Source organism: Oreochromis niloticus, linkage group LG5, assembly GCF_001858045.2.
Source record: "Oreochromis niloticus isolate F11D_XX linkage group LG5, O_niloticus_UMD_NMBU, whole genome shotgun sequence".
Lineage (NCBI taxonomy): Eukaryota > Metazoa > Chordata > Actinopteri > Cichliformes > Cichlidae > Oreochromis > Oreochromis niloticus.
This window is the reverse complement of record NC_031970.2, coordinates 26,272,560-26,560,917: the sequence shown is the minus strand read 5'-3', so window position 1 is coordinate 26,560,917 and position 288,358 is coordinate 26,272,560. Positions and strand designations below refer to the sequence as shown.

At 41.1% G+C, this 288,358-nt stretch overlaps 12 protein-coding genes and 1 long non-coding RNA gene across 26 annotated transcripts; 6 read left to right on the top strand and 7 right to left on the bottom strand.

Annotated features, from left to right (window-relative positions):
• The first annotated feature begins 18,121 nt into the window (after nucleotides 1-18,121).
• LOC100701712 (histone deacetylase 7) lies at nucleotides 18,122-59,509 on the top strand. Of its 4 annotated transcripts, none has more exons than XM_005469307.4 (25): nucleotides 18,122-18,466; nucleotides 36,940-37,124; nucleotides 38,701-38,788; nucleotides 39,233-39,347; nucleotides 39,476-39,546; nucleotides 40,432-40,545; nucleotides 40,756-40,853; nucleotides 41,299-41,397; nucleotides 41,858-42,011; nucleotides 43,006-43,232; nucleotides 43,445-43,651; nucleotides 44,186-44,384; nucleotides 44,532-44,665; nucleotides 44,756-44,876; nucleotides 44,980-45,029; nucleotides 46,130-46,237; nucleotides 46,444-46,499; nucleotides 47,646-47,733; nucleotides 48,644-48,763; nucleotides 51,133-51,230; nucleotides 54,122-54,240; nucleotides 55,361-55,494; nucleotides 55,588-55,672; nucleotides 57,118-57,265; nucleotides 57,363-59,509. In XM_005469307.4, exons 1-25 carry the CDS (start codon nucleotides 18,448-18,450, stop codon nucleotides 57,379-57,381), a joined length of 2,856 nt encoding a protein of 951 aa, XP_005469364.1. In that variant the 5' UTR covers nucleotides 18,122-18,447; the 3' UTR covers nucleotides 57,382-59,509. The 4 variants fall into 4 exon arrangements, with proteins under 4 accessions (XP_005469364.1, XP_005469363.1, XP_005469365.1 ...); XM_005469306.4 differs by having other exon boundaries at nucleotides 18,124-18,466; nucleotides 44,183-44,384; XM_005469308.4 differs by lacking the exon at nucleotides 18,122-18,466 and adding an exon at nucleotides 27,426-27,556 and having other exon boundaries at nucleotides 44,183-44,384; nucleotides 57,363-59,503.
• A 120-nt stretch (nucleotides 59,510-59,629) lies between these two features.
• Nucleotides 59,630-66,402, bottom strand: LOC100695546 (twist-related protein 2-like). Its single transcript, XM_005469310.4, has 2 exons — nucleotides 65,273-66,402; nucleotides 59,630-60,703 (listed from the first exon to the last, which is right to left on the bottom strand). The coding sequence occupies exon 1, from the start codon at nucleotides 66,135-66,137 to the stop codon at nucleotides 65,565-65,567; it is 573 nt and encodes a 190-aa protein (XP_005469367.1). The 5' UTR covers nucleotides 66,138-66,402; the 3' UTR covers nucleotides 59,630-60,703; nucleotides 65,273-65,564.
• Nucleotides 66,403-75,641: 9,239 nt separating this feature from the next.
• Nucleotides 75,642-83,346, bottom strand: LOC100695283 (heme transporter hrg1-B). Its single transcript, XM_003441538.5, has 3 exons — nucleotides 82,918-83,346; nucleotides 79,067-79,234; nucleotides 75,642-76,812 (listed from the first exon to the last, which is right to left on the bottom strand). The coding sequence occupies exons 1-3, from the start codon at nucleotides 83,045-83,047 to the stop codon at nucleotides 76,676-76,678; spliced, it is 435 nt and encodes a 144-aa protein (XP_003441586.1). The 5' UTR covers nucleotides 83,048-83,346; the 3' UTR covers nucleotides 75,642-76,675.
• Nucleotides 83,347-85,519: 2,173 nt separating this feature from the next.
• On the bottom strand, nucleotides 85,520-94,686 carry LOC102081601 (uncharacterized). The gene is made up of 4 exons (XM_005469311.4): nucleotides 94,386-94,686; nucleotides 90,465-90,934; nucleotides 87,270-87,316; nucleotides 85,520-87,174 (listed from the first exon to the last, which is right to left on the bottom strand). Exons 1-4 carry the CDS (start codon nucleotides 94,561-94,563, stop codon nucleotides 86,187-86,189), a joined length of 1,683 nt encoding a protein of 560 aa, XP_005469368.1. The 5' UTR covers nucleotides 94,564-94,686; the 3' UTR covers nucleotides 85,520-86,186.
• A 754-nt stretch (nucleotides 94,687-95,440) lies between these two features.
• phf13 (PHD finger protein 13) lies at nucleotides 95,441-101,417 on the top strand. The gene is given in 6 exon segments (XM_003441537.5): nucleotides 95,441-95,888; nucleotides 96,752-96,853; nucleotides 98,371-98,392; nucleotides 98,395-98,549; nucleotides 98,649-99,060; nucleotides 99,156-101,417. Coding segments are annotated over 6 exon segments (969 nt in total). The 5' UTR covers nucleotides 95,441-95,843; the 3' UTR covers nucleotides 99,389-101,417.
• A 404-nt stretch (nucleotides 101,418-101,821) lies between these two features.
• Nucleotides 101,822-110,775, bottom strand: LOC100694756 (dnaJ homolog subfamily C member 11). The gene is made up of 16 exons (XM_003441536.5): nucleotides 110,552-110,775; nucleotides 109,777-109,906; nucleotides 109,561-109,634; nucleotides 109,362-109,463; nucleotides 109,094-109,222; nucleotides 108,883-109,005; nucleotides 108,315-108,388; nucleotides 108,025-108,214; nucleotides 107,803-107,888; nucleotides 107,265-107,381; nucleotides 107,012-107,167; nucleotides 106,575-106,644; nucleotides 106,317-106,374; nucleotides 105,918-106,060; nucleotides 105,705-105,834; nucleotides 101,822-105,595 (listed from the first exon to the last, which is right to left on the bottom strand). Exons 1-16 carry the CDS (start codon nucleotides 110,624-110,626, stop codon nucleotides 105,570-105,572), a joined length of 1,683 nt encoding a protein of 560 aa, XP_003441584.1. The 5' UTR covers nucleotides 110,627-110,775; the 3' UTR covers nucleotides 101,822-105,569.
• Nucleotides 110,776-114,499: 3,724 nt separating this feature from the next.
• LOC100701441 (calmodulin-binding transcription activator 1) lies at nucleotides 114,500-170,435 on the top strand. 6 transcript variants are annotated; one of them, XM_019358768.2, is made up of 22 exons: nucleotides 114,500-114,655; nucleotides 117,048-117,143; nucleotides 122,296-122,399; nucleotides 145,509-145,576; nucleotides 148,238-148,373; nucleotides 150,470-150,541; nucleotides 152,440-152,593; nucleotides 154,003-155,864; nucleotides 157,101-157,227; nucleotides 157,739-157,873; nucleotides 160,905-161,053; nucleotides 161,546-161,730; nucleotides 161,817-161,895; nucleotides 161,982-162,249; nucleotides 162,891-163,411; nucleotides 163,692-163,840; nucleotides 163,950-164,196; nucleotides 164,396-164,464; nucleotides 164,990-165,135; nucleotides 165,217-165,285; nucleotides 165,432-165,462; nucleotides 165,977-170,435. In XM_019358768.2, exons 1-22 carry the CDS (start codon nucleotides 114,631-114,633, stop codon nucleotides 166,007-166,009), a joined length of 4,725 nt encoding a protein of 1,574 aa, XP_019214313.1. In that variant the 5' UTR covers nucleotides 114,500-114,630; the 3' UTR covers nucleotides 166,010-170,435. The 6 variants fall into 6 exon arrangements, with proteins under 6 accessions (XP_019214313.1, XP_005469370.1, XP_013124619.1 ...); XM_005469313.4 differs by having other exon boundaries at nucleotides 165,214-165,285; XM_013269165.3 differs by lacking the exon at nucleotides 165,432-165,462.
• Nucleotides 170,436-175,694: 5,259 nt separating this feature from the next.
• Nucleotides 175,695-190,443, top strand: hipk1b (homeodomain interacting protein kinase 1b). Its single transcript, XM_005469317.4, is given in 20 exon segments — nucleotides 175,695-176,036; nucleotides 179,197-179,675; nucleotides 179,678-179,926; nucleotides 180,233-180,424; nucleotides 180,510-180,691; nucleotides 180,821-180,944; nucleotides 181,329-181,448; nucleotides 181,604-181,690; nucleotides 181,805-181,989; nucleotides 182,070-182,220; nucleotides 182,296-182,482; nucleotides 182,760-182,878; nucleotides 184,024-184,158; nucleotides 185,250-185,407; nucleotides 185,797-185,862; nucleotides 186,249-186,416; nucleotides 186,649-186,863; nucleotides 186,960-187,072; nucleotides 188,454-188,615; nucleotides 188,618-190,443. Coding segments are annotated over 19 exon segments (3,402 nt in total). The 5' UTR covers nucleotides 175,695-176,036; nucleotides 179,197-179,198; the 3' UTR covers nucleotides 188,930-190,443.
• Nucleotides 190,444-194,169: 3,726 nt separating this feature from the next.
• Nucleotides 194,170-203,619, bottom strand: ube2j2 (ubiquitin-conjugating enzyme E2, J2 (UBC6 homolog, yeast)). Of its 2 annotated transcripts, none has more exons than XM_003441534.5 (7): nucleotides 203,485-203,619; nucleotides 200,835-200,965; nucleotides 197,197-197,237; nucleotides 196,877-196,979; nucleotides 196,630-196,768; nucleotides 196,450-196,530; nucleotides 194,170-196,358 (listed from the first exon to the last, which is right to left on the bottom strand). In XM_003441534.5, the coding sequence occupies exons 2-7, from the start codon at nucleotides 200,963-200,965 to the stop codon at nucleotides 196,068-196,070; spliced, it is 786 nt and encodes a 261-aa protein (XP_003441582.1). In that variant the 5' UTR covers nucleotides 203,485-203,619; the 3' UTR covers nucleotides 194,170-196,067. The 2 variants fall into 2 exon arrangements, with proteins under 2 accessions (XP_003441582.1, XP_005469377.1); XM_005469320.4 differs by lacking the exon at nucleotides 203,485-203,619 and adding an exon at nucleotides 203,182-203,440.
• A 116-nt stretch (nucleotides 203,620-203,735) lies between these two features.
• LOC112846946 (uncharacterized) lies at nucleotides 203,736-207,267 on the top strand. The gene is made up of 2 exons (XR_003220168.1): nucleotides 203,736-204,370; nucleotides 204,514-207,267. It is a non-coding gene; the product is annotated as an uncharacterized LOC112846946 (long non-coding RNA).
• Nucleotides 206,995-261,531, bottom strand: acap3b (ArfGAP with coiled-coil, ankyrin repeat and PH domains 3b). Of its 4 annotated transcripts, none has more exons than XM_013269168.3 (24): nucleotides 261,199-261,530; nucleotides 234,481-234,538; nucleotides 230,266-230,385; nucleotides 229,849-229,902; nucleotides 226,578-226,636; nucleotides 226,098-226,281; nucleotides 225,870-225,914; nucleotides 225,665-225,760; nucleotides 225,449-225,523; nucleotides 223,390-223,401; nucleotides 218,078-218,190; nucleotides 217,715-217,766; nucleotides 217,407-217,507; nucleotides 217,175-217,286; nucleotides 216,824-217,056; nucleotides 214,056-214,125; nucleotides 213,799-213,893; nucleotides 213,496-213,716; nucleotides 213,312-213,404; nucleotides 212,986-213,087; nucleotides 212,660-212,883; nucleotides 211,166-211,275; nucleotides 209,946-210,056; nucleotides 206,995-209,524 (listed from the first exon to the last, which is right to left on the bottom strand). In XM_013269168.3, exons 1-24 carry the CDS (start codon nucleotides 261,243-261,245, stop codon nucleotides 209,374-209,376), a joined length of 2,538 nt encoding a protein of 845 aa, XP_013124622.1. In that variant the 5' UTR covers nucleotides 261,246-261,530; the 3' UTR covers nucleotides 206,995-209,373. The 4 variants fall into 4 exon arrangements, with proteins under 4 accessions (XP_013124622.1, XP_025763162.1, XP_025763163.1 ...); XM_025907377.1 differs by having other exon boundaries at nucleotides 207,003-209,524; nucleotides 213,312-213,401; nucleotides 261,199-261,531; XM_025907378.1 differs by having other exon boundaries at nucleotides 207,003-209,524; nucleotides 212,986-213,078; nucleotides 213,312-213,401; nucleotides 261,199-261,531.
• Nucleotides 261,532-262,705: 1,174 nt separating this feature from the next.
• pusl1 (pseudouridine synthase like 1) lies at nucleotides 262,706-276,907 on the top strand. Of its 2 annotated transcripts, XM_003441387.5 has the most exons (8): nucleotides 262,707-263,219; nucleotides 263,300-263,360; nucleotides 264,963-265,150; nucleotides 270,088-270,237; nucleotides 271,647-271,817; nucleotides 275,926-275,980; nucleotides 276,173-276,335; nucleotides 276,761-276,907. In XM_003441387.5, exons 1-8 carry the CDS (start codon nucleotides 263,164-263,166, stop codon nucleotides 276,823-276,825), a joined length of 909 nt encoding a protein of 302 aa, XP_003441435.1. In that variant the 5' UTR covers nucleotides 262,707-263,163; the 3' UTR covers nucleotides 276,826-276,907. The 2 variants fall into 2 exon arrangements, with proteins under 2 accessions (XP_013124623.1, XP_003441435.1); XM_013269169.3 differs by lacking the exon at nucleotides 271,647-271,817 and having other exon boundaries at nucleotides 262,706-263,219.
• Nucleotides 276,908-277,275: 368 nt separating this feature from the next.
• On the bottom strand, nucleotides 277,276-284,113 carry LOC100693948 (ATP-dependent RNA helicase DDX19A). The gene is made up of 12 exons (XM_003441533.5): nucleotides 283,893-284,113; nucleotides 283,467-283,506; nucleotides 283,299-283,373; nucleotides 283,044-283,179; nucleotides 281,986-282,078; nucleotides 281,763-281,865; nucleotides 281,486-281,600; nucleotides 281,198-281,375; nucleotides 280,838-281,075; nucleotides 280,382-280,544; nucleotides 279,324-279,515; nucleotides 277,276-279,209 (listed from the first exon to the last, which is right to left on the bottom strand). The coding sequence occupies exons 1-12, from the start codon at nucleotides 283,947-283,949 to the stop codon at nucleotides 279,148-279,150; spliced, it is 1,452 nt and encodes a 483-aa protein (XP_003441581.1). The 5' UTR covers nucleotides 283,950-284,113; the 3' UTR covers nucleotides 277,276-279,147.
• Nucleotides 284,114-288,358: the final 4,245 nt, after the last annotated feature.

Sequence of the window (288,358 nt, the reverse complement as noted above, 5' to 3'; positions counted from 1 at the left end):
TGAAATCTGAGGCAGTGTTTGAATAGGAATATCTCAAAAATGATTAAAGAGAAAAGCCACAAATTTCCTTTCTTACCATCAAAATTAAGCAGAATCTGCAATTTAGAACAGATACATGGTAAAATGTGAAAAATAAAGTCCAGCACTCCTGCGAAGTCTCCATTTTGAACTGACACTAATAAAAAAAACTTGTAAAACACAACTAGTGAAGAATGGTAGATAGTCGAATTACACAAACAACAGTTTTTAACATCAAACTTCTGAAATAAAGAAAATCCTATTTTCATTCAACTTTCATGCAGGATTGAGCAAAAATGACAACTTGTACTGAAATAAGACAAAAGAGTGGAGTTTCCAGATAACTCGCCAAATAATTTTGTTAAATATGTGTGGGTTGTTTTTGTTTTTCAAGACCTGGATTACTCCATCTCAAATCGTTCATTTTTGTAAAATATTTTCTGGTAAACCATCTCCAATTTGCCTAAAATTTCAAGCTTTTGTCTTTAATCGTTTTTAAAATATTCATGTTCAAACACTGCCTCAGACTCGCCCTGAAAGTGGGCGGATGGACCATTTTCAAAATATATGTATATATATCTTGAAATGTTTTTTGCTATATCAAGCTAAAATTTCAAATGCATTTCTATGCAAATCAGAGACGATCGAACAGAAGTCTTGGTTGATTTTAGATGGACGGACCTTAATCAATGTGACAAAGATACACTGAAAACTAATAATAACAAAGTTCAAAATTCTCCACTTTTGGCCGTCTCAGTGGCCGCGGTCACACTAGGACAGTTTCTTGGAACGGCGGTCGGTGACTTCGTTAGGTTCTTTGGGTGAGGCAGATGCTACTCATGGGTACCAGATAACACACGTACAGAGCCGAGTGGCATCAGTGTACACATACTTTAAGGTAGTCCTCAAAGACTATTTATTTTGGTCTGTTGGGGTATATTAATACTTGATGGGTGGTGCCCTGATCAGCGCCTGATACTACAACTCGAAGCAGCACATGTGCACACTGATAGTGTATTTTTGTGCGCCCAGCTTGGGGTATGACTGTTCAGTTGCCACATAGCCGACTGCAGGGGGATGTCAGTTGTGACTTTCCAGTAATAACAAGGGCGTGTTGTTTTCTGTGTGTGTGTGTGTGTGTGTGTGTGTGTGTGTGTGTGTGTATCTGTGTGTGTGTGTGAGTGAAGGAGAGAGAGAGAGAGCGACAGAGAGTTTTGTTGCTAACTAAACAGACAGTCGTGATAAGAGGGCAAAGCAAAGAAAAAAAATCATGCAGTCGAATCAGTAATGTGAAGCTCATGCTATGCATTGACTCTGCCTCTGTGTGACCCTGCGGGTCAAAAGAGAAGGCCTTTTATTCCTCTCTTCTACAAATTCTGTGCCCACTTATCCCAGACTGGATGTTATTGCCCTTTATGCAAGTCATCCAAATATCATTAGGGCTAAACCCACCATGTGGTTTGGTTCAGAATGTGAGGAACGCATGGATGTCCCTCTGCTCCCAGGCCCAGCATGGGGCGGCATAACTGTCTGTGTTCTCACAGAACCGAAGGTGGAGATGCAGAGAAAATACAGTACATGCAGAACATCAATAAACCTTTGGGATGTAGCACTCACCAGACTTAAGTGGGTCTTTCCCTCTACACTTCAGCATGCAGTCATTTAGTCTAAATGCTGTTGGTTATCATTGCTAAGGTTGGCGATCGCAATTTCATAATGTGTAAAGATTGAGGCAAGGAAAAAACATGTTACTGATACCGAGTCTTTTTTAAAAGAAATCTGTGGCACGAAGAATATGTTCTTCTTCCCGACACATTTATTTTTCATCCTCTACCTCCTCTGAGCTTGGAATTGTTCCAAAGAGGAAAGAAAAACATCTTGGCTTTCTTTTTCTTTTTCTTTTCTTTTTTTTGCAGTTTTTGTGCCCTCCTCACTTTCCAAGTAAAAAGGAAGAGGGCAGAGCTGAAAGATGCTGTATGTATGTGTGTGTGTGTGCATGTGTGTGTAAGGAAGTGTTCTCCTTGGAAAATAATGGCTGCAAAATCACATTAATGGCCAAACATTTCCTCCATTTTTTCCCTGTGCCCTATATTTATACTCTCTCTGTCTCACACACACATGTACACACACAGTTTGCATACCACTGTGTTTATTCATTTTTTAGCCACTTCAGTCATGTGGTCTCCATAACAGCCTTGATTTTATTATGTATGGAGTCTTGGTGGAAAGTTGGAAGAAGTGCTGATTTATTACGTTCCTGTGCCGGAGACGGGCGTGTCCAGAGGAATTCTGTTTTCATGTTGTCCGTACATCTGTACATACATCCCTGAGCCTTTAGGTCATTCTTTTGAGTGCATTTCCTAATATTGCACAACCTTTTACTCGGGAGCTGTGATCAGCTTATTAGATTTTGCTGGTTGTGTTTCAGGGTGAACTACAGTGTGAGCTTGATTTTGGCCCAACCTTTACACTAGGTATGATATAAACTGTCTAATAGGGTATAATATACACTCACCAACCAGTTTACTGGGTATACCTGTTTGCCTCCTCTTTAATGCAAATATCTAATCAGCTAATCACATAGCAGCAACTCTGTGGATTTAGGCATGTAGACACAGTCAAGATGACCTGCTGAAGTTCAAATCGAGCATCAGAATTTAAAGAAAAGTGATTTAAGTGACTCTGAACATGCCATCATTGTTGGTGCCAGACAGGCTGGTCTGATTATTTAGGAAACAGTTGATCTAATGGGATCATTTTCAATGAATTCACTTCTAGGGAAAAGAGGAAAAAATATAGTGAGTCAGATGATGTCAGAGGTCCAAGTAGAATAGCCAGACTGCTTCAGACTGATAACTGTGGTTATTTGAGTTTAACACGAACTCAAATAACTACTTAACCGTCCTGTTGCGTTCATCCCCCACCCCTCACTTTAGTGCTCCCGGTCAAAATTGACTGGTCTGTTTGAACAGCTCTTAAATTAGCATAACAAACATTTTTCACCACCAAATTCAGTTCAGTGGGTCGGTCAGTGGGTCGGTCAGTGGGTCGGTCAGTGGGTCATTCAGTGGGTCGGTCAGTGGGTCTTTTATTTGGTCATTCAGTGGGTCGTACAGAAGAGGATTTCTGTAGTGCAGATGTGCTACAGCAGCAGAAGATCGCACCAGGCACTAAGAACACAAAGCTGTAGCTGCAGTTCACATGGGCTAACCAAAATTGAATAAAAGATTCAAAAAATGTTGCGTGGTCTGATGAGCCTCTACTTCTGTGACATTTGGATGGCAGGGTCAGAATTTGGCGTAAACAACATGGTTCCATCATGCCTTGTATTAACGCTTCAGCCTGCAGTGGTGGTTAACGGTGTGGCCGATATTTTCTCGGCACACTTTGGCCCCCGAGCCTTCTTTGAACTCCACAGCCTATCTGGGTCATGTTGCTGACCATGTCCATCCCTTTGTGACCACAGTGTGTCCATCATCTGATGGCTTTTTCCAGCAGAACAAAACACTGTGTCACAAAGCTCAAAAAATTTCAAACTGGTTTCTTGAACATGGCAGTGAGTTCACTGTAGGAACAATGCAACGCTCACGGGATGTGGTGGAACAGAAGACTGGCATCATGAATGTGGGGCTGAAAGATCTGTAGCTACTGGGTGATGCTGTCATGTCAGTATGGCTGACACGACAGCCTATAAGTGAAATATTGATGCAATTCTGTATGTAAAAGGGGGTCCAAACTATATGTACAAGCAAGGTGGGTGAACCTAAAAGTATTAGCCGGTGAGTGTGTATTTACACGTTTGGTGCAGACTGAACGGATCCCAACAAGCTATTTTTAAAGATGTGATCTAATGACTCTGATATGCTGCTCTTTTGAGGTGAAAAGTCATTTTTCGTTGCAATTCCAAGTCAAGTGTGGGTTTTTTTCTTTAGCTCATATCCTAAAACTGCATGCTGCTTTACGAATGAAAGGTCACCGGTTTCATTTTCCAGAAGAACTGGGGAAAATCGTCAGTGAAAGTGAGCATGCCACTCTTAGTGAGACTTTGAGAAAAAGAAAACATTTAAAACTTCAACTGCTGCGGAGTCAGACTGATGCATTCAAGATCTGTGCTAAAATACGAGCTTTTACTGTAAAGCAACAAAGCTCATGTGGAGAAATAACAGCTTGAAAACAGGTCTACCCAAATTAGTCCTGCGTGAGTGAAAAATAAACTCCTGAGCTTATGGTGACACTGAGAGGTTTCAACTGACTTTTCTCACAATTGCGAAAATATATGAATAAAACCACATGATTTTTGATTATTTTCTCAGCAGAGCCTTCTGCTGTTTGTTGTTTGCTGTCACTTCAGGTAAGCTCGTGGCTGAAAATAATCCCAGTAGTAGCAGGATGAGTGGTTGCCTGGTCTGAAAACAAGAACAGGTCTAGCACCAACCTGATGTTCAGAAAAAAAAGAGTGAAAGTTTTCAGTGCCGAATTGTGAAACTGAGAACAGACTTCATGTTTAAGTTCCCAAGAACTGCTTCAGATTGCAGCAAATTCTCACACAGCTTCTTGGTCAGATGCACATAAACATAGAGTAAGTATTGTGAGCTTTAAATTGGCTTACTGGAAAAGCCCTACATCTCAACTGTTCAGGCATCACCCCGAGTATGTTGACAAGAATTATTCACTTTGTTCACTTTTGTTTTTTATGTGCGATGCATGGCAAACCAATAGGTATGCCATACGTGTTGTAAAGCCCTTGACGTGGCTGAAATGGCATTGTTGGCGAGTGCCAGTACTGGCTCCATTTCTGTACAGACCTTAAATTGAACTTTGAGCTTTTTCTCTTTTGACACAAGCAGATCAATCAGCCCAACATGGAAATGCAAGAAACTGAAGTGGCCACTTGAGGCTGACTCCAAAAACACTTCAGTCCTTTTACAATATGATGCAACATGGTCCACTTTACAGCAGAAATAAGCGTGTTTAAACTGTGTTTTGATGTCTGTAGCTAATTTCCCAGCTCAGATCAGCTGTGTGTAGGGTAACCAGATCACAACAAGGACAAAGTAGAACATGTCAACAATGCTGACAGTCTGAAGATTTCATATCTAACTTAAAAATAAAAATATATTGTGCATTTTACCATATGCTGATTTGAGATTAAGAGGCCAAACATTATGTTTCCAACTCTATTGCCAAGTAAAAGAAAGCTAAAGTTTGTTTCTGTGGTCTTATGCGATAGGCTTTCAGGTTTCAGTTCAGTTTGATCCATGCCGTTTTTTGGGCCATATTTGATTTTTTATCCAGTTATGACACATATTCGGTGTCACTTCACATTGTATTTCCTTCCTGTGCGAAACCGACAAACTAATTAGCAAAAAAAGACAAAAACTATGATTTCTCACACTGTGCCCCAGCTTCACATCCTTTCGTTTCTCTGGTAGTTTCCATCATATTCAACAAAATCTGAAAGTTTGTGACTTTTTGGTGACTTGTAACTTTCCCTAATGAGTATTGCATTAGAAAATGTAACCCTCTTCTTTTGATTATAATAAAAAAGCCTCCCCTTTATAGACAATGGGTACAACGATGGAGTCGTGTGTGCCTACCCTGCAGTCCTAAGTCTGGGACATTGTCTCAAGATGTGGGACAAGGAATAAAAATGCTGTATGCACCCACATAAAGAGGGTCGGCCTAACTATGTATGGTTATGACTAACAGATGAATCTAGCGCTGCATTTTGGGTAGACCTAAGGGGGTCAGTACTCACTGACTTCAACAACAGGCTGACTGCCCGTGAGAAGTATTTTCTTAAGTTTTGTTTTCAATTATGAAAATAAATAAAATTAAAATAAATTTGACAACTGTGTTTTCCTTTCTAAAAAAAAGGAAAAGTCAACTTTTATCATCCTAGGCAAAGTCTTGCCTATCGCAACTGCCCATTTCACTACAGCTAATACCTGTTAAGCAGTATATCTGACGGAAAACCTCATTTGTTATAAGGCATATATCATCAGTAATAAATAGATGTGGGTTATCTCTCATTTTCCTTTATGCTTTCACAGTTTGTATTTTTAACACCGTATCATGTTCATGATGCGCAGACTGTGGTGTAACAGGTTAGAGTGAGGATGAAGTCACTTAACTGAGTAACTGCAGTTTATTTAGAAAATGAATTTCAATAAAGAAGACGACGGGAGTTGAAAATTTCTGCCCATTTTGGCTTTCTCCTTGAAAGCACGAGCGGCTTCCACTGAGAGGAAGGAAGGAATTTTTGCACCACAGTGAGCCGCTCCCCCCCCCTCTCTCTCTCTGTTAATTTAAGACAAGAAGCTCGCTCGGCAGTTTCTTTCTTTCTCTGATCTATATGACAAAAATCATTTCGATAAGACTGTATTTATTTATTTATTTAATCACACTCTCGATCTCATTGTTTAAGTGACTGGAGAGCCTATATTTGTCTTCATAACCTGCCTCTAAAATAACAATGACAGATCGGGTACAGTTTTTTAAAATTTATACAGGTGCATGCACCCACTTGTAATAAATAGAAGAGGTAGTAGTAAAAACATTAACTTCTGTGATTACAAGGTCCAGCCAAAATGATTCTGGCGTGTCCAAAATCAGCCTAGAATGAATGCCAAGCATTACCTCTGCTGACCACTGAACTTGACCTCCTGATTGGCTTGGTGCTAGAGTATGGATTTGCTATGGGTTTAATTATACTAATAAACCATCCAAAAAGTCTGTGCTGCAAATTTTGAGTACTTTATTAGTATTTCCTATTTCCTAATGAAAGCATCTGCTAACCAAGCTGTCTAGGGTTACCAAATTACTGAGGTGAAAAAAGCAAACAAGATGGCAACAGCCAAAATGTTAAAAGATCGAGGTTTCAGATTTGGTTTCCATAACCATGGAGAGTCAAGGGAGGAATCACGGTCACCTGATGCAGACCTACCTGTATGCTTTATCAAAACGGAACGTTTTAAGCCTCTTAAAAGTAGAGAGGGTGTCTGTCTCCTGAATCCAAATTGGGAGCTGGATTTTCAGAAGAGCCAGAGGGGAGCTGAAGGCTCCGCCTCTCCTACTTTTAAAAAATCCAACGAATTAAGCCAGTGGTCTGAGAGTGAAGTACACTATTGGGATGATACAGTACTGTGACGTCTGTCAGACTGATTGAAGACGTTTTATGTGAGAAGAAGGATTTAAAATTTGATTCTGGATTTAACGGGACCGACGTTGAGAAACCAGTACAGGAGAAATATCCTCTCTCTTTCTCGTCCCTTTCAGTACTCTTGCTGGAGCATTTTAGGGTTCCAGATGAGGAATTTCCCTCCGATGATCTGAGCTCTTTAGTGAGGAATATCTGGCCACTCTATCATCCTAGCTTGCTTGATGGGTGGAGGCAGACATGGTTCTTGTGTGAGCTCCAATCTCAATCAGAGGGACCATTTGGTTCTTGGCTACCTGTCTGACCAAAGCCACTTGCCAGTGAGTATTTCGGTTTGGAAAAGCTCAGAAAACATTTATGAACTTTTACATTTAGGACCAATACCAGCTACTTTGCTCCTAAGCAGATATTTTCTTGTATGCTCCACCACATCAGTACCTTCAGAAAACCCTGTTTCACAGCTTGGTTCTCACTTTCAAAACCATCACCTATGACACAGGTATGCGTTTCTTTCATATGTGTAATAAATGTTATGAGGGCACAGGCCCCAGTCAGGCTATAGTATCATCTCAAGAAGCCTTCGTAGGAATAGGACGTCTAAGAGCTTTACTGTCATGACAGAATTATCTTTTTGGGATATTTCATCATTTTAGTTTTTAAAATAATTTCCCTAAACAGTTTGAAAACCTATTTTTGTCATTTCTGATTAAACACATGAATTGATGATTTAGAAAAATGAGTCAAATACATTTTAAGATGCATAGGAAGCATAGGAAAACTTTAAAAGGTGTGAAAATGTTCTCCACATGCGCGGGCGCAACATATAAAAGTTTAAAGACATGTAGAGAAAGTTAGCCACCTGACTACTGCTCAATACACGAATGTGTGTATGTGTATACGAACGTGGTTTTAAATGTCATTGTGTGGTGCTCCAGTTCAATGTCTCTGTGGTTTCCTGAACATTTAACATCTCAGGCTTTGCTGAGATCACACACATAGGCAGCACATGAAACACTGCCAATTAGATGAGACATGTTAGATGAGCAGGTTTGTGGATAAACCAAAACGCAAGTTTCATATTAAACTTTGCGACTAATTGTGCAATAGTGTGCATGCACACGGGATTTTCTGCAGTCGTACAGCAAAAGCATGTCGCTTGTGTGCACATGTGTTTTATGCATTTATGAGTCGTCCGCGTCATGTGAGTGTAGGAATATCACGATGGTTATATTGTGTAATAGGTGCCGTGCTCATATTCAGTCAGACAACGTTTGTGTGTGTGTGCGTAAAGCGAGCAGCTCTTTAGCTCGGAGATGTGCCTTCACGCCTCTGCAGCGGGGCATTTTCTCAGTAAAAACCACAGACTTTCTGATCACAGCTGGAGGCAGGGGGACACCTGTCGTCCTCTCATCAGCCCTGTGGTCACCCTGCCCTACATACAGCAAGAAGCAGACAACAATCTAACACAGCAGACAAAACTCTATATTACAGATAAGATCTGATTAGAAAGGTTCACATCAGGGATATGAGCTGCGCTGCAGGTGCAGCAAATACTGACGCCACAGGCTTCATATATTCAAATGTTTGCGGCACGTAAAGATTTCACACTTTGTTTTTCTTTTTTTGGGCTTGAACACAAAAACAAAGTCAAAACGATTAGATTTAGAGCCTCTGCAGGCCTCTCCTCTTCACTATCATCTTAAGTGTCTCACGCACAAGCGCACAGTGATATTTTTATTTCAAGTTTTGATTGGGTGGACAGAGTATGAACATTAGCATGAACATCCATAAAAAGAGAACCCGAAAGGTTTACTCACCTATTTTGTTTTTTTTAGTCTCCATTTACTGCTGAGGTAAACATCACTTGTCTGAAATGACCAGACGCTAATGGCTAACTTAATTTGCAGTGTGTGTGGTGTTTCACGTGTGTCCCATATGGTGTAGCGGGCTGGGCTTGTTTCGACTTATAGGGGTGGGTTTTCGGGCAGCTGTGGCTCAGGTGGTTTGAGCCCCCTGGCTCCTGCTGTCCACATGTTGAAGTGCACATAACCCCAAATTCCCTCAGATGTGTCCGCTGGTGTGGACCTGTGTGTCAGTGGGTGAATGTGGCAGAGTGGGAAAGTGCTGTAATTAAGACCAGTTCGTCTTAAAGAACTCATGTCTGAAAAAGCTGTGGATGAGATTGGTAAGTGGAATGGAATAAGATAGAATAAAACCATGTACGAGTAATTCTGACTCCATCGGCTCCCATCTGAATATTCTCAAATCAATTAATCTGCATGTGAATACGCAGAATCTGTACAAAAAAGGACAGGATTTTTGGTATCTCTTTGTCTGATTGTAGTTTAAGTCCAATTCACAAGTCGTCTTTGACGTGGCTTTGGTTGCATGTAGGTAAACTGATTATTTAGCTTAGTGATTTACACAGTCACCTAACAAGGAAAAGATTCCCAGGTTGATCACAAGAAGATACGCTAATCCCTTTGGGGTCCTTCCAAGAAAGACACCGGCCATGAAAACTCTTTTATGGCCCTTTGTGAATAAGGGAAGATCCCAAATTAGTTTTTATCGGCCCTTTTAAATCTATTAACAGTCATAAACAATCACCAGGAGAGGGTAGAGCCCATTCTTGAAGCCTCTTATTGTTTAAGATACACAATAAAGTTCATGAAGATAAAAAAATAAAGCTAATTTAACGTTCCAAAGTCCCACAACCACTTATCGCAATTACGGTGATGAAGAACTGGGATTATGTCCGAGTCTTATCACCTAGAAAGTTCACACGATAAGCTAAATTAATGGAACAAAGACTTGAGATCTCGCAGAGGACTGGATATAAGCAAGTGTTGGAGTTCATACTCAGACGGTGAATGCATGCCTCAGATCGCCAGGCCATTATTAGTAATGCGAACAAATGTAACTTCTGCCAAGTGAAATTGTTCACTAATTGCACAGACGTTGAAAGAACACCATTTTAGGTGCAGAAACATATAAAAAAAACAGGTCAGAGCAGATTATTTTAACAGCTATTTCTACTTGAACACAACTAGAATTAAAAAAGAAGTTCAGTCTTTTAGGAAAAAGAAAAGGAATAACATAAAAAATATTGAAAAGCAAAAATATTTAATAAAACTGTATTTTTACTGTGACTTTAAACATTTGTGAATTGGTTATGAATCGCTGATATTAAAAAAGAGCATTTGTGTATTTCTTTTCACTTCAAAGTGAACACACAGTTGAATAAAAAGAGTTGACTGACTTTGCACATGACAGCCACTGTGCTGTGGTGGCAAGCGACACAGTTGCAGACAAGTATTAAGGTTACGAGACATGCAGAACAAGTACAGGTGGCCAGTGTGCATTTTGTGTTTGTTTGCGTGTATGTGTGTATATTGTGGTGACAGTGGGAGCTGCATTTCCGCCGGTGCGCAGGTGCATTGTGACATGTAGCCCCGGCACAACCTTGATCTCGCACACACACTTCAGATGGTGCGATAGGTGTCATCTCCAACCACTGCGATGGTGGTATTTTCAGTAGAGATACGGGGAGGAGGGGATTTCACAAGAAGAGAAGCCTCAGAGGTAAAAAAGCTCTCTAAACAAAGTGTGCACATGTGATCCAGGTGTGCGTCGTCAGTAGGTGTCAATTTTTCTGGAACGGCACAAAGAAGAGAAATGAAGACGGAGGCTGATTGATCTCCCAAACTGACTGAAATACTTGCACGTTCCTCTGCGTGCATGAATGCTTGTATCTGCGACACATGCGCTGCTGCGGTCTTCTGGCTATATCTCATTATGTTTGTGGTTTTTTTCTTGCTATTTTTTTTGTAATTTTTGCTATTTTCTCCCCCCCTCCCCTCACTGTGTGCACACTGAGTAAAATGTAGCTTGTCTTCTGAAAAATGGGAGTGCCACAGTAAACCACATGCAGATGCTTTCTAGCATTAAAAAAAACCCAAAACATAACGTACAGATGTATATCTTGGCCACATCTGCCTCCAAAATAAATGGCGAACGGTGCGTAAAAATACCAATTTATGTGAACGGGCTCATATCAAATGAACAGAGCAGTGCCAAAACCGGAGCCCAGAGACAAAATTAAATGGCCAGTACCCTCTTAGTCATGGTGACTTCATGTTTTTTTCCACTGCCTCCCACCTCCTCCCACACAAGGGAATCTGCAGTTTGTTGTCCTTGTTCATTCAGCCCCTTTCAGCCATTCAAGTTCCCAAGGCTGTTTCATTACAGAGAGCCCACTTAATAGGAGGCACATCCACACAACTGTGGATCAGTTCTGCAACAGCTGAGTAAAACATCTGCTGGGTTTCCAGCCAGGACGCTCTGGAGTTGATTTAGACCGACGTTTGACATAAACCGATAAATCTGTTGATTCCACTTCCAGAAAAAGTCCACCCTCTCCACATACTATTACTCTCAGAAAGCCCCCCCTCCCGCCCCCTTTTTTTTCATCATCTCTTCTGCGGCCGTACCTCCACCAGCCTTCTATGAATCAACCACCCCCCCACACCCTCGTGCTCTATACAGCTGTTCCTTTGCCTCATGTTGCACATTCTTTCATTCTTCAGGGCTCAGGCTGTCAGGGACCCATTACAGCCCTTCCTGCTGGGTGTTTGTGTGTGAAAGAGAAAGAGGCGATGTAACAATTTGAGAGGAATCTAGAGGCTGAAAGACAGAGTACAGCTGCAAGCAGTACAAAAACACGCACACACTCCTCCAGCTGTTTGTCTCTCACCAATTACTGTGGTCCCTGCTTGTCCTGTCCCCTCAAGTGCTTCCCCCGGTCCCATGAGCACCTTCCCACTCTTGCTATTTTTAGCTTTAGAGACGAAGAGAGACAGGAGCCCCTTCACGGCCTAATTACGGCATCCATCACACAACCGCCGTCTTCATATTTTCAGTGCTTTACCTCCCCCTCCTTTGCGTCCCATTCTCGGAACTTACCCTCGCTGTCCTCTTCATCTTTTGGGCACAGGTTCAGGTAATATACTTGGGAATGCTAAACAAAGGAAAAGCGCAACACAAAAACAGGCACCGAACCGACAAACAACAAAGCAATTAGCTGGTGTTTGGTCTGGCTGGAACAACCGTGACCTTTCAGGAAACTCCCCCTTCCTGTTAGAGACGGGTCGACTCGCCGCTCGGGCTGTTTGAAAGCTGAGAAGCACAACAGCCAGCATTCTTGGAAATACGTGAGCATGTTTGACACAGTTGGTTGATGCCTTTTTTTTTTTTTTTTTTCTCAAGCAGTCGGCACAACCTACATGCTAACCTTTGTGGTCTAGACAGGAATGGCATTGTTTAATTTACTTGTTGTTTTTGGTAATGAACCTCGATACTTTTCTCAAACCAACCAAGCATCAGAAAAAATCTGAAAGCTGTCAGATTTAATCTAATCTTGTATACTTAGAGGATGAGTCTGTATTCAGTAATTTTCCAGCCACTTAATCTGTCAGAAAGGTTATGCAAAAAGTGCTATGAAAGATTTCGTAAAATTTGGTGGAGAGTATCGCACAGGCAAAGACAGAACTCAGAAATGTTGATGCAGATCAGATCGCTGTCTGTAAATAAAAAGTTCGGTGATTTTTCCCATATAAAAAGACATATTTAGTCTGACAGCTTTTCCTTTGTAATGTGTTGCACCAGTTCCAGCTGCTGCTACGTTATGATTGCTCTCTCTAGTCCAATGTGCATATTTAAGATGCACACTGGCTCTCTTCCACCGTAGGAAGAGCCAACACTTATCGTGAGTATTGTCTCCAGTGCTTAAACTGAGTGTTCAAAAAATGTTATGAACATTCAGTGCCACAATTCAGTTGGGGCCTTCTGTAGTTCGAGAAAACATCTGACAAAGTTGGAGAAGCTACTTCTTTAAAAGTTCATCACAACCTTTACACGGACCTTTACAGTTTAGACAGCAACATCAGCGTCAAATCTTTAATATAATCCTCCCAACTCCCCATTTAGTCGGTACTTAAGTTGGTACTAAACAAATCGAATGCAGGAACAATGTCACCAAGTACTTGGTCGAATAGTTATGTTTCTGTAAAATCTGTCTTGACAAAATCATAGAAAAATCCCAGAGATTACTTTTGTTGTTGTACTACACACAGCAAATCAGATGGAACTTAGCTGAACTGAATTGAACTGAAACTTGTTAAACTACATGCTTACATTGTATCCTCTGAATGATGACTAACATATTCACTCACACGCATCTCTAAGTCCTCTCTAGCTTGTTTTCAGTTGGAAGAAACTAGCTAACGCTACCACATCATCTCTATCGTCCCTATTCTTTCCAAGCTCCTTAGATCCATATTCTTGCTGTGCTTCACTGGCTTCCAGTGAAATTCAGAATTAATTTTATTAATATATAAAGCCCTACATACCCAGCCTCCTGTGTATACAGCAGACTTGCTGAGACCTTATAACTGCTCGGGGCCAGATCATCTGATCAGGTCTCTTAACTTTTTCCACACTCTTATTGTGAAATCTGAGGTTATCATGCGTTTTAGTTTGCAAGTCCTAAACAGCCTTGCTCAGCCTATGCAGTCGACTGAAAGGCAAACAGAAAATGAACGCCCCTCCCTGAGCCTGGTTCTGCCGGATGCTCCTTCCTGTGAAAAGGGAGTTTATCCTTCCCACTGTCGCCAAGTGCTTGTTCACAGGGGGTCGTCTCGTTCTCTCTATTACAGTAGCGTCCTAACCATAAAATATGAAGTGCCCTGAGTTGACTGTTGTTGTGATTTGGTGAAAACTAAATAAAACTGAAGCGAATAGAATAAGTTATACAAACACTACATAAAATATCTTTGCTGCCATAACTACTCAGATTATCCAATGTGTCTTAATCCAAAGATGAATATAGTCCCCGATGTTTAGTCAGATCGTTAAATTATTAAATATTGTCAGCTTTTAGGCAAACGCTATTTAACATCAATGGGGGGAAATGGTTGTGTCAACAATGTTTATGTTTTCTTTGATAAAGGATAAACTTTCTGAGGCGAGTGAAGGCGTTTTGAAACCCTGCTGAAAATGCCATGTGGTGCAGTCATAATGTAGACAGAGTTAAAACGGATAACGTGGAAAAGCGCAGGCCAGTCACAGGGTGATAAGATGGATCCAGTATTTTCCTCTTATGTGATCTGCCTCAACTGCACTGGCAGATAAAGTCGCCCCCCTCCCTTTCCTTCTGCTCCTCCACACACTGATCTTCAGGGACTTTTAACAGCCCGCGTGGACCTCATGTTTCCAGATATTGAAGATCCCATTGTATTACTCAAGGACTCCCAACCTGCTTCTTATCAGCCTTGACGTCTATTTTTTCTCCTTTTCCTTTTCTGTAATCCAAAAGGAACTGGTCCGCTATTTGTATCAACTCAACCACAAGTGCCCAACTTCCATCTTAGAGGGTCGTGTTTCTGCACTGCACATATGAACACATAAGCAGTGCACCGCTCTAATGGAAATGAAAGTTCTGGTAAACTTAAAAGGTCTTAAAATGTTGGAATAGACAAAAGTATTCATCCACTGTAGTTTTTCTTACAAAAAAAGCATGCACAACCCCAAATTTGTTGCCTTTTTCTTTTCTGTTTGCTTTTTTGCATAGATTTAAAGTTTGCACATCGCATTCTCTTCATAACGTTTGTTTGAGGAGAAACTGAAACCAGAGGGAAAGCCAGCCTCAGAATGTCTCTCACTTGACACGAGGACAGAAGGTCATAACCCCCAAACATGAGTTTCCTTTGGTCAGTGTGTTTTCCCAAAGGATAAAGTTACATTTGAACCAGTAAGCTAATCCATAGCTGCTAGCGGCAAACCGGAGCGAGCCAGACCACACAACAGTTCAGGTCAGAAGACTTGTTGACCTTTTAACTGCATTTCTCCCCCTCAGACAGAAGAAATCACAGAGTGTGCACCGCCTAAAATCAACACAGGTTAATGTGAGTTGGCTTAGTTCCAGTGCACTGTCTGCTACTGTCTGTGGCATAGTTAAGGTTTGTGGAAGGCTAGATAGTGTGTGAAACTATACATTTGTAGCAGACTCACTTTCACATTTCAATAAAAATGTAATGGGATCATGAAACTGGCCACAGTTCAAAATTAAGAGAAAATTATTAGGCCTCCTATGTAATTGAAAGGTTTTGTGTACATTTTTTAACAGAGCAAGGGATTTTCAATGCAGCATTTTTAAATGTCCTTGTTTTCTTTAGAAAACATAAATTATTTCTATTTGCACACAATTGCAGAATTTCTTTCATTAAAACCCCCCCCAAATTTCCAGGGTCAATATAATTAGCCACCTAAAATGCAGACCTTTTTATTGAGCCACAGCACAAACCACCGCGGTGCAATGACATGCTTTAACTTTGTAATGCTCAAAGCTTGTGAAATCAAGTTAAACCTGAGGGTTATATTGCAATTTACACACTGTATAAAAACTTCAGCAAGAGTTTAGCAGTCACGCAGAAAGCATCGTGCCAAAAAATTCATTTAGACTTGATAAAAAAAAGGTTGTTGAGGTTCACAAAGCAAGAGATGGACATATAAAGTTATAACAGTGTTTCCAAGTGTCAACTCAAGTGAAAACTCATCAAGAAAGTAATAGAGCCACACAGTACAGAACAAGACTGGTAGAAGTAAGAAGCAAAACATTTAAAAGACTTTGGGAAAAAAAACTAGTGAGAGATGTGAGAGATGTATCTACAGACCCCAGAACAACTGCAGAGGACCCACCTTAAAACCAGACTCAAGTCTGCCAAGGACAACCCAGAGAAAGATTATGCATACTGGAAGTGCATCTTTTGGTCAGAGGAGTTGGAACTAGAGCTCTTTGGCCACGGAGACGCTTCTTCACTAAACATACCTCACTGCACTCTATCACTTTTTGTACGCCACAACGTATACTTGTACACATGTGCACTTGTAATACCTGTAATATCCCAGAAAGTGTTTGGTGTTTCTACTTATGTACTTATGTCTCTATTTCTATACATGATACGACTTTATACGACTGATTTATCCTTCTGGGATTCCTAAAGTTTCTCTGATTCTGACTCTGATTCTTATGTTTGGAGAAAGAAGGGAGCGGCGTACAACCCAAAGAACACTGTCCCCACAGTGAAACGCAGTGGTGGGAGTGTTATGCTTCAGTGCGTCTCGAACTGGGAATCTTGTCAAGATGGAAGGAATTATGAAGACAGAAGGTTATGTGAAGATTTTTAAAGGAAACCTCAAGCAGTCACCACCAAAACTGGGTCTGGGTCACCGTTTTGCCTTCTATCACGACAACAACCCAAAACGATCGTCGTTCCTGGTGAAGAACAATACTGACTGGCCTGCACAAAGCCCTGTCTTTAATCCCATTGAAAATCTATAGGGTGAACTGAAGACCAAGCTCCAGGCCTGAAGACCAACAAAGCTGGAGGAGCTGGAGAGATTCGCCAAAGATGGATGGACCTGGCTTAGTCAGGAGTCGTGTGCGGGAATAGTGAAAACTAGGATAAACGACTGTAGGCTGTTATCCAACAAAAAGGCTACGCAATTGACTATTAGCATTGGGGGGGCTAATAATTTTGACTCAGGTAGTTGTTGGTTTTTGTGAAATAATTTAATTTCTGTGTGCAATGTAAAATAATGTAAGCATCCAAAATAAAACTAGAATCTTTGGAAAAGCTTTACATTTCACAGGGGAGCAGTTTTATGTTTCACAAGGTTTTTGTGGTTATACGTGTTGGAGAATCCTGTGTATCCACATTATTTAAAACAAGACTACATGGGAATTATAGGCTCAAGCTATGAATATGCCAAATGCATGCACTCATCCATGGCCTTTGTTGCACGTGTGGCTATGAAACATACTGTAGGTTTGGCTTTTTTACGCTCTCTGACGTTGCAGTGCTATATGAATGAATCAAGTGTTCCTGACAGATCTCAGCGATGACAAATCAGACAAAACCACATTCACTAACGTGTCTTTTCCGCTTGTATTTCCGGGGAAATGCATATTTACTCAAATCACAGCGCCCATATAAATTTATATCATATGTACTTCCAGCCTGTATTACACGGATTCAGTTACTTAAATGAATGTGAACGCATTAAATGTTTTAAGCGAGCTCGTGAGTATATTTGTGTCATTAAGAACACACTGACAAGTTAAAAACACTCAAACTGTTCTCCACATACACAGACCTCGTGGTGCTTTTTTTCTCCCCTTGATAATTTTACTCTGACTGAAATGCAATTGCCGGTTTGAAATGTGTTGCCTTACGTAAGTAATCACACTGAATGCTCCACTTGTGTTTTAGCGCTGAAGTAGGAGCTTGACTGGGTCACTGCATTAGAAAAAAAGAAAAACCTCAAATACAAAAGTCATGTGCCTTTGATAAGCATCCCAAGTCAACTGATCCCTTTGAGGAACTGGTAAAAACGTGTTGTTTTCTAACAAGATCCACTCTGAGGCACCAAAGTTTTGTGGATGACCTGAAATCATTTACAATCTTAAAAAAAAAAAAACGTCAAAACTAGTGTAAATTGTGCTATGCCATCGAATACAAGAAACTCTGAGACGCTCCAAGTGATAATCGTGCTGTTGTTGCTTCGGTGTTTGCTTCACTTCGGGAGTTAAGCACCACTGTAACGTTTAAGAGAAAAAATCATTAAAGTTTCACGCTTGTTGCAGTTTTCTTATTTCATTCTTGTGTACTTTGTGCATCCAAAAGCAACACTTCCTGCTATTGTCTGTCAGACGCAAGTGACTACACAATCTGTCGCTCTCTCTTTCTTTTTGTCTGCACGCATGCACACACACACACACACACAATGTCCACAAACCCCATCCCCTCCCTCCTCTCTGGAGCTTCTGGTGCAAGGGGAGCCCTGCCAAATAAGTTACTGTGTGTGTGTGTGTGTGTGTGTGTGGTAGGGCAGAGCAACTGTGTCTTCTCTGAAACAGAGAATTAAGGGTAGCGACTTAGAGAGAGAGAGAGAAAGAGAAAAAAAAACTACAGCGAGATAGTTCAGCTCACATGAGAGGAAGTGCGAGACAGAAAAGTCAGAGGGAGCTGGTTGTGTCAAGCAGTTGACTGTGACTTGCTTTGTGAGCGCACGGTTGGGCTCTGGCGCTGCAGCACCACCACTCCCCTGTCAGAGCAGGAGCTATCTTCTCCCTGAGCTTTCCGCTCCGTCCCACCACTGCCTCCTGTGACTGACTGGACTTGCTGTGGGAGCACAGAAGGACCACTCGCTGAATGTCAGCGCAGAAAGCCGGTGAGATTTTGCACATTTTCTATTTTCTATCTATCTGTGAAGGAATAATTAACAGCTGTGTTAAAAAAAAAAGAGTCTTCTTCAGGGAGTGAATGTAAATGTATCACCAGGAAAGTATGTCAGCCTTTCATGAGTTTAGGAGTGGAGTTTTAGCTATACTTGCAGATGTGGACATGTTTTCTTGGTCCAGTTGTTGGACAGTGGTTTTAAGTGCTAAGAGTTTTGGTTTGGCTGTGAGTTTTGAGAAGATTGGGTTTGTTCTTAATTTATTACACACACTGTAATGTATGCAAACACTTTAGGATCATGCATATTTATCAAATGCCCTGGAAGGACACTGCGGTTGGGTAACAAAGATAAATGATTTCTTACTCCATTTGTTTTGTTTTTTTCTGGCTTTATTTGTTTGGTTTTGGACGTGCTGTTTCTCGGGATTGGGAAGGGGAGAAAATTGGAAACAGAACCAGGCACCCAGGAGACTTAGTGTGTCCACGAAAAGTATAAGAGCGCCTAAAACGAGTAGACAGAAAACAACAGTCCCTCGCTGCGATGAACTGCTGGAGGAGACAGAGCGATAGAGACGGAGGGGGAGAAGAGACAGCGAAAAGCTGGAAAGAGATTTGTTTGACAGTGAGAGTTGACTGGTGGCACAGCAACCAAGGATATCACGAGTAAAGGAACACTGAAAATATGTTGACATGACAAATCTTGCTTTAACATGGAACGCTTTTTTGGGGGGGGGATGTTTGCCTGTCTTGTTCTTGCCAAGCCTCATTTGTAGAACGCAGGTAAAGTTAGGGGGGCGCACTGTACAGCAGGTTTAGCTTTTCACCACCTCTTCCTTGTTTTCGTGCACTGTGACTCTACATACAGTAAATCTTCCTGCATAAGATGAAACGCTGGCTTCGGCCTTTGGCTCCTCTCTCGCTCAAAACACTAAACTTTGGCTCTATTTTTACTCCCGTGCGCTGCTACACACTTAGAGACTCGGCTACGTGGTTTGCAGGACTGTAAATCAGACTTTAATTGCTCTGCTGTCTTTAAAGTTATGGGGGATATGTTTGGCTGAATTAAAAGAGAAATTTAAAAATTGTATATTGAGGATTTATAGCAACATGTAGAAGTTCATGGACAAAACGATTAATTAATAATAATGGATATTTGTGGCCATTTTGGAAGTATATTGGAACGCGACAACCTATTTGATTTGATTGGAGAAGAACAAAGTGCAAAATGTGAAATCAAATTTGAGTAGGCAAACAAGTAGATGAACTTGGTAGTTTGTGTTTCTGGTGCTGTGATAAATCATCAGAGTTCTGGTTTGTTTGGTTTGTAAAGGTCGGGGGGGGGGGCAACAAGTTAAGAGGCCACGGTTTTCTAAAAGTGGCCTTCTGGGACGTCACTCTCCCTCTCAGTTTCAGACTTTGTGTCTGAGGCCATAGGAAGGACTGCTAAAAATGTTTCATTTTGACATCTGCAACATTAGTCTTGCGGTCTGCTGTGGCTTTCTCTAAAGGTTTCACCTGAGGTCATTATTTATTTTTGGAAATCTCCACCAATAATTATTGTTTTCTGATCAAACCTTAAACACATCATTTGTTTTCGAGCACCTAAATAATCTGCGGTTTTGCACCAGCCCATTACATTTTCCAAGCTGCTGATTGAGAGTACCGTAACTTGGCTTCGCGGCAGGCCAGAAGCGCAGCAAATCAGAGCGGCTTTCATCAGGCCGGCTCTGGTCTAAAGAGGGTTCTTCATGACAGGAGAGGAAACTGGAGTCAAGTGAGCACTAAAAAGCAATGAGGAAGGACGTGTAGAGAGCCTCTAGCGAGTGTCCTTTTGTAAGCTCAGTTCCATCTTCTCAGGCTGTTGTTTGTTTTGATTAATAAAAAAAAGTGACCCAGTCATTAATATGAATACTACCATCTTGTGGAAGTGTACTTTTACTGCAAGAGCCTGATCTGTGGCGGCGTTGAGCTGAACTGGAGGAAGTAGTTTCATTAGAGCTTCAAAAATTACATGACCAGATCCAAAAAGCTCTCATAGCAGGAAAGATTATATATCTTAAGGGTTTTGCTTTCCTCTCTGTTTAATTTTTTATGTAGGCAACAGCATGGGTTATAAGCAGGAGGATTTTCACAAATGCACTGTGCCCGCTGCAAGCACAGTTCCACATCTTAAGACCTTTATTTCAAGAAGAGCAAAGTTTACAGAAGCTTCGGTGAAATCACCACCTCGCGGGTTTATGCAGTCTGATATGCAAAACGCGTTAAAAGCCACATTGAACACATTGTCAGAGGTTTATACACTGCTCCAAACTTTGAAATGTTTTTCACACGCGCTCACAGAGGAGTGTGAAGGCGTCACAAAGCGACACTTTCCAGTGTCACAGACAGTTTCCCAAGAAACCAGGCGAGCGATGAGCGCCGTCGCTCCCCTCTGTGGCTTTCCTACGCTTTGCTGTCAGGAATGGAAAGGCTTTAGAGGCTGCACCCGCCGCTGCGAGCGGCCTCCAGCAGCCTCCCTTGGTTCAAAGTTACCACACAGCTGCTAGCTCAAGCTTAGCGAGGCCCACCTGAACACATGCTATGGTTTTATTACACAAGTTAGAAAACCACAATTTAACATCGAATACACAATTTTTGTCTTTTCCATTTTTATTGGCTTTCATTTAAATCGCTTTTGCATACCACATTAACAGCTTAAAGAACCATTAATTATGTTAAATTGTTCTTTTTTGCCACTTTGAGGAAACAAAGCAAGCTATAAACACAACACTAATATATCACTCATTTTACACTGTGGGCCACAAACAGTCCACTTTGATTTTAAGTGGGCCAGACCAGTGAAACTCCTGTCAGTGTAAAGAAGTTGAACTAAACATTTAGTCTATCAGATTTCTTAAGACAGGAAAAATAAGTACAATTTGGACAGTATGTCAAATTTTGGGGCTTAAACTATGAGACATAAATGTGTAAAATTAAAAAGTTCTGGTAGCTCATTTCGCAGACTGTACTTATTAAACAAAACTTTTTCTAAATTACAGAATTTTAACTTTGAAAAAGGATCAAATTTCTGTAGCAGATAGTGAAAAAATAGGTTTTCTGTCATTTAATTGTTTATCTATCTATTTTCCAGTGGGCCACCCTGGAGTCTTTGCCAGTCCGATTCTGGCCCCCGGCTTTATGTTTGACACCGCTGCTTCCTTGTAAAATGTCGAAGCATCTTCACTGGCTAACTTTTATCTGTCTGATGCTCCTGCATTTGTACTTAACAGTAGATCATGTTAGCTTTTATGATAAAATACAGCTGCACGTGAAAAAGAGGCTAATGAGAGTTAGCATTAACCTAAACAGGAAAGTGGTGCACAACCAAAACAATGAGCCTAAAGACTGCAGAGGTTAGAAGTGAGCACCTCATTTCAGGTGGCACACAGCAAATATTCAATCCTGTGCTGTTTGAGCGCGTCCTGTTTACCATCCCCTCATGCACGCTTTCTGTCAGTTTACTGCGTCTGCTAAAGTCTTTTTGTGGGAAAACGGGAATAACTGGCACAGTAGTGAGAAAAAAAGCAGCAAACTTTTCAAAATAAACATATCAGAATGAAAGCGAAAACTGGATAAGTAAAACAGACTGTACATAGCGCCATCTGCGTGCATGTTTCCCTTCATGTCGAAGCACGTTTCTGTCTGCACAGATGTGTCTCTAAGGTAGGATGACAAAAAAACAACAACTGATTGTTGTTTATGGATCCTCTGCTTCCACCCATTTTCAGGAAATCTGTCCGACTGATAACTCCACACATTCCAATCCCAATCCCAATAATGTACTGAGGTATTTCCGTGCCTGACCCCTCCAATATCATGCACATTATCCGCATCCAGTGGTCAGTATCAGACAAAGAAATTACACTTGCACAGTGAGCAACAACAAACTGCCACTGGGCGTCTGTTTTTGGTAAATGAGACCTGCCTCTTTTTTTTTTCACTCTTTAATCACTTTTCACTCTTCCTATCTTTTCCTTTTTCCGTTCTTTCTGGCAAAATGCCCTGCAACTGCTGCTCCCTCCATCACCGTATTGCCTGACTGCATTCCTCTCATTCCTACCGGCTTCCTGTGACTGAATGAGGAGCGAGCCCCACCGGCCACAAACCTCCACCTTGAAGTCCTTCCCATGTATCCCGTGTGCCATTTCACTCTATCGTTCCCTACCAGTGTTTTCCGTTTTAATATCCTTTTGGGAATTTGGGGGGAAATTGAGCCCCGATACCTCGCTGACATTATTACTTTATGCCAAGGTGAGGATATTTTTACTGGAGGGTCTAATCAGACCCCACTGTCCAGAATCCAAAAGGTTTGCATGGTGAAATCTAAATACTCAGTGCTACCAGCAGACAGAGTGCTCATTGACTGCAAAGGCAATAAAGTGATGCTGTGAGGGTGAAAAGTAAGAAGGGCTCTACTGACATCTGAAGACAATGTGTTAACATAAATATATTAAAAAAAAAACATTATTACCAACCTTATCAGGCTGCAAATTCCAGCTGACAGTGATCACTGCCAGCTGAAAGAAGCCTGTTTTTGCCCTCCTTAATATGAATAATGATGTTTTAATAACAGCTCATGGAATGATTTAATAAATCCAAAATAAGCTAATTTTTTGGCAAATGTAATTTTAGTAGCAACCGTTTCCAATTGACCTCTATATCTGTAAATAGGCGAAGCTCTGTCTGAAGCATGTGCTGTTCAAACTCGAATCAAATTCAATTTGCTTGAACGTATCTCAAATGATTCAGGCCACAGTCAGCCCCGTGACTCTGGGATGGACTGGTAAAACCTGCCAAGAGTACAAGGAAAAGCACAAAGTGCTGTTGATAGGAGTTTTTTTTAATTCTCAGGCCACAATTTTCCCTTTAGGTACATAATTTAACAACCACAAAATCTACTGACTCCATCATAGGACCAGTTTGAGTCACATGAAATGAAAAAAAAAATAGAACTGACCTAGTTCACTGACAGTTATCAGTTGTTCTCTCTGTGATTAGTTTATGTTAGGCTTTCCAGTTATGCTGACTTAATCTGGATGAGCATGGATGCAAAAGAACGTGTGAGTATTTTTAGCAATAAAAATAGCATATTGGTGTCCAGGAGAGGAGAGATAGAGACATAGCTGCAGATATTTCAAGAAAATTCTCGATAATATTTTTTATGATATAGAGAAAAAACTTCCTGAACAATGTTTTATTGATGCTTACAGCTCGGGGACAGCAGCATTTATGAGTGTATGTAAATAAATAAACTATCAAAGTGGGAATCTACTGAGAATTTCCCTGGAAATTTTAAGGAAAGCAAGAACATGACTTTTTAGTTTAATCACTAAAGATACTTAACTTTATAACGCTTAAGGAGCCTAATTTCCATCCACGATTTGCTCGTCAGGTCATGGAGTGCAACTATCGAGTGCAGTTAGCGATGCGTGGCTGAGTCATTTGCGTACTTTTGGGTCACATATCAGCAGCTGCTAGTATAGTACTAGGCAAAAGTCTTGAGTCATCCCTCATTTCTTTATATGCTGAAAGGAACATTGGAGATAAGTGCAGTGATTCATTGAAGCATGAGCAATCATACATGTAAATACAGCAAAAAGGCAAACACAGATTTTGTACAATTCTAATGAGCTTGAAAGTCGGTATTTCAATAGGCCACCGTTATTCTTCCACACTGTCTCCACTCTCTTACACAAGACTTCTTATAATTTCTTTAAGTACTCTTCAGGAATAGTTTTCCAGGCTCCTTCAAGGACATTCAAAGCTCTTATTTGGATGATTGCTGCCTTTCGTTCCGTTAGGCCTGTTGCCACTGATTTTCAGCCCTGTTCTCTTGTAATTTAGCATACCTCAGCCTTCACTCCCTGTTTCTTACCTATAAGAAACTTATTGAAAGCTTCTGGTAAGACTTCAATGAACAGCAAGTGCATCAAGTGAAGGTCCAGATGCATATCTCAGGTCTTTGCTGGATTTTTTTTTAACTCTTTTTGTTTTACCTTCACTTTAAGGACACACTGCACAACATGCTGAGATGGGTTTTCAGCTAATAGTTCTTTGGCAATCACTTTGTTGGTGCAAAATTATTATTTTATACCTGTTAAACTGTTCTCTTTGGCATTTTTCATCGATTCAGCTAAAAAAATGGGTACAGATTGTATATTTTTCCAACAGGCTGCTAGTAACAAAGTGCCTAAAGACACAATTTAAAACCGTTTTTTTGATAAGTTGTCTGCAATGCGTAGAAACAACACTGGTTCATCTCTTGTGAAAGGTACCTTTTTATGCTTGAATGGGTCAGTGATACGTGGCTTAAGAAAAAAAAACACAAAACAAACATTCACCTGAAAATGATCAGGACTGGATTGAAAATGAGTGGAAAAATCAGCCAATGTCCAAAGAAAAATTCTGAAAGACCTTGGAAAGCCTGGAGAACTATTGCTCAAGACTCACTTTAAAAAATTAAATAAAATTCTGGCTCCTTGGAAACAAAATAAAAACATCTGAGGGGTGACATATGGTACTGACTTTTGCACAGCTTCACAGCTTGGTGTGTGTGTTTGTTTAAGTGGTGAAACAAGTTTGCTGATTGCACCTTTAGCAGGAGTAATTTTCTGCTAATTTTCTGTGCATTGTTCAAGTAGCTCCTTTTTTAGGTACTAAATCGTCATCGGAGGCTTGGCTCTTGCTGTCAGAGATACCTGGGCTTGTCCCATTGTTGTGAGGACCGTGGAACACAAACGCACGGTGTTGCTGTAGCAACGATATCACAATCTATTACTTTTATATTATACCGATATTATCACGGACAATGTGATATATCTACTGTCCAGTGAGGTTCACATAGTGGTCAGATGACAAATTAAAAAGTAAAATTAGCAGAATAGTTAAACACAGACTTTCATGGCTTCAGGTCATTTCTATGGTCAGATTTACATGTGAGATAACATAAAACTGCTCCAGATGTGCACGATGCATTTGCTATAAAACTGACACATTCAAAATAAGTGTTTAACTATTTGCACAGTATGATCATTAATAAGGCAAAAACAACATTTCATCTGCATTGTCGTCCTGCAGCAAATCAGCAACTGCTGTGTCTACATAACTGCACATCAAACACAGAAAGTAATTTATATCTTTACAGATGTATTGTGAAAGTCGTTAGGGGTCGTGTTAATCAACGTTACGGTGGTTTCACTTTACTCATTGTTAAATTCTGCTGTTGCTGTGGGGATGTGTAGCGTGGCTTTTGTTATGTCACCAGTGGTGACTCATCCTATTGTATTTCAGTCAACTGTTACCTACTGCGATACCTGCATTCTTCTGTTTTTGGAAGTGGAACTTAGTAACGATGCCTGCGTGTTTTTTTTTCTTCCATTTTTAGCCTGATGACTGTAGCTACAAGTCTTTTTGACTGATGACATGTCACGGTAAGAAAAGCACGAGTGTCATTATTAAAATCAGTCACTGCAGTGTTCACGCTGTCAGACTCTCGTGTCTTGCAAGGGCACACGGAAATGTAAGTAATTCCTTTGCTTTTCCTGCCATGACATGTTATCACTGTTAGGTTTAACAACTAATATGCTTAACATAAAATGTTTATGTCACTCTGACATTTAGAAAATGTTTTCTTCATTTGATTGTCTGTTTATTGCTTTAGATTTATGGAGCAGATGATCTAATTCATTGAATGTGGTGAAGTCTCATTAGCCTACAACAGAATGGAGATCAACTCTTCCACACAGTCACAGAACACGATCATCTACTTTGGCTTAACTAGCCTTCACTCAGTATACAGTAGATACACTCATTGACTGCTTTATTAGGTACACATGTTTTAATGCTCATTACCACAAATATCTAATAGGCCATTTGAACGTGAAGTGTCTTGCTGGTGCCAGACAAGCTTTTCTGAGTATTTCAGAAACTGCTGATCTATTCCACACCATCTCTACGGTTTACAGGGAATAATCAACAAAAATAAAAAATAGAGAAAAACGATCCAGTTAGTCTTTGACTGAAAATGCCTTGATGATGTCAGAAGTCAAAGGAAAAGTACCACACTGTAACTGAAATAACCAGAAGCAGAAGACCACACAGGGTGCCACGCCTGACAGCTAAGAACAGGAAACTGTGTTTACACTTCAAATGGGCTCACTAAAATAGAACAAAAATAGAATACTAGAAAAATATAGTGACTTTCGATTTCTGTTGTGTTAATCTGATGGTAGGGTCAGAATTTGTTGTAAACAGCATGAACGCATCGATCCATCATGCCATGTATTAATGGCTGAGGCTGCTGTTGGTGGCATAATGATGTAGAGGATATTATCTTGGCAACTGGCAACAGCCTATCAGAGTATTGCTGCTGACCAGGTCAGTCCCTATATGACAGCAGTGTAGCCATCTTCTGATGGCTGCTTCCTGCCCCATGTCACAAACTTCAAATCATCTCAAACTGGTTTCTTGGATATGGCAATGAGTTCACTGTCCTCCACACTCAGCAGACCTTAATCCAACAGAGCACCTTTGGGATGTGGAGATTGCATCACGTTTGAGCAGCTCACAAATCTGCAGCAACTGTCACGTCAATACGGACCAAGGAAAGTTTCCAAAACCTTGCTGAATGTGTACCAAGGAGAATTAAGGCAGTCCTGAAGGTAAAACGGGGTCCAACTCAGTACTAGCAACGTGTACACAGTGAGTGTTTCTTACTTGTAGCACAACAGTTTGCAATATAGCATAAAATACAGGAACAAATACAGGATTAAAACTGATTATAAATCTATGTTGAAACGGTCTGTGGATATATTGCTACATTTTTTTCACGCTTATGCCAGATGTAGAGCAGAAGGTGCGCTGCACAGACACACACAGAGACACACACACATCCGCATCTCCCTTACCCCGCGGAGTTCAGCAGATGGAGCCCGCACACCAGCAGCACACACGCGGATGAAAGTGAGACTTCCAGCTGGTTTTATCAGCAGTTTCAACACCGACAGACGAACTCGGCGAGGAGGAGACAGATAAATAGAAAGCAGTGAGTGCACACTCGCTTTCTCTTACATAAGTTGATTACCGAGACATTTCGGAGCGCGGAGGTGATGTTTTACTGTACGTACGCACGTACGGCTCAGACAGCGTCGCGCGCTCACGACTGGAACCGTCGCTTTTGATATTTTTACCTCGCGCAGTCAGATAACTGTCACAATAACGGAGGAAAAACCCCGGCGAAGATGACGAGGATAGGCTGTTGGACTGTGCTTACGTTCGCCCGACTTGATGTAGCTGCCTCGTAACGGGATTTTTACTCCCACCGGTGGCTTTGAAAGTTTCAAATACGTCGCTTTTGAACTTCACCTCCAAAAGGTAGGCGGTGTTTACTTTCTTAAAGTGTTCTGCAAAAGTAGCCAGAAAACGTGGTAAATGTTCTAAAAGATAACTTGAAAATGTCTCCACTGTCACTTTATTACTTTCTTGTGCACGTCAGCCGATCTACTTACTGTGTCCACACTGTTTTATTGTAAAAATGTGAATTCAATTTCAGCTCCTCTGTTAGAAAAAAAAAAAAAAAAAACTACAACAAAAAGCACTGCCGTATCAGTGCCATCTTTTGACTTCAGTCCAAAATCTGCAGGTGTAAATCCTAACATGACCGTGATGGTTATACACTTTAAACAAAAAAACGCTGGTGTAGAAATGTTTAAAAACTGCTTAAATTACTGTTATTATTATTTTAAATAAAGTGAGTGTCTATGTGTTGAGGTCATGACCCTGCTATGGAAGTATTTAACAAAGAACTGAATGTGTAACAAAAGGTGGCCCGGTAATCTAATCTGACAGACAACATGACTATTTTAGGGCGTTAAATGGGGCAAATAAGTGTGCAATTATGGCGTTAAGGCCTCATTGTGAGTGGTAGTGTAGAATTTCCTGTTGGATCTATATCTGCCCATAGCTGACAAACTCCACTGCTCATTCACTACTAGGAAACAAATGTTTGGTTGTGTGATGGAGTGTGGGCTGATGTGCTTTAATATGAGAGAAGTCGTGGAATAAGAAAATAGTTCAATCCCACCCAAGCCCCTTCAGTCCAGGGAAAATGAAAGCACACCCACATATACACACCCACAGCAGCCATGCTGGTGTAATGGTCTCATGTGTCCAGGTTTGCTCCCTCTCTCACCACGGGATGAGGTCATAGCCTTTAGTGCTGTTGCAGGGATACAGTTACATTAGTTTAATGTGGGCCGTGCCAGAGGAATCGACACCACCTACACCCCGCGGCCCCTTTCTGTTGCCTTTTAGATTTCTCTGCTCGCATCTATGTCCCTTTGTGTTTACAAAAGTGTATCCCCGAATAAAGACTTTGATCATATTGTATTTACCAGGCCTTGCTGTTAGCTTATCACCTTACCTAAACTATTCCCATTAGCCCACAGGCTGTGGCAGCACATGGGTTAGTCACTATGACTAGGCCTTCTATGGCAGAGAGAACAAAAAGAAAAGATGATTCACACTTACAATGCTGATGTAGAAATTGTGTTACTGTCTGCCTATGGTAGACCGAGGCCTTTCGCAGTCAACTTAACTTTAGCTTTTTCTCACACAGCAAACATGAACTGACAGTGACACTTTGGTCTAAGTAGCTTCTCTGTGGTGGGGGCTGATATCAGTCAGTGTTGTGTTGTTTGGTTTTGCAGCATGAAGCCTAGTTTCACTGTGCATTGGGGGTCATAGAAATAAATGGTGGTTTAAAACATACTAAATCACTGTATTTATTTAGAGCATTTTCCTAGCGATTAACCAGTTGGTTTGGCTCATCTTGTAGGGGACGCTAATCATCATAGACTTGATTCCCACAAAACCAGTGGGACATACAATATAATAGGAGCCATTGGCGTTAATGAAAGCCTGATTTGAAGAGCCCAAGATCATGTGTTTGATTATCAAAGTAGATGTGGATACATTTTCTCTTGAATTCCTAATTAGTTCATTCATTTTGAGATGATGCGATAGAGATCTATCACACAGGACAAAGGAACTGTTGTTTTCTAGTTGTTTGGTTTCTTTTCGTGAATCATAGGCACTGTATAGATTATCACATTAGGCGCCAGTTTATTTTCATTGTCAACCAGCAAATAATTTATGGTCTAAATGGGAGCTGTAATATTGATTTTATCAAGCTGAGATCATAAACTGACCATGTAAATGTTTTGTTTTCGCTTTGCATACTGCATTGATGACTAAGCTGACCAGTTAGGGATCTTCCACCACCAGAATTAATCACGTCTTTCCAGTATATTTCGTCAGTGGTTTAAAAATGGTTGAGCAAACACTGATAGAGAACCTTTTTCTGACCCCTCTTGATTGCAAATAAACTTATACATTTATAGTAAGAGGCACAAGAAAGACATATTTAGTGATAGGGTCATCATCCAGTATCCATTTTGGGTGTCTCTTTGTCCTGTAGGGTAGTTATGGAGGAGAATATTAACCTTTTCCCAGGACAGATAACCTTTAAAAGTCCCGAGTGTTTTCCCTGTGTGAGCACTGACAATAGGGACAGTGTTCTGGGCTGGCCAGAGCCCCAGATCACATTTCCTGTTCCTGATTTAAGATCAGCTCAGCTGACTACTGATACACTCTGCTCCTCAAAAAAACAAACAGTAACAGGACCATCACTCTGTTGTTTATCATGTGAACTCGTGTTTTTGTTTGTGAGAAAGAACGGGCATAAAATGAAGCGTAATAGGGAAATCAAAGTTCAATCAAAGACCGTAAGCAGCAGCAAAAAGCTAGATTGTACCAGAGGACAGTAAGCTTATTCTTACTAACTGCAGGGTGTATTTGAAACAAAGAAGCCCTTCAGTGTACATAGTCTTCTTATTAGTGTGCAATAACAGTCAGCGATACATAGTGTACCACAGACACACGAGTGAATTAGAGTAGGAAGTCAATATGAGAACCTGTTTTCTCAGTCAAATCAGCCTTATGCCAGGTGTTGGCCTTTACAGGAAAAAAAAAGATGTTTGCCTATATTTCTGCATGTGTGGGCGTGTAAAGGCCACATTCCATCACATAACATCTGGTAATATCTGGATTACAGAGTAGGATGAATGTCTGTGGGTGGAGATGGGGTGTGCAGACTATTGATCTGAGTCAGACCATGCTCAGATGATCAGTCATTGAAGTACTTTCTTTTGAAGTACGTAAAGGAAGTCAGTCGGTGCTCCCATCAGGTCAAACGGTGGTTCATACCTTCATTTGCATGATTAAGGGCAGAGTTATGTAAACATGTGTGTGTGTAGTCTGTCCCGCTGTGGTATGTATAGCCAACACCTTTCACAGCTTTAAAGCCTCATTGTTAGTCCTAAGAGTGAGAGGTACATCGTGCATGCGCGCATTTGTGTGTGTCCTGTGTGTGTCCTCAGGCAAATTTCAGACTCATCCCAATCATATGAATGCACTCTTGGCCAAAAGTTTACTCTTTTTTTCCCCCTCTTCCAAAAAACAATGACCTCTTGGAAGCCTTGGAAGAAAAATAATGAAACCATTTCAACAATTGTCTGTCTGTTTGTCTGTGAGAAGTCGAGTTGGAGAATCACACGATGGGAGTTATATCCTCCCATGTGCAGCGAACTGCAGACCCCTCACCTTTTCCCACCCCACTTCAACAACACATCATCACTAAGAGAAGTCTTATGTTATGGTGGAGTGTTGAAGGAACAGTCGCCAAAGCAGCACTGATGGCCATGACAGAAAGACGCGCTCACATATTTGCATGTGCTATTGTCCTGTTGAAGTTAAATGCAGGTATGCATGACTTATGTTGTGGTTTTCTAAAGAGCTGTTCATACTGGGTTTGCTGGGGTTTAAAGAGCGAACCAAATTACAGTAAAAGGAGTTAAGCCTGTTCTGTTTCTCAATCAGTAGCTATGCCTTAGGGGTGCTTAAAAAGTGAGCACGGGCTGTTTAAAATATCTGTGTCGAGCCGCACAGCATGACAACGCCTGACAACCACACAACAATGGCATCAATCCCACCCATGATGCCGAATGGCTAATCGTCACTCCTGCTGTACTAACTGGACCCATCGTGATTCCAGATGTTTCCACCAACTCAGTTTTGTGGGCATGTTTAAATAATTACACACATCTCATAATGAAACATATGCCACAGACATACAGAAAATTCATTGCAGAGATTTCAACATGTTTTCCTTGGATTCAGTTATTAAATGCATAGTTGTATGGTTCCAGTTTCCTACATTTTTCATCATTTTCTATCATAGTAGGACTGAATACCCTCATCTTTGGGATTTAATTTAAATTCACTGCTGTAGCTTCTTGGAAATCTTAATGTTGACATGACAGCTAACCAAAAACCAAACAATTGGTCAACTCATCTAGAAATACACACAACAGCAAATTTATTTACTGCAAGTAAACTTTATTCACTAATAAATACCAATTATTGAACTTAAATCACAATAAGAGATACCTGAACATATTTCTGTCCTATAAGACATTTATTTATTTTATATTTAGATGTTTGTCTTGCAAAAGCTGCCAACTGTTCATACAATGAACCAATATTTTCAATCTGCTGATAATGTTTGGAAATTTACTCAGAAATCACATTAAATCTATCAATAGGACTGATATAATTCAAATTAGGTTGAAGCTGCTGACAGCAGGGATGCATTTTCTGGAGTTTATAAATTTGTGCCGTCCAAACTTTTCTCACCTACATGAACTTAAAGTTTTATCAGTTATCATAGAGTTCAAGTGGGAAAACTGCATGTGGTGGGTTTATAATTGATAACTGATGAAAAATAGCAGTAGCCAAAAAGAAGCATCAGCATTGTGCCACTTAGAAATCATCATCTCTAGTCCGAACGTTCACAATAAAATCAAAAATAAAACTAACCACAGAGATTTGTGGGTTCTGCCTTTAGCATTGAGTTCATGTGCCGTGCGACAACGTCCACAGCTACTACTGTGATCACAATTTCGCCTATCTCTAAGGGGAAAATTCTTGATATTGCCCAAGACATGTGACAAATCATTTTTCAGCCTAACTGAGATCCAGACGCACGAACGCCACAGATATACAGAAACATTTGTGGGCAGATGAGAATGCTATTAATACACATATAAGCACACACAGCCTCTCTCACACACACATGACACACACTCATTAAAGCAAGTGGTGCGATGCTATTAATATGTGGAGAAACCGGCACTGTCCTCAATCATATGCACTTGCTTGATTACACACAATAACACAAGTGTTAAATGACAGGTGACACTAAAAATAAACTGGCACGGTTACATATGCTGAAACTTGCTCAGAGAGCCACAGTGTTCCTTCAGCAGAAACAAATGGGCACTATTAATACACTTAATACACCAACACAAGCACTGTTAGCCGTGTATGCACCCTCAACTGTCACACAAGCAGACACTTCTTATGCAAACACAAAGACCTGCTGTGTACACTCAAAAGAAACAACTGCAAGCTATTAATATCTTAGGGTGTATAGGATGGACAAACACACACACACACAATGAACACATAAGGAGATTGATACTCCAGCTGCTCGGAAGTGGAGGGACAGAATGTGTGCAGCAGCTGTGGATTCCTATGAACGTAAGGAAGGGGAAGGGAGGCAGTGGAGGGTGGAGGGATAGGTGGCAGGAGTGGGGGCTGCTAAAGGTGTCCCGCTTGGTGGAGAAGATGTCATTTTCTTTCTATTGTGAGTGCACAGGCTGGCATATTTGAGGCTTCGGTGTATTCATATATCATTTTTTTGTGTTTATTTTATTCCTTTCGATGTATTTTTCCTCTGAACTTCTGCTCTTTCTGCTTTGTTGCTCTTTTAACCAAGCATAAACCTCACGCCTGCTGCTAGTGTTTATGTATATAGTAACAGTAACTAGCACTTAACATGATGTGTGACATCCAGGCTTAACTCCATCCAATACCACTGTGGAGTTCAGGCTAACCCAGCAATAAACAAAGCACAATTTAGCCACAGCGTGAATATAAATACTACTGAACGATATCTGTAGCTCTCTTGAGCTGCAAAGAAGCCATTCAACCAAAATAGCAGCTTCTGCTTGCCTAAATGAACCAAGAGGATGTTATGGTGAAGACTAACTTTAGAAACAGGAAGTCACTGTTTCTTTGTGAGTGTGTGCCTGTGTGTGTGTGTGTGTGTGTGTGTGTGTGTGCGAGCGTGTGCTCCAGTAAAGTGTATGCGTGTGTGCAGGTGCGCGTGTGTGTGTCAGTGCATCAGCATGTTGCTGCAGTAGGGCCCACAGAAAGAGGATGGTGGTTGTGAAACGAATATGCTATTACAGAAACCAGAAGTTTGTCCCCTGTCTATTTTTAGCAGCACAACGCTGAAAAGAGAGACAGCGAAGCACGCACACAGATCTTATCGGCATGCACTTCTCTTTATTATAAAGTGCTCCAGATTTTTGTCTTGTAATTATGCAGCTCTTGCATTGTTTTAGGGTGAGAAATAAAACATTGCGACAAACGACGATGGCTAAAAACACCTTTACCGTTGAAATATTCTTGCTTTTGTCATGCCAAAACAAGTGTGTGCTGTTTATTTCTCCTCTTTTAGGCTCTGTTGGTAATATGATAGAAAGCAACCACGAGCTGCTGGAACCCTTCAGGGTCAGCATAGAAGAAACCTTAACTGTTTAGGTAACTCTTTAAATGTACATTGCGGGGTTACTGGGCTGTTTTCTTTCGTCAAGTCAGATAATGAGTCACGCTGTAATGCTGCCTAAAGGAACAGCTTCAGTGTCAGTAAAAAAAAAACAAATTTGTTTGGAAATTTGGCTTTTTTAAGTTGTAAATGTTGTAAATATAATATAAATAACATTGGGGTGATGTTGAAAGTGAGTCGAAGCCAGAGATGTATGGTTGTTGCGAAATGAAAAATGTGCCACAGGTGTTTGTTTTCTGTTTAGAAGAGAGATTGGCTTCCTGATCATTTCCTCTTTCTCAGGGGAGCTCACTCGTTTGATGATCGTGTGTGTGGTGTGTGTGTGTGTGTGCGCGTGCGTGAGCGTGGGTGTGTGTACGTGTGTGCAAGTTTGTCTGAGTCCCCACCACCACCACCACCGGCCCGCTCCTCCAGTGATTGTCTGATTTCCTTTGAAAACACACAGGCATTCTTCTTGTAATACATACTGTGCTGCAGCTACTGGTACTTCCTGTTGCACCTTTTGCTTTATTATTACAGTAGAAGCTTAAGAAAATAAGCCCCTTGAATTTTAACAGTGTTGCATAATGTTCTATTGCAAAGGTGACAGTGGAGGCAGACCCAGATATTTCTGACTGTCAGAGATTAAGTTTTGTCTGATGTGTCACAGATTCCTTGAGTTACCTTGCAAGGTAGGATTCCAGTAAGGCACGGGCGACAAGCCTGTAAAAATGCAGGCTTCATTTTTTTTTCCTAGAGACCTTTTTGTCCCATCTTTATCCGTACTGCTGTCGTGGGTTTTAGCCGTGACACAAAAGCTCATCTGTGTTTGTGGTGTTCTCTACAATACAACAAATATGAAAACCCAAGGCTGTCCCTGTGAACAGAAAGTGTTATAGTGAGCTCAGTGTTCTGCTATCAAGCAGGGTAACAGAACTGAAACCATTTGGTTTAAACTGTAAAGTACTATATTGAACTTACTGAATATTAATTCCCACCCTGTATTTGTTTTTTGTTTGTTTTTCCTTTATGTGTTAATGAGCCACATAGCCTGCAGTCATAAGAGTGTGGGAGTGTTTCTTTCTTCAGAGGAATTCTGTCAACTCAAAATACTTTTCACACACATGATTATTTTATTCTGAGTCAGGATTGCTGTGAGGAATGACGGCCAAACCACATTGTCTGGGCTGTCTGCAGATGTAGGGCTGTGGCTGAGAATGGAGGCCAGTTGAGAAGAACTGTGTAGCCTGTAGTTTTGTTTTGGGGTGGTTTTGTTGCACAAGTTAGATCTAATAACTGCAGCTGCTGTTGATTCTAATAGCCTAATTTTAACACACGCTGGAGGTTAAGACAGAGAAATCAGTGTTTCTGAATCTTTTAGGGTGCGTTATCAGTGTAGTAGATTTCATTGTGTGATCCTATTTGTTAAATTGACAACTTCTGTAACAACTGAATAGCTGCAGTGAAAGAAGATCTTCTCAGATTTTGTGACATGAGAGAAATTTGCTACTCCCTCTACTGTGCTTTCCACAAAAGTTACTCTAATTTAACACAATATACTAGTAAAGAAAGAAGGAAAAAAAATGCCCATTTACAGGACTATTTGAGTAATGTTGTGTAATATTTTAGGTTACAGTCATTCAGACATACAGGTTCAGTAAATTTCCTCCTCATACATCCCTCCTATTGCCCTTTACCCTGGAGGGAGCAAGGTGTCTCCTTCCATACTGTATCTCTCTATGCTTTTGTTTCAGTACCGAAACATTCCTCGTCATGTTCATTGGTTTCCCGTGTCACTTGTATTGAAACGTAAGAACAGTATCAAGTTACCTGTGGCCATGCATTGTGAACGCTTTGGTTTGTAATCGCAAAATGTGAGACAAACTTCAGCTTGGTGCTTTCTCACTTGTAGCTATAATTAGCCTCCATGTGTGTTTTATCTTTTCTAGGTCATACCATCAGGCCCACTTTGGGCCATGCATGCTATGGTTAAATGATTTGTGGTGAAAGTAAAATAAGACATGATATTTATGTTTTCGGTGGCCTTAAGAGTGCACAAATGGATCAAAACCTCTTTGTGCCGCCCCCCACCGCATACACACACCTTTAAAAAGACATCTGTCTTTCATTAGGACACCGAGACCCGATTCAGATGTCTCGCTCGTGCTAAATTTAGGCTTTTATTTCTTTCGCTTTTAGCAAAACCTGAAAGGGTGACGACAGATTCATGTGCCTGATCCAAACGCCTTAACCGCACAACGTTAAAATACAACTTCCCACCCTGTTTCTTTCACTTCTTTTATGCATCTCCAACCCCAGCATATACAAGAATCTTTCCTTTTTGTGCTTTCTGAATGGCCCGAGTGCGTTCGACTAACATGTGAAATGACCTCGGTATAAACCGGGAGGAGACACAAATGCAGAGCCATCCGCTATTGCAACCCCTTGTGCTGAAGGGAGCAGCCAGAAGAAGCTTTGGTGTTGGATAATGAGCAGTTTACTTGAAGCGGGAAAACTTGAATGTGGTGATGATCTCTCTATGACAGGCAAACTTCAGAAGAAGTGATGTAGATGAAGCAAAAAATATTAAAGAGAAGCCTTCTGATTTTTCATCTGCTACCTACATCACAGTATCTATTTGCAAAGTCAGCAACCTAATATGATTTTCTCTCTCTCTTCTCTTTCTCCATCTTTAGTGGATGTGATCATCAGTAAGCAGGTTTCTTTGCCCGTTAATGGGAATCTACCCATGGACCTAAGTGTGACCCGCAGGTTGTTACATCCAGGCCCAGATTCGGCCATGCTGGCCCCCCGCCCTCCTTTCTTCATGGGATCCCTCACCCCTCAACATTGTGCCCAATTCTCCCAGCAGCACTTGCAGGTGAGGTCAAACTCAGATGTCAGTTCCAGAGATGGGCAGTAACGCGTTACTTGTAACGCGTTACTGTAATCCGATTACTTTTTTCAAGTAACGAGTAATGTAAGGGATTACTATTGCAAAAACGGTAATTAGATTACCGTTACTTTCCCGTAGGAACGCTGCGTTACTGCGTTACTAAAACCGTGATTTTTTTCGAAAATGTCTCATGACAGTGACGTAAACGAGTGCGACGTTCGTGACAACAGCTGTCTGCAGATCAACAATGGATAATATATGGAGTGCGGGAATATGAGCGTGCAGCGTTTAAAGCGTGGAAGTACTGACCTTATTTTGAGTTTGATTCCATAAAAAGTGACAAAAACATTAGTGTCCGTTGTGCGTGGGAAGAAACCTAAACTTCCAAGCAAGCGCCGAGTGCGCTACGACATATGTGAAACTCACAGAGAAACTCGCGGATTCTTCCACTGACCGCCGCGGCACACCTGCACCAGCGTAAACCTCCGCCTACCCCAGTCCTGCTTTACAGGTGAAAATAGAGCAACAGGACCGCTAGTCTTTGATTTTATTTATTTTCTGCTGTGTTTTACTTTCATCTATTTGAAAGAGTGAGTGTAAATACAAAAAAATATTTTATTTTATGTGCTGGAATGTGCAGAAAATAGGTTTAAATGTTAAACAAATTTCTTCCAGTCAGAGAATGTTGCATATAATTAAATTTTTGCTTGATGCATAAAGTTAAAAGATTTAAAGTTTTAAAAAGAGACTTTTCCATTTGATTACATTTTGTATGATGGATTATGCAGAAAAAGTAGAATTGGGCTGAAAGATCTATCGCTTTATTACCTATTCAGGTTGTAAATTGTGTTTTTAAAAAGTAACTAAGTAACTAAGTAATTAATTACTTTTGAAAATAAGTAATCAGTAAAGTAACGGGATTACTTTTGGGGGGAAGTAATCAGTAATTAGTAACTGATTACTTTTTTCAAGTAACTTGACCAACACTGGTCAGTTCTCACGTAGTTGAGCTGGACGGTGACATAATGAAGCTTCAGCATGAATTGGACGTAGCATGGATTGATCAGTGCATTGGCTTAAATCAGCCAGTTTAAATCTTTACATTGAAAGTTTCTGTTTCCTCAAAATTCAGTGCATGAAAACAGAGACCAAATACCCTCATGAAATTTTGCCCCTTTTCAAGAATTGCCACATCTGGCATTTATTTATGTGACTATAAGGTAGAAAGACGGCCTGCTACATCAGCCACAGAAAAAAGCTAACTGCTTTCACCGCAGACCTTTAACCAGGTACTGTGCAGGACTCCTCAGAAATGAGTAAGAAGCAGATTTAGCTTACTATAAACAGACCATTTTCTCGGCATTTAATTTGTTATTGACACTTGTCACAGATTAACTGACTGATGCAGCACTTCAGTATCCTGGTTTTTTTTTTCTATTTTTGTAAGCTATCTTATTCAAGATGTGTGTATTTATGTGCTTGTCAGAGACTGACAGTTGCAGCTTTTGTCCTTTGCTTGTGTAGGTTTTAAAAATGCATTTCTCTGTGTTTTTTCCGTCAGTATAACATCGAACAAAGGCAAAGAGAGATGAGTGAGGAGAAAAGAGAAGAGCTACATCAGCTGATTCAAAAGAGTAAAAACGAGCAGAGTGAGTCCTGTGTTTTCTGTTTTCTCCACACTGTCATGTGTTTTCATCAGTTCTTTAAGCAACCATAAGGTGGTTTACGTGCTCTTCATCTGAGTCATAGCACACTGTATGTTTTACTGAAAAAGATGGGGATTTCCAGCAGTACTGTGAGGTATTCTCAGATTCCAGGGAAATTTGCACTCATATCAAACCAAAGTCAAACAAACAAGCTTGTTTTAGGAAAGCGTTTTTATTTTTACAATGTAGAGGAAATGAAGAGTGCAAAGAGGATCTTGGCTCTTACTTCTGAATTTTCTTGACTGCTTTATGGGAAGTTGTAATAGAAAACGGTTGTAATTAGACTATTTAAATACTAAATCACTATTATTTCTTATTGTCATCCACGCTCTCAGACATATATCTACCTGCCCTTTGACTGTGTATGATGTTTTTTTTTCCTGACAGGTGCTATAGCCAGTCCCCTGGTAAAGCAGAAACTTCGGGAACACATAATTATGAAGAGCCAGCCAACCCATGATAGAGTGACTCCCAACCACACCAGTCCTGCCCCAGGATTCGGGTGAGAGACATCAGTGATTTTTCATTGATACAAACACAAAACAAATGCAAACACAGCACAAGCTCAGCAAAAACTTTATTGTGGTTACTTAAAATTGACGCAGTCTGTTGTTTTGTTTTGGTCACAAGGCTCCGGGTTCCTGATATGTCCCCAAAGCCTCAGCCTACACCCTGTGACCAGCGCGCTTTGAGAAGAACAGGTGAGACTCCTGCGGCTGTAGCCGTGTCCGAGATTGTGGTTCCCACCCTGAGGTTAAATTTGTAGAGGTCATGTGATTTTAAATTTTAAGTCTGCTAGACTGAAATCACCTGCAATGCTAACACTTAATGTCTAAACAACCTGTCTTCATTGTCACTGACCTGTCCAAATAATGGAAAGAGTGAGGGAGAGAAGGCGTTGCCTTTGCATTGAGATGAAGGAAACTCATTTTTACATCAGCCCTGCAGGGCCAGAGAGAGGTTGAACAGCCATAAATAAAACAAACAAAAAAAAAACAATAGATACAGTAAGACACAAAGACCTGAGTGGTTATATAACTTGGTAAGGTATGTGTAAAATGAACCGCGTGAGAGTCCAGAGCAGTTCTCCATCACTGTGTGAATGAGAGCGAGAGCGGTCACGCCTTCCTCTACATTTCTCTGAGTAAACGTACCATTATTTATTTGCGTTACCCTAGAACCATCAGCGCGCACACACACACACACCCTCCAGTGCTTTTGTTGGCTCTGTGACAACACAAATTTTTCTTTTATCCACTTTGAGTCAGCCACTGGTTGATTACTTTATTCAGGTTTATTGGAGACTGACCAATGTATACAATGGACGTTTTGATTCTCTTGTCCAAGGCTGAGGTATTTGTTTTGTGGGGTTATGGTACAGAAATTGAGCACGCCATTATAGTGTGAGCGTTGTTGAGTAGGTGCTTTCCTGCCGGTGTAGCCAATGCATAAAGCAATGATATACTAATGTGAGTTTGAGAACTACAAGTACCTTTCTTTACTCTTGATGAGAGCTTATGGAATTTTTTTGTGTGTTTGCGTGTACCCATTTCTTCACATGTGTGTGTGTGTGTGTGTGTGTGCAGTGTCTGAGCCCACGCTGAAGTGGAAGTTAAAGAAACTCATTACCACAAGGCCAAACCCGCTGCAGCGTAAGATCAGTGCCCCTCCTGCAGTCAAGCACAGGCCCGAAACTCTGGGTACACTATTTACATTCACTTGGATCTCTGTCAAAGTTTCATTCTTCTGCTCTGTTAGCTGTTTCTTGTTAAAGTTTCTTTGATCTCGCCTTTTTAACCTTCCAGAAGCGCACGCCATCAAATTTCAGCACAGCTTGATAAATTTTCCATTATGGCGTAAGCAACTGATACTGGTGGGCCTCATAGGTTTCTTTCCATTCTGTCGTGCAGACTCTTCCCAGAGTGGCAGCAGCAATCCAGCATCAGGGTGCAGCTCTCCAAATGACAGCCTCCATTCAGATAATGGGTCGCTACCACTGGCTCATGAGGTAAGCCATTTTATATATATATATATGTACATTTAGCAGGTTTTCTTATCCTCCTTAACATATAATGAATCCACAGTGAATCCTCAGTGAACTATTTAACCATACACAAGGTTCTCTTAAACTTTTCATTATGGATTAATTTAAACAGTACATCCAACTTCTCTCTGTTCTGAGAAGTAGAAAAATATACACTTGAAGGACTGAAATGCTTTATTCTGATCTTTAAGGTGCCCCATCTATAGCCGAATAGCCGATGTCAAAATAAATTTGTGCAGTTTTCTTTTCACTATGCTGAACATATTTATCCTTGACTTGTTAGTTTTGATAGTACTGTATTTATAGTACTGTATATAACACTTTTACTACAATCAGGTTCAGATAAATAGATATATTTAGAGATCAATAGTATGTTAAAAATGTAACCAAAAAAACCTTCCTCATTCAGTCACAGAGGTTGTTGCTGAAGGATGGTAATTTAGCTCGATTCACCGTGCCTTCCAATCCCCCTGCGATCCCCAACATCACTGCTGGACTTCCTGCACAGGTGAGCAATGCTAGGACTTCCTCCAGAATCAATGCATAAAATATTGAGGTTGTGCTGCTCCTGTTCCTGAAACTAGCACCACTTTAAAGGACACAGCTTGCATAGATAAACATTCATACTGTTGATCTATTTGTATTCAAGTGCGATATCATTTCTGAAATAGTGCCTGCACACATGAACACTTATAGAAACTTGTGGTTTCACTTCCTTCTTGAACTGTGTGCGGCTTCTATATTTTGTGAGTCTCTCTTGGTAATTTACCACCTTTTTGACTACGATAACACAGTTGTTGAGCAGTCCATCTATGCACTGTGACAGGCTGTCAAACCCCTAAACTATCCATTAATACTCAGTTTTTCTCATTTTTAGACTACCATAAGAGGGATCATTAAATTACTAATGATTGCTTTAGAATTTCCTGTCATCTCCTCTCGTCTTTTGTTCTCTTCTCTTTCCCCAGGCTGACTTGCGAGAGGCAAGGCCATTGGCAGTATCTGGTCTCCATCAGGTTTACTTGCCTCTGGAAGAAAGCAGTCCAGCTCTTTCTCAGCGGCTACAGCCTGTGTTCATACTGGATCCACAAACCAGGCTTCTGCGCCCCCAGCTTGTCTCTCGTGAGTTGTATTCCTGTTATACCTCAATGTGCATATTGAACACACTTCCTTTGCATTGCTTACTCAATGGCAAGTCAATGGGATGGTTGTTCACAGACTTTATGTTTGTGTTATCTATATAATGTAAGTAAATGTATGTACATATGAATTCTAGATACAATAAAACAGCAGTGCATTTTACTTTTTCTAAAAATAGCAGTCAGTAAAAAATGAAATAATGATGACGTAACACATAAAGCACAGAGATTTAATTACCTATTTCCATAGTTTTTCTTTTATCCATCATTTCTGAATTGAGCGCAACAAATGAGCATTTCCTTTTCTTCTATTCCTGTAGTGAATGTCTCAGTTTCACCCTGTGAGAAATTGTACTTCTTCTTTACTGTTATCTTAACCCAAGGTTTGTTTGTTTTTTTGGTTTAAAAAAAAATGCTATTTCATATGCTAATGCTGAAATAAGGCACCGACTCCATTCATTCATGACTGATAATGGAAGAGGAAGTCTGGCCCATAGAATGAGATATATAAAGTAGGGTAGTGTAGACGCACAGTTCTAAAAATCTGCGTAAAAGAATATAAATAAATAGCTTTAGTTATGAATGGACGCTGACTTGCATCAGATCCATCCTGACTCGTTCTACTGATGCTAAAATAAGTTCAAATGACTGCATTTAAAAAGGTGTGTTTGTGAGAGGTCTCTGAGACTCTGCCGAGAGAAGATCGATACCTTGTCTGCATTGTGCTGTTTCTCTTGCATCATTTTTCAAAATGGCACGAGGGCGCTCTCTACTGTAAGTGCTGCTCTACATGCAAGCAATGCATGGCTCTCAATATTTTTCTTTTTAAGTGTTTTTAATATGAAATACAGCTGTGAAATATTTCATCCTTCTACAGTTGAGTCCAATAACAAGAATCGATTTAGATTGGACTTTTTTTTCCTGCCTTCTTGTTTTTCACCTCTTCTAAAATATTGCATTTCTTCTCTTCTCCGCAGTTCCTGGTTTGAGCGCCATCCCTCTGCAGCAGCACCCTCACCTGTCTTCTCTGTCCAGAAGAGAAGGTCACAAACCTTTGGAGCGAACACGTTCAGAACCGCCACCCTACAGCCACTCACAGTTATCTCTGCAAACCAGCCATCACCCACACATCCAGCACTCGCTGAACCAGCAGTACCACAGGAGCGGGGTGGAGAGATTCAAGCAGAATTCACACCTGAGCAAGGTGAAAGGAGGCTCATTTCTTAAGAAGTATAATCTAGTACTAACAGACTGACTAATGACCACTGTGTGCACCTGCTTGGATTTCCTTTTCCATGATCAGTCTTACTGAAATATGTCTTAAAGAGAGTCCTTATTTTGAGAATTGAAAACTGTAAAAGTTCTAGCTTATGTGAGCTGGGAAAAAAGATAGATAACAGGCTTCCTCTGACACAGATTCCATCGGAGGACATGGACCTAGAGGAGACTGGATCGGGATCAGGTTCGGGGACAGGTTCTGTGTGCGGCTCAGAGCCCGGCTCAATTTGTGAGGATGACTATCGGCGGAGACAGAGCAATGCCAGCACAGACTCTGTGTACGACACAGAGTCTACTACCTCCTCCCGGGAGAGCTTGATTGAGCCCTCCTACTCTTTCAATCAGGTAAAAAAATTTAAAAAGTCACTCTTACATGTGCACACAAAGAAATTATTCTTATTTTTTTATTCACTACTGAAGCATGAATCATTGAATCTCTTCTAATGACCTTAATCAGTAACATATTTTATCATGAGGACCCCTTTCTGGTCGACTAATGCCTGAGTATTAGTTAGCAGATTAGCAGACAGTATTATGATTGCCATTATCTTGCATCTGTAACATAAATGAATTCTTTTGAATGGAGCGTCTTTTTGCCATCAGGAGGCACTGTTGCCTTACTAATACAAGCAGAAGACTTTGATTTACAGTATCACTTCAGTATTCTTGGAAGAGCTCTCTTTTCTTTATCAACAGTCTGTTTTAGAGAAGCAGAAATAAACACACTAAATACACAATATGCTAAACTCTTATTTGAGTTTAGCACATTGTGTATGTGACAGGTTTCCTGCAGGGAGTCTTTACTATGTGCGGCTGCTGATAAATCCTTAAATTTCCTTGTCTATTATCTGTTCTTCTTTTCACCCACTGTTCTAGCAGAGGCAGGTGATCCTTAGACCAAGTCTGCAGATAGATCCGATGGGTGTGCCATCCTTAATTTGGCCTCACCAGCCTGTCAGTCGGTCCCGGTCCTCCCCAGCCTCCACCTCCCTGCCTCCTGCTTCACATCAACCCACCACCATACCTTCCATGTCATTATCCAACCCTGCTACAGACACCCAGCTGCGCTTCACCACAGGTGAGTGACAGTTGATCAGCAACATTAAAAGAAGCATTCCAACTACCTGAGGATGTAATTTGATTACAAGATATGATGATGGTATTACAACATTACTGAAGAGGGACGATATGTTCAAATGATGTGCTTGCATGTGTGTGCATCTAGGTTTAGCATATGATGGTCAGATGCAGAAGCACCAGTGTATTTGTGGGGACAACAGCCGTCACGCTGAGCATGCAGGAAGGATCCAGAGCATCTGGTCTAGACTGCATGAAAGGGGCCTAAGGAGTCAGTGTGAGGTATGGTGCACGCACATTATCCTACAGATGCATACCCCATGGCCACAGCATGCAGTCTAAATGTATATATCTGTATACTTCTATTTCTAGCGCATCCGCAGTAGAAAAGCAACCCTAGAAGAGCTGCAGTCAGTCCATTCAGAAAAACACGTACTTTTATTTGGCACCAACCCGCTCAACCGCCTCAAGCTGGACAGCCGCAAACTCGCTGGTAAGATCAATAACAAAAGTGAAGAACACAATCACTATAACGCAATTGTAATAATAATAATGATAACAATATGTTCATGAGTGTTATACATTATCCCCTGCAGGAATCCTGTCTCAACATGTTTTTTTGATGTTACCATGTGGAGGGGTTGGGGTAGGTGTTACACACACACACACACACGTAAGAACACAAATTAAACAAGTCATTTTGGAGTCTTTTCTCTTATCTAATTGCATTGCTGAACAACAAAAACTGCATGGGTGATTATGCCTCATTACACAGTTAAGCTAAGAAGACTACAAATTGGAATTGCTATTGTTTTTGGCTACTTTAAAATCTAAATTATACAAATGTAGGACATTGCATACGTCGTTATTGCTCATGGCATATGCATCTACAATAGAGATGTGAGAAAAAGGAAAAGGAGAGGGGAAAAAAGATAATATAAAGACTGCATAAAAAAGATTTTAAAGTGGCTGGATGTGGGGGAAACAGAGTATCCGGATAGAGAAAAGTCAAATTTAAGAGAAAAACAATGGTAGGAGACCAGAGCAGATTAAATGTAACAATGTACTATGGGAAAAGGAACAAAGCGGAGAATGACATGGGAACATTGATTATAATGCTATAAGAAAAGTTGTGAGGAGAGGAGAGGAGACGAGGAAAAGCTGAAGGGGGCTGGGTGTCAGTTGATAAGAGAACTGATCTGCCTGGATTTCCAGCCTTTGGCTGCTCTGGTGAAGAGGGGTGATTGGAACAAGATGGCAAAGTCTGTGATAAAAGAAATTCCTCTGATTTCATTGTTCCCCAGCAGTATAGCATCACGCCACCAATAAATGACTTCTGACAAACAAGTACCATAGAAACTTTTTTTTAAAACTTAGAGTAGAAACAACAAAGAAGGAGTCGATGTACAAAGAAAAGGCTCTAAACAATGGATGGCATAATGCACACAGAAGTTTGAGGTTATTTTTAGCAGATGAGCAAAATCTAATGTATTTAAACTACCAAGTGATGGTCTCTGTTTAGGCTGGCAGGGAAAATACTGAAAACTGGCCAGACAGGAGTTTGGTTTAATAAGCCAATGCTCAAATGACTCGAAAACGTATTATATTTTTTTTAAGGATGTGTTTAAATTACATGCAGGAACTTTCTAACCAGTCAAACAGAAATCATTTTAATTAAATAACGGATTAAAATCTGTAGCTGACTTTTAAACTGACTGCAAGCATCTCCCGTTGTTTTTCTGACAGGTGGATATTGATACAGTCTGGAACGAACATCACACATCAGCAGCCTCCCGCATTGCTGCAGGATGTGTCACAGACCTGGCACTGAAGGTGGCACAAAGAGAGCTGAAGGTGTGTCTTTATAACCACATACCTCAATGTCATGGGCTTTGTCAAGAATTTCAAAACTGCAGTCTATCACCATAATGTGCTGCAAACCTTGGCAAAACACCCACTATTGGTTATAACGACATAAAGACGTGAACCTTTTTCATGTGTGGAGATCTGGCGTTATAAAAGCAGCAAAGTGTTGAAGGTTTTTCTGCCCTGTTTTACAGAATGGCTTTGCAGTTGTGAGGCCCCCTGGACACCATGCAACCCATTCCTCCCCTCTGTAAGTACAGCAGTGTACACGCACACACCACACACACACACACACACACACACACACACGGACACATACCAGGAGCCAGGAGGCCTGCAAAGTGTTTCAAAGGATTTATTGCAAACCAGCTATACTTCTGAGCAAGAGAGAGAGAGACAGAGTGCCCGGCTCTCTCTACCTTAATGTATGTGTGTGTCTGAGTCTGTGCTGTGTGTTACCTGCTCGACGCCCGAGGCAAACTTCCTCCTCCACTCAGTTTCTTTTAAGCTTTCAAGACACAAAGCAAAGCACCTCAGAAGAGCAGTGTGCATGTGCGTGCACAGTAAATGTGGGTCTTTGTGTGGATGTGCATACTTGCGTGCATGAATTTGTGTCAGTCTTTGATTAGAGGCATTAGCCAAGTAACCACATTCAGCTGGGACTCTGTGTATGTGTGTGAATCTGTATCTGTGTGTGTGTGTGTGCTCAGCAGTGCTTGTCACTGGTTATTTATGGGATGATAATGACTTTTCTTGATGAGCAAAGTTTAGACAGCTTATAATATATACCGTTCACGGAGACAGTCACACTTTACGACCCATGCTGACACTGACACTTCCAACATTCCTCCATTGTTTTTCCTACATCAACACTTTTTTTTTTTTGCATACCTTTATAGCGGATAGTGAGTGTTTAGGGAACGGCTGCACCGAGTTGTGAGTTCATTTCTCTAAAATGATCTCACACGTCCTGCCCGCTGCTCTCGCTGCACTATCATTTGGAATGAGGAGTGGGTTGTTGTTTTTTTTTATTTTTGATAACCTTGGTTGTCTATTTGTCACAGAATTTGTGGGTTCTGCATTTCTCAAGAGTGCGAGATTTTCTACTCAGCATAACATTTTTGTTTGTCAGCAGACGAAACAACTCGAACTGAAACGTCCTCATTTCTCAAATATTTGCTGTAAACATTAACGTGGCAGGATTATCCCTCTGTGACTTTCACGGTGGAGTCAGCGCTGTGACTGTCGCAGCCTGGACTAAATAGCCATCATATGATAACTGGAGCTTTTCCTTAGAGGTTCCTAAGGTCCATATGGTGGTTCTGTGATATTAATTTAGTGAAGATGTCGTGATAAAGACATGTGGCTGCCACTCTTCCTGTCTGTTTGTCCACAGGGGCTTCTGTTTCTTCAACTCTGTGGCCATCGCTGCCAAGCAGCTCCAGCAGAAACTCAGCGTCAGCAAGATCCTCATTGTGGACTGGGTGAGGACCCACCGCATGACCAGCATCACTGGTCTCCACATGGACAGGAATAAACACACAAAAACACAGATGCAAAGGCACACAAATGTGTTGTAGGTACAAACAAGGTCCCAGATGCAGTAGCACTGCTATTTATCATTTAATTGAATTAGACACCATTATCTCTGGTAGCCATGTGTGAGCTGAACGCTCTCACACCAGGGTTGAGGTCATCACTCAAAAAATGTAAAATATTAGACTTTGTCTTAAAGACCAATCTTTTGCATAACATGACAGTTATATATCTTGTCATATAACCGCCAGTTATTTGACAATATATCTATACCATAACATTGTATGTGCACAAATCTCTTTATTAATAAGAGATATAGGACGACGTGGACCTGATCTTCGCACGTCTCCATCTCCAAGTTATACACTGCTTCTGTCCTGTACTCCATAAAAACACATGAAAGTCTACATTTGATTATTTTTTTTATTCCACCCATTATACAAATAATTGAAGAACTTTTGTAACCCCCACACTGACCTATTCACATCTGCAGATATTGATCCACTACCACATGGTCACCTCTGTTCACCATGTGTGTATATGATCCTGCATATACTGAACGCTCTCTGCCATTGTTAGTTACTGCATCAGCACTGACTAACTCGTACTTGATTTATTAAATACGATTAAAATGCATCTCCTATTGACAGGGAAAAGCATGAATGCTTTACAGATTTTTCTTCCTGCGTTAGGGGTCATATGTCTAACACATGCTTTTGACTTAAAAAAAAATACACTGCTCAATATAAAACATACAAGGATTTAAATTGTTTTGAATTTGCCAAGGTTAAAATTCTGTGTGAAATAACAGCGCGAGTCCTTGGCAGCTTCATAACTAATCATCTAATCACTCTCCAGGATGTACACCATGGCAACGGCACCCAGGAAGCCTTCTACAGCGACCCAAGTGTGCTGTACATCTCTCTACATCGCTATGACGATGGCAACTTTTTTCCTGGTAGTGGACACCCCAGCGAGGTATGTAAAAAACACTCCTCCACGGCCATGCTGTGCTTTTCTGCTTTTGGTTATAATCCCGGTATCAGCTTTCTGATTGATGACAGTGAACACATTAGCCTAACAAGACCACAGGTTCTTCTTTTTGATTGTGGACATTCATGTGGCTATTTTCTCATTACTAACTTGGCTGCCTGAGATAGTTTATAACAATATAATCAAAGTCATCATGAAGACAGATATGCTGGCACAGAAATGTTTGGTAATTCTGTGATTCCTTTAGGATATTAGGGATCTCAAACGCTTATGTTTAACATTTACTTGCTAAAACAGGAAGAATTATTGGCCATTCAGTCAAGGAATTATCTGGATAATATAAACTTCCAACTGCAACATCAGTTTGGTCGTGACTGAATTTTCACGATTGCAGTCTGAACTATATATGACCAGTCAGAGTCGATTACATCATTACATCACAATTACATTACATTACATTACTAATACAACTGGATTCATGACGCTATAATTTGAGCAACGAAGGTTATGGTTTACTTTTGTTAACTGTCAGTCCGGCATCATCATGACAACCTATTATGGATACCCCAGATGTCTTTTGAATTCACCATGTGCTCATCTCATTGTGTTTGTGAGTGGTTTACTTCCAATTTCGAATGTATTTAAGCAACTTCAGGTCTTTGGATGTTGAAGCTTCCCAGCAGGATGTGCACAGTTTTGCATGCCTATGTTTGCATACAGGATATTGAGATGCCTATGAATTCTGCCTGTGGTCTTACCAGAAACCAAGTGTGATGACAGCCCTCAGGCAGATGTACTGACCCGAACCCACGCTGGCATTCACCGCCCGTTCAGTCACTCGCATTCTCTCATATATTCTCCCATCTCCCCCAACAACAATGCGGATAAAATAGTCAGTGTTTTCTCATAAAATCCCACGAGGAGGGGACGCTGCATAAAATGCTTTTTTGGCTTGGATGTGGCTTTGCCTTAAGTGGCCTCTCAACCTCTGGTGAACAGTGCGGTAAACCTCTGGAGTCTCGCTGTCCCCCGTGTAGGTATATAACGCACCATGGGGTAGGGGGTGTGATGTCATAGGCATAACAGAGAGTGCCGAGTACCTCACAGAAACCAGCACAGGCCTAATCCAGTCCAGCAATTCTTGAAACATGAAAGAAAGAAAGAGGACAGAGGGGAGTGCAAGAAACTTGGAGCTATAGAAGCAGTTGCGTGTGTGTCCACGAGCACTTGCGCGTGCATGCGGGTACATTACCAGTTGGCAGAGGACAGGAGGCCTCATGTGTTTTTCGTTTGCCCTGTGAACATCCCGTCCACTGAGAGAAGAATGGAGACAGACGCTCTGCGATGCTCATCAGCATTCTTTTCTCTTTCAAGCATCCTCTCACACCCATGCACACACACACACGTACGCACACACAAAGAAAATTACCACACGTCTTTGCCAAGAGCGTGTCAATCAACCGCCTCAATCTCTCTTCAAACTGACACATTGACTGATGGTGAAAGGCCTAGAGAGCAGCTAAATGGCTGCTAGCAGGACTACAAAGAGAGAGGCAGGAATCCTTAAACCTTCTTTCCAAAGACCCGGGACTCAGTTCACTTTCTGCCCCAAAATATTTGAGGTCAAACTGACAGGAGCTCCACTCGACTTTGTGTACTCTGCTTGGCAATTTCAAGTACACGCCAAGTCCAATACAGCTTTAAAAAAATCACTAAAATATTTACAACATGCAAAATGCGCAGTATAGTGCAGTATGTCATGTCTTTTCATTTGACATGTCATACACATGAAACTCTCTAAACATCCATATAAAAACAGCACATTATACAGTCATTTCAATTACATAGCTTTTCAGTACATAAAACAGTATGCAACATACAGTATGTGACTCTTATTCATAGTTGTTTTTTGGGGGGTTTTTTTTATATAACATGCAGCAGTTGCCAAATGAAAAGTACTTCCCAGTATAGCTGTAAGCCTAAATCTTGGGAACCGTAAACGGGTGTAACTCTGTTGTGGCTCTGGGTGATTTATAAGGCCATTTGACAAATTGTATCAAAATCAAAATGGAGGGACAGGGGTGTTGAATTAACAGCCATCCGTCTTTCATTTAGGAATCATAATCACTCCCTGGTGCTGCCTTAAAGAGATGCAGCCACTTTGCCTCGGTTGCTGCAATGCAAAAGTTTTGCAACAGCGGTGCTGATTTTGTGAACATTTGACACAAATCTGTCAACGTCACACAGTTTCTCAACTTTCACTGGGACTCATTATGTTTCTCGACATTCACGGAAACTCTTTCTCTCTGACGCACGCCGCCCCCTCTCTCACCTCTGTGTTTGTCTTCATCCAGGTGGGTGCAGGTCCAGGTGAGGGCTTCAATGTGAATGTAGGATGGACCGGAGGACTGAACCCTCCAATGGGCGATGCTGAATACCTGGCTGCGTTCAGGTAAAGAAGTTCTTATAATACTGTAGTAATGAAGCATTTAAAGGTCTCTACTGGTGTTTGATATACTTGCCAAAATTAAAATGAATGTAGCATAGACCTCAAAACTTGAGATAGGTGTTCGCCCCCCTAGAACATTATATTTACGTTTGACTTCTCTTACGGTTAGTGTCACACATTGTGTTGCCAGTAGTGTTTCTCGCTTGTTGCACTCTCATTCTGGCTTGAAGCTCAGCAAGCAGCACGTAATTGCTTGCCGAATATTCAGTTTTGAATCCAAAGTACACTTATCTCCTCCTTCGTCATGTCAGTGCGCCTATCAACCTTCAGCAGTCAACACAGCAGCTGTGCATGCAGCTCAACGCGCTTATGAAAGCACTTTAGTCATTTAGCATCCTCCACACACATCTCTAATACGCAAGCTGATCACTCCCAGGTAAAGCACAGTCTGTTCAAATCATAGTACCACGGATACACATGTTGACTATGAGCCAGCCTGCTACCCAGAGTCAGTACACTTTGTATGGGAAGGGCTAAACAATAATGATTTTTTTATATAACATGTGTAATTATACATTATCAATATCATTTTTGAACTAATTCCAGAGGTCTACGTAGGCGTGTTACCCAGACACACCTTTGGTCTTGCAGCACTTTTCGTTTCATTCAAGCTATTTTTCCTGAATGAGTATGCTTTGATTCTGCACCACACTCTCAAACACACGTAATGAACTCAGAATGTTTCTGTCAGCAACACTGGCTCGCCACCAGATGATTAAGCTCTCTACATGGTGCTGCATGCACCAGACACAGTGGGTGGGCCCCTCGTCAACGGAAAGATGCTAATGAGCTAACCCATTCTGGTAAAATCCATAGAGCCAATAGGCATCCTCAGAAACACTAAGTCCAGTGTTTACTGGAGCCCTGGATACTAATTAAGAAACAACTGGTCCTTTCCTGAGCAGCCGTCTGGTTTTGGTATTTTTTATCCAGTTTGGGAAAATGGCAAGCTTTTTCATGTGTAAAACTTCCTCAGTAAACCGCAGTATAGTACTGTACTGTATTGTGTGTTACACATAAAAGCTAATATCAAATCATAGCTCTGTAGCGCAGGAGTGTCGTGGTGGTCCGTGGCGGTTGGAGGCACATACCGTGTAGCCGTGTCCGGGGCAACCTTTATCATATGTCACCACGGAGAGACCAGAATTCCTCAGTTATAATTGGTTGGGTTTGGGGTTAGAAACAAAGAACAACTTATATTAAGTTTGAATAATTTTTCTGTGAACTTTGCCACCATTCTGTGAATTAACCAGTGCGAATAAATGCGTGGCATGCTTTACAGACAAAATTTAATGCATCATGAATTTGTGTTTATGCAATTAAGTCTACCTAACCTCGTGCCAGCTCTGTAATTCAATTTGATTTAGATGACAGGGTGTTCCAGACTCTCTGTGTTTCTCCTCGGGATGGAACAGAAAACTAGCCAGAGTGCGGTTACTGATGATGTGTGTCTCTGTTTTTGGGTGTGTATCGAAGGAATATTGTGGTCGGGAGTGGTGGTGGGACTCTAGTACAATCAAGAGAGAGCTCAGCTGCTTTGAGATTAAGCGTCATGATGCATTTCGTATTTGTGTGGAGGATTACTAAGACGGTCAGAATTTAAGCTCGGCCGAATCACCAGTAGCACACCACGAATCAAACTTCCAGTTTCAAAGGAAGAGCACGCATATGCAGGTATTGCAATGTGTACATAGTGTGTATGTGCATGTAAATACATTTCCTGTGTATTTCCAAGTGGCTACTGACCAATGATGAACTGTGGAGGAGAGGAGAATAGAGCAGAAGAGAGGAGAAGAAGTGGGGGGTACATTGTTAGGGAATCCAAAGGCGGCGTAATTAGGCCCAATGGATCCCAGATGGCTGGCTGTCAGTGACGTGAGAAGAGGGACGAGCTCCTAATAGGAACCAGACGCACACAAATGTCTTTGAACTGCCGCTGAGAGGGGGTGGGGCGGGGGGGAGTGAGAAAGAATCAAACGCGGCATGGGCCGTGTGCTCTTGCTAAAAAACTGGCAGCGAGAGACAAGAGGAAGTAAGAATGAGAGCAAAGAAGCAAGAAACTGGGCTCCCATGAGTGAAGTTTACAGTCTGTGGACACCTCAGCCTATATATGTCAAGGGTCTCCCTTTACCTGTTAGTAACATGCAGAGAAAAACTTTTAATTGTGTTCCACTTGTAGACCCACTTTTTTTTAGTTTTTCTAAATACACATATATATCTTTTTGTCTATCTATCTATCTATCTATCTATCTATCTAGATAGATAGATAGATAGATAGATAGCCAAGTAAGGTATGCAGAGCACTCGTGCTTCATTTTTAACGGCTTCACATTTAAACAGTTGCACACATTCACACCTGGGAGGTGCCCCACCTTCCACGGTTGGCTGCCTACCAGGAGTGGATCAAGAACAGAGATGAAGCACTTGGAGCACTGCCTTTGATAATTTCTCTTTTCATGATTTTCAAATAGGGGAGCTATTTGCAATCACTTACAATTAAGTAAGTGTTTGCAGTTAACAGTCCAGATAAAAGTCGTGCAGTATATGAATGCTCTTTGTGAAATCAGTCGCTTCAACTCTTTTTTTTTTTCAAACTCTCTTCATTACAATAATTAATCTGTTACAGCCTGCTCTGATGTTAATTTGATCACACATTATGTTCTACTCACCCCACCCCTGAGTTCTTATTTTCTCTCAAATCATGAACACCTGTTGAAAAAAAAATTACTTCTTAAATGTGCTGTCTAATTTCTGTCTGGCCACACTGCTTGATGAATAGAACATAACATGCAGTGTTTGCTTTACGCCATTGCGTTTCCTCTTGTGGTCCTCAGAGCTGTGGTGATGCCCATCGCTCACGAGTTTTCCCCTGATGTCGTCCTCGTGTCAGCTGGCTTTGATGCTGTCGAAGGACATCCATCATCGCTCGGAGGATACAAGGTTACAGCCAAGTGTAAGGTTCACCCAGCCTCTCATTCAGCACACTTCCTGATTAACGTGCTCTTATGAGTCATATTTTTCTATGAGTTATAATAAATATTTGCATGTCCTGCATTTGTTAGATTTCTTATTATTACAGTTACAAAGGTTGGCTATCCTTCACAGACTGTTGTCAAACAGATAAACACTCTTATGCTGTGCAGACTTAGTGCTGATGTCAGATATTATCACTGCAGCTTTGTAGAGAAGTTAAAGTTTGTTTGTAGAACCTGTTTCTTTATATGAGCCAATCTTTATGTTTAAATGAACTTATCACGATCATAGACTGCATATAAAAATGCACATAGGCACTGTGACGTCATTCATTGGTTTGTAAAGCCCCATTTTGAAGATTTCGATATTGTGACCAGGTCTTTTTTGAGTAGTTTCTCGAGCCAGATCATCTGCTCTGTTAGCGAGCTAAACCCGTAAATGGCTGCTAATCAGTGCTAATATGTGAATCGATTACTAGAAACTAACTATAAGCTGAACCCAGACTTCTTGGGATCTTCTTCCGTTGTTAGCGCAGTTGTTAAAAAAGTTAAAATGCTCCACATGTAACCACTGTCTACATCTGCAGTCCAGTTAGTAGAGGTGAAGCAGGCAGCTGTTACAGTAGCTGCATCAGTGTACCTGCCACATCTCCAATTATATTAATTTTACACTTCAAAAAATGTAGCTTAACCAGTCCTAAAACAATCTGTAAAACTTTCATAAAGATGGAAATGAGCTGTACAGACCAAACCCTTTTTGTAGCAGGCTGTATACTCATATACATTTATTTCTGCTGCAATTATTTTAATATGAGAGTCAATGGGGATTGACTCATTTTGCAGGCAGCCTCAAGTGGACATTAGTGGAACTGCAGGTTTTAGTGCTTCAGCATAGGCTTCATTTTTTAGGTTTCAGACCCCTGCTTCATAATAAATGATGTCACCAGTCAACATGATGTTGTGAAATTATTCTCAGTAATTTGTCAGAGTCTGGTGTGCAAAGTGTGGCTAACTTTCTACAGCACTGATATAATCCCATACAATCAATTTCTGGCTTAACCTTTGTGTATTTGATTTTGTGCATGATTTGTTCTCCACCAGGTTTTGGCTTCCTGACCCGTCAACTGATGTCACTGGCTGGCGGTAAGGTGGTCATGGCTCTGGAGGGTGGGCATGACCTCAAAGCTATCTGCGATGCTTCCGAAGCCTGTGTGAGCGCCTTGCTGGGCATGGAGGTTGGATGTGTTTTTGCGCATACAGAACATGTGTCTTTTCACAGATACCTACAGCATGTTTCCCTCTCTAACCTCTGACCACATGTGCCACAGGTGGAGCCTCTGTCCCAGTCGGTGTTGGACCAGAAGCCTTGTGAAAATGCGGTGCTTTCTCTGCAGAAAGTCATCCAGATTCATGGTGAGAACACAACATGCAGCATCAAAAACCATCACTAACATGACACAGTCTTGTGAAACATGTGGAAAATATTGGTCTAAAAAACAGATCTTCCGTTTCATTAGTTTGAAAGATTTTGTTGTTGTTTTCTTTAACTCTTTAACTTTATTCTCCACTGTTTGCCTCAGTTGTCTTTAGTATCTTACTCTCTAAGGTTGGCCATAAGCTATTTGAGTCATAAACACCTTTAAACTGTCAAAATAAATACTAAATAAAAAACAAATGTCCATCATTATCTTGTTTGAAGTGGAAAAGATGGCTAACACTCACTGGATGTGCTCGCTTCCAGCATTATTTCTCAAGAAAGTTGCTGTAATGGGAAAGTTAGTAATGGTCCTTGGGCTGAAATATGTGCTTTTATTTGAAAATGAGATCAAAGAAAGGACTTGCTTGCAAAATTAATAATTATACCACTATGTTCACTTCCTTATACATGAAAGGATTTCAAGTCAAGTCAGATTGTTTTAATATTGGCCCAAAAATCACACCGTGCGGCTACAGCATCCCCTCTCCGCAGATCTTCCATTCATAATAAAAAGAAACACTTCAAGATGAACAACAGAGGAGGAAAAGTGAAATTGCATCAACGTTACTAATTCCAATGACTGTAGAGCAATTTTGCATTTTTATTTGAAAGGAATTTCATGAAAATATGTTTTGGCTCGATTAAAAACATTTTCGTCAAGCTAAAATAAAACATGTCTATTTTTTTCCTTCACTAAGTCTTCTCGCATCGCCCCTACTGTCCGACCACCTCTCCTCCTTTACATCCCTGTCTCCCCATCTCTCCCTCCAGCCGTCCCACACACAGACAGACAGACACACACACACACGCACACACACAGACACACACAGCCGCCCTGGCTCCAATTATCTTCAAACACTTCTCTGGCACACGACCTTCGCAACATCCCCTTCTGATTGCACACAAATGTTATCCCAACCAAATTAGATTAATTAAAAATATTTGAATAGCCACAAGAATGTTAAGCCCATAATTTAGGCCCGGGGTGAAATATATGTGAGTTGCATTCGCAGCCAGAACACACACGCTCAGAGATGAGCACATTTGCAAACTCAGATTTTTTTTCCTTTCGCTGTGTGACACGGGACTCGAGGCCCTGAGAGAACAGATTGAATTTGAGTTTACATTCGTGAAATTATCAACATGGATATTTAGACCAGGGGCTGTTTATGTCACAGTCATTGCTTATATTCAGATCAAACGGCTACAACTAGCGGATCAAACACCGTGCAGTGCTCTTTAATAATGGAGACGCCTTCCCTCAAGGAACAATTCAGGATGAAAACAGCTCTGAAATACCAATGAATGAAGCCATTAATCTTTTCTCTCTCCTGTTTTCCTCCCTCCTCTCCATCTTTTTTCCATTCTTCGCTTCCCGCAGGTGAATACTGGCAGAGTTTGAAGGATTCGGCCTCCACAGTGGATATGTCCTACTTGCAGGCGCAGAGACGAAGACTGAGACGAGACTCGGACAGCGAGGCTGTCAGCGCCATCGCCTCTCTGTCGATGGGGTCTCTCGCATCTGACAGGTAGGGGCAGCTCTGTGTTTCATATCTTCTGCTTTACCACCGCCATAACGTTGTACTTTATGTACATTAAACCCTTATCTTTCTCTTTGTCATCAAGGAAACCATCTGAGAAATGATGGAGAAAGGCGAGATTCTCCTTGAAGAAAGACTCGAGCCTCTACACACTCCACACACACACACACAAACACGCAAAGCAGCGCTTTGGATCGTCACTGGAAGCAGATGTCACCTCACAAAAACTCCACCTGCATTACTACTGGCTGAATTCTGACCCGTCTGATTCAAACACACACACACCGACGACCAGCGATCATCTTTGCCACGCTCTCGCTCTCATCCCTCGCTGAAATGAGAGCTAAAGCTAAAAGAGACACCCAGGTGCAGATTAATGAAGGGCTTTGCAACAACGTGATGTAGCATATACATCTTGAGAGAAAAACACATCTCAGCACATTTACAGACTGAATTGAAATGACTCCGGCGCGACTCTGAGCGAGAGCCCCAAGACTGTTAGAGGGAAGGGTCAAAGGTCACCTCGGCTTATCGAAGCCACTCAGTTTGAGAGGAAGGAGTCGTCCCCAAAAGGACGTGCGAGTGATGGAGCGCAGACGTATCCCTCAGCCACGATGTCATTCGTCCGCGTGCGACCGCGATCGAGCGGGTTTTTCTGATCATCCTGCACTGCATGTTTGTTCTCATCATCAGTTCATCTGACCGGAGGACCACTTTTTTTGGGGGGATGACATTGTTTTTTAAAAATCATGAGTGAAGCTACAATGAAGTCTGACATACATGCGTCTCATATTGTTTTATTCGCATGTCCACATATATATATTTTTTCAGCGTTTCCATCTTTTCTTTCTTGGCGTAACCAGGGCGAGCGCATGTAGCAAGACCTCGGATTGCTGCAGTTATTTGTATCGCTCCTCTGAAGTGCATCTTAAATATGTAGACATGCTGTAGTTAGTGTTGGTGGCATTAGTCACAATGAAGAGCTAATACCTCCAGTCGCTGTGGTATTGATATTCGGGGAGGGGCGGGGGGGGGGGGATAATAAGCCTGTCAGATAAGACAGAATCACCCATGATGCCTCAGTGCAGTGTGACCACTCAGTAATGATTGTACAAGTGACAATGCACATCAGTTTTTAACATTTTGGATGAGACTCGCATCCAAACACTCACTCACACAAAGTGCACTTACCTCGCCCTCGGAAACGAGGGTCAGAGCGACTCGGGTCTCAAAATCTGAGCTGATGTTTCTACCTGTGGATGAACATTCCTGCTGTATTTGTTACATGTTTTTTTCTATTATTATTATTTTTATTTTTAAAATCTGATCTGTCTTCTGTTCATCCCCCTATGTAGCGCCAGCCTGTTTACTGTCATCGTCGGAGATGTTACGCTCCCCCGGACCAAACAATGGCGTGTTAGTGGTTTAGTTAGGATGAAGCAATACTGAGATAGTTAAATATCTACACAGTGCAATTGGACACAGGTTAAGTACAACCAAAGTTTATGAGAACAATATGTTGTCCCTGGACTGGCATGGCCTGAAGAACTTCAAAGACTTTGAAGACTTTGCGAATGTTTCTTTTCTCAATCCAAACAGTCGAAAAGCACCAAAAAAAAAAAAAAACGCAGGACATTTATATACACAAATCAATTCGACATGACTCCTATTTATATATTCAGATTCTGTCTTTGAAGTGCTCTTTGCATGTCTAACATGATTTTGATGGTGCTAATACAGTATGTCTGTTTGTTTGTTTTTTATTTTTAGTTTGTTTGTATTTTACGTTGCACTCTGTATGTAACTCAAAGCCTGTCCGACATTTGTTGATGTGACGAAAATGTGAAAAGCGAAAGACAGCGGGAAAGCTGAGTGTAGCTTTCAGTCGTCGTTTGTTTTTTTAAGAACGTTCACGACAGCGACCTGACGTATCACATGTCTTAATCAGTGTAAATGATCTATTTTTGTATTTGAGCCCAAATAATGAACCCTGTGCATACTCGGAGACCAAATTATCAGTCGAAGGATCATTCTGACCAACCTGTGTGAAGGTAGCCTTAACAAACTGGAATTTTTACTGTAGGTCAAGTCCAGTTTTCTTTATAACTGACTGTCTTGATTGTTTTTCTGTACAGTGTACATAGTAACATTGGTTTTGTTGTCTTACTTTTGCCTTTTTCTACTATTTTCACCCCAAAAAAACCTAATAAAGGTAAATTATGTACATTTTGAGAAAGATCAGTTGTTTCTTTTTCCTACGCCTTTGACTGTTTTGACTTTTTTTTTCTCTTTTTTGTGGTCATTTTCTTTTCACACCATTTTCCATTCTCCTTGAATAATAAAATATTGTACTTAAGTATAGCCATGAGGAAAAAAATTTATTGCCACAGGATATCACACAAGAGACATGATCATAAGCAAATTCAAAGCAGTACAAAAGCAACATGTTTAAACAGCGTGGTTACAAATGAATCTGCTGTGGCTCAAATCACTTTGTCGCCACTTTGACACATTTTATACGAAACTTTCTCCTGTTTTATTTTTGCATTTTTTTCAATGAGAATAAGCTTGCAAAGATATTTTAAAGCTGCGGGAATTAAAACAAACAAACAAAAAAAAACTACTTAAATGAGATTTTCTTGCAATACAAAATGCAGCTTTCTACTAGAAAAGGTAAAGTGAAAAATAGAAGTGGCTGAAGTGGGATCAGTGGTGGTATCAAGACTTTTTCTTTTTTTTCCATTGAAGGCCAGAGCAAAGGATAAGCAGAGTTTAAAGTAATACAGTGTGCGTATACCGATTCACATACACTCTAAAAACCCACAAAATACACAGAAAGCGATCCAGTTATTACAAAGTCGAAGATCGGCGCCAAATTCCTCGTGCTCTTCCTCTTCCCGCAAGACGGGCCTTCAGAGCCAGAGCGATTAGCTTATTAGCATTTTAGCTGTAAACATTCATTGGCTGTGACCGCCCTCTAACCATCACTGTGCCATTATCATTAGTCATCTTAATGTCTGTCTGGCAGTGAGTCATCCACTGCGAAGAGTCGGGTGGATCTCGCCGTGGTGGTTATCGCCGTGTAACCGAAGGCACTCGAACCAGCAGCCATTTTGTTTCATTGTCACCGCAGGCCAGCTGTTCGTTGATCTTTGTTTATTTTTTATTTTTTTAAAAAGTTCATTTCAGTTTCATCGTTCAAAGTGTTCAGCTCTTCGTCGGACCGTCGAGGGCTCTTCACCAGAGTTTCGGGAACACGCGGTGAATGAAGACCGGGCGACCGCACAGAGTCGAGACTTGTCCAGAGAAAGAGAAAGTTTTCTTTTCCTTTTTTTGTTGTTTTGTTTTTTTGTTTTTTAAAGTGGAGATTTGTCAAGGCAGGAACCAATTTCTTCAAGTGTAGTGAAGTTTCCATTTGTCAGTTTTCTGCAGGGAGAAGAAACATAAAAGGCAAGTTAGCATTATGGGCATTTTATAGCATTTAACACAACTTAAAGACCGGGTGAATGTGTTGAGGACACAACATGTGAGCACAGACAAGCAAAAACTTATGTTTAGTGCAAAACGGAAAAATCCCCACAGCTCTTTAGCTTCTCCTTTTAACAGGCAAACATTTCATCTGGATCATTTTCAGCTTTCCCTAATTATAGCGTGCCCTTCCGCGATACCACGAGAAGTCTTGCGAGCGGAAGCCGGATGTATGTGTGTGTTAGGGTTAGGGTCATATGACTTTGATTGTACCCCAAAAGCATGCCGCGTGCATATTCCCATCCAAAAGGTGCTTTTGTTTTTCAAGTCACAGAGCGTGGGGCCACCTCTTTTATGCTGGAAAGCCATTAAACACCCTGCCTCCAATTTTCATGCCCGATCAGTATTTAAATGCACACTTTTTTTGTATTTGATGTATTTATGTTCGCTAATTACATCTCTGGAAAATAGTTTTTATTGGTACACCTGCACTGGATTCAAGCTAAGTTTATTTGTTAAAGAAAGCACATGTAAAGGTTTTCGTGTGGGGGTCATTCCTTATTAACGTTTTTAAATGATTGAACGATTTCTGTTTCTTTATATTGTGTAAGCGTGCAGATTCTGATACACTCTGGGCTTGTGTTATGTGGTTCTTTGCTGCCTACGTGTCAAACCAGAAGTCCTTCCTCTATCCCTGCAGCTGTCTGACCAGCACACGTTCGAATGCACGCTGAAGCGCATATGCATGGAGCAGTCAAATGTACACACACGCACGCACACACACAATCCTCCCACCTGCACTCAGCTCTTAGTTTGGATCTCTAAAAATAAAGATGACTCTCAGAAGCCACGACTTCTGGATGAGGCTTTTAAAAACGCAGATGAGCCGCAGAGGACTTTACATCTGGTCCCAGATCAGCCAGCAGTGAAAGCCAGATATTTAATATGTGCAGAAGAGCGTCCAACAGCTGGTCAGTCCAAATTGTAAAACACCACACACACATACGCACACACACATATGTGCACAGACGCAGCAGAGCCAGGGGTTCCGGCACAGGAAAGAGCAGTGACAGGCATTGTGATTATAGTATAAACAGAAGGGAGAGTCTTGTTTGTTCCAACTCAGACTGAACAATCGTTTCATTCTGAACATCTCACGCTGAGCCAGACACCCACACATCTTCAAAATCGTGCTCATGAAAATGCACAAAAGTGTGCACCGATTCGTGTTCGTGTGTGCATGCTGTGAGCTTCCAAAGAAAATATAAAGAGTTCTTTTACACCATAAGCACTGCATTTTAGAAACTTTTTTGGCTTTTTATTTCTTTGCTTTTTTTTTTGCTTTTGTTGCAATATACTCATCAATTGAACAAATAAATAAATAAACAACTATTTGATTTCTTTGAAAAAATCTGAGGTGGGAAAAAAAGCAGGAACACTATGCAGTCCTCTAGAATATTTTAAATCCTTAAATGTACGTGTGTGGAATTTTGAATTTCTGAATAATGTATAAATTACATATGTACTATCTGTTTATGTATTAACTGTCCGTCTACTCTCCAACTCTATAAACCATTTTTGTATATTGATCAGTCTTAAAGAAGAGGCACTGATGTTGTTCAACATCTTTAAATAAAGGATGTAACAATAATTCACTGCTATCTGATACCACACCATAAACAGCCTTAAACGAGGGAACATTACAAGCACGTCATGTGATGTCAGTTGTTTGGGTTATTTTGTCCACCCCCCTCCCATGTACCATCTGCCACAGAGGACATGCAGAAAAGCTGTAGAAAACTCAAAAATTCGGATGAATCCCATATTATTTTTGCAGAATTAAGCACGCTGTTCAAAACAAGTACACATGACCTCATCAACACACACACACAGACTGTTTTAAGACCCGTGCACGCATCCATGCACACTCCGCCTTTGAAGTGTCCTGACCCTTTCTAACCTCAGCTCTTTCCTAAAATTGCATGTTTTGGTCGTGCAGGCGCAGGCCTTGAGTTTGTAGCACTTTCTGTGGCGGCCCCTGCAGAGCTGATGATAACAGGCAGAGCAGTCAAAGTGGTAGGTAATAACTACAACGATGCGTTCAAGGACAGTCGTGTCCACGAGCAGGGGCCTTGGCTTTCCGCTGATTGGAGCCCTCCCCAACCCCCCACCCCACTCCACGATGTCTGGTGAGTTAACTCAGAGTGGAACACCTGCGGTGTGCACATAGCAGCAGCTGCATGTGTGTGTCTGGACAGTGTAATATATATGTATATATACACGGGTTGTATAAAGCCCATGTGCAGCAGTACCTGTCGTATCATTTGTGATTGGGGATGAATGCTGCATATGTTTGTAATCATTTAAAGGTCTGATCAGAGAACTGCGTCTGTGCCTGTTTGCAGTGCGTGTGTTCACCTTGACCTGCGATGTAGCTGTTAGAAAAGCGTGTTGCACTGAAACTCAGATTAATCTCCGTTCCTCACAATGTCCTCACCCGCCTATCTTTTTTTTTTAAATAAATCCTTTTATGTTGTCAAAGACCTTCATGACCTTTTTTTTTTTTTTTTTGAATAAATATAACTAAGTCTGACCAAACTGAAACCAGAAGATGGGAGAGATAAAAATCACTGAAACAACATCTGCAAATGTATTCCTGTTTACTTATATGCACATGTTTGCACACAAACACACACACACACACACGCACACACACTGCTGCACAGCTAATTAAAGCTCACTACAACCACACAGACACAGCAAGCACACACAAACATGTGCTGACATACACAGCCCCGTGCGGCTGACCCTAACCCCGGTAGACACACCTTCCTAATACCTCACAACTGTTTCCAATCTAAAGGTTCCTGCTTGTCTGGGCCCCGGCGAGGCCTGATTGCACGATATAAGATCCTGAGGAGAGAGGGCAAGGCTGCAAGGGAGAGAAAGAGAGAGAGAGAAAAAGAGAGAGAGTGATGTGCCTCCACTTCCCCCCCTCCTCACTCTCCCTTTCTCCCCCCCACCCCTTCGCTGTACCTGTGCAGGAATCTGGTGTCTGTTTAAAATGGGGTTTTTTTAAAAGCTCTGGAGACTGCAGAGGAAAACATTTGTCTTACATTCATCAGAGGTATGTCAAACACTGGAGTGTTGATGATGATGATAATGTGCTTTTAGCTGATTTTTGGTTTATAAAGTGAAGCAACCAGGATGCTCAAAAGACCTCTTTCTTTTTTCTTTTTTGAAATTAACGCCGTACCCTTGATTGTGTTTTATTTAAGTCTGTGCACTAATCGTCCTCACCTTATCTGCTGCACCCATGGAAATGTCTGAGGAAAGTGTTTTTATGGTAATTTTGAGAATGCATGGAGGGTGGTTAATGACAACTACACTGAAAAGAGATAGAAAAAAAATTATAAAGAGGTGGGCAGACATTTTTGTTTGTGACTGAATGTGTTAAACGAAGAAAATAGAAAATAAAATTTTAACCAATTAAACTATTTTTAGTTTTAGAATTTTGTTTCCTTTTATCTACTTTCCTTTTTGTATTACTTTACCTTTACATACGTTTGTGTTTTATATTATTTTAAATTTTCATTATGTTTATTATTAAATTAATTTATTTTTTTAAGAGTCCCACTCCAAAGTTGCTGATCCATTTACGCAAAACCAACGTGGGGTTGAGTTGTATTTGAATTTCTTCTGTGTGTGACAAATATTTATACACAAAAAAACAGATCATAACTGACAGTGTACTACTCTTTTTAAAATATGAATTAAAAATGAAACAAACAAAGAAAAAATATTAACTGGTAAGTTGGTATGATGATTAGCTAATGAAAATTAAGTTAAGATTTGAGGTTTAAAGAAAACACATGCACACTGAAATCAAAGACTGATATCACAGTTACATGAAAAATAATACTGCAGTTTATTTTGTCAGACTTTTTTTAAAGCATGCTCTTGAATTCATTTTTCTATGTTTTGATAGAAATTACGATTTAAAACAAAAATTTAAAAAGTAAAGCAAAGTTTTCTTCGCTTTTGGTCCTACTGTATTTTTTCACATGAAGGTAAATACGTTTGACATACACACATTTTAGCTCTTCACATTTGCACTGTAACGTTTTGATCCACATATTAAGCCATTTATTCAATTCCTGTCTTCCTGATTGCATTTACTAAATGAAGCAAAAGTGTTAAATTCTCAGATAATAAAACTCCAAAAGAAGAGTTTTCGTCACCTTTGCATGGCGTGCATCGCAGTCTCAAAATTTAGAACATGTCCACATCATTTATTCCTTCTTTGATCAAATGAACAAACCATTTTTATTCATTTTGTTTACTTCGTGTTTGTGTTTTTCGATTGAAGAAAGCACACTGAAATCTTAGTCTAAATGTAGAGCCACAAACTGCCTGTACACATGTGTGTGTATACATATATGTTCGACACCATTCTCTGCACGAATGTGTGTGTGTGTGTGTGTGTGTGTGTGTGTGTGTGTGTGTGTTTGCGTATTTCATCCATACCTGAAGGGCTGCAGTGGAGCGAATCATAGCCCTGGGAAAAAACTGTGGGACAGACAAGGGAGACAGAGGTAGAAAGATTGGAGGGGAGCGGGGTTAAGTTTTGGAGATTTCAGTAACTTAAAGCGTGTTCAACTATGGAGGTGGAGTGAGACGAGAAAGGACTGCAGAGGTTTATGACCATGAGGGGAGAAGGAGGTTTAAAGGTCAGGAAATGAGTGCAGACACGGACAGAGCTGGGGCGGGAGGGGAGATGTGGACACGAGAGGGTGTACGAGAGGAGTTCAGTGGGGTCCTAGTGGCTGGTAGACATGGCCCAGGCCCCCTCCATCCTCCAGACGGAGAAGGCGTAGCTGAGTCTTTCATGGGCCAGGTAGTTGCAGCTGGCCAGCTTGGCGTCCATCTCGTCGCTCTGCAGCACCTGGTAGAGGAAGTCGATGTAGCGTGAGGCCAGCTTCAGGATCTGGATCTTGCTCAGCTTGTCCGAAGGTAGTGTGGGAATGATCTTGCGCAGAGAGGCAAAAGCGTCGTTCAGGGACTGAGTGCGCTGACGCTCCCGCACGTTGGCGATGACGCGCTGAGAGTGGAGCTCCTCGAAGGGTGCCTCGGGCCTGGGGCCCAAAGTCGTCGGAGCCAACGACACGACCGCTGTGGGGCTTTTCTTCATCCTCTTTGGCCCAGACGGTAGCAGGCTGCTGGAGCTGCCTGTGCTGCTCTCCTCTGCCTGACTGAGGCTGTCCTTTTTGGGATAAGGGGAGCGTTTTCGATTTCCTGGTTGAAGGGTCTTTTTTGATCCTCTCTCCAGCTCTTCCTCGCTGGCCCCCAGTCCTCCTTCAGGGGAGTTGGTGCAGGACACCTCTTCTCTCATTCTCCTGTCCACTAATGACCTTCCAACCACCACTGCAAAAACTGGATTTCGTGCGGTTCTTTATCGCTTGAGCTTACAGCTTCAAAAAAAGAAAACAAAAAAAAAAAACCTCAGCTTGAACAAGCTTGTGTAAGTCACGACTGCTGAAGCTCCATCGGATTGGACGCCTTGTCGTCCTGTTTCCTGGTTACCTTGTTAAAATTCTCACTTTCACATTCCCCTCTCAACCTGCCAGACAGAACAACAACAAACCATCTGACAGGCAGGTCCACCTCCGCCTCTTTTATACCCAAACGCCAACCCGGAGCCTGCGGGCAGCTCTTATTGGCTCAAATGGCTTCCAGAGGGTGTGGCCGGGTATGAAACAGGCAGGAAAGCAGGAAGTGTGCATTAGCTGGGCGGGTGATAGAGAAAGGGGGTAAGTGGTTCGCTTAACCAATAAGAAGTGCTGTGTCTAATGTTGCAGAGATGTCTGAGGCTTTATGGGTTCCAGATTTGGGCTGGACCGTTAGAGCGCCTGCATCCTCGTGTCTACACAAACCTTGCATCTCTGACAGTCACCACGTGTAAGCTTTAACGTTTTAATACTTTTATGATTATAGTGGCGCTTTAAGCTTGACTCTTTTTTCCCCTTTAAAACTCAAACGTGAGAGCGTTCACCTAAGCATGTGTCGGTCATGTTCTTTATTATGACAATGAGATGCTCGCTAAAAAAACAAATGTATAAGAGAACCGCAGAGGATTTATCTGTATAATAATGCACTTTATGATGTGGAATTTATGTTTTTAAATCACGCCCATTGCCATGACAGGCCAAAAGGTACAGCGGTATTTTTCAGAAAGATGTTTTTTGTCAGCCAGCGAGTTAAAATCTGCATACCAGCCTCTGCAAACTTCCTTTTCCCTCCAAATGTGACACATCGATGGAAAAGTTCTAAACAAATAAGCGCAGCTCTAATATCGCTGCCAACATCAGTTGTCAGGTTGGGAAGGGAGGACTGCCAGGACCCTAAATAACCCCCTGACCTGAGTGGCCCAGTGACCTCAGTCTGCAGAGGTGAGGGAGCACCTAATTGTGCCATCCATGGCTTCGGGGCAGGGATCGACACATGTTCCTCCACAGCACGAACCCATCTGGGTCTGCAGCCACTTAAAATGCATTTTCCACACGTTGGCAGTCGTGACACAGCAGGTAGGCCCTGCGTGAGAAAATGACAACAGGTTGTTCACTGTGTGCAACCTACAATTTGGACACATCACTAAATCTTGCGCAAGTTTACCTCTGAATCTCTGTCAGTTTCCCAACAACAGCCAAAACCATTTATACCTTCATGCGTCATGACTGGAGTGACTCATCTGTGGATCACTGCTGAGAAGTCTTGCGGGGAGTTTTCTGCCGCTCTGAGCTGTAGAAATGTTGTACTTTTTGATGACAGCATGCTCAGCGACAGCCTTTACATTTCAACACCTCCATCTCCATAAAGCTGGTTACATCTTTGATGTTTCTGAAACTTCAGAAACTTTGCGTAAAGACACTCAGAAACTGGTATTATTTACAAACACTGGTTTTATGGATCATAACTAAAACCTCGTATCAGTTTCTATATGCTGCCCGACAGCCTCCAGCCAACAATTTGGATGTGATTGGGGCGGTATTTGAAGGATCGAATGCGAAGAGAGTGGTTCAGAAGATTTTTGATGAGCCCCATGATTGCACTGGTTTACATTTCATTCACAGAGAGCGGAAAGCAGCTCAATCCCAGTTGGGTTCAATCAACTTGGAAGAGAGAGAGAGAAACAGAGAGAAAAACAAAAAAAAAAACCCTCATCTGGTCATCAAAGCAAAAGGCTGTGGACAGAAACGGGGAATTATATGAGGTTACATTTACATAAGCGGCCAAGTCAACTTAAGGATTAACTGGTATTAAAACTGAGGCCTGCTGGGACCTCTGGTGGAGCCAAAGGAAGGACAGGAAAGTCATCGTTGCTCAGGCTAATCTCGGAAGCTGCTGCTTACCTTTAGCGAAGCCGTGGCTCTGTGCCACCATCATGGAAAAAATGAGCAAACATAAGCGGGTAGGCCTACAAGAATGTCGTGGCGCATAGAAGAGGCGGAAAAAAGAAGGAGAGAATGGGAGAAGAATGAGAAAAGGGGGGAAAAGAAAAAGGAGAAGAAAGGAGAGGGACAAGGGGGGGAAAAAAGTGAGGCTGTCCAAACAGAACCAGATGCAGGAGTGTGGAGGCTCGTTTGATCTCGATCCTCATAGGCTGATTGATGTTGCACATTTCATTTCCTTGTCAAAGTCCTGACATAATGTTTCACTAAACACTCAGACCTGCTCTCATCTTTGTTCTGTTTCCACAGGGGTCATAATTAAGCTTTTTTTAGAGCTGAAAATAGATCATACACATATCAATATATCAACATACACTATATAGGCTTACATACACAGACACACACACACACACACACACACACACACAGGGGGTTTGGATATCCAAAAAGCCAGTATGTTGTCTGTTTCTGTCTCTCCACCATATGGTTTTAGCCTGACTGAAATACTGCACTGAAGAGTAGCCACGCTTACACTTTGAAGTTCAGGGGGAAATATCTTTATGTCCGTAATGCAGTCAATTCAATTACCATCATGTGACTCCGCGGTGACAAACTCAGCTGGTAGGAGCGCAGCGGCGTGACCGATCGTAAGTGATGTGTTTGGAAATCCATACTGGCCTAACAAAAGGAACCAATCATTGAATTCCTCCTCACCTTCACCCCTGAGAATTTCCTCACCCTCCTGCCCGCAGTTACTGAAGTTTGCACACAGCACACTACAACCATACCCATCCTTCAAGAGCTCCATCCCTCCCCAGGAGCTTATAGTGACACAAAGGCAGACATCTGGGACCCATTTCCCCTCCGTGGAGAAGCCCTTCCTGTGGGGTATCCACTTAGAGGGGTTCGGGAGGAGTAGGCTGGGGGGTGTGCGGTGGGGTGAAGGTGCACGGTAGGTGGGGGATGGTGGTGATGGTGGTGGGAGCCTGAAGACTAATAATGAGGCGGAGAGGTGTGGATGATCTAAACACACAGTCGAGCCTCCTGCCTTTCCTGGTTCGGGACCTTTTCGATTAAAGAAAGGCTTCGAAATGTATTCATTCATTTTATGTATTTATTTATTTGCAGAGTTACACATAGTTTAGCATAAAGACTGGAAACAGTTCATAAAATCCACCCGCCAACATCTCGAAAGCACAACAGGTTATTCAGCACTAAAAAACCTGTACAGGACCTAGCACATGAAAAAGACGCTCCACTGCTGGAATTTCACATTTATTTTATTTTGTTTTACAGAGACGACACACAGTTAGTGGTTCCCCTGGGCAGGTAGACAAAATTTAAAAAAGAAGAAGAAGAAGAAGCAGGAAAAAAACAACAACAGCCCATATCACATAAAAGTCGATATTCTTAATCAACTGTACTCTTTTATAATTCTAACCAGGCTCTTTGTTTCTCATAGTTTCCTGCCTCTTTGGTGTCTGTTCACCTAAATTTGATATTTATGATACAGACTTTTCTCATCTGTTTCCAGAAATCCAAACGAGAATATTTCTCCCAGGCTTTCATCTCTGATTTGAAATGACCAACTCCATCCGCCAGCCCTGACAAGCCCTTAAAAACACTGAAAAGTATTTTCCACATACAACTTTTGTTCATGCTTCATAATGCAGAAATTTAAAAAAAAAAAAAAACTTCTTACAACTGGTGAAATTCATTTGCTGTTGAAGTCTTTCAATCGATGGTCCAGATATGCTCCTGAACAGACCTCGAGGTGAGCTTGATTAACACACTTTTTCTAGGAGTGTGTTTACCCCCGCTGCGCACAAGCATCTATTATTCTTGTTTAGCTGTGCCTTCTTCGTATTAGATTGTGATTTATCATAATATTTAGCACTCAGGCTTCCTTCAAATGTCCCTGCTTTCATGTGTAATTTAGCCAATATCCTGCTCTGGCTCTGATTACAGTGTTTAACTGCTGGGGTCCATCCGTGGCACATTACAAACAGTCCCAGCGGAGCTCACAGCTGAGCTGGGGATAACACACGGCTGGGTTGGTGCAGGCGGAGCAGCAGGTTAGGCTGGATAAAAGACTCATTCTGGCACATCCAGAGAAGAAGAAGCAGTGCATGATGGCTACAAGACAGAAGAAGGGGTGGGAATGTGCAGTGACACTATCACGCATCCAGCTCTGTCGGGGGTTCCAGTGAAGTCCTGTCTGCAAGGTGGAGGGAACTAAACTGATTAAATATGAGAGTTTGCTGAAAATAAATGGGACCCGCTTGTTTTGTTTAATTTTTTAGTAATGACTGATACGTGGCAGATAAGTTTGTGAACCACTGAATTAAAGGTGTGTTATGTGAAAGCGATATTTCTCTTTCTTGATCAAGTGTGTTGAGGGATTTATTTCACACACAAAAAGACATCCATTAAACATGCAGGTATAAACAAGTGGTAGGTGTGCATGTGTGCTGCTTACATCATATCATCTCCATATGTGCGAGCAGCACGTCCTGTGATCTCCCTGTGAATCTGATAATGAATTACAAGGGTAACACATTGCAAGTACATTTGGACTTGAACTTTATTGGAAGAAAACACAAATAAGGATATCTGGATTTCTATCAAAGCTGCCTCTGTAGTCAACATGACACCCCCAATGGTTTTTAATTTAAACTTAGTGCTGACTCTAGACAGCTAGGCAGAAAGACGCTGATGTGATCAAGCTCTATATATAGAAAACCATCACATGAGAGTCATTTTCTCTGCTGAGTCAGCCACACAACTTCACCATGTTAGGTTCACTTTTCTTGTAAGTAAGCCTGACAGTGAGTCAGCAGATCAGCGCTGACCATGTGGCCACTTCACTTGGAAAATCCTGTTTCAGTGTGAACTTCTTAAATGAGCTTATCAAGCCGCAAGTGCTGTTTGGGAGGAAGAGACTCTTTCTACAGCACTTTTTCAACTAAGTGTGAAACAGAAACACAATAATGACCTTTTACCATATGTGAAATGTAGTGTACATTCAACACCAAGCAAAAAGCTTGTGGCGTTAAGTCTACAATGTCTGAATATCTTGATATGAGATGAGAAGGCAACCAAACACCTTTCTGGCTTTCTATGGTCCTTTTTAGACCAAAAAACCCCAAACAAAACATACACACATACCATGAATCAGTTTGAGCGATATTTCTTCAGATAAAGATCCCTGTCAGGAAGTCAAGTGTCTTAAAACTCACTCTTCAAATGCTAGTTGCTGGAAGCAGTGTGAACCTGGAATTTCCAGGATTAGACACTATCACGCATCCAGCTCTGTCAGGCGTTCCAGTGAAGCACTGTCTGCAAGGTGGAGGGAAATGTTGCGTTTCTCAAGCAGAGCTATTGCATTAGAAACATCAACAGAGCCAGCTTCAAAGGGGTCTGCCTTCACATTGAATCAGGCCCCACTTCCATTAGATTAGATGGCCTTACCAAAGTTACATTGCGTTAACGTTTCTTTATGGTTTCTCAAATCCCTCGCTCTGGTTTTGGTTCCCCCTGTGAAGCCACTTCAAACAGCCTCTGCCATGGCATATCCCTTTGTGCTCTAAAACAGCAAATATGTGTCTCTCTAAAATGTTTCAGATGCAAGCTCGCAGTGGTCCCAGAGGCGGAGAGAACATCGCACACACAAACACATCAGAGGAGCAATGAACAATAGATGAGTGTAAAGGTAAGCCATCTAGCGTGCTGTCAACAACCGGTTCAATTGACTGATGAGTGATGGTCGGTGCAGATGAAGACAGACAGATGAGGAGGAAAAAGGTCAAAAATAGAAAGAGAAAAGCGGAAAAAGGGGGAGAAATCCTGCATCAGTAAATCAGTGTGGTAAAAGGAAGGGATTGGAGGGAGGGGGGGGGGTGCTGCAAAAGGTCTAGAAACATATGTTTCAGTTTGTAAATAAAACAGTAAATTGCTATGGATATTGCTTAAATATCTGTGGGCTTTGTACCATGCTTTGCGGAAGTTCCTCGGAAATCATTCTGGGACTGCCTTCTTAAAATGCCAAAGCGACTTCTTAATGTCAAAGCAGCCATCTGGTTCTCGACCAATTCAAGATGTTTGCTTTTCATTTCGCTTTTTTTTTCTTCCTGATGCTTCTTTTTTTAGATCAAATACTTCATTTTTGTATGATTAATTCCGCTTTTCATCAATCGCAGTGGAAAAGCCAGCAAACCCGTAAATCCCCGTTTACCTTCTATCGGCCATTTTAAAGTAAAAGTACTTTTACTTCATTCAAGAAATTGAACACTACAACACCAGTATGATATACACCTCCAACACTTTTACAGTAGTATTGCTTCTTCTACTATGTTAAAGACCAAGCCTGGGCAACTAATTTTCCCAAGGAGCCAAATGAGAAACTGGGACTGTTGTCAAGGGCCACGCCAATAAGCTTACTGGTGCTGCCCTCCATAAGTCCCACCAATAAGCCTATTGGTGTGGGGAATAAGCTTGTTGGTAGGACTATTGTGGATGGCCAAAAAAATAAGATTATTGGTGAGACTGTTGTGGAGGGCCACACTGCAGGCCCTCCACAACAGTCCCAGTTTCTCATTTAGCCCATTGGGAAAAAAAATTGCCGACCCTGTTTTCTTTTGTTTTGTTTCCTTTCCTACACTCACCTGGCTGTTTATATTTTACATTCAGTGCAAATGTCAATGTAACATGAGGTATCAAAATGTGAAATCCCAGCAATATATTTAAATACTCATTCTGCCCCCTAACAATTTTAATACCAAGGTTCTCAAGGTGCAGTTCATGGAGGCAGTCGAAGCCCTTGATAACGTTTCATGTGGTCTATGAGCGCAGCAGGACAAGAATGCACTACTGTACATTTGATTTATCTGCAGGTCAAGTCATTCTATGAAACAGCTGTGCAGAACGAGAGCAGAGAGTTTCTTCTCTTTCTGTTAGAGCAGACTAAACTTTCCTAACACTGATAAACACACCTGGTATTAAGGAAATGTAGCAGCCACAGGAGCCACAGTTTGATAGAAAATAGTATTTAGACACAGGTGTTTCTAATTAAAATAAATTAGGGCTCCACGCTAAAATGGAACAGAAACTTTAATGTCATTACAAACACCTGTATTTTCTTACTATTTTATGTTAAATTAGGTATATGATTAAAAAAAAACCCTCTAAAACAGTACAAATTATCTATATGAAGCGCTATCCTCTGAGCAGGCATTAAAATATTGACTACTATTGATATGTGCAATTTTCTTGCGAAGCCCTCAGTTTCCCCAAAAATGCATTCAGTCATCAAAACTTTAAAAAAAAAACACTGGTTTAATTCTTTAAATAAATGCGCAGAAGCACAGGATATATAAGCTGAAACAGTGCTGTACACGTATTTAAAGGCTAGTACCAGTAATTTCTGCACCTATATAATTTCTTGCACCACCTGAAAAATCTTAAGTTTGATTTTTGATGTCAATTTGAATCCAATCTCCCAGGGTTGACAATTTTGCATTTCACCAACTGTTGTTACGTCATCTTGTTCTCAATAAATTATTCAATGATTTGCATAATTTTCAATTCAAATATTTAAATCAGCCACATCTGATATGTTTCCCAATAATTTTTTGAGCTGTAGAATCAAAACTCATAATGCATAATATGGCTTAAACTGGATTAATATCACTGATCAAGGAGCAGTTTTAACTTCTTTTTTTTTTAACACGGTTAGTTAAATACAAAAGAATACATCACACTTTGTGAAGTCGCCTTATATTTTGCAGTCAAATAACAGCAGTGGACCAAACTGAAATGAAAATGCAATGTAATTAAAAGTAAATATCCAAGTAATCTACTAATACTTTCAGTTTGCAATAAAATATTTTAAAATGAGGACCAAGTTTCTCTTTATCTCTATGCATTTTGATGTTAATGGTGGTATAATAATATATAAGTGTGAACAGACTGTTGACACATCTACAAAAGCTGAATGTGCTCTAACTGTTCACTTTCATGTGCCAGTGTGAACACATGAACAGGTCCAAATTTGCTCTTCTATAACTGAAGTCAGACTGTAAGTGTATGCTGAATGCAAAGGAACATCTTTTCCTTCTTGCCGGTTGCTTGCTATAGATTTAAACAGTCGTCTTCTGTTTGCTCTGCAGTGTGTAATTATACAGGATGTTTAGGATATTTGGGTTATTTGAATGTCTAAACTATTGTTTCCAGTCTCTCCAAACTCTGCCAGACTGCCAGTCAAGACAACTTCCTCCCTTGATTTCGGTAGAAAGGAGTCCTGTAATTGAATAAAAAGAGACCCCTCCCTCTCTTTACATACTACACACACACAAACACACACATGCACATTTTACAGGCTGGTGTATAAACTTAATAGGGTGCATTTGGTTCCAAAGCCCCCAGCCCGCTTGATGGAAAGTGAGCTGGATTGTTTTTCAGTTTCTTAATGTCGAAGTTTATAACAGCCAGATAAAAACAACGTTACCATGGTGATTTAACCACAACATCGCAATTACCTTGATGCTGCGAGACTCTCCGGGCTTACAAACAAACCAGTATAATGCAATTAAGATATAAGCACCACAAAAATGTTGGTAAAACGCAGAGGAAGGATGTAGGACAGCAACAAAGTGAAATAATCATGGTGGCTTTTCCAGGATCAAAGTTATTGATAAATATAGTAAATAACCAAGCACCATGCCAAAATTCACTTCTTTTAATCCTCAGCATAGCAGGAGTTCTTTCCTTAATGAGCAGTGCAGGATGGAATTAGGGGGACACTTTTTCTTCCGCTAGATATTTTTCTCCTAACAAATAACTTAACGAGCGATAGAACACCAAAAAATGATAGCACTGTAAAAATTCGCTCACATATTTTTCACATCAACTTCAAAGTGCTTCTATCAGGCAGCTGCTTTAACAAAATCATATAGCAAAAAAAAAAAAAAAAAAAAACACCCTGCACCAGCCTCCCCCACCCCCCACCTTTCCTTTGAGGGACAAAATAAAAATGTGGATAAATGGAATAATTGCCCAACTTCAAAGTGCAGGTTATTGCCTGCATTTACTGTTGCAATTGCAATGCAGTGGGGATGTTTTCTCTTCATAAGGGTGGCTCGGCTTGGTGGGAGAAGTGCTTCATTCTTGTCAGGGTGCAAATCACATTTTAATGCCTAAAAACACTGACCCCTCTGCCCCAGGCTTAGTCAGAAGAGGAGTGCATGACACTTTCAAACTGATTCCATGATAGTTTCTAATACTCATGCATTATAAGCTTTGTGATTTTTTTTTATTTTTTGATGGGGGGGGGGAAATGTTGTACTTTTTAAAGGACAGCAGACATTAAAAATTTTAGAGGAACAGAAAGTGCAAAAGAAAGAAAGAAATTCCTGGTCAGAAAAGAGGAAGAGCTCTTGGCCACAGCCATGCACATTTTCAGACTTTATTAACAGCACTCTTAGACACTCTCCTGCACAAACACACACTCCTACATTCAGTCAAATGATACATGCGGATGCACAAAGTGTACTTCATACACAGGAGTGTTCAGCCTCACCTTACAGTATAAATGTCCATAATCGGGTTTCACAAGGATAATATAAAACAAAGTAACTTGATTACTTAAGTATGCATAACAGTGTCATCACGGCCCAATGAATGCATGTTTCGCCTTTTTGTCACACAGACAAAAAATAAAATAAAAAGTAAAAAAATCACTCATACATTAAAAACGCTGGTTCAAAGTTCAGAAACATACAGTACCAAGACATGTGGTGCTTATTCGGAATTTCACAGGAAAGCCTAAATGATGAAGGACTTCAGGCTTACCTGCCTTCAATAAGGCCTCGACGCACTTTTAAAGCAGTGCGTGAATGTATATCAGCTTTAAATCACTGTATTCATCAAGGGGCCGATGCTTTGTGATCCGATTTCGTCATTTGATTACTCAATGTACAACCTGTAAGCTAGTAAAAAAAAACACCTTAAATACAAATATCACACAGATGGAGCAATAAGAAACGCCCATGAACTGTACATTTATATCTGGAAGAGTGATACCCCCTAGTGGCTGCAGCATTGATCTGAATGTTTCCACAGAAGAGTCTGTAAATTTGCAACAAGTTCTTTTACTGCAATGTGGTTAAAAATTTGATCATATTCTAGAAATGTTTTACCAAGAGGACACTGTGTAGATTCAGGGGTGAACGAAAAAGTAAGAAAATAAAATCTATCTGGGTTCGTATAAAACGGGGCTGGATTTATCAGAAAAGTTTAGAAGTCAGTGTCCTGCTCAGAATTAAAAATGCACCAGTACGTGGTGAGGTGGGGACCCTGTTCAAGGTCATGATGCTCTGCATAAAGAAAAGAAAAAAAGCACTGCTGGTTTATGTTTTCCTCCTTCATCAGCTCCACACTGTGAGAGCAAAGTCTGTGCATCTTCTATAAGATGCAGGACGTTCCCTCAGAAGTCACTGAGGATACCGATGTCCTCAAACTCAATGCGGTATTGTTGAGCAGCGTGGGTGAGCATGAAGGACCATTTCAGGGTCATGACGCTCCACACACAGGACAGGAAGAAACTCTGAGGGTCAGTGAAGGCTGCGCAAACAGAGACACACAATTCAATTCAATTTTATTTATATAGCACCAATCCACACAACAGCTCCCTCAGGGCGCTTTGACAATCACATAACCACTTGTGAGCAATTCACTTGGCAACGGTCGGAAGGAAAAACTCCCTTTTAACAGGAAGACACCTCCAGCAGAACCAGGCTAAGGGAGGGACGGGCATCCGCAGCATAACTAAGGGATAATTCAGTGTCACCTGATCCAACTGGAAGTATAAGCTTTATTAAAAAGGAAAGTTTTAATCCTAAACTTAAAAGTAGCAAAAGAGAGTCTGTCTCCCAAATCCAAACTGGGAGCTGCTTCCGCAGGAGAGCTGAAAGCTGAAGGCTCTGCCTCCAAGTCCAGTTTTGAAAACTCAACCACAGGTAAGCCTGCAGTCTGACATTACAGTTTTTCTCAGTTGCTTTGGTGCATTTCTCACAACAGAATTAAACTTTGCACAATAGTTAGTTCAACCTCCACAACATATAGTCGTTTTGGCACAACCTTGTGGCAGTTTCATGTTCATTTCGTCCAAAGGCAAATGCCTTTGGACATGAAGCAGTTGAGTAAGTACAAATATCTAAAGATTGGTCACTTTTGACTTGCTATTCATCACTATCTCCTTGCTTCTATCATGAATGTCACAATTATTTATACTTGTACCGGCTGAATAGTCATTGTCCATACAACTAATAGTCTTCATGTCATTGCTTGTGTCAGTGCACTCAAAATTGTTGAACATCTTGTCAAACAATTTGTACATCCATTTTGAAAACCCTATTTTTAAGGAGTTTCCATGAAAATCTCCATAAATTACTTTTCTCAGGTGAACTTTATCTCACACTAATGAAAATTGGTGTGTGTTACTCTTACTTGCAACCAATGAAAAGCCTCTTCTACCCAGTCATAGGTGAATCGCGTTACAGTATCCCCTACTCTACAAGTATATATATAATGTAAACCAGCAGACAGGATTGGCATGAGGTGCATACTGAATCTACAAAAGCTTGTGATGACATCACAGCAGAGTCCTGCAGAGGGTGGATTCGCCACTCCAGGAGATACTTTCCTCGCTGCATTGCGAGGGATAACATCTGTTGTGATGTAGATGAAAATATGTGGCCAGACAGACAGGAACGTCTGGATGTGCCAGAATGATTTACTGTACTGTTACATGTGCTGTTTATTGTTCACATTAGTGCACAGCTCTACCAAATGGGTGATTTTATGTTTACATGTATTCTACAGTGAACAAGTGACTGTAGCATATTTTTCTTTTGCACAATTCTGTAGGATTACAAACACTTCTACACAATGGAAATGTGAAACGTACGTATTCAGTGTCTCAGTTACTCCCAAGACTCCCATAACATCTACAGTGACTTCACTGCACATTTCAGATGGCTGTACAGGTAGGCCATAGTGCTGTCGTCAGCATTTTCAGGTGTCACCAATTGTTTTTGCAATGGGAAACACTGAAATTATAAACTGTCATAGTGGAAACATGACAATGCCATTTGACTATCTTGTTCATACAGATGGTGTCAAGACTTTTCATTTTGATGGCACTGGCAGTTTCATTGACATGGATACTTGCTTTTGCGGTATGGATAATCAATTCTGTGCATGTGACGTGCTTTTGCAGGCTATCCACTAGGTTATGCAGTTTGCACTAATTGTTTTGGGAAATGCACTAACTGCTGTGCAAATGTTGATGGTGTTCTGAGAAACGCACCAAAGCGACTGAGAAAAACTGTAAAGTGCTCTGTTAGGATAATAAGGTACTGTGAGGTCTTTGAGATATGACAAGGCTTGATTATTCAAGAAGAGGAGAACGATCTTAACTTCAATTCTGAATTCAAATGGGAGCTCATATGGGAGAAATATATATATATATACATATACACACACAGACAGACAGATAGATAGATAGATAGATAGATAGACAGACAGACAGACAGACAGACAGACAGACAGACAGACAGATAGATAGATAGATAGATAAACGCATGGGCATTAATGTGATCTTTTAACTGAACTCTTTCTTTTGTCAAGTAAAAGATGCTGGCTGCAAAGTCAAAAACTGGGTCAAATAATAAAACTATTTGAAATAAATAATTGATAAACCATGATTTCACACAGCAACAAGTCTGATTATGTATACCGCAGAGCTGTTTAGTAATGAACAATATACATTAAAAAAAAATGAAGTGAGACCAGAAAGTGATGCCGAACAACTCACTGTCTTTGTATAGGACGCCAATGGCCAGGAAAACAACAAAGGTTGCGAGTGCCAGCAGAGAGAAGAAAATCCCAATGAACATGAAAAACCTGAGGCCTTTCAGCCAGGTTCGCCAGTAGTCCTGGAGGTACATGATGTGAGTGATCAGGGTCCAGAGTGCCAACACACCTGAGGGAAGAGACCGGGTACAGACAGCAAGGTTAGCTTTCAGCTTCATGAGTCCGTTTAAAAAACACAGTACTACAGGTTTTACATGATATGATCCACCTTCTTGGCATTTTCTAATAATATGTAAATCCATCAACACATTTCCACATTACTACACTTTTTTAATTTTATTGTTGCACTGTAACAGAGCTGCAGTAAGGGATAGAAAGTTGTGCACATATTCAACTCCTCTCTCATTCAGATTTAATGCTAAAGTTCATGTTTTACTAACCTTTAAGCATTACGTCAGGACTGGTGCTGAAAACTCAGTCTGATAGGAGGAATACTGAATATTACAGTGAGATTGGCTGGGAATCTGTATTTGGTAGTATAAGAGTATAGTAGCTATAAGAGTTGTGATTCTCAAGTGTTTGATTTCAGTTTCTTTGAGTTCATCAGTGGGGAAAAGATTAAAGATTAAACTTGTGTCAAGTACGTTTTAAACCTCCTTTGAGTTGATGGCAGTTTGGAAATTTGGAAAATACTCTGAGGGACCAATTTGTGTCCCAAAGAGGAAAACATCCTTTACAATAACAGCTCCTCACTTCTGGAACATTATTCTAACTTTGAATGTAATCTTAAAGCCATCATACCTAGCTGTTTTCCTTATATGCCCACATTTTCCTTTTGTTTGAAGTGCCTAGTTTTTGCTCACTTTATCCATTAATGACTTTTAGGTTTTCAAAAAGCAGCTAGGAGGCAGATTCTAAATGTCAGCCATTTGGCTAACGTTGGCACATTTATGGTAACATTCATTAACGCGGACTGTCCCTGACAATTAACACTAACATTAAAAAGTTGTAGTAAAAAACACATTTACAGCTGAACTGATCATACAGCCATGTGAAATAGGAAGTTTTTGCATGACTCTATGCAGTCCTGTGAAGTACACCTCATGATTCAGACGGTTTCAACCACCTTCAGCAGCGATAATTTACAGTAATGGTTTTCAGTATGACTTTATTAGTCGCTGACATTATTTGGGAGGAATTCTGGCTCACTTTTCTTTGTTTGCTGAGTTCATTGAGTTCATTGTGCATTTGTTTATGCACGGCTTTCTTAAGGTCCTGCCACTGTATTTCAATCAAGCTGAGGTCTGGACTTTGACTGGACCATTGCAACACCTTAATTCTTTTCTCTTTCGGTCATTGTGTTATAGATTTGCTAGCATGCTTGGGAACATTGTTGTACTGCATAACCCACTTTTATCTAAGTAACACTTGAGTCTTCATATTTGACTCTAGAATACTTGGGTATACAGAGCAGTTCATGGTTGATTCAGTGACTACAAGATGCCACTTCAGGAGCTCAGGTCCTATGGTTGAAAAACCCTAATCATGCTCAACAGTCAGTACGAGGTGTTTGTGCAGTGCACTATAGCCAAACATCTGCAGTTTGCTTTTGGTTTGTTCAGATGCACCTTTGCAAACTCAAGTCGTCGTGCCATGTGCTTTTTAGTGAAAAGAGGCTTTCTCTTTGTATCCCTTCTAAATGAGCCATACTTGTTCAGTAACTCCTTTGAGTTTGAGTCTAACCTTATTGTAAATTTGCTGGGATGTCACTTCCGGAAAGACTTGAAAGCTCGACCCTAGAAAATTAACAAAACATCTGCTTTTATCAAGGTGCTCACACTTGCTGAATCATTTAATCAGGTGCACTATTACCCTCTTAATTCATATGGAAGAAGTAAGAGTGTACTTAGCTTTCACAGTGAAAACTGTCTTTTTCACATGACTGCATGACTACATGACTATACCAGTCACTGAAATTAATTTGACTGGTCATGAACCTTTGTTTATATGATCAGGGAATATTGGATCATGACACAGCATGCTGCCAAATGCTGAGTCAATAAATCACACTTCTCTTTTTGTCATTGCAACAGAAGGAAGTGCAACAACTTTTATATTAGTTGAAGATCAGTGAAGATGCACAGGATATACTTTTGCTCTTTCCTGTGGGATGACTCATCATCATGTAAACATGTTTGTGGTCTCACAGTATCAGATTCAGATTTACTTGTGGGTAAAAGAATTCAAAATCTTGATATTATATCAATATGTATTTTAAAAAGAATGAGAAAAACATGGTGCAAATGAACCTTTAACTGTTTACTGTGTGCTAGGTTTTTTATATATTAAAAAAAGAAGTTGGGTTGGACAGTCTGTATGCAAGCATACAACAACAACCATGACTCTACTTCATGGTGCTGGATTATTTCTGATATTGTGTTAATAAAATGACAGCTTTGATTAAAATCAATAGCCCAATTCTTTTCAACGCTGACTGTGAAATAAATCAATTATGCCCCAGCCTGATGGACAAAGAAAATGCAGCTCTTCATTTTCAGTCAGATTAATGTGTTACTACCAAGGTAATTAGGAACGGTTACTAACTAACTGCACAAAAAGATGACACCACTGTTGTACTTTAACTAGTCTGATCTTTGGTAAAAATGCACCTTTAACAACTGCTAACACTGAGTACACTGCGGCCTATCAGCAGATGAGCGCAGAGGTTTTAGATGCTCATCTGTAAACCTCGATAGAGTTTCAAAGGTCAAATTTCCAGATGCAACTCTTTTATCACTGTTGCACGGTTGTGCATGGACGGAAGCATTTTATCTTTTTGGCAAACCTAACAGGATCTAACATTGCAATTTATAGACTTACAAAATTGTGACCAACATCCTGTCAAGTCCATTGTCCATATGTTCACACTGCATGATAAAATCTGCATGATAAAATCTGAACTCAAAGCAGCACAGTCGTAAAGGAAATGCTACTGCTCTAAAACAACAGCCTTTCTTTTGCAATGTTGACATATTTTCCTTTCATTGTGAGTTTGCACAGAAATGCCCTTTAACCAGGTGTAAATCTGTACTGGGATTATACTCGGATATACTTGGATTATAAATCACGCTCCCTTATTCACCGTCAATGTCTACAGTAAGTCATTCATTTGTAGAGACTGATTCAGTACAACCAACATCTGCATGAAAAGGTTGAAAGAAAAAAAAGTGTTTTTTCAGAAATACAAAGTACTGGTGATTCAGGGTTGGAAAGGTTTTAAAAATGTCCTTTAAAAACTGACATTGGAGAACGGAGACTCTAATGGTTGATCTAGTAGGTGTTCACCAGTGGGAACAGGTTAAAGTACAAACAAGAAGGAATTTATGCTTGTTAATAAATGATGCTGAAAACCACCGAAAAAGACTCTTCCACTGTGGATAGTGTTATTTGTCTAAATGTTCTGAGAATGAATTCATAATTCAGCGACCTGTTTTACTTAGATTTACAGGATTTGGTTTTTTCGTGGTCTTGAACATATTTAAACTTTCTATTTAAAAAAAAAAGGACAGTTGTGTAGAAGTTTATGAACATAAAGTGGCATCTGATGATTTTAAGGCCTTTAAGACAAACAGCAAATTAAAAAAACAACGTCAGGTAATGAGAATTCTTTTAAAAAACTGCAATATTTCCCACACATTTAGTTGCCGCATGTATCGTAAAGTTAGATGACCTGGCCTTGAAATAGAAGTTATACCTGCGACCCATCTCTAACTCTACGCTCCCATAAATGCCAATAAATCTCTTATTCCTCACATTCATCACATGTATCGCTGCAGAGAGTGTTTACTTCACCTGACAGTCCTCCCATGGCTCCAGTCCAAGGCTGATTGTACACGAAGTTCCACACCAGAAAGGCTGAAAAGCCCACGATCGTACCAAACGAAGCATAAGCGATCCTCATGTACGTCTTATTGATACCCATGATTGCAAATTTAAATTTAATAATAAAAAATAATAAAATAACAGGCTGTGGAGGGAGAAGCAGGCGCGGGCTGGGCTGGAGGAGAGCCGAGTGTCTGTGAGAGCGACAGCTGCAGCAGCAGGAGGTAAGAGCTGGTAATTTTAAAATATCTACATCCGGTCAACCTGACAAAAAAAAAGGTCCACGAGGACACAGTGTGACTAAAAAACGCTTGTGCTCTGCTGGCTAATGGTTAATGTGGATATTGTGAAACATGACAGCGCGTTTCTGATGAGGGATGTCCTATCCAGCTGCAAAAACACACAGCCTTGCGTTACGTCATCAAGAAATCTGATCATGGTGGGTGGACACAGCACCCCCTACAGGACCACAGAGGAAATTATCTACCTCAGAGCTCGGAGCTCTGTGTGTGTAAAATAACAGCTGGAGTGATTAAAACCCTTTTTAATTTGCATGTTAGATTCATGGGTGATGGATGACAAATGTGTTTTTTATTTTATCTGGGCAGACCATAAGTGAAAAAATAAGAAAATGATCCAGCACTGGTGAATTCCAGCATGCTTTACATGGCGGTTTTGAATAAAATAACGTGCTATTTGGGACTGTTATATTAAAATTTTATTTGATCTGTGTACTGCATTTGAAACAGCTGGCCACATGGTCCATATAAACTGCTGGTGTTGGTACAAAGGCTCCTGTCTTGTCTTCATAGGAGAATTCTCCCCATCCTCAGCCCTCCCTCATAGGGTCTTTCCCATATCCTAAATGCCACCTGTGGGTCAAGATAATCCATTTATAGAGTCGTGTGAAAAAGAAAGTTGTCACTTTCTAAATCATCTTGTAAAACACTCAGTAGGCTCTCATTGCTTTCATGGGAATTAAGTGACTAAATAGGTGTTGCTGATCAAATGATGATCAAAATAAGACCATGCAATGGTTGCAAAAGCACCATGAGATACATCTAAGATGCTACAGAAGTTAGCATGTTAAATGCTTAAGTTCATGACAGTACAATCAGAAAAACACTGAACAAGTATGGCGTGTTTGGAAGGTATACAAGGAAAAAGCCTCTCGTCTCTAAGAAAAGCACATGGCAGAACAGCTTAGGTTTGCAAAGCTGCATCAAAGGGATAAAACCATAAGACAGATAATGGTCATAATGCTGTGAATTATGTACTGATAGGCTGTTTGGTTTTCTCCAAACAGCCTCCAAACAACTCATACTGACTGTCACCAAGCTAGAATAATGTTCCCAAAGTGAGGAGCTGTTATTCTAAAGGATGTTTTCATCTTTGGGACACAAATTCACCCCTTAGAATATTCTCCAATTTTCTGCTCAAAGAGTAGCCTACCATCAATTCAAAGAGTACCACAGGCATCTCTAACACAATGCTGTCTTACATACAAAGCGCTTCATTGATTGTAGCAGTGTTCTAAACCTGCACAATTAATGTTTTGGCAAAAGAGCGCTCCAACATTCGAAAGGGCAATAGTATATTTACATATATAAAAATATATTTATCTACAATATATTTATTGCAGAGTCCTAATTTCCACCGCTATGCAGACGATCAGCTCAGTGATCCTACACCTGAGGTCCTTTCATCAGGCCCAAAAAAGGATTTTATTTTTTATTTTATTTTAAAAAGACCACAAAAAAATGTCATCCATGCTTTCACGTCTTTATGTTTGGACTGCTATATTTCCTGCTTTCAGTGGCTGTAGCCCAGGAGGTAGAGCAGGTCAGCTACTAATCAGAGGGTTGGTGGTTTGATCCCTGGCTGCTCCAGTCTGCATGCAAAATATCCTTGGGCAAGGTACTAAGCCCAAGTTGCTCTCCGATACATCCACTGGAGTATCAATGTTAGAAGGTGCTTGAGCATAAAAAAAATTGCTTGCGCGAATGAGTGAATGAGGCATGTTGTATAAAGCGCTTTGAGTGCCCATGCCACTCTAAGTGGTTCACCAGCCACCTGGTGGATGTTAAGAGATTTACACTAGAAATAGTGGCTCATCCGCACGATCAGCTTGGTAATAACAGGTATAGAAAAACTTAAACTTTCTGTTATAAGCTGTGTGCTAACCTAGACCTCGCTGCTTCTTCATATCTTCATATCAATTGTATTTACAAAATGTGCAACTCTGTAAAAGCATACCAAATATGACTTGGGGGTGAAGTTAAAGGTACATGTAAACATAATGAAGAGTTCTGGAAATCTGAAAGATAACAGGAGTTAGAGTCAGAAGAACTGTAAGAATGAAAAATAACCTTTTTACAAACAGTGGAAGATGGTAAAGGGTTTTAGAAGACCTGATACAGTTTTACTGTTGCTCAAAGATGAAGATGGATGACTTGAAATGGGTCAAAATGTCAAAGAATGAGCTTTATAAGGGGTAATTGTCAGTTGGACTGACACAGTCAAAAACAGCAGCTGACACATTAGTTTAAAGAACTTTAAACCAACACAGAAATGTGTTTTTCTCTTTAAACTTTTTATTTTTAAAACAGTCCAACTCTTTGTTTAACACTGTACAAAAAGTAATCAAAGAACTGTGCAAACTATTGGTAAACTGATTAGTTCGATAAAATAATCATCACAGTGTATGCAGGACTACAGCGTGGAATCATGCAGTAATGAGGGAAAAGTGACAAATAATAATTGCATCAAAGGTCTGGCAGATTTTATTTTTTTAAAGAAACTAAACTTAAATGACACAAATTAAGAAGTTCAACAAATACATAAGCCTCCAATAAAAAGTAATGAGAAAGTTACATTTACAATAATGCCAGCAGAAAAGATTACTTTCAAGTCATGTGGTCCCTTTCAAAACAAATGTTCAGAGCACATCATGGTAACATGAAGCCATAGCCTCCTATATAGTTACTGTGTATTAATGATTTTAGACAAAAACCTGAGTGGAGTTAAGCTATTGATCATGTATACTGAACCTGGAAAGGTTCAGAACTCTTCAGTTCAAGAGTTAAACCAGCAGGATGCTTTTATTTTGAAAAAATTAAAGAAAATGTTGCATGCTTCAGTAATGCTTCGGGTTTCTCTGTGATACAGTGGAGAAAAAAACTGCAGTAACCCATCTTATGCCGTTAATCTGGCCCATAGGGGAAAAACAGCATACAGCACTAATTTGATGACGTCGCTGACAACTTTACATTTGCTGGCAAGAAGTAATAGAAAAAGAACTCATCCAATTTCTTCTTCATGATCTTGATAATGACGTTGTCACGGTATATACGCTGAACCAGCATGTCTTCTCTGGACAACACCAACAGATCACACCACGACGTGCCCGTAACCATCATCTCTCCCTGGATGTGCCAATAGTACGGGTGATTCTTTTTCAACTGTAAGACTCCATTGCGACAGATCACGAAAGCGCAGTCAATGAAGCTCCGAAACTTGACGCATTTAGCATGCACCAGTCCAAAACTGTTGGTCTCATTGGAATCGTACACCAACCCATCAGGGTTCGCCCCCAGCCACGGAGCATTCGGATGAACGACAAAACCACAGGGGTACCAGTTGATGCACATTTGCCGACAATATTGCTGGAAAGCTTCATTTTTTATTTCCTCCTCTATCTGTGCTGCTTTGCTCAGAGAAAATCCTTTCTGAATCTTAAATACCAGATGCTTGATATTGCTTTGTCCCGATTTGAGTTTGCAGATCTCTCTGAAACGGCTGGTCAAGCGCAGCTTCTGCAGTTTCTTTATGTTCTCCTTACAGCCCCGAGTGGATTGCTCCAGAGCGTGTGCTTCTTCCCAGGTGACCTGCATGGCATTTACATGTTCCTGCTCCTTAGCGCTAAGTGTAGGAAGGGCAGACACTGATTCCAGTTCATGGTGAGATAGAGGAAGCGGCAGCCGAGAGGGAGCATCACTGTTTATCGTATAACCCTGACTTGATGGCACAGGGCACTGGTAGGATAGGAGGGAACCTTTGGGAACTTTACCAAAAGCACAGTCCACCCATTCCACATCTGTTGTGAGGCCCATTTTGGTTATCAAAGGCTTCTGGTCATCAGGAAAGTCCCTGTAGGCTTCTTTGAGTCTTTCAATAAACGACTGGCATTCAGATGGGACAGCAGTGGTGAATGCCATGGACGTCAACCTGTATGACACACATCATTATTATTATTATTTTTATTATCATTATTATTATTAGCAAGTTGAGAGGGTGATTATTAAGGTTCTTGCCATTCTTACCTTGGAAATTCTAGCATGGTTTTCTGCAGGGGGCACACTGGATTCTTCTAAAGAGTTTCAGCCAAGGATAGAAAGAGAGAAGTTCATTTTAATTGTTAAAAAATACAAACAAAAGACAAATAAAAGCATCTAAAAGCATAAAGAGTCATTTCTGTACATATCTGCAGATGACACCATTATGGAATCATGTATATTCAGAAAAAGGATTGGCCAACTAACCCTGCACTTGTGTGACAGCTCCTTTACCTTCAAAATGAGTGCCACTTATAGCTGTAAGCAAAGTCAGCATCACTTTAAAGTTCTTGAATAGATTCACTATTTATCTGGACAAAAAAGCAATTCCAAATGCTGTTTTGCAGTACAAAAGACTCCTTACATACACATTTTTACTAACCATCAGAAAATTCGGAAGCACCAGAAACTCAGAATGCACTCGCCTTCATCAATAGAGGCTCTTCATTTTTGAAACTTAAGGCCAATTCATCAGTCAATATCTTATATCCTGGATCACTTATGGCAGTTCATTCAGCAGTAATTATTATTTTTAAACACAAAATGGGAAACGAAAGGTTCTCACAGTTCCCGTAGAACAGGACTGGGATTTAATGAAACAAACTTGATCGCTGAATCATCAAATGCTTTGGGAACAACAGTGATTGTATCACCACTGATTCAAATTAGCTGCAAGGATGTTTATAAGGACTTCAGAGCAAAGTCTGGCTTTAACTTGGCTTTACCTTTACTCAGGCTTAATTTCACATCATATCTCGAATAAGCATGCATCAATAAATTCCGGATGGTGGTGTTAAGCTGCATGTGGACTTGAGACAATTATTTAATAAGTACCGCTCTACTTTCAAGTTAAACCCATTAAGACTACTAAGAATGCAGACATTAAATATAATCCAGTTCTTCAAAAGCTAATTCACTGACACTTTTATTTCCATGAATTTGAGATGTCTCTTATCCTAAGTGAACTAAAGAAATGACAGCTAAGGGAAACTGGAAGTCAGCACAAAATGTGGATGGCCAATAAAACTTTCAGACGATGTAAATGCTGAGCAGACAAGCAAAGTAAAGCTTCCATAAAGCAAAAGACCCGCTGAAAGGTTTAGCTGACAGGGAGCTAGTGATGCAACATTTCACTGTAAAGCGCTGATGCGCAAACAGAGTCTAAAGGTAAAACTTGCATGCCACATTCTCGCAAAACTCAATGTCTGAGGTATGCAAAGCAACATGTCATACTGTAAACAAGTGGCGTGGACAGATAAAGTTGAGTTAAAGGTTTATGGGATAAAAGGAGCAGCATTTGATGAAAGAATCCCTTGGCAGTCGCTAAACATTGGAGTGGCAATATTCTTCTTTGGGGTTGTGCAGCAGTAACAGCAAAAGCACAGAGAGGCTTTCACCTCATAGTAACAAAATCTCATTGGACAGCAGCCCTCAACCATCAGCTACTCAAAGAAACACAAGCTTAAGCATTTTTGATGGCACTTAAATTCATCTGCCTTAGTACTGCTGTGTAAGCAAGACAGCCTAAAAACATGTCAGAACGTAAAGTAATCTGCACAGAAAAGTGGCTGAAAATTCACAAGTTAGGAAGAGAAAGACTAAGGCTACGTTCACACTGCAGGCGAAAGCGCATCAAATCCGACTTTTCTGACCCTATGCGACCCATATCCGATCATGGTATGACAGTGTGAACAGCACAAATCCGATATTTTCAAATCCGACCTGGGTCACTTTCGTATGTGGTACTGAATCCGATACATATCTTATGTTTCAGAAAGCAACTGCTGTTTGAATGGTCATGTCGCATTAATTCCATCTTTTACGTCACTGACACAAGACAGACGCCAATAATCAGCGCCGGAGAAGGGCACGGGAAGACATCACGAACGCTTCCTGGCCATCCAGTGTAGATGTTAGTGAAACTATTGGGAAGACAACGTGAACATTTTATTTGTACTGTATAATCTGCAGATTCTGACAGAAATCTGCAACTATCCTTTGAAGCACCGCTCCTCTCTAAAACAGCAATAAGGATAGTAGTAGTAGTAGTAGTAGTATAGTAGTTATTAGGCCATATGTAAATAACAAAATATCTTTATAACTTAAAGCAAAATTGGGAAACGTAAAGTCCGAAACAAGTCTTTATATTAAGGGCCATCAGTCAAACAATACTGTTTGCTCTGGGTCTAAACAGAGCGCGTTGTGTGTGACATCTTCTCTTGCGCATGCGGGCCGCTTTGAGCGTTCACACTAGAGCGCGTTTGCTGTCGCATTTTATTTGTAGTGTGAACAAGCAGACAAAAAAATCGGATTCGATCAAAAAATCGGAACTGAGCATTAAGACCTGCAGTGTGAACGTAGCCTAACTGGCTGCCAAGTGTTCCAACATGCATTACAATAGTGATTCCAGGTGCTGTAAAGCTGTTCAAAGCATAAAGAGCCATATTCAGCGATCAGTAAAATCACTTAAAACTCTGTACTGAAGTGAAAGAAAGGAAAATAGTAGAAAGATGACATATCAGATATTAAAACTGGAAAATATATATTCCCTCAAAAGTTGACATTAACTCTTCTTTTATGACACTACCTTGCTTTAAGCAAGACTCTCCTGGAAAAAGACACCTAGAGTGTTGCATAGGTCACTCAGCAATAAGGGGGCCTTCACAGATGTGTAAGTTATCTATGCCATGTGCCCTCTAACCCTTACCCCCCAACCCCCAAACCATTACGGATGCTAGCTTTAGAGGTAGGCACTGATAACAAGTTTTACCTCTTTAGCCCTGTCCCACATTTCCGAAGTGAGCTTTAAGATTTTGGTCGGTGGTCCCCCACAATGGTTATTTCTGAAAGATTCCAGATCTCTAGGAACTCTCAGGTTGCTGATGTGTTGTCAACCTAATAAGTTGTAATCATTGATTTCTGTTTTTGTTTACTTATTTCCTTATTTTATTGAGTGTCTGATTTTGGGGGGGGATGGTTGTAGTTCCACAACTATTGGCTATTTAGCATCAGAAAATAAAAGGAAAAAAGAAATCCCAATAAAATAAACATTTATAGACAATTGTCTACTTTTGGTGCACGTTTACTGAAAAGTGTGTGGGACCTTGGAAAGTTAGGAATAGCATTTTGGATTCTCAGCAAAGCTCAGCAAAGCTACTTTAGATTTAAGAGGGCAAAACTTACTTCTGTGTTGGAAGTTTCTGAGCCTTTTTGAAATCGGTGGCTCTCACTTGTCCCTTCTTCAATCTGGCAATCTGCTTCTGACTCATCTGAGGCACAGTCTCCATCTTCAGTTGCTTCATCAGTTGAGCTATTAGCTGAAGCCTCAAGTCTGGTATTTGCCACATGAATCTGGTTTGTGTCAGTGATGTCTTCTTCCTCTTCTTTTGATTCAAAACGGTCTGATGTAAAAACGTTGCTGGCTTTACCCAGCCACAGTTGTTGTCCCAAACTTATGTCACACTCAATATGCTCTTCTTTAACACAGTCTGGTGTAATGGAGTTGTCAGCTTCAGTCAGCGCTCGTTGCTGATCCCAACTTAAGTCATATTCTATTTGCCCTGCTTTAGCTTTTGTAGTGAGGCCCTCCGATATTTTAAGGTCCACCCTGGTGTTAGGCTCCGAGGGCTGTTCTCCACCGTAGTTATTAACATCTGTCACAGGAAATAGAAAAAAAAAACATTATTGAATACATTACATAGTAATCATATATGTTTTGCTTTAGTTTGAGTCATGGTACTTGCCCTTAACCTGTGATTCTTTTAACATGTCAACATGGACGTGTGAACACATAAGAAATAGAAACAGCTTATCTAAGCTATCCTTAGACTCTTACCATGTGGGGGAAAAAAAAAATCAATAGTCACCATGCAGAACAGCTGTTATTGAGTTATTCACAATCACCAGCCACTCAGTTAGGTACACCTGATCAAAAGCTCTTCAACACAAATATCTAATGGTTTCAGGAATGCAGGCCTACTTAAGTTCAAACTGAGCATTAGAATAAGGAGGTTTAAGTCACTCTGAATGTGCCATGGTTGTTGGTGCCAGACGGGCTGGTGTGATTATTCCGGAAATCCCCAAGCTACCTGGATTTGTCTGCACAACCAGCTCTAGAGTTTACAGGATACGGACCAAAATGATAAAATATCCAGGAAAAAAAGAAAATTCTCAAGCCAAAAATCCCTTGTTGATGCCAGAGGACAGAAGAAAAAGGCCAAACTACCTTCATCTGACAGGAAGAGAACAGTAACAAATCACTCACTACAATCCAGGTATGCAGAAGAGTGTCTGTGAGCGCACAAAACATCAAACCCTGAAGCAGATGGACTAAAGCAGCAGAAGATCACACTAGATGCAACTCTAATCAGCTAATAATAGGAAACTGAGGCTCACCAACAGTGGACAACAGAAGACTGAGAAAACGTCTTTTTCTGTTCCAACATCCAAATACAAATCACGCTTTGTACTAGGGCTGCCACGATTAGTCGACTAGTCACGATTACGTTGACTATTAAAATCGACGACTAATTCAATAGTCGACGCGTCGTTTAAAGCTTTGTAAGATCCCAAAAGACGCAGGAATAAGTAGTAGGATTTAAGAGTGTAATAACGGACTGAAACGGAAGATGGCAGCACTGCATGTACAAGGATGCCAGCTGCCGTTAAACCTCGAAGAAGAAGAAGCTGTGTCCGGTATCGTAGCTGTGTCCAAATTCAGGAACCGCATCCTCCTCTGCCCGCATTTGTAGGCCGATTACATTACAGCGACACGACGAAGACTGTCCAAATTTGAAGACTCCAACAAATGCGGCCTTCATCTCCCCAGATCTGAAGGATGGGTCGGGTGTATACTTCATGGCCCAACCTATCCCAGAATTCATAGCGCGGCCCTGCTCAGTTTCCAACAATGGCGGCAGCTAGCTTGTTTTAATATTACTCTTATTATTCTTTCTGGGTCACAAAATAAACGTTTAACATATTTTCAGGCGAGAATGTAGCTGTGCAAACTTCAAATATCTGCTCAGTTTATCAAGACACCGCATATTTTCAAAAGCGCTCCGACGTTTTCAGAGACGTCTGTTACCAACCAGCTCGATAGCTAGCCGGGGTTCAAGGCTCACTAGAGCCGGTGAGAACACCGGACTCCCGGCAAATCGTTTTCAAACCCACCGCCATCTTTCGCTACTCAGGTTAAACATGATATATAAGTCACTTAGATAACTTAAGAATGTTATTGTTTGGCTTTTTTCAGTATTTTATTTGTTGCTGAGTAAATCGGTTTACCTGAGATTAAAGTTAGTTTTTACACAGCTGAATAAATGTCAAGCAGACAACTGATTATCAGAAGTGTGAGATGCTCGAGAATATACTCCGGTGTCCTGTTATATTTTAGATAGCAAGGAGCAGACGGCTGACTTTATTAAACTCCACTGAAACAATCTGCAAATTTCATTAAAATTTTACAAACTACCTATCATCTGGTCTTTATTTTTAGCTAGCACATGCCTTAAACACTTAAAGCTGTAAGCTAATGATAGTTATATAAGACCAGATGCATGCTGGTGCAATAAGCTGTACGTTTTACGTCCAATGGATGCATGATCTGATTAGTCGACTAATCGCAAAAATAATCGGTGACTAGTCGACTATCAAAATAATCGTTTGTGGCAGCCCTAATATGTACCAATGATTCAGGCTGCTGGTTGTGGTGTAACCGTGTGGGAGTGTAACAGTTTGATGGCGCAGTTTTAGACATCTTAGTACTAAAACACAAATTACCTCAAACTAGTTTCTTGAACATCACAATTGCTTTACTCCATTCAAACGGCCTCTAAAGTCACTAGATCTCAGCCAAGCAGAGCACTTTTGAGATGCAGTGGAAGGGGGAACATGGATGTGCAGCAGACAAACAACAGCAACTGTGTGATGCTATCATATTTTTATGGATCAATATCTTCAGCACTTGACGGAATCCGTGCCAGGAAGAATTAAAGCAGTTCTGTTAAGGTTAAATGGGGTCCTACCTGGTAGGGCTGGGCCATATCATACCATTCACGGTAATACCGGTACAATGTTAGGCAACGATAAGAAAATGAAATATCGCCATAAAATATGGGCAAAACGCGCATGCGCAGTGCCAGAGACAAATGCAATCGCATGGCAAGATGCTGTAAACGGACCAAACTTCAGTCAGGAGAACAACTGAGATAATCCATCCACAATAGAAGGTTAGTCAGTAATATACTGCAACAACATGGGAATAGAGCAACTGTGATAGAATACAGCATTAATGAATCAATGGTACAGAAGTGGAGGAAGCAAGAAGAATGAGTTGAATAAAGTTTGATTTATCTGACTGCTTTGTTTTGCTTAATGTGTCTTATAATCCCGTGCACCTTATGGTCCAAAGAATACGCATTTGACTTTTTTATTTGGCACACTGCAGTTTAATGTTGCAAAGCGCCTCTTTTTAACTTCAGTGGATATTATACATGGTTATGCTCAGGATATGTCAGCCCATTTCTACTGGAAATGCCTTTTGGTTTAACTTTCAGCAAGGAATTTGCATTTGCACTGTTAAATTTTTATATAGGTTTAATGCACATAAAAAACAGCTGCTTGTTTAAGTGAAAATAAATGGATGGGGGTTTTTTGCGCTAGTAAAGTTGTGGAGTTGTATTTTGTCTCGCATCAATTATATCGTCAGTTATATCGTTATTGCAAATTTTCAAATATATATTGTGATAAATATTTTTGGCCATATCGCCCTGCTCTACTACCTGGTACTGGTCGTTTTGTATGTGTTAGACTGATGGGTGGGTTACTACCTATGAAACATGTCCGCAGTAGTTTAGTGGTAATGGCCAATCGAGGTGAAGTTAATTTTCACAGCTTTATAATGTGAGGGGGCACTTTAGTCTTGGTCTTAACTAATTAAAGCATTAAATTACTCATGTGATGTGCAACCATCAAACACATGTCCTACAGTATTTACATACAGTGTCGCATTAAGCTTGCAATGCTTTAATTTAACAATTCCTCTTCAAGCGTAGCTAATACAGGTCAGTCAACTGGAAACGCAAGGAACCAAAAGCAACAAACCTATCCTGTGTAACTTTATCTCGGGGTTGAGGACCATGTGCAGAATGTTCCGCAGGCGCTTGTTTTCCTCACAGCACTCCACAACGATACTTTCAACTTCACCAAACACCTCCGTGGCCACAGCGGTGAAGCGTTCAGTCAAAAAGCTCCGAAAGCCCTCGAGTCTAACGCTCGACATTTTGGACTATTATTATCTACACAACGCCTGAGTTCCTCCGCGTGAACACGCTCAAACAAAAGAAAACAAACGGAATTTGGCAAAGGCGACTTCCTGTAGGAAAACTCTTCTTCGGTGGATTACGTGGGTCACATTAGCGCCCTCTTCTGACAACGCGCAATCTACAAGGAGTATTAGAAGTACAGATTATAAAGATTGAAGAGGAAATAAAATTTTGAGATTACCGTCGAAATTTTAAGATTAAAGTCGAAATAATATTTTGAAAAAACAAGTTGAAATTTTGAGATTACAGTCGAAATGTTATTTTAAGAAATTTTAAGATTTTAGTCAAAATAATAATTTGAGAAAAAAGTTGAAATGACACGCCTTCCTGCTCAAAGGTGTTCTTCACTGGGCTAAATGTTGTAAAAGATTTTCCTTATATAAAGCTCAGTGCATTCCTTCTTTTTAAGAGTGTTACCAGATTGTTGATTTTGCCACTCCAAAAAATGTATGCTTTGTCTGTGATCAGTTTATTTTGGCTTTTTTTTTTTTTTTTTTTACCCTAATGATGACACCCCATTACTTACATCTGTAGACGACATACTGAGAGTTCCAGTGAAAAGATCGAAATGCAAGTCCAGCACTTGGAATCGACCCCTGAGCTTTTATCTGTCATGTTTCTCACTAAATAATGAAGCCTCGCCTATATGAAACTGCTTGTCAGTATTGACCGATTAGTTTAGGGCCTTCGAGTTTCCATGCATATTTTCCAAAGCAGAGAATTTGTTAAAATGTGAGAGACCTTTAAAGCAGGCCTGCTTTTATCCCTTCACACTACTGGCCAAAGATGGCGCTAATCCACCACTTCGTTCCCTTAAATAAATAACTTTGAAGGAGTAGAAGAAGAAGAAGCAAGGGGCAGGCAGCTGGTGACAGCCGAAGTGTACCATTCCCCCCACCCCCCTCAGCACTCTGTTAACTGGATCAAACGGAGAAATTGCCGGACAGCTCGATGGAAATACTATAGTAACGTTTGCTGATAGTCGGCGATTACATTTTATAACTTTGACCGGACAGCACTAGCGTTTGTAGGCGAGTCCAAGTAGTGTTATCGTTGCCGCTTGCGGCAAACTGAGTTAACACTGTTGCTTCGAGTTTTAGCATAGGTAACGTTACCGTTAGCTGTCTAGCAAGCAAAAGCTAAATAACTTCAGTGTTTACGGTCCCATCGGATTGCCAGCTTCGACAGTCTGCCAGGTTATCGACAAAGCCGTCAGGTTGTCGGCTACTCGGTAAAGATGGGTGACATAAACCCATCGACATCCCATGCATTTCAGTCGGAGGTGAGTGTTTTATATAATTGTTTGACAGTGAGTAGTTTGCAGTCACGGCTAGCGACGTAAGCAAATGTCAACTTATTTGAGGTTGTCACTGTGACTAGCAGCTGCTGATTAGTTAGCGTTAGCTTGCTGCTGCTAATGTTGACATATAATATTAGCCAGTGGAAAAATTTGACAAGTTATACACACCAAACATTCCCGCGGTATTAGAACAAGTTGTCAGCGTTCTGTAAATAAAACTTTACATGTCGTGTGAAAATGAGTCATTAATGCCACTTTAAACGGTACTTCACGAAACCTGCGAGCTAGCCTTACTGTATGCTTCATGGAGAATAAAACATTCCATCATCATTACGGAGCATGCTAACATTAAAGCTAGCTGACTAACCGTCATATTCACGCCATCTGGATTTTTCGTAAGTTAACAGCTGACGGACAATGATGCTCTTGTTGCATTTTGTGATTCCTTGATAGTATGTAATATGTGTTACCGCGCGGCTTCGTTGTTTTGTCCGTTAATTGAACTATAGTGACACTAGCTGGTTAGCAGTAGCTAGTGAGTTATTTGCGGTCTACCGCTAGCCGACCAAGCTAACATTAGCTGTCGTTTTTAGTTGGGTTTGTCGGTGGGGGTTGGCAGGAAGGTTCACTTGCATGTCTATAGATAAATATGTGGGGGGGGCGGGCGTAGTGAATCAAACTTTTGCTTGTGTTAGTCGCCTTTTCTCCCCTGTTCAGTTCTGCTACGAGTGTGGTACCATGCAGAGTAGAGGATGTGTGGCGATCACTCGTCGTTCATATCAACGCCATGTCTGGCAGTGCAGGTTTATTGCAGCTAATGCTTCGGTAACGTGAATGTGTTTCAGGGTTTCAGTCCGCCGTACAGGAGGAGGAGGACAGTGGAGGATTTTAACAAGTTTTGCACTTTTGTTCTGGCATATGCCGGTTACATCCCATACCCCCAAGAGGTAAGAAAACCAGGCGGTCGGTGCCTGTGCACTCTTCTTCATATCAGCATTTGTCTAGTTGGGCTATAACGGTGTCTCTTAAATGTTTTAATCAGGAGCATCCCCTGTGTTATACATAGTTGCATTATGTTTCCGCATGTAAACAAACAACCATACAAAGTAGGAAAATATTTAAAATATTCAGTCTTGACCAGCAGAAGTGAAATCTACACAGAATCAAAATGTTTGTGAAAATGATAAATAACCAAGATCCAAAGCCTGTCACTGAGGCTATCTGAGTGGGGGGGAAAGGGAGTGTTTTAATCATGAGCTTTATTCTAAAACCGGAGCTACTCTTTGACAAAACGATTTGGATCAGTTACAGATGATCTTGCATATCCACTGTGGATAACATCAAGTAACCTAAACCTGTGGTCTATTTGTCAGTTATAAAATGACTTAATGCAGCTGCTGCCATTCATTATCGTTTGTTTTTTTTTTTAAATTATTATTATTATTATTATTATTATCTTCTTGAATTTTATTCACTCACTAAATTGGACACAAGAGTTTATTGTCTTCTGCTAATCTTGGGGACCAGAAAGGAGATGGCCAGACAGGGAGATTATCTTTAACAGATTCTTGTGGCTTTATAGTTTCTCTGGGTGTGTTTATTTTAGTTTTACACATACTGAACTAAGAACTTTATCTTCTCTTTTTTTTCTTTTTGCACTTACGTGGACTCTTGGCTTAACACATTGGTCTCTTTTGCCCCTGTCCTTTTTTTAGATAGATAGATAGATAGATAGATAGATAGATAGATAGATAGATAGATAGATAGATAATTTTTATTTATTTATTTTTTTTAATTCTCCCACATTTACAGCCATCTGTGATGTTACTATGTACTAGGTTAACTGAATCGGTTGTATGGAAAGTAGCCCTGTTCATGCTGGTCATTCATTCACATTTATATGCATATAACTTGTTGAAAACATTCATTTTACTCTAATTACAGTTTGTTTTTTGTTTTAACACATGCTCCTCCACTCTCTAGAACATGGAAGCCATGTCCTGTTATCAAAGGATGTAGAGCTGCATCCTTTGATAACAGTGTATCTTTTGTTACACAATGTTTGTTTGTTTTTTTTTATTCAGACTCACTTAGATAAGAAGCACCAGGTGGTAGAGATGTTCCTGTAAAGTGACACACACCCTTGATAGCATCAAATGTGTTCTGTTATTCTCCACTGCTCCAACTAAAGTAGAGCATTGTTTTTAGTGCTATTTTCTGTAAATCCAAAATAAAATGTGACATCCCTTTCTCTGGTTTAAGTGCAGTTTCTTTTATCAAAACTAACGTTGGATGACTTTGTTTCCTTTTCTTCACCATCAACAGGTGACTCATTCGCTTTCCTTTCAGTGATTTATTTTTATGGTCGTGTAATTGCAAATGTATTTATTTTTTACCTGTTAGTAGTCTACTTCATCTCCTTATGTTAGTGAACTAACTCCTGCACTTCCATTTATTATTTTAGGACTCTCCACTGCGCAGTAGCTCAAGCCCCCGAACAGTACAGGCAGCACAGCCGACAGTGATGGCTGGACCCCAGGACCAGCATCTTCCTGCCCCCAACGCCCCCTGAAGGGCCCCCAGGATAGGAGCAGGAAGCGTCCACAGCCAGGACCCATTCTGTCCAGCCACGCCAAGAAAGATGTAAGACGGATTTATGTCACATCATCAACCTTATATAATCAGACCAGGTAAAAGTTTTGTTGTAATTTCCAAATGGATATCAAATTTTCTCCTCTGCAGCACACAATCACTACCCTGCATCCAGATGATCGCAGGAAAGCTGACAAGCTGAAGAAGAAGAAGAGGAGGAAGGAGAGGGAGCATCAGTCTGTTGAAGAACGTGGGGCTCACTCAGCAGTCCCAGAGCTGCAGTGCCCGCTTTCCTTTGGCGGCCGAACAATCAAAGAAGAGCCAGAAGATGACATCAGCATTCCCCTCCACCCCCAGTGCGTGCCTAGCCCGTCCCCTTGCAAAGAGGAACCCAAGGAAGAGCGTCGATACTGGGACGGACGAGACCTTGAGGAAGGGGTGGTAAAGATACAGAAGGTGGAGGGCTTTTCAGGAAACAGAACAGTGTTCCGCCAGGGGAAGCAGGTGGTGTTCCGAGACGAAGATGGCTCAGGGGAGGATGAGGATATAATGGTAGACTCTGGTAAGAGATTTGGGGTCAGAAATACTTAAATGTTTTAAAAAACTGATGAATGAATAAAGTGGAAGCTCAGTGTATTCTGTCTCCTTTCTTTTCAGATGATGACTCGTGGGACCTGGTGACGTGTTTCTGCATGAAGCCTTTCGCGGGACGCGCCATGATCGAATGTAACAAGTGCAACACCTGGATCCACCTGTCATGCGCTAAGATCCGCAAGAGTCACGTGCCAGAGACATACGTGTGCCAAAGCTGCCGAGAGACACACGGACCCCCAGACACTCGACGTTCCCACCGCTCGCGTGTGGGCACACGCAAACACATGCTGGACTGACCCCAGGCCACATCCTGAACTCTGACCCCTACCGCTCCTACTTTAACCCTCTACTGGACTGGCCCCTCCTCACATTCAGGTCTTGCACCCTTCAGTCTCTCTCCTTCAAGGTTCAGCCATGAACCCATATTTTCTACAAACATTTTAGTGGACCTATCCCGAGCCCTTATCCCATTTGAGAACAATTTGAGTGCTATTTTAGATTTACTAAGGTTTGTTTCTGCTTCCTACAGACTCTGCGCGTAAGGCAATCACTGAATGGATGTCTGTCTGTAGATGACATTAGCATAGCAACAAACCGCTACTTTTGGGACTTGGTGTCTCGTGAACACTGGAAGCATTTTGAACTGCCATATTGAGAAAATATTCTCACAACTGCCACCCACTATGGTGCATGCTGGGATTTGTGGGAAAAATGGTTTGCACTTTTTAAAAAAAATCCACCTTTCTTTCAGAGACGGGTGTGTCTTTCTGATCTGATTAAACTGGATTTGATTTCTCTACGATGCCTCTATTGATGTTACATAATTAACCATTTAAAACAGGAAAACAAGTTGAGGCTTGTGTCAGTTGCTTCAGATGGTGCTATAGTATTAAGCTGAGGTATAATCGAATAGAACAAAGATGTAGGATAAGAAGCTAGAGTCTGCATCTGCTTCATCAGTTTGTTGTTCTGCTTTTCTTGTTTAAGACATTTTCAAGAATATCATTGAGGCCATTAGCCCATACAGCTGAACCAAGATCTTGTCTTCCAGACACTGATATTCCTCTGAATCAAGACGTTACTCAGCCATACACAGAAGCTTTCACACTTTATGTTTCTCAAAGTGTTTAAACAGTGTTCTTCGCTGACCAGATTTGTTCCTAATAAAGAAATTGTTATATAACAGTTTAGAAAAAAAGAAAAGTTCAGAAAATGACAAAAGTCAGGTTTTCAGTATAAGTGTATCCTGTTATCTCTGGTCAGTATGATTTTAGTTAACCGCTTCATGCTCTTGACAAAGTTTTCAGAGACAAATATATTTATAGAAGGGAACCACAGTTCTGTTTGGAGTACTGACAGGTGAAAAAAAAAATGTATCTTTAACTGGAACGGTGTCAGAACAGAAATCTTCAATTTTCAATGAAGATTTCCGATTGAAATTATGCACGCGAGCGTTTTAATAAGGGTGTTGGCGATGCATGTGCTGCTATGAGTTGTCTGAACCGATTTCCATGGTGTTTTTTTTTTTTTTTTTTAACTTTGTTTTTTTTTTTTTTTTCTTCACGTCTTTTGCAAAGCACCATTTAGGGATGCACTGATGTATCAGCAACACACCGGTACTGGCCCATGTTGGCCCTGTTGAGCTGTTTTTACACTTTTAACTCTGCACAACGTTGTGAGAATCGGGGCTGTTGTCTACACTTGCCCTTTGACATGTAGCATACAGATTTTTTTCTATTATAAGGATTCATTTGTCACCCTGGCCTAAAGTGAGTAATGTTCAATAATAATAAACGTAAAAAATGGAAGTCAGATTTTTATTTTAAATGTCTGTATTGATTCTGAATTTTCAAATCAGTGCACCCCTAGTACCATGGTAGTGGTGGTTTGTCTCTGGAAGGTCAGAGCAGAAGAACAGATCTCAGTCAGTAATCGCCTCCCGTTAACATTTTCATTGCAGTATTCGGTTCTATGTGGAGTACCATTGATGGAAAATTTGCTCCCGTTTGGATAAAAAAAACTTTAAGCTTTGTTATTCATGTGCCATCTGCTGTTGGGACTTGTGTGTTTCTGAACATATATATATATATAAATAAATGCATAAAAGCCATACTGTAGAGTGACAGATTTTAGACTCAGATTCTTGGATATTTGTCCGTGATGGGGTTTTACAATGCAGAATCAAAGAGTTGACCAGGGAACGACTAAAACAGACGAAGAATGTTTGTTTGGTTTTTGGTTTTTGTTTTTTTGTAAAGAACAAGAATTTCCAAGAACGATTAAACTCGTCTGTGCACTCTCCTGGTATTTACAAATGTCGGTTAACTGGTTTGTACCCAGCAGTCGCCTAAGTTATGTTTTTAAGACATTTGAAGAACTAAAATCACTTTTGCTGTTTCTCAGGACATGCATGTCTTGAAGAGAATCTGAAGACACCTTCAGACACAAGCTCATAATTTTGAGTGTGCGTCTTAAAGACATTAGTGTAAATTAATGTTGGAGGGGGAAAAGCTCATTGTGATACAGCTTGTTTAATCTGATCCTGGGTTGTTCTATCCTCTTACTGAGAAAGCGTTGTCTGTACTGTGGTGCAAACTGTTTCTGTGAAACTATTGTAAACTACTGTAAATAAAGAGTTACCATTTTAACTTGATTTTTTTTTTTTTTTTTTCTTTTTGGCGGGGTGAGGTGTAAAACTCGAGTGTATTCTGTGACTCTGGAGGGTGTAATCAAATGGCAAACATGTTTTAATCATGTTTATTGTCTTTACAGGACACGAAAACGGGCTCCTGAAACCATTCATAACATTTAAATACTACGGCCAGTCAGTTTGGATGATGGGTTGGAATGTAACAGCAGGGAGCAGTCTTTCTGCAGGCCTCAGGGTGGCACCAGAGCAGAGGTGACAGATGACTTGACCAAGAAAACTTTACATCACACTTAAAACAACATAAGACAAATACTACAAACAAATAGTGCAAAATGGATGCTGGAAGAGTAATCCCAACCAAAGAGCAGTTTAACAGCTCTCCCTTTCTCTAACATGACACCAAAACTTGCTGTCTCCTAACCCTGTCAGTGCTTGACTTATTATTGTTGTTATTATTTTAGGCCTACCCACACCTTCTGGATGTGTATGCTATTCATAGAAATGGACTAATGAAAATCAAAAGGACACCATATGAAGTCGCCTGCATTAATCAGGATTTCTTGATGCAAACTCCAGTTTAGTAAAAGTGTACCACAGTTAGAGGTTTGGTGACAGTCATTCTCTGACATTTGTTCCAAATGCTGTGCATTTTCTGCAAAAAAAATTACATTTCCCTAAAAGCTCATGAATAACCCACTGTAGTTATAGAACCAGCTTATTGTGATTACTGATAGAAATAACAGTTTAGGACAGGGAGACAGATCAAAACAAAGAGGAGCAGGGTGCAACTAATCTTAAAATCTTTGGGACTTTTGTGCTACATCACCTACCAGTTTCTCAACAGTTAAGTGTATCATAGGATTTTTTGCATTTTCCTCACCATTAAGAGGAGCAAATAACTACAGCCAAGGAGAATTAGTGCATGTATGACCACCTAAAGTGGCTTCAGAACACATTCGCCTTGCAAGCAAAAGATCCCGGGTTCAGTCCTAAGAGAAGACACAAATCCCTTGGGGAATGTGTCGGAATCCCCAGAGGAATTGAGGTGGTGTAAAAATCTGCCGATTAACTTTGTGGTGCTACCTGCAGTGGCGAGGCTTTGTGAATAAGGGAGAAAAAATTTTTGTTTATCATCTAAAGGATAGTAATACAAGCCCTCTGCAACTATTGAGTGGCGTGTTGTTTAAAATGAGTGCGAGTCTGATTTGTTTTCAATGAAAGCTTCAGGGAGAATAGTATTAAATTAAAATATATGACAAACTAACTAAAACACTGTAACACCTAATTCAGACAATATAGCTCTGTGGTTTTGGTGAGGCTACGGTTCAGTTGCTCAAAACTACTAGAGTCAATGGAAACATGTGCCTCTGTTCTACGGTCTTTCCACCTCAGAGAGCAGCAGCAATACCCCGGCACAAAATAGAGTAGATATTATTGACAACTATATTGCCAAAAGTGTTCACTGACCCACTCAAATCATTGAGTTTAGGTGTTCCAATCACTTCCATGACCACAGGCGTATAAAATCAAGCACCTAGGCATACAGACTGCTTCTACAAACATTTGTGAAAGTACCGGTCGCTCTCAGCTCAGTGAATTCCAGCGTGGTACTGTCATAGTTGTTATTATAATAAAGTGGAAGCATTTGGCAATGACAGTAACTCGGCCACAAAGTGGTAGGCCACATAAAAATCACAGAGCAGGGTCAGTAGATGCTGAGGTGTGTAATGCACAGAGACTGCCAACTTTCTGCAGAATTAATCGCTACAGATCTGCAAATTTCATGACCTTCAGATTAGCTCAAGAACAGTGTGTAGAGAGCTTCACAGAATGTGTTTCTATGGTAGAGCAACTGCATCCAAACCTTACATCACCAAGTACAATACAAACCTTGAGATGCAGTGGTGTATAGTATGTTGCCACTGGACTCTAAAGCAGTGGAGACGTGTTCTCTGGAATGATGAATCAGGCTTCTCTATGTGGCAATCCACTGGACGAGTCTGAGTTTGGCAGTTGCCAGGAGAACGGTACTTGTCTGACTGCATCGTGCCAAGCGTAAAGTTTGGTGGAGGGGGATTATGGTGTGGGGTTGTTTTTCCAGGACTTGGGCTCAGCTCCTTAGTTCCAGTGAAAGGAACTCTTAATGCTTCACAATTTCATGTGCCAGCTCTGTGGGAACAGTGTGGGGAGGCTCCTTCCTGTTTCAACATGACTACAGACCAGTGAACAGAGCAAGGTCCATAAAGACATGGTTGTGCAAGTTTGGTGTGGAAGAACTTGACTGGCCTGCACAGTCCTCACCTCAACCTGACAGAACACCTTTGGAATGAATTTGAGCGGAGACTGTGAGCCAGGCCTTTTCATCCAACATCATGTCTGACCTCACAAATGTACAAATTCCCATAAACACACTCTTAAACCTTGTGGAGAGCCTTCCCAGAAGAGTTGAAGCGGTTATGGCTGCAAAGGGTGGACCGACATCATATTAAACTCTAAGATTTAAAAATGGGTTGTGAGGTGTGTGAAGCCAGACAAGCGAATACTTTTGGCAATATAGTGTATAAGAATGATCATTTCAGATCAATACAAACCATGAAAGGTAGAGGTGGGTTGTAAAGTGGCTTGCATATGCACAGCCCTATTACAGATATGACAATTGGGGAGTGTAAACGGGGAATCATCTGATCTGTGACTGCAGCTGGGCTTGATTTCATAGCCAACGTGTTAAGCTCAATTAATTACAGCAGCAGCAAATGAGCTACATGTGGCAAAAGTGCTGATCTTCTCCCATTTGCATCCAACCAATTACAAAATAGTCCCAGTTCAAATGTTTCAAATCCATGCCAGTATTTTACTGCTACCACTGGATTTGTTCCAGATATATATCAGAGAAGTACAAACTATAACCTTCACTGTATTTAAAGTCCTTATAGAAAATTCTGTTTTGGCTGCAGCTGCACAGTCAATCAATAAACACTGACGCAAATCAAATCCAAGTTGAATTTCTGCCTTTAAATTGCAGTCTAGAATAGATATTAAAAATCAATATGTGGAATTTGAGCTTCTCTCCCTCTCTTTAGTTGGAACATTACCATTAAAGGGCAACTCCCACATTCCCTCCCCGAGCAAGCCCTCCCCTTTCTTCCACATCTCAGCCTTCACAGATACAAGTTCAGAGCACCAGTTAGCACCTGCCGACCGGCACCACAGTGAGCAGCAGACAGCGGCACTAAAATCATAAATAAATTAGGATGATTTTTTTGAGCGGATGATGAGAAATTTAAAAAAAAAAAAAAAAACACGAGTTGAGTCATTCCTCAGTCGTGGCTAGCCTCAGGGTTAGTGAGACGTGATCTGTGACCAGAAACATTTACATGAATTATTGCAATGACTATGCCATACCAATATTAGATCAAAACTATCAATGTGATACACATTTAGGACAAAGACTACAATTATATGGGGTAAATTAGAGCCCCCACTTTTAGCTCATTACTGAGGGAGTGTCAGGCCCTCTTGTGTAGTGCATATATAAATCTATGTTGTAGGTCTGTAGGGTTGTAGGGTCTCCCCTGCAGCAGGCAGGTATTTGAGCAGCTCTCTCAGGTGTGGGGACACAAAGGGCAACACCTTGTCGGTGCTGACTGAATTCTGCTGGCCCACAGGAAAACACGAGGAGTGGAGGAACTATCGGATTTGCTAACGTCACAACAGAAGAAGGCCAGAGGAGAGAGGCCAGCTTATTTTCGATGTGACCCCCTCCATTCTTGGGTTCTTCTGTTCACACACAGTCCGTTTGCCTCGCCGTGCTCCGACAGCGCTGCCCTCTAGGACTCGGACTCAATTCTGTGAGCTGATGAGACAAAAACACACACTAATAATCTGAACACGGATGTAAGCAGATGCTGTGCTGTTGAATAATATTGTAAATAACGTTGCTCTTAATAGTCTCGCATACTAACATTGCTTGGGTATCCGTAGCGACTCAGTGTCTGCAGAGATGACTTGGTGCAAGACACCCCTGAACTGGTAGAGTAATTTTAGGCTCTTCTCTTCGCCTACACAAGGGTCGTAGAAACCGGGCAACCCTGACTGCACACAGAGAAACAGTTTAAAAGCAATGCATGCAGATGTACATCAGATGCAGAAAGAAAGTCTCGTTTGGTTTGACGCACCTTAGAGGCCTCAGTGAGGATGAGTTTGGAGTCTTTGACGAGGCACTGTAGAGGCACGGTCACATCGATGACCTTGGCTTTCTCCTGCTTCTGGCTGGTGTCTGACACAAACTTCCCATACCAAGCATTCAGGATGATCAGGCCTAAAAAGTAATATACGCCCATCATGATTGGCTTCACAGCAATGACGTTATGGGAGTCAGACCGACAGGATCTAAAGTTACAGGGCATTATGTAGTGTGACAGCTACTTTGACATGTGTTTCAATTATATGGATTTTTACCAAGTTTTGAGTGGATACAAACTTTAAAAAAAAATATCAGTTTTTCCACTCTGTGCAATGATTTTATTTTGTTTGTGTGTGTGTGTGTGTGTGTGTGTGTGTGTGTGTACTCTCACCCATCTTGGATTCTTCTGCTTCTATGATTCTCCTCACAGACTCCTGCATCAGCAGAACCTGCAGAGGAGCCGAGGGAGAAAAAAAGGCGGGAGGGGAGAGGGGGGTTAGAAAGAGAGCAAAATCAGGATAGGATTGTAGCGAGCTTTTCTGGCGAGATTCAGTCATGAGTTCATAATGAGGAGAGCTGAACTCAGAAACAATGATCAATTATCCCCCACACACAATAAAGAACTGTGTTTCAGCATGCAAGTACTCACAGCAGACTCTGCCTCCTGCTTCTTCTTGGCGATGTCTGTGGCAGAGCTCTTCCTCTGCAGCTCCAGCTCTCTGAGAGGCACAGAGACAGACAACAATCACCCGCTGGGATTCACATTGGAGGCGTCTGTGATGACAGTGTAAGCATGAAAGAAATCCCTCTAGTATTAACAACACCCGCAATAGAAATGCTGCTCTTTTTTTCCCCTCCACAGCGGAGTTGATCACCTTTATCTGATGGGCAAAGTTTGGCCATCATGCTATTCATTAAGTGTAAAAAAAATTATATTAAATAGAGAAAAGCAGAGGAGAACCAGGTGATGATTAATAGAAAATGATCTTTTCTTATTTACGAGTTTTTGAGAACAAGCCTGGAACCAAGAGTTTCTTCTGCTGGGACAATGTGAGATGCTGTTTGAGGCAGAGGACATTTACTCACTGTTCTTTCTGTGCTTGTGTGTACGGGATAACGATCAGCCTGTGGACGGCCATGTACACTAGCAGAGGTCCCACAGTGGCATAGAAGACGGCGCTGGGCAGCAGTTGATCAGTCAGATGGACTGGGAACAGGTATGTTTGATTTGCACGTGCCAGCCTACATAAGCCCAAATGTAAGCACACTCTTATAAGATAATCATGCAGTGAGGCAAAGACACACAGTAGAGTGAGACCACATTGTAGATGGCCCATACTTGATCTTGAGTGTAACTCCCTGCGGGACCCCAATGCTGACAGTGGCTGACAGTATACTGTGTCGGCTGATCTTTCTCTCTGCTCCATATTCTACCACAGTGCCAAACCAGCCTGTCCTAGAAACACGGGAACACAAAAGTGAACAGGGACCATGAGATAAATGAAACCAGGCAGCTAGTAAAGACAATAGCATGGCCACAATTGGACTTTTAGAGCTACTATAAGTGGTGATCACTGTTGTGAGAAAACAGCATGTTTAAAATGTTTGCTGTTACATTCCCTTTTAAAATAATGTCTCCATTAATGCAAGACATTGAGAGATACAGATCATGGCTTTTAATCATTCTGTGTAGTTTTTGTCTTAATCTGCATTAGCTCTGTGAATAAGCTATTGTTATGATTTTGAATATGCTAACGAGAAGAAAAAGTCAAATTATATTTCTATAACTCTCATTGTATGTTTGGATAAAACCAAACACAATATCAGCAAACTATTTTTGCATGTATGCATGTTTAGGACACTTTTAACACACATACTTCACAGAGCCTTTAACTTTGGTCTGGTCTTCATCCTGGAACTTGTACTGGTAGCTCATCATCAGGTAGGAGTGTGGCACGCCCAGCTGGACAAGGCAGGTTGGGAAGCCAGGAGAACAGCAATAAAGAATAGAAATAATAAGGAAAAAAATGATCGAATTAATAAAAGTAATGACGTAGTACTGCTGCAGCCTTTGTGTGTATGCTTATCTTTGAATGTACCTGCAGAGCTAGAGTAAAGTGGCTGCTCTTGGTGTCTCGGACGAGGCTGGTAGTCATGGCGCTGTTGGGCCCCCAGCGCCACTGAAGATAACCCATGGTGTTCTGATCCAGGTGCCGCGCTGTCATCAGAGAACAACTCGGTCGCAAACCTCGAGGTGAGAACTGTAAACCGCACTGGGCTGTCATGAAACTGAACAGGAAAAAAAAAAAAAAATCACACAGAAAGGAGATATGAAAGGAGAATGCAGTTATGCAGTTTGACACATTATTGACAAAAAGTTGGGCCTTACCACCGTGGTGTGACATTGCGAAACACCTTTAACCCAATAAGAGGTCCCAGTATGTCTCCCGCACCAAACTCCACCTGCAACAAATGCAGATGTAAGTACACGGAAGGAAGAGATTGTAGAAGGCTACGAAAACTGAACCTACCACCTTGCGCACTACATACATCATGTCTGCAAGAATTACCAGTTTGCAGGTGTATGATTCCCAACTAGTTAAAGTGAAAGTTACATCAAGATTTCCATTTGGTCTTTAATGGGAACCTTCATGACTCATGTCCTTCAACCAAGGAAGATCTGTACAATCACTTCAGTTTAAAGGTGCATGTATTAAAGGTCACAATGACCTTGATCATTGGCCACCAAATTCTACCCAGATTCTCCTCGAGTCCAGGTGGACATCTGTGCTACATTTTTAAGAAATTCCTTTAGCATTCCTGAGACAATGTGCCCAAAACCCTGGATAGACACATAGACTTCCTCAGAGGTATAATGAGATGGATGGACAAGTTCCTACTCATTAAAACAAAACGTTAATGTGCTTCTTTCTGTAAATATGTCTGCTTGTGCGTACCTCCCCCCAGCCCTTGGCTGACATAACCCTGCGCACGGTCATGTTAATGTTTCCTCCTCCGTTCCCATTATGGGTGGAGAGCGAACCAGACAGCACTGCTGTGTCAGAGTTCGTCAAAGGAGCCTGCAGAAAGACAGACAGCACAGAATGTGATCTTGGCTCAGGCTAGCACGTGGGTGGACGGTAATGGCTAAGTGAATGTTTGTTGTACCTCTATAGACTGAGAAATATGCATCTTGTTGATTTCAATATGAGGAAAGCCTCCTCCTGGCATCTCTTCAAAGTCTTCATCATAGCGGTCAAACAGGTCCGTTGCATCCACACCAACGCTGATGGTGCCCTGAATAACGATGCAGTGACAAACAGATTGACAGGATTAATTAAGAAAAAAGGAAAAGAGCACGAGACATAATGCAATGAATGTGGAAATACTCCACAGTGAAAACAGGGCTGTTTCGTGCTGTTATGATGCTGCAAACCTTAGGGTTTGTTCTTTGCTGCAGTCTCCTCTCCTCTCTCTCTCTCTGTAGCCTTTCATATTCCTCTCGAATTTCTGCTGGTGTCCTCTTCCTCTCCACCACCTACACAGAATCACAAAGTGCGGGTGATGCAGACACACCACGTAGCAGCGAAAAACCACTCAAATGCAAGAAAAGTAGATTATGTTTGGAAACATACCTCCCAGCCTTCCACCTCCAGCCCTTTCTTCCCAAAGATGTCATAGATAGCTCTGGAATGAGCATCACTCAGCACTGAGCAGAGGGAAAAGGGGTTTGTGCACATGTTTTGCATGTCATTTTCGACTTTCAACATCCACTGATCCCAAAGACAGGCAATTAATTTCCCAAGTTCAACTATACCTACTAAATGCTTTACACCTATGAGCTTCCTCACCTTCATAAGCCTGGTGAACCTGGTTGAAAAGTTGCTCAGCTTGTCTTTTCAGCTCTGGGTCTCGATGTTTGTCTGGATGGTAGAGCATACATAGCCTCCGATATGATGCCTTTAGCTCCTCAGCTGTGGCCTGTAGCAGGAGACAGGACAAGTGTCACCCCTGAGAATGACTGACTAATTAAACTGATTAAAACAGCAACTGTTGGGTATTTTTGCCTGAAAATAATTACCACAACCTCTTGAATTAATGTCTATTCAATCAATTAACTGACTAATCAGTTAATTGAGAGCTGAAACACCACTGCTGCATTAGTGCGTCCAAATTCAAGAGTGAAAAACAGCCAGCAGGCGTTTACATTAAAAAGCCATTAACAAAAAGTGTAATAATGCACTACGCGTTAAGCTAAGGAGTCTGCCCCTGTGTACCTAATGCTATCTAATGTTACTTAGATGAGCAAGTACAATCCACACAGCTCATTTTCGCCCCAGTTTTTAGGAAAACTTAGATTTCAGAGGATGTTCTTAGACGATCGTAGCATTTCTGCCAGCGCCTACTTCCATGTAAAGTACATAAACAGCCTGCCTGACATGCATCTGCGGCATCGACCGGTCTCAACCTCTAACGATGATGGTGCCGACTGAGAGAAGCGTTATTCGGGTGGAGGATGACAGCACACGGGCTGCAGAAGGCTTTCTCATTAAAACCCAACACAGAGGTCACAGCAAAAAGTCCGCTGACGTCGGACATCACTGATAAACACGAAGCTAACCTTACCTCTTTCCTAACGTTGAGCAGTGAATAGTAGTCCTGATTGTTAGACTCAATATCATCATCTAAGGGAGCCGCCATGTTTGCGTTTGGCCCGGTTCGGTCCCGCCCACTCGTTCAGTGTTCTGGGAGCTCATTGGTCAGTCACAGGAGGCGCCGCTGTCTTTCTGTCGTCCTCTGCTGGCTGTATACATACAAGGAGAAAAGGGCTTTTTATAAAATGTATGTTGTCAGTTTATGACTTTTTTTTTGTTATCCTTCAATTTGAATGTGCGCCAAACACTCAACTGTGATTGGCTATGACAGATTTCGGGGTGTTTAACAAAATAAGTACTATCGAAAAAGAAGTCCCCCTGAAACAGTGGAAGAAATAATAAATAAGTAAATAAAATCTTGTTATTGGCATTGGTTCTTGGCCTTCTAGTAATTTAAACATTTCACAATCTGTGCATCGCTAATAATAGCCTCTTTGCGTCTACTACTTCCTTTCCTTGAACATTTCATTTTGCAGCCTTATATTTCTACACTATATTTATAAGGTGTGGTACTCTGTACTCCACTACATTTATCCTAAGATAAAAGACCAGATTCAGATTTTACAACCAAATCACTGTTGACACCCTCAGAGCTCAATGACTATCAACTAGTTGCCAACTAAGACATGGGTGAAGACATCTCTTGACCCTCTGCAGTTTGAATGCAGATCAAATCTGCAGTCATCTACATGCTACAGAGAGCGACATGGTGAAGATTACCCTCTTTGATTTCCATAGTGCATTTAACATGATTCAGCCGCTGCTGCTAAGAAAGAAACTACAGGAAATGTCAGTAAATGCACACATTCAACAACTCATGAATTACTGACAACCAAAAAGACCAGCTGCAGTATGTGAAAATGTGCAGTGCTCTTTGAGATCAGGTGATATGCGGTACAGAAGCTCCACAGGGGACTGTGCTGTCTTCATTCCTGTTCACCTTGTACACCTCAGACTCTCAGCACAACTCCAGGTCATGCCACCTACAGAAATACTCTGACAGTTCTGCAGTGGTTGGATGTATTAGTGATGGGCAGGGCGAGGAGTGCAGAGTGCTAGTGGATGATTTTGTAGAGTGGTCTAACAGGAATCCTCTGTTTCTGAATGTTAATAGCTCAGAGGAGAGATGGTGATCAATTTAAGAAGGAAACAGACAGTGACACGACCCATGTCTATCCTGGGACAGGATGTTAATGTGGAGGAGTACAAGTACCCGGGCACCTGCATTGACAAAAAGCTCAACTGGAAAGTCAACACAGACTGTTCAGGCTCTGTTTTACTAAGGAAGCTGAGATCCTTCAATGTGTGCAGCAAAATCTTGGAGATTTTCTCTCACTCAGTTGTGGTGAGCACAGCGTGCTTTTCTGTGGTCTGCTGGATGAGAAGCATCAGAGCTGGTGACACGAATAGACTGTATAACTGTTTAGGAAAGCTGGCTCTGTTATTGTCTGCAACCCAGAATATTTTTGAAGCTAAAATCACAGAAAAATCCTAACCACCCTCTGCACCACTCACTAGACAGGCAACAGAGCAACATCCTTAACTGAATGATTCAGCTGCCAGAAAGACACATATAGGAAAACTTTCATACAACACATTATTATTATTATTATTATTATAATTATTATTATTATTATTATTATCATTATTATTATTATCATTATTATTATTATTATTATTATTGTTGTTGATCAACTGGCCCTGCAACAGACTGGCTACCTGTCCCGGGTGTACCCCGCCTCTCGCCCTGTGAATTTCAACTGTTGTAACAAAAGAATTTCCCAAATATGGGATAACCTATTTCTCATCTCATTTATAGAAGTGCGTGTACACTTCCACATACCAATTAAAACATATATAAGACATTTACCCCCTGGATTAGCTCATGTTAATAAGTGAGTATATAAGTGAGTGATATTACATGAAAAAATCTAAGACCATCTTGTGATTCACTCTCTACACCAGGGCTGACAAATTCATTTTACTTCATGTCAGCCCAGTTTGATCTTAAGTAGGCTTGGACTACCAAAACCTTTGCATAATAACATATGAAAAAACAAACACCCCAGTTAATTTCTCTACAAAACGCTTTGAAAACATTTTTTTAAGTCGCATTTAACCAGCCATCGCTTTACAAAAAAGGTGAAAAGTCTGACATTTCTTAAGAAAAGTAAGTCTGACATGGTCATTACACTATCATTGCATGTGCATTACAATTTAAAGATCACAGTGAGGCTATAAACTCACAAAACCTCCACATGTGGTAGGACAACCTCCACATGTGGAGTTTTTGTGGGCAAATAAAAGTTTTTTGTGAGTGTTTTATGTCTTTATGGTCCAAACAACCTACCGGCATCTAACATTTATAATTTTCTGTACATTTTCACTCTGGTATAATAATGCTGGCATCACACCAGGAACAACAGAAATCTTTCATGAAAGAAAAAAACACACTGAGTTATTAATGACTTCATCACACTTTGCAAAGTCATCCAGTGGGCCAAATTGGACCCTCTAGTGGGCCGCTTCCAGGCCCCAGGCCGTATGTTTGACACCCCTGTTCTTCACCATAACACTGGACAATTGCCAGTGATTACTCATGTATCCAGTACTCTTGAAGTACTATATATTTTGGATTAAAAAGTAATCTCATCGTTGGCTGAATAGAAAGTGCCACACTGTGTTGGTATGGACAGTGAGCTCCACCCTGACATAAATAACATAAATGCAACATTAAACATTTGCTTTCTTTCTTATTACACCGCTACACGTTTCTCGTTGTCGTTCACCATCTCTGAATTCCGCTGATCTCGAGTACCTAGTGTGTCTCTGCACCCCGAGGCTGCGCAAAGCACACGTAGCCGAGGACGAACCATTCAAAACCTCTGTTTTCCGTGAAGCGTGTCTGTGGAGAGGATTGTCTCTGTCAAACACAAGGCTTTGGTGCAAAGGCGATATTCTACCCCGAGGCATAGAGTGACAGTGTGGGCTGGAAACGAGAACATAATGATCCCAGTTAAGCCCTACTATTTAGAAAAGGATAGCATCGCATAAAACGGCAGAATTATAAATAGCCTGTCAGTGAGGATATTGTGATAGGCTCGTTATAAACTAAACTTTACGCAAAGATACCAGCAGCGACATTTCATCCCGCACGCTGAGCAGGAGGACGAGTATGGAGGAGGGCATGTTTTTTTTTCTTTCCACCCCACAAGTTTTCATCTGACCTGCCATGGCTCCCATTTAATAACATGGCTCAAAGAAAGCAGGTAGTGAGTGCACGCAGCTCTGTGTAGGCGCGTGTGGAGCTGTCCTTTCAGCACCGCGAGCTTCAGCACCACGGCGAATGACAGCACCCGGCAGCCCACGCGCGTCAAAAAACTCTCTTTCAGGCAGTTCTTTTCATTTAGATTCAAGAGGGGTTCATAATTTATGGCGAGACGCGACCTTACATCGCATTTTCTCAACAGTCCACTGGGTTTGCGTGTGAAGAAATGAGCGCGCGCTCGCTAGCGAGAGTTTCTGTGCGCGCGTAACGTATATGTGTGTAGGCCTGTTGTGCGCGTGCGAGTGTGTGTGTGCGCGTGTGTGTGTGAGGGAGAGAAGATGATGATGAGCATGATGATGATGCTGTGGGAGGCTGTCAAGGTGTCCTCGAATACAGACGTCGTTCAGTGACGTGAGAGGGGTAAGAGGGAGAGAGAGAGAGAAAGAGTGCGCGTGAACGTCGGGGAGGGGGCGTGGTCAAGGGGAATAAGCGGAGGGATGGTGAATTCCGCGAGTCACCATCACGGATCCCCGCTGTCAGTCCTCTCTGTTTGGACCAATAGCCGCGCTGAACGCGGCAGGCTCACCCTCCCCACCCCTTCTTCTCAGCCCCGCCCCCCTCCTTGAGCTGTCCTCCTTGTGCACGCGCGTGGTCCTCCCCCCACCCCCTCACCGGCACCACCACCATCACCACCCCCCTCCCACTACCACTAGGTCGAGTCGAGGAGGAGGAGGAGGAGGAAGAGGAGGAGGAGGAGGGATGAGGCGCGCGGCGGAGGGGAAATGGCTGCCGAAAACAAGCCGGAAGGTAAGAGAGAAATAACGGTTTTTATTTAAGGTGCCGGAGTCCCGCTCTTCGGGTTTCATGCGAGGCTATGAAGGGACGGAGGGATAGAGGAGGGCAGAGATAGCGGCGGGGCTTTCCCTCTCCTCTAGCCCGTCCCGAAAACACCGAGGCTGGTGCTGAACCAGCGACTGTGTGGAGCACGGTTAACCGAAAGCAAATAAATAACAGGAGGAGAGTTGTCCTGTCGGTGGGCTCTGGCTGATTCGGATACGGTAGTTTTTCACCGTCCGATGCTTGCCAGCGTTTCCCCCCTCGAGTAGCTGGCTTATGAATGCTTTTTAAGCATTTAGCATTAAGGGGATGGAGGATGAGAGGAAAAGAGAAGAGTGGTTCACGCTGAAGGAATTCAGATGCTGCTCTGTGTGTGTGTGTCCATGTCTCTGTTTAAGCATAAAGTGGACCACTGAATTGCTAATTTCTTTCCTGACAGGCACGCAACCTCCCCGAACAGCTGTGTATTTATTTAATCACAATCGGTGTGTGTTTCGGTGTGTGTGCGTGTGTGTGTTTCTGTTTTGTTCCTTCAGTGTTAATGTGTCCTTATGGTTGCTAAGGCGCTGAAGGTGAGAATTTGGCTGCATATAGGTTTGGGAGGGGTTGGTGTGTATGTGTGTCAGTTTTAGGTCATAATGATTCCAGTCCCCCCCCCTCCCCCCCATTTCTGGTCGTTGTTTGTTTGTGTTTTTACTCCCTTAACTAAACTCTTGAGGTCGTTATCATCTCTCACACACAGTCACCATGTCGTTCAGACTACTATTTATTCATTCATGAATTATTTAAGGCTTGCAATGTTATCTCTGTGTCAACTTGTGAGTTCTTTACTCGTGGTGTCTGACATTTCTTTATAAATACCCCCTGGTTGTTACTCTGTTCACAGCGCCTCTTTCGTTTTGTGTCTTTAAAGCACTGCTGATGCCACGAAGGGTTAAATTTACAAAAGAGGGCAGCAAACTTAGCAGCAGACTGTGTTGTAAATGATCAATGGCTCTCTAAATGGGGTCTGCCCCCCTCAGGTGTCCCAAATTAATTTACAGTAGATCATAAAATTGTGTTGTATCATTAAAAAGTGGATATATACACAGATGGGGGACCATTTATGCCAATAAAACAAGCATATTGTGTACATTACTCCCTCCCTTTGTGTTGGCCCAATATAAACCCTGATATGGTTGTAACACATCCTGTCAATCTGTCATGAAATCAGTCATTTCTCTCAGTGTCTAACAGACAGTTCTTGCTGTTGCATACCTTTCATTGTCAGCATGCTCTGAAAAGTGATGCTACACCTAAACTATCTAAATTGTTTTTAGTTTTTGTGAGGCAGTCCTGGGAATATCTTCTCCCTTGTCACAGTTCCTTAGCAATTAAAATAAATAAATAACTTTAATTAATGGAAAGCTCTTTTTTGGGGGGGTGGTTCAAATCATCAAAAGTGTAGTAAAATTGTCTGGGAGAGCTTTCAGCACTCTCTCCACTAGGGAGCAACACTGAGCAAGATTTCTCAAAGGGGCAATTTTTGGCAACACTTGAACTACCGTCATGCATTTCTGCAGTACATCGTGTGTACAGCACTTAAAGTCAGGCACGCATATACATACATGCATGCGTGCAAGTAAGCATGCAGAGTGTTGCCAAAGGCGAAAGGAAGGCCGTGGGTTGAGAGTCCCGTTGCGTGAAAAGACTAGAACTGTTGATGAGACAAAAGGCCCATGGGCAGATCAGCAGGCAGTGTACCACATAAATATTAAACCTTCCCCCCTGCCCACACTGTACCATACCTACTCACGCAAACAGATTCACAGTGTGTTGGAGTTTTATCCATTGCCCCTTCAGTGTTGCGTGTAGTCTGGGTATAATGATTTAAAAGCCTGAGCCTTGCTGAATGAAAGCCAAATGAATTGTGGTGACGAAGGCAGGAGACAGCCTTCCACTCTTCCCCCTGCCTGGCAGATGTGGATGGCACCAGTGGGCATCAGAACAACATCCACCATATAGCCTGGAAGACCATCTCCCTCTGTGCTGGTTGGTCTACTTTGTATCATAGCAACAGTGGTCAGGGAAACAGAGAAATGATGAGAGTGAAGAGAAACTAAAGCTGGGAACAAGTTAGTCACACACACAGAGGCAGTGTATCTTCTGTGGCCAATCGATCAGGGGACACGATGGATGCAAGTTAGTGGATCAGAAAATGGATCAGCCCACATGCATATCACTTGGAGTTTTGTTTCTGGGCTTTAGAGGAGAAAGATTGAGGTGAGGTGTACGACTGCCAAGGAAACCAAAGCCTGAAGTGTCTCCTAAATATGTCCCTGTTTTTTTTTTTCTTCTTCTTCTTCTTTTTCTCTTTTTGTAGGACTGAAGAAGATAAGAAATCCAGAGCGAATGGTCAGGATTGCTGTTGGCTACACTGGACACACCCCTCCCAAGAGTGACGACACTGACGCCAACAGTAAGAGTCACACAAACACTCTTGGCGCAGTTTGTGTGTGCATGTCTGTCTGTGAGGGTGTTTAAGTGCCACCCGCACATTTGTCTGTAGCACAGGGTGACTCTGGGAGCAAGCATAAAAGCCTTCTGGCAGAATGATGCGATGCGGGAACTGAGGTCTCCTCCTCATCTGCTCTGTAACTGATCACACTTACGCATACATACAAACACACACACACACACACACACACACACACACACAAACTATCTCTATTTCTCTCTGCTGAGACGTCACTCCAATTCAGCCCTGTTACACATCATGTTTATTCATGCATGCCAGTACAGTATTAGTGGGCACACGCACACACTCCTGCACATAGCCATACAGAAGGCAGGGCTTACTTTGGCTGTCAGTAGTTTATTGTCACACCTAATCTGTACACATGGCATTATGTATCTATAATCCTCAATGGGCCTTGTTAAACTAGAAGTGAGATGGAGTGTGTAATCTGGGGTCGGTGCATGGCCGCGGATGTGTGTGAGTGTGTAGCAAGCATGTGTGCGATTGCTGTTGTCTGTTAGACAGACTATAAAGGCAATGATTGCTTTGATTGGCTATTGATTCCAGAGGACATGGAGCAAATGCATGTGTGTGCCTCTGTGTGCCTCTGTGTGCATGTGTGTTAGAGGGACAAATTGGAGGAAAATAAACAGATGCGAGGAGGAGCAGACGGACATTTAGTGAAGTGATGGTTAGTAGTGGAGGGGGTTAGGAGTGTGGTGGTTGTGGCAATGGTATTGGGGGACATATTTAAACACCTCCCACCCCAACAACAACCCTCTCCACTTCAACCCCTTTTTCATTTCTGCACCAGACCATGCTGAACAGGGAATGAAAGCTGGACTGAATAGAATAGAATAGAATAGAATAGAATAGAATAGAATAGAATAGAGGGTTCTATTTCTGATGACTGTTTAATAAAAACCAAGGCTTCCCGAGCCTATCCCTGTCTCCTATCTGTTCTCACGTCCCAGCTGGAGGATTACTGGAGGAAAAGTTTATCAGCAGAATGATAAAATTAGCATGCACGCCCATCTCTCTATCCCTTCCCCCCTCCGCCCCCTGCTCTCCCTCTTTTTCTCGTCTCTCCTTCCCTCTTCCTGCACTCTCACTCATCCCATGCCCCCCACCCCACCCCCCACCCCACCCCCCAAACCATCTTCTCCGTGCCCTGGCTCTCCCCGCTGCCCTCCTCTCACCCTCCTCTCTCCCATCCCTCTATCTAGCTGCTGTGCAATGAGCCTTTCTTTCTGTCACATTAATTTCATCCCGAAAAGGGGGAAAATGTGAAAATTTCCCCTGACGCCTCCTAATATCAGTAGGGGGAGAGTTAAGAGTTGCATTTGGAGCGTTTTTCTCTCTCTTTACTGAGGAGAGTTTTATAATTAACTGACAGCCATCTCACAAGGGCATTGGCTTGTTTCTGTGTTAAATATGGAGATGACAGTTTTATGAGGTAAAATATTCATCAGTCGGAGGCCGCTCTTCTGTGTGATTCCAGTCTAAATGGTGGCATTTGATAGCGTACCCAGAGCAATGTTTCACTTTGGTCGAACATTTTCGCTCTTTAGCTCACATACCTCTATATGACTTAATGAGCCATCAGTTTCACATTAGCATTCAGGCATTGTCACTCTTTTGGACTCGTTTTTACTAGATTAGCAAGTGAGTGAGTGATCTGTGTACACCCAGAATTTGTGGCGTGCTGCTGAGGGACTCGCACGAAGCAATGCAGGTATTGAAAGTGTTTTATGATTTTAAATACAAATGTAAATGCGAACAGCGTCGGATTTTCATATTTAGATGTGCATTCCTTGGGTCCCAGGATGCTTCATTTTCCTGGGTAGCCAGAAAACAAAAGAGAAGTTTTGCCCCATGTCACACAATAGTACGGCTCCACCGAGAGTCATTTGGAGCAGATGGAAAGGACGATTGCAACAGCACTGAGGCTGAATCTTTTCAAAACAGGGACGCATTCTCTGGTTCAGGATTGTTAGAAATACAAGATACAACTCTTTGGGGTGTAAAAGCTCATCAGCATTCAACAAATCTGCAAAGTTGGTCCTCCGTTCCTCGTCAGCAGGGAGAGTAAATGTGAGGACAGGTTAAGATGATGGTTGTGTCCATGAAGGTGTGCTTTGAAAGGGGTTTGGGTGCCAAGGTCACTGGTTTAAAAACAAAAAAGAAGAAGTCACTCTGGGACAAATACTGTGATGTGTGTTCTTTGATCAGCAGGCACTGCCGTATGTGTCTGTTTGTATGTATGAGCATGCATATGTGTATGCGTGCGTGCGTGTTTGTGTGTGTATGTGTGCCTGCGCATGTGCAACGGGCTTGTTTGATGTGGTGGTTCTGGTACATTTCAAAGGCGAGGCTCTGATGAGAATTCTTCAGAACAGCAGAGGAAGGGAGGGGGTTATAGCCAGGAGGGGTGGGGTCTAAACGCTGATTGGCATTCATAGCAGAGAGGCTGGAGTGCTGCTAAAAAAGAAATTAGGCTTTAACTAAGCTGCACCATTCAGCTGTTTAACTAAGCTGCTGCACAGTTCAGCTGTTTGAAATTCTGTCTTCTCAGGCCTTCTATTAATAAATGCATAATTGATTAGGGGGAGCATACGTGCCTGAACACACTTCCTACTGACACAAACACACACACATGCTCAGATAGCTACTTACACGAGCACACACACACACTCACATACACACACACACACACACATATAGCCCCTTCCCCTGTCCTGCTAAAGCAATTCTTCTTCTTCTTCTTTGCATCTTTGTGTTAGCTTGTTCCAGTCTCCAAATTTCTTTTTTTTTTCTTCATTAACACCATCTTTCTGGCTCCTTGTCATCCTGCCTCTCTCTGTCTCCCATGCTGACCCTCCCACCTTACCTATCTGTCTTTTTCTCTTGCTCTGTCATCTTCCCTCAGGTAGAGTATAATTCCTATCTTCCCAGGGGAGTCATGAATGGACGCCCTCTACTCAAATGCTTATCAATAACCTTTGAGTGCTTGCTCGCTTTGACTTCTGAGAAGCACACCCGTTGGGAACACACTCACAAACACATAACAGGGGGTCTGTCTTTGTGTGGACACACTGGTGAGGTGGTATTTTCCTGAGGCTGAGGCTTGGTGGATTTTATTTTATTTATTTTATTTTTTGTTACCTTCCCTGCACCTATTCGATATTTTGGTGATTCTCCGTACACAGCAGTAGGAGGAGAAGCACAGTAGGGGTAGTTTCACTGGTAATTCAACACCAACAATCAGTTTTGCTGTCAAGTATGACTATATTTCTGCCGTGGCGATCTCATATAGCGCCCTCCACAACATTAATTATACTGTATACTGCATAAGGTATAACTGTCCGTGGCTCTCAGCCCCTTGGTTTCTCTGCTAATTACTTAAATGTTTGAAAACGGGCCACAATTATATTGTTATGTAAAAAAAAAAAAAAAAAAAAAAAGCAGAGCAATTTTCTAAAAAAAAAGCTTGGCCCTGTAGTTTTTAGAAAACATTAGTCAGGAGAAAACTGTGAACATTTGGAGGCTATTTTTGCTCAGAAAAACAATGTATGTGGGACTGACTCAAAATAAACTACTGTGTCTATTTTGAATTTGGTAAAGATTCATCAGCCTAACACAGATATAGCCTGATATTCACCTCGCTGACTGCCATCCGCCAATCAGCAAAGAAGGTAGCATTCATAATTCCTTTAAAAAAGGCACTGAGGTTTAGAAGCTTTTATTTCTGAATTTTCACTCATGTAAGGGTAGTGTGAAGAAGTTCTTCACAAAATGGATGATGAATAAATAAAGAGACAACAAAAGTAACCTGCAATGGGGTTTTTTGTCGAGAGTTTTTACACATTTTCTCAAAGAGGTTGTAACCAGAGGCGAAGAAAAATTGCTAGCATTTTAATAAAGTTCAATTTTAGCACCTTTTAACTAGTAAATGCCAGTTCTTACAATCACAGAGTATAGTAAACTTAACTTCAAAACTTACTGTTTCAGTTTATTGATACCGTCACAATTTGGGCATATTAGTAATGAGTATATTCAATATTGATAAGTTAGAATTTATTGTGAAATTAAAATAATGCAGTGGTTTTATTGTAATGACTAGCTGTTGGTTAGTGAACCCTTCAGGGACCTATATGCCAAGTGTGGTTGCTCATGTCCTGACTGTGTAGGAGTTTGCAGACAGACAGGCAGAGATTATGTGTAAATTTCAATAGTGGGCATTTTGTTTATCGAGTGTTTAGTAACAACAAGGAAATACCAAGATTTCTATTGAAGAGATTAACACAGACGCATTACCCTATGTGTCTGTACATGGTCTGATCCTGCTTACTCGCACGTCACCCTGCCTCGAGTACAAGAATATTAGTTAAATCACAGGGAGAGCTATTCTGGGTTTCTCCACCTCATTACCAAACTGTCTGTGTAACACTGTGGGAAAAGCATTGCTTTTAATGGGGATAAGTAATGCCCCTGTGATTAGCCGTGATTGTTATCAACCCCAAATGCACTGATAATGTATGATAATGGATTCTTCTTTATCTAAATCTGTTTGTGGGTGGGCCCCAGGTGCATCTTCACTTGCTGTCCAAAAGTAACCCGGCCACAACTCCCTCTGCTCGCTTAGCTATTGTTAACTCGATTACCTTGATTGGAGAAATTCTGTACTCCTTTAATGTGTAGCGCTTTGAACCACACATAGATAATAAGCTATATTAAGGCCCAGTCACATAAAGATGATGTGGAAATATTAAACCCAACTTCATCTGTTTCTCTTGGTTTATTGATTAGGAATACCATAATTTCAAGGTCATTCGGACTTCCTTGCAGACATCTATTTCCACTGCTATGCCAAAAATATTCCTGATAAATCTCAAATATCCCGCTCAAGTACAAGATGGACAGAACACGTCTGTCACATCAAACCTTTAAAATTGTACTTATAATTTTAACTCATAATTTTCCTTTGCCTTATCCAAGAATTCTGCTATTCTGCTCAAGGTCTCTTTGTGTCTAATGTGCAATTAGTCCTCTCTTTCTATTCGTCTGTCATTTATCCTGTTTAATCTCCTTCTTTATTTCTTCCCTACCTCAGATGAGCCCGGCCAGTTGAAGATTTACCTTCCTAAGAAGCTGCTAGAGTGTCTACCCAAATGTTCCTCTCTGCCCAAGGAGCGCCATCGCTGGAACACCAACGAGGTGAGAATGAGACACACTCAAGAGGGAAATATCTGTGACAGAAAGATGAACAGTGTTTTTGTTTTTTTCCTGGCTGGTGACTCATCTCTAACTAATGTCACATTGAGAAATGAAGAGGAGGTAAACAAACACAATGGCAGCTTTTCATTATGGGATCCTAAAACTGTGACACTGGGAAGTAACAAAAAAAAAAAACCCCAAAAAACAACCATCAGCAACCTGAACTCACAGCGAAAATCTTACAGAGTATAGATTCCATTTGGCATGTTGCTGTCTGTTTTTCTTTGTAACCCAAAACCATTCTGGGGTAGGGCATAGGAAACAGGGGATTTGAGGTCTGAAACAATAAGGCTTATAGGCTGAAAAACAAGGAATGAGGGTACAGATATGATTGTTTCTAGTGCTGCGTTTTACTAAGTTCAAAGAAGGCCTGGTCAGTAAGATACATTTTTTTGCTATGGAACCAGAGAAAGTTGATAAAACTGTTGCACGTTTTTGGCTCCAAAGCAAACACATAGCTACCATTCATTCATAAAGAGCGGAGATCGCTTTGCTCTAGGCCAAAATTAGCATCATCTTTGCTGCATGAACAATAGATAACTTAGCCAAGTTGTAGAGTGTAAAATTGGGTCAAATTAGGTTCGGGACAGCTATTTACTCGGGGCCAAGGATAACCCTGAGATGAACGTTTTGGGCGTGCGAAAAGCTTTTCAGAGTTGTATGTTGTTTCCAGACTTAAGCTGTTAGCTTAGAAAAGTGTCTGATGGGTGGAAATGGTTGCAGGCATTTATCGTCAATACCTCCTTGTTTATGCATCACACAGCCCCTCCACTGGTGGTTTCCTCCATCCATTGTGATGTGGTTGGCCTCTGCTGAGACATTTTCTCCATGTGCAGACTGTGCACTCCATTATGGATGTGTGTTTGTGTTATTGATTACCAAGTCCAGCATTATTATGCAATGCAAAGCTGATTTGGCCTGTGGTTTTTCTCTCAGGAAAGTCATTACATTTTTCATGCAATCCATCTCAATGAAGGTCATACTGGGAGTTAAGCACGGTGCCTACTGAACAGTGTGTTCGTATGAATAAGCAGTGTGCATGTGCGGTGTGTGTGTGTTTGTGGTGTGTTTCAGAGCAACGTGACTGCTACCGGTTAGGGACTTCCACACATCAGCCAACCACAAGCAATTGTGGACAATGCTCTGAATTAGACGAGCACACCTTGTTTCTGCCCCTTTTCCTGGCCCTACTCCCTTCTTGTCTCCCTAAGTCTCCCTTCCAACTCTTCTCTCTCCATCTCTTTCTGTCTCTACACCCCCAGTACCACTGCCCCCCTTCACACACACACCACTCCCCATGCCCCTCTCTCCCTCTCTGATGAGGAGGTACAGGCTCAGTTCAGGGGGAGGTTGGTTGTCCCTCAGCGGATTTCTTCAAAGCTCCTCTTCCACCCAGGCATAAAGTTTTCCGCATACTTAAACACTCCATTGTGTCTGCTGCTCCTCTTGCTTAGTGCTTTCTTAGTGGGAGACATGTGTATGCTCACTGTGCGTTTAGTGCATGTATGTATTTCAGCCTGTGCATCCGGCGTAAGGAACCCTAGATTATTGCAATTGATTATTTTGAAGCTGCTGCGACAGAAGAATTGATTTTTTTTCCCTGTCTGTTGACTTTTTTTAATCTGTCTGAATTGCAGACATTCAAAGAAATCTGCCAGTTTTTGTCATCAGCGTATAGGATATTAAATTAGCATTGTCCTGAAATTTTATCTGCGTGTACTGTTGAATGTCCACAATAGATTGTAATGCAAAACATTTTTAGATGCGGGGTTTCTGGACCAATCAGCTGTGAAGCCAGTTGTTAAATTTGGAGATTTTATTTACTTGGGCACATCTCTTCAATATTTGTATGCGCGTGTGTGTGTAATTACTTAGTGTGTAGATCCATTTGTGTGTGTTTCTATATAATTCTTTGTTTCCATACGTCTGTACATAAGCAAATCAAGAATTGGCTTTGAGTGTCCTCATCGTCAGTGGCTTTTGGGTTTTTACATGCTGTTTATAAAAGCCATGGAGAATCAGGATTATCCTTAGTATGTGTGTGTGTGTGCGTGCATGTGTGTGTGTGTGTGTGTGTGTGTGTGAGGCTACGAAAGACGAGCGCGATAGATAAAGAGATTAAGACTTCGTTTGAGCGAGAATGCCTCTTATTAAGTCAGATTCAATCTTTACATGTCTTCATCTGATACGTCCTTAGTCTCACCTTTTTCTTGGCATGTGCATGTCTTTGCAAGTGTGTGTGTGTGTGGCTGTGTGTGCGTTTGTTTCCCTGTGCGCAAAAGGATCTCTGTTTTGTCACGCATGGCTCCCCCTGACACCTTGGTCTCCCACAAGCACTGAGCTGTGACCCCATACATTTTTTACCCGGCCCGTTCCTCCTGCTCTCTGTCCTTTCCTCTCTTCCTTCCCTTCCCTCTCTTTCCTCTCTCTCTCTCTCTCGCTCTCTCTCTCTCCCTCTTTTGTGTATCTACTGATGTGTGAAATTATTCTGGGATGGAGGGATGGATTCCTCCCTGAAGGGCTGAGCGGAGGCGTGAGCCTTTTGTTCAATAATAGATTGGGGGTGTATGTGTATCTGTCCATGGTAATAGACTATGGACTAGTTTTAGATAACAAACCACACTCAGGTGGGCAGACTGATGGTGGAGCCTGTGTTATCTATCCATCTGGAATTACTCGTTGTTTGGTTTCAGCAAATTCTTCGGAGCACCACCACGAGGAGGCTATCAAACTTTTGAAATGTAGACAAAGACCAACTTTAGAGTCTCATCGTGTGACTCAAGCTCATGAAAAGATATGATTACTCTTGTGGGGACCCTTGACATCCTGGCTCGTATATTAAGAAGCCAGACTGAGATGAATACTAAGTTAAAAAATTCTTTTTAAAGCCCCGGTTCAATATGAGACATGCACACACACGCTGTGCAAATGTGCATGTCATTGTGTGGTCTAATGTGCATTTTAAAGGCTTCTACTTCAGAGCTTCTCCCCCACTATGATTCAAATGATGCAACTGTCAAATGTGTTGGTACAGACTTCAGTGCATCACACAGATGACAGTTGCCTGTGCCACAACGCGTCTGCATGTGACTCTGCTCCACATGACGCTCGACTGTACGAGTGGGGAGAAAAAAGCAAATGTGAGAGCGGGTATTATTTTGTCCTTAATGATATGAAACAAAATGCTCTGAAACAGGCAGTGTTTTTGCCGTAATGCGCTGTTCTCATCGTGCAGAGATGTGTACGTAGCTGTGTGGTGTGACGAGAGGCTCATTACCGGCGCTCACACACCCGTTGTCTGGTTGTGTTGCTGCATGACAATAACGTGATAAGAAGTGGATCAAAAATCATATATGTTCCACACCATCATCTGCCTCCTGTGTGTGGGTGTGTATCTCTTTTTGTGCATAGTTGTTCTCATGGTAACCGATTGTGCATGAGTGTGTGTGAGTGTGTGTGTGTGTGTGTGTGTGTGTGTGTGTGTGTGTGTGTGTGTGTGTGCGCGCAGGCATTTATATTTGTGCTAATTATATGATTGATGATGCATGTGCACCATTCATGATTTTGCGGCACACTTAAGGTGATAGGAGAGGGATTGCAAGTGGTATCAATGAGTTGCCAATCATGTCAACCAGACATGATAATTAAAAAAAATAACAGCAACAACAATAATAATAGGTAAAGAGCAGACATCTCAGGGAAAACTGTCAGTAACCCACTCACACTCACACGTGCGTGCTGTAGTGTCTCAGCTTATGGGAGCTACAATTTCTAGACCAAACAAAGCTTGGGTTGCTGGTGTGTGAGTATGTATGCATGTTTAATTTATTATTAATGCCATTACTGTTGTTTGTGAGCCATTAAACAGATACATTGGATTAAATATGCACATACACAGCACTCCGCTGTTTGTGGAGATATTTCCTGTTTTTCCAATGTGGCTAAAACATGAGGCAGGAGTGCCTGAAAAACAAGTTACACTAGGGGGAGATTGGCAGTTGTCAGTTACTAGACCATGAATCCATTATGGAAACCCTGAGTGATTATTGCAGGCCTCTCTGTTCCATTCAGACTGTGGTGTAGGGAAATAGGTGTTGTGAGTATTACAGCTGTTCATCCCTGCATTCATATTTGTGAATGTGTTGGAATGGTTAGATAAGATTAATTTAAATGTTTGAATAAGCACCAAATAGATCTAATATTTTAATTTGTTATATGCTGTGTGAAAAAGTACAAGAAAAAAAAGATTTTCATAGTCGAATATTTGCATAAAGATTTGCAGTCATGCGGTGCTCTTGTGGGTGGAAAAAAAATTCACACAGAACTAAAATTTTACAGCTAAACCTAGAGTAAAATCCAAAAGTCCAAATTAAATATACAAGCATTAATTATACATTGATTGGGAAGATCATATAGTCAAAATAAGCAGCTGTCCTAACAGATAAGTTGATTACACAGAGCCGCCTGAGCTCTTTACCATCCCTTCAGTTATTCCTGCAAGCTGCTTTGCAACCCACATTCACCCCAGCTCCTTCTTTTTGTGTCTGAACTGTCTGACCTCCCCACCCCACAGACTTATTCCACTAAATAAAAATTACTGCAGATGGCTACAATAGTCTTTATTTAACTAGAATGGTCCCGAGTGACTGAAAGGTTATAGTTGCAGCTGAAGCTTGATTGGATCAGTCGGAGGCATGGTTATTACATCATTAGCCTTATATGAGCAGGCACATACCGACTTCCCACCAGGGAGACAGGCGGTGTAGGGAAATATCCTTGAAAACACTTTTACAGTTCAGAAATATATATCCTATCAACACATTATTACACAGTGAGTTTCCCCTTTGTATGCACAATTTAAACATCACAATTTCGATGGTTTGGGCTCTTTCACTCCATGTTACTCTGACTTGGAGCTTCGGGTGTCTGAATCAATTCCCCCCAAACTGTCACACGTAGTAGCAGAGCTGAAATATTTGTCAAAATGTTTTTTAATTAAATTAATTTAAAAATATGCAAATGTACACATTTCCACTTTTCATTTAGGTGAGTACCACTCTGAGGATTTTGAACCAATAATTGACCCATTTTGTTGTTATGTAACCATCTCCAGGCCTCAATGTCATCGTTGTCTGGCAACAAAAAAACAAAACAATCATCCATCCATTATTCCATCCATCAATTTCTTCCATTTATCCAATTCCTGGTAGAGGTGGCTCTGGAGCCAATCCCAGCAGATCCATTCTAGCACACTTCTTTTTGCCAGTGGGGATACTCTGCCTGTCCAGTCATACAAGCCACTGGGGTGGCCAGTAAAATACAAAATAGTTTAATTCACTATAACAAAAAAAAGATACTGCTTTTCTGTTAGCCTGTCAGCTTGTTTTCTATCCAGGAACAGCTGATGGGAATTATCCTGAACCTTTTGTATAAATCTGGCACACTTGCATTATACATTATGGTGATATTGACTGATACGTTGTATTAATGCAGCTATTAAATATACAAGTAGTAGTTTAGTCACTATTTAACTTTTTTAACTATTTATTAGTGAAATCGTTCCATGTCAGTGTTGGTGTCTACAGCGTTCGGCAGAGAGCTTATCAGAATGATTAAATGTTGATTCTCTCCCCTCCAGAGAAATGTGTTCTTCTGACAGCTGCACCCACACAATACCACACATGTGTAACTCCAAACCTTTTTTTTTTAATCAGGGACTATTTGTGCAAATCTTAGTCATTTGTTTTGAAATTGTCAGGCACAGTTACAGGCACAGTCCTCAAAAAAAAAGCCCAAACTATTCTTCCATTTTCAGATTTGGTGATGCGCAGCTACAGTCCTTATGACCCCATTTTCTTTCCAAAGTTGTGCCCTTGATTTTTGACATTGATGTGCAAACTGCCAAAGTGCAGCACACCCTGGCATGGGTCTTGAAAGTCTAAGTTCTGCTTTTTTTTTTTTTTTGGCCGTGTCAGAACATAGACAAAAGTATAAGGGTTTTGAAAACTTATAGAAAGTTTTATTTTTAAACAAAATGGGTGTGCTGCTCAAGTATTTGTTAGATAACATGTTGGTGAGAAACTTTATCCGTGTCAGTGTGTGTGTGTGTGTGTCCCAGAGCCTGCCTATGGCTGTAACCTCTCCAGTTGACATTGAGCTCTGTGCTGTTGCCGTTTACCAGAGTAAAGCATAGTTTAATGAGGGGGCAAAGAAGCCAGTACACACACTCGCACATGCACACTCATGCATGCTACATACGTCTACACTCGCAGACATGCACACGCAGGACCAGAGGGGTGTTTCACAGCTCCTTGTGTTTGATTCCCATTCTTTTATTTTTAATCATTCCTCTGTCTTTTGGGTTGAGAAATATTTTATGTTTGGAGAGCGCCAAGTTATAATCACTAATTAGTCCTCCAGGCTCTCTCGCTTCATCCCCCCAACCCCCACCCCACCACCCTCCTATCTCCCCATCTCTCTCTGAGCCAAGCATAGCCCAATTAACACCCAGCGTCACTTTGTGTCTGCTGTGACTTCCATTTTCCACTTCCATACTGTCCTGCTGACCCGACCGGAAAAATTAACCAAAATGTAAAGAAACACAAAGAAGTAATTGCATCCATTCTACTCAAAGATTAATATCCCTGTTGATAAATGTAATTATTCAGCAAGCTTTTGCAAACAGGGACGTGCATGGTAAATTCTGCAAGTTTTAGCCAGGCAGGTATTTTAGCCCACACAAGTTCACAAGAAGACGAGATTAACAGGTCAGGTGTCTGTGGTTGGAGTTAGAACTGTCCCTCCTTTCTTCTTTACATTGTGTGCTGGGAGTGATGGAGTGTAAGGTGGCCAGTGAGTGTGTGGAATTGGTTTTGTGGTGGTGGTTTTGGACTATTTCCCTAAAGAAGAATAAGGGTAGTTTCATTATTCATCATTTTCATTATTGGCATTTAAATATTCAGTTAATTCGTAAAAAGATCGTCTGTCAGTCATTTTCGAGTCATTTGGGTTTAAGAAAAATTAAAAAATTCCAATCACTAACTCAATGGTGTGAGTTGGGGAAAACTCAAACTGGAACCTTTTGTCAGCAGAACTGCCTGTTTACAGGTATTAGAAAGCCAAATTTGATTATCTGAGGATACACTCATTAATTGGGAAGTAGAGCTACAGCAAAACTTGGGAGTAAAGCAAGAGCAAAAAAAAAAGGCAAAGGGGACTTCAGTCAGAAATGGAATATCTTCCATTAATGACACAGATGTGCCAACAACATGCTTTTTTAAATTAGAAAACAGAAGTTAGGTATCATAATTTGATGACACCTGAAGCTTCCTGATAGGACCACAGCAGCTAATCTAGTGAAGCTGAGGATGCTGTACTCACACTTCAACATTACACTTTTCGATGAGAGTTGTGATCCTAGATTCATGGATATGGTAATGGAAGGACTGCCAACACTAGATACACACAGAAAACTTCGACTGAGACACCCCTTTCTTTTGACGAGTTGTCTACTTCCGTCCAGGAGCTTACATGTGGCTGAGCATCAGAAATCGATGGACTCCCTGCAGAGTCCTATAAACTGTTTTGGTTTGTGTTAGGAAAAGATTTGTATAAACATTTTAGAGACTTGTTAGACTTTGCAACAATGCTACTCAGCTGCTCCAGGGCAATTTTTCCAACATTTACACACAAAAAAGAGAGAGATCTAGGTTTGCTTAGAAAGTGGAGTCCGGTTTCTCTCCTTTGCATATATTATAAAATAATTGCAAAATGTCTCTCAAATAGACTGAAGGACTGTTTGATACTTTGGTTTCTATTATCAATAACAATCAGTCATATTACATTCTTGAATGCACAAAAATAGACAATCTGTTTTTGAGTCGTGAAATGACCTATCAAAATGTCAGGGTCTGGATGTACGCCTTTTTTCTATAAATCAAGAAAAACCTTTTGACATAGTGGATCATTTTTATTTGTTTAGGATGCTTGAAGCTTTTAGGTTTGGAATAAAATGCATTTCATGAATTAAGTTGCCCTATTCAAATGCGTCTGTTTTTCTGAAGATACGAGGGGGACTCAGCGGACCAATCCCTGCACAGAGAGGCATTAGGCTAATGTCTGCTATGTTGTATGCTCTCACCATTGAGCCCCTCTTGAACCAATTGCGACAGGGTCTCACGGGGCTAACCTTTGATGCAGATGCCAGTATAGTAGTTAGTTTGTCTGCCAGTCAAAAATGATACTCACATATTGGAACAAAAGTTTTCACTGTGTAAGTGTGCATCCTCTGTGAGAGTTAACTGCCAAAAGTGTGAAGATTTACTGTTAGGAGAGTGGAAAAGCAAACAAGCAGCCATTACTTCCAGCTGGGCTGCAGTGGAGCAGACAGGGGATGAAATGCCTTGGGGTTTTTCTTGGCAATGATGATTTGCAGAGGAAAAACTGGGAGGGTGTAGTGGAGAAAATTAGTGCCCGATTGTTTAGATGAATGTGGGCCCAGTCACTGCTGTCCTATAGCCCCCTGTAGGACAGCTGTCCTATAGGGGTTGTGACTAATCTTCTTGAGCCTTCAAATGCACTGGTGCAGGAGATTCAGAAGAGACTGATTAACTTAACTTAACTTACCAGTATGGACATATTAGGAACTTCATCATTCTACCTCTGTGCTAAAGACATGCTAAAGACCACTGGCTTAAGAGTGCTCAAAAGTATATGGGAACATGAGGGAAAAGCCTCTGTTCTGTAGTCCACTTACTCAGTTCCGGATGCTTAGCTCTGCTGGCATACAAAGAATCCTTACAACAGCTGGCTTGACAAAGTTGGAAGGGTTGAGATCAGGAGAGCAGTGTAAAACTGTTGCCATCACCTCTTAAACTGGTTTTGTGCTTTGCCCTTCCTGGTCTCCATGAGCATTTTTTGTAGGCTCCACAGAAACGCAGCCATTGGTTTGAACTCCTTTGCCACCGCTGTCCATCAACGCTGTAGTAGAGGAACATGAAGAAGATGTGCCTCTTCTATCTTTTGAAACACCGCAGCTCACTGATCTTCCTAAAGCCTCAAAGATATATGTATTTCCTGTATGCTGCGGGTATGAAAGCTCTCAACGGAGCTTCATTACTTCTTGTTCCAGTTTTCTTCTCCTATAGGCAGCTGGACAAACCTATAAAGAAGCGCAGTGCGGCTCTCCAGTGGAGAGTGGCACATGGGGGCTGGGGCCACAAACAGACATGTGGCACATATAGACCACATAACAGGAGACCCTGCAAAATCTGTGGGTAACCTGTCCTAGGCTAGTTCCTCTGGCTGGGTATGGACAGGTGTGGGATGACAACATCTATAAACCCAGACAGATAGTGCAGCATAGTGGAGACATATCTAGTCAGTTTTCTTATAGGTCAGGCAAAAACTGGGATTGTGTTAACCAGGAGGAATAAAATGAAAGGAACAGGGTCTACAGATGTTCAACTTATGTTCAAGAGTTTGGTGTCTGCTTAAATCAGAATAGAGTTCACCTACTATAAAATGGTTGCAGACTTGGATCATTTCATCTCTTTTTTGGGGGGGTGAAGGAAATGTTCTGTACACAGTGAATAATGACTTGCGTGGTCTCAGTTTCTTGTGTAATGGTTTACTGTGGGGCGGGGTGAGATTGTGAAAATGTGCAGTTATATTGTGTTTTTCTTTGGATGACTGTAAATAAGGAATTGATTCATTAAAGGCTTTGTTAAAAGTCAAAGGTCTCCTCTGCTCTCTTCTCTTTTCCTCTCTTCTCCTCTCCTCTCCTCCTACCCATCTGGAAGCCCCACATTTTCCTCCTGTTCTATTTTCTCCATGTTGCACAGACCCACTATTTATCTTGCCCACTATAATTTGACACAAAATATTGTTAACTGGAGACACAGAAATATATTAAACAGTGGGAATGTGCGACTGTGAGTGTGGGGGTGTTGTGTATGTGCCTGAGTGCATTTGTGTGTGCTTCTGTGTGTGTGTGTGTGTGTGTGTGTGTGTGTGTGCGTGCCTTTGAGTTTTAACTTCCTGTTAGATTCCAAACCCGACCAAGTACTGAATGACCCACAGTGTCTGCTGTAATAAGAAGCTGGGCTGTGCAGTGGAGACAATATTTTTTGTATCTTTAAATGTCCCCACATAAAACCTCTGTAATATCTGATTCTTGTGTAAATTAGATTGAATTCATTGGAGACAGATAAAGCATATAAATGTGTATGTGTGTTCATGTGCGTGCACAGACAGCTGGTCCTTCTGCTCCTATTTTGAGAACTGTATCTGTAGAGTTTTGTCTAGATAACTTTATTTAACTTTCATAACTATGTGCTTTGCTGGGCCTTGAGAAGTCAAATACTGCATATGTTAAAGACAATTTGCCTTTTGTATATTGCCAAATAACTGTGACTTACACATGACATTAGAGTACAAATTAGGAACAACAAGTGTTGAAGGCTTTCTTTTGTACAGAGGTTTTTCTTAAGCATCTTCTCTTTTTGACTTAGTTGCTGGAGCTTAGGGACTTGTAGAGAATATGCCTGGTTCAGGAATTCTGAAGTCAATGCATATTTCATACTCTCTGCTCATGTTTACAAAGGTAGGTTTCAGTCTAACATACTCTTAGCTTTGATGTAAATAGTGCTGCAAAGTCCAACAATGCATAAATAATAAAACAAATAAATAAATCATATAAAGATATGTGTAAATCTTGTACACTTGTTTAGTCAATGTATGGGTGTAGATTCATATCTATATGCTCTGCTGATCTGAAACGCAGCTTACTTTTACTCATGCCCAACTCGGTTGCAGTCTCCAGTTGCAAAGTATTTATTTAGCAATATTGTTTGTAAATTTATATGACGAATATACACTGAGCATATCGATGGACATCTGGGTCTGCATGAGTTTTACGTGAGTCATCAGAGAGATTCTTATATTGGCATTTCACACTGCTTTATCACTGTATAAGGATTATGGAGTTGCCTACTCAGCAGTAATCAACAAGAGCTGTGTAACCAGTGTGAAAACAAAATATGTCTGTGGAATTGTATCCTACATCAGATTTGTCAGCTGTACATCTATGAAGTGAATTGGATTGAGATCTGGTGACTGTGGAGGCCATTTGAGTGCGGTAAACTCATTGTCATGTACAAGAAACCATTTTCAGATGATCTGAGCTTTTCGACATGGTGCGTTATTCTGCTCGAAGCAGCCATCAAAAGATGGATACATAAAGGTGTTCATAAAGGGATGCACATAGTCAGCAGCAGTACTCAGGCAGGCTGTGGCATTGCTCGGTACTAAAGGGCCCAAAGTGTGCCGAGAAAATATCTTATACCATTACACCAGCAGCAGCAGCCTGAACTGTTGATACAGTGTAGGGTGATACCAGGTGTGGTCTTCTGCTGCTGTAGGCCATCTGCTTCAAGGTTCAATGTGTTGTGCCTTCAGAGATACTCTTCTGCATATCTTAATTGCAAACAGTGTCTATTTGAGTTACTTTTGCCGATTCTCCTCTGACCTCTGTCATCAGCAAGACATTTTTGCCCAGAGAACTGCAGCTTGCTGGATGGTTTCTCTTTTTTGGGCCATTCTCTGTAAGCAATATTTATTTATTTATTTATGTATTTATTTATTTGTTTATTTTATTTAGAAAGAGGGACAATACATATTAATGAACATTTTAACAAATGTAAATTTGCCAGATTATAGCCTTGGGCTAATTTCCATCTGCAGACCCTCTGGCTGGTTGGTGTTACACACAAGTTAGTAAAAACATAGAGAGACACTATTTACAGATCATGTGACAAGAACAAAAACAGTGATCACATTATATTAGAACAAACAATGAGAGAAGAAGAGTGGACAACAGAGGACAATATAGATATCAATAACGGAAACACATCAATTATATTGCACAAACCCCAGTATTACACATGCCCTGACTGTGCTGATATTGCACTGACCCATTACACTAATTGTTGTTTCCCTTTTTGTAATACACTAACTCTTTTTCATGTCCAATATAAAGCATGATTAATTAAACATGATCACATGTTTGTGTGTCCCTCAGCCACCCTTTTAAGCGACTCTTAAAGATAGGGAGATTTGTACTTTCCCTCACTGACAGTGGAAGACTATTCCAGAAGCTCACTCCCTGATATGACAGAGCATTCTGTGAAAAGGTGGTCCATCTAAATGCCTCTATCTAAATAGAGATAGTTGCATGGGAAAATCCCAATAGAACAGCAGTTTCTGAAATACTCAGACCATTCTAAATTAAGTCACTCTTCTTTTCCTTTCTGATGCTCAGTTTGAACTTCATTTGATCGTCTTGACTGTGTCTACATGCCTAAATACACTGACAGCTGATGAAATATTTGTGTTAGCGAGCTGTTGAACAGGTGTACCTAACCAAGGGGCCTATGAGTACATATATTTGTAACCTGTGAATTGTAACCTAGTCTTTAATTTTATTCACCTAGACATGATTGGAGTGTTTATGGTTTTTATTTCTGCCTCTGTCTGTCTCCAAATTTGCAGTTTCTGGCACGATGCTAATTTGGTCTCTACAGATTTTTTTCTCGCTGCATTTTTGGAAAGACACAGATTATGGTTGTGCATGTCTTTTTTTATACATCACAGAATATTCTTTTTTCTGGAGTGAAGAGACCACAATTTACTCTCCAGTTTGTTGTCTATTCCATGCAAAGTTGCCTCAGTTAATTTTGTACATAGCACTATTAACTGCCTCCGTTGTAGCTAATCCAAGATGAATAGAATTGTCAATAAAAACATCCCAGCTCAAGTATTTTTTACTAACGCAATCAAAGTTCATACGTATTTGCAAAGGGGATGCAAAATTATCCGACCACATTTGTTTTTGCTGCGTAAAGTTGCTGTGGGGTTAAATTGTCAGTTTTGTTAATGTGATATCGCACTGGATCTAAGTGTGTTGGCCTCATAAGCTTCCATCATCTAATGGCCACTTGGAGTCCGTAGGTTTATTTTTAATTAAAACTGGTAAGATTATGTCGTCGTTAAATTGCATTTCTAGGGTTAGATCAACTGCATTCACTCCAGACCAAAAATACAAGGTAATAATAAAGAAATGTCAAATTGCTGCAGTAGATTCAGAACACTCTAATTTATTTCCACTTATCATCTGTTTGCTCATTACTTTATGATTTCATAAAGGAGATGCATGTTACAGTGGTAAATGTCTATAGCAGTGAATTGTTTAACATTTATTGGTAGATGTTTTTATGGATGGTAATGTGTTTTTCACTTGTTAATGAGTTAAGAAGACAAACAGTTGAGCACTCCTGGGGTGTTTACTACACTCTCACTGTGAACAATGTTTCTCCTGGTGCAGAGCTGTTTCAGAAAACTCTTTAAAATCACAATTAAAAACTTAAACTGTAACACAAACATTTCTATGACTTTATACATTAGTGAAAGTGCACTGGATGGCTCTAACAAATGTGGAAAAAAAGAGGCTTGATGCACAACATCTGCTTTTAAAACCGAATAATGTTATGCTTCAGTATCATACAGTGGCCCTAATATGGTGTATTCCTCCATAGAGGAATCTATGGAGTCCTTTAAAAAAAACATTATTCAGTTGCTTATAAAACTACATTTAGCAGCAATAACCTGAAGTAATGGTTTTCTGTATGTCTGTCATTTTTTTGTGAAGGGGTTTTGGCTCCTTTACAATGTTGCTTCAATTAATTGAGGAATGATGGCCTCACATTAGAATACTTTGACATACAAACGTGTTCATGGTGGACTCAGTTGCTTCAGTGTACCCAAGTCCCATGACTACAAAACAAGCTTACATCATAACCCTACAACCACCATGCTGGATGAGGTGTTTGTGCTAATATGCTGTGTTTGGTGCATCATGGCCAGACATCTCCACTTTGGTCTTGTCTTTCCAGAGCACATTGTTCCAGAAGTCTTATGGTTTTTACAGATCCACCATTACAACCATGAGCTACCATGAGCTTTCTCCTGCCAGCCCTAGAAAACAAGCCATACTTGGTCTTTTTCTAATTGCACTGTCATGAACTTCAACCTTTAACAAGCTAACTGAGGCCTGTAGAGTCTGAGCTATAGATCTTGGGTTTTTTCAGTTTTTCTGAGCATTCGCTGATCTGACCTTGAAGTGGATTTGCAGGGACATCTGCTGCTAGAAAGATTGTTGCGCTGTGTTAACCCAAACCTGAATGCTCTGGACCAGCAAACTGCCAAAATCTGCTCACACTTGTTGATGATTTTAATCATCATCAATTAATCAAGGGAACTTGATTACGAGCACCTTCCATATCTCTATGGAAGCAGCAAGACTTTACATAATTTTTCACAGGACTATAGAGAGACTTCTGAAAACTTTTTTTTCACATGACTGTAGGTCAATTATGATTGCATGTTTTAAAACCTACAAAGCATTAATTTCAGCTTTGTTTGTATTTATGTTTGTATGCTCAATTTATTTCTCAGTTTTTCAGAGGAGGTTGGCAAAAGGGGTTAATTGGCCGCCCACAACATCATATCCACAACAAAACATAGTGAGAGAGGTGTGAATCCCATGGTGTTGTGTCTAGCATTTTCCACTAACATTATTCTGGAAATGTAAACATTTACAAGAGTTACCCAGGGACACATATACATTTACTGGTAAATATGCTGTTCCCAACATCTACCGTAATATATAGAGATTTTTTTTCAGTGTCTGTGTGTGTGTGTTTGTGTGTGTGTGTGTGTTTTGCACTTTCAGTGTGAGTTATGATATCTGAGCTGTTCCATTCAGGGGCTCACAGCAGGAGTCCAGTCTTTTTCTCTCCAACTGCACTTCGATCTAGCACTACATATTCCTCCATCTCCCCGATTCTGTCCTCTTCTTCCTCCTTCTCCTGCCTTGCCCCCCTCGCTGATGTATGGAATGTCTACTCTCATATGGAGTGTGTTTGTAAAAGTCATGGTAATCAAATTTCACTGATTCCCGGGGGATTAAACAAGGTGGCATTTGTGTGTATGTGTGTGCGAGTGCGTTCTGTCTCTCTGCATATACACTATTAGCTGTGCACTAAGTTGTTTATTGTAGTGCAGCTGTGTCATTAGTCTAAGACCAGCTCAGCTGTAATATATCATCCATCATCTTGTACTCCAAGGAGGCAACTATATATGGGATGGCAATGCTGCATTTGCATACTGGCAGAGCATATACTGTGCTTTAATTGATTCAATATGCAGTATAAAGCGGATGAAGGGGACATTATAAACACCTAAAGGCAGAGCATCTCACTTGTCTCAGCTGCATCTTGACCAAGTCACAGAGATTAAAAGTCTTGTTTTCTGGATTGTGTGTCTGACTCAGACACTCACAATAACAATATTGTTTGCTTATTTGAAATCAACCCTAACACTTGAGGCAAAATCACTCTCTTTCAAAAATGAGATGATTACCGAGTGGAAGTAATCGCTCATGACTGCTGCAAACATGGCGGCAGCAAGATTTCCCACCCACAAAACAGGTATTACTTAGCCTAGGTGCACAATTACCTATTGTTGAAAGTATATATGTTCTGGCAGTATGGTTATAAGTAGCTAGCAAGTTTTAACTAGGTTCAACACACAACTTCAGCCTCATTTTTTTTCTGTGAGACTCTAAGCTACAATTTCTGCCTGCTCTTAGGTGTTATTGCATGTTGAACTAGAAAGTCACACCCCATTACAGTTCATATGAGGTGGAAAGTTAGGAGGACAGCCTGGAAGGCAATGACTGATGTCTGTGTGCCTTTGAATCTCTAAAAGTGCATTAAATTAGCAAATATTATATAGCTTTGGCAGAAGTATTTGCAACAAAGCCAACCAAACTTAAGTAAACTCAGTGTCTCCATAGACAAAGAAAATATGCTTGCTGTCAGATATAAACCATAAAATTTTGCTGAAGTTTCTCTTCCCGATATATACATATATATATAGATATAGATATAGATATAGATAGATATACATGCACATAGCTTGCATTATGTAGCGGTAAGAGTTAAAGATAGCACACCTTCTTTGGCGCCCACTGCATGAATCACAGTACTTGAAGAGAAGGTGATGACTCTGGGCTCTACCTTGCATTATGTATCTTTACTGTAAATATAGTGTGAAGAGGAGCCCCTTTGGATCTAGTGTTACACTGTACTGCAAACTATTAACTTCTACAGCATCCTGCAGTTCACGTAATTTGTTCGAGATATGTATACTCTGTCCCTGGTGTTATAGTTTAATACAAATTGAAGTGCTGGAAAAAATTCAGGATGGATCTGTACACATCAAGCTGAATTCACAATGATACAAATCCATACTTTTTACCACAAGACGCTGCCCAAATTCTGCTGACTCCAGATTTGTGTTTATACCTTTGCTCAGTTCAACAAGAAACTGATTCGCTGTCTGAGATCTTTAAAAAAAATAAGCAATAATAATTTATTTAGCCAAAGAAGAAAATGTTCATTTTATTAAATTGAAGTTGCAGTAAAAAATGAATTCTGTGGGGACGATGGTTAAATTAAATTCTCCATCTTGATTCTATTGCTTGTGGTATTGCTTAATTGTGAGTAATCAAAGCAGTTGTCCAAGTGAAAGCACATAATTTGGTTACATTTGAAAAAAAAGTTTGATTTCTTAGCAAGAAGTGAGTTTTGCTCTCTCTCTCCCTCACTCTTTGAAGCGCGAGCTGGCAATCATCAGAACTGGGAACACATTGGGGACTGTTTTATTAAACCATGTGAAAGGTACATTACATTTTGCAATACCCTGAAAGAGTGAGCGCAGGTCCACAGCCCAGGGCTTCGTCCTAGGCAGAGACAGATCAAACTGCACAACAATGGAAGCCAGTGAGCAGAGCTGGGTTGATAACCTTTCATGTTTACTTTTGCTTATGATTGTTATGACTCCACCTGCCCGTCTCCCAGATTGAAGCCTCCAGCTCTATTGTCAGTAGAAAAGATAAACTCGAGATTGCAAGCAATTTGTACATCTGTAAATTGATGCTTGTCTTTGGCAGCTTGTTTTTGAGCATTGAGGAGAGTTAAATATGCATGACTTCAACATGGGTGGCTCCCAAGTTTTCTTTTTTTCTTCTTCTCAACCAAATGACATGAAATCTTTATTTGTTAGAAACAAACAGAAGTCTGAATTGATTTAGATTTAGATTTTGATCTCCACGTGAGATCCAGGAGCTAACTAGATTTGTTTGTTTTTTCTGAAATGGAGCTACAGTCATATTTACCGAGCGTGCGTGCGCGCACACACACGTACTGAACAGGTGCGCAAACACACGTGCATGCAGACACACATGCACGCACGTATGCTCCCATCTTTAGTCGGTTGAGAAGGAGACAAACCTAAAGATCGCCACAGAGACCCATCTTTCAAATTTATTCATTAAACTCCCAAATGCTCCCCTTAACGAATGTAATTAGAATATGGTAATGAGAGAGGGCTGAACCAGGGAGTGTTATAATACGCTTAGCAGCACAGAGGGAGAGATGAGGAGGGGGGGGAGAGAGAGACAGAGAAGGAAATAGAGTAAGGGAGTAAGACGAAAGAGAAATAGAGAGGCTGACTGACAGGGTGCCAATTTATGTCTTGTTGTAAACAAGTATTTATGCCAATGAGAGGTGGCACACACTTTCTTTCACTCTCTCTCGCTCCCAGTCTCTCAGTTTCTCTCTCTGTCTCTCTTTCTCTCCTTCCTTATCATACTAAACCTCCTCAATAACAATAACATCAACAATAGCAGAGCAGAGATCACCCTCCGAGGGAAGAATGACTCACAACGAGAAGAGGCATCAGGGGTTAACACAACCACTGGGGACTCCTTCAGTGAGACACCCCCACCCCCCACCGACCCGCTGCTGCCACCAAGTCGCTTTCTCTTCTTAAAAAAAAGAAAAAAAATCCCACTGCTAAATGCGCTTTCATCATTCGAAATTTCAAATATCCGTCTGTGTGTGCAAGTGTGTATGTGTCTGAGCACCCTTTCCTGGTTAACTTTGCGGGAGTTTTTGAGGACTCTGACAAGCTTTATCCAAGACGCCCTAACGCGGCGGGGTTCCTGGCATTGTGTTTGACACCACACACCTGTTGCCGTCTTTGATGTGCTCACCCCCCCTGCTGAGAGAGTGGGGGCCGTCTCCTCAAATGCAAATGCAAGGCAAGAGGAAGAGGACAGGTAAGGTGCGCAAGAGAGGGGAAGTCTTAGAAAAATATGATTGATGTTCCCCCAGTGGATCGAGGCTGTCTCTTCTTCGCTCTCAGGTCTCCACTAAAAGAGTTTGTGCTACTTTCAATACCGTCAGTGGGTGTGTGTGTGTGTGTGTGTGTGTGTCTGTGTGTGTGTGTGTGTTGCCACCTTCACCGTTTGGACCTCTGTAAATTTGGAGGGAAGGGTGATGAGAGGGAGATGAGAAAATCAGGGGGGAAAAAAGGCAGAAGAAGGTGAGCTGTGGGAATGGGAGAGGTGGGAGGAAAGTAAAGAGGTCAAACCAAAAAGGAGATGGAGTGAAGGAGAGGGGAGAGAGACTTTTTCATTACAAAGCCATCACTCACATGCGCAGCAGCCACTACATACTCTCAGACTCTTCAGAGACTAAGCCTCCGCGTTGTGTGTGTGTATACACTTGTTCATGCTTGTGCATCCTTCCATGTATATTTTTGACATGGGGGATATTTTTGGGTGCACGCATGTCTGAGTGTGAGCGTATGCGCCTGCGCGTGAATGCTGCGAGAGCTGGGGTGAGACAGAGATGAATGCGATGCACATGTCTCTTTCCCAACCAGGTGACAGAGGCGGGCCCCCACTGAAGGTCAGACCTTATCCCTCAATGATAGCCCAACATTAAATATGTATATATGTGTGTGTGTGTGTGTGTGTGTGTGTGTGTGTGTGTGTGTGTGTGTGTGTGTGGGTGTATGCACCCAGTTTTGTTTCATCTTTAGGACCTTCACCATTGTACACACCAACCTTGTTGGCACCACTGTTCTTTTTTGGGAACAGAAGCCCAGCTTTTAATGGGATTGTGGTTAAGTTAAGTGTTTTGGTTAGACTTCGAGGATAGCGGCATAAACTTGTGTGTCTGTGTGTGTATGTGTGCAGCTGTGTGTTTGTCTCGCAGTGTGTGTCACTGAGAGAACAGGAGGATAGGCAGACAAAGCCAGGACTAGTTTTGTTTTTATATATTTATTTTTGTATACAAGCGACTTTGTGTATTAACGGCCCATTTGTATGCGTGTGTGTACAAGTCTTTTATGTCCATGGCCGTGCATGTGTTTGTTACTCAGTGTGTGATGAGGTGTTTATATGATAAACACAAGGCAAGCTTGAGAGGAATTCTGATCAGGGGCTTTGCAACAGTTGTTATGGAAACAGCATTAAGCAGTTGTATTAGCCAGTGGAGGTAATATAAAGGCTGTTGAAAGTAACACACTGTGGGGAGAGAGGCAGTTTGGGAATATAATACAAACTACACATTATTGCTCCGGTTTACAATAGACTTGATGAAATTTTATTGTGTGGCTAGAACAGAACAAAATTATCCTCGTCATAAGTCATTGTCTGTCTCTCTGTTCGCACCACACATTTTAATTAGCCAGGTTAGAGAACACAGTGCAAACAAGACATTATTGGTCTGGTTTACAATAGACTTCACATCATTAATGTCAGCTTAAGGCAAAGCCTAACTTAGTCTGCATTCGGCTTTCTCTTTGCAACATAATCTTTACTGCAGCTCGAGTCTGCACAAAAAAGCCACCGATGCTCCATGACATTGGTGATTTTTAGAGGTCAGCAACGAGCGTTACACAAAGGGATGCTGAGAGATGAGCCGTGTCACATTTCAGATCACAAATCAAATAGTGTTACGTGTGGATTTAGCGCGAGACAGCCACTGTAATGTGTTTTATACGGTGAAACTTTGAAATAAAAATATATGAAACGGACAAATAATTGATGTATAACATAAATAACACAAATGCTGTATGCTTGCTAAAAGAAAGCAAAATGAACTCTATGAATAGAGTGCCTGTGAACGTCAGGCACTTGTAATGCTAATGCGGTTTGTTTCACCCCCGTCATATGGTATGTATACAAGACTTATCATGCTCAAGGAGAAAGGCAGAGACAAAATTCTGTAGTTGAAAAGGACACTTCAGCTTGTTACCTCCTGTACTGCCAAAATAAACTGCTCAATGCCAGATGATTGCTTTGGTGAGAACCAGCAGCAGCCTTCATTTGAGGCACTTCAAATGGATGTGACAGTTCCAGTTTATAGACAGCTCTGTTTTCCCCCTATCTCTGTCGGGGTGATGCTCATCATTAGACTTCAAACATGCGCACACACATGCTCTCACGCATACACACACACACACGCTAGCCTGTAGCTAGACCCTATAACGGAATCTCCCTGGGGAAAGCTCCTGGATAAGTCTGTTGCTGTGTAGGCGACCCCCCCAACTTCCCCCTCCCTCCTGTGGAAATCTCCTTGAGGCCTGTGAGTGTGTTTGAATGGGTGTGTTTGAATGGGTGTGTGTGTGTGTGTGTGTGTGTGTATTGCTGTCTGTCTGCTGTTCTGTACATGCCAGTTTCTTGGAGGGAGATGGTCTCAGTGATGCATGAGTGGGAGGCTGATTTCCCTAACTGCATCACTCGCTCCAATCTAACTTCCCACTTATGCTCTCTGCTTTGTTAGATACTTCTTAAGTAACTCTGTCTCTTTCTCAGTTTCTCTCACACACAGACAGACAGGAATAGGTGTGTGTTGGGAATAGTGCGCGTGTGTGTGCATTCAGGCAGGCCTGTCGTGATGTATTATTACGTAGACTCGCACAGACATGCAGAATGTCTGGGTTTCTAGAGTAGATCCCTTGAGGAAGATACTCGTCCCTGTCCGTGTGTCTGACATAGCTAACATGCACGCACACGTGCGCCTGCGCGTACACACACACACACACATGCACACAGAGTATTCCTAAAGGGTCAGTGTGTCACCATCACCAGGCATGCTCAAAGCACTCCATCACTGCTTTCTACTGGGACAATAACAGTGACTTCCTGAGGTTCGACCTTCACCGTCTCACTTCTGTCACTCCTCACACGGGTGAGCGTGAGAGCTGTTGAGGGAGTGAGCAGCAGTGTGTGTGTGTGTGTGTGTGTGTGTGTGTGCGCAGTGTGAAAGTGTATGTGTGTGTGGGTGTGTTTTAGAGTGTGTCAGGCGGCCGTTTCAGCTGACTCTTCTGTTTCTAGCTTTTTTAATGGCTCTTATGGGGCAGGCCTTTAATTGCAAGTCTCTCTCCCTCCTTCTTAATCCTCCCATCCTTCTGTCTCTCCCAGCCCCTTGTCTCCTCTCTTCTTCTCCTCTCTCCTCCCGCCTCCCACTGGCTGACAGTCACTAGGGGGGCACGAGTGCCTGGCCGAAGCTGTGGAGGCCATATAGGATATTGACTTGCTGCGGAGTGGTTTGGGAGGAGGAGAGGTGGCTGCCTGTCACAGCTAATGAATAGATGCATAAATGAATGAGGCACTCCTTTTGCGTTTGTGTGTGTGTGTGTGTGTGTGTGTGTGTGTGTGTGTGTGTGTGTGTGTGTGTGTGTGTGTGTGTGTGTGTGTGTGTGCGCGCGCGCGCGCGTGTGCATGCGTGTGTGTGTGTCTGTTGTTTGTGCCTAGCTTTGGCTGAAAATGTGCCTGTGTGCATCCAACCCAACCATGACTCGGAGCAGTTTTATGTGCCTGAAACAGACAGACAGACATTAATAGTGGCCAGCTTGAGAGTGATAATTATTAAGGGTGTGATAACAGCCCAGCCTACACATACACATGCACACATAAACACACATAAATGTAGGATGAGGCAGTAAGGGGTTGGAATGAGAGGAACGAATGGGGTACATAAAAAAATAAAAACAATCCAGTTAAGTGCAAGCACCCTTCAGCTGATCCCCCCCCCAATCTCGTCTGATCGGTGTGGAGCTAAAGTACTCTCTTGCCAAACTGGGACAAATACCTAAACACACACACACACGTGGAGAAAGAGGCAGAGGAGGTCTGGAGAGGAGACTGTTGATCTGAGGGGGCAGATGAAGGAGTGCTGGAGTGTTGATGTCTTCTTCACTATTGCTTTGTGCCACATTTCAAACACTGATTGCCTTAAGAGGACAATTTACATTTCACAGTCTTTCACAACAAGTGGGTGAGAAGGGAGTCGGGGAAAGATAGAGAAAGAACGATGTTTCAAGGAGGAAGTCAGGGGTTAGAGGGTTCACCGAGAGAAAGGAAAAGGCGATGCTGCGTGAGCGACTAAAAAGCAGGAGGTATAAACAAGAGTTTCTTTTGGCTTCATCTCTGTGTGTATGTGTGTGTGTGTACGGGCGTTTTGTTTTTCCTTACTCTTGGTAGAATGCACCTGTACGATTTGAACTTTCTTTTTCCTTATTGGATTCATTTGAGTGTGGAAGAAGAATAGAAGTTGTGTGGAGAGGAGAGCTGAGGAGATGAAAAGAGAGCCAGAGGAATTAAGAATCGAGTTAGGAGCGAGCTTTATCTGCCGGGAAACTGTGAAACTGCCAAGTACAAGAAAACTTTTCCTATCAGCGCACTCTCTCAGCTAGTGTATAGGTCTGCACACACACACCCACCCCCACCCAACCCCTGTGCATGTGTGTGTGTTTATGTAGCATGTGTGTGTGTTTAGGAGATAGCTTTTCCTCCCCAGTGGAGGGAAACATCGGTGTGTCAGTGAGTGTGATTGGTTGTTGGCCCTGAGGGTCTGTCCTCTATATCTGTCTTCTGACTGGCTGCACTGTGACCAATCAGACGCCCAGACCTCACCGTGGCAATCAAGATAGTGACACGCTCTCTGTGGGCATCAGCAGGTCATCTGGAAATACCTGTTATGTTTTATCTCTCTGTGACACACACACACACACACTGATACACACACGCACACACACCAATATAACCTTTCTGCCTTGTCTCTGTCTCTCTAGGAAATTGCTGCATATCTCATCACTTTTGAGAAACACGATGAGTGGCTGACGACGTCGCCGAAAACCAGGTGAGGGGAGAGAGAGCAGACAATGATTTCCACACACGTACAAAAACACAGTATCGCTCAATCAGTCAGTGGCTCACGTTGGTTTAATCTCAATGACTGAGCGCCTCTGTTTGATTAAAACATTAGTGATGTACGTCGACTGTCTCCAAAGGGTCCTTCTAGCCGGCCTGCTCTACATGTAGAGAATGCTCCAGAACATGCTTGGACTGTAAAGCACCTAGTCAGCTGGAAATGGAGTATTAATGAATGTAAATGTATTAGGATAAGTGATGTATAATTCAGATGAGTGAGGGTGAGGGGGGTTTGTGTATATAAGATGGGGTGTGAACAGGGATTCACATGCCAGAACTGAATATTCATCGATCCGAATGAGCCATAAGGAGCTCTTTTCCTAGAATGGGGAGAGGTTATAGCTAGGAAAGTGGGTAGGAAAAAGAGGAAGAGAAAATAAAAGACTGAAGGAAAGGGCAGTGTGAATTATTGATAAATCACCTTATTGACATTTACTCTAGTTAATACAGATGTAAGTAGAGGACTGAAAGAGAATGAAAAATGACAGAGACGGGGAAGCAAGAAAGGAAAGAAGAAAGAAAAGTAAAGTAAAGTTAAGGAAGTGAAATGGTCACCCCCGTGGCCCCATTTCTGATTACTGACACCGCTGAAAGCCCCAGGATATGCCTCTGCGCTCCTATTGTGCCAGCTAAAGGACTCTTCTCGGGAGCAGCCGGAGGCCAGCAGCACAGTTTATGTTGTGGATGGATTTCTCATTGATTGGTTGTGCTGCCGTATAGCCTCAGTCTCCCAGCAGCAGCAGCAGCAGCAGTCATATTGGTGTTATTGAGCAGCAGTTAGATATAATCCCATTTACACATGACATGAGGCACGATTAGAACAGATTACACCTAATCCCATCAGATGGAAAGATCAGCTAACGGGGCCCGTGACATTTACGTGTAGCCCATGTGTTTTTGTGCGTGCACGTGCACGCTCGTGCGTTTGCATCCATAAGTGTGCATGTGTTTGCACACTTGTGGGGGGTCGATATTAAGATAACAATCAATGACCTTCATTTCTCCCCCTTGACTGAAATACCTCATTTGTTCAGTGTAATGAACTCCTCCTTCTCTCCTCCCTTACCGGATTTACCCACTCTGTCTCTTTATTGTGGCGTTTTTGTTTTGTTTCTTTTTTTCCCACTTTCCTCGCAATCGCTGTTTTTTGCTCTGCTACACCGTGGAACAGTGGAAAAGCTTTTTATATCCCACACATCACAGCCTAGTTACAATCAATAGCATTTATGTCTGCTTGAATCAGAGGGTTCGTGAGCAGTACGGGCACCATCCACGCGCCCCTGTCGCCACACACACACACACACATGCACACATACATATGATCCCGTGCGCATGTGTCGCCCACACACACACACGCACACACATCTGATCTCATCCATCTTCTCCATAACATAATTAGAATCAGCAGCTCTAAGATGACTCACGCTGCTCGAGACAGAGACTAAACTCGGCTTTGATGGGAGGGTGGGGGTCTCCACTCCACTAAGAAACTGGCAGGCTCACCCCCCAAAACAGAACAGATTTAAGGTGTCAAAGAAAATCAGCTCAAAGTAAATTCAATTTCGCTGCTCACAGTGTTCTGAGTAAATTGCAATCATCTAAGTCCATATACATATATGAGAAGGAAAGGAAAGAAAAGGAAAGGAAAGGAAAGGAAAGGAAAGGAGAGGAAAGGAAAGGAGATTAGATGAAAGGAGAAGCACAGGTTAAGATAGCAGCAAAGGGAACAGATGAGATGAGCAGATCAGAAAAAGTGGAGGGGAGAATGGGGGAACCAAAGAAGCCTTAAAAGAGAAAATGAAGAGATGGTGTGATAACAGGGATAAAGACTAGAGGTTGATGAAGACGAGGACAGTAAGAGGAGGTGTATGAACGTGTGTTTGTGTGCATGTGACTGCGAGAGAAAGAGCGAGAGAGCATTCGTGAGTATATGTTAGTTTATTGATTGTTAACGCGTCTGTTCTCTCTCTGTTGCGGTGAGATAAGGCAGAGAAAGCATTTTTCAGTGTCCTACACACACACACACACACACACACCTGTCCTTAATGTTTGAAAGTGTAATGATTGATTGCTGAGTAGCAGGTTTGACATTGAGCCCAAAGAACGCACGGCGGTAGGTCCTGCCACCTTTGATATCGCTATAGCATCTGTGTCTCACGTGTACGTGTACATGCATGGCTCCTGGTGTGCGCCCGTGTGTTTCTGTGTGAGCATCCTGATAGGTGTATATAGAATGGGAGCTTAGAGGCCAATGTTCCTGCCGTGCCAATAAATCACCCTACTAAAATATTAACATGTAGGAGCCGGAGTCTATGTATGAGTGGGGAGGGAGCACATGAGACCAGCTCACTTGACTGTGGGAGAGTAACGCTGACGTCACTGTGTACACCAAGAACATGTTTTTTTTCCTTGTTTTTTTCTTGTTTGAGTTGAGCAATGCAGAAGTTTTTGGGTATCCAGCACAAAACTCATGTTCTGTTCAGTATCCCAGAGAGCTGCGTTGCTGCTAGCTTCAAAGACATTTTAACAAATATTTATTCTGAATGACCAACCTAATACCTGACTACGTCTTTATCCTGTATCCCGTCAGACCTCAGAATGGCTCTATGATCCTCTACAACCGTAAAAAGGTGAAGTACAGGAAAGATGGGTACTGCTGGAAGAAAAGGAAAGATGGCAAGACCACCCGAGAGGATCACATGAAGCTGAAAGTCCAGGGAGTAGAGGTGAGAGGCTGCAGTGGAAAAACAAGTCGATGATCTTGTTTGCCGCTGAGTGTGGTTTCACTGCCAATCTTGTCTCTAACTCACTCTCCTTCACTTGGAGGGGCCACATACGTGTAGCACAAACGAACACACATGCCGAAGCTACAGGCCACTTTGTGACCTGGGAGCAAGTGGTGCCAATCTTTCATTCTCTCCCTTCCTCCTCCTGTCCCTGTCTCAATCCCTCCCTCTGTCTCCCCTCTCTCTCCCTCTCTCTCTCTGTGAAGGATAAGAGTGTGTTTGGCCTGAGGCCAGGAATGATGTCAATGCCTCCTTCAGCAGAACAGAGAGGGGTATCGATCCAGTCTCAAGGCAGCGTCTGTGTGTGTGCGAGTGAGTGTGTGTGTGTTTGAGTCACATCAGCTAGCTCAAAAATTGATTATTCAGCAGGAATATACCAAGAGGTGAGAGGAGTGAGCATGCATGTGTCAGAAACAGAAAGAATGATTTGGAATGGGGAGCGAAGGAGGAGGCACATGGATCCTTGTGGAGGGCTCAGTAGTTTTGCATTAAAGGAGAGCTGGAGACACAGACGTAAAAGGAATAATTGAGATCAAGTATTCCCTTTTGCAACTCACAGCTCCACGCTCACGTCCCATTTCACATGCATTTCCCTGCAAATGTTCATGGATGCACCCTCAAACACATACACAAGGCAGCCGCTTCTCTCCCTGGTACTTGGTCAGTAATTGTTTATGTCACTGTTTCCCGTGACCCCTCAAGCAAGTAAGTAAGTAAGCAGTGTGTTGAGCACGGGAATGAGGGAACGAGGAAAGCAGCGAGATGAGCAGAGGGAGAGGAGCAGGAGGATGGGGAGCGGCAGGAAGCATGAGAGGAAAAACATAACCCTGGATGGAGAGCCTCCTCATATCGAATGGAAATATATGGAAATGCACTCTGCCTTTGGCAAAACACACTTTAGATAGAGGGCTGGCTACTTCTGAGAAGAGGCAAAATGGCGAGAAAATACAAGTGTGTGTGTGTGTATATGAAAAAAGAAAACAGGACAAGTTTTAACTGTGGATTATATACTGCCTGATTGCTGAGTATTTGTGTTTGTGTGCAATTTTGTCTGCAAAAACAACCACTTTATGTGCTGCATGTGGGTGTGATCATGTGGGTGTGTGATTCTTGATTGTACTGCGTGTGTTGACCTTGATAGAAGGCTTTTCTGCCATCATTTCATCCTTCTTCTGTCAAAAAAAAGCTCACTTCATTAAGGCCGGGTATTGATTCCTCGATACATTTTGAGTATTGACTAAAAAGTTTCCACTGCGCAGATGATCAAAAACTGTCAAAAGCTCCAAACTGGAGTCTGACTTAATCCACGGTCAGACTCTATATCTTGTTCACGTATTCTCTAAGATAAGATGTTTACTGGTGCAAGTCTTTTTTTTGTTGTGATTGTTCTGTTGCAAAACAATTTCATATTCTTTAACTTCAGGTATTACAAAATCATATTGCAGTTTGTTTCGGCAGGTTTGAGAAATCTCAGCTGTTTTACTGGCACCAGTTTGCACTATTTTGTACATGCACTATGTCAGCATCCCGCCCTGGATGAAGTCCATACCAAACCCCGCTTTTTGTCATAGTTTCCACGCTGAGGCTCCACTCACACTTTATGCTTTGCTCTCCTCCTCCTCCTCGTCTTCTTTGTCCCCTTTACTGTTGCTGATCTGTCTTGCAACGTCTGTAAGCCGACAACATTGTAACTTTTTGTGAATTCCAAGTGGGTTATGCCTAGTCTTGCAGAGGCAGTAAATTTCACAATCTCTTGTGCTATAATTGTCAGCATCAGATTTATGGTATTTTAGAAAAGACATTAGGAAAAAACGCATACAGCATGTTTGCAATTTAGTTTTAGCACCGCAATCAATACAACCTAAGTGGGTATAACCTAAGTTCTCCTCTCCTGTTCTGTCCTTCAATGTCTTCTCCCCCTCTCTTCTCCTTTTTCGTTTTTGTCTTGCTTCCGCCATCCTCCTTCTTTTCTCGTTAACCAATGTAATCTCTTTTCCTCTCCTCTCCTCTCCTCGCCTCTCCTCTCCTCTCTCTAGTGTCTGTATGGCTGCTACGTCCACTCCTCCATCATCCCCACCTTCCATCGTAGATGCTATTGGCTGCTGCAGGTAAGCCCGCTGCCCTTTCCCACCTTTCCTTATCGCACAGCATTTATACACATTTAAAATAAACCTTTAAAAAAAGATTTCAAAGTGTTGTGATGACTTGTTATTACTTGTCATTTAAAGCACCATAGATTTGTCATTTTGGGGCTATTTCCCCTCCCATTATGGCCACTCCATGGCATTTATTTCAGCTGTGTTAGTTTTTATTTAACATTCTACCTAAAAAAGACTGCTAGAAATTATGTAGTATATCATTAGTTTTACACAGAGCTTCACCTGTTAAATTTTCAAAACAAAACACTAAGCTAAACCATAAAGCAGCAATAAAAGTCCTCCTCTTCTGAATTAATGAGGCAGACTCGGACTGCTGGAAATACTGTCACAAAACTGGGCTCCTAATAAAACTTAATGTTGTTTAGCCAAAAGGAGTTTCCTACACACACAATTAGACCGCTGGACTACACCTAGAATAGGCTCGGCATCTATAGCGGGTCATATACAATGCCATGCCTTGCAGAGCGGTAAAAACATTTCCTCTCCAGAAGTTGACTGTAACTTCCTCGAGCACAGTGTGATGCCTAACACTGAGACTCGATGCTCATGGCGAGCATGAAGGACTCAGCCACTAGTCTCCATGTGGTCCTCTCCAAGAAAACACCCCGAAGCTACAAACAACACACACACAACCTGCTCTCACGAACTCGCACGCACACACAGACTCACGTACAGATGTCTACTGTGTATGAAAGCGTGTTGCTTTTCAACAGAGACGTTGGACTCACTCTGCTGCTCATGTGAGAGACAGCAGAGAGCAGCATTTGTGTGCACGCTCCCCACGCACACCCATACAGGTCTCACTCTCTCTTTTGGGACATATAGTCACCAGGACCTCATCATCTTCAGATGGCAGGTTACATGATTCATCATAACATGCCTGCATACATTTATATACTCGTCCTCTGTCTCTCTGCCCATTTGAAAGAAAATAATGATTGAATATCAAGCTATGGAAATGTAAAATATGGAAATGTATACTTATTTATTCATTCATTTCCAGAATTTCCTGCATAATTTGTCACATTAAATTTACAAGACAATTTCAGCCATCAGCGTAAATTGAACATGCCCTTACCCGATACATTTTTTTGCAACACGCCCCACTAGTTAGACTGTCGTGGTCTCCGGTTTTGAAGGGAAATTTGACTTTCTTTATCTTTAATGTGCCATTTTCTGCTCTTTGCACATATATCAAAACACATCAGTGGAAATGGTCATAAATCAGTCTACGAATGCTGTTGCATTGCACAGTGAGGTGCTGTAGCAGCCTACTGTGCTATCCTCTTTCGGAGAGAAAAGTGTTCCACCTCAGCAGGTCCTCCCCTCACCTGAGTCTGTCTACTGAATCTTTCATCAAGAGGAGCTTCTCTCTCTCTCTCTCTCTCTCTCTCTCCAACACACACATACACATACACACATGCAAGTGAATGCACTTGTTGAATCATTCATGGGGTAGAAATTCCATAGGTCTGCTGGTGACCTGCAGTATAGTGAGAATTGTTCTCTTCCTTTGTTTCTCTCTCTATATATAAACGTAACACACACATACATGCACAAACACACATGTAGGCACTGCAGGGTTAGAGAGAGTGATGAGTGAGCTCAGGCTGATAAATCTTTTATGGGCAGGTGAGAGAATCTTATCTGACACGCAATGTCCGACCTCCTCCGTATCCTCCGCTTTCTCTTTCACTTTCCTTATGCACTTCTCCTTCCATCAATCCTGATGTTAATATCTTTTTTTAATTCTCCCCCATAGGTAGGAAAACAGTGAAATCGCTGAAATGATGAGCATAAGCCACAAGTGTGCATGCCTTTGTTTGTGTGTCCTTTCTGTTTGCTAGAACCCAGACATTGTGCTGGTGCACTACCTGAATGTACCGGCGGTGGACGACAGCGGGAAGCCATGCGGCCCTGTCCTCTGCTCCATCAACACCGACAGGAAAGAGTGGGCAAAGTGGAGCAAGGAGGAGCTCATTGGACAACTCAAGCCCATGTGTGAGTTCTCTGTGCATCAGCACTTACACGACCTTCCTCCTACTCTCAGGCACTCAGGTTTTTAGCCCTCGCGCTTTTACTAAATTCGGGAGTGCGACTAACCCCGGGTCAATATCATTCCACTTGTCGTGTTCAAGTAACACCGGCAAAGATGCTGAAGAACCCAGACAAGCATGAAAATGAATCAGTAGACAGTTAGTGTGGAACATCTAAAGCAAAGACCGTTTGGTTCACTGGCTTGTTTTTATCTTTGGCAGCAGAATGGAGCCCCGTCTGGAGCTGTGCCATCACTTTTCAAAAGAGACAACAGGTGTTGCAGCAGTTCATTGTTGATCCTACGAGGGGTTCGCTGTTGCACTGAAAAGAAATATGTGATGTAACTGAAGCAGCTCACTGTTTAGTTCCTCGTTGTAAATCAGTGATCCAAAAAAGAAGAGTGGAGGTGCCAAAACATGCTTTAAGATATTAATAACTACATTATGTTGATTAACATGTGAACAAATGATATGTATCGTCATTAAAAAGAATCTTGTTCTTTAAAAATCCATTGTAGTAAGAGATATCTGCTACATATTTTCAGGCTTTATGCAGTTATTTATATATGTATATATTTTTTGATGGCTCCAACAGTCAACGCCATGCTGCCACCTAGAGGCAGATACAAATTGCAACCACTAAATTGAGGGATTGAGGGAAAGAAGACAGGGATGCCTGAAATATCCATCATGTATTATTCATAAATGAGCATCAGGGAGTAGATAACTCCAGTACACACACTAGCGCACATATACACACACACAGATCTAATCGCACCCATCTTTTGATCTGCATTGGAGGGGCAAATAAGGACAGCTGCCCAAAACTAAGTGGCTTGTTGACTTAAGTACTGCTTCATTTCTTCTTCTCGCTTCTCCACATGTCCTAATTTGTTCACACAGCTCTCTGCCTTTTCCCCCTCCCAGCGCTTCTGGTTTGATCACTGGCTTGATCCCTCAGTGGTCAAAGGGGTTTTTATTGGCATTAGACCTCTGACACTTAGACTGGTGTTTGGTGTTTTTTATCCTCTCTGAAAAAATAAGCCGGCTACATACTGAACCTGTAAATGAATACAGCTAGTTTAAAGTTTGGAAATATCTTTGGGTAGTAAATGTCTTGCAAAGTAAGCAAATTGTACATTTAAAGGGTATTTACTTGAAGTTTTCGCAGCAGTTGTATCAGAGTCTTCATGAAGTCAGTTTTCAGTGTAGATTCTGAACACTAGAGGGTGCCATTACACACTCTTAGATGTATGTGAGTTAATACTACAATATGTTACTAGAAAATTTGACCTGAAAGTATGAAAGGACAGAAAATGATGACAAATGTTTGGTTCTTTGTTGATGTTGATGTTTTGTTTTGTTTTCTGCCAGGTGCTGGAAGCAGCCTGCATCAGAAATGTTCCAGTGTCAAGCAGCGCATCATCTCCTCCAAGCAGGAGTCAGGAGCGGCAGCAGGAGGGGGAACTGCAGTCGGTACCAATGTAGCAGCGGGCCAGAGAGCTGAGGAAGCAGATGGCACAGAGGTCCAGAACAGCGACGTGTCAGAGGGTCAGACAGAGCCCAATCCTGGAGGGGGGAGGAGCAGAGCAGGTGGAGGAGAGAGGAGGAATGGCAGGATAACCAAACCCTCCTTACTCCCACAGAGCAGCATGGAGGTGTCTTCTTCTACTTCCACCAACCAGGTGGAGGTCCCTGACACCACCCAGAGCTCCCCGCTGTCAATCACCAGCGACATGGCTGACAGTCCTGCTCTTGCAATTGGAGCGGGCTTATCACAGAGCACAGCTGTGTTCATGTCTGAGGTCACCACGCTCACTGGGGATTCGGTTTACTCCGCTGGCCACACCCACCTGCTGGCAGCTACCCACGACAGTGCCACCGCTGGGATTCTGTTAGCTGTTGCCCCTGAAAACCAGAGATTTGCATCATTTCCTGGTGGAGTAGGATTGGGCGAGGGAGGAGAGTTGGTTCTATCCAGCTCTTTAGACTCTGGTGGAGCAGTCAGCCTTCCTGAAACCACCATGACCTTTGACCCCGATTGCTTCCTCAACAATCCCAAGCAGGGCCAGACATACGGAGGAGGTGGAGGGAAGACTGAGGGCTGTAACGGTGATGATGGAGGCCTCCACTGTTCCTCTAATGGCTTTGTCTACAGCCCAACCCTCGTCAACAACATCAAGACGGAAGCTACACCCCTGGAACAACCGCTGTCCACTCAGAGTAGCTACGTAGGAGAAGGAGCTGGCCTCAGCCCCAGCACCACGCTGGAGCAAATGGATTTCAGTGCCGTCATGTCATCAGCCTGTGTCCCAACCCTGACCCAGCCTTCACACCACCCTTCCCCGAGCCTGTTCCTCCAGTCCTCCTCTCAAACAAGCCAGCCCTCCCAGCTGCAGACCAATGGTACTGAGGCAACCCAGGAATCTGGCGAGGCCCAGGCTTACATAGGCCTGCCCACGGTGCCAACAGACTCTTCAGTTGCCAATGGAGACTCACATACACACCTCCATCAACCCAGGACAGACCAGCAGGCCCTGTGTGCAAGGAATGGGAAAGGATCAGCAGTGGGTTCCTTTCCCCTGACACCGCAGGATACCACTATCGACCAGTCAGGCAGCAGAGGACACCAGGAGGTCGGAGGCCTAGACAAGCCTGCTGAGAATGGGGGAGAGTTACTGCTCAAGAACGGAGATCCTCGTGAAGCTTATGCGAGTGTTGACACCGAGCACTACCTCCATCCCACAGATGACAACGGAGGAGAGGAAGGCGGAGGAGGCGGAGGAGGAGGAGGAGGGGAAAATGAGATCCTTTGTAATGGTGTGAGCTTGTCAGGGGCAAGCAGCTCAGTGGTGGCCAGTCCTCAGTCAATGGCTACAGGCGCCATTGAGGGGGCGCTCTACAGCTCTCCACTTCCTCAGCAAGGTGGGGGGGTGTCAGCTGCAACAGCTGGAGCAGGAACAGCCATCAGTCTGGAAGGCTTTGAGGCTTCTTTTGGAAGCCAGTTTTCTGATCTCATCAATGATTTCATCTCAGTTGAAGGGTCTGGGAATGGGGTCGGGGCAGCTGTCAATGGGGTTCTGATGCCCCAGGAGGGGGCAGCAGGAGAGGAGCAGGGCACAGCACCAGGCCACTTGCAGGGCTCTGAGGTGGAGCAGGGAGCTTTGGGATTGCTCCAGGAGACTGGGAGGCTGTTTGGCGTGACAGACTACTCCCCAGAGTGGTCTTATCCAGAGGTTAGTAAACCCAACTTGATTGTCATTATTTATTCATAATTATTCCCTACAGTGAAATTAGTCTTTGCAGCACATGACTGAAGGTGGCTCGTATGAACGTTAAGCGCTGAAATCATGCTGAGCACAATTTGTACCGCCAGCTTGCTTGTGTGGTCATTAAGGAGACAGAATATTTCAGACTCAGCTGACTGGATTTTGATGAAATTTCAATATTTAACTGATTCTTCAGGATAGCCTCATTAATTTACCCATGTACCATTTCTAATATTCCAGACACCAGTTCTGTGATATAATTACGATAAAAACTTAAGATAAGACTGCATCTTGCTGCCATCATTTCCAAAAGCTATGGCGTACCAAATTTTATGGAGGATTAAAACTGCCAAAATTTAAATTAAAGAAATATCAGAAATTAAGAAACTGGTTTAAATACTGCATAAACTACTTTATAAATTGTAACATAAATTGATATTTTAGTTTTACCTTTATTTTCAATTTAATTACAAAAGGCAAAGGAAATCACTTCAGTTTACATTTTATTAATTGCTTACTGTGTTCACTTTTAATATTGCTTTTCATACATTTAAAAGCATATTTGTATTTATTTAATAACTCCTTTATTTAACTACTTATTATTTTGGCAGTTTTAATCATCCATAAAAGTTTGCTACTGTGTTTTTACAGCTTTCATTTGAATCATCACCAATACATCCTTTTCAAGTTTAGGTTTCCTAAAAAAACAACAACAACAGTTTTCTCCAAAGGCCAGTGATCCATTTTTGCACTAAATGCCTCCTTAATTTGCCAGCAATGATGATCTTTATGTATTGCATTATTTTTAGCTACACTGGCAGGAACACAGAACAGCTTCATTCAGGCAGTTCAAGCTAATTTGCTGCGCTTTGATGTAAGGAGTAGCACAGCCTCTAGGGGTTGCTAGCAGTCACGGATCTGTCATTGCCAAAGTAGCAGGTAGCCTACTTTGTAAATGAAGAAGAATGAAGAAGAAAGCAAATATTTAGGCGCCTGGGTCCCAGACATTTGTCTTAGTTACAGATGGGATTTTTGATAGAAATAAGGCATTCTGCATACTAACACGCATACACACATCAAGTGAAGTGTCTCATTTCTCTAAGACTGTTGTTTAAACTTATACTTGGAGGCAGTGTACTGTGTACACACACAAAAAGCTACGCTGTGTGATATTACTCTGAGACATTTACCTGTCTGCTGCAGGGTGGAGTGAAGGTGCTCATAACAGGTCCATGGTTGGAGTCAAGCAGTGAGTACAGCTGTCTTTTCGACCATATCAGCGTTCCCGCTGCCCTCATTCAGCCCGGGGTGCTGCGCTGCTACTGTCCAGGTAACACACTTGTGCATGTGAAGACTCGGTTTTGTCTGTTTTTTGTTTTGAAAGTCTTGGTATTTCTTTGTGAAGCACTTTGTGATCTTTGTCTTCAGAGGTGCTATATAAATAAAATTTTGCTTTACTTACTTTACTCTCTCACAACTCACACTTTCCTTTATTTATAAATTCAAACCTTGGTCTGACCTTGATAATAAGCAACTTTTGAACAAAGGAAGACCCTGACAGGGTTGCTTATCAGGACAAGATGATACAAATGAACACAAAGGGGGGGGATTTGTTTAATTTTTAGGATTAAGTAAATGATACTTGACTATCAGGCTGTTTGATCAGTGTGATTGGGGTAAAGTTCAAGGAAATACTGACTTGCATAAGCATAACATTCATGATATATAATTTGTTATTGACTAACACTTTCCTTAAGTTAGCCTTTGACATTTACCTTGACCAAGATGTTCATCCACTGCAGACACGCTCCAACACCTTTTTGATATCCGTCTATTTCCAGCTCATGACACTGGACTAGTGATGCTGCAGGTAGCTATGGGCGGTGAGGTCATCTCTTCCTCTGTGGTGTTTGAATACAAGGCACGCGACCTTCCAGCCCTCCCATCGTCTCAGCACGACTGGCTGTCCCTGGATGGTGAGGACCACAATTTTCTGTGTACTGACGGCTGCACTTGTTTCAGTGACTTTAGCATGTAACTGGCTTATTGTGTACACAGAGTGCCAATATAAACCTGGATTTTGTAAAACACACACACACACACAAATGTGTGTGTATGTCTCTGTGTGTGTATGATGCTGCCACTTTTTCTGCTCTGTTCTATTCCCTGATTCTCATATCCTGGTGTGAGATGCTTTTTGTTTGTTTTTCTGTACTCAGTGAGGTCCTGACCAGTTTCTCCCGCTGCTTGTCTTTAGTGCGTTCTTCTCTTCCAGCAAGCAGCTGTTTTTCCGTCACCCTCCGCCTGCATGCAAATTGACTCTAGCAGTAAACTGTTTTGATGCCTGTTGTTTCAATAGCGCAGGCATGTACCAGGCTCTTTCATCTTCACTGACAGCATTCATAGAGATGTTTGGCTTTGCCTGGTTGGCTTTGTTTTGGGCAAAGTCGCTTATTACGGAGTCTTGTTTGCATAAAGGATTGTTTTGTTTGAGCTGTAGATGTTCTGTGTGATTTTTTTTTTTTTAAACGTACTTTAAAGATGATAGAGAACAATTAAACTTTCTTTGAGTGATCTGGAGGGGGGGGCGCTTTTGTGTGCAAATATATCTCCTGATACAATTGCAGTTCGGAGACGCACGGGTCTCCTCGGTAAAGGCATGTCCTGGGTCTGCGTTCGCCCCCGTCTCTGCGTTGCGCAATGCGGCAATGCGGCTCCCCGCAGCAGGCTGGCTGATTTTTTTTTTTTTTTTTTTTTGCTTTGCTAGAATGAAGGGCAAGGACATAAAGGCACAATCGCGGACCATTTGACAGTCGAAATGCTGGGCACCGCTGGCAGTTGCGCTGTGCAGCCCGTGCTATATTTAGACTCTGTGATTGACTGTGAGCGGAGATAGCGAGGCTTGGCGCGTTTCCCCCTCTCGTGTCCTTTGTTTGGCCCCATATATGAAGCAGAGGCTCAAAGTATGTGAAGCATACAGATAAATAACTACAATCAAACATCCGCAGCACCCGGCTTTGTCACACACCGTTGCTCCAGTGTGTGCAGACATGCTGACTACCGAGCCTCCTGCAGCTCCGAGTCTGGCGGGCGGATTTGAAGCGCGCTGTTTTGCCAGACACAACGTGGAGACTGCTCGCTCCCTCTCTCCTTCTCTCTTGCTCGCTCGCTCGCTTGCTCTCTCTCTGCACTTAGCTGTGTTTTTTTGCACGGCTGGAGTAGCAACGTGTGAGTCGCACACTTCAAACTAACGGGGTTGAAGCGGGAACAAGAACAAAGAGAGAAGCAGATAGAGAGAGGCTCGCTGTTTGGGTTCGTAGCTTATTTGATTTGTTGATGTTTTTTAACTGGTCTTTGTAGCTCAGCTGAGTTTTTTTTTTTTTTCTTGTGTTGTAGATGGACATAAACGTCCCAATTTTTCCCTTTAATTCAGAGCTGTGGAGCCTTTGCTAGTTTTCCATCCCACGTTTTCTGTCAGTTTCTTTTTTAATTTCAGTAGTTTCCATGTGGTTGCCCTGCCAGTCGATTTTAAACAAATGCAGGTGAAGCTGCCACACGATACCGTCACGCTGGCTCCCAGCCCTTTTGAGTTGAGTTGTAGAATTGTGGATGAAGCTTGTCTGGTTGACCTGTTCGGTTTCAGCACCACCAGGAGTGGACAGTGCCTCTGAACACTAAGAAGCTCACGTAGAGAGGCCCTGATCAAAACAAGCATATAGAAGAGTGTGGGGATGCTGATGTGCAGATGTGTTGTTTGTGGAACATTTTGGCATGTTTGGATGTTCACGTTCATTTTTGAAAGTTCCTCTGTTTTCATAATTTCCCCAAAAATGGTGTGTTTAATTGATGACAAGAATTCTCAGTGACCTGTGTGTAACAATGAAAAAAAACCCGAAAGGATTTTACTTTTTGTAGAGTTTTGGCACAAGTTTGATCATCAAAAGCATATTTAGCGATGTGCTGTAACACTGGAGACTTTCAAATCTGCTGTTTTTGTTTGTCACTTTGGCCAAATCTCAAAAGAAATCAGGAAGTCTGAACACCACAGTAAATCCACAGCTACCAGGGATAATTTTGTCAAGCAAACTCTTAAAAATCAGAGAAGAAAAAGTTCAACAGGTGAAAATATGTCGATAGAATGAAAATGGGTTTCTTGCTGGTCAGTCAAAAAAATGTACACACAAAATAAACAGTTTATAAGATAATGTAATAACTGTGCATAATAAGACTAATATTAGCAGTAATTATAAGGCCAAGTAGAAAATTAATTACAAAATAATAAATTCAAGATTTGATTGAACAGTTAAGAAGGGGAATAAAATTACCCATTTAACTGCCTATTTACAGTTAATATCTTCAACTTCATTATGGTATTTTATTGTATTAGCTTTTTCTGTTAACCAGAAATTAATACTGTAGCAGATATCAGGGTCTATTCTTTTTCTTTGTGTGTGTGTGTATACATGCTGATGCATTGGTTATAATAGGTGAGGACAGGTGTTTCTGATGTGTTTAGCTGCTAAAATAGTGGAGTGTTTTTGCCTTGTAGTCAGCTGAGCTGTTTTGCTCTGGGATTGGCAGAGTGGAGTGGGAGGAGCCTGGGCCCTTGTGTCACCGTCATGGCCCCACCCACCTCTGGTTCAGTCTTTGTGCTTCAGGCAGCAGAAAGAAAAATAGGAGTGAAATGAGAGCAGAGCAGAAATAGAGACTCGGTGAGAGAGCAGCAGGTGGAATGACATAATGTGCACTGCAGCAAAAACCGCAGCAGCCCTGAAACAAAGGGTCACATGCAACCCTGCTACAGACATAAATCTCCATTGCATACATGCTTATTTACACTCTTATACTCTTGTTGATAATAATGGGAGTCATTAGATTTCAGCCAGTATTGAATCCCTTCTGCCTTTAAGCCTCTCTATAGCATTTATTGAACTCTCACATGGATTTCCCTAATGCCACAGTTTGGTGGTGCTTACAGTTTTAAATGTCCCACCTTCATTTCTGTAGATACCCAGTTCAGGATGTCTATCTTGGAGCGTTTGGAGCAGATGGAACAGAGGATGGCTGAGATAACCAATCAAAATCCCAGCTCAGAAGCCATGGCAACAAAGGGAGGAGGAGTGGAGGGAGGAGGAGCTACTGATCAGCAGTCTCAAGTAAGGCTGTTGAGCCTCTTACGATGAAAGTTCCCTTTACAGCTTTAAAATGTGAAGATGCCCCATAAGTCTTTATAATTTAGTTTAAGTCACGGATATTTGAATATTGTGTTCTTGTACTTAAAAGCGAATCAACTATTTGTTTCTGTATTTTTTCATATAAATGCTTTGTCTATTTTTACAAACATTGCCAATTAAAGGAACAAAAACAAGTTGTTTTTACTTGATTGATCATGGGTTGAATCTAAAAAAAAACTTAAAAGACAAACTTACAAAGCCTAAAATCTGACCCTGTCCACATACAAAACTAATGCTGATCGTTCTTTAGTGAAGTGCTTAAAAGCAGCATTAGTTGCAAGGCTTTTTACTGGTTTTCCTTATATTGCAAAGGTGTTGCAGTATGGCAGAAAAGTTAGTGAAACCTTGAAATATATTTTTAGCATTTGGAAAAGAAGTTGACTTAGTCTGTTGTTTTATTTTACAATCTTCTAGATCTCTCCTGATCAGGGGTCATTCGAAGGTCGTGTGGTGGTGGTATGTGAGAAGATGATGTCTCAGCCGTGCTGGGCTTCTTCTAATCAGCTCGTCCACAGTAAGAACTCCAGAGGAATGACTTTACTGCATCTGGCTGCAGCTCAGGGTTATGCGGGACTCATTCAGACACTCATTCGCTGGCGGTGAGGAACACACAATTACAACATGCCATCTTGACGGCACAATCTGGAATGCCGGTAATTTTAATGCTTGTTGTGTTTCTTCGCAGCACAAAGCATGCTGACAGTATTGACCTTGAGCTGGAAGTAGATCCTCTGAACGTAGACCACTTCTCTTGCACTCCATTGGTGAGCAATCAGTGCTTTTTTTGTGCATATTGCTTTCTTTCCATTCCTCTGTGTGTGTGACAGTTGTTTTCCTTGGACCTCCATAGATGTGGGCTTGTGCTCTGGGCCATACTGAGGCGGCATTGGTGCTTTACCAGTGGGATCCAAGAGCTCTAGCTATTCCTGATTCACTGGGACGCTTGCCGCTAAACATTGCCCGATCCCGGGGCCACACTCGATTGGCTGAGCTCTTAGAGCAACTGCAACATAGTCCTCAAACTCAGGGCCAGCCTGCGGACACTTGGATGGATAGATGGAGAGGAGAGTCACAGACCGGTGGGATGAACAACAGCCCCAGCCCTAACCCAAACTCAGGTTTGTGGTTTCTAAACCAAAAGCAAAAGTTTTGTTTCACCCTCATAAATAACAAAGTTCTATTTATCCTCTTTCTTTTATTACTGAGATTCTATTTACTGAGTTCAACTACCAACCTTTAATTATGGAAGTGGATTTTCATTTATATATAGCTGGTTAGTTTAACTTAATATATAGAGAATGGAAAATGTGCCAAGGTAACATGAGCCACCTACCAGCATGTCTTAAGCTCTCCTCATTAGCATTAGTGTTTAAATTGAAGTTTAAAAATGTAGTGAGTTGTTTTATGGATGGTAGTAACTTCCTCCTTACTGGTTTTGTAGAAATTGCACCAGGAATCATTTAAACATAACCCAAAAAATATGACTTCATAAGGCATGGTATTTACACTTTAGGTTTTTGTACCGTTTGTATAGAGGGACCTTTAAAGGTGTTGGTAGGCAGTCAGACTTTCTCTTCCTGAGCTAAGCTATCCTGCTGCTGACTTTATTTATGTACAAACTGATTCTGAAAATTTTGTTTGAAAATTCAACAGTAAGTCATTACACAGAAAACTGTAAATGATCACCACTAGTATTTATGTTTTTAGTTGCAAGTGTTTTATTATTTTCATTGTTTTTCCACCATCTTTGTTTCCCCAGAGCTGAGGAGAACCAGGGCAGGAAGCAAGCCAGACAACCAGAGCCAGAGCTGGAGCCAAACAGAACACAGACCCCACAAGGGAACCCAGGGAGAACAGGGAGGTCCACCCCCAGCCAAGAGGCTCAAACCCAACCCAGATTCACAGCAACAGCTAGCTAACTCGATCTCTGGTACCACCCCCCTCAACTCTTCTCCAGGTCCTAATCCTCAACGGTCTCCCCTCTCCAAGCCGCTACAGACTCAACCCACCAACCTCAGCTGTCAGAAGGCACCGCTTGCCAGCTCCAGCCTCAGCCAGCCTCAGCTTCCTAGTGCCCCATTCTCCCACCTGCAGGCCAGGATAGGGAGAGCTGGAGGGGGCAGCAGGTGGAGTCTGAGACAGACTCTGGGGCAGCGTAGCCTCGCCAGGAAGATTTTAGGAAAGGAGCGATTGGCCGTTCACCTGCGTCAAAGAGTGCTGTCTGACAGGGGAGAGGAAACAGAGCTGCTGACCTATCAGGATAATGCAGATGACTTGCAGGTACAGATTTTTATGTGCAGTGTTGAGTTCGATCTCTAACCAAGCATTCATGCATGAACTGAGTAGCTGATGCAAACTCAAAAAGTCCTCAAAATGGAAGTGGTAAATCATGTATTAATGTGCAGGAGATAGCTGTAAGTATAAGATTTCTTTGAGATGAGTCATTTAAGTATAGAGTGTTAGGTGAGGCTTTAAAGAGTTATTCAGAAATCACCCAAAAAACTAAGAGGAAGTAGGTTTTGTAAATATTTAGGTAACCTTTCCTTTTCATGATTTGCAGATGGACATCACAATGCTAGCTGATCACATTGTGGAGGCTTCAACTGGCAGACTCAAGCAGGAGGTTATTGAAGCAGAAATTGAATCCGGGAAGGTTGGGATCAGCAGTGATGTCAGATTACTGTCTGGTTACCTTGGTGAGGTGGAAAGGTGAGGTTCACATATTTGCATAAGTTATTGCATTGGTTTTTTGGTTTTTTTTAACAAACAACCATTCTCAATCTTATTATACTTTAAAAATAATATTGCTTTTCCTCAGGTTTCTAAACTCCAAACCTCAGACTCCCAGCCCCAAGCCAAACTCTCTCTCAGGGCCAGAGGATCAGCAAAGTCCTCAGGCTAAGCAAGCCCCATCCTCTCCCTCTGAGTGGACCTCCTTTCTTTGTGCAGCTATGAAGGAGGAGAGGTTGAAAACAGATTCTTCCTGTCTAGCCATGACTGAGGCAGAGCAGGGAGAGCTGTATGAGACCATCAGGCATGCTCTGCACTCCCTCAGAAAACACAAGGCGAGTATAACCTAAACTCCTTTAGAAAAAAAAACAGAATTTGTCTTTATGCTCAGCTTACAGTGACGCAGTGTATCATCCTCAGTTGCATAATCCACATTTACATGAACAAGCTCATTATGAAAAAAAAACAAGCTCATTATGATTGTAAACCATTTTACATATACAAAATTTAGACAAACTCTTGTCACTACCACAGGGTCCCATTCAGGAACAACGCAAAGAGATTGCAGCAGTGATTCAGCGCTGCTATAAGAGATACAAGCAGGTAAGAGTTAACAACATGTAGCCAAGATTAGCCTCTAAGATGTCGCCCTGCAGTTCAATAATGAAGTAGTTACACAGCAGTTGTAGTTGTGTTCCCTTCATAGATGTAAGCTAAATTATCAGGTGAATTTTCACTTTGATTCTCTCTCATACGTGGCTAAATCTGTAGTAAAAGAACAACAGATTTCAATCCACTTGAAAAAGCAAATCTTGCATGTACATGTATGGACTACTCGTGTTTTTTTTTTACCTTGTTGTTCTAATATAGCAATCTGAGAGGAATATATATAACTTAATGTTGTCATAAACTGAAAGAAAAGATGTTCACATGATGGATTTTGTGTATTCTTGAGATTTTTATTCACTATTATTTTGCTTCCTGATCATTATGTAATGTAGAAAAAAGTAAGCTCACAGGTCTGTAGTGCATCTTTGGGTCTTATCATGTGCAGACATGTTGCATATTGCAAAAGTATGTCTTTTCTGATCCCAGTGAGTTTTACGGCGCTGTTGTCCTCTCTCCCAGTATGCACTTTATAAGAGGATGACCCTGGCAGCCATCTTGATCCAGAGTCGTTTCCGGAGTTTCCATGAACAGAGGAAATTCCAGCAGAGTCGTAGAGCAGCGGTCCTCATCCAGCAATACTACCGCTCCTACAGACACTCTCTCAGGTACGGCTCACACACGCACACACACAAAGGGAATAATTATCTTATGTATAATCTCTTACCCCTCATCTTTGCCTGCAGCAGCCTCCTAACTAAAAAACAGAACCAGGCTGCTCGCAAGATCCTGAGGTTCCTGCTCCGATGCCGCCACAGGTAAGACCTAAAACTCTTAATGCTGATTCAAACACAAGTGCACGCACATCCAAAGACACATGCTTGACGCTTAACAAACCCACTGCCACACATACACACACTACACTATTGCTAATAGTTGGTGTTGTTTTACTGTTCACGTGAAGCCCCTTGATGGACCATAGGCCTCTGAAGCGGGTGAGTCTTCTCTTGCTCTCTTCTCTCACTCCCTCTCTCCTGGTGGCTGATGCCTGTTTGCATGTCAGCAGAGGGAGGGGGAGAGGAGATCCTGGATTATCATCCTTCCATCTCGCTCTCTCTCTCTCTTCTTCCCTCCCTTTCACCTTGTCTCTCTCTCTCTCTCTCTCTGTCTCTCTCTTTCTCTCTGCCAAACGATGTCAGGACTTGTGCATGACTGACATAGTTAGAGGAGCGATCCCTGCATATGGTTTTCCTAGGGGCATGTTCTGACTGTAATTGCAAGGGGACTTTAAGTGTATTGCTTGGCCTGCAAGTCTTATTTTTTGTGCCTTGATGGGTGGGGAGAATAGCAGAAGGGAGAATGTGTGCGTCTGTTGAAAGGAATCGCTGGGAATTTGCTGAATTACGTGCGGCTTTTGGATATGAAAATGAAAAAAAAAAGACATGCAGTTGCACACACACTTACACAAATCTCCGATTCTGAGACTAATATGTGTTTGCTCTTCTTCAGGGCCAGAGAGCAGAGAAAGGCCAGGGGTCCTGAGAGCCCACCACCAGGCCCCGCACAGAGCCCCCTCAGCCTGTGAGCAATCTATGTCCCCCTCCATCTTCTCCTTTTTCTGTCTCTTCTCTTCTGCCCTCTCTCAACTCCCTTCCCTTTCCTGACCCCTTTCCCTTGCTTTCTTCTTTCCTCGTCTCCCCTCTTTTCTCTCACTCCCTCTCCCCTCTTCTCTCAAGATGAAAAAAAAAAAAAACTTTTCCCAGACAGACTGAGGACAGGATAGGTGTCCATCATGGCAGCTCAGACAGACAGACTGCTGGGCAGAGCCCAGGGACCTGGCTCTGCCCACAGCACTGATCCTCCTCCCCAGTTTCACTGGGAGGCCATCACATTAACCTCATGGCATTCTTTGCACTCTTCATGGGTATGTTTCTTTGCAAGAGCAAGTCGACGAGTCAAACCAGAGAAAACAAGGAAGCGCCCGACAACGGCATACCACTGTTCACGGCGGCGGCTGGATGCACCAAAAGGCTCCCATGATGAACAGCTCGCTCGAGAGAAAGGCTACTTTGACATGCAGAAAACACACAAAACTTGCTGCGTTTTGTGTCCGAACAAAAATCCATGAAAGAATAAGAAAAACATAAACCAAAAAACTCACTTCTGTGTTGCATTTGCATGCAAGGTTTTTCGCTTATTCCTCCTCTCCATCAATCCCGAAGAGCTACAGTCGCAAATCATTCTGCCGATTTAGTATACCACAGTATCACCAACCACTCTGACTCGCAGGCGTGCAAACCTATTACTCAGTCACCCAATCAAAAAGGGGAGGAACTGCACTTGAATGTAAGAGGGGCATTGTTAGATAAAGGGATGGGGTCTGAATAACGATGTCTTAATTTGTTACATGGACTTTGTATGGAGTCGTTCTCAGAGGCGGCATTTTGCCCGCCCGATGTGGTGTGTCCGTGTTTGTTCAATTCAATGCATGTGTTTGAGCTACGAGCTCCTGCATGCTTGCCAAAACTGCTTTAGTGTTGTTTCTTTTGTATTTCTGCGTAATTGTGTCTCACTTACGTCCTCATCAACTTATCCTTGCCCTGTGTAATGTGAACTGTGTAAGGACAACTTACTTATTTTGGGTGCTTTTGTTTTGTTTGTTTTTTTAAAGGGAAAAAAAAACTTTATTTATTTAAGGGTCTGATTATTTATTTAATTGGCTCAAGAGTGGTTTTAGCTCGATGCTGGTTTTTTTCCCCCCATGTGATGAAATGCGACATGTTCCAATGGTTAAATGTCTCTGTTAGTTTGTTCTTTGCGTGAACCTCTAAATCCTATCTGTGGTTTTGAGGAGAGAGTCACATACCATTGCCTTGACTTCTTCTTGAGTCTGAGAGGTCTCTATGCTTGCTCTGTACAGGACATGGGTCCTATACCTGCCCCTATACAGGGCACTGGTCCCCATATTAGCCCATACGGGCAATCAAATCCATATTTTGGACTATTGCATATTCCTGTATATAAACTGACGAGGTAAGGGGATATGAGGACCCTGAAACTTTTTCATAAGAGGACTGTATTTAAGATTATAAATTATTTTACTCCCATAATGAGAACTTAAGACAGAGACCTGGGTATACAGGATGGCTGTATTGCTTGTAAATAATGTAGATAATACAAACGGATTAACGTGCATGAGATTTAAGACAAAGAAACAGCAAAAAGAACATGTTAGTGGCTATGGACTGTGAGAGGATTTTAACTGCTTCACTTTAAGAGTATCCAGTTATAAGTGTTACTGAAAAGAACATTTTGTTAAAAAGCATGCAACTTGAAAACTCTAATGTTAGAATTATAAGTGGGAAAAACAAAGTTAGCTGAAACAACGATCTTTCAGACAAAACATTTACACTTTGTGCTTTTCGTTTCTTGGCTAGCAAAAATTAAACTCCTTTTTGCCAGTAGTGCCAATTATTATGAATGCTATTTTGCCTAACAGTATGTTACGTTGGCGAAACCAACGCCCAAAAGATATCGGTAAGATCTACCGAGGCAACACGCAGACAATAAACCGCAGAAGAGATGTAGTGCCAGCGCAGCCGTAGACCTCCTACAAGTTCTGAAGTTTGCCCAAGGCAGGCTTACGTATAGGTGACGATGCACGTGGGGAAATGATGCCAATGGCGATGATGATCGTTTAAATGTGAATGCAACGACTGACGGTCCAAGAGAAAAGAAAAAAAAAAGGGAAGAGGGCGCTACATTCTTCACAATGTGGTTGTGCTTCAGCAGCATACTAGCTTTTATTAAGATCATTTATCACACCTACAGCGGATCCAACCTGGCCTCCAGTCTAAGCTTTCCATCCTCAAACAGAATGTGTCCTTCCCCGCTTTGGTTTTGACATATCATTTGACTTCTTTTCTTTTCTCCTCATTGTCACTGCCATAATTATACTACATGTACTTTAGACTTATGGAAAGCTCTGTTTAGAAAGTGCCTGCTCAATAACAGAAAAGTGCAAAATAATATCAGGAAGTATCTTATTGTGTGTCCTCTGAAAGGTTTCCAGTTAACCTGTTTGTTTTTTCCTAAATTGTGTGTTTTCAAATGAATCTGACAGTGTTAAACTTGATCTGAGTCTAAGCTGGAAGCTGTAATTGGGAATGTGGTGTGAATGAATGCTCATGGCCTGATTGACGCTGTGTGTCGCTTGCTCGGGCGAATAATTACACTATTGCCGTTAAGTCCTACTTTTTTTGTGCGTTTTTCAGTAATTAGAAGGAAGAAAACCGCTGAATTCAGCCTCCGTGTACTAAAGTATGAAAGGCACAGTCACGAGTCTGTTCGCCCTCCAAGAGGAAGCTGTGTTTTCTTTCACTTTGTCTGCTTTTCCCCTACAAAGAAAAATATTTTACAACATTTAAACAAAATCATAACTGGGCTTTTTTTTTTTCCTCCTAGAGGACAAAAATATCTTTCACACACATTTCCTTTCTTTGTCTTTCTCCCTGTCTCACAAGGATGTGCATAGACACATAAACGCAAATGTACACACAGGTGCAAAAATAAAACGGCCACACGCTTTCTCTCTGTGCTTATGTCTTCGGGAACAATGAAATCTCTCCCTTAGATTTTACTCAGGGTTGAAGAACAGGGAGATGGTATGTGGAGTGCAATGACTGCTGGCACAGAGTTGTAACACTGCAGGTGACAGGTTGTGTACATTTGGGTGTGTATGTGTACATATTTGAATGTGTCGGGGATACGTAATCCACTTGTATCCACGCTCTTTATAATAGTCTAGAAGCAACAAATGTGATCTGTTTGCCTTATCTGAGAAGAGAGTGAAAAACACGCTGAAATATGAATTCAATTCAAAGCAAGTAATAGGGTAGAAAAAAAGATATTTATGCACTTGCTGTAGTCTTAAACGCACAAGATTCTTAATATAAGAAATTCAAGTGATACAAAAATAGGTAATGGCCCCTCAACACCTGAAAAACAAAACAAAACAAAAAAAGTGAAAAGAGATAGCAGATTGAGAGATTAACAGCTGGAAGATATCGATTGTGTTCCATATGTTTTCTGAGGTTTCATCATACTGAGAGACAGCCATGGTTAGGACAGTGCTGTTGGGAGCGTTCATACGGTATCACATGAATAACTTCTTAAACTGCCCTTCCTCTCACATCAGCACAACTAAAGGACACTGCTTTGAACTCTTTTATATAACAGACACACAGGAACATACGCACATACACAACAACTTCTAAATGCTCAAGCTTACAGACCACACGCACACGCGGAACTGAACACACAGATTGCAGAAAATCCATCGATATGCTCACGTTTTTGGAGAGGATGGTGACTGTAAAAAGATTATGTAGAGTAGAAGAAGTAAAAAAATAAAATAAAATAAAGAAATGAATACATAAATAAAAATAAGAAATGTTGCCATAGTAAACAGCTGGTTAACATGTGCAGAGATGGCCTCTGTTCTCTTAAGTCTGCCTAGAAATGAATGGTATATAACCTTTCAGGCCTTGTTTTGAGAGGGCGTGGCCAAACACCACATTGCATGCTAGAATGGTAGACCCTCATAGATAATCTATGGCTAGACCTCTCCTTGCCTTCCTCTTCTTTCACTCCCCCCTGGCCCTCCCCGCTCCTCTCCCGCTCTCATCTCCTGCTGTATTCCCACCTTGCCTGCTGTTGTGTTCTCCATGCCTATCTCAGTCTCTCATTCCTTTTTATTTTGTAGCCTAGTTTTTAACTTCTTTTGTTTTACGAACATGCATGCACAAGCATCACTAAATTGTTGATGTTTTAAAAAGAATATTTTGTTGCTGAGGCCATGCAAAGTGTTTTGAATATTGCCCTTATATGTGGAAAATGTCTTCTGAATGCTTTACATAATTTCTGCTGTAAAATGATATCAGAATAAAAAAGAAAATTTGCACTTTAACACATTTCCTGGCTCGTATTTATCCCTCACTGGATCCCTAATGAGAAACTTGCGGATTGTGATGCTCTACTGAAGGGATGTCAAACTCATTTTACACTGTGGGCGACATATAGTGGGCCAGACCAGTGAAACTCTCCTTTCTCTTCTATCAATGTAAACAGGTTTACCTACACACTTGATCACTGGGATAAGTATTAGAAAAAGAATTGATTTCAACATTCTAGCTTTTTGCCAGACTTTCGACAGACTGGCGACCTGTCCAGGGTGTACCCCACCTCTCGCCCTATGACAGCTGGGATAGGCTCCAGCGCCCCCCGCGACCCTGAAAAGGATAAGCGGAGGTGAATGGATGGATGGAAGTTTATATAGTAGAAAAAGCAGGAAGGTTTCTGTCATTTAATTATCTGTTACATGAATGGCCATGGCTGAAATCCTCATCAGTAGGAAAAGCTGTAAAACTTCTGAAAATACAGTTAAAAGTTCATGTTTATTCTAGTGCTGTCAAACGATTAAAATTTTTAATCGGATTAATCACAGGGTTGTTTTGGATTAATTTCAATTAATCACGATTAAATATCATTCATTTTTAATCTATATTAATCATTTCATTTTGCATGAGCAAACAGACTCAAGAAAAAAGGGAATATATACGCACTTAACATGTTTATTGAACATCTTGAACATTCATGTTAACAAAAAACTGTAAACATTTATCCATATTAATGTGGCCCTAAGACAAACTAACTTGTTGACATTGCCCGAGAGGAGAGCTGACTTCTTATTTACAATGTTGCCTGCAACTGTGAACAGTCTCTTGCACGGAACAGTGGTTGCAGGAGTGGGCAGATATTTGCAAGCCAGCAGTGCCAGCTTGTCATGACCTCCTGAATGAGCTGACCACCACTCCAAGGGACAGTCCTAATGATCGGCTCTGCTCTATACAAGAGCATGATTCCATCAGGCAGAAACTCCTCATCTGATTCTGAATCTGAGCCCATCTGTAACAGACTCACTCATCTCAAGTCTGTCGAGGTAAGGACTCATCATGCAGCAGTCTTCCAAGTAATGCTTTGCATTAAATTGTGATATTTTAAGCTGGAAGTGCTTTGGTGAAAAGAAGATTCCTTATTGCACAATGTACATAATACTTTATGTCGGTCGACTGTTCCGTCTTGTTTTTGTTTTGTTTTTATACTCAAATTTCCATTCGAGAGGGCCAATCGTCTTCCGTATTTAGCTGACTAATTCTGCGGCCCGTCACTACCAGACCAACTGCCTATTTGCTCATGTGCGAAGGTAACTCTCCTTGGACAAACTGCCCGAAATGCATTCACAGAGACATGTCAGGGATTTCGAGTGGTACTGCATTTCAGATGGGTTAACTGCGTTAAAAATTTTAATCTGATTATTCATGATGATGGATTTATCCGTCCTGAAGACTTTCTGTGACTCTGTAGTGGCATCAGTGATCTTTCATGATGTGGTCTGCTGCTAAGCATTCCTTAGCAATATAAATAATTATGAAAATAAAATGAACAAATATTTCCACATTAATCTCAACACATAATGCTCTGGTCATAATTATATCAAGGTGTTTCACATTAATGAATGTCACACTTTGATGATCCAACGTCTAGTGCTTCTCAACCTAGATAGCCTAAATTTATTGCTAAGTAGCAGCCAATCAGAGTGCCCCAAAGGACCCGGCTGGTGGTTGGTGGTCAAAAGGAGCGCACACATATCCATACCTCTACAGGTATGTCATCTAGACCAACTACCTGTCCACTCTTCATCCTCTCTACTGTTCATGCTCTTAATAGCTGTCCTAACTGCCTTTTTACTAATTCTCTGCACGTCCTGATTCACTAACTTCCCTCCATTTGCTAACCTCTTTCTGTAATATTCTTGACTCATCAGCTCATCAAAGTACTCTTTCCAACACTATATACTAACTGAACAAATATACTTACTGAAAACTTAGTATACCTCTATATTTAATGACTGTAATCTACTGCATATGCTTTCAGGCATGTGTAAAATTAATTAAATTAGGTAAAATTTGGCATATTATCACGAGTATTATATTTATCTTTATTATTTTATACTTTTTAAATATAAAGTATAAATACTCGTGAAAACTTTATGAGTACTTTGCAACAAGGGACTTGCTATGCTCTCAAGTTGCTTGACTGTTACACAACTTAAAGTTAGTCGCAACTTAACAAGTATGATTCGATATTTATGAATCAAAACAAAGACAGGTTCTTTTAAACAACTCAAGCTAATAAATTAACAACACACTGTGCTGTGTTAGCTGTTCTTGCTCATTGCCTGCTGTGTTTGACGTGACATAAAGGTACAGTCTGTTATGCTAAAGAAAACTGCATTGGGACTTTCAAATAATATACAATATAATGGAGGTTTGCATGAAACTGTATCTGACCTGGTCATGCTGGGTTTGGAAATATTTGGAAATTTAAGAGTGTTTCTGAATCAGTGTTATCATGAGTAAAAAAAAAAAAAAAAAGGAAAGAAAAGAAAAGAAAAAAGGAAGTTTAATGCTTCTCTTTCGTGAAAAAAGTGAACCGTGGCATTTCAGGACGAGACTTGGGGGGAAATTCTTTAATTTTATTTCATGCTTGTAAGCTCACTTGAATTTGTGTCATCCATCAGTAAAACAAAACAGACTGGGTTCTCTTTCCTGAAAAAAGTGAGATTTGTGCCATCTCAGAGGCTCCTGGACACTTGGGAAAAATTTTTATGTTACAAAAACATGACATTTTAAAATATAGAAACCAGGTTGATTATTGCTACTCAACAGTAACCGGGGGTGGAGCTTAGCAAACCTGTCAGAGGCCTTTAGAATGTTTTTCTTTCAAATGAATGTTGTCATAGCATTAGTACAAGAAAACATTTTGCAGGGTGCAGGCAGAATTTACACACAGTTGCAGTGGATTACAGTGGAGAAAAAGAGAAGACAGAAAAGGAAGAAAAGATTATTTTTTAAGGTAAGAACCGCCGGGCAAGTGACAGTCGCTAAAGTGGAAATTTAAAGGTGACATGCAGTGTCCACATTAATGTTATGTTTAACTTTTCTAAACACAGTGTGGACCTGTACATTTGTTGCTCTTCTAAGGTATCTTCTTGCTGCACAGTGTGAAATGCTTTTAAGAGTAGAACTGGATATTTTGTGCATGTAATTTTGCATGATGGTTACAAAAGAGAAGTTGAATTATATATATACCACTTCAGTAAGTCTTTGCATTGCAATGGTGTATTATCTTACAGGATTATTAATAGTTTTTACTGAAGTAAATAAATTCTGCTTTAACTGCTTTCTTACAGCCCATTCTTACACCAACCATGTTTGAAAATGTGTGTGTGTGTGTGTGTGTGTGTGTGTGTGTGTGTGTGTGTGTGTGTTTTAATTTTATTTCATGCTTAAAAGCACACTTAAATTTATGTTGTCCATCAGTTAGAAAAAAAGAATATTTGTTATCTTACAAAAACATGACATTTTAAAATATAGAAACCAGGTTGATTATTGCTGCTCAACAGTAACCGGGGTGGAGCTTAGCAAATGTGTCAGAGGCCTTTAGAATGTTTTTCGTTCAAATGAATGTTGTCATAGCATTAATAGGAAACATTTTGCAGGGTGCTGACAGATTTTACACACACTTGCAGTGGATTACAGTGGAGAAAAAGAGAAGACAGAAAAGGAAGAACAGATCATTTTCTAAGGTAAGCATCACTGGGCAAGTGACAGTCGCTAAAGTGGAAATTTTAAGGGTATATGTCCATGTTAATGTTTAACTTTTCTAAACACAGTGTGGACCTGTACATGTGTTGCTCTTCTAAATTACTTGTTTGCTGAACAGTGTGAAATGTTATTAACATGTAAAAAACAACAACAACAATCATTTATTATTGAAGCTGCACCCAGTAAATATAATATCACTCATCAATCTTCTCACTTACTGCTTTAGTTTGATAGTTAGTTGGACACAGTATTTCATTTTTCCCATTTGGACTTAATTTTGTTTTCTGAATTTTTTCCAAGTGTTTCAATAAACAGCTCACCTGTCACATCTACAGACCGTGACATTTGAGTACATTTCACGGCCTGTTAAGAAGTTTAATTAGGACCTGGACTTCTTCCGGGTTCTGATTTTGAGTGTCCAGCCTCACCTACACATATCAATACATAAAACACTGGTTAGACCTCATAGTCAAAGCCAATACAGACATTGGAAGAACTGATGCAATGCAGGCACCAAAAACAAAGTAACCTGGACAATATTGTGGAGAATGATGTACTTGAACCTTACCTAATACACAGTGTTGGGGAGTTACTGAATATATGTACCGGAATTACGTATTTAAAATACAAAATATGATTATCTGTATTGCGTTACAGTTACCACATAAACATAGGTGATAATTAGAATACAGTTACTTAGCTGAAATAAATAAATTACACAGTGGTCTTTTCCTGTTTCATATGTTAGGCTATCCCCTCTCTAATTTTGGTAATTCCACACACTGCCGGAAACTCAAACAAAACATGCCTGCTGTTGTGTTCTCCATGCCTATCTCATTCTCTCATTCCTTTTTATTTTGTAACATGAATGGCCATGGCCCAAATCCTCATCAGTAGGAAAAGCTGTAAAACTTATGAACGTAAAATTAAAAGTTAATGTTTATTCCTATCTTCACATTTTCCAAACCTGTCCTGTGGTCTGGGTTGGAGTGTTTGCCAGGGGAATTTTGGCCCCAGGCCCTATGTTTGACACCCCTGCTCTACTCTAGCTGGTTTAGGCTCTGTCATGTGCCCATAACACTCTTTACCCTATTACTACCACTGCTATTATTATTGTTGTTATCGATATTATCGTCATCATCATTGTTACTAACACCGAAACGGCTCAAACTTTAATTTTCCTGTAACAAAGTTTAGCACGACAGCCGGAAAATTACTGGTATATTCTGGTTACGTCACGGCAATGTCTTTTTTTTTTTTTTTTTTTTACCGTAACTTGTCTTTTTTCCCCCTTTTGTTTCACTTACTGTGTATCATGATTCCAAATATGGCTGATTACATTTTTGACAATAGAGAGATCATAACAGTGTTGGGTACGTTGTTGTCTGTATATGTTTTTTATTCATTCACATTGTTTAACAAATATATATAACTCAATAACGATAAAATATGAAGAATTCCTGTTAATTACGGTAATGAGCGGAAATGACGTCGGATTCGCAGCTGTATAAGGACGTGGTTAGTTCCGGTGAAAAGTGGTTTTCGCTGCTTTAAGGCAGTCGATTTTAGAGAAGGATAAATCATGTTTTAACTAACGGTTGTATAAATTTTAGGATTAGATGAATTCATTTATTGATACCATGAGAACTTTTCCCCTCTGGAGGTTCTGCGCTGTAAGGCCTTCTCTCGCTGTCGAGCTCACCATCGACTGAAGACACAATGCAGGCCTAGCTAGCATTTAAGGTTAACTAGCGGAAGCTAATCGGATTGGCAGCAGACTGCAGTGGGATTTAAACCTCGGACGAAGCCTGTGTTTCCAAGCTGTCCTAACATCAAATCCGGTATGTTCCAAGTCCCTCTAAATTCACCCTTTGCTCTGGGCACCTTGAGAATGATTTAACCCCGCTTGCTCGGATAAGATGCTTTTAAAGCACCGTATTGTAAAAAAGTGGCTGCGTTAGCATGTTAGCATTAGCGAGTTAAGTAACGTTGCCTTGTTGATTTGATCTTAAGTCTCTTACTTTAGCAGGAAAATTAACTACCAGAAATATGAGGGATTTTAGTTTTTTTAGTAGCGGTATGGAGATGTGTCATCGGTGGCTTGAACACAGCAGTTGTCTATAAACTTCAGTCATGAATGGTAAACTGTAGCTAAAGAATTTGGTTGAGCCGATCCGTCGAAGATATCCACCCTCCACCCTTAGCAGGGCAGTTCGAGGGGTTTTTGTTGTAACAAAGGGTCGACTGAAAAACGAGTGAGGGGTCAGATTTTTTTTTTAGGAGGTAAATGCAGCATTGAAAACTAGCTTCAAAACACGGGGACGAGTCGTGCAGTTTATTAATCGAGATTGCAGTAGAAGTGGGTCTGTGTAAGAGCCTGACAATAGGTTTGTGTTAAATACAGGTTTTCGTTTGCAAGACCAGTAGCTTAATTTAAGTGACAAAAACTTCTGATATCAAAGAACAGATCACTACTGCCGGGCGGTGTGTTTGTCATGTTCTCCGTGTTGTCGCTGCCTGTTAACGCTGTTATGAAACTTTTCCGTAAGCACGTCCTTCCTTTAATGTTGTCACTATGCTTGCTTGCTGTTTCGTTTCTTTTGTCAGTTTACCTAAACCAGCTTACTGACTGACACAGAAACACTCACAGCTCGCAGTTATTTACAGTGAAATTCACTCTCAAGTTCCAGGTAGCGTTACCTACAGTTAGATAAGCAACACCCATGACTATATAAACTTAAATTAACACAAGCATATTCATTTTTTTTCCTCTCCACTAAGATGATGATCTCGGACGTTATTTAAAAGCAGATCTGAAGCTATTATATCGGATAATTTAGGCTTAAATCTTTACAATAATGTTTCTTCTATAAAATAAAGGAATTTTTTGGAAAGTTTTTAATAGAACACAATAACTTGAATCAGAATACCGTGTTAATCCCTGAGGAAATTATGTGGTTACCGTTGCTCCAAGAAAATAAGAACAGTAACAGACCGAACTAAATTATATAAGATACAACTTACTTTTTAATTTCCTGTATCTTTTATTTGTAATTTATTTTATTATGTGAAATAGCTCTAATGTATACAAATAGCTCAATTAATAAAATTGGGCAAGTCAGAATATAGATTTGGCCATTGCTACTGCTTTTACAGGTCCATCCATAAATTTAAAATGAAAAAAATGATTTATTTATTTTTTTAATTTTTGGCGTATTCCCTTAAAAGTAAATGAAAATCAGAATTTGCTAAATTTAACTAAAGGTTTCACCACTAGGGCGCAGTGTTTTACCAGAAAGTTTTAATGTAGTTGTCCCCGTATTAATAACAGTATTTGCCCTAAGTGGTGAAGTAGATTTGTTATAGGGCTTTTTCTCTCTCTCCTTTTTTAAAATCACTGGTTTCTTGTTTTTTTTGTTTTGTTTTTTTTTTCACTTAAGATTTTTGTTTTATTTTTATTTCTGGTGAGTAGCAGCAGATTCCCCAATTTTAATTACTTTATCAGACAAGTCCCCACCCTCCCGCTTCAACATGACTTTTACCAGGTGAGTTTCACCACTCTGTTAGTGCGGGTTTTTTGTGCATCATATTTTAGCTTTTGGGAAGTCTTTCATCAGCTGATTGTGCTGACAGTTCTACTGGCAGAGGTGAGGCCTGTAATCCTGGAGGAGCTACTGAGGAAACAATGGGTGTTTCAGAGCTGTCGCTGTTCTAGCACTAATGTTGGGACAACATACTGTTGTCCCAACATCTCATCATAACTGATTAAGATAGTGATTGGAGCTTGGTGTGCTTCGCGGAGCATTGCAGCAACAAAATGACACACTCATACTTCCTGGACCACTGTGAGACTGTATCTGACTTCAGGATGTTTCGAGTCGATGGTGACATTAACCTGAGAGGCAGGAAGAAATATAGAGGAATGGAAAAGTTGTATGATTCCGGACCCGTTACTCCAGGATATTATTTCTGTGGCCTGAATATTGAACTGGCAGCTGCAAAATCAATCTATATTACTTGCTGAAGGAATTCATCATTGCTGTTGCTGTCTGAATCCAGTTTCGGTCAACATACTTTTCGGATTCTTCTATCAGCTGGAACAGGTCACGTAAATGGCTGTGGTTACTGAATGGATCCTGACTACCCTCTTCACCTCTTACTGGACATGCAGCTGAGCACTTCTGGCTCCATTCCCAGAAGGACAGATACAGAAAACCACCTCATACAGTAATAGCTGCTTTCATTTTAGTGTTTTTTTTTTTTTTTTTTTTTAACTTTTTGTTTTGTTTTGCTTTTGTTTTGTTTTTTGCAAAACAAATGACAAATGCAAAACAAGTGTCAGTTCTATATTTGTTCTCCCTTGAAAATTGTCTTTTTCCAGCCATAAAAGGATGATGGGGTATTGTCATAATGCTGCTAGACAGCATAGATACAAGTTTGTGAATGTGAAAACTCGAGAACATGGCAGTGTAGGATTTTAAATTCATGCCATAGGTGAGTTTACTGAAAATCTCAGGCAAGTTCGAATCTTGATGACATTGACTTCAAGGTTAAGGTCAGAGGTAAGTTTTTTCCTGACTTGTGAATGTGGTAACTCAAGAAGTCGTATTGACAGACCAAAACAAAGGGCAGTTAAAATCCAAAGAACAACTTTGAATGTCCTTCAAGAAGCCTGGAGAACTATTCCTGAAGGCTACTTAAAATCGCCAGAAGCTAGGCTAAGAGTTCGGGTTGTGCTGAGTATGTGGTCCTTCCAAATACTGACTGACTTATTTTTGTTTTATATGCTTTATTTCTATTTATGTTTGTATATGCTTCATTAAATTACTGCATCTATTTCCATTTTCCTACCAAAATATAAAGAAATGAGGTTTGGCTGTAGACGTTTACACAGTACAATAATGTATCACAGTAAGATACACAACTGTATTTGTTTGGGTTGGGGTTTTTTTGTTTTGTTTTTTTATGCCATGGGGCTAACACTCTTCAATTTCTTTACAGCTATGAGTTCCCAGCTGCAGGTGTTCTCCCCTCCGTCAATCTCCTCCAGTGCCTTTTGCCGTGTCAAAAAGCTCAAGGTGGAAAGCAACGTTTGGGATGTGTCCACCACTGAGGCTTACGGCTCCATAGCGGGCCAATCCGCATACACATTCACCCCAGCCATGGCTGTGCCGCCATTTGCGCCATCTCTGGTCTTCCCCCCTGCAGCGCCCGGCTCCAGGGGTCAAGTGGTGGTGCGAGCAGCTGATAGCACCGGCAGTCTTCCTCGTGGATCCAGTCGACGCGTCACTGAGCAGGCTGCATCCTCCTCTTACACTCACGAGACATCCTCTGAAACTAGGGGGCACAGGCACGGGCAGAAGAGAAAGATGGAGGCGGCCAGCGACGGTAGCGGAAGCGGATGTGGAAGTGTCCAGATATTAGAAGAGCTCTCAGCTCCTGCGGCAACTTACTCCACGCGTACAGGCGGCGGTGGAGGCGGGGCACAGGCCAGTCCATACCTCACTCGGCTCCAACCACAAAGAGCAGCAGCTCCAATGGTGAAGGGGATTATCAGCTTGTGCAGCATGAGATCCTCTGCTCCGTGTCCACCAGCTATGAAGTGCTGGAGTTCCTGGGGAGGGGCACATTTGGACAAGTGGCTAAGTGCTGGAAGAGGGGAACCAATGAGATTGTAGCGATCAAGATTCTGAAAAACCACCCTTCATATGCTCGGCAGGGCCAAATTGAGGTAAGTAGACAGGATTTTGTTCGATGTACCAGTTTCTTCTAAAAGTTTACGCTATAAAAATGTGATCATGTAATGCTGTGTATGGTATCTTGTCTACAGAAGTGCACTGGTTGCTGTTCTTTACATTTAATTGAAATGTGGCTCATTTGTAGCTTTTTAAGAGCAAAATGAAACCTGTAACTACTGTTATTTTTTTTCCACATACACAGTCAAATTGCTGTTCACTACACTTGCATTCCCTTCATAGAGGTGTACTAGCATTTATCTTTCTCATCATATTTGGTTATTTTTCTCCTTTGCTGATAGGTGGGCATTCTGAACCGACTGAGTGCAGAGAACGCAGATGAGTACAACTTCGTGCGTTCGTACGAATGCTTCCAACACAAGGGTCACACCTGCTTGGTTTTCGAGATGCTTGAACAGAACTTGTACGACTTTCTCAAGCAGAGCAAGTTCAGCCCGCTTCCCCTACGGCACATCCGCCCCATTCTGCAGCAGGTTGGCAAACAGTGAATGTAGTGCAGGGAAAAAAGTTTATTCTCATAGTTCACCTGGTCTAACTCTTATGTGTATATGTTTTTAGGTGGCTACAGCACTAATGAAACTGAAGAGCCTGGGTTTAATTCATGCAGACTTGAAGCCTGAAAACATTATGTTGGTGGACCCCATTAGACAGCCCTACAGGGTGAAGGTCATTGACTTCGGCTCTGCAAGTCATGTGTCCAAAGCAGTGTGCTCAACCTACTTACAGTCTCGTTACTACAGGTAAGTGGAGTGTTTAAGTGCCTCTTACTTTCCAGTGTTATGCATAAGAGTTGTGTTAATGTGACTAAGTTGTGTAGCCCAGTTCTGTCCCCACATTAATCATGTATAAATCTCGTCTTTGTTGTTTAGAGCTCCGGAGATCATTTTGGGGCTGCCCTTCTGTGAGGCCATTGACATGTGGTCTCTAGGGTGTGTGATTGCTGAGCTGTTTCTGGGTTGGCCTTTGTACCCTGGAGCCTCTGAGTACGACCAGGTCAGTCATGTTAATGGTCCCAAAGACTTACAAATGAGTAAAAACAATGCTCAAAGAAAGACTAGGAAAGACTTGCCACATTTGATAAAGGTCACATTTTGCTTTAAGCCAAGCAAGTAAGCAAGACTACATGATTGTGCCACCACCCTGCTTTGTAAGAGAAATGGCATTTAGTTTTTCTCACATCAGATTGAGTGCTTTATATGCTATTTGGCAAATTATAATTGGCCTTTTAACCAAGAGAGGCTTCTAAAATGCCATGCTGCTCTAAATCCAGGTATATGTATTTTTATAAATAAGTCATAGTACTCTTAACTACACAGTACTTGAAACATCTCAGTTCTGCAGTGATTGTTTAATCTGAATATTTTCTTCTGTCTCCAGATCCGTTACATTTCCCAGACTCAAGGCCTACCTGCCGAGTATCTTCTGAGTGCCGGCACAAAGACTAGCCGCTTCTTCAATCGAGGCCCTGACTCCAGCTACCCACTCTGGAGGCTTAAGGTTAATATTACCTTTATCTTCTTGACTAAGCTGCAAAGAGACTTGCTCGTTTTGATTTGGTTCCCTCATTTTGGTTGTCCCCATTCAACTGATTTAATGTTTGTAAATGGACATGCATAAATGGATATTGTGCTTCCTTTTTTTTTTTTTTTTAGACCCCATCAGAACATGAAATGGAGATGGGCATCAAATCCAAGGAGGCTAGAAAGTACATCTTTAACTGTCTGGATGACATGATGCAGGTATATTGCAATAAGTGCATAATCCAGGAAATGGCATTAAATATGCCATGTAGTGATTGACTAAACAGGTTTTTCCTTTTTTTTTCCCTTCCCTTCTTATCATGAACGTACCAGGTCAACCTTTCCTCTCACTTGGAGGGAACTGACATGTTGGCTGAGAAAGCTGACAGGAGAGAATTTATAGACCTCCTAAAGCGAATGCTTCGTCTGGATGCTGACAAAAGGATCACGCCTACAAAAACTCTGGGTCACCCCTTTGTCACGATGAGCCACCTCATGGATTATCCCCATAGCTCCCAGTAAGTGTGTGTAGTAAGATGAAGAGTTATTTTTCTATTTACATGCATTTGCTGATGCAATGGTATTAATTCCTCTCCAGTGTGAAGTCGTGCTTCCAGAATATGGAGATCTGCAAGCGCCGGAGCTCCTATGAAAGCAGCAAATCCCTCTACTCAACCAATGCAGTCCCCAGTGCTGCAGCGGGCAACCTCACCGTGACCTTCAGTAGCCAACTAAACCAGCATAACCAGGTATGATGCTAAATTTTTACCCTTATATCAAGCTGTAGTCTTCACTGGTATTAATGGGCTTTGTTGTTTTAACAGGTGCCTTCGGCAGCGGGTGCGGTGCCTTTGCTGAACTACCAGCCAGCTTTGTACCAGCAGGCGACCATCAACATTCCCGGGCTGACTCAACAGAGTGTCCCGATCCCAACGCGTCCTGCTGGGCTGTGTAGCCAGACAGAACCCTTCCAGCAGACACTAATCGTCTGTCCACCCTCCACTATCCAAGGTAAGTCATAAAGTTGAATACAAGCATTCACTTTGATTTCAGTATTAAAGGTATGAATCCTCTGTGCTGGTTTGTGTCGGGCTCTGTACCAACACAGGCTCTGTTTTTTGTAGTTTGTTGCCATCTACAACAATATTTGAAAAATCTAGCTGTACTAGTATTCCAACACTGGGGTAACCAGATTAAGGTGTTTCTGTGCTTCTACTTGTTTAAATGAAACTGTGATTTTCCTCCCCTTAATCCTTTATTGAGATGTTTGTGGTCGTTTGTTTTACAGGGCTACAGTCATCCAGTAAGAGTTCCAGTTTCCCTGTGAGGGTGGAGAACTCTGTACCCATAGTACCTCAGAACCAGTCTACGCAGTCCTTGCAGATACAGCCAAGTATGCTGACACAGGTAAGAGTTTGGAAGGTGCAGCGTTTGAGGGAATTTTTTATTTATTTTTTTTAATTTATGAATTTTCTGTTAAGAGACACAGCATCTTGTTTTTTGAACTATTTCTCTTCCCCAGTTATTTTGAGTGAGTTTGATTTGGCTTTACGGTGGTGATGTTATGACTGTTTGTTGTTTGTGTTTTTTAAAAAGGGTTGTGTGTCACTGTTTGCAACTTTTACCTGGGCAGGCAGAAAGAAGTGCCGCTGCTTTGTGACTGATTCGCTCACTTTTCACTGTTTAATTTGTAATTCTATGCTTCTGTGCCGTGAATGGATTCAGTCTTTGTTGTGACCATTCGAGTGACAGCTGTGCATTCTGAATGGGTCCAACACTGAACATAGATGGAGGTTAAATTCACATTTCCTGGAGGAAGAGATGAGGTTAAGTTGTAACTCTCTCTATTATCTGATACAACTTTAACGTTCATACATACATCTTTTTTTTTTTTTTAAATGTATTAATGCTTTTGGAATAATCTGTCATTCAATAATTTCAGCTCAGGGGTTACTGAAAAAAATCTGGGAACATCCCTGTGTTACTAGCACCAGTTTGTGGAGCACTGATGCCTTGTTTTGCTCCTTTGTGGATATACTGAGTGCATCTAAAAATTCTCCCTGCTTTTGTTGGTCTTACTGCCAGGATTAAGGCAGATCAGGTTCTTCAAAGGAATTTAGGGCATAAGATGTTAGCTACTTACACATGGGTGTTGTAATAAGTCAAGGGCCTGGGCTTTACTGTATCTTCTGTTTGTTTTTCTTTTTCTGTTGACTGTGTGTCTCCACTTGAATTTGCTTTCAGAGCTGCCTGGATCACCACTCTTGGCCAGGCCTCTTATTCCCAGTCTTTTTATGTGGGAGAAAGGCCACATGTGTAGTGAGACTCATCTGGCTCCAAAAGCTGGTTAATTGCTGTTTGCTAAAATGAGGAATAATTGCTGCACTCTGCAGAGGCCAGGTCTCCAGATGGCCAGCGGTGCCAGTGTGCATCTCTTGTGCAGCTGGGTGTATCTGCTCTGCCTGTTTTTTATTTTAAAAAGAAAAAATCTGTATCAGTCTTGAAGGGCGCTACTTTTCGTCATAACTTAACACTGCCCCTCCCTCCTCCAGGGTTCCTGCACACCCCTGATGGTGGCCACCCTGCACCCACCCCCAGCAGGCCTAGCCCCGCAGTATTCTCTGCCCCTTGGGCTGGGCACTGGGGTGGGTCGGCCTACCCTCCTGGAACACACAGCCACAGTGCTGGTAAAGCAACGATGACATTCCCGAAGAAAGACATGCACATGCACACTCCCTCTACCACTAACAATGCCATCTCTCTCCTGCCCCGCTCTCCCTTTTTTTTTCTTTTTTGTTTTGTTTGCAAGTGTTCCGCTCCCTCTCTGCCACACGTTGTATGGGGCCCATCTTTGTTTTACACATCGTATTTCAGCATCGTTCCTCTTCACATGTGGATTTGTCACCTTTCATAATTATGGTTGTTTGATGCAAATTTTTGTAGGAAAATCAAACGTTTTTTGTGTGTGTGTTCTGGCATCACATTTTATATTACTACGTTATTTTATAAACCCCCCTCCACAGTGCAAAATTGACCAAATTTACACTGCGTTTTTACTCATAAGGACATGCTCGCCCCACACCATTCACACAGTTTCATTCCCCAGTCTTTCCCCATAGGTCTGCTGAGGGCATGGAGCGCATGTGTTGCTGAGTTGGTCTGCGCTTTGCTTGCAGCTTCTCTTGTCATGTCCTTCCTTGGTTTCAGCAGAGGGGGCTGCAGCAACAAAGTCTTCTAAACTGTCCTGACAGCCTGTCTGACTCTGACACACACTTTTTCTTTTTTTTTCTTTGTTTGTTTTTTGTTTCAGCCCCAGAACATGTGGCATGCCTTTTCCCAAGACATATCATCAGCAGACTGTTTAGCAGCAGGGAACTAAACTAATCTCTTAAGTGTTTCTTCTTTAACAGGCACCATGGTTCTGTCTACTTGTCTTTATACCTGATCTGACAGTTTACGGTGCTTCATTGTTTGTGCTTTGCATGATTATCATCTTGTGGATTTGTTACAGGGCAATGTTAAATTAAGGAATGGCTTGGGAAAGGTTGCTCGCTTATCTAGCTTTGCGCTTTTGCCTGTAGAAGAGAGTGGCCATTGGCTTGCCTCTTTGTATTCAGTCTTTGGAATTTATATGTCCGCATGGCTCAGTTTGTCTGGCCCATTCCAGCAATCAGATAATTTGTTTTCATCCATACACTATTTGTCTTCCATATTACATGTACTCAAGTGTTGGCTGTTGTTTTTTTTGTTTTTTTGTTTGTTTGTTTTTTCTCAGCAGGCCTGGCCCACTGGTACCCAGCAGATCCTCATACCATCATCATGGCAGCAGGTCCCAGGCGTGGCCATCCACGGTTCTGCCCATCAGTCAAATGTCACCGAATCACCTGTGGAAACTATTCACTCAGATGCTCCCACGCAACAGGGACACAGCTGGCGGTGGGTCAATAACTGTTAAAGATGCATGTAGACAGGCTGACTGATGGGTTTCTCAAATGTAAAGCTGAATCATTTTAAATGTTATTTCTTGCAGGTTAAATGAGCATAAAAATAATGAAATTGTTTAAATATTAAATAACTTTTTATAGCTTTTCATAACTAGTATCTGAAATGCTATGTTATTGTTATTTCATACGCAAACACTTTGCCCTCCAATTAACTCATTTCAGATAAGTTAATAAGACACTGCAAATCTTTTTGGGGTTTAGTTTAGTTGAATAGCAAGACTGGAATTGGTTAATTTCATACTACATGAGAAATACTGTTTTGAAAGGTAAAGTAAAATGGCAAATATGAAGGCTAAACTAGTCTGACCTTTGACCTTATAGGAGCATTACCAAAACTCAGCAAGAGAGGAAGAAGGTGAAAGCCAGACGCGGAGAGAACAGAAACAGGTTGGTACAGCTCTGCTCTTTAAATCCAGTTTGATTTTGAGAGTCATGGTTGGGGTTTAAGCTACCATACTGAGGGAGAGATGGCTAAAGGGCCTTTTAGGGTTGCCACACTGGTTCTGTCACTTGCAATCAGTGACAGCACCCTTTAAACCTGCGCTGAGGGCACAGCATCCACTGCAGTATTCTGCTAAATGATATGTGTTGCCACTCCGACAAAAAGCATTCGTATGGGAGTAAAAACTAGTTGAAACTAGAAGCAAAGAAAATGGCTTTATTTTTACATTTTTATTTAAAATTTTCTTTGTTGTACCACAGCTGAAATCACTTCTGCATGATGGGTTGAACACACAGTCACTGGTTGGTGGTGGTGTTTTTCTTTCCCGTAGGGGTGTATCTACTGCATCAGTGGTCAGTAGTGGCGTGACTCCACCCAGCTCCAGCGCAGCCTTGTCACAGCCGATCGTTATCTCGGACACGCCGAGCCCAGCGGTCAGCATCATTACGATTCACAGCGACACAGACACGGAGGATGAGCATAAGTTCCACCCTGCTAGGTGAGAATAAGATGCTCCTTCTCCACCGAACACAGTGGTGTGGTGTTTCTTTCTCAGATCACTTTCATTCCTAAGCTGAAATTTCAGAATGTTAAGGTAAATGAGAGAAATGCAAAGCAAGGCTTCTTTGAGCTCATAGACAGCACTGGGACCCAATTCATTTAGAATGAAAGCTGGTGACGTACTCGTTTGCCTGATATGACCCGGGAAATTATACTTACTTCCTCCACAGTGTTGGACTGAGCCAGCGCACCAACGTTATCAGCTGTGTGACCGTACACGACTCGGACTCCTCTACCGCCAGCCCCCTGACTCCCCTTCCACGCACTCTTAACCCAGCAAGCACTATGTCATCTCGCCAGGCCAAGTCTCTGGCAGTAGTGGCACCTTCAGTCAAAACACAGGCATCTGAGAGAGGAGCAGAGTCCCGAGGACGCTTGGAGACTGGTGAGTCACCCGTGTGCTGCTGTAGTTTTAGCAGTGTATTTAAGTGAAGTGTGAAAGCTGCATAATTAAGTATGTCTTACTACTTTGAATCCTCAGTGAATTACATCAAGCCCAAGAGATCCTCTAACAGACAGCCGTGCAGTTCAGGGGAAAGCGTGGAGCGCCATGGACTGGTGCCAAGCCAGTCGCACCCTTTAAACCTCAGCCAGGTGAGGCTTGTTTTATCTTATTGGTTTTACATTAAGTAATTAATGTGTGTTAATGGGACATTCTTTTATGAGAATTTGTGAAAAGTGATTGAGTGAAAAGGTCAGGAGCTGTCATAAGTTATGACATTAGCACCTTTTACCAGCAAAGGTGCATATTAAGAATCCTTTTCTTCCAAGGATTCTTAATATCCTGTTATTAAAGGCCCACGTGTATTTACTGCCCTCTGCTGGGGGAAACGTGTATTGAAACTTTTTGGGCAGAAGCCCTTGATAGGACCTTTTTCGGTGAGGTTTGCATTTGTACCATATGCAGCGATTGGACAGCTAATGTACTGAACATCTAAAATTATCAAATTTTAGCATTAGTTTTGCTTTATATGCACATTATGTCAAGCAGGAGTTTCCCCTCGTTTTTTTCCTTAAGATCCAGCTATTATTTTTACAACACAATTAGGGCTGCAACTGTTGATTATTTTAGTAATTGAATTATTCCATCAATTGAGTAATCAGAATTACTTTTGTAAATAAAAAAATATTAAATTAACAATTCATTTTAGAAATTGTAACAATTAAAAAAAAAAAAAAAAAAAATGTAACTGCATACAGTGTCTATTTTTTTTTTTTTTTTTTTTTTTTTCCTTTCGTTGTATTTACATGCCAAGTTAATCTTGTTTTCAGTCTTCAGTCAGGCTTCTTGGAAGGTTTTCTTACATTAGAAGAGAGCAAAAGGGTTCTGACAGTTTTCTATCTCCTGAGGTAGATTTAATGTGTTTTCATGTGTGTTTTGTGCATGTATTAGATTTTATATTAACGTAAATCTGAAAAATAATGTTAGTAAAGTAAAATGTGCACTAGGACACCCTATGCCCCCCTTTAGACCCACCCACTCAGACTATGTTGACAGGTCATCTGCACACACATGCATTTATTTTAACTTCTGTAGCTGTTCAGATTTTTCACAGTGCAAAACAAAGTGCGGTAGATGGGAGCAACTCCAGTTTGCTTTTCTTCATGTTGGAGCAAGTTCAGTAGGTGGTTTGACAGGTGCTTTTTCCCATAAAGGTTTTGTGGCAGTTACAGCAACGTTTTTTATAATTGAGTTACTCGATGAATAATTGCAGCCCTTTTAATAAGCCCAAAGCTGTCTGTCAAATCCAAGGGGAGCGGTGTAGGTAACATTCAAGCGTGCATCTTCATCTGTTGTCTGGCAGTTGTATTAATTTAAGAAAAAAGGGAGGGGTAAAACAAGTGTGTGTGTGTGTGTGTGTCCGTGTCCCATTTGGCACAAGAAACTGACAATAAACAAGATGTAGATGCAGACTATAATCTTCTTGCATGTTGTACCCAGCGTCTGATTGACTGTATGTATTTATTTTCAAAGGTTCAGACAGTAGTTTCTTCATCTCAGGAGCGTTCGGGGCTCTCCCACAGCGACTCATCGTTACGTCGCCAGCAGACGTTCCCCCCGGCCGTCTCGGCCTCTCACTACAGCTTCCCCGAGGTGGCAGCCCTGGCGTCTGGCTCGGCTGCTGCTGCCGCCGCCCCAGCCTATATACCTACCCGGCCTCCACTGCCCTCTCCTCAGCCTCTCAGGCCACGGAGCAGCTGCTGGGCCGTGGTCACGGCACCCACGGACACTCCCCCTCCGCTTATGCAGCAACGTACACCTCATCCTCCTCCAGGAGAGACTCGGCCAGTCGCAAGGATTCGGTGAGCAGCCTGCTGCACGGCCTCCCTGCAGCCTACCAGCATCAGTTCGCCACTGGTTCTCCTTATGTTAGTGTGACACCCCGAACAGAGGTTTACAGTGCCTACCAGCTAAGCCCTAGGCGCCTCGCGCAGTATCCATATTTGTAGGAAATCTCGCACAGAGAATTTTGGGGGGGGGGGTCACTTCCCCATATGATATCACAAAGGGACATTTTAAACTGTAGAGTAACTGTTGGTCACTTATTGTTTGCTGCTTTGAACTACAAGACAGCATTTCACCTCTCGCACATTTATATGCTCTTACGGACTCGTAGTGTTATTGAAATGAACTTCTGTATTATTTATGTATCCTTTTTTTTTTTTTTTTTTTTTTCCTTTTAAATTGTTTATGGTCCACATTTTATCCCCATTGTATCCTGATGTATTAATATGGTGTTGTTGAAACATATTTTACAGCTGTTTTATCTCGAGGTTATCTGTGAAGAGAGATTTTACTCCTGTCACAAGCTGCAACGAAACTTGATGAGCTTCAAGACGCTGACTTGCCAGACTGGTGAAGCTGACAGTTTTTAGTTTTAATTTTTTTTTTTTCCTCTTGTTCCTTCCTGTGAGCCTTATTATAAAGTTTTCACACTAATCCACTGAGGCCCTGTGTTTTTAGTGACATAATAATGACTGTACCTTACTTATGTTTGTTTACTCATATACGTCTTCTGTTTATTAAATTAAGTTTTAATGTCTGTGCGAGGTAGGAAGAGCGAGGTCCACGAAGATGTGGATTAAAAGAAGAGATACGGTGAAAACTGATGGATACGTGTTAATTTAAGTGCACATGTGATAGTCTGTTAATGTAGTGACAGTGTTTTTTAGCCAGGATTGATTATCCTTATGCAATAGAATCTCTTTAAAAACAAAAACAAAACGACGACAACAAAAAACTACAATAACTGAGTGCTGAATGTATTTATGAAATTCAGAGTGGGATGCCCAGTCTGAGAAATGATGTGAAAAACTGTTTTTAAGTTGTAAGAGTGGGGGAAATCAAATGTCCTTGAAATAAATATTTTTAAAAAAACCTCACATGGGGATGGGGGGAGATGAAACGCAAATTTCACCCAAAATTCTCACGCCTCTCCATAACAGAGGAGATTTTTTTTTTTTTTAAAGTCCTGTTTTGTCCCTGTGACACTCTGAAACTGCTTGCTAGGAAGTTGTAACAAACTTGCACACTGTGCTACACAAGGACTGACTGATTAAATGTATGCAAACTGTCTCGGTTTAGCATTCTCATGAATTATCCCGTGTCTCAAAGAGAGATCTTTATACTGCTATGTCTCGCCCCACAGTCAAGACGGAGGTGCTGCTCTCCTTTACATGTACAGCTTACTTCGTCTCAGAAAGGTTTTCTATACTAAAGTTTGGAGAAGAGCAGTCACTGTGTTTTTGAATTTTTAAAGGAGGTGAATCTTTGGTTTCTTTGGATTATCAGCTTTTTTAAGTAATTCCTTTCCCCTTGTTTGCATCAGTTTTGTGTTGTAATGTCTGTGTTTCATCCTAACATAGTATAGTAAAGAGGCTGTTTGTTAGATCTAATTCAGGGACAAAGGTTTCAGCTAAGTAATCCAATTTCATTGTTTTCCAATAAAATAACCTCAAATTCACAGCGACTTGTTTCCTCATTCAATTCCTTTTTTTTCCCCTCCTACCTACGTGTATCTTAATTCCTCCTAAACTGAAACTACTGAGAAGAAATTCATATTAACTTGACAAACTGGTAAAATGATCAGTGAATTCTTTCCCCATGTGTAAGTCTTATAGGTCTGGATTGTTATTAGTAAGGAGCTGACATGAGTGGAGACAATAAAGGGGAGATGAGAGCTTTAATTTTAGCAGGAAGCTCACAAGTAGTGTGACCTGTACAGGTGTGAAAGAATGCAGTATAGAGCGGTGACACATTTTTACGATGGTTAATGGTTTAAAGTTTTTATACGATTTTGAAACATGGTAAAATATGTGCAGAGATAGCTGGCTCTCGGCATCGATAAACGCATCAGTTCAGAGTACAGTAGAGATGGGCTTGAATGTAAACATCTGTGTTAGCTTAAAACACTTAAGTGCACCCTCAGTCTACAGAGGCCATGTGCTGTAATGACAGGAAAAATTCCTTATCAAGTCTGTTTATTGTACACTAAACCATTTATTTAGGGTTTTTCTATCGACAGCAAGGCTTCAAAATCCTGCTGCTGGCAAAACTATTTTCATCATTCATGTATTGGAAACAAACTCCTACAGGGATTCGCTCCAGCACTCAGCTTTTTCAAATAAAGACTTAAGATTTTTCTTTTTAAATCCACCTCTTAACCACTCAAACAAGTACTCATTACTTAATGTACACAAACTTTTATTTCTTTTTCAATTTTCTAATTGCTTGTTAGATTTTCTTAAGCCCGCTTTGTCCTAGTTCCATTTTACATTTTCTGTAAAGCACCTTGCCAGCAAAGCAGTTTAGCACTCTGTCCTTTAAAGTGCACCGACCACAATTTAAAGAAGTCAGCATTTCATCTGTAAAGTCTAATAATGCTCATATTTGATTTACAAATGTATAAATAAAAATTGTCAATGTAAAAGTTCCATAGTTATAATTTATAATCTTACAGAGAGTCAGGGAGTATTAGATTATATCCAGGGCTGCACATAAGTGGTCCGCAGGTGCGCATTCACTGTCAAAATAAAAGACGCGCACCAGATAAGAAGTTGCACCGCGCGTTTGCGTACACAAGGTTTTCTGGAGGAGGACAGACATTTGTTTAGAACTCTTAAAGATGTCGAAGAAGCAAGCTCCTTTAAGCAATTACTTTGGTGTTCCTCCACCTCCAAAGAAATGTCAGGAGTCCGAACCGCAAAAGAAGCGCGTATTCTCGGAAAAGTGGTTGCAGGAGGTGAGCTGTCTTCAAACAAATGATGAACGCACAGAGATGTGGTGCAGAATATGCCGTGAAAATCCCACTCTAGTGGACAAATACAGTGCCTTTAATATGTACGCAAACCCGCGTTGCAACTTCTTATCTGGTGCGCGTCTTTTATTTTGACAGCGAATGCGCACCTGCGGACCACTTATGTGCACCCCTGATTATATCCTTTAAAAACTTTTGAAACATAGTAAAATATGTGCAGAGATAGCTGGCTCTCGGTGTCGATAACCACATCAGTTCAGAGTACAGTAGAGACGCAAAGAAAACAATGAGCGCTGGATACTTTTGAACATTTATTAAACGGTTCCCATAATTGAAAACTGAACATATTCTCCTTCAGTTCCAAACACTTTATTCACAGATGATGTTCATTAACATGTTTGTATCACAGGCGGCTATTTACATAGTAGACAGTTTGCACTTCACTGTGTTTGTTACATAATTTATGTAAATACATCTTATTTCTAAGGTTAGAATCCTTCATTTTTGTGATTCTTAAAATAGAACAAAATTAACAAACATGACAAAGTTTTCTTAAAAATGTATAAAACAGGCTAAGTGACAAAAAAGTTTAAACACAACATACATAAATAATAAAATACTTTTCAACATAAAATAAACTGCATTATTAAATCGTGCTTTAAATCATCTTCGTTGTTCAGATAAACACAGTGCTGATCTGATTTTTTTGTTGTTTTCTTATTTGTTGTTGCTGATATAAAACAACAAAAAGGTTCACAGTCACAACTTTAAATGGAGGCAGATTCAGTGCCTTCCAAATCACAGTCAAGTTCACACAAAGTCAAGTCGCACGGAAGACTTTCAGGCCTTCACTCTTCACAAGACGCAAACTCTCACTGAAGCCCTGTGTGCAGGTCCATTACGTGGAGCTCAGATCATGCAAACTTTACGGTCTTGCACACTTTGGTCCACGATTAAACAACATGTAAGAGGTTCAAGTCCTGCTGTTAATTTCTCAGCCGTCTGCTCTGCAGAGGCATGCAGCTGAAAACCCTCAGGAGTGTGGACTTCAAACTAGAGTGCCTCAACCCAGAGTGCTGTGAAACGGGTCTAAACGGAAAGAGGAGAAATTTTATTTATTGAGATCTCTAAGTAAGATAGAGACTACAATTTCTCTAAAAAAAAAAACAAAACAAAAAACCAGAGGAACTGGACTGCAGTTCTGAAGCTTATACTTACAGTGAGTGCTCAATGAGTAGAGACTTTGGGTCTTTCAAATCCTCCACTGAATGGTTCTCATTCTGATTTTGCTCCTCAGAAATCTGGTCCCAGATTTCCGTGTTGACCCAAAGAGCCCCTGGCAAAGTCAGGCTGGCTCTGGTGCAGGTAATCCAACGGCAGAGAGGGCAGGAGACGGTGTAGATGACACCCTCCAGCTTGGACATTCTCTCCAGACAAGGGGCGCAGAAGGTGTGGTTGCAGTGGAGGACCCGCGGGATCCTGTTGCTGCGTGAATACTCGTAGCAGCACACGCAGCACTCGAGCTCCTCGGCGGTGACCATGTTCGTATCAGATATGCAGAATAAGCAATGCGTCGAAGGGTGTTTTTCATTAACCAGAGGCCTGCGATACAGAAAAAACACATAATAGGTGAGTGGAGGGGAAGAAATAGACACAATATCAAATATTCACAAATGTAAAACTGAAATGTGAAGAAATTCTGTTTTTCTTTTAACAGATGCTCAGTGACAAAATCATCTAAGAATCATTAGAAATACTTACTTGCTTGTTTGCTGCTGAGAGCTGCGTCTCTGAGTGCAGAACAAGGTGTATTGTGCCCGTTTGGCTGGTTGAACGCTTTTTAAAGCCCTCCCTAATCACGAGGCCGTGTCATTTCCAAGGAAGTCTTGCCCTCAGGTAAATAATATTCTGTGGAACTTCACTCTATGGAAAGGGTGTGCAGGCAGGCAAATCCACGTATCTTTCATAGCTCGTTTTATTAACCATTTGTTGACTATTAAAACTTCACGAGGACCTAAATTTGACTTCTTTTTTTTTTTAAACAGAAAATAAACTTGAGTTTTGTTGAACCTTTAAGCTATTTTTATCTGTGCAGCAGATAAAAACAGTGTATGATGTTGTCACAGAATGGACTTCCGCCTATGTATTATTTTTATAGGCTAAACCCTCAAAAAACTTTACATGGAAGTCATGTTTTTCACTCTACAAACTTTAAGCTCTTCATAAGCACTTACTTCAAATTTTAAAAAAAAAAGAAAACCTGACACTCATGTTTGTTTATGGTGGCAGCAAAACCGAAGCACTCAGGGGAAAACACAACAGGCACGTCCCACAGAAAGACACCAGGTAGTTGCAAAAACCCAGAAGCTTCTGGCTGTGAGGCGACAGCGCTGACCACTGAACCACCGCGTAATCATTAAGCAAATAGAGATATTATTATTAAATGCCCCACTGAGCAGGGAAATTTATTTGCATTTACTATGAAAACAGAGACAATGCCACACAAGATTAATTGAAGCATGGTAATTTGGGCATTTGCTGTATAATCACACAAACGCACTCATCATAATCATCGTTATCATCATCATGTTGGTCTTATTTTGAGATGGCGCCAAGAAAAGAGCAACGGACAAGAGAATCTTCTGCTTTCAGAGTTTTCTTCCTGTGGAAGCATTAGATGCAGTACAGTAGAACCAGCTTTTACTAAATGCAATGCACAACAGTAAATCATCAGCAACTGCGTGAGCCAGCACCACTAACACGACCGCGTGTTTGACTGCACAGCCCTAAGAAAAAACACTAGGTGTTTTCCTCAGAACCACGACAGACAAGCTGGACACTTCTATAAATAAAAGAGAACAAAAACACAAAGAGGAAAAAATGATTTTAAAAAAAAGAAATATAAGGAATATACAGAAACAAAAAAATTGGTTCTCTGCATGGGTCTCCTCATTTAATCCTATGTAGATTGCTGCTATACTGATTGGCTAAGCCAAATTAAAAGAAGGTCCTTGTCTCCGTTTATTTTTGTGCAGACACTGCTTGGCTCATGGGTTGACTGGAGAGACCGTCTGCACTAGCATCTAACTCTGACCGCGTAGCTTTAGCTGCTTCACAGGATGAAAGGCCAACTTTTGTTTTCTTCATGCTCTCTGCCTGCATATATGAATAGAAATCAAGGCTGGAGTTATGTCTACTCTGTCAGTCAGTGACGCATCACCGGTGCTGAATCTCAGACAGTCAGATAAACTGACAAGTACTAACAAGCATGAGCTTTCTTTTATCACATCCATTTTCATATAAGTGCACATATAGTTTTGTGGCTATACGCTTGTTTATCATATAGTGTCTGATTATTAAAAGTTACTGATCTTACACTATCCACAGAATCTGCCTTTTATACTTCCCTGGATGGGAATTAATCGATTCATCATTATTCATTTTGGCCAAAGACTCATTTTGCAAGTCCTTATTATCATGTCCAACCTTTACTAAATTATACTGATGTATTCTCGGCATGTAACCCAGCACTGTAGCCTGGCAGCCTTTGAACAATATACCAGGAATGCATTCAAACCCATTCATAGGAAACAGAAAGCAGAAGACGTAACACCCCTGACACACAAACTGGAAAGGATAACTATTACTTTGAGGTTTTTCCGAGGCAATGGATGATGCGAAACTTGACTTGTATTTATTTGGTCTCTTCATGTCACTCTAAAAAATAAAATAAAAAGTCTTGGAGCTGGATCAAATCATCTCTTCATCCCCTGAGGATTTTATTTCCTCTAATGAATTAGCAGGAAACAATGCAGATGGGAATGCTTTCTAAAGAAGTGATTGGCAGAGGCAAACAATTTAGAATTAACAAACAAGTTTTCCAGTTATGCAACGTTCATTTTCACAAAGGAAATCAATGTCTGCTGTGAAGTCTGCAACAAAATGACCCACAGAGCTACACTCTCCCACAACCCATGAGCCAAGTTTGTTTCTAGAAGTGATATAAACCACAGAAGCACAGAGTAGATCACAACCGTTTTAATAAACCCCTCCAGTCTCCCCGGCCCCGGCTCTACAGCCACTCCCGTCCATCCCCCACCTCCTCCTCCTCCCCTCAGTCCTTCCTGGCTAGGTGGGCTTTGAGTTTTTGTCTTCCAAAGTCCATGTTGGTAGTGGTAGTAGTGGTGGTGGTGGAGGTTGTGGTTGTGGAGGGGTTTGATCGGGAATGAACATCCCTCCCCACCCCACGTAGTGTGTTTGTAGAATGTCGAGTCCACTAGTTGGCTCACCTGCAGGGGGAGGGGAGCGCTGCCCTAAAACACCGGCTCCTCTCACTCCTGCGCTATGCTCCTCAGCACGTACTTCACTGTGTAGGCAAATGCTGCAAAGCCTACAATCACAAAGAGGTTGGCTAGAGCCCCACCTAGTAGTCCATGGTTACGATTGGCCTGCTGCTGGCCAGGAGCGGGGTTAGCACCCCCTAGTGGGGCAGGACCACCGTTGAGAGCTGGGACGCCATAGTGGGCTTGCTGGGGGTCTCCATCAGGCACCACATCAGGTAAGGGGAGAGGCTGTGTACGGGCGTTAAGCTCCTCCTGGGCCTTCTGTTTCTGCTTCATCTCCTGGCAGAAAGGAGGAGGAGAAGATTGGGATGGAATCAGTCGCTGATGAACGTCCCCCCTCCCCAAATCCCCAAAAAGCCCTTATACTTACGTCAACTACATCAGGAAACAGCTCACAGAATACTTTGTCTTTGAGGTTGAAAGCCAGGCTTTGGGCTGATAGCTGTCTTTTCTGGAAAAAAAAAAAAAGAGAAAAAGGACATGAAATACCTGAGACATAACAGGTCATTTTTGTCATTATGTTGCAAATAGGATAGTCTGTTTTAATTACTGTGTAATCAGAGGTCTCAATGCTGCCAAGAGTGGGTCCTTTTTCCACCATGAAGCTGAGCAAACCCGTGAGGATCGTCGAGACGGACCATGCTGGGTTCCACGTATCCGGGTGGAAGTCTGTGATGGACAAACATAACCTGTGGAGAAACGGGAACATTTATGACCAAGTTCTAAAAATGCAGCCTAAATCATTTTCAAAGCTGTAACGCTTAAATTAACTGAGCAATAAGAAGCTACAGTCCTACCTTGTGTTGCACTTAAATCTCCCGTTTGGCGTTATCATGTAGATACTTGGTGGTTTAAAAGGGAATTCTCTGGGAAATATAAGTTTTCCATGGTAATATCCACCTATAAATTAGACATGACATATATAAATATATGTTATACAACACTGTGATACATCGAAAGCAAAAGCAAAAAAACCCAAAAGGGGTTTGTCATCCTGTATGAAGCTAACCTGAGAAAGACTCACCTGACTCACCATTGAGGTGATGTCATCAGTTATTAGCTCCTCTAAACTCACACATTAACACAAGTTTTTTTTCTAGTGTTTAGTATTTCTTACCTTCATATGGGGTTTTCTCAGGACCTCTGACTACATAGTGCCTGAAAAAGAGGAACAAAAAAAGTGAATCACTTATTTCAGATTTGACTAAACAAGTCATCTCTAGACTTGCTGGCATGGCCCAGAATCAAACTGTTTTTCCTCAAATATTTTTTTAAATTTAGATCTTTCACAGTTTCTCATCCTGTGATCTAAGATCTAAATTTAAATTTTTTTTAAAAAATCCAACATTCTCAGGACCTCCGTTTATATCCAGACCAGAGCGTGCACACTACCCAGTAAGTGTACAAACTCAAAACTTAAAATGTTGAATTTGCTGCTCTAGCTACACATGTTAAAGACAAGCAAAGTTGCTGGAGAACATCAAGATTGAGAAGAAAATCTGCCCTCTGTTTGTGTACATAAGTGATATATTAACCATTTTAAAAACATTTTGAGCTATTCCATCTAGGAACAGCATCAAATAACTGACCAGAAGAAAACTAAAATACTGTAGAAAGAAGTAGCTCACTGCTTCCATTTAATTATCAAAAAACAGATGTGCACAATTTACAATCTATATTTAAGATTCCTTTTGTTCCGCATGCTTTACCCTCCTTTAGTATCACAGGAATAAAGTCTGAGGTCATTTATTGTCTTTGGGCACATCCTGCATTTACTGCCTTACACAGGAAGCCAACTCGTTTCGGAGTAAGCATTAAAACAATGAATCATGAATCATTAACAACTTAAGACCCACCGACAGTACAAAGACATGCCTTTTCAGTTATAAATAATAACAGTATCATTAAAGCAATATGAACCGACGGTCGATGATGTACTACTATTAAAAAACATTAAAGTCCCACTGTTTCAGGTGTGCTATTACCTACTACAGAAATAAATTACACTACTGTGTAACCCCTCATTTCTTTATATTTTTCAGATGCAGTGATTTATTGAAACATATGCAAATGTACATCCTTTCAGGATCGTTCCCCGTCTCCAAAGACATGATTTCCAGATACTTGCTTAACTGGGATTTTCAGGCCTGCTTCCTCATTTATCCTCCAATTGTCCATTTTTTCTCAAATATTTTTAACAACACACTGCACACTACGCTGAGATATGCCAATAGCTCTCTGGAAATCCTCATGTTGGTAATTAAAATAAAATACTACTTATTTTACAGATTCAAATAAAACAAATGACGTGTTTTTTTGTGACAGGCTGCTACTCACAAAGCACCTAAGATACGATTTAAAGTGCCTACTTTGCCAAGTTGTCTGTTCTGCATTGAATCTTTGTAGAGCTTTCAACATAACCTACACTAGTGGCCAACACTGCTGCCGGCATTCATGCTTGAATGCACACAGTGGCAGCTGCTGGCAATGGCAGCCACAAGGTAATTACGTGTTAATTAGTGTGCCTGTGTTTCATACATGATGCAAGATACAAAAGAAACAAACTGCTGGGACTTTTCCCCCTCCTAGGTCCCCTACTTGTTGTTGTCTTTTTTGTTTTATTTTTTGAGCCAAATTTATTTTTTCCTCACGTTTCTACCTCTACGCACCTTCCCTCACATCAATTATAACAGTTTTGTCTCCCACCTGGAATTTGCTGACGTTTGTGAATCCTTATATTGAGGCTACTCTTATTACTCCTTATATGAGGTGGTGATTTTTATTCTCTCACTGTTCCATTCAAAAAATACAGTGAAAAAATACACAGGAGGGCTCAACAATACACATTAATTGCAAGCTGCATTAACTCCTTTTATGCTTGAATGAGTATAGATCAGTGGTAAGTGGTGTAACACAAAGGCAAACTGAAGAAAACAAAGAACAAGAACTGGACTGAAAATAAGTGAAAAAGCAACGAGTGTCCAAAGATTTTAAGATGTTCAAAAAGTCTTGAGAACTACTCCTCCAGATCACTTTAAAAATTATAAGTCTGGCTCCTTGGAAGCAAAATATAAAAACTGAGAGGTGAATTATGAGTTTTGCACAGTACTGCACTGTTCACTGAGGGCATGTTGAATCAACACACACGTGTCTAAATAATTACAATAAAAATATCACAAATCAGGAAGGTTAGTTGTACCACAAATGAAATCAGGAAGGTTCTATAATTTCTATAAGGTTTTTTTTCTTTTAAGAGTTAAACACACTACTGAGGGCCATGTCATATTCCAGCGCTTATTATGACTTTATTTGAAACCATTAATTTCTTTAATAAACATCCATTCAAGAAATGCTAATCAAATTATATGGCTAATATTTAGCTAAGTGTTAAAAGTGCTCAATTACATATTTCTTTCATTATTTAAATGTCACGTATTCAGAACATTTTTGGTCAATCTTATTTTTTCTCCACTATCTATGTGTCTTTTTTGTACTGGTCTAGATTTTTAAGACATCTCCCAATACAAGGAAAATGAGCATCAAACAAAACGAACAAAAACAAAAACCTGTTTATTGTTTTACAGGAAACGATACCTGATCATCATTAGGATAGTGTGTGGGATATTCAACAAGCCATCCCGTAAGGTGCGTCATACAATTTGTACAGTGTCATGATTCATATGGGTTTCCTTCTACTGCAGAAATAGAGCTAACAATGTTATCATTCAAATCTAAGCCTGTATTCGCCACTATTGAGGTGCAGTAGTGTGTAGTCTTTACTCATCACTCATTTCTATACATTTTCCTTCTAAAAATATAAATATTTCCAAGGAACCAGTCTTTCTGACGTGACCAAAGTGGTCTTGACAGAATAGTTCTACAGGCGTGTTTTTAAATCTTTGAACATTGGTTGCTTTTTCACTCACTTTCACTTTTGCTTTCTTGTTTGTTAAGTTACTGAACACTGTCCTAGGATTCATTCCAGTAGAAAAAGGGATGACTCAGTATTGTGTACACACATAAGAGACAACGGTTCAAAGTGACTTTGTTATTAGCAGCCTGTTGGAAAAAACACATATTCTGTTCCCGCTTCTTTAGTTGGCTCTGCCAAAAAATATTTTTTTTAAATCCCAAACTGGTAGTATTTTCTGTAGAAGCCTGTTGCAACAATGATGATTTCTTCCAATTTCTTAGGTCAAATACACAAAAAACAACAACAACATAATTTAAAAGTCATAAAAATAGTAGTTTTGCACCATGTCCTTCAAGAAGCACAGAGAACTATTCCTAAAGAAAAAGAAAACACACAAAAGCTTGCCTAAGAATTCAAGACATAACGACTTTCAGCATTTCAACTCAGAACTGTGCAAACTTTTGCCTTGTATACTGTATTTCCATTTATGTTTGCACATGTTCCAAAAATTGCTGCACCGGTGTCACTTTTTTAGCAAAATATAAAGAAATGAGGACTGGCTCCAGACTTTTACACAGCACCGTACATTTTTTTTAAAGCTCTGAAAACAGAATTAAAACTGCATCCACTGCTAAATACAAGTGAATCTGTTCATCTTGGAAACTACGATTCAATTTTGTTGGTGTAAAACAGTAGCCTGATTTTACACATTAAATGTTTAGTTTATTATTTTTCTACAGAATATACACAGGTTTTAAACTTTGCCGATGGCCCTAAACACCCTTCCCTGGCCGGACATCAAGAGTCAAAAAGTCCCAATATTTCCTGACTGAAGAACTTACCATTCTAGGATGTTGGAGGGAAGGGGCTCTGCACAAATGTAAGGCACGGGGTCTTTCTTTATCCTGAGGTAATCCTGCTTAAGTCTCTGCGTGGCTGTAGTTGGAGCTCTTTTGTTCCCGTTGTTGTTCATCTGATGATTGAGAGAACATGAACAGTGAGAAAACAAAAACAGTGAATTGCATAAATCTGGTTTTACACTGACATCACTGTCCAGATGTATTCCTTTACATTAGGAAATCAAAGCATATCCTGTTTTACTATGGATCTGAACTTTGGACTGCATAGATTTGAATGACTGAATGAATGAAGGAAGAACTCTGAATGAATCATTCTGGCTAGTGGAAAGCTTTAACCCTAATATGCCTGTGAAAGGTAACTGCAGCTTCAACTAGAGCAGATCAAAAAACTTTGCCTACAGTGCATCCAGCACTGTCACCTGACCTATTAAATATCAATACTATTAAATATTTGATAAACTCTTAAACATATCACTGCAAATATTATTTATATAGTACATTTCATTTCACGTAGGTTAAATGTGCTTGCCACAAAGGATAAAAATATTTTTTAAAAACTATGTAGCTCTACAATCTCTTAAGGCAATAAAAACAACATAAGAGAGATAATGGTAAATGGCCTGTATTTGTATAGCGCTTTAGATAAGTTAACAGTCACACACACACACAAAGTTATTAATCATATGCCTGCAAGAATAAAGCGGCTCCAAGTTTGGTTTTGAATGTAGACACAGTTGGACCTGACATCAGGTCAGTGGGAAGGTTGTTCCAAAGAAGAGAACCATTATAACAAAACGTACCCTCAGCAAACTTTCATCTCATTCTGGTAACAGTTTACAGACTTGCACCTGATGACCTGAGAGGTCTAGTTAGGTTATAGACCTAACTAGACCTCTCAGAGTCAGAGATGTACTGGGGGTCAAACCACTGAGTGCTTTAGGAACAAACAGAAGGATTTTAAAGGCATTTCTGTATTGCAGTGGCAGCCAATTAATTTCGAACAAGCTGAAGTTATCCAGCTGATGATTTGGATAATCTTGCAAATACACCATTAACCTGGCTGATATGAATGGATGGACCATTTCCCAGTTGAGATAAGAATTTTTTTTCATATGGTTATACTGTTAGAAAGTTGTATATGCAGTTGTGTTGGCCTTATTAGTATGATTATTAATGCTAAGACCACTGTTCAAAATAATGCTAAGGTTCCTAACATGTTCAATGTGTTTCAACTAGAGTGATATCGGGTTGAATAGTCTAACAGTGTGTTAATTTACAACAACAACAAAAGCAGAGAAGGGCAGTAAAATCTCACACTGAACAACACGTAACCAGTACAGGCTTCTGTTTATTTATTAGCAAATGCTAACGCTAACTGGAGAAACAGGCAGAAATAGCTCAATTTTGGCTGCAGAGTGAAGTTTAAATATCAAGTGATGACTTCCCCTCTGTTTTCCTAAAAGATGAAGTTGTCCAATTAGTACATCTTACAAAAAGCACCGAATTTTAAAAACAATTTATCCCATCTCTCATTGTTCTCTAATGGCGCTGTGACTGTTTGTTTTATAACTCATGCACAGCACTGCTGTGGTGCTTTAATGCTATATGCATACAACACTGCCTCGCCAAGTGAAAAAGTAAGCATTTAGCAGAGAGTGGAGTATAGTAAGTATTGCGTTCAAGTTAAAATACGCATTGTGCTCCAAATACTTACACAACGGATATAAATGTACTTTAAACTTTCTTCCCCTGTCAACCCATGTAATTGAAAATTACGACAACAACAGACACTGTCAACTGACCTGCTGTCACGGGGACAAACGCTGACATGTAATAAGCAGTACGTGGACCGCAGCAGTGCTAGAATTATGTCATTATCGCTTCCTAATAAAGAGGAAGGCTTCTTAACGCAACTTATGTGGCTGAGGCTAATCCGCTACTTAGCGGCTAATGTTGCATTTCTGGCACATTCAGTGCCTGTCATAAAGTCTGATAATCAAATAATAAACAACTATTACGGACCAAGCTTCGGCTACAGAAGGACTGCATATGTGTCTGACCACTCTTTAATCACACCACATTTTAATCAGTAAAGCCAGTTCAGGAAGACTAGCTTGGCACGGTGGCTTTGCTAATGCTAGCCGGTGTCGGTTCCTGTTTGAGTGCATTTTAGAACAAGCGGCTAACGTTAGCCAACGTAGGCCACTGCTAACCGGCTAATGTTAGCACCTACTAGCACGAACAGTTGTATTGTATATTGTATAACGACAGCTGACCGCGACATCTCTCGCTTTTATTAGTAACTACGGGATGTGTAGTGCACACATACCTCTCCAGAAACCCCAACGAAAATATGTATTCGTGGCTGGACACGAAATAAGGTTGTTGTTTCTGTTGCCAACCCCAATCCGATAAGACGATGACACCAAAGTAGCTTACGCTATCGCCAGCAGGAGGAAAAATTACACTTCCGGTTTTCTTCTTCATCGCTGCTGTAGCAGTCGAAACATTACTTAGCAAGTGCTTTACTGTCGCTAGCTGCCCAATCTCGATCCTCCTGGAAGTCCAGTACCGTCTTACAAACACGGTCACCCTTCAATAGCTGTCTTTTAGTCATAACATCCGTACTTACATTTGTAGTCAATCGCCAAGTAGCACTTGACACACTGCACAGCGGTCTGTCTGATGCGAGGGGCTCAGAGGGCCTCCCGGTACTTTATGCTGGTGCTTAAATTTGGATTTGAAACAAAACACGGACTAAACAACATAAAACATTCCACAAGACATTTAATAATTTCAGTAGATTTTTTTTTATTTGACTTCTGCCATCAGCTACAAAACACTTAAAATAATTTTATCAGAAATTTCATCACAAATGCTGAACAAATAGGTATAAAAGGATTACTTCACTTAATTTAAAGGTCAAGTTTAATTTACTCATCATAGAGAGCGTCATTAAGCTTATGGAAATATTTGCATAAGCATTAGCAAACACAGTCAAACCCGGATTATTTTATCTGTGTTATTTTTTTTTTATTTTGTTGGTGTGCCTGTGAGACCCAGGGTTTGGGGAGCTCGACTGCTTCCTGAGAGGATTTTTTTTTTTTTTTTTTTTAAATTACAGTAAATAACAATCATCACCTCTTGCATTGCACTGTTCTCCAGGGAAAACTCGGGTCCTGAGAGTCATGAGGACTTCCTTGCACATATGACCATCTGTCCAAAAACTGTTGCACATAAAGAAATTGTACTTCCTGTTGGCAGAAATAGGAACACAAAAAAACAAGCCAAGGCACTGACCCAACCTCCAGGCTCCCCAGATTCCATTTTGATGATGCATCTACATGATGTCCTATCCAACTCAAGCTCCAGAGGTCCCATTGTTCATGCTCAGACAGGTCCAAGGTTGAGTTGACTTATTAGTTGGACAGGTTGAGAACTGTTTTGTTGTTATATCTCTAAAGGTCATCAAATGTTAATGTCAGCTCTGCTGGATGACTAACATTATCAAAACTGGAGTAAGTCAGCTAAAACATCAGGGCAATAGAAATGTTTGGCTTTGACCAAGTTTATTTACGAGAGAATATTACAACTATTACAAGTCTGCTGTAGTTTTAACTTGTCCCTGCTGGAATTTGACTTTTCTTTTTTTCATTCCCAGAGCATTCACTTTGCAGGACCAACATGTCTTCTAATCGAACGCAGCAGCCTCCTGCCTGATTCCAAAGTGACTGAAGAGAGGTCGGATGAAGTGAGGGGTCAGCAGTGATCACTTTGGCTTCTTACAGCTGCTGAACTGTAAGCTCCTTCTTCTCAACTTTTCGGGATGGAGAGACGCGAGGAGAGAAAACTCGCGAAAGACATCAGTGAAGGAGATGTCACCTGAAACAGTGGACACTAAAGTCAAGGATCTGTCCCGATGCAGGGCACCATGGAGAATTACCAACCTTCTTTTAGAATATGCGATACATTACCGTGAAAAAATCTTGAGACACCACTCATTTCTTTTTTCTTTTGGTAACACTAATCTATGCCTAATACTGTTTCATTGTGAGTTTTTCTATCTAGCAATGCTTTGCCAGTGTGGTTGAGATCATTGTAAGCATTAAAAATGAAGCTGTCATCATTACATGGTGGGTCAAAATCTGACAGTATTTTTCTGCGTTCATAATTCATTCAATTTTGACAAGATCCCAAACATCACTGGCTGAAATGTCCAACCATGACAATGCTGTAGACACTCACTGACACCAACTAAAAATATAAAATTTGAATTCATCACTCCTTCAAAAATGTCGCCACTGATTTTTAGTCCAATTCTTGTATATTTGGCGTATGTCATTCTTCTTTACCTGTTTTCCTTTCCTAAGAATCTAGCCACTCTTGCACTGAGACAATTTATGATGAGGCTTCATTCAACAGTAGAGGGATCAAATGAAGGGTCAGGTGCATATCTCAGAGCCTGGGCTGGGCCTATGCTGTATTTCTAACCTGTTTCTTAAGCACATGACTTTCAGATTCTGTTCATCTGTTTTGTTTTTTTAATCAAATCCTTTCTTGTCCCGTTTCCTCAACATTTTAAGCGCATGCTGAAAGCCACGTGGACATACGTTAAGTTTCCAGCTAATATCTCTTCAGGAATCACCTCATTGGTGCAAAAATAATGTTTTTATCTACAACAAATGATTTTAACCATTTGTCAGAAACACAGTGACTAAAAATAAAATTTAAAATTGGTTGTTTGGCAAGTTGTCTGTTAAGACAAGCCTGGCACATCCCTGAAGTCAGAAGCCTTTTTATACTTGAATGAATCATCAGTGTTGATTGGAAATTGTGAGGCACAAAAACTGTAGTAAAGTTCAGCAAAAAAGCAGCTGATGAACTTTGAACTATTGACCACATTTTTGAAAATAACATAAAAGTCTGGTTTATTAGAAGCAAATTAAGAAACAAGTGGTGACTCAAGACTTTTGTACAGTACCGTATATAAGCAAGAATATAAGGAAGAAAGATCAGATTAATGCTTGCTTTGCATACCCACGAAAAAGAAAAGTGCCCACAGCCTCATATTTTTGCGTAGCTCCTAAGCCTAGCCCTGTGAATCATGGGATGTACAAGTAAAAAACCTTTATTTCCTCTTAAATGGGATTCCTGGATACTCAATAGCAAGTGTGGAATAGTAGTGGTGAGCATCCTGTCCACTCATGGCTCAGACATTCATTTTTTTTTAACTTACCAACTCGCATTGAATATGGTCAAAATTACAGTTTAACTATATAAATCCTGTATTGTAGTTGTCTTGGCACATCCTCCTTAAGGCAATGTTCCTGTTCCTCATTTATAAGAAAGGGAAAAGACTGGCAGCATTATCACAGCAAATGTTTTCCAAGCTTATCCATAAAAATAGGAGGGGGGAGGGCCACAGAGCAAGAACCTCAAGTTAAAGCGCAACCACCAGAGCAGGAAAAAATCATAGTATCACGCTAGTGTGCCACAGCAAGACAGCCCAGGATGCTTCACTCACTCTATCCCGAACATCCTTAGGTTTTACTCTCCTGCTGCTCGGGGTACGTCCTGTGGTAATAGAAGCAATGATATGTCAGTCAGTGGTTATTTCCTCAAGTGGACATGTGTCATTTGTCTTTAGTGTTAAATCGAAGGAATTAGAGAGGACATTTTATTCAGGGATGGTGTGACAACGCTTGTGAGAGCACATACATGTTTTACACACTGGAGACACTGAATTATTCAAGGCACAGTGTTGCTGCTGCAGGCAAGAAGATGAAGCACTGTTTTAATATCCATAAGACTCTGAATGCTTAAGTTATCCTTAAATAGCAGAGTCTGGAGGGATCCACGTGTACACCTCAGTGATATTTCACAACATGAGACTAATCGGTTTATTGCTTTGAATAAGCCAAGTGCTACCAAAAGTTTGTAAATTGCCAAAGACACACCAGAGTATTCTGTAAAGTAGCACTCTCCCAGCATCTGGCTATATCTATGGATTACAACCACTGCCGTATTTATTATTATTCGATAAATTAGAGCAGCTATCATCTGGAAAAAGAATGCTGGGAGAATGTTACACAGAAAAGATGAGCGAGGGAACAGCAATGAGAATAAGAAGCAGGCAGCTGGGTTAACAGATCCATTTCAGTTTCTCAGTTTTATTGTATGTATTTTGTTTTTTTTCCCCTTAGTGCTTCTAAAGACATGGAAGAGAGTATTCCAAAGATATCCAAATGCCAGTAAACAGAAGAACCCCCGCAAGTAATTCAGAACCGTGTCACAGTTCTACCCGACCGGCTGTTTTTCAAAGACGATGAAAAAACAAACATTAAACAGAATCTGTGACCGAATGCTGAGAGGCAGGAAGTTAGCATTAAGTTAAAATATGCAAGTGTACTATTTACAGCATGTTTGCGCCTTTAACCACTCTTAAGTCAATACTACACACAAATGGACACAATATTTAATACTTCCGCGAGGGCGACAGCTCTTAACAGTTTGGTCACAGTAGCTTCACATCACCCCCCGAGACTGGTTCTACTTGCAGTACATTGAACTATTGCATCTATCAGGCAAGTCACATCTTCTGAACATGTGAGCACCAACAGTGTTTCTACCACTCTCACAACTCAGAAAGGATGGTAAGAGTATCCTGTATATACCCAAAACAATTCTTCTTTTTTTCCTTTTTTAACATGATGTTATACAACAGTGTCAGACACTTTCCCTTTAAAAAAAAGTCTTTGGCAGAGGAAAATAAAACCACAGTATTTAAAAAAATGAAAGAAATGAAAAGAAAAGAAGAAAAGTCACCACAGATTCGTGTGTGGATGAAACAATGGCACAGAGGTGCAAAAAGGAAGAAACTTCTGACACCAGAGAGGTCATATTGGTACATGCTTTTTTTGACAGGACTGCACTGCACAAAGTGATCAAATTATAGAAAAAATATTCATCATGCTCAAGATGCAAAGAAGGTCAAACTTCCAAAAATCTAGCAAAGCATACAGAGGATATTCTTGGCACTGACCTAGATATGCAAGTCCTGTCACGACACGAGTTTTTAAAAGAGGCTCCATAATTTCACCATAACACGAATACTTTCCTGTAATATTACCATTGACAGGAAACTGGAGAGATTTTTATAGTTTCATGTTCCATAAATGGAAGTGAATTCCATGATGCAATTTTACGTTTCTGCATCTCTTCACTGCTCTGAACTATTTCCATGGTTATTGCTCAAATAATGAGTCACTGTCAATTCAGAATTTCCTCAGTACCATCAGAAGTTCCATTGATATGCTTGCACAATCTAATGAGAAGGCGCATGTTTTACTGCCAAGACGAAAGTACTCTGTAATCTAAGGCCATTTGAAAGTTTTCTGACTGCTGTTAGTGTACAATATATCGAAAGACCTCCGTCATAAATTCTGAATAAGGATTTTAGATTGAAATGACAATCATTAACAGAAATGCTGATATAAAACTGCATTCAATAATGCATTGCACTGGTCCTCTGGAAAGATAAATAAAAAAGACATCATTAAAATAGACAATAAATTGACAACAACTTGACTAGACAAGAACAATGTAAAAGCTAAATGATAATTCTGTATATGGGAAAAGTGCACAGTCTTTTTTTTTTTCCTTTACATATTATTTAACTGTCTCTCAGTATTCTTTAACACGTGCACTCTCCTGTTCACTCACTCACTCATGACGACACAGAGTATCTTACAAAGCAGGTGAGGGTCTCTTCCTCACAAGCCCTTCAACATTTTTGTCACAGTTTCACTTATTCCTTCCTGACCCCCTTTTTATACACAGTAAAACTACCCTGCCCACCTCTACTGCAGCTTGTCAGTTACTCTTTTCTTTTTAGTTATTGGAACAAATACCATATTGTTTTACCTCATGCCACAGTACACAGTTTCTAAACTTCTAAATATGCATATTTACATCTCTGATGAAAGAGAGATGGGTACATTGGATGTAATACAGATGGTCTGGATAGATATAAAGTGTACAGGATTAATGCAGCGAGATTCTTCCGAGGTAAGAGCTGTTAGGCAACAAAAATAAAAACACCCACACCCTCATACAGGAGGTCACACCATGTAATGAAGTTAGAGCATAACCCTGTTAGCGAAACACCAAGAAAGCTGATGCCATTTTACTGGCTGTGTTGTGTAGCTAGCATTGGTAGTGCCAAATAATGGCAAGCAGAAACATAGTGGCGAAGCAGGAAGATGGTGAAGGTGACTGGATAGTCAGTAGAGTTAGAAAGGTCCATCACGGGGATGCTCCCTATGACTCGAAGCATCCAATAGTCACTCTGTATTCAGACACCCAGCTTATAAGAAGTTGCCTGCAGGCTTAGATTTAGGGGAAGTAACTGACTTGTGATCAGGGTGTGGGGGCAGCTTTTACACGAATATGTTATTTTCTCAGTCAGGAGGAAGATTTATAAATAGAGCACACGCTTTGCTCCACGGTACAGAAGTGACCACTAGCATTCGTCTATGTTGAGACAGATGAATTCCTGGATGCACTTCCTATACTGCTGCTCAGTGGGGCTGCTTGTGGGGTATTGACCTGGTTGACCCAGCGGAGCCGCCTCTGCCTCTCGCATCTCTTCATTCATCCGAGCTAGACGCAACCTGGAGGACAGGAGTGGGAAGTAGCGAGGCAGAACAAAGGGAGATGATAGAAGGTGAGAAAATGGGAGTGAAAGGATTCACATAAGGAAAGGGTGAGAGGAGGGAGGAAGGTAAGAAAAGAACTGTTATGACTTTGCCACCAATGATGGATACACAAGCTTTCATAGTAACATCAGAAAGATTTAAACTATTTTTTAACTGTTTATCCACAGTGCTTACAAGTGGAAAAACAGTCTGGTGCAAGCAGTTAATTTAGTCACATGGATTAAAGCATGGATCAATCATACGGTACACAGAGAGAAAAAATTCAGCTGACTGCATTTAAATTGTTGATGTTTTGCCAGGTTAGTTGCTTGTTCAGCAAAACCATGAAGTAATACATGTTCTTCCAGATCAGCTACCATTACATAGAGTGTCTTACAGGGTGACGATGTCGGCATTGGCAGCCTGGACAGCGATGCTTAAAGGATCATGACCCTGCTCATCCACCTCTGTTTGCGATGCTCCTCTTTTCAGGAACAGACACACCTGCCTGTACAAACAAAGATGGAAAGACAAACAAAGATCTTTAAAGCTACAGGGTCCCAGTTTTGCTCACTGGTTGACCATATGCTATAAGGCTGAAGTGTAGCAGCCCGGGTCCCAGTCTGACTCGTGGGCATTTGCTGCGCCCCATTCCCTCGTTTCCTGTCTGATTCTTATATTAGACATCACCAAAGGCTCTGAATGGTATCATAGAGTGGATATCTCCAATATGATCATGTCAAGCACATCATGTTAGGGATATTTCCACCTATTTGCTGTTCATAACATCTGTTTATTGAGGGTAGCCAATGACAAGAAGCTTGGCTTAAAAGAAGAGAAGCTAAAACAGCTTGTTTCAGACAGTAAGATAAAGAAGGATTATTTTAAATGCCACCCTAGCAGAGTCAAAAAATAAAATGGTCCACTTGAGCACTGCAATAGTGACATGGCAGATTTTGTGGCTTGCACATGTGATGACTTACTGATGTGGTATTCACTGATTCCATTCATCATTTGCTTATCTCTGTACTTCATACTTTAGTCTGAATGTATAGGTTCAGTTTAAGCAGTTTCAAATGTAAATACTTCAAATACTTTAAAGCGATGAGTTACTTGTGATGGCAAGTTTCACGTGGGATTGTCCTGCATAGCAGAGGAAGACGTTTTGTGTGTGGTTTTTTTAACAGTGACATTTCCTGTAGTTTTTCCTGGTTAAAACAATATGGTGTGTCAAAGAATAACAACATTATCAAAACTGGTTGGGCAGCTCAGTTTTGTTATAGGGAAAGATTACTTCATGCATTTCTTCACATTCAAAACAAAAGGTACTCACTGCTGTTGGTACATTAATATTAGGTGTACCAACAATGGTTTACAAATTCGCTTGGCAAGAGAAAAGGCTGCTGGTTCAGTTCTAGCTGGAGACATAAATCCCCTTTGGGACTAAAACTAACGTAAAACTCACACACGTGGAGCCACCTGCTGTGGTAACCACGTTGTGGGAAGGGAGCAGCTGAAAGTAGCTTTTACCTAATAATTTCACATTTCATGACATTAAACACAGGCTAGAACACAATGATTATCAGACACAGCTTATTACTTCTACGTCTCTCTTACCCAGTGTGCCCCAGGTAGGTTGCATGATGCAGTGGGCCTCTGCCTCTCATGTCCCTCTGGTTCACATCGGCCCCATTCTGTAGCAAGAACTCACAAGCTATCAAGGAGCCCTGACAAAGAGACAGATGGAGAGTTTTAAGTCTACGGTGTTTATAATGGCAGACGATACATTTACGTGGAGAGTCTTTCTTGTTTTTAATCGTTTATGACTGCAGATGTTTTTTTTAATGTAGACAGTCCAGATAAAAAGATTTTTTTTTATCCCACAAGAGAGATTATTGTGTTACAGCACCAGGATAAAGAATTACAATAAAACCACAATCTATAATAAACACAGAACATAGTAAAAGTGCCACTGCCGCATAGTGAGGGCCTTATATTGTGAGATAGAAAGTTTGCACTAAATATACACCCAACAGTGATAAAAAAACAAAACAAAACAAATAAAAAAAAGAAATAAAAATGAGGTTAATTTAAAGAAGAGTTTAAAAAAAAAAGAGTGTATAAATTGCATTAATAAATAATATGGATATTTTAAACTCAAGAAACACCTTCAAGAAGGTATAATGCAGAAATATGTGTGGTAACTTATGCCTGACAAACATGTTCACCTGTCAAGAAGAGTTACAGTTTCATAGAGAACGGTAGGAATGATTTCCTGAAAAGGCGCATAGCGAGGGGTTGAATAAGTCTGAGGGAGAAGGAGCTATGCTGCTTCTGTAGTGTGGAGGAGAGCTGATGACTCAAATGCCTCCAGGTTCTGGCCAATGATGTGAATCAGTCTGTCTGTTGATCCTGATGGCATATCTGGCACTCCACCCATGATGTTAATGGGCCTAGTTACAATTTTTCTTTCCTCTGGAAGTCAAACACTTCTTTTGTCTCGCTACCATTGAAAAGGAGGAGGTGATTTCCAACTACTACAGTGTCAGAAAGCTTCTGCATGTGGCATGTGTCACTGTTGTACTAGAAACCTGCGGGGAACAAAGTAAACAGGAATGGAGATAGGACTGTCCCCTGTGATGCCTGAGTATTACTAACCACCACACCAGCTGTGCAAACTGAAGCCTCTCTGACAGAACAGTAGAAGTGGTGACACCCATTCTGAGCAGCTTTCTCACTTAGAAGTGGTTGGATGGTATTAAAGATGTGGAGGGAAAAAAACAAAAAAAAACCCCCAAACCCCACAATTCTCTCACAATGCCAATAGTACCATCCATACCATCCAGGTGGGAGAGACATGCAGCAGCATGTACACATCCACCCTCAAAAGAAACTGGCTTAAAAGGGTGGAGAGCATGTGTCACCTGCAAGCAAAGCCGGCAAGAACCAGTTTCTCCAGCACCTTCATGACACTTGACGTCAAGGGCACTGGTCTGAAGTCACTTAACAATTAAACAGATAAACTTAATTTAATAAATGAAATTATTGATTTACATCCACATCACTTTATCCAAACCAAAACACCCACACATGTTAATCACAGTGTCTCACCCCTATCACAGCCTGAATGAGTGGCGTTTTGCCCTCCTCTTCCTCGCAAGCAGCGTGTACGTCAGCACCGTGTGCCAAAGCCTCCGCCATGAGCGGCAAGTTGTGGAGTCGGGAGGATCGGTATAGGAGCGCGCCGGGGTGGAGTTCTCTTGGGTCTTCAGGGTCTGATGATACTTCCTGTTCAATTTCCACCTCACCACTGGAAGACTCCTCTGACTCCTCTTCTGTGTGTGAATAATTTAACATGAGAATGAGCGACAATATAAGTACATGTAACATGATTACACTACTTACACTGGTGGCACACAGCCCACAAGCACACGTACCTTCCTCTGTTACACTGTCCACCACTGAGCCAAAGGCCAGGACGTCTGTGCTCCCGTCAGTACTTCCTCCCAGGCCGCTGTCGCTACTGAGACCTGCAGGGCCAAGCATTGCCAAGCCACGGACACGTTAATCATTACTTAGCACAAACTGAATTACATAAAGACAGATTATTGGTCGGATTGCACAAGAAATCACAAATATGTGGAAAACTGCTATAAGAACTTCAGTTTCTGAGTTTCACTGTGGAGCCTTTACCTAAATCTTCTCTAATGTCTAGAATAACAATGCACTGTACCTGTATCAACACATTGTGTAGTGGACTTACTGCGAGGACCAGAGCCAGTGTCAAAGTAGGAAAATAGTGAGTCCAACTCATCTGGACAGAACAGTGAGTCCCGGCGAAACTTTGCCGCAGCTGCTGCAGGAGAACAAAAGATCAGAACAAGAGCTCAGTCTGGGCTTCGCAGTGTGTTTGGTTCTATCACCACATCACAAGTCCCCACGCTGACCTGCCGAGAGGTTTGCCGGCGAGGCGCTGCCAGGTTCATATCGGTGATATTTCCTACGAGCCTTGTTGGGTGCCCGAACAGAGCTGCTGTGTCGCTGGCATTTCTTCACTGTCCAAGGGCGGGACTTCCTTTCACCTTCCACCAGCGCTTCGCTGCCACTCATCTTCTTCAGGAAGCGTTTCTCCACATATTTAGATTTGATCCAGGCCTCTTTCTCCTGTCTGGAAGTAAATGACCGTAAGAAAGAAGGTAGAAGGTATCTTTAGAGTCTTGGAAAAATTACTGTGCTGGATGGAAACTGACCTTGAACTGGAGGGGCCTGGTTTTTTTGCTCCGAGTTCTTCACAGGCTCCCTCATAAATCTGGTTGATCACAGTATTCCCCAATTCACACATCAGCTAAATATAAGATAAGAGAACAAACACAGAAAGTGAACATTTTTTTAAAAGGGCTAATTAAAATTGCATTAGCAATGAACTAAAGGAATAAGACGTGTAACTCTGCTGGGGGAAAAAACATGGCAGAGGATGAGCTGTAGGCAAAGCGTTCAGAAGGCTCACCTTAAGTAATTCTGGCTCCCACGAGTCTAACGTCAGTGAACGCACTTTAGAGAAATGGACCCCTAAACTCCTGAAAGAAACAAGAAAAATAGTTTAAAAAGAGTTTTTATCCAACCGAAAGATCTTAGCACAATTTTACTTTTGCTACTTTTATTTAAACTGCCTGGGGCGGCAGATGTCTGAAGATATGCTCATAAGACCCTGGAGTAAAAACAGTATTGTCTTATTACTTAAAATATACACAAACGCGACAAATCCAGTATGAAAAGCCATAGATTTGTGCTTGTTTTTCTTATTAATATTTCATATGCATTTATTTAAATGTAATTCTAGTGCAGCCAGCCTTTTTATGGATACAGATTTGACTGATAAAGATACATGATGGAAAGTTTGACATATCAAAAAAGAACTTTTTTGATCGATTGATTGATTTTATTGATTAGCATTTAAATATCTCAGTGAATACAGAATACAAAATAAAGATTACCACAAAGCAAAAAATCATGAGACAAGGCTAATCAAAAGGTATTGGCTGAAGCATTTGCTTATTACGCCAACCCTTTTAACAAAAAATCTTTTGCATGCAGCTCCTGTACACAGGGCTCGAAGCAAAGAATAAAACAAAGCAAAAACAAACAAACAAACAAAAAAACTTTCCACCTTAGATAACTACATCAAAGCAAAACAATCAAGAGTTTCAGAATTATTATTTTTGCTCTTTTCATTCTTGATTAATATATTTTTCTAATACTCTATTTTTAAACATGTTTTTAAACAAGGAAAATGAACTACACCTTTTTAAATCACTGTCATAACTATTCCACAGGTTAACTCCTCTAACAGAAACACATCTCTGCTTTATGTTTGTCCTTATCTTGTTTTTTTTAAAGACATCTGTTCCCCTTAAGTCATATTGACTCTCTCTGACTTTAAACAGCTTCTGAGTACTGCGGCAAAGCAAGTTATTTTGTGCTTTATACATTATCTGTGCCATTTTATATTCGACTAAATCATAAAATTTTAGGGTATTCAGATTAATAAACAAAATGTTAGTTGGTTCTATATAGTTTGATTGATTTATAATTCTTATAGCTCTTTTTTGTAACTTGAAAATAGGAAGAGTATTTGTTTTATATGCATTACCCCATATCTCCAGACAATAAGTCATATATGGAAGCAACAGAGAACAATAAAGTGTGTATAATGATTTTTTGTTCAGGACATGCTTTGTTTTGTAGAGAATAGCAATGGTTTTTGACATTTTTGTTGTCACATGATTTATATGAGACTTCCAGCTCAGCTTATCATCAATTATCACTCCAAGAAATTTATTTTCATACACTCTTTCAATTTCAATTCCATTAACCCTGATTTTAGATACATTTTTCATTTGTCTAGTGCCAAAAATAATCAATTTTGTTTTCTTTATATTTAACAATAACTTATTTACATCAAACCAGTTTTTTAATATATTTAACTCCTTTTCCGCTGTAGTCAGAAGCTGTTCTAGGTCTTTACCTGAGCAATACAGAGTGGTATCATCAGCGAACAATACACATTTTAACAGTTTGGAAACACTACATATGTCATTTATATATAATATGAATAATTTAGGGCCCAGCACAGAGCCCTGAGGAACACCACAAGTTACCTTCAACTGATTAGATTTTACATTATTGATTTCAACATATTGATATCTGTCATCCAGGTAACTTTTCATCCACTTATATGCTATCCCTCTTATGCCATATCTCTCTAGTTTATTCATTAATATAGAATGGTCAATTGTATCAAACGCCTTTTGTAAGTCAATAAAAACACTGATAAGTAAGTCTATAAAAACACTGGTAAGTAAGTCTATAAAAACACTGATAAGAACTGATACACTTCCGTGAATGTGAATGTAACGGGATGCGTGAATGCAGAACATTAAACAGGCATGTGTTAAAAACAAGCCGAAGCAGGTCAAATGTCAGTCACACAGACATGTGACGTGTTGTTCTCTTCCCTGAAAAGGAATTGCTTTTCTTTGTTTTTTTGTAAGTAGCCTTACTAAACTAGGACAGTTTTATTTTAAGGTTGGGCAATCTGGAAAAACTCACCAGAGACAACAGAGAAAACAAAGTGACAAAGCAGGTTTGAAGTCCAGTTTGTTTGCCTGGTTTGTTCACTGCAGGCATTCAGTTTGATTTGACCACGTATGCATGTGGCATGACTGTCATCCATGCCCAAAACGCTTTCTCCAACGCTTCCTCAATAACAAGTTAATTAATCAAATAAGTATGTGAGCAGAAGTGTGTCACCACTTCTACAATGTAGTCACAAACTAGGAAAAAGTTATGAATTTAATGCTCTGTATAAGATTATTGAGGGCTGTGTGAGTGCAACCTAGCAGGGGAATGAGGATGGGGTCAGTCTATCATGACTATCATGGGTTTTGGTCTTGTTTTCATGACTATCATTTAGATTGTGTTAGTATACTTCTGAGCTCCTAATTTCTTTTTAGACCTTCATTATATGTTTGAATTTCTGTTTACTTATAGCCTTAGTCTCATCTATGTTCTTTGTCATGTTGTCTGTGTATTCAGCCTGTTTGCTTGCGTGAGCTCCCCTTTGTGGCTTCACCTGTTGGAAGTCAGCCAAAATAAACGACTCACTTCTTGTGAATTTCGACTGCCTCCTACATCATGTATTTCAGGGTCTTTAAAACAGTCCACAGGGTCTGTGTGATTGTTGCACAATAACTTCAGCCCTTAGTGTACAGTCACCTGTGGATCCCTGAGCACTCAATGCAGAGCAGCACTCCCAGGTTGATAGAGGCCCAGCAGGGAGCCGTTTGGCCACAGTCACTGCACAGCTCATTGCCTGGCAGGCTCTGCACCCGCTGGAGGAGGCTCTCTCCTCCTCCCCGAACTCCCTTATCAGCCCTCTCTCCTCTCTCTCTGGGTTCACTGGCAGAGTCAATGCTGCTGGTGGAGGGTGAGGCAGTCCGGTCCAATCGCTGTGAAGATGGAGTTACAAGTTAGCGATGGAGACTCGGTAAGATCTAAGAAAAAATAAAGGCTTGCGTAACAGGATTGTGTAAGTGTTACTGTATGTGGTCATGTGTTTGTTTTCACCTCAATGTAATAGTTGTCGGTGATGTCCTTGTAAGCAGAAGCGATGCTTGCCTGGACGGCCTGGATCCATGCCTGCCTCAGCTTCTCAGACTCAGCCTGCAGCATACAGCTCCTAAAGGTTTATAGAAACTAGTTATAAACATCTTTATCTGTTTAATATTTTAGCTTAAGTCTGTCCCAATCTGAAAAAAATAAAGTTGAGCTTATTCTGGAGTGAAATACACACACTTACTTAGTGGGTGAAACCACCTCAAAGCAGAACCGCCTCTCATTATCTTCACATGGTTTGACTGAGCACAACCTCAAATCCTCAACAACCACTGTCAAAGAATCCTGCCATTGAAAAAGGGGAGTGCCAGAAAAACAAAGCTTAGTGACAGGATCGACAGGAAAGACAAGACATTGGTTGACCTGCTATTATACAAATGGTGGCAAATAGAATTAAGAATTCTAAACTGTGTAGGTTAGCTAGAGTGGTGACAAAATCCTAGCATAAGGACCCCAAAACGATAGATTTACATTTACAAAATTAGACTGTACCTTGAGTTTCTTTTGGTAGACCAGCTGGCTGTTTTGTATAGAAAACCACCGCCTGGAGGGGGTTGAAGGTATGAAATCAGACTGTTAGATTGACAGAGATAGGCTGACTCAAATGCTGAAGTCTACCCTCAGTACTGAACCAATGGAATGAAATCGGCTGACTTAGTAGAGCTCAACGAAGCACATTCCTTCTTCAGTTATTCTGCATAGAAATCTGAGAGCTCACAGGCAATCAAAGTTGGAAAGATGAGGTTTTTACCCCCATCTTGTCACATTAGTGTATTTTCCATATGAACAGGTTATGGCTGATTTGTAAGCTAACCTCGATTCTATTTTGTTATATATCGTAACTTTGCATTTTACCTATTCCAGGTCTTGAATGCATTGCTGGCCCTCTTAAAGAGGTAGCCCTCCATAACCACACCATTGGGTGCATCCACATTGAATTCCAGCTTAGGGTCATCATAGGAAAAATCCTGCGAAGAGAACATATGAAGTAATTGTTTGTGTGAAACAATCAGCGTAAAGTCCACAACAAATGTCTGCGTAACCTTATCGGGGGCTCATACAATAGCTGTGCCGCCTCAATAATCAGTGTCCTCTCCACAACACTATTAGTTTACATTTAAAGATCGTGCCAGGATTTTTCGACCATTCAGCTAAACCTTTTGTACCTATTTGTATATCTAAGATTAGCCAAGAAGGGTCTCTAAAGTCAGATGCCACCTGGTCAGCGAAGTGAAGGACAAAAGCACACAGATTGTGAAATAAGAGCTGAAGCTCAGGTTCGCTTATCTTAGGTGACACTTTGATCTGAGGGAGTATTGAAAGTATGGCAGACTAGTAGGCACACATACTTTCTACTCAGGGAAACCTCTGTAATTTTCCACTTTCCTTTAGCTTTGTTAAAAGCATAAAAGCATTTTCACTGATTCCTTGCAACAAAAATTCCCCTCTCATTCACTGGAACGAACGGATTCAGACATAAGATAAGTAGGTGAACTGCCATGAATTCTTCAGCAATGCCAGCAACAAAAACGTGATGGGATGTGGTACAACAGCTTGGTTCTCCACCGGCCAAACACCTGGAGGTGTTTCCAAATGATTCAAGAGCCACTTATGCGCACAGATGAAGACATATTTGCTGGAGAGCAGCAGGCTAGTTGTAGGCTCTCCAACTGAGCGTTTTTGCACCAACTTTACAGAATAAAAGGCAGAAGAACATTTGGAGGAACACCCGTGTTGGCATTTCCCTTAACTCCAGTTTCCCCTCATGCAACTAATTGTTGCATTTTAAACTTTTAAACCTGCTGTCTGTTCACCAATGGAAAAAAGGAACACAGCGTACAAGAGTCGAACAGAAGCTCTCATCAAAACTTCAGGCTAAATAAATGAATAAAGGCTCACCAGCGTGTAGCTCAGGATGCCAAGTATCTTCATCTTTATCACACTGACATCCAGCAGCATTACGATGTCGACAGGAAAATAATAGCTTAAATTCATAAATAAATGATGATAAAGGAGACAAATGTGCTCCTCACGCGAGTCCAGACACACACTGTCAAAGAGGAACAGCGACACGCTCGTGCCGCTCCTCCGACCGCGTGGACCCGGCGCGGGCGCACATTAGCATACAGCTGTCCCCGTGTCCTCGCGCCCCGCTGGGGTGACCCCTGCAGCGGCTGCTGGAGATCAAACGTTTCATTTTCCTGCTGCATGTGAGGCCCTAAAAGTAGCCATACCTCATCCCCGCCCCACCCGCGATTTAAGGCTGCCCTTTCACCCCCGCCCGAGCTTCTTCTGTGGGAGTCAGCTTTCCATCTGTCTGCAGCTCTAAAAACTTTTCCTGCTTAATCAAGCTGACATTATTGCTCCCCAAACACCAGCCCGGAGCTCCCTCTTCCCACCTTAAATCAGCCGGGACCGCGCAAGAATGCAGCGACCAGCCCAAAGGCGCTGGAGGCTGCATAGCGCCACTGAGCCAAACTGGACGGGCCTCAGGGGTCCAGGCCTGCCCAATAACGTCACTGTGAGCCCCTCAGCTGAATTCTACTGATACGCTTCAATTATAAGTTACACTAATTGATACGATTTTAGTAATGAAAAACTTAAACACACATAATAGGCTTATGCGGCTGGGGGCTTCCCATGATGCACTGGTCACTCTTTCTTTTCACTACTGCATTTAATCATTAGCAGTTCTTAAACTCTGACTCTCAGTAGTTTGCCTTTTTTTCTGCCTCCCTCTGTGCTCTTCTCTTTCCTCTCACCCCCAACCGGTCCCTGCTCCTCCCTGAGTGTGGTTCCATCAGTGGTTTCTTCCTGTTAAAAGGGAGTTTTTCCTTCCCAAGGTCGCCAAGTACTTGCTCATGGGGAATGTGTGATTGTTCTTTCTAATATTTTAGGGTTTTTACTTTACAGTATAAACTGAATTGAATCACTGGTAAGTTATTGCAGTGCAAGCTCAGTTTTATTATTCAATTCACAGTAGTTTTATTATTCGATTCACAGTAGTGATTCTGTAGCAATTGTGGCGTCCAGCATGACTGAGGAGGACACTGAGCCCATGGGCCTGTGCTGGTCAGACTTTGTACGTTACTCCACGTGTCTCTTTGAAAACTAAAAAGAGCTCTTTCATCAGCTTGTGCATTTAGTTTTAAATCATAAAACAACAGGAAATCTGCTGAGGATACTGGATGCTCACAGTCAACTGTCCTATTGTGTAATGAGTTCACTGATCTATATCTGAACAGCAAAGTGACTTGAGGTGAATGCCCCAAACACCAGCACGGAGCCCCCCTCTTCCCACCTTCAATTAGCCAGGGTAATGCAAGAACGTAGCGCACAAGTAGCCCAAAGACACAGCAAGCTGCATAATGGCACTGAGTCAAAAAAAGTATATTACAAATACACGTATTTGCATATAGTGAATAACATTCCAGGCAAAGCCCTTTATTAAGGCACACACTGAAGTGGAACGGCACCTGTCTAACAAAAGCTCCTATAAAGAAGTTTTTACAACAAAAGATTTTAAAGGCGCCAAGCCTGAGCAGTCTGAAGATGTGCAATAACAATAACAACACAGCTCTTTTTTTCCCCTAAAAGCACTTTCTGTTTGGAAGCGCTGCAGCTGTCACAAGTCTAAGCTGTTACGAGTCAAAAGGAAGCCCTTGATTCCAATACACAGAATAATGCGTAGCTTTATACAAATATGTATGCCCCCTCCTGTCTTACAACCTTCAATTAGCCAGGACTGTTCAAGAATGCAGTGCAGAAGTAGCCTAAAGGAACAGGAGGCTGCATAACAGAAGAGACCCTGAACAGGCAATTCTGGCAACATACCAGTAAGGCTGTGTAAGACATATTTAAACAGTTCCATACATTTGGAGGTATTGTGACCTGCTTATGATAATTTGCATATAGTGAATAACATTCCAGGCAAAGTCTTCATGTTATATAAATCAAATCACTTTTATTGTCACGTCACATGTGCAGGTACACTGGTACAGTACATGCGAGTGAAATTCTTGTGTGCGAGCTTCACAAGCAACAGAGTAATAATCCATCACACAACAGACACGCAACGGACACGGAGCTGAAACAACACCTGTGTAACGCAGCTCCGATAGAAAAGTACTGCTTTTACAGGTGCCCAGCCTGAGCAGTCACTATATACACGAAGTCTGAAGATGTTTGTTTTTTTTAACTACCTTTTCTGTCAGGAAGTTTGTGAGCCTGTTTGGGACCATCAACCACAGGGACACCTCGGCAGTTGTCACCAGTCAACAGAAAATGATTAAGAAAAAATACCTCATCCTAAAACGCTGCAAGCAAACATGCGTGTAATCAAAGCAATACAAATGGATATAGTTTGGGTAATTTATTGATAAAAGCGGTTAAGGAAATGTTAAGTATTAACACCCTAGTTTTTTTTCTGTTATTTTTGCGTTTGCTTCTCGCTGATTTAAAAATGTTGTACAGTTAAAAGTGGTGACAATGAAGGAGGAGAGAGCTGAGGCCCTGGTTCCCCAGGGAGCCACAATGATGTTCTGCACTCACACAAAAAAGAGCTGCTGTGAAAGAAAAGCACGAGGGAGCGTGTGATCTGTGCAGGAGGACGAGCTGAGATGGGCAGGGAGCCGCCGTGGCAATCAAAGGAAGCGCGAGGTAAAGAAGAACCCACTGTGTAAGTATGCAATGGCTAAAATGGTTTCTCACTCATCACCTGATTACTGTTTCTGCTTCATCCAAATGTCAACAATGCCCCTTTCAGATAACCCCACGCTAATATATTTATCTGTGCTTATCCCTTATTAACTTCTCTGCAAATAAAGCAGGCAGGCTTAACTACTTCCATGAATCGGTCTTATTTTTACCCTGAGTGCTGAAGTTACTGTTAATAAAGAATGCATTGCATCTATAATTCACAGCTTCTGCCGTCTCATAGCGCTCCTTCCCACACTACTACATTTGCATATGGAAGAAATATCAGAAAAAACAGAGACGTCAGTGTTCAGTGAAAAAAACTGAAATGGCTCATGGCAGTGTTTTCTCTTTAATCTCTTGATGCAGTGATGCTTTTTCTGTCTTCATGTTACAAAAGCACTTCCTGAGAAAGACCAGACATCTGATTTGAAAGAGCTTTGAGTTTTTCCCTCTTTGAGAGAGACGGCCTTCCGTCATCCGTCTCGCCCTACACCGTCATCAGTTGCTGTCTGGATCTTTCACTTTTTTTCTCTCTTCATATCTTTGCAATCTTTTTCTATTGCTCGCCCTCACATTCAAGACCTGGCTGTGCATCTTAATGCCATCTGTTGACTTTGGCTGTAAGCTGGCAGTTGTAACTTTTGGTTTTCTGACCTGTCAGAATGAGGATTGGTTCTGAAAATGTACCAAAAATGCAGAGCTGACTCCAAAAAACAAAAAACAGTGCAGGCACTGGCACTGAGTTGGTGATAGACAGATGATTGATCATCAAATCATCACCACCCCTGCTTGGATATTTTTACACACGGACTGTAATGATTTATTTAACAATTGAATATAATAATAGTAAATATCTGTGTTGTTTTGGTGACTTATTTTAGGGTCTTAGACTCTTATAAAAGGTGTTTAAGAGGAAGTCTGAGCTTGAAATTTTGAGAAGGGCACATCGGTGTGATGCACCAGTGCTTTCAGACAAATACTGACGTTAACGTCTCTCTCACGCAAACACAGTCTCGCTTTATGCTTACAAAAAGGCACACTGATTTATGCATCGGTCGAGCTGGTGAAACATCTCCTACCACGGCTACAAATACACAATAACTGGTAGACAAAGATCTCCTGGGGCAGGAAAAGGTTTTCATGTAAAGTGAGATTACTTTCATTTTATTTTTAATTTCCAGAGAATGTGCCCTTGAGAGCTAGAGTACAAACTTCAAGGATCAGCTGAAAACCTACACCAGTCGACACAAGAAACCTGACACCTAGAGCCAAACAGGCCAGGTCAAAATACAGGCTAACAGTTGCAAAGCAGGTCTGTGTTTCTTGAACTGTCCATTACTGCAATGTTCCACACAGTTCTTCCTTTCAAAAACCTTTAATTAAAAAAAATGTAACATACATGTGGTTCATTTTAACCAGTAAGCCAAGGTTAAGGTACAGAGAGAGAGAAAAAAACAAAACAAACTCACCTGCATCAGAGTCTGTGAGGAACAGGCCAAGCAAGGACACAGTGAAGAGAGAGAGTGAGAGAGGGGGGAAGAAATGTATTAGAGGAGGAACGTGACTGAATTAATTTCACCAGAACAAACTAAATAAGAATAAATATGTGCAACTGATGGGTGTCCAGCACATCTTGATACACAAGCGAGCAACATCAGAGAGCTCCTGAAAAACACACACATAAAACAGCTGTTCTTGATCTCATTAAAAGAACTACAACATGTTACACGTGAAGCGTTATTTTTCTAACATAAGAAATGAAGCCAAGTTGTACAATTCAATGCACTTTTTATGGATTAAAAAGGACGAGTTGCTGAAAGGTCATTAATCCATGCACAAAGCTGTTTGTCGAGTCTGGCGGGATGCCTTCGCTTGGCAGCTGAATCGATTGGAGGGAAGGGCGTCTGGCAGAAAAACAGGCATGCTTTTGGCATTTCTTCCGGCAACAGATGGATGATTTTTTTATGCATCTGTGCATGTGTGTGGCTACTGGGGGGATGGGGATGGTTAAAGAGTTGCTTTTCTTCAAGCGGAGTGAGCCGTGCATGTTTAGGGGACCTGCTCTTACTGTAACCCTGAACGCAAAAAGCAGTATGCCGTCTATCAGTGTCTCGCAAACTTTAGACAGTAAACAGGACAGTGGCATTTACTAAGCAAACATAAATAGTTCAAGGCTTTGTTTTCCTCATGAAGGCATCTGTGGTCTCTGTAAGATCTGTTTCGCTTTGTTATTTTAATGCTGCCAGGTACATACCACTTTTAACTCTGGTGTTTTATTGAACTTCTACTGAATTAGGAGGCGCCTGTCATGCTAAGTGAGAGTGCAAAATGTAAATAGACAAAAAGAAATTCCTTTCATGAACCTTTAAGGAAACATATCTAACATTCTGGTCAGCGTAGACAATATCTGATGAGCATTTCAGATTTCATTATGAGTGCAAGTCCTCCTATGCTAAGACAGGAGAGTCTGCACAGAGCTGTGCAGTGGCTGCAAAAAGAGAAGCTGGAAATAGTCGTGAAAAGGCCTTTAAGAGACAGAGACTTTAAGATTACCACTTGTGCTGTAATCATTATTTCCCCTGAAAAGTCTATTAAGCGGGACACTAAGCTTTAGTATTTATGAAAATACAGATGATGTAGAGTCTCCACACCATCTGCTTATTTTGTATTCTGATCTTTTAGCATCATTACGAATGATCTCTCTCCAGTAGTTTGCCTTTTGTCCCGTCTCTCTCGGCTCTTTCCCCTCACCCTCAAGCAGTCTCAGTGGATGGCTGCTTCTCCCTGAGTCAGTGTATCTAATATCCCTGTGCTGGTGTTGCTCCTACTTCATCGTAATGATGCTGGTCCAGGATCAACGTTGCAGCTGACCAATCATGTTTATGATGTCATAGCTTTGCAATGTGGAAACTTATATAAATTTGTTCATACAAAACTCTCTTCTGGAACGAGAAGCATTTCATGGTGAGTATTTCAGGCGTTTTCTTTATTAATTTATACAATAGAATAAATATATTATCAAGATATATTTGTTCTTAGCTGAATTTAGGTTATTCATGGTATTTTGATAGTGAGGTTTTTTGTAGCATTAGCTAGTTGATGGACCAACATTATTATGATGAAAGGGGGATATCAGATTGTGCTCCCTGAGCCTGCTTCTAGTTCCTATTTAAAGGAAGTTTTTCCCTCCCACTGCTGCCAAGTGCGTGCTCAAAGGGGGTTGTGTGATTGTTGGGGTTCTGTTTAATATTGTCTTTACTTTACAATATAAAGCATCTTGACGCTATAATGAATTGGCACTATATAATTTGAAATATAACTGAAATGAATTCTGATCTAATTTGGCAGCATATGACAGGCTGTAACATGTTTTTCAAATGGAGATGGCAACTGACGATAACTGGTGGAGGGAAAAGTAAGCATAAGTGGAAGGTAAGGTTGCCCTAGTTTTCCTTGGAAGAAAACGACACAGGGATGAACTGTTATGGCAATATGGGCTCAAAGATAAGAGCTGTCATGCTGTCTCACTCTCTGCTGGATGAGGGCGTGTTTGTGCTCCAGCTCCCTCTTCTCCACGGCCGAGTCAATGACCAGCTGATCTAGCTGCATAGAAGACAAGATCACACATGCAGCAGGAGCAGTGAGTGAAAAATAAAATATGTTTGCAAAATTAAAGGACAATGAAACTAGAAACCAGATGGTATGGTTTCTTTATTATGTTTTGGGTTTGCTTGTTTTGTTTACCTGTGCAGCCAGTTTTTTCATATAGGGGTCAATCTCATCCAAGATGTTAAAGCCTTGTTGGAACAAAGTATACTGGGCTCGCATGAATGACAGCATCTGTAGCAGGCAAAGGAAGTCAAATTGCAAGTTAACACACTGCACAGGTGTACATATATGCTGTATATGTATAATTATGTGACGATACAGATGGATCCGAGTCACTCACTGCATCCAGGATTTCAAACTTCTTCTTGGCTTGAAGCACATTAATCTGCCAGAAACGAAGAGAAAAAGAAAATTCTACATTTTAGACTTCATGTTTGAGATGTACAGGAGAGATGTGAGAGAAATGATCAAGAGTCCCGTGCATGGGTTCAACAGAAGTTGACTCACAGCGCCACCTATTGGAAAACACTAATAATAACAAGTAGAGTCTATGTTGTGTGTGTCTCACCTGTAGCACATAGTCCAGGGCCAGGTGCCGAAAAGCTTTGCGGCTGAGGATGAGAGCTTGCGTCGCCTCCTCCGCCTCGTGCACCTTGTTCCTGGGTGCCTGCGCGTTCTTCACCTGCGCCAGCTCCATGTCCTCACGCACCCGATCAAACTGCTTCTTGGTGTCCTTGAACTTCCGTATGTCCCTGGTGCAAGCACCATGAAGCACAAAGGTAAGAATTCACAAATTTTTTTGCCATATCAGAAATGGTGAGATCAAAATTCTTAATTTCTGTTATTACTGGGAGATTTCTGCATGTGGATACAAAAATGCACACTTAACACAACAATTAGGGGACTAGATAGAAATCTTAAAACATAAAGGTTACTTATATTAACAGAAATTGTGCCATCTAGTCTTAGCTGGTGGTTTAACATCTCGCTCACTTGTCCTCACCTCTCTTAAGTGCTTAAATCTACTTAAATGTGATGTGATACTCACTCTTTAATGAAGGTGTGAAGCTGCTGTTTGATGGACCTCTGAGCCTGGTCAAACAAAATCTGCGAGCAGATGGAAGGAAGAGATATCGTATGAGATACAGTGCACAGCAGTTAAAGAGCAAGCAGTGAATAAATCTGCAAATCTGTAGTTCTCCGATCTGGGCACAAGATGGCATTATGATCCCTTTCATGTGATTACTTTAACGGCTTGAGCCACAAGCAGAGAGGAGCTGAAGGAAAGACAGAAAAGCGAGCACATATGTGAACACACTCAGCTACCGCCTCAGTAGATTTTTAGCAATATTTGATCCCACATTTTACTTCCTGTTAAGTATGGGATTCCCTTTCCTGACCGTCTCATCCTCTCTTTCCTCCACTTCTCATGCATTGTAACCAACTCTTCTCTCCAATATAGGAAGTGAGTTTGTTTCCATTTTTATATTCCAGCCACTGCTGTTGATATTATCCTAGACTATATTAAGGAAAACCGTGTGCCTTGTTGATTTATCTTTGTGCAACACACATGCACACAAGCTCACGCAGACGCGGAGACTTACAGTAATAGTGATTGCTTTATAATCACACGCATGCGGACAGTGTACACAACAATCACTTTTGGTATCCTATGGATTAAACTTTCTATAGCAATCCCTAGTTTGCAAGCATACACATTGAGGATTATGGGCTTAGTGTACATGTAAGCCTCCGACCAGATGACATCTCTGCAGGGCCTGATAACACACGGCGGATGAGACTCAGATTTTTTGCTTGAGGTGGCTTGTCATACTGTATGTTTCTGCAAATGTAGAGCACACTCAGTGTGGAAATTTCAAGTGGACAACGTCGAGCGTTAGAATGATTTATTCCTCCATAAGCATGTGTGAACTTCCCACAGAGCCTGTCTTTTAAGTATTGTGCAATGGAATCTTAATATAAGGAGGAAAAACTTTGCAACTCCACCCTTTCATCAGTAGATATCTACTTTTAAAAAAAGTGCAACAATAAATAGCCACAATTAAATGACTACATTATTTTAGTCAGCAGATAATGTACAAAAGTATTACATTTGTTATATATAATTAACATAACAAGCATAAAGAATGACGAGATATTTCGAGAATATTTACCTTAAACTCAGCTTCCCCTCTGCGACTAATAAACAATTTAAAATAAATCATTAAGAAATTGTGAGGAAATAACCCATAATCCCAATAAAATGAAGTATAATCCTTTCACACATATCTCACCATGGATTCATGATTAAGAAAGCTACTTTCACCTGCTCCCTTATTAACAAGAGGTCATCACTGCAGGGGGCGCATGTTTGATTTGGCAGATTCTTTACACTGAATGCCCTTTCTGAAGCAATCCCAAAGGGGATTTGTGTCTCCTGCCCTTGACAAACCCAGGGATTGTTTGGAGGTACTACCATGCATTCATCATTAAAATGCTGAAAATGGAAAACTACCTGAAAAAAATTTAAATAAATGATGTGTCATCAGATTGCACTGACACAACACTGAATTGCGTTGAGCAAAATAGTGACACTCTCCAAAACGGGGTGTAAGCTATCTGCAGTTTCATGGAAAAGAAACGAAACCCAAAACAATTTCTGATAGAAACTAATCTAAATGTTCCACTCAGGCCTGCACTTGATTATAATGCCTTGGGCTCGACCCAGCCCAACCTACATGATGTCAGCACTCAATTTCCTCATGCACTTCTCTTGAAATTCAAAGATCCTCCGTGTCTAGAAGCCCCATCGGCCATCCCTCTTGTACTTGGGATGGAAAGCCAAAGCTCTTGTTTGCTTGTGGCCAAATAAGAACAGTGATCATCAACAGAAATATATCACAGTATAGAAAATCGCACACTGCTGTCAAATCCTTAAATGACAATATCAGAAAAAAATCTGCTCATTTCCACTTTTTTAAGCTTCCTAATCTGTTGCTGAGACTGATCCATGTTTGAATGTAAACACATTTGCTTATATAATTTACTGAGAGATCAGTTTTTCTTTTGAATGCCCTCGTTTATGCTCGACAGCTGAAAAGCCTTAGGATCAGGCACTGATTGGTTAAGTAAAGAAACTACGGCTGCTTTTTATTAGGCTAACACATCTCCTTGATTCTCTTTCTCATATCTCTTCCTCACATCATCCTCATCATGATGGATATGTAAGAGAGATGGATGTTGGTCCTCTTCTCATATTTCAGGGAATTGAAGCTTCTCCATGAGGGTGACAGCACAGCAAACCGTGGGACTATGTTAGTAGATAAGATGCAGGGAAGTGTAAGTTAGCATAATGGAATTCATCCCTTACTTTTTCCTTCCCTTGTTTATTCATAAAATCTGCTAAACAAACACTCTTGTAGAAGGGTGAATGAAGGGAAAGCAAGAAAAAAGGCTTCACAGAGGATGCATTGAGATGGCGTGAAAGGGCAGAGGAAAAGAAACAGCATTCTTAAAATTGGTGGTCTATGTAATATAAGCAAGGACTGCAGACATTACATAACATGTAATGGATAGAAAGGAAAAGAGTACACCGCGTCTACAAAAAAGAAAGAGGAAATTATTGGTCTGATGTGGCTAATGGATCCTATGTAATAAGCAGAGATTTGATTTGATTTGACTTTAAAAAGGTCAGGGGGGCAATACTCTCCTTTCTTCCTGATTTTGTCATGCATGCGTGCATTATGCATAAACATGGACATGAGTGAACATCTCAGAATATCACACACTGTCTTATACTGTCATGTCCTAATGATTACTGCTGATTACTTTAAAGTGCTGTAATATCTCTTTCTGCCTTGGGCTTATTAAACCTGTATCATCATCTCAGCAGTGTGAGAAACCTTTCATAGAGTGAGAAATTTCGTGATCACACTTAGTCATGAGGAGAAATCACTCAGGAGTCATTTGGGGAAAACCTGTGTGTGTGTGTGTGTGTGTGTGTGTGTGTGTGTGTGTGTGTGTGTGTGTGTGTGTGTGTGTGCGTTTATGCATTTATGCATTAACCTGCAATACACATCTGGTCCAGCATGTGGTTTGAATCAGACACGCACATGATCATTGGCCAGTGTGGACAGATTCAAAGTCACTGCGTGATGTCACAGTTGAAGTGTTGTGTGTGTGTGTGTGTGTGTGGACTGCCTGCCTGAAAGATGTTAATATGCCAGAAGACCTGGGCATTTCCAAACAGCACTATACCTCAACCTCTTGCCTGTGGCTACAACATACAGTGTGTTTGTGTGTGTGTACATCTGTCTTACCGTGTGGTAGTTGACCATCTCTTGGAGGCTTTCGCCACACTTTTCAAGGCATTCCTGTAATGTAGAGTGCACAGTGTAAGCATGGGTTTCCACATGAACGTCAAAATCTTTCTCACATAACAATATTGTCTGAACTTATCTATACTTGAGTACACATTCTGACAGGAAACAGACCAAATGCCTTCCTAAAAAAACTATAAAGTCGGTTTCAGGTCTAAATGCTTGCAGGCATGTAAAGTTTTAGTGTAAACATCTCCTGTTCAAATCAGGTCACCTCTTCCATGAACACAACAACTGGAGGACTGCAGGAATGTTCAAGTCAAAGACAGAGGATTGGTTAGTTCCTGAGAAGCTGACAATCAAATATTACTCAGTGGATCTGAACTCAGTGTTGAAGATATCTTTGCTTCTACTCACCGATATCATCTCCTCTTTCTTGCACTGCTGGGACAGGTCTCTGATGCCGTTAACAAAGAGCTTGTTAGCGCTGACATAGGCCCTGCCGGCCTCGATCATCCCGCTGCATAGCTTCACCAACTAATGGGAGGTGTAAAAACATCTCTTTAATGCCTCAAAACAAGAACACTGTCTATTTAAAGACTTTTTACACAATGACATGTTAGGATATTAATAGTCAAAGTGATGATGTAAATCAAACAAAGCCTATGAGAATCTTTTGCTCACATGCTGAATGTGAGAAGACGCTCAAATTTGGAATAATATTCATTTCGGAGGCCAGTGCAGGCCTTACTGAAGCTGCTGTGTCAGGAATCCAACCGAGAAGCATGTATTTATTAAGAAAGTAACTAAATGAGCAAATGAAAAGATGGAAATGAAGAAGCTGATCAAAGGCCACTGACTGCATTACCCAACTATGATTAAAGCTGCATCCCAAATCCCACACACCAACTTAGTCACAACTTGGTACAGAATAAATAGAGGAAATTTCAAACACTTGCTAATTAGCTCTGTGTTGTGCAACTCTACTGACAGATGCAAGGTTGCGTAACTACAATATTTTCCAAAAGTAGAGTGCAAACACACTTGATGGCACTACACAGCATGAAGAGGTCATCATGGCATTCTGAGGTGCCTCAAGGAAAAAATTGTTAATGTTTATTTATGGCTGGATCACCTTTTAGCTAAGCGTTATAACAGAATTGGAGACAATTTAAATCTACTGCTGAAAGAAATTAGCAATAAACATTTTCTTGTGAAATATCTGAAATATGCACTGTTGCAAAAAAAGCTTAATGCAAGCAATATGAAGACAGATGCACTCAGCAAACGTACTGTTCAATGTTTTTACGGATGGTTTTACTAAAGTTTAAGTTGGCACTAGAAGGGGAATCTCCAAAGACAAATGCATTCAAGTACCAAATTTCATGGAAATTTGACTAACCTCAGTGCCACGGCACTAGCGCTGATACAACCTCGATAAGCAGACTTTAGGTATTAAAAAGCTTTGGGAATCAATACACAACATTGAGAATTAAATAATATAGTATACAGTATAATATAGCATGCAGCCAAAGTCATGTGAGGGTAAACTGAAATTCTAAACATAAATGTATATTAACAAGTGCAGACAGTAAGAGCATGTATGCCTTTAAATGCCACATCATGACTTTTACTGTGACTGCTTTCCCGTTTTGCAAGTAATATGATAAGGTGCAGAAAGTTACACTGTCATTACCAATGCACTTATGCAGAAACACAACATGTGTGTGTGTGTGTCTGCTGGCAAGGGGTGGGGTTGGGGGTTGCTTAAGAGAGAGCGTAGTAAACCTTTAATTATCACATTTAGTGCAAGCGTTCCCAAGGTTGTCTGTATGTGAGTGTGGTTTACTGGGTGGCTGACAGTAAGGGCTGCAGCCGCGTGAACGCTGCTAAAACGGGCTGCTGGGATCAAAAGCATCAGTTGCCAAATGTTCACACTCATGTTCACACAGTATGCTTTCTAAGATGCATAACGCAGTCCAAATTTTAACAGCATTTTTAGGAATCTGTAGAAAATCCAAAGAAGCACGATGCTGCTGCTCCCCCCAGGCTAGTCTGACAACATATATGTCAACAAATTGGTTGATGTAGGGAATGTGATCTCATTGAGTGCAGGCCTGAACCCCCCAGGGGTCTGAGGATGGCCATTAGAGGGACAAGCTGTGTGTCTGGATATAATAAATGGGTTGGAAAACCTACAGGGGTCCACCTGGAGCCAAAATGCCACATCTGGTACCACACGACAGACCTTGCTGTGTTAAATGACCGAAACAATTACAGTGTAATTGCAGCGTAGCTGCAGAATCGCTGGGCAATGAGGTGAAGAATTGGAATGTTAATATTTTAACTAATTAGAAATGTTTCTGAGTACTATTAGTGTTCTCTCAATAACAGCAACATTTCAACATTTCAGTATTCCAGTTAGCCGACGGACAGCACTAAATGTTTTCACACTTGTCAGAGAGGTTCAGCTTTCATCAATCATGTCTGTGTCCTGTCCTGAAAGCCTTTGCTGTCACCACAGGCAGCTTCGGGGCAGGTGGAGGACTCCTGCTGAACAGAACAAACCTCTCTGGTGGAAATCTCTCTCCTCTGAGCCTTTTCAGTTTTCAGTGAGGCTGAACTGGAGTTCATAGTTCACAGTTCAAAGTTCATAAGGTCCTGCATTATCGGTTGGTGGCAGGAATGTTTATATGTGTAGAGAGTGAGGGGCTCTATTCACATGACTCCTTAATGAGGAACTTTAATTATAAGTAAGTCAAAACCATCTAAATAACCACTTCATTATTTAAACAAACTTAGGTGTTCACACTTCACATCCACATTTCATTATGTCTGCAGGCTGTTTGATGTTTGAAGGACTGTCTCAGATTCACCTTCAGAGAGAAGAAGAAAGAAGCCGCAGTAACACTATCTCCCTCTCTAAATTCTCTTTGACTTCCACGTCTATTAGTTTATCTGAAGAAGCCTTTCAGCTCACTTCCTCAACACAGTCATCCGGTCCATCCAGAGTTATCTCTGTAGCTAATTAGGTTTGATACAGCTATAAAATTTATTCCAGTCGTTCCATTTGCCTTTAAACCTTTAACCTCCCACTAATACCATAGAGTACAGAGCCTGATTACAGTGATGCTGATGCGAATGCCTACACTTATGGAGTTACCTTAAGCTTCTTTTTCTAAATTATTCTGTTACATACTATATGGATTAAAGTACTGGGCCACATACAGGAGCTGATACCGGTTTGGTATTAACATCAGTGTTTGTGCTGATATTGGTGCCAGAGGAGGTTTGAACTCTGCAGATCTTGAGTCAAAAGAGAGCTGGCAACTTTAATGCGTCAGCACTCGGTGGCCCCACCCTGTAAGTTGATGTGTTCTGCCACTTTTTTGAGTGTCTGTGATTCCTAAACACATCAACTTCGCAAGTAATACAACTTACAGCTGACTGTGGAATATCAAGGAGGGAAAATACTTTACAAATGGACTTGTTCCAGTGGTTGCCTCCTATTACAGTACCACACTCAAATACAGTGAACGTCCCATTCGTTCATTGGCTAGCTGATTGATTTTAGACACGTGGCAATAGAACTGAAAACATCTGAATTCAGAGATTAAGAGGTGCGGCCCAGTACTTTTGTCCAAATAGTGTATGTTTGCTGGGCTCATTCTGGCAAACAAATATAGCTGCCGGACTGATAGTACTATGAAATGCTGCATGAGTATGAACTGTAATATACCTCCTAGTTTTGGTCCCTATGGCAGCTTTAAAATGAACACCTCCTGTGTTCAGGCAAATTGCACTTCAGGGCAGAGTGATCGATCCATCCATTTTCTTCTGCTTGACCAATTCAAAGTAACAGGGGGACTGGAGCCCATCTCTGTAGGCACCCTGTGACCCCCTGGACACGTTCACGCTCACATACACACCTACAGCTAATTTAGAATCTCCAGTTAACCTAATCCAAGCACGTCTTTGGACTGTGGGGAGAAGTCAGAGTACCCGGCGAGTACCCAGGCAGACATGGAGACAACATGCAAAATCCAAACATAAAGGCCCCAGCCAGCAGGAGGATTCAAACCCAGGACCTTCTTGTTGTGAGGCAACAGCAACGAATGAGATGGAATAAAGTAAAGTGCTTTAATTCATGTCTCATAAATTGTTGTATAAAAATGGAAACTCAGCACACACTAATGTAATAAACTGCACTATGTGAGCCTTTTCTACTATTGCAACCTCGCTGGCATTAATCAGTCTTTTCTCTCTGTAAACGGGCAGCCTCTTGTTCGGTGCATGAACCTACTGCATTTAATTAACTGTCTGCAGCATTTTCATTATTTAAATAGCTCTGACATTTAAATAACAAGTGTGTGAACTGCAGACATGCAGAGCCAGAAAGACAGCGATACAGTAAACTGATTACAGCATAGACTCTAAAGGAAGTACTACTCATAGAAAACCTCCCCATCTGGTGGCATTTAGCATTCAAACAAAGCCAATGAATTCCACTAATGTCCTGTTTAAAGTGTTCTAACCACTGAAAGAAATGGACATGTGATTTTTTTCCCTTATGGATCAGCTGACTCTATCTTTTAATGAGAAGCACAGTCCAGATATTAGAAGGATTCATACCTTATCGAGCTTCGCTTCAATTTCTACCACATCTGTCTCCACATCATCAATTCCAGCCCTGTAGAGAGAACACAAAGTCAGGCGGTTACTCAGAAATGCTTTTCAGTAATGCCATTTCTGAGAAAAGGAGCCACAGCTTAACCTAAAAACAAATATTACAGCCACAATCGGACGATTTAAACTCTTGTTTCAGAGAGATTCTTGGATTAGTGGTAAGCCACATTATCAGAGTGAATAATAAGAAAAAAACCAAAAAAACAGATATATCGGTGAAAGGTTTAAACTGGCTGTGGCTCTAAAAGAAAACACCTAAAAGTAACAGAACAGAGGAAGGTCAGATGTGAAGACATGGCTTAAAAATCATGGTGTAAAGCTGTAGCATGTATAACATAGGAGCATTTAGAGGATCTGTATTTTATCCCACAGCAAATTAAGCTGCAATCGGTTACCATATATCAGTCTCACACACTTAAACATTAATCCTGATAATCAGATTGACAAAGGCATCACTCTGGAAGATTAGTAACCACTGCTGAGCTGTAAAATCAATGAAAAAAAACAAACTAAATCAACGTAAGATCACGTATCGGCCCGCACTTAAGTATCCAAGAGGTGAGGTGATAAAAGAGGCAGCAACAATACAGAGGAGCTTATATTTAGTACCGGCATTTTAGAATTACATAATATTGGCCCAGATTTATAGGATAATATTTTTCAATTAATACTTTTAATCTCATTTTCCCATGTTCAGTCTTCAAAGATCAGCTGAAGCATTTGCGGAGCCTGATACATGCAGAAGCCAGCGTCCCACCCATCACGTGCTGAAACCATAAATCACAGGAGATGATGACCTCATCATATAATCTCAACCCCACCCGCTCCTTCAACCCTTTTACACCCTGCAGCTGGTTTTATACGTCACAGAAGAGGGAAAAAAAGCACCAGCAGCTGCCCAGCTAGTTAATGTGATTAAGGTTGTAGGCTTGCTCATGTGTGTTATACAAGGGATGAAACGCAGTGGGAGGGACAGGACGAGTCGGTTTAGTCAGTTAGCAGCTGATCCAGAAAAAAAGCATTCCCAGGATTACTTTCTGGGAATATGCTGCTATTGAAAGTTCCAAAAAATGCCACGAGCTGCCGATTCTTGACTTGCATCTGTCTTCCACTTGCCCATTTATTTTCTCTCACCCATGACACATTCTGTTTAGACAGACTGAATTTTTCTCTACCACAACATCACACTGACAGAGCATGTGTGCATGTGTGTGGTCTGCAAGATGGCAGGTATTTATTGTTTCACAGAGAGAGAGATGAAAAAAGAGGTGTGAGCACAGACCGTTCATTAAGCTGACTTTGTAATTTGTTGCATGTGCTCAGGAACGGGTCAATTTCTGCTTTTTTGTCTTCCAAGCTGTGTGTCTATCCAACAGTATCATCTTCTCAATTAAGCCACTCTGCACTGAACACCACCAATGTCAAGCAGCTGTTCAGTTTAGAGGATAAGCTCATTACAAGGATGTTGTGTCTCTGGTGGCATGCAGCCTAATAAACACTGACTGGCATTTGATTCAAGGGTGACACAGATGACATATGATACAGCAGCAGCAGTCGATATGCTATTGATCAAAGCTTTCGAGTTCAGCACAACATCACTTGTGTGTGGCGAGACCGTTGTTTTATGTTGCAGGTTTGATGCATGTAGAGGTTTTTTGCAGCATGCATTTGGCATGCATGCTTTCTCTATCGATATACATGTCTGTAGGTTTATAATGGTGACGCGCTGAAACTCAGTTCACTGAGAAAGTTGTCAGCTCTGTGAAGGTTAAGTAAATAAACAGCACTAACTAGCCAATTATGTGTGTATGCAAGAGACAGAGAGCAAGCATGTGTGTGTGTCAATGTATGTTTGTCCTTATTTATCCCTTTACCACATGGGATTGTAGTGGAATCAAGTAAGACAGACTTCCATGGACGATTGTGGGTAATCCTGCAAAGGTGGATGCCTGCATGTTAATGACAGGAGGAGCAGACTGATGAAATGTAATGTATAATAATATATATACATATATGTATATATATATATATGTATATATATATGTATATGTTTCCAATGTGCGTGTTCAGTTTGTGTAAACAGACAAAGTAGCAAAAACACCCCAAAGTAGCTCCAACAATAATGCAGGCCATTTAGAAGGGGGATGGGCTCATATGCACTGCCAGTTTTAGCATGGTGCACATGGGCTGACATCACTAGTGGGTGGGTGGAGGGGTCACGTGCACTACCACCATGTGCACACCCATCAGCCTCAACTACAACCTACGAGTGTGCTGAGTCTATTCTTGTTCCCCATGCTGTTGGTGTACTGTAGCATGCAGCCTGCACGCTACGTCGTCTAACATCTCTTCACATGCCACATACACACACACACACACACACACACACACACACATGCACTTCAAAGCCCTGAGCCTCCCCTCATGTCTTCCAGACTCAGCTTGTCACACAGCATCACATTCACATCAGCATCACTTCAAGGACCTGGAGGAATCACATCTGCTGATAGTAGGCAAGCCCAGACCTAAGAGCTAAAATACCTTAATTATATGCCTTAATTTAGTAGAAAATAGCATGAAAGCAACACTGTTTTAATGTTGAAACCAAGCAACCAATCTCATTTTGAATTTCAATTAAATTAGCTTTACATCAGAACATGAACTTTACTGTGACCAGGGTTGTAAATGCATGCATAGCGAGCATTTTTCTCACTGAATATGAGCATGCTGTTCTTATAGCAGTTTGTTGTATCACATCTTTTATTGTTTACCAGATGACTCATCAAGCCAGGCTGCTGTGGGGACTGAATGGCATATTCCTGTTTTCACTACATATTCACTATTTCATGTGGAGAGTGCACTCCCACCCCTCACTCACACATACAGAAAAGTGTGACTCACCAAATGAATGAGGAGTTGATTACGCACCTGAACAGACACACAAAGACACATGCAAACAAAGATACAAAAACAGGAGACACACATGACCCAGAAACCCATTAACAACAGGGTTTCATCAGAAGGCTCAAATTAGGCATAAAACCTGCAATCTGCCAAATTTACTTCCATTCACATGCAGGTCGTTTCTGCCAACAATGAGGATGAATACATTTTGGGGCTTTTGCTGCTGTGTGAAGAATAGCTTACTGATATCTGAAACAACAATCTAAAAGAACAATTTTTTGCCACACACAAAAAAATAAGGCCTGTGCCAACGTTTCTGATATGAATTTCTGAAATTTTAAAGCTTGGCTGTTTTTGTCCAGATTTATGTCTAGTGCATTAATGGATTTATTTGCATATAAATCTAACTCTGATAGAATCTGACCAGTCAGTTCTTCAAATATATATAATGCTGCAAGTAAGGGATTACTATTGCAAAAAAGTCATTAGATTACTGTTACTTTCCCATAAGCACGCTGCGTTACTGCGTTTCTAAACTGTGATTTTGTTTGTCAGTGTCTCATGGCAATGACATACGAGCGTGCGACGCTGTGGTAGCAACAGAAGTGTGTAGAACAACAATGGATAATATGGAGTGCGTGAGAGAGCACGAGCATGCAGCGTTTAAAGCGTGGAAGTACTGAAATTACTTTGAGTTTGAGTCCGTAAAAACTGACAAAAACATTAGCGTCCGCTGTACACTCTGTGTGGGAAGAAAACTTCTTTCTACAGCAAAAAATTAAACTTCAAATCTGAGCAAGCACCTAGCTTCACGGGAATGTGAAATTCACAGAGAAACCCTCGGATCCCCCCACTGACATGACCGCTGCGGCACCGAGCTAACCTCCACCAGCCCCACTCCTGCTAAACAGATTTAAGAGCGACAGGACTTAGTGCAGCTGAGTCTTTGATTTTATTTATTTTCTGCCGTGTTTTACTTGCATCTATTTGAAAGAGTGAGTGTAAACACAACCAATTATTTTATTTTAGACACTGGAATACGCAGAAAATAGGTTTAAATTTTAAACAAATTTCTTCCAGTCAAAGAATGTTCCATATAATTTAATTTTTGCTTGATGCAAAGCGCATAAAGTTTAAAGATTAAAACTAATAAAACATCTTTTAGAAAGAGTCTTTTTCATTCGATTAAATTTTATCCGATGGATTATGCAGAAAAAATAGAATAAAAGAATTGTCTATTGCTTTACAATGTATTCAGGTTGTGTAAGTAATCAGTAAAGTAATGGGATTACTTTCTTGGGAAGTAATCAGTAATTAGTAACGAATTACTATTTTCAAGTAAGTTGACCAACACTGGTCATAAATACCAAGTACATCCTTGAGTGAGGTCACAGTGACCTCTGACCTTTGATCACCAAATTCAAAGACATGAAGTCTCAAATATGCAGACCTTAGAGACTAAAATGTTTCATATCATCCTCACACAAAGTAATGACAGGTTACAGGCTGCACCGTTATCTTGATTTTCTTTCCTTATTTTGAATTTTGAGCAGCACTGCGCCTGCCTTACTGCAGCACACGTTACCACACTTGCTGTTATAAAGCTGCCCGTCTGTACACACAGACGCATGCTGCACATTCTCAGTTATATTGAATAAACGTCTTCCCTCATCCACACGCACACGCCAAAATATCCCTTCCCAGAATTCCAAGTAGCGATCACCATGGCAACCAGTCATTGACCCACATCACCATGGCAACAGGCATCAGCATTACTCTCCCCCTTTTTTTTTTTTTACTGACCAATTTCCTCTTTGTCTGATTTGTCTGTCCCTGTGCGCCCCCCACCACCGCTCCTCCATCACTCCTTTCAGCTTCTTCCTTTTCTAAAAAGCACATTATTCATTGATGTGTGCTCTTACACCGACTCCTCTCCTCCTGATGAAACATATCGACCTGCTGATATGATCTTTGTCACTGACGAGGCGGTGCATTACAGCGGTGAGCTCGTGGCCGTAGTGTGGCTTGTGATGCATCTGCAGCGCCCGCTGTGACAGGCAAAGTGCCCTTGAGTAGCACGCTGGAGCTTTAAGCTGTGGTCAGTCCTGCTCAATATAAACACACTCATCACTGCGAGCTGAGCTCTGTTATTCAAGTCTTACGTGTTCGTGTTAGTAGAAAAAATAAATAATTTTTTTTTTCTGCTGAATCACGGCTTTCAGGATCATTTCCCAGTTAAGGTTACATTTCTTTTATACTAATGAACTGCAAGGTATAGCTGTAAAAAAGCAAGGAAATATAAAACGAGGTCACTTTGTTGGAGGATGAAATGATGCAGGGTTGGTTTTTTTAATCGTCCACACTAATGGAAATCATTGAGCTCAGGAGCAGGTGGTTTTTGGGTGGAGACAGCAACAGCAGCCCCAGCCCTCATCTCTTTGTTCTTCCATGCTAGACCACATTCAGCTAATTAAAAAATCAATTTCAATCTCATCACACCAACATCGTTATATTCACTGTTCAGTAACGCTATTGTTTATAAATATTCCGAGATAATAATTATAATTTTTCCGATTACTGGTCCCCCAAATCACAGTCTCCTTGCTCTCTTTGTTTCATTTGCGTACTCTTGCGTCTGTCCATCTGTCTGCTTCCTGTCTGTAACACTCCCGTGTTTGCTGATGGCACAAAGGCGAAGACAGTGTGTGTTTATTTTTTTGTGTGTGTGCATAAGTCTGTGCGAGCATACATAAAAAGATAAACCAGAAATGCATTTAGCAATCTGTGTAATTATATATGTATAAATCTCAAAATCTGCAGTTCCATGGCAGAAAGTGTTTAAAGATCCATACAGTCCAACATTCAACAAAATACAACGCGATTCAAGGCTCTGTGCCACTAAACGCTCAAACACGTGTTCAGAGTCCATTAAAAGAGCCTCCAGTCAGTGATCCTCACACATTTTCCTAAACAGGCTGTCTTTTCACACCAATAACCAGCCAATCCAAACACTACTATCTTATGTGCAGAGAACAAAGATGCCTTCACTGCTTCCCAAACCCCCCCCCTCACTCCCAACACACAACAAACATCACACTCATTCCCTGAAAAAACATTTGACTGTTCCGATGGCTGTTCGGACAAAGAGACCAAACAGGATGCGGACAAAAAGGACAAGCCTCGCTTGTAGCTTTGAGCCTCAGTTTAACTGGATTACTAATTATTTCAAGCAACACTCATAAAACAGCGGTAGCAAACATTTGGATACATTTTGTTAATGTTAATTTTAAATTTTGGAAGAGTTCAACAATTGGGGATATGCTTTAGTGGTCTCTTGCTGAGAGGGAGATGAAAAGACTGATACCTCACTCATGTCTGTGCAGTGAACAAATCACCTTCTTAAATAATGATCATATCCTTAACTGCAGAAGATCTTTTACACTGCTAAAGACAACTAAAGGCACACTTTTAAAACGCATCAGATCTTAATGGCAAACAATCATTCTGGATATCTATACTGATGTGGACTGGGTAATGTGTTAGGAGTGAAAGGATGCCACGTCGTTTGATGGAAATGAAAATTATTAGTCCATAGTTGGCTGAATTCAGACACCCCAAAAATCAAAGTGAATAAATGATGCAGCAGGTTAATCCATTTTGTCGAAACTCAAAATAGTACTCAGTGTTTTTATAGCCACCACGTGCTTGTATGCATGCCTGAGAATGTCAGGGCATGCTCCTAATGAGACGTATGGTGTCCTGGGGGATCTCCTCCCACATCCGGACCAGGCCATCACTGACTCACAGAGACTCTGAGGTGGAACTTGATGGACCAACAAATAATGTCCCAGAGGTGTGCTATTGGATTTAGTTCAGGCAAGCATGGGGGCCAGTCAATGGTATCAATTTAGCTCATCCTCCAGGAACTGGATACTGATGCAACATTAGGCTGGGCATTGTTGTGCACCAGGAGGAACCCAGGATTTATTACATCAGCGAGGGAACTGACATGAGTCCAAAGCAAATAGCGGTCCTGCTGATGGGTTAAGGACCTTCTGTGGTCCTGTCCAGTAAATGCCTGTCTCCTGGAATCTCCTCCATGCTTAAATACAGCAAAACATCTGGCATCATATTGATGTGCTGTCCTGGAGGATTTGGACTACCTGTGCAACCTCTGTAGGGCCCAGTTACACTGACCCAAGCCAAATGCAAAACTAGTAAAAAAAAAAAAAAAAAAAAAAAAAAAAAAGTCAGAAAAGTTGAAGTGCGAAAAAATGGCTAACACAGAAAATAACCCACTGCACCTATGGTGTCACAGCCATAGCCGTCTAAATTACACGAGCAAATCACAAATTATAAATACACTGGAATAAACAAAGAGCAGGGTTATTAGGGCAGAACATGACATTACAGCTACAATACAATGTCAACACTGGATGATCAGCAAATTAAAAGCACTAGTGTTTCAGTGAACAGAAACCTGTCAACTTTTCACAGTGCTTATAGCTTCAAGCATTTGCAGTCATTCATTATGCAACAATATTTAAATGCAGTTAAATATAATTTAAGAAAGAACATTACAAACAGTAATAAGAGTTATAGTCATTTAAAGAGCACTCTTAAAACGGGCCCACCCCCAGGCTCATGGTAAAAAGGGTTAAGAGCCTGTGGCATAAGCAGTGTTTCAGAAAATGTCACACTTTCCTTTAAAACAGGAAAAACCTAACATTGCGCCTTTTATTAATTCATTTAGTGTGATTTTCACCATCTGTCTCACCAGTATATCATTCATCTTTTGGATTATGCCTTTGAATTATTGGCAGGAATAGTTGTTAATGGAGAAGAACAATGCTTCATGCAGTCATGCAGTAGCTGTATAATGCAACATAAAGACCTCCACAAATTCACTCAAGGAGAGAAGTTTCCCTGTTTCCCACCAGCTGTCAGACCACCTCCGTGCTAACATCAATAAAAGAAAAAATTCCCCAAAAGACATTCAACCAAATATAATGTATCTCTGTTATGATTATTCATAAGCCGTCGTTCTGTACACCTCACACTATAAACACACAGCATTTCTAAATGTTTCTGCCGAAGCAGTCTGGGATGTGGAAATGTCATTATCTCATTCCAGAGTACATTCCAGCTACAGGCCAGCAGGAAGTGAGCTGGAAAATCTCTTGTACCGAGTGTGAAGCAGACAAAAATCATTTTTCTCTAATGTCTTGTATCAAGACTCGTGCCAGGTCGAACAGATTTTGCTTGGAAATTGCAATTTTTTTTTTTGTTGCTTTTCTTGCCAACAGAAGAGGAGAGCAAGTAAGAAACAGAAAACTGAGTTCCATAGGAAGCCATTCTGCTGAAAAATGCAGCCTGAATTACATCATCGTCAAGTGACACTAATTGTTTCCACTGTTTCCAGAAAATCTTAAAGCCGAAAGCTAGAAAGAGTACACATCATGATCTGCTCTATGAAACAACATTTCATATTTAAAGAGATGCAGGAAAGAAAGTCTCCCTTGAGCCTGCTGAGCATAATATGCATCCATACTGTGCATAAAAGTGGTGCCAAACCTTCTGCACATTCACTCTAACTCTTTCAGCAGGTTTCCCAAAGAGAGAGAATAAGGCTAGTCCTAGACTGAAAAAAAAAAGATGAATGAGAACCTCCACTTAAAAACGTTTATCATCCGTGACTAGGGTTAATCTATATCTGGGAGCCCGAGCCTTTATCAGTAAAAGTGGCCTAGATTTGGTCATCAGTTACTTCTGTATTGTTGGCAAACAGGAAGAAAAGAATAGGAAGAAACAATACAACACAAAGCTGATGACATGCAATCTAGGTATGATACATATATGGAAATGCATTTGCACGCAGCGAACACACACGCAACCCAACCAAATTTAAATCCGACAAAAGGCAACACACTTCCCGGTCACACGCACACCCATGAGCCCTTTGTCCAAGTGGAGGAGAGGTGTGCCCTGGGTGGAGTGGGGCACTTTTAGGCCTGAAGAAAAAGTCTGATCATGCTTTGTTAACACCCAGAAGAATGTGAACTCACAGTTTCGCTTTCCAGTAACATCACATGACAGACTTTCTATCACGTTTGGATTTGTCCAATAATTTAAATTGGTCTTTACATTCCATATCCAGTCACTGGAAAAACGAAATAAACATTTATTTCCATGAACTTTTAGCCTTGTCCTCTACCTGCCCTATATTCTGTTACTGTGTCTTTTATCTTATGTGTAAAAATCCCCTGCATGACAGGACATGTTAAACTACAGATTCTTTTCACATTATGGGGTTAGAGGAATACACGAGAGTCAGAGGAAGATTGCTTCCCAAGAAACTTAGATACAGCAAAGTCTAGGAAGTGCGGTATTTGAGTTGGAAAAACTATGATGCTACTGCTCTAAAAAAAAAAGTTAAAACATAAAAGAGATAGTAGAGCTCCCAACACAGTCTGAAATCAGCAGGAAGCCTAAAAGGACAGTATAATAGCAGGACTGCACATTTATCCAAATCTCTAAACTCTTTAACCTTCGCTGACCTCGCAGCGGGGTGTTAGCAGCGGGCGACACGCACACGGATGCAGCTTACATGAGAAATGCAGAGGAGGAAGAAGACCCCTGTGGTTTAAAAGCACTTTGTTCCCAGGGCTCTTTTGCTTCTGTGCTCTCTGCATCCATCCCACCCAGAGCCAGTTCACAGTGAGGGATGACAGAGGGAGTAGCAGACAGCAGAAATGGAGTCACACTTGAAGATAATACAGGAGCAGACAGATATTGGCTATCATCTTTAGAGAAGAATGTGCAACAGACAGCAGTGACCTGCAGAGCGTCTTTTGTTAAGGCCACAGCTAAATATTTACATCTGTGCATTTGTCTGGGAGGGAATGAATGCAGGCAAAGTGTGATAAATGTAAGGATGTCTCGGAAAGCCTCTTTTTTCAGACAGACACAAAAAACTGTATTCAGTGGATAACATGGCTCTCCATTAGTCACTGCAAAAAAACACACACAGTTCAGTTGGACTGCTATTCCTACAGAGGAACAGTGTTCGTATAGAGCTGTCTCTCTTTCAAATGTGCCTCTATACATTGAATGTCTTGTATACATATACCAGTCACAATATTTCTTTAGGACTTTTTTGGCTTTTATTTGACAGGATAGCACAGGGTGTAGTCATTATTGCTAATAGAGAGCGACTTGAATGACACCCAGGAAATGGCCTGGGGAGGACTTGAAACCAGGCGCCTGCATTAGCCTTACTGCTCAGCTACAACATTAAACCTACCTGTCTAATATAGCTTTCTGTTGCCTAAACACACTAATGAATTCTGAAAGCACAGTTTTTCTACTGTAAAACATATTTTCACTGCACAGTTACAGCATCAACTGGTATTATGCTGCTGTGATGACTAACCAAGATATGTATCACATCCCCCACTTGCCTGGAGCTGAAGTCCAAAAAAAGAAACTAAATCAGAATGAAAGTGCACATTGTCATTTAGACCTTTACTGTAAATCAAAACAGATGGAGTACATTAAGATGGTGGAAAAAGCCTCCACTCCTGTAAATGCAAGTTAATGCAAATGCAAAAAATGCTTGATGTTTGTGTTATCAAATGCAAGATGTAGAAACTATTATTCAAAAAAGAAAAAAGTCATCCCTAACTGTGCTCAACTGGGTTGTATAATATTTATATTCAACGGTAGAAGAAACAATACAGATATTAGCTGATGGATACAGAGAGGCTTACAGGTAAGCTAAGTGTGCATTCCTTCCTTGGGCTTTGTTAAACACAAAGAGTGTGTTTTTGTTACACAGGGCAACAGATAATTCCATTCTTAATGAATGTTTGGCATTGATAAGGCTTGCTTTTTGTTCCACCTCAGAAATGCACACACGCATGCTTATAGGTATATATAGATAAGCCGCGCATAGCACAAAAGGCCTGCTTAAGGTCATGCCAAGGATGTTGGATAGAATTCCAGTCCAGAATTTGACCTGGCCACTCCAAAACCTTTGGGGTTTTTGTTTCTTTGTTTTTTAAGCCATTTTTTAACGATTGTTGTCTTGCTGCATAAGCCAAGTGAGCTTTAGCATTAAGGAACAAACGGATGGTCAGACAGGATTTTCTGGCAGAGAGCAGCTTTCATAGTTCCATCAATTATGGCAAGTTGTCCAGGTCCTGAAGTAGCACAACAGCCCCAGACCGTCACACTACCACCACCATGTCTGACTATTGGTATGATGCTCTTTTTATGAAATACTGTGTTAGTTTTACACCAGATGTAACAGGACTCAACCCTTTCAAAAAGTTCAGCTTTTGTCTTGTCAGTTCACAGAACTTTTCTCCAAAAGTCTTTATCATCAAGATGGTTTTTGGCGAATGTGAGACGAAACTTTGTCCTGTTTTTGGTCAGCAGTGCTTTTCTCCCATGGATGCCATCTCTTTCTTATTGTTGAATCATGAGCTCTGTCCTTAACTGAGACAAGTGAGGTCTGCAGCACTTTGGATCTTGTTTTGGGTTCTTTTGTGACCTCCTGGATGAGTTGTCAAAGTGCTCTTGGAGTAATTTTGGTAGACCGGTCACTCCAGGGAAGGTTCAATGCTGATCCATATTTTCTCAGTTTGTGGACAATGGCTCTCGCTGTGGTTCACTGAAGTCCCAAAGCCTTAGAAATGGCTTTATAACACTTTACAGGCTGTCAAAGGCTCATCAGTTGTTCAATTTATTTTGATCATGGCATGATCTGTTGCTTTTTAAGATCTTTTAGCCAAGTCACTTTGTCAGACAGGTTCTGCTTGAGCAATTTCTTGATTCAAGAGGTCTGGCAGTAATCAGACCTGGGTGTGGAAATTGAAACTGAACTCAGCATTCAAGATATTTTGGTCTTAGCTGATATTTTTGTTTGCACTTATGCCCTCTGTATCTATTGGCTAGTTCCAAAGAAATTTAGAGAGACATCAACACAACATACAGTGAGACATACAGTATCAGTCTTGGGCCTGAATCAACCAGCTACACCACACATTTGCCAGAAAAGCTCACTTGTACATGAATTCCTTCAAGCACAATGTTTAGGATTTTCCCCACTTGATCACCAGGTAAGGTTTGGTAAAAGCACTGTCAGGTAAAGCAGTGTGATAACTCGTGGTTATATCTGATCACATCTTGCTTCCCACACTGACAGAAACACATTTATGCTCTAACCTAAAGTGTTTATTTATGGCTCTGCGTGCACGTGTGTGCATTTTATTGAGAACGTGTGAGAGAGAGGAGATGCCTCTTTGAAACAGTTATGCAAAAGAGGAAATAACTCAGCTCTGCACAAGAGACTGCTTTCCCGGTGTTATCTTTGGCAGCTCTGACCGAACGTCAGTGGAATAAGGCTGCTGCTGACACAAAAGTCAGATGTGCCAAAGAGGAAACAACCACAGATTTACACTTTTATCCATTTAAGAATGGTCTGTCACTGCCAAACACCCGGTCGGCAATGATCATCTGACAATGTTCATCTCACTCACGCAAGTCGATCTTTTCCAAAAAATACCGCCAGGTCTGGTTTTAGTTTCCTTGCTTTGGCTGCAGCACATTGATGCGCTCTGACTGGATATACAGGACTCCTGTGGAAGGTTACTGTATCCTAGTGTCATACATAAAGATATTTTGGAAGACAAAACATTTTAAAATTATGCTGTTATCTTTGTATTGTTACTATCTGCCCACCTCTACTACACCTGCTTGCGTTTTTATTTATTCCTAAAAAACAAAATCATCCATTTTCTTCTGCTTATCCAGTTCTTATCCAGGGCTGGAGCCTATCCCAGTTGGCATAGGGCGAAAGGCGCGGTGCACTCTGGACAGGTCGCCAGTCAGTTGTAGGGCTAACACAGAGAGACAAACAACCATCCCTTAATTTGCTTAAGGGCAATTTAGAATCACCAATTAACGTAACCGCACTGCATGGCTTTGGACTGTGGGAGAAAGCTCGAGAACCAACAGAGAATAAGCAAACATGCAAACTGAAAGGCCTCGAACAGATGGTGGATTCAAACTCAGGACCTTCTTGGTCTGAGCGAACAGTGCTAAAAAAACAAACAAAAGCAGTTCAGTTAAATGGAAGGGTCACACTCAGGAGTCAGACTTCCCCTACATGAACTCTGTGACACATTGGCTACCAGTCCAGGAAATATTATGCTTTTAAACCAATTTGTGCTGGGATGTCTTTCAGCGTACTGTAATTATAAAGTGCGATTGGGCTCACAGAGCATGCACAGATTAGACGTTTATTTATGGCAAAAGTAACTGAATGACAGAGTTCTCATTCGTCTGCTGCAGTTTGAGTAGCTGCTGCTATTCCAAGCACATCAGCATTTATTAACGTTTGGCTATATCTGATCGACCGTCAGCTTTCAAGCTGAATTGACTGTGAAACGAGTTTTGTTTACCTACAGAGATTATTATTTCTTACATCACTGGAGCCTGTCAGCAAACACTGATGACCTCAGTCTTGACAAAGTCATCAGTTGGTTTCACACGCGCGCTGCATGGAGCTGCATGTGAGACTGTAACTCTTAAGACTTAGTTAGATAAGGTTAACCTGCCCAAACCTTCACATGCAATGTCCAAATAAGCCCATATTACAATAGAGCAGGTACAGGGTATGTGTGGAAAATTTACCACTGGATGGTTGTCACGTGTCTTGCCTCTTGCACCCTCACCTAAAACAAGCGGCAGAGGATCCGTTATCATGCGCTAACATGTGAGAAAGCACCCACAGTTACCCACTCGGAAACTTGAATCAGTCATCCCCATATTCTTCAAATTCCAAATGACCAGTCACCAAGCAGTTAAATAACTCTCTCACATGCACACAAACAATCGCGTGTGTGTACGTGCGATGTAAAGATGGGAATGGAATCCGCTGAAGACGCAGCGTAGACAAAGTGAGCTCACAGTCCAGACAAATTTAGTTTGGGGTAAACATTTATGCATCTAATGAACACTGCTGAACAAATTCTGTCACTGTAATTCCAAATGGCCAGCGTTTTTCTTTCACTCCAAATTATAGCCATTATCTCCGAATGAAGCAACAGCAAAACCACAAGGCCAGGTTTTTTTTGTTGTTGCTGTTGTTGCTAATACCAGACTACCGAAGCATTGTCCTTATCCAACACTACGACGGCGGTCGAGAAAACAAGATTACAACACCTCACACGATTGCATTATTACATCGTTGATTGCTGTTGTTGTGGTGGAAAAGAAGTGTAGCAGGATGCTGAAGTGGAGGGAAAGTCCACTGGGTGAGACAGAATGAAGAGACAGGTTTACATTAACGCTCGGGGTGGTCTTACGCAAGAGCCTCGCTCATTGAGACAGCAAGAGAAACAAATCTGGGACAGACAGCGTGAGCATGCAAGTGAAGTGTTGTGGTTTAACCTATAAAGCTCAATGCTAGAAAGATTTATTAATTATATTTTACAAATCAAATGTTAACATGTTGGTAATGATGTAGTAAATACACATGGACTTCTGACACAGCTGATGCCTTCAGTTCAGAGCTTAACATTTTAGAATGAACAGGCCAGCTAAGATCATCGCTTATCTGCTCCCATGTAGCTGACTTGTTGTGATGCGAGCATTTTGACTGCAGTAGGGTGACATAACATTTATGAAATTTAATTATACGACTGGCCCGAGTTAGACCTCAAAAACTGTCAGCAGACTGTACAGTAATTATTGAACACTTTAAATTAACAAAGCTAGTTTTTATGTGATGTGGTTTCAGAAACTGTGGGAGAAAACTGTGCTTGGCTGCAGTCAAAGTGACGCCTTAACTCTAATCTGGTTTTCTACACTCTAGTACAAAGTAGACTACAAGTTGCAGTCACCATGAAACCTCTTGTTTCATATAGAGCTGAACCTTAATCTTCCTGCTCTCCAGGCCAAATCTCTCTGACAGAACCACCCTGTTCAGCTAGCTACATCTGTCTATGTCACATATGCACACACACTCACACACACACACACACACGTACGCACCATGATACCCACCATATCCCTACACCCTCATACCAAAGCAATATATGACACAGTCTTCCTTCCTCCCTTCCTGTTTTAAGATCAATTGCCGTTATAATCTGATGAATGTGGTTCAGCTGTTGTGATTTTTTTTCTTGCCACTTGTACGCAGTGGGCAAACCACTGAACAAATGGAAAGATCCACTCTTTTCGTGAAAGAGTGCATGCTTATTTGACTTTGCAGGGGTGGGATTTATGAATCCAAGAAACTGTGGGACTGCTGACATGGCAGATGGGAATATTTTCATTTGGTTGCAAGGAATTCCTCAGGGATCTCAGGCACGGATGCAGGCTGAAGAATGTAAAGATGGGAAACATGACTAGAGAATCCATCAGTGTCCAAGAAAGGGCAAACAGTGTTCCGGTTTCTTTTCATGTCCCTCAAGACTGGCTTGTCAATCACACTTGTGGTTTCAGCACTGCAGGGGTGTACGGATTCAGCGAGGATCGGGGCTGGTGGGGCGCCGGGGTGCCAAACACACGGCAAGCCAGCATCAACAACCTGATGGAAACGGTCAGATATGCATGTCTCAACAGACTGTAGCTGAGATTGGAGAGAGTAAGAACAAGGAAAAATAAACAAATCTTAACTATGTGATTTGTGCTATTTACTAAAGGCACCGGAAGTTTGTATCGGTGGTCTAAAATTTTGACACATTTGGTGTGAGGGACAGCAGGATTGTGGGTGGAGGAAGAGCGTGAGGGCTGAGTAAGACATGAGAGTAAACAGGAAGAACAAACAGCCTATCAAAGTATAAACTAATAATCTGACGCAAAAGAAAACTACTGTTCATAAAGCCAAGTGTGCACAATTAAAACCAAGGCAGAGAAAGTTGGGCCAAATCTGAACCAGCTGCTCAAGTGGACCCCAGATGTAAGAGCGAGACATGCAAACACAAACACCTTCTATTCTAGTTAAACAGGATGATTGTGAGACTGGGGAAGCTGTCCTCTGTGTTTTTAAGATACTTTTCTGGGAAATTTTACCACCGTGGGTTTTTATACACGGTTATGTGTCTGTATGTGCTGCCATTAATCTGTCTCCATTTTTTTTGTCTTTCTTTCTCTGGGTGCGCTGAGTCCACTCCATCCCTTTGGACCATCTTTCTTCCTCTATATTCCCCCTCTACTACAAACATCCGGCCATCAGTCATCGCCCCTGTATGTTTAGTCATCGATCATCCTTCCAGTCATGCTACATTCCCGTCTTTTAACTAGAACCAGTGCAAAAACAGACTCAGGCAGCATACTGAAACTCAGTCAGTCTTGCTGCTGCTGTGCTGTCACTGATTCATATCCACTCCGCACATTGCCAATACAGGAGGCTGGAGGACAGAGTACAGTGAGGAAAAAGAAGGGTAAAGGTGAAGAAGAGGAGAGCAACCACAACAAGACGACTGATGGGCGTGCACACAAAGATTTCCCAACTTTTTTCTCTCCCTTCCTGTCTTTTGGCTGCCACTTGGTTGAACCAGTTGGGCTGTTTATCGAAGGCACGGAGCCCCGCGACACCAGATAATTCCCACGTTGTGTGTAGACGACAAACACGCACTTGTAGCTTAAATTACTCTTTTTACATTAACACAAGCATTAGTCTTGCCGACGTCAGAGGCGGCGATTTCTTTGGCTAGCTACGATCCAGAATTATAGACAGATAAACATCGGAAGACCGACTGCGTCGACAGTCTTGTGGAACAGCCTCTTAGGTTTCGATGCGAGTCCCCTCAACAGGATGTAAACAGTGAAGACTAGCCTTTAAATTTTATGGAAGTTGTTAAGTGGTTTATCCTGGCTTAAAAAAATGTTTTCAAGTTGAGGAAAAAAACCAAAACATGTACGGCTATTTCAACTGCAGCGTATAAAAAAAAAATGCAAAACTGTGTATAAAACCCCCGGCACACAGAAAGCCACCACGAAGTCAAAAGTTTTATTTCTTTCTGTACAAAAAACACAATTTTAAGACCACTTTTTTATGTTTCAAGTAGCTTGGAGACAAAATGTTGATTTGAAGTGTGAGAAACCACTGACCCTTTAACCCTGCAGAAAATCACCTTGTCATGTCACATTGTGGTACCAGATTCTGTCTTTAATGTGCATGTTTGTACAGCTACATGCTTCTGTCCATACATATACGGTGCCCCAAGGTTTCATGTGCAGCTTTCTGTACAAAAAGTCTGGAAAACACAAATGCATTCCAGAAACTACACATAAGCGGTGAAGCTGGTTTCCCCCTTATGTGATTTAATGACTTCCTGCATTGTGAACTCTCTTCAAACATGGCTTCCAGTTAAACCAAAAGTCAGTCTGCGTGTTTGGCTAACAACCCCCCCCCAAGTAACTACCATAACACATAAAACTAGCAAGCTGTGTTTTGAATCTGGAAGAGTCTAAAAAATACACCTCAAGTGAGGCAAAATATGTGTTTAAACTGCGGGGGATGTCGAAGGATAGACAAATGCTTCTTGCTGGGAAAACGACTTGTAATACCAACATGAAGAAAGAAACCCAGGAACAAGACGACGGCAATTTACTTAATAGTTTTGATTTGAGTTTCAACAGGCCTTGGCAGCATTTGCACAAACTCCCAGACCAAATGCTGATCTTAGTGGGACTGAATGATTACACAGAGAGGTTACTCACAATAAACCATGATACAGCATGAAAGCTGTGAGAAGGTCTGATTTGTGCCATATTTTTCACTCTTCTTACTCACGACAGGAGTGACCCTCAACTCCGATGAGACCAGCACATCTGCCACAAATCAGACTTTGTCGAAATGATGTTTTCAGACGATTCGTGGTGTCCGTGCTGACGCTATTGATCATCATGTCTTTAAATCAACTGCCTATTAGACTTCGTCGCTCTATAAATGCAAAACTGAAACCTTAAAGTGGCGCTTTATAGTCATCCAGATTAAATGAGAATCTGCTAAAGCTCTCCCATGAATCACAACTTGCTCAATCACAGCTGCCCAGGCTCTGATCTGGGTAATTACTCTCTGGACCAAAATAAACTGCAAGTCGCAGTCATTAAGAAACTATGACTTTGATTGGCATTATTTTCCAAAGACAAAGAATTAATAATTACACTTTGGGATTCTGAGTTACAGAAAAAGCCTGTTTGACTGTCACGTCCACTGAGCTGGAATTAAGATACAGCTTAATCAATGTGGGGGTTACAATAGTGCCTGTGTTTCTCTGCGTTTTATCAGGATTAGAGTTCAGTTTGTAACTCAGTCAAATTTGTGTTTGAGATGAGAGGCAGGAGGGCATTTAGAAAATGAAAGATGTCAGGAGAAGTAAGCTGGACCACGAAGAGATCTTAATGTGATCTTTTCTCTCTCCTGATATTTGTGCACAGTTGTACTGTATGTTAAATACAGTAATAAAGCACAGTATCATGATATTTCATGTGGCAATATTGTATCGGTACAGGGACACAAAATATGGATATTTTATTAAATAAATTAAAATACTCTGGGTATACTAAAAACACGAGGGCTCATCTCATGCACCACCATGCTACGTTAGCCACCATGCTACGTTGGCCGAGCAAACTTATGTTAACTCGCCTCAATCGAAAATCGATAACGTTATATTATGGGATAAAACACATAACTGACATAATCGGGGACGTTGAGCTAAAATTAGCAGCCTTGCACCTGCTTGATTTGAATTGCGAATATTCAGGACTGCACTGCGGTTAAAGCATCCTCCTGTACAACATCCATTATGACCTCGGCAACCATGGAGATGCCTCTTAAAATGTTTAAAATTAAAAAAGCCACTCCATTGTGGATTGGTTTAAAAAAACTGTTTTCAGTGGGACATAGAAGTACTCTGACCCAAGGCTTGTAAGTCCTTTAAACTGCAATTTGTCAAAGGCACTCGTGTAATTCCTCATCCCTCACACTACAGAAAGGAAAATTGTATTGAGCTTCTCAGGGTATGAGGCTGATAGTGTGTGAGCTTTAACAGGGTCTGTAGGCTATCCAGTTGATTTAATCAGAGTGTGTTTACTGATAATCCTATTTCATATAGGTCCCCCAGCAGCACATCCACTCCGTGGATTCACTGGATGTGTCCACGTGACGGGCCTATGTTCTCATGAACATGCCCAACTTCTGTGTGCTTGGCACGGTGGCAGAAAGAGGAATATGAGATGATGTGATTTGCCAACATGCTGGCCGGGAGGCAGACACACATGTGTGACACAAATGCAAATCCGATAAGAAGAATGAAAACCACACAGTACAGAAGCCATTCAAGTGCCTATCATTATCGCTACTGATTTCCATCCTTCTATGCTCCTCTGAAATAAAGAATCGGATCCTGCACGTTTGCAAACATCGAGTGTCGTGTAAGAGCAAAACAGAGCGGGAATACCAGATTTGTGAGCAGAGCAGCAGCTGCGATCTGTGCACAGTATGTTTCCAAGCAAACAAACAAAATGCTGCATGAGCAGAAACGCTGTTCGTAAGTCGATGGATGTCAACAACTCTTTTCCTAAAACAAAAACAGGAACAGTATTACTGGCTACAACATTTCTAAACACAGCAAACATGTGCAGGTGGCAAATGGGGCCGTCGCCTTTTTCGCATCATATGCAATGTTATATTTCTTTAATTTATGAGAGCAGTGCGCTTTTTTTAAAATCTGGAGTCATCTAAGGGCATCTATTCAAGGCACACATGCAAAACAACTGAGGCGGGGCTGCCCTCTTTGTTCACCTGATGTCTTTCTATGCAGTAAAAAGAGCACTTCATATCACCCTGTCAGAGGGTTAGACAATACATCGAGACCACGCTGCCACAAAAACACACAACAACTGCACTCCTCTTAAGTTGTAACAACAGTTTGTGAAGCTTCTGACAAGACCGGCCTGCTTTCTGCAGTTCACTGCCGACGCTACCTTTACACACCCAGGGGGAACTAAAATATTTATGTAAACTCACAGAGGTTACGAGATATTTTTATGGCCAGTCTGCATGTTTTTTTCTGTTAACACTTGCAGGTTAAAATAGTTTAATAGGTCAATATATAGCTAAGTGATTTCATTCCGGTGAGGGTTTCCTGATCTAATCACTAACATCATTAGGAGTTTATCGCATGGCACCGTCTGCTTCATCCTCAACCTGCTGTGGTCGAACCTTTCAGAGCAAAGAAAGTATTAGCAAAGCTCACATTTATTGTTCTAAACAACACTGCATAACATCTCTAATTATATACACTCGCTATGTTAGTGACATCTGTCCAACTGCCAGTCAACACAAAAGTCTACTCCACCAATCACATTTCAGACAGTGCTGAGCTACTGGGATTTTCCCACTCATCTCTAGGGTTTACAGAGAATGGTCCAAAAAAGAAAACTATCCAGTGAGCGGCAGTTCTCTAGGCGAAAAGGCCTCGCTGAGGTCAGAGGTCAGAAGAGAGTCGAAGGAATGCTTCCAGCTGATAGGAAGGCAGAAATAACTCGAATAACCAGACGCAGAAGAACATCTCTGAATGCACAACATGTTTAACTTTGAAGCCGACAGCAGCAGAAGACCACGCTGGGTGCCACTCCTGTGAGTTTAGAACAGGAAACGGCAGATACAGCTGACACGGACTCACCAACTTGACATCAGAAGATTAAAAAACGCAGCCTGATGTGATGCTCAGGTCAGAACTGGGCTTGAATAATATGGATTCATTGTGGCTTTTATCGTATCAAAGGATCAGGGCGGGGTCGTGTAATAGATATTTTGTCAAACTTTGTACCCCTTAGTACCAACTGAACATCACTTAAACACTACAGCTTACCTGAATATTGTTGCTGACCATCCGTTAATGACTGCAGTGTGCTCATCCTCTGGTGGCTGCCTAACTCTAGAGTAGATACATGTTCTTTACAAATGCTGATTTTTGGATGCAGTGTATTAATAAAGTATCACAAGAAGAAGGAATAGGATTTATCCCTGTCCTGATATGCCTTCACACCTTTATCACAGTGGCAAAGGTAACATAAACTGAAGCAGATTTAGCCGTTTTTAATATTATTTGCATTGACTCCATTGTCCAGTTTAAAAAGTGCTTTAGCTTTAATGTCTGCTCACAGATTAGTAACAGGGGATATTAAAAATACATAAATACCCAACACGTAGGACCAAGTCCAGCATTAGTAAGCTGCATGACCTTCCTATACCTTGTAAAAAAAAAAAAAAACCATCTTGGAGGGAAAATCCCTTTTATTATAGCTCAAATGCAAGAGAATTGGTTGCAAACACTGCTGGAAAAGAAAAACGACAGAATTAATGTTGAATTTATCTTGAAAAACAGCATTTATTTAGATTTTAATATGAATGGAGAGTATTTGTATAATAGAATAGTGATTCCAGGCCAGCCAGGCTGTTTCCTTTCTTCCTCTGCTCATCTCCCATGTACACGGATGCATTAGAGAAAGTGTTTGGGAACGAATGTCTAGACATCAGCTACTTAATGCAAGCAGTCTGGAGCCTTTTTAAACACTTTGCCAAAAACTGAAAGTTGTAAAGAGGCTTTATTTCTGATGGTTCAAACGGTCACAGTGACTCTCAAAGATGTTTTTCTCCAAAATAGGTTACAAGCAGTTAGACAGGGTCATTTTGGGCTTAGAACTAAAAACAGGTACAAGCCTGGGACATTTTCCAGACAACATCACATCTGCACATGTGCAGTTTATCAGTGAGAACCTACTTTGTCGACATGTAATCTTATTCAGCACTTTAATGCATTTTCTCATCCAGTCTGAAATCATCTGGGCTGTTAGTCACCATGTGATGTTCACCTCTGCAAATAATGCAACTGTGTGTTTTCTGCTGGCACACCTGCCCGCTGGCACACTCTTCAAACAACTACTGAGTATTTTCCCATTGATGGGGACAGATATGAATCTCTCCTGCCATCAGACATGATACCGAGATGAGAAGGGTATTGTCCACACCTGCCAATGCCTACTGGTCACTCTTGGCAACAGCAGAGCTATTTTCCCGCCTGTGACTAGCAAAGACAGCATGACGCATATTTACACATTTCACAGGCTCTTAACAATAAGCACCCAGTATCTCAAACAGACAGCAAAGTCAAGATGTGTCAAAAAAAAAAAAAAAAAAAAGCGAGAGAGAGAGGATTAGAGGTAATGGTGATGCAGGTAGGGAATAAAAATCCAGACAGTTAAAGAAACCAGGGCACCAGACAGACAACTAGAGCATCAAAAAGCACTTTAATCTGCCAATAAATGGAGACATGCTTTTAAAAAATTGTAGGAAATCACACATAAGAGCAGCTAAAAGCCTCTTTTTATACAGACACATCAAATCTTTTATCAAATCCACTTCACCATCAGGTTATATAAACCTGAGATATTTTTGAACTTCCACGATTTTACAATTTATTATCATGTGGACTCTCTCTATACAGATTTACAATAACATTCATTTCTGAATAAGAGTCCTCCAGCTCTAAACGGCCAGACATATAATAACGTAATGGCCATGGAGCTTAAAGCAAACATTCACACCCTTTTTCTCAGACTATGGGGTTTTCATGTTGTCTCAAAAACACACTTTTTTACTACCCATGTTAACTCTGAAACACTGAAAACTGTAGATACTGTAATATCAACTTAACCAACTACAGAGCAGAAATAACAATGTTTAAAGCTTTCACGTGTTCATAAAAAAAAAAACAAGGGTATTTGTGTCTGACTTTGTGATTTTGGTGCCTTTTAGATCATTTTTTGTTGCAACTATCAGAAAAATAATATGACTCAGTGTGCAATTAATTTAAATAACAGATCCATAGAGTGTGTGCATGCACTTTGTTCACCAAGTCACAAAGAGTGCAAGTGTTAACTGATGAAACTCAACCCTCTCATCTCAATGTCGGCTCTTGTGGATCCAAAATACCAGGATGTCAGTGACTGTAACATGTAGACTCAAGGCTTTGAAAGGATACGCCACAAACCGATGGCCAGCCAAAGAACGACATGCAAGACCACGAGAAGCCATCACCAAAATTAAGTTCTGAACATGCAAAACTGCTGTTGAAATATGGTTAAGAATGTGTATAACAGCTGTTACACTGGGACATGACATGCAGCTACCTGAAAGCTGAAGAGAGTATTTAAATATGAGGTACACTGGCACGCAGGTTTGGCAACAGTCTGCACAGATACGCAGGTGTGGAGTGTAGCACAATCCCTCCAGTCTTATGGGAAAATTATTTTCATATACATGGACCCTGGATTTGTTCAAACCGTTATAGACGGAGCAGTTTTGACAAGGTTTTAGTTTTTCCCTGTCCTAAAAATATTTTGCGTTTTGTGTAATAAAATATAAAGTTTCGGTCTGTGCGACACATTAGCAAAAAGAACATCTCGATCTGCTGTGTCCACTTTTCAAATGCCATTGACTCCCTCTCTCAACCTGTCTGGACAGCTTGATGCTGAGTATACGCTGTGCGTGGGATAAAAGTCAAACCGAGGGAGGCAGAGAGGTGCAGTCGCTTCTCGGTACACGATGGCCTAAAACGTCCATTGCTGGAGTCAACAAGCACTATTCCATATTCAGTATTCTCATTTTGATTTATAGTTTACAAATGACACAGACAGACCTCCTGTGAGCTTGATATTATTCCTAAGTGCGCTCTGACACTGGATTTAGGCATCCAACAACAATCCCACTGTAATAAACTCAATTACACCACTAATTTTGTTGTGTTTTTTTGAACTTTTACACACTTCTTTGACAGCAAAAATTCTCTGTCACTGAAAATCAAAATGATGATGACGTCTTTCACGGTGCCTCGTCCATTGTTAAATTTTCCGTCCTCCTTTCTCCCAGATCTCAGTTGTCTGGCTTACAGCAGCTGTTGCTAGGCAACAGCTAACACCCACCCATTTGAATATTATCACTTATATCACAACAACACAGTCAGAACAGTAAAATAAAGGACTAAATGTATGTTATATAAGATGGAGTTATGCATCCTTTTTACCGAACATGTAAAACAAGCACCCATTTACGGTCATTTTGGCTGTTTCGAAACATTTATGTTTATGTCACTTGGTTTTAGCAACTGAACATCTGAATCAAATGAAACCACAAGCACAATATGATGCTTATCAGCTGTAGCAGGTTCCAAACTGTCCACTCACCTGGAATTGTTCACCTCTAAGCTTATCAGCTTTTTTCTTTTTTAACACCAGCATGTTTTTCTGAAAGTTCTAACCTGCGATACAGTGACAACAAACACTTGGCAGTGGAGCTTTTGAACACCCGAGTCACATTTAGAGCTTTTCCTATTCTTTTTCTGCGCTGTGTTCTCTGACTCACAGATAATAAATCTGTTGCAGTGACACTGAAAACCTGTGCAGGCCTACTTTTTTCTCCCCAATCAACCAATAAAAGAATCGGTAGTGGTGCTGGGATTAGAAACACTGAAGCGACGGCAAACAAACATGTAACAGGGCCGTGGCTCCAGGAAATCTGATTTAAATCAATCATTGCCACCAACTATAGGCAGATTTACAAGCCGCACATGCTTTGTTGAAGAATGAATGAACAGAGCAGGTGAATAGGAGGCAGGGCACTGGTGATGAGTTCAGTATACAGACAGAGGCTGAACAAAAATATGTGTGTTATAGATACACCGGCACGAATACCTTTCCAAATTCTTTCATGCTCACTCAGTGATGCTTACACAGAGACAGCGCTGGCACAAGTTAAGACCTGCAGCGAGAGGGTGTGTGTGAGCTTTTATAGGCCTGTGTGTGGGAAGATAGACAGGATTGCTCTGTTTCTGCAGAATGACACAACAAGGAGGGGGAGAAAGACAGCTGGATCACAACACGTTTCAATATAATGGAAATTTCTGCAGTGATGATCTTTAATTGGATGGCTTAGTCATGCAACTTTGACCTGTCACTTTATTTTTCAAATAAATCAGTCTTTAGGATTAAGTTATGACACACTCAGTGAAACACCAGCACACATACATTGTTTTCATTCAAAACTTCTGTCCTCAAGATGAGTGTCTCTCCCTCTCACTGTCACTCGGGTCACCCTCACTTTCACTGTTAGTTTTGTCACATGAATTTGCCCTTTGGGCACTGCTGCCCTTATCCAGTAGTTCTTTTAGTATCTATATGTTGCACGATTGTTACATAAAACTGAGCTCCACATGTGACTTAACTAACCGTGCTGACTACAGCTGAAATAATCCTGATGAATGGAGAACAGGGACATGAAAGTGAAGGCATCCTATGGTCCAAACAGCACTGACAAAATAATGATCCCCATCTTCTTTATCACAATTACAGTAACACACATGACGTGTGTTCTACGATCTAAGGAAACAGCAGTTCTGGAACTCTTCCAGTGAACCGGGAGAGAGAAGGGGAAGTTTCTGAGTCTGTTCTGCTTCTCTTTCTCTTCCTGGCATTCTCTCTCAGCCATCTATCATCCATAAATCAGCATGAGATTTATGGAGCCAACTGGATGTCCGTCTCCTCTCACCCTCTTTCTTACATTTCCCTGCCTGCCTTCTCATTTGATTTACTAACTGTTATTCTGAGGACATATACAACAGTGAACAAACCGGATGAGCTGACTGTGAGAGGGAGGCACAGGGGAAGAGCAAGAGGGAAGCAACAAAATGACAAACATAGAGAACTGCAACTAAACCAATGCTGACATGGAAATATAGAGGGATGACTTAATAACCGTTTCATTGCATTTTTTATTTCTCTACAAACTAAATAATTCATAATTTGGTCCTTTAAGTTGAAAACCCTAAGTAGAAGGCATGCCCACATATCTGCAACGCCTCTAACTGGCATATTTAACAGGGGATTCCTGGCCTACATGTTGCTTGCTTTCTTTTATTCTTCCCCACTGGCCTGTACAGGAGTGCAGCCAGATTGGCACGTGGACCTAGTGAGGCTACAAACTTCCAGCGGAGAGGCACAGCTGGCTTTGTGCCCAGGATACAAACTCCCTTCTTGCAGAGAGCGTGTACTCCACTCCCTGCTGCTTCTTTGCAAGCCAGGGCCACTATTGTTGGTGCTGCTGCAGCTGCTGCAAGGGTCTCTCCTCTCCACTGTGCAAACTGACACACATTAGAGGACTGCATGCCCTTCTGTATGACTAAAGAAAAGACTGCACCCAAACTGTACTTCAGTGATCCCCTTATACCCTCAAAATGTATGTGTGCCCCTTGTAAGAAGGTTAAGGGAATGATGTGATCACTAGAAAACCACTTGTAATTTTACATTTCGGCAATATGGATCCTCATTGTGCGTGGCAGTGGGTGTCCCTCCTCTCCTCATTTGCACTGGGCTGATTCACAGCCCACGTTAAAAAAAAAAAAAAAAAATCACACCATTACACATCCAGCTGATGTATCACAAAGATGCCATATGAAAATTACAATCAGTGAATAAAAATGCAATAACGAAAATATGGATAGACAATCGCCATCCGGCTCTTTCAACATCCTTTCATTTTACCCTGTTGATACCACCGTTACATTCCGCATGGGCGAAGCGTGCTATCCCCCCTTCAGAAAAAAGAAATCCCGTAGCCTAAAAGAAGGTGTGCCATTTTTTGCGCAAAGCTACTATGTGCCCGAGAGGAGCTCCTACCTGAATCGGGGCGAATCTTTTATACATTCTTCAAAGTCCACAGTCATTTTTGCGTTTTCTCGTTAATTCCCACGTCAGGCTGCCAATGTCATTGCCCCCAGCGGGATGTAGCTTGAACCGTGTGGATGATGACTGGTATCCCCTTGACGCGCAGCAGTCTGTCGCCCCTCTTCTGGTGGCACGGTGACACAAAATGCGAGCCGAGTGCGCGGCACGCAGATTACTACTACACTACTGCCGCTGCTGCTCAGACAGGCGGGAGGCGTAGCTGCACCGTGAGCACCGGAGAAGGAGAGAAGAGCGCTGAGCAGACACAAGCTTCCGTAACAACCCAGGAGGAGCACAAGGAATCATGGGAGATCAATAGATAGATAGATATTAAAGACCTCATACTACCACTTTATCCTAACAGAGCACTTTGCTTACAAACTGCATGCTTACGTGTGGTTGTAGCAGTTTTTTAAAGTAGAATGGGAGGTAGAGCCTTCAGCTTCCAGGCCTCTCTCACCTGTGGATTCTCCCAGTTGGGATTCAGGAGACAGGCAACCTCTGTGATATTAAGATTAGTCTTAAAACTTCCCTTTTAGCTCGGACTGTATCAGGTGAACTCTGAACCTTGCATATGTTGCAATAGACTGTAGCAGGCGGTGGGGGCTTCCCATGATGCTTAGAAAGTTTTTTCTTCACTCGCATCTTTTCATTCTCTGTATTTATATATCAGTTTGTGTTTGATCATTAAAGTGTCTCTCTCTCTCTCTTTCTCTGTGCTCTTAGGCTGGTTGTTGGTTCTCCAGGAGGTTTCTTCCTGTTAAAAGTGAATTTTTCCTTTCCGTATGCCCATGATTGTTGGGATTTGTCTATATTATTGTAGAGTCTTTACCTTACAGCGCAAATCACCTTAAAGCAAATGCTGTTGTGAATTGACGCTATATAAATAAAACTGAATTGAACTGAATTAAAAGCTACTGTGGGTGTAATGTGTAGGTGGTCCTGTACTTTTGTCTATATAGTGTTTGTAAACACAAAAACTGGCTTATGTAAAATGCTAACTTTTTTATCAAGCATGTGATATTTCACTCATGATTAGCATTAGCTTTAACATCATCTATGTGGAAAATATGTAGGTATGTGTATCCTCTGGGGGGCACAGAGAATAGACTTAAAGAAAATAGCAACAGTGGTTTGTAAACATGTGAGCCTTTGAATGAGCTTAAATGTACTAACCTTATTAACCGTATCATAAATTAGACACCTACAAATCACCTACAAAAGTGGACTACTTCAAAAAAATAATATTGTAGATTTGATATAACTAATTATGGCCAACCTATCTTAAACATTAAACTTTTTTCTTTTTTTGCTTGACTCGTCTGCTTGTCCCTCCGCCCTGAACCGCTTGCTCTTGTTAGCGGTACATTGACTACTTGTTGTCGACCAATCCTCAACGTGTGTACAGTATCTGGCTTTAATGACTGGGAGCAAAGAGGCTCTGCGGCTGGAGCGACGTAATCAAAATGCGACGTATTACAATGTGGAAGGAGTCAAACATCCAGAAATGTTGCTGTGTAGTAACGTGCACTGAACATAGGTGTCACAGCTTGGATAGCGTCATACAGTGCACGTGCCGTATCACTGCTAGTTATCACGCGGCGCTTGTAACAGCTCTTTCACCGGGTCAGCACTGTACTACAGCCTCGTGACACAGTAACCCGCGCTCTCATATATCAACAGAAGAATTCTAACAGCTGTTGTCTCCAGTGTACTTCCGGACTACAACTTCAGAGGCTTCTCGGTGGTACTTGGAGGTGAGGGGTCGTGTCTGGCTAGCACAGGAACGTTTCACCAGAGGTTCTCTAGTTCAGTCTGCAGGGACATCAGTCACAGCTGGACCCATGAAATGATTCTGCATAGCAGTTTTTCCACTCTTGTAAACGAGGAACATGCACAGTGACATTTCGAGTCAACATGCACAACCGGGCTCGTTACCTCATATTTTTTCAGTACATTGGAACAAAATACCGGTAGGTTACAGGGCACACTGAGATGTTATAATTTATTATTATTATTTTTGAATATACCACTACTGTTATCATTATTGCAGTGGAGCAGTGAAAGTCCCTCCACATCAGCTGGGGAAGAAAGGGGTCCAGGACCACTTGGAGGTATGTTTTAACTCACTTAAAGCTAATCAGGTGATAAGTTCCCTTTGAGCTGCTAGTATTAAATGTAGTTAGGCTTAAAAAGCTGTGTCATGATTTTATGAGTCTGCTTAGCTTAGTAATTCATTATAGGCCTTAAATCCTCTAGGTCTCTGATCCACTCATTAAAAGCAGCGTCATATGGTGTAATGCATAAGCATTTCACTAATCTCTGACTTGGATCCTTTTTTTCCTGGGCTTGTTTGTCGTATATATAAAAAAAAAACTTTACAATCTCAACTTTATGCCGATGCCTTTTGAAAATCTAAAAAGTGAGAATGATCAGACTGCTGTCTGATGATTAAAGGCAGTTTCAATAAATGATTCAAAGGCAGCAAGGATCCACATGAGAAACTGGGACTAATGTTAAGGGCCATGCCAGTAAGCTTATAAAGAAATACAACTAACTCTCTGAGGTCTAAGTCATGGACTGGTCCTTTCTTACTCTACCTGAGCAGTCAAAGCACTTTATACAACACGCCTCATTCTCCCTTTCACACCCTTTCTATGTAACGTTCACACTCCGATGGATGCATCTAAGAGCAACTTAGGGTTAGTATCTTGCAAAAAGTAAGGCAACTGGTAGATTGGTAGATGATCCGCTCTACCTCCTGAGCTACATCCACCCCTAGTGATCATAAGCGCAAACTCTAACCCAACCCACACTTTGGAAGAGCAGCACAAACCTTTGCAGTAAATGGTGCTTTGCAATATCAACTTAAAACAAATGCCTGAATCCCAAATATCTTTAGAGATGATCTAAAATATAACATTAAATGTGATTTAGAACATTTTTGCTTTTGCATGTATTATTTTTCAAAATTATCACATCATAAAATATCTAAATAGCTTCTGTGTTATTTACAGTAAGATGTTTTCACAACAGAAACACTGTTAATTTGTTGGCTTCAATCTGTTTTTGTGGTGTAGGACTTGTATGCATCAAACTGTCAATAAAATCCACATAACTGCACTGTTAGGAATAAAAACTGGCATACAGTTTGAAGTCCGTACTTTCTGCTCTTTCCAAACATGGACTAAGCGAGGCTCCATCGTGCTTCTAATTTGTCAAAAGTCAGTCATTTGTTTTGGGTGTGCCGACACGTCCATTGACTCCAGAGGGTGAATAATGAAGTTCAGCTTATTGGTGTGGCTCTCCACGCCTGGGTTGAGCACTACAATTGCCAAACTTATGATATGACGCATAAACAAGGTTCCTGCTTCACATCCAGCTGCTTCGTGGATTGTTGCATGTCTTTCTTGATCACTGTCTGTTCCTTGTTTTCCTATCAGCTCTCTACTGTCTACTGTTTCTAATAAAGGCATAAAAAGCCCAAAAATAAGCACAGAGAGAAGGAAACACAGATTACAGTGCAAAAAAAAGATCACAGTCTTTCTTGTCACATCATGCCTCTGTTCACAGCTCTGTTTGATAACTATTTGAGGCACACAAGGCTGTGAGTGGCTTCAGAAGTTTGAAAGTGAGCTTTAAAAAAAGTTATTTGTTTGCCAGGCTATCAACCTAAAACTATTTATATCTAAAAAGATCTTTTTGTCTTTGTGTAGGATGCAATCCAGCGACTGAGGCCAGTCAACCCTGTATCCCTGTCAGTGTCCAGCAGGACGGACACGGGTGTCCACGCCCTCTCTAACTCCGCACACTTTGACCTGCAACGCAAGAATGACAAGCTGCCGTTCACTGAAGATATTCTTGTTCAGGCGCTCAATTTCCATCTCGGCACAGAACAAATCAGGTGAGTAAAGGGTCATGAAAATCTTGGTGAGTGCATGAGTGCTTTTATGACTTTGTCAGTCTCCGAGTTATGTAGTTAAGCCACTTAAGCAAAATAAAAACACATTTCTCTGTCTCTGAGATCAGTTTTCTCTGAACATATTATAGAAACAGGTATGTGAACATAACCTGGATAACCTAACATAACATAACCTAAAGTAGGTTCCTTTAGCACTACTTGAACTTGCCCCCTCAAGAAATTGACCTAAATGTAACTTTTCTTTTTTTAATCCTCTTACAATGAGTGAATACAGTTTAGTCAGCTGGTGAAGCAGCTGCCTTGCGTTTTCTCTGATAGGTGGTGTTGCCATCTTGTAACAACTGACCTGTCAAGCAGGTTGAAAAACAGTGTGCAAGTGCCAGTGTGCTCTCTGTGGTTGGCAATAGGTGGTCAAACCAAGCATGATTTTTATTCATTAACTGCACTGTACTTTTTAATAAATAGAAACCATTCCTGGCATTATTTTCGCCTGATCAAAATAGTTTTCAAAAGCTATTATGAATTTTTATAATTGGCACAATTTAACCTGATTGACTGCTCCATAAATAACACCAATGAGAAATAAAAATAGAAATGTTTACTATGGAGATACGCAGGATATGGCCAAACATATGCAGACGTACATTCGCTGGTTATTTCGTTAGGTACACCTTGCTAGTACCAGGTTAGAGTCCCTTTTGCGTTCAAAACTGCTTTAATTCTTCAAGCATACATTCAACAAGGTGCTGGAAACATTTTGGTCCATATTGATATGTAAACATCACACAGTTGTTGCTGAGTTTATCAGTTGCACATCCATGATGAGGGTTTCTTAGTCCATCATATCCCAAAGGTGCTTTATTGGATTGAGATCTGGGGACTGTGGGGCCTATTTGAGTACAGTGAACCCATTCTCATGTTAAAGAAACCAGTTTGTGATGGTTTGAGGTTTGTGCCATCAGAAGAAGAGTACACTGTGGTCGTGAAAGCATAAAAGCAACAATACTCAGGTTGGCTGTGGTGTTTAAATGATGCCCAGATGGTATTAAAAGTCTGTCAAAAATATTCCCCACACCATTAAACCACCATAGAGGATCCACTCTTTCATGTTGTGTCTGGCTAATTCTGACCTTACCATCTGAATCAAAGCGGAAATCAGACCAGGCAATGTTCAGAGTAGTAAGACCTGGTGTGGTCTTCTGCTGCTGTAGGCCGTCTGCTGCAAGGTTCAAAGGGTTGTGCTCATCCATTCACTGCTTGTATCAAGTGTTTACATTGGTTACTGTTGCCTTCCTGTCAGTTTAAAGCAGGGGCTTGCAGTGGTAAATAAATCCCAGAAAGAAGTATGACTGACTTAAACATCTGCCTCAACAGTTGGGATATACATAGCTGTGGTGAAATGCCATAAGTTCACCTGTTGAATATGTAATGGAAAAGGGCATCTTTAAATACTGCTGCAAACAAGTATCTGCCAACTCCTTTTTTTTCCTGTGTTCTCTTCATCTCCTCCCCTTGTAATCCCTTCATTACATACATTTACATTATTCAAAGCCATAGTTTGCTTAAGGCTGGTTTGGTTTAGGCTGCTGTGGCATTCTGTTACTTAGTCAGGATCGGAGAAAAGAAGTACAGAACAAAGCAATAGATAGAAAGAGATGGTACTGGGTAAGTGCAGTCAGTGCCAGTGAGAGAGGGCGTGGAAAGACGAGTCTGAATAAAGAGAGTGAGTTTGAACAGCACACGCTGGGAGAAAGAAAGAGAGGAGAGAGAAACTGCTAATCCCCAAACCTGCAGAGAGAAGGTTAGAAAGGATTATCCCTGCTCTGCTTTTTGGTGTATAGCATCCGTTTAGCATGCACATGCACACACATGGATACACACTGCATCATTCATACACTTTTTGTTTTTCAGCTGACACTTAAAATGTGAAAGTGTTTCATACACAAACACACTTCATATGTTTTAGATAGAACTTTTTACTGTTGATGTGTAAGAAAAGCAGTTTGGGGTGTCAGATCTGACACCCCAAACTATCTTTTCCCATCTTGCACAGTGGGAAGTGGGAAAAGAGTTTTTGTTACAGCTACAATGACGATACGGCTCATCTGCTGCTTCCAGAGACAGAGAGCCAAGGCGAGATTTGAGCACAGCCTGCACACTGTAAAAAATCGCTCTTCTCCTTCAGCTTCATTTGTCTTCTGAGCTGCTGTGAAAATTGGCCTCAATTAGCCTAAAACGAACGGCTCTTTTCACATAAAAGGAAACTGCTGAATAGCAAAATAGTGCCATGCTAAACAATGCCCCAGTTCCCAAATGTGTGACGCCATGCTTTGTACACTGCTAATGAAAATTTTATGTGTGTGTGTGTGTGTGTGTGTGTGGTTTGGAGGCCAGGCAAAGGCTGTCACTTCACATTGGAGCGGCCGCTGAAGGCAGATGCAAGGGTTTCCTCTGCCACGTGTCACACCCAATCTCCTCCCCTGGAAACATAACCTAGTTTCCCTGGTTGCGCACAAACACACGCTTACATAGACATATACATGTGCAGATACCGATTGCCGTCGCACACATTCTCAAGCACATGCGTGACTGAATGCGTACTCTGTGTGCTGGCACAAACATGTCATCAAACACTATAGGGTGCTAATGTGCTTTGTGCTGTCCTTTTAACACTGATGCAGGTGAATGCAGCTCTTTGTTCGTGAAGGTTACAGAGACAAGAATTAAGGAACCTCATCTGTCACAGTATTGTAATTATAAACTCAAGTGTTTTATTATTAAAAGGGGTCAAGGGGGTCACCAGAGCAGGTAGCTCCACATATTTGATTTGGCAGGTTTGTATGCCAGATGCCCTCCTTGATATAACCCCAGAGGGATCTGTGTCACCAGGATTGAGCCAGGCAAATGTGTAAACCTTGTACAATATGGAGCCACTTGTTTTATTGTCATTATTAGTGTAAATTATTACATCTTTGCCTTCTTATATGTTGTGGGACAGGATGAATTAACATGAATTAGAATACATTTGTTGTGCTTTCGGTACATGAACAAAAGCTTGCAAAACGAACATTGACATCAGCTTTAGGTGTTATTTGGTTTTACATCTAAACCGCAAATATTAGCATGCTGAACCGCTGCAACAGCTATATATACTCATTGGGCACTTTGTTAGCCACACCTGTTTAGCTGCTTGTTTAATCAGTAACTGGCATAAACTCTGTGCAATTAAGCATATAAAGTGCTGTGAAAAAGTATTTGCCCCGGTATTTGCTAATTTTGCTTCAGATCATCAAATAAATTTAAATATTAGACAAAGATAACCGAGTAAAGACAATATGCTGTTTTTAAATGATGACCCTCGTTTGTTAATTTAAAAAAAATGGCCCTATGTGGGGAAAAAATTGGTTCCTAAACATAATAACTGGTTGGCTGGGAAGGTTCACCACTGTTCCAAGTTGTTCCCATTTATGGATAATGGCTCTCGCCGTGGTTTGCTGGACTTGTTTCTGCATAGAGCCAGGTAGCTTTGGATAGTTTTTTCCCCTCAATAAATGAAATCATCATTTAAAAACTGCATTTACTCAGGTTAGCTTTGTCAAATAATAAAAGCTGTTTGATGATCTGAAACTTGTAAGTGTGACAAATCAGGAAGCAAGAATAAAATCAGGAACAAGGAGCTAGTTAAGTATTACGCCTCTTAAATGGCAAAACATGGCCTTTTGAGTATGTTAACTGTTGTCAGCACTGCTATACCTCAGTGCAGCCTAATGTGTGTCAGTGCAGATTATAAGCTTGGCTATTGATTAAATGTAATAGTATGCATAGCAGCTGTTGTTATAACTGACTGTAATACTGTGATGAGACAAAGGAGGAAAGATTTGCCCTGCATTGTATTAAATTGATAGTAATAGTGAATTTCTGTGCAATCTGACAATAAATTCTTGATCTTAATCAAAAAGATTCAGATATTTTCATTACTGCTGTAGCATCAATCAGGCACGAGGACAGCTTGAAACTATTAAAAGGAAAAAAAAACAAATCCCCTTTTTGTTCAAACTCTCTGTAAATCTCAGTTTGGTTCATTGTTTTAGCAACGACACTGCACGCAGCAGAATAATTAAATTGTACGTGCAGAACCTGTAGCCAGAAATGCCAGTGTCATTCTTCAGTCTACTTTAAGACGTCTCGCAGAATCAGGAATCGATCCAGTCTGTTACTTATTACATCAGTCCCTGCCTCTGCGCGCAAAAACACAGGAAGTGTCTCGTGTTATCCTGCTGGAATCGCATCAGAGAACCTCAGCCCGAGAGCCTGCTCAGATGTTAACTGTGTTAAAATAAGCTCTGGCTTTTCAGTGCTCTTGGCAGCCTTTTTAGGACTCTGTTTCTGTGTCTTTGTGTTAAAAGCTGCAATGCTGGCACTTTGGAGCATGACTTGTACACAGTTTTTCTAGCTGGGAGTACAAAAAGCAGCATTGACACCATCTTTGCTATGGGACTGCCTCTACAGAGAAAGAATCTGAGATTGTTTTGTTCTTACTGAACAGCCAGACTGAATGTTTAAAGATCACCTCCAGGCGTCAGTGCAGATATATAAGAATATTTATGAATGTTCAGGTTTCAAGTTTCTTCATCAGCTAGCTGTGAGGCTACAGATTCTGCATTGAAACTCAAAAAAATAAATACATTTCCACCTTCATCATCTTTTAACATCTGCACATGTGCAATTTTGTACAATGAAGCCCAGAGTAAAGAAGACACTGTTTAAAACTGGTTTTAGATGTAGAAGAGTCGCTCAATGTTATATTAATGAGTACCAAGACTTGCAAATGAATACCTGTTATAGGTTCAGACATAATTTCAGCTTCTCGGGCCTGAGTAAATCCTAGGTTTCACTTCTCTTTGTCCATTTTATTTCAGGATCACCCGTGCCCACCGTGTTCCTTATGACTTCCATGCCCGTTTCCGTGCCCAGTCTCGGACCTACGTCTACCGAATAGCGTTAGGAATCTCCCACCACTCTCTCCTTCCCCTCACAGACTGGGATCTGTGCTGGAGCCTCCGCAACACGTGAGTTATCCCAGTTTATGCACCACCCCTCCCTTTTCTCAGTCATGTCCTTTTCTTTTTCATGTGTTAGTGTGCATGCGCATGATGACTGCCTTTAAAAAAATAAAATAAATAAGGGCTCAGTCTGAAGCTGAATCTGACTGTGTATATGTGTAAAAGCAGAGACACAAACTCTCTGTGTAAGGGAGACTCAGACCAGCAAAATGGCACATTGAACACATGAATAATCCACATGCACCATGCAGGAGGTGCACATTAGAGACAGCCAAACCAAGTGTTTTATCTGAGCTGATGCACAAAATACAAACAAAGGAGGAGGAAGGAGAGGATGCATAGAGTATAAAAAGTAGGAAAGGGATTAAATGGCGTGGGCTTCAAGCTTACACAAGGTTCTTGTAGCTGTGACTGGAAAAACTGGCCACAAAGAGAAACATTTTAGTTTGTGTTTGAGCATTTGTATCTTTTTTTCTCCTCACTTTTTTGGGGAAAAGTAGGGCAAGATAAGCTGCGGGCTTTTATACTTGCAGAACAACACCCACGCATTTCACCCTTTCTTTCCCTTCTTTTCTGCTTCTGTCCATTTTTTTTTCTCAATCTCTTTCTTTTTCTCCTTCCTTCCTTCACTAACTTCTCTCTCTGGATCTTCTGCTTTGTTATCGCTCTCTCATGTTCAGCACTCATGTTGCTCTTCACACCCCTGAGCGTCTCAGCCTCAGCAGCGTCTCTCCTTTCCTCTCTTTGATGCGCCTCTCCATCGTCATCACACTCGCTCCATTTCTCCCACTGCAATAAAAAAAAGTTACTTTTTTTAAACATTTTTTTTAAGATCATTTGAATGTTGGAATTCAGTGACCAACTTATCATTAATGTCTGGCTCTCTTTCAAAGTGTGTCACAGCTGCCCCCCTCCCAACATAGCGAAAAGTTCGGACTTAACGGTCTAATTAACAAATCATTAAGATATTTTTTGCACATCTTCATTCATTCCTGATTCTTATGTTAAAAATTTTATTACTCAGCACTCCTCCTTTTTCCCGCTCACTCTCTCTCCTCCCTCTCTCTTTGTCAGATCATATTTAAGCAGCAAATGAAGCGTGAGACTGGAGAGAATCTAATCACCGGCTCGCTCTGGTTCTCTGCCTTAAATGAGCTGGTCGTGGGCATGCTCTGCTCTCTCACGTGGCATTATCTTTCTGTTACATAAGTTTTCCACTAAATTATTCATGGAGTTCTGAAAAGATGTACTTCATATGTACATTTGTGGCTGACCTCTGTGTTCAGCCAGGTCACTCTTGATTGATGCTGATGACCTCAGAATCTTCACATTTTCCTGGTTTTCACATGCAGTGTACTGCTGTAAACGGTCACTTGTATAAAAAGTGTGTTTTTCTTTATTCTGTCTTTCATCAGAGAGTTAAACGTGGACGCTATGCACGAGGCAGCTTCCCTACTGGTTGGGACTCACGATTTCAGCACCTTCAGGGCCGTCAACTCTGATCTGCCTTTCAAAAATCCTGTAAAGACGATGGATGTGATCACTATACAGCAGGGAAACTCCTTTGCATATGCTCACTTCCGCAGGTAGACCACAGTATGTATTGAGATCACAATACCTACGACCAATTTGTACATCTACCAAATACCTAAATACATGTTGAATTACACTTTGAATTTGACAACTTGGGAGCAGCGCAATAAGCTCTAAACAAAGCATGGAGATGCACAAAGTTATTATGGAATTGGATACATTATATAAGGCAAAAAACAGGGTTTGTGCAATTTTAACCAGCTTTTTAACCACAAAGTCAATATTTGGTACAAACACCTTTACCTCTCTCAGGCAAACGTCCCTGTAATTCCTTTAAGTAGTCTTCAGGAATAGTTCTCCCGGCATCTTGAAGGACATTCAAAGCTCTTCTTTGGATGTTGGTTGAATTTTGTTCTGTTCTCTGTCAAGATGATCCCACACTGCTTCAATAATGTTGAGGTCCAGGCTCTGGTCAGACTGTGTTTCATTGTGTATTTTTCTATTCAGGTACACTTTTATTGCATTGGCGGTGTGTTTGGGATAATTGTCATCCTGAGAAATGAAGCTGTCACCAGTCATTTGCTTTCAGATGCTATTACACGGTGGATCAAAGCCTGATGGCGCTTTTCTGCAGTCATGTTTCCATCAGTTCTGACAAATCTCCAACACTGCTGGCTGAAATGTTGACCCAAACTATGACAGAGCCTCCACTATATTTTGCAGATGGCTCTAGACACTCACTGTTGTACTTTACTTCTGACTTCCTCCTCCGTACATGTTGCCAACAATTTGAACAAGTAATGTCAAATTTCAGCCCTCCATAAGACCTGTCACTGATTTTCAGTGACAGGTCTTATGGAGGGATGGAGGGTCTTATGGAGGGCTGCCACCCGTCCACTGGGACCATTTCTGATGAGGCTTTGGTAAACAGTAGATGGATCAACTGACGAGCCAGATTCATCTCTCAGGTGCTGTGTCAGGTCTTTTCTGGATTTTTTTTCCTATTTCTTGAGGACATGACTTTCAGATTCTGTCGATACTTTTCTTTTTTGGCACGTCCTTTCTTCTTTTCTCCTCCACATGTCCAGTTTCACAATGGACACACTGCCCACCATGCCAAGATGTGCCAAGTTTTTGGCTAATTACTTTTAGGGAATCACCTGTTGGTGCAAAAATACATTACAAAGCTGATACTAGCTATGTGTTACAAACTAGTGTAAATAAGCAACTTAAAAAGCTAAAAATACTTACATAAAAACTAGATTTGCACGGAGTTAGAAAAAACTAATGCAGTCCGGTTAGGGTCACAGAAATGGAAAGGGGTGAAACAGCAAGCCAAAATGCACCTGTTAGCAGCTCTGCAGCTTTTGTAACTACTTCCAGGCAAATTATGTATAACAGGTAACTGTCAAATATTTGCTTCTTATTACCAAAGCTCAAGCATGAGATGTGCTTCAAACACAGAACATCTGTTAATGCCCTTTGACAAACCAGTAGGTGTGGCTGTTAGATCATACAGGTAGAGTTTCTGTTAGCTAATGTGCTGTCTGTGCTTGTATGTTAAGCAGGTTTGTGTGCTTTAGACAATGAGGATCTTTCATAATCCATAGTGGATGTGGAGAAAGAGGGAGATAAAAACGAGTGGGGGCCATGTGGGCTCTGGGAGATTACACATCTATGGGGGTTACTCTGGCTGCCAAATTCCATTTTCATGGGCATTAATTATTTGCCTTGCAAATGTAGTACACAATATGGACCCTGATGGACTGCTTCAGAGTAATATCCCCAATGCACGAGGTGCACCAAGAGGCTGTGGGAACAAGGTTTCCACAGCTTTAATATATTTCACATTATATTTGCATGCAATTGTCTGCGGTTGCAGTTTTGCCAAACAAAACCATTTTCCCTTCTTCTACCCTGTGCAGAATTCCCATGAATGATCCATTGTGGGCCCACATTGGTCTCTGTCGGGTTTTGAAAGCCTACAGCTGAGCTGTGTTTATTTTTTCATGAGGGTCACTATTCTAAGAAACGGTGATAAAATGAAAAGAAACTGACTGATGAATTATTGAGGAGTCTAAGGTTGAACTAAATTTTTGATCCTAAAACGGGGAGATGTGGTCTGTGAGGCTGACTACTTTGGTCTCCATTCAAAGTGGAAAAAAAGGGCTTTTTTCTAACCTCCCGAAATATTTGATCTTATTTTCATGCATAAGTGAACAGAGATTCATTTTAGGGCCTTGTGTAGCCTTGACTCTGTTTTCACGTTAACATGCTAACATTTGGTAGGTGCGGATTTTAGAATAAGTCTTCACATTTTGAAATTAATAAATGCATAATTCATCACCGTGCTGCAGCAGGAAGTGTGACATCCTTAATTTGTTTGTTTACCATTAGTTTAAGCCACACCAGCATCTAATCCAATCGAGAGACAGACGTGTTGCCACAATCCCATAAAATTTGGTAGGTCTACAGAAATTCATATGATTACATTAAGCACAGCTTAACAGAGCACCTAGCTGTTGTCTTGTTACAGTTGTAATCATTAGCATGCTAGCATTAAGGACAAAGCACCATTGTTCATAAAGGACGTCATAAAGCTGCTAGCATAACGCTTACTGCTTGATTAAATCAATTAATAAATAATAAAGTAGTTAACTGACTTATCATGTCAATGCTACCAGCTTGTCCGCCCATCTGAGCAAAATTAACAACTAAAAATTCAGACTGAGCAGCAAACCGCAGCATCACACAGTCGCTGCAGATTTAATGGCTGCACATCCGTGATGTGGATCTCCATTTCCAGCGATTCTCAAAGGTGCTCTGTTGGGTTGAGATCTGGTGACTGCGGAGATCATTTGAGTACACTCAACTCATTGTCATGTTCAGTAAACAGGGTGAGATGATCTGAGCTTTGATGACCTAAGACGGGTACACTGTTCTGGTAGCTGCAATGCTGAGTTGGTACTAAGGGTCCCAAAGTGTACAAAGAAAATATCCCCCACACCATTACACCAGTTTTATGTGGTTTGCTCCAATACCTGATTTTTGGAGTAGAAATAAAGATTCATCAGACCAGACAACGTTTTTTTCCAATCTTTTCTTGTCCAGTTGTGGTTTAGCCTCTATTTACTCTTCTTAGCTCACAGGAATGGCACCTGGTGCGGTCTTCTGCTGCTGGAGCCCATCTGCTTCACTCTTCCACATATTTTGTGCTCTTCTGCAAACTTTGGTTATAATGAGTGTTTATTTGAGTTACTGTTGGCTTCCTACCAGCTTAAAGCAGTCTGGCTTTATAATAATAACACAGCGCTGCAAATGTGATTGTGCAACAAGAGGCCCAGCAGTGCTTTATTCTCATCTGAAGATGCTGCCCTCCGAGTCCACGGGCTAAAAGCCCTGCTCTATAAATCTGTCTCTACATTTCCTACATGTCGAATGTAATCAGACAGCAAGCACTGAGTCAAATTTGCATTTGACCCAATTCTTCCCATGTGCCTGTTTCCTTAGTTCACCCTGTCCTTCCCAAAATAAGAATCAGGGAGAGGTTTTTTTTCTTCCTTTCTTTTTTCCTTTTTGAGGGCAGGGGCAAAATAATAATAATAATATTTTATATGGCATCACACATAATCCTGTTGGGCCTAAGCTGCAGTGCCATATTTAGTGTGTGACATTTAAACAAATCTGTGCATGATGACAAACCCAGGCTTCATTTGATGCCTGGGATGAATGTCACATCAGTTATATTCACACAGACGGGAACAGCACTGCTGCACAAGAGTGACTTATCATGTAAAGATATGAGACTGGATTGTTTTCTATTTTGAAATAATGGTTAAAAAATGTATTTTTGATTTAATTTGTATTTTTTCACTCAGAGGAATAAATGAGTAGGTGTGCTTTGGATCCACACTCTTGCTTAGTTGTTTTTATCAGACCAAATAATATTACATTACATCTGACAACCATTCATGATATCCTGTAGGCAGCAGTGTGATGTTTCAACTCCTGTAGCAACATTTAACCTTTCTTTATCCTTACACATTTACTCAGTGATTCCATGTAGACTTCATGCCTGCTGGCCTTGGTCTCATTAATCTAACATTTCATGTGTAGTGCTTTAAATGTGGCTAAGACACTAATTTTATTTCCTTTTTCCAGAGAGATACCATTCTGGGAGCTGACTTTCACAAGCAAATCTTTTCTCTATAAGCAGGTTTGTTAATAATCTTCTTCAGATTTTCTTTAAAGTTATATTTCTATTTCTGTGCGTGTGAGATTACGAGCTAGTAGTGACATCTGCTGGTGGTGACTGAAACTTTATTTAGAATAAAGTGAACATTAAATCTCTTAAAGCAAGCTGTGCATACTTCTGTGTAAAACCTGTTTATCTGGCCTTTTCCTCCAGGTGCGGAGGATGACGGGGGCACTGGTGGCAGTGGGCCAGGGGCTGCTCTCAGTACCCCAGCTGAAGAAAATACTGGAAGCAAGAGACTCTCTGGCCTACCCACAGGGTATGGCTGCTCCAGCCCACGGCCTTTTCCTCACCAGAGTGGACTACAGGGATACAGGTGAGAATAAAAACCAACTCCAACAGGGAGTAGTTAGACGAGGTGTAAATCAGCAGCTTTCTATTGTCTACATTCTCTGTTAAAAATGAAAACATATTCTGAGAAAGCTATAAAATTTTACAGAACATATGATCACTGCTTCAAATGATAAAACAATCTTCCATCCGTTCTCTTCCACTTATCAGGATTGGGGGGGGGGGACTTGAAACTATTCCAGCATATAAAGCAACATTTTTTCCATTATGTGTACTCTATGGTACTAGGATACCCTCCAGCCTCCATGCGACATAGGAATTGGATGAGCAGCAGAAAATTGATGGATGGGAAAAATATTTTTACTCATATTTTCATCTTTTGGGAAAAGAAAACAAAAAAGGAACATTTTTATGAATTCTTCCCATCTCAAGTTCTGTTTGTCTCCTCAGACCTGCAGCTTTCACCACAGCTGTCAGAGGAACTGCTCACCTCCACCAGGAACTCAAAGGATTGATGCTGCTTGAATATTCTATTTGTATGCATTTCCAAATTTCCTTATAAAACAAATATAATAAAGTTTGTGATTTAATGTATAACATGTTGTGTATTCACTCATGTACTAATAACAGTGATTGTACTCAAGTTCGATCTATATGAATAAGCATAAAGGGGACATACATATGAACAGCTAGATGTTCTTTTAATTCAACATATTAAGAGTACATAACTGTGTCCATGAACGCAGCTCAGCTACAGAAGACCACACACCTTGAACCTATCATTGTCTACATAGATCTTTAGGTTACAACAGGCTACTTGCCTTAAGCCCGATTAGGCAACGTGTACAATTATGAGTTTTGTAGGTTATTGAAAATTATCAAACAAGGTATACATGTGGGCAAAAGTGTGACGTTCTATAGCCAAAACTGCTTTGTGTCCATGGGTCTCATACAGTGGTGTTACATTATGGATCAACAAAGTGCACACACTCACTGATAACGTATACATCCGAATGTCCGAATAAAACTGCATACACTTATTCTTTATCCAAAAGTCTTCACAGACCACTCCTACGGATTCTCACACTTGAGGTCACTTCCTTCCAATTTGGCTGCATGTGTTCATTAAGTGATTTTTCAGCAAGTTGTCCATAAATAGTCCATAAAATCCGCACTACCACCGACAGTCTTCTCTGTGCCGCTGGGAGCCAGATGAGGTTTGTAGAAGGTTCAGATTGACCAGTCACCGGTCTTAATCTTCCAGTGCAGTGATCAAATACACCAGACATCACACATTTGTTTTTCTTGATTTTTGTACAGTCACCCAACTGTTGCAAGGTTAACTGATTTGAAGTGCTGCGTCTGTCAAAATCGAACCTCGTGAGGAATGTTTCTGCACTTCTTAGAAGTGACAATCTCAAAAATTCAGTAACACTATTTTTTTTTTAAACAATTTTTCTGTAAATATGTACACAAGTACACATTTCCTATCCAGGCGACCATGTCAGAGCAACATAGTAAATCTGATTAGCATAGGTCCTCAAGTCAATTCAGCATTTGGTTTCAAGAAGATAATTCACACATCCTAAAGACGCCCATAATTCAATATATAATCAAAATTTCAAGTGTCAGTCAGAAATGTAAGCCCAATAGCTTAAATATTAATAACAAAATCATATGTATATATAATGCACTTGAGGAAGGCATTGCGTAATTTTTTTTTTTAACTCACAATCCTTAATAACAGCACAGTCTGGGTGAAGAAATGTAGCTGAGCTAAAGTCAAACTTGAAACCCTGATTGCAACGATTGAGTGGGGACAGCGATACACAAAGGAAACATCACCGTAATGGTCACATTTTCAGTTAAAAATCTGATTTTTATGAGTAATGAAGGAAGAAAGAAGACTAATGATTAATGCTCAGCAGTGACGCCAAGCTCGTCCTCACGTTTAAATTTAAAAAAAGAAAGAAAAAAAAAAAGATATAAAAAGCATGCGTGTGAGATGTGTGGTTGGCCGATGACAGACTAAACACAGAAACATCTAAATGTCCATGACTTGGAGTTAGTAATGCGTTATCACTCTAGGCAGCCTTTTTTGGCATTTGACTACACACCCTGATGCTAAAGCTGAGGTTATTTCAGGATTAATTTGTGTCACGTGAATACAGGTTGATAGTGTTCGATAGTAGCTATCACAGGTTGATAAGTTTGCATAGACCCTTGAACCCCAACCATCACCATTTCATTGACACAATCAATTAAAACTACAACTTGGAGCAGCATACCCAACTTCACCCTTTGTACTGATTTTGGTAGTCATAACAAAGCACGATAAAAGCTGTAATAGTCCACATGATACGGTTACATTCAGTTATATTTTAAAACATTTGTGGCACATAAAATGAGTATTTTTGTTTTTCTCTTAGGGTTTTTGTGAATCTCTTTACAGAATAGCTTGTATCATGCCACCACTACAGCCACCAGTGGCTTAAAATTTAAAGAAAAAAAACGTCCCGCCCCTCTCCCCCATTTAAAAATAATAATGAGTCGACTATGCCTGCTTTTACAGCATCACAATACACAGCATTAAACTCATACACTTTATTTAAAGGAGTACAAAGAGTGAAATAGGGTATGTATCAGAGACTTACAAAACACTTGTCTGAGAGGAGACATATCCACATGTAAACATATGCTGTGTGTGGTTTTGCTCTTTTCTCCGACAGCTAAAAAAAAAATAAAATAAAAGCAATAAAATTGTAGGAGCGTACAGTCCTTGGAGAGCGAAGACGTGGGGGAGGGAAGCGAGCATCCGTCGCGTGAACACACCTTATTTAGCTGGCAATTTTCTCAATTTCATCCAGATCATCCGTGTCCAGTTTTTCAATTTTTTTATCTGCAGAGGAAGAGCACAAAGAAGAGAGGGGTTCAGAGAGGGGCTGACATTTGGCTGGAAGAAGGGGCAAGTACATGTTTTGTTTTTATTTTAAACAGCTGCTATGAGACTTACTGAAGTGCTCCTGGATCCTGTAGAGGATGTTCATGCTCATCTTGCTGTCCACCATATTAATGGCCAATCCCCTCTTCCCAAATCGACCTGTGCGGCCAATTCTGTGCAGGTATGTCTCGTTGTCGGGGTTACCATCCTTGTCAATTGGCAGGTCGAAGTTGATCACCACAGAAACCTGCTCTACATCAATACCTGTTTGTAAAGAAGATGGGAGGAATAAAGAGTCACTAGAAAACAATGTACATGTGCAGGACACCAATATTTTAATTTGACTGTAGAAATCCAATTAATTTCATACAGTCTGACATCAAACACATTCACACTTGCACTGATGTAAAAAGTGTCTTTGATTTTTATTTATTAATATTGAGCACAGGATGAATGAGTACACGGCACACTCATGAAGCATAAACCTGTCAATTGCAAAAAAACCACCTTAAATCAATCCGATAAAACTATCAGTTGAGACTATATCATAACAAAAAGAGTCCCAGGGTCAGTAACTGACTTTTTTGTGCAGGTTTAAAGGCAGTAACACATCGACTCTGAAGGCTATTTCCATCTTTTACACACAGTGTATGATAATCTTTGGCGGTGGATTAAGGCTTCCTCTAAATTGCATGTTAGGCCGTACAGTGTAGAATTAATTTAGAAGAACTGGTGAAAACTGAAATAAGTATGAAAATAATTTCAGGATATTGTGGGCAGAAACTAACCCCAAGCCTTTATAATACCTAGGATAAATAAAATCTGCAATTCCTACAAAAATCCATTAAATGCCTCCCTCTGATACAATAGGTCAGAGTGAGTAGATGCAAGTATGGTATCCTGGTAACCTATAGTTATCCTAAGTGGAGAGATTCATTAAAGCTGATCTCTAGCAGCTTGCATTCAGGCCAAGACAGCTTTTTAAACTTTACACCTCAAACGTATTTTTTTGCAGCTTACTTTGTAAACCCACATATATATTGTGCTAATGTAACTGCAAAAGTACAGAAAAATGTGTTTTCAAATGTAAACAGATAAAACTCATATGACCAACATCTGAACATCATTACCTCGAGCACAAACATTTGTGGTGACCAGGACCTTCTCCTTTCCATCTCTGAAGCGTTCAATGACTGCAGCCCTCTGCTCCACTTGCATTTCTCCACTAAGTAGCGCTACCTGGTGGCCTTCTCTGGACAGCTCCCCTGCCAGCCAGCCTGCTGTCTTCCTTGTCTGGATTGAACAGAGGAAAGCGTGCGCTTCAGCCAGTTAACCAGCAAGCTAGGTGTGTATACAAAGAGTCCAAGTATAAAAGGATTCTGAGTTTGGCCCTTCCCTGGTTAAATAAAAGCCGGACTATTCTGTTTAAGTTAGCTCATGCTGCAGAGCTCTCTTTTCACTTCTGGATTAAAGAGGAACAGCTTGGCAACAAATGATGACAAACAGAAAAAGAATGTGTAAGCTTATGTAAGAAGAAATAACATTCAGCCTTAGAGTCCCTGTTTTTTTATTAAAGATCAACTCACATGGCAGAAGATCATGGCCTGGGCGATGGTGATGGCGCCGTAGATGTTCGAGAGAGCCTGGAATTTTTCTTCTTTGCTGTTACACAACACATAGTACTGTTTAATGGTGTCCAGTGTTTCCTCCTCTCTCTTCAGCTTGATTATGTTGGGATCAGGCACAATGCGCTGAGCAAAGTTCCACACCGACTCTTCAAATGTGGCTGAGAACAGCAACATCTGGCAGTTTTTGGGCAGCATCCTGTGTGGCAAAGAAATGAGGCATAAAACATGCACAATTTTAGTATTTTTAAAAAGCCACATGGTTCTCAAGTCTTATTTTATTATTTTAACTTTATCTGATTTTAATTTGCTTCGGCTGACCTCTGGATGCGTATACTCTGGTCCTGGTGACCCTGCGTGGCGATCATAACATCAGCCTCGTCGAGCACAAACACCTTAATTTTCTTGGGATCAATAAACTTGAATTTACTGCACCAGTCCAACATGGTACCAGGTGTACCAATAACTATCTGTTCCTGCAGTTTCATGCCCCGCTGCACTGGAAAAAACAAAAAAGACAGACGTGCTTATACACGCACAAAAGGTTCTAACAACAATTCGGTACATAACAGTACACATGCAGCACAGCAGAAAGCACAAGCGCCTTACATTTATTTCCTCTAATGGCGTAGACTAGTTTGACTTCAGGGTAATATTTGCCCATCTGTTCAATCACTTTGCCAGTCTGAAGTGCCAGCTCATAGGTGGGTGACACGCACAAGCACTGATAACGAGAAAAGAGAGAAAACATTAAACATTAATACTGAGAGAGAACACATGTCTGTCACTGAGAGACATGAGGAATGTTTTTGTCCAAGACAAGTCATGCTTATCACTTGGATTTCAATGGTGACTTTATAGTTCAGTAAAGAAAGTTGACACCCACCTGGGGGTATTTGTTGTTGGGGTCGACATGGCTGAGCATAGCCAAAACAAAGGCAGCTGTTTTCCCTGTTCCTGACTGAGACTGAGCAATCAGATTCTGTGGACTACAGGAAACAGGAAATTAGATGTACGGGTGGTAATAAATATCATGGATATCAGAGTGTTATTCAGGGTTAAGTGATTCAGTAGTAATGTCTTCATATCATTATTTAAAGGACACTCACGGTTCAGCCAGCATCATCGGTAAGGCAGTTTCCTGGATTTTTGATGGCCGATTAAAACCCATACCATACACTCCCTGAAGCAGCTGTGGTTTACTGTACAGAGAGGAAAAAAATAAAATAAATGCCAGGATTGTGAAGCACCAGTCACAATCAGTCTGTGTAAACTCAGTGAGGTGAAGATGGGCATAAAAGAGACACCACAACAAGAGATGCACCGATTCACCAGCCAGGGACTGGAATCAGCCCGGACCAGTGACCGGCTGATCAACCTCCTGTTTGACTGATTACGAGCCAGTCTGTTTCATGCATGTGCAAGTCACGCAGAGCAGTGCGGACAGTCGCGCATGACACTCACAACACATGCTACGGTGTTAGTTTGGAAGTGAGTGAAGACAAAGTTCTCTGAAGTAAAGTGTGGGCAAAAACTTCCCTAAAAACAGGGCTAAAGCTGAAGCTATCCAGTTCTCAGAGCACCAGCAGCCTCGGTATGAGCAAAGGATCAATGTAGTTAAGAGGTGAATTATGGAGATGAGTGAAAAAATAAAAGGGTCTGTGTCACATTATCTGGCGACATTATAAACATAGGGGTAAATAACTGACAGTAGCTCTATTATATAAATCAGTTGCACCTGGTTTTGTTTGGTAAAACCCCCCCCAACTTATTTTCAGTTATTTTATCCTCTTTTCAGTATCAGAGGACTTTACTTTCAGTTATTTCAGATGAGAAGATCCTGAAACCTACCGCAATAGTATCTTTACTGAAACAAAAAAAATAAAATAAAAAATACTAATTTGAATTGATGAATACTTGTATGTGCTGTTAGTTTTAGCTCTCAGAAAGAAAACTGGAATCTGCAAAAACAGGCAGGTCACACTTAAAGAGAGAAGTGAGAAATCTGAATCAGCCAAAAAGACTGGTGCATCTTTAAACACATCTGGGAGAATGGTACAGGCACAGGTCCTTGCTGGGAACTCTCAACAGATACATGTGTCAATACTGTTAAACATGACATATTAAGTGATTAGGCTACCAAGACAGACAAACAGATCTCACTCACAGCCTTAATTCTTCAAAAGACTTGACGGAGTAAAGCGGAGAGTTCGGATCCTTCTGAAGAACTTCCACTTGATTTGTTGTATTGACCAGATTATTTCGAATCAGCTTGTTTAACAAAGACTGTGCCCCTACGTCCTCTGAAACAACAAGGTAGAGGAAATGCCTCTTTGAGAACAAGATCCAACCAAGCATCCAACTGAAAGACAATAATGAATGCACTCATATTTTCAACACATGTAGATAATTTACCGCATACCAATTTCGTCATCATCTGCCGCCTTCTCTCCTTCTGACTTTGCAGGTGCGGAGTCTTTTGCGTTTGCGGTCGTGCCTGCAATAAATAATGCCAATATGTACATGCTTGGGTTTCCTTGTTTTATGGATACTGGCTCTTACCCCAATTCAGCTTCACATGGATGCTTACCATTTTCTTCTGGCTTCTCTTTTAATTGAAGTTTTCCCATCTGCGAGGAAGAAAAAAAATAAACTGAGTTCGTCTGGGGCTAAATAATTAGTCTGACTTTTCCAAAGCCCCCCTCCTTCATATGCCGGTTAGCCAGTTAGCTGCTAAAGCTATCAAACCGCTGAGCACGCAGCAGCTCTTCACGAGCTAATTCAACTTAGCTCTGACGCCAAGCCGGTAGTTTCGTTTTCGACCAAATGAAACTCTACAGAGACGGGCGTCACCGGGAGCCACTTTATTCACCGATGGCGCTCTCACTGAATAATTTCAGCCGTCCACGTTAAAAACAGACTACTGAATTTCTTCAACAGTGTGCCAGACCAGGCCAAAGCATTTACCAAGCAGGCTAACAACAGGTTAGCCCGTGTTGCGTAAGTTAAGCCTTACCGAGTCCAACGCAGCTTCTTGCTTGTCCACTGCCTCAGCCCAGGAGTCCGTAGCCATTGTGGGACAGTTTCTTCTTCAGTTATTATACTCGGGGAAGTCAACTAGGAATTCTAGCTCAGACTTAAGAGTCAATAATGTGTAAGTAACTATTTTCCACAATGGCGTGCAGAACCTGAATCTGGACACATGCGCAACTGATTACGTCGCCGGGTACAACACAAGCTCCAAGAAATAATAGTTCCCAGCTTCCTGAAATTTCATACACACCTCACTAAAGCCTCAGCTATGACGGGCTTTCATAGTTAAAATATGAGGAAAAAACATTAAATGTTGGGAATAAAAAAAAGTCATGAACTCTTGTTGAAAATCAGATGACTGGAGTCGGATTTGCTAAAAAAAAACAACAACAAAAAGAAAATCACCATACTCTTCTTAGCCTCTAGAGGGTGCCACACTGCCCTCTATAGGCCCACAGCTACTATGTATTCACAGTAGGCATTGTATGCAACATCCTTATCTGTGTGAAAAATGACATTCTCAGGTAAAATATTCTTTGGTTAGCTTTATAAAGGTTAGGTCGACGTTACGATGGGGTTAGATTAAGGTTAGACTCAGGGTGCGTGCTGTTCAATTAAATGTATTATTAAGGAAAGTGGGTGTGTTTGTTTGTTAAGTTTACCAGACTTAAGATAGTCTCCTCTGCCCAAGTTGCTCTTGAGAGACGTGCGCCTTCTTTTCTTTTAGACAGTTTTTAGCTTTCAGTCACAGTTGGGTTCAGCTTAGGCAACACAAGTATTTGGTTAGGTGAAGGGAAAGATCATGGATTAAAATGCCTTAAAAACTTACCCAAATCTTAGACAGCCTTACAGAAAATATGTAAAGCTAACTTTGTCCCATCTCCGTTCACTGGATTTCCGGTCTCATTGCATGTTGAATAATCCAAAATGAATGGGGCCTATAGACTGTATATAAAATATAGACATAGCTTCAAGGCACTTTTCAAGGTCTGAAAGGTGAAAACTGTAGCCTGTCTGGAGGCCACCATAAGGCAAAAGCTGTGGCTGCACAAAGACTTCTGGATCTCCAGAAAGGTATGTGTGTGTGTTTTCCTGAGATGGTGACAGTGAAATGCTAATCTTCAATATGAGACTTCAGAAACCAACGGAGGACATCATGGTAGCTACTTTGACTTTGCTTCCAGGTCTGGAAACTTCCATTCTTTTGAAAGCCTACATGGGGTGAAACGTCCAATATCTTGCAAAGACTTCCAGTTTCACAGAGCTCTATGAGAAAATCTCAAATCACTACTTTCAAGTCATTTTGAATAACTTATGAAGTTAATTGTAGTTAGAATCACAAATGAGGTTTTGTCCTAAGTATGCTCATCTGCTAACAAATTGATAGTCACAAGTCATTGAGCCAATGAGCATTCAGTGTACCGATGGGAATAATAGAAAAACAGGCCAAGTGACCAACTGAGCACAGCTGGAAATTTTCTTTTTGTATGGTGGCTGGAAACCTCACTATTATTCAGAAGGAAACTGCTACTTGGCTATAAGTAAGATTAGTAACATTTATGAGCCTTAATTGTGATATTTTAATGACTAATGCTGGCTTGGGAAAAATAAATAAATAGAATTAAAAAAGACAAAGTGAAAACAGTAAAAATTAATAAACAGGCAAGCCCTGTATCTGTGTTTTTCAGTACCCTCATAATCATTGTGGCCACATCCTAAAGTACATCTTAAAACATTTTTAAACTGACAATTGAGATGAATAACCTTTTAGAAAGGTGTTTAAACTAAAGTGAGAGTTAACTTCTGTTCAAACTGACTTGTTTCTGCAGCCTAAAGTCTCCATGTAATGGAGTTGCCCCTGCTAGTCAGTAGAGAAAATGCAGTTTTTAGACTTCAACTATCACTAGTTATATTAGTGATTTCAGTGCTGTAAATCATGCATGCATATGTCAATATACCTGCTGTGGTTTGCTAATAAATATAGACATTCTCTTCCAAATTAGTGTCCGAGTGATTTTAAAATTCTAAAATACCGCTCATCTCCACTGATTTCACTTTGGTGCATCAAAACTGAGTCCAGGGTCGTTATCGACAGCCTCACTGAAGTAATCAAGGAGAAAGCCCCAGATACCAAGACCACCAAATTAAGAACCTCAGAAGCATGAATGAGCTTCTGCCGTGATGCAGTGACTGTACCAGCATCATTAAAGAGGAAGAAGCAGTACTGAGTGAGTGAGAGAGACTGGATTCCAAGATTAAACAAAATCCCTTTGAAAGTGTAAATCACTGCATTTCACAAGTTTCTGTGCAATTCAAATTCCCAAAAAGTTGGCACACTGTGTAGAATATAAATAAAAACAGAAAGCGATGATTTGTAAAATCTCATAAGGCCAAATTCTATTCACAGTAGAACAAGAACACAAATAAAATGTTTTAACTGAGAAAATGTACAATCTTCTTTCTGTTTTTTTCCATTTTGGAAAAAAATTGGGACAGGGCAATGTTCACAACTTAGTAGCATCAACAACAGTCTGAAATGTCTACGAACCAAGGAGTCCATCTGCTGGACCTTTGAAAGATGAATTGACTGCAGGCCGGCCAGTTCAGCAAAACCTTCCTTAAAAAAATGTCGTCAGGATGGGACTAGATGTTGCTCTAAAATCTGGATATATCTTTTAGGAATGATGGTGCCTTTCCAGATGTGCCAGTTGCCAGTTCTATAGGCACTAATGTACCCCCATACAATCAGAGGTGCAGCTTTTGAACTTGGACTTACAATAAGCTGGATGTGGTCTCTCCCATTCAGTTCAGAGATCCAGCACGTAGGAGCTTTAACCTTCATTTGTGGATGGGATGGTGAACTGTGCTCACGACTAAGATTTCTGGAAGTGTTCCTGAGCCAGTGCAGTGATTTCCATGACCGATTCATGCCTGTTTTTAATACAGTGCCACCCAAGGGCCTGTAGATCAGGCATCCAGTATTGATTTTCGACCTTGTCCCGTGCGCACAGAGATTTCTTCAGATTTTCTGGATCATTTGATGATGATATGAAATGAAAATGACGAGATATTCAAAGTCCTTGCAATTTTACATTGAATAGACATATTTATGAACTTTTTCCATAATTTCAATTTGCGTGTCTCCATAGTGTCGTGCTTTACACATTTACCTAACAAGCAAAAGATCCCTTAATCAGTCCCACGAGGAGACACAACTCCCTTTGGGAAGGACATCTAGCATAAAAATCTGCCAACTCAAACATATGGAGCTACCTGCTGCATAGACCCCTTGTGAATAAGAAAGCAGCCAAAAGTAGCTCTTCCATAATTTGTAGATGCAGATTGGTGAACCTCTGCAAATCTTTACTTCTGAAAGTAAAGATGTATACACCCAGTCACATTACAGACTTACCAGATAACCTAATTAGATGCCAAACCTTCCTCCAGTTGTTTATTTTTAGTACATCAACCTTTTTTGCACATATTCTGGTTTTTAATGTGTTGCTTCCATCAAATTTAAATTGAGATAATATTGTCTCAAAGTGTGCATTTTCACAGCTTGAACATTTGATATGTTTTCTATGCTCTTCTGTGAAGAAAATATGGGTTTGTGAGATTTTTCAAATCAACTGCGTCCCAAATTTTTTACCCCTCAGCCCTAAAGAGCTGGTGTGGTTGGTGTGGACACCTGAGTTTGTCAATGTGATAACTCAAGAAAAAAAAAGCAACGTAGGAGTTTCAAATTGAAAAAATCATGGATGAGTTTGAATCTCAGTGAAGTCGACCTCAAGGTTAGGGTCAAAGGTAAAGTTTTATGCAAACAACTCTAGAAGGAAGTCAACCAGGATTTTCAAATTGATACCATAGGCACATCTATTAAAAATCTCAGAGGAGTTTGGATCTGAGTAACCTCAAGGTCAGAGTAATTAAGTCTGAAAATCTTGTGATAACTTGAGAACAAGGTGACCTAGGACTAAGTGTCTCGACTAGGAGACTGAGTGGAAGCACTGGGGGTTGCCAGCATTTCTGGAACTGGCATTAACCAAAGCCTCTAAACTAGATTTGTCTAAAGTAGCAGGAACACAGTGAAGTGAAACTGAGTCACTCAGTAAATCTGAACCTGAAATGCAAGTAAAGGGCTCTATCTAATGAGTGCCAGTGATCATTTAGTAATCATTTATGCATTATTGTAGGGTTTGTTTTACCAAATAACATAAAGCACGATAGGAAGACTGTTGTTATAAAATAAAATAAAATAATAAGTGCTCAATAAGAAGGAGTATTTCTGCTTTTCTTCTGGTCCTGCAGAGCAGACTTTTTGTTGTTGCACAATTAGTGCTGTGGCAAAGTTATCCCAGTTTAGTGCTTTAGTGGAAACTAGGCTATTAACCAGAGTTGAACTCCACTAAGGATCATTCGGGAGCACTCGGGGTCACATCTGGAGCAGGA

Coding starts and splice junctions, on each gene's coding strand:
- LOC100701712 (XM_005469306.4), top strand. Junction 39,348..39,475: donor AGTCCTGCCCCAGGATTCGG/GTGAGAGACATC, acceptor TTTGGTCACAAG/GCTCCGGGTTCCTGATATGT. Junction 43,652..44,182: donor CCTCCTACTCTTTCAATCAG/GTAAAAAAATTT, acceptor CCACTGTTCTAG/CAGAGGCAGGTGATCCTTAG.
- LOC100695546 (XM_005469310.4), bottom strand. CDS start 66,137: ATGAGAGAAGAGGTGTCCTGCACCAACTCCCCTGAAGGAGGACTGGGG.
- LOC100695283 (XM_003441538.5), bottom strand. CDS start 83,047: ATGGGTATCAATAAGACGTACATGAGGATCGCTTATGCTTCGTTTGGT. Junction 79,235..82,917: donor AGCCATGGGAGGACTGTCAG/GTGAAGTAAACA, acceptor CTCTTCCCTCAG/GTGTGTTGGCACTCTGGACC. Junction 76,813..79,066: donor TGGCGTCCTATACAAAGACA/GTGAGTTGTTCG, acceptor CTGTTTGCGCAG/CCTTCACTGACCCTCAGAGT.
- LOC102081601 (XM_005469311.4), bottom strand. CDS start 94,563: ATGTCGAGCGTTAGACTCGAGGGCTTTCGGAGCTTTTTGACTGAACGC. Junction 87,317..90,464: donor CAGAAACTTCCAACACAGAA/GTAAGTTTTGCC, acceptor GAAACTCTTTAG/AAGAATCCAGTGTGCCCCCT. Junction 87,175..87,269: donor ACCATGCTAGAATTTCCAAG/GTAAGAATGGCA, acceptor TGTGTCATACAG/GTTGACGTCCATGGCATTCA.
- LOC100694756 (XM_003441536.5), bottom strand. CDS start 110,626: ATGGCGGCTCCCTTAGATGATGATATTGAGTCTAACAATCAGGACTAC. Junction 109,223..109,361: donor AGCAAAGAACAAACCCTAAG/GTTTGCAGCATC, acceptor ATCGTTATTCAG/GGCACCATCAGCGTTGGTGT. Junction 105,596..105,704: donor GCTACGGATACCCAAGCAAT/GTTAGTATGCGA, acceptor TTGTCTCATCAG/CTCACAGAATTGAGTCCGAG.
- LOC100701441 (XM_019358766.2), top strand. CDS start 114,631: ATGGCTGCCGAAAACAAGCCGGAAG. Junction 157,228..157,738: donor GCTGCGCTGCTACTGTCCAG/GTAACACACTTG, acceptor GTCTATTTCCAG/CTCATGACACTGGACTAGTG. Junction 163,412..163,691: donor ATAATGCAGATGACTTGCAG/GTACAGATTTTT, acceptor CATGATTTGCAG/ATGGACATCACAATGCTAGC.
- ube2j2 (XM_003441534.5), bottom strand. CDS start 200,965: ATGAACAACAACGGGAACAAAAGAGCTCCAACTACAGCCACGCAGAGA. Junction 196,980..197,196: donor TGAGAAAACCCCATATGAAG/GTAAGAAATACT, acceptor TCTAATTTATAG/GTGGATATTACCATGGAAAA. Junction 196,769..196,876: donor AGATTTAAGTGCAACACAAG/GTAGGACTGTAG, acceptor GTTTCTCCACAG/GTTATGTTTGTCCATCACAG.
- acap3b (XM_013269168.3), bottom strand. CDS start 261,245: ATGACTGTGGACTTTGAAGAATGTATAAAAGATTCGCCCCGATTCAG. Junction 226,282..226,577: donor CTTCACACCTTCATTAAAGA/GTGAGTATCACA, acceptor TGCTTGCACCAG/GGACATACGGAAGTTCAAGG. Junction 213,894..214,055: donor GGGAGCCAGAATTACTTAAG/GTGAGCCTTCTG, acceptor TCTTATATTTAG/CTGATGTGTGAATTGGGGAA.
- pusl1 (XM_003441387.5), top strand. CDS start 263,164: ATGCACAACCGGGCTCGTTACCTCATATTTTTTCAGTACATTGGAACA. Junction 263,361..264,962: donor GGGTCCAGGACCACTTGGAG/GTATGTTTTAAC, acceptor GTCTTTGTGTAG/GATGCAATCCAGCGACTGAG. Junction 276,336..276,760: donor AGTGGACTACAGGGATACAG/GTGAGAATAAAA, acceptor TTGTCTCCTCAG/ACCTGCAGCTTTCACCACAG.
- LOC100693948 (XM_003441533.5), bottom strand. CDS start 283,949: ATGGCTACGGACTCCTGGGCTGAGGCAGTGGACAAGCAAGAAGCTGCG. Junction 283,374..283,466: donor AGAGAAGCCAGAAGAAAATG/GTAAGCATCCAT, acceptor TATTTATTGCAG/GCACGACCGCAAACGCAAAA. Junction 281,376..281,485: donor CGCCATTAGAGGAAATAAAT/GTAAGGCGCTTG, acceptor TGTTTTTTCCAG/TGCAGCGGGGCATGAAACTG.